Source organism: Homalodisca vitripennis, chromosome 6 (genome assembly GCF_021130785.1).
Source record: "Homalodisca vitripennis isolate AUS2020 chromosome 6, UT_GWSS_2.1, whole genome shotgun sequence".
Classification (NCBI taxonomy): Eukaryota; Metazoa; Arthropoda; class Insecta; order Hemiptera; family Cicadellidae; genus Homalodisca; species Homalodisca vitripennis.
In genome coordinates, this window is record NC_060212.1 from 116,767,843 (window position 1) to 117,056,200 (window position 288,358).

The following is a 288,358-nucleotide window of genomic DNA, read 5'->3' on the forward strand; positions in this document are numbered from 1 at the left end:
CTTAGGTCTGAAATGAATTATTTTCAGTTTTTTCTAAATGACCCGTGTTTTTTGTACGTAAATCTGATAATTTACTATAACACACAAAACGTCCCCCCGGATCACCCGGTTTCGGACCCCCCCCCCCCCCCCCCCCCCCGAACGATATATTTCTGGCTACGCTACTGTGTGTCCTCATCATATTTCTGAAAATAGATTTACCTTCACAAACAAAAACAGTAGTTGGGGGATGAACCACCTGCAATCTATTGCCTTAATATCACATAACGTAGTTTGGTCTGTTTTTCTCATTCTTCATATATTAAAAAATCGTAACTTTTATTAAAATGGTACTTTCATGTATATATTATTACTATGAAGTTATAGAGAACAAGTTTTTTGTCAATTGGAATTAGTTTGTGTAGACATTCAACAAAGTTTATACAGTTGTAATTACATCAAGTTGGTTTAGGTTTTGTTAGAAATAAGTAAACCTCTTTCTTTTCGACATATTTTAAAAACTCGTTCAAATAGTGATCCAGGAACGACAGGAGATAATATTTTTTGTTACTACTAGCAGTTAGTTACCAATGACTTCGAACGCAACATATTCTTAAATATATTGTTAAACAATATTAGTTTTTACTCCTCTTTACGATAAACTATTAACCGTTAAACGGTTTAACATTTGGAATATCGTAGTTAATAAAAAACACAAATGCTGTAAGGTTTTTTAAAGGTGCACGATTACAATTCATGTTAAAACTCGTTCATGTTACCCGCGTTTCGCACACAAATTCCTAGGCTTTTCTTATGAGCACTTCTCGCTGCAGTGAATTATATATCCGACGTCAATGTTAAGATTTCCTTGTTCAAAGAAATATGTCTAAAAGTGTAGACTTGTAGTCATTGTAATTTATAGACTATTTAAAAAAATTAATGATGTAATATGATGGAGCTGTATAGTATTTTTTTCAAACAGGAATAGACATATCAGGTAGCTATTATTTCAGTATCCAAGACACTTTCACAGTTGAGGGGTATCAGATGTTTGTTAATCGAGGTTTTTGCAAGCGTACCTTTAAAGTAGTGGCGCTCCCTTCTACGTCGATGGATTCGTTGAAAAAGTACCTTGAAAAATCACAACATTATTTCTTTAAATATCACTTTTTATTATTACATGTGCAGAGTGTATACTTTTTTAAACCATTAAAATTATACCATTTACCATTTTGTGAACTATAACGTATATTGTGTACTTCTATATAGTAAATTCTTATACAAATTCAATGGAACCGTTATTTTAAACTAATTACATCTCAATTTAGGTGATTATTTTACTACACTTTACGTTAAGTGAAATAAAATAGCTATTACAGATACGTCTCATAAAGTAGAGTACACAGTTAAACTAATCGCATTATAGGTACAAAAACTTAGAGGCCAAATTGTCTGCTTCTAAAGAAAAATGTGGTAAAATTAACAGTAAATAGTAAATATTATTATTTTCATATAATGTGTTGTATTATTTCTTGGATTTTATAGAACTATTGTAAAAAAAATGATTTGATTAGTGCTTAACTGTTGTAACTGATATTTATCCAAATGTAGGTAATCATTTTAAGATACTCGTATAATTTCTATACGACGATGAAACACCAACGTAATGGAATCTTTCAACTCATACACCACTATACGAAAGAATTATAGGTGTAATTATTTTGACGGAAACATTATTTTTATAGTAACAGTCAAATCGTCAATTATGGAAGAACTGACCTTGCCATATATTAACACATAAAACATATACACCCTCTTCACTTTAACCTAAACAATCGCGTACAAACAATAAACTATTACAAAATATAAGTAGAATGGTTTTATAAAATTAATACCGCATTGGAATCTTCTTTTCTTTTCATTGTACAATTTACAATTCAATACGGTTTTACTTTAAACCTTGATATTTTGCGTAACAAATTGTTGATTATAGTAACTTAGTGATATCGGATTTATGCAAACACGAAACAATACATACAGTAGTAGAGACCTTTCTTGTCTTAAAGTTGGATCAATAGTAGTTATAATATCCCTCTCAGACAAAGCCTTGATAATCGCATAAAGTTGGAGGACCAGATAAAGACTAACCAAAGTAAGCACAGGTTAAGGAAGTCGAAAATGGAATTAATCTACCAATGATTCAAAATATTATTAAAAATGTAGAAAATAAACCAAGGGAAATAGTCAGTTAATTAACGTAATAGTCAGTTAAATTATGTATAATGAGTTAAATGTAAAACCCTATTTGGCTGTGGACAGAAAAAAATAATGTTTTAAGATTATAATATTGGATGATGAAATGAGTACACTACGATACATTACGAATTTTAAGCGCAAGTTTCTATCCTACTGATAAGTTCTGAAATAATTTGTTCTCTTTGTAGTTATTTCTATTGTTCGGTGTATATAATCTTTCACTCGGTCAGCCAGCGCGAACGTTAGGTGCATGAATGAGGCCATGAATGAGGTGCTAACAGTAGGCCACCTGCACATTGAACGCAGGTGCTGTGCGGGACGAGCAGGATATGATTTCGTAACATCGCACATTGAACAAAGCCTCTGCGAGCATCCCAGTTTGTGGTCGTGGCGCATTCAGACCCGCGCCGCCCGCACGCGTATTTACAACCCCAAAGTGGCTTCAGTCGCCAGTCGGGTCTGCCAAGGCGCGTGGCAGAGATATCTGAAGACTGGCTGCCCCGTATATCCTATCTATAGCGTGAGGCTGAGCTGTCTATAACCTTGCATAATATTATGTAGACAAACATGAAGTATGTTATTCATTCGTGTCACAATAACGGCCTCTTCTATCAAATGGACATTCACAAGTCACAAAATATACATTAAAAGGAATACATAATGTGTTCTTTCCATGATATTGAATTATCCACAACTAAACAAAGAAATGTACATGACGATGTTACTTTAATATTAGTTAGGTTAAAATTAATATACGTGCTTGCCGATTGGAGTGTTGAGAATATTAATAATTGGCTTTTATTTTCTTTGAACAGTAGCTGAGAACCACTACCCTGCTTCGTCAGTTGCTTGATTAATTTTATTCTCTAAATCATCAAGAGATTTTGTTTTTATAGTGGTGTCGTCAGCAAACACAACTACAGATAATGTAGTTAGGGTTAGGTGAAAAATCGTTCACGTAATTTAGAAATAGTAGTGGACCCAGCACTGAGCCTTGGAAACGCCACGATCGTTGAGTTGTCAGTGGGAAGAAAACTTTATCGAAGACTTATTTTTAATTGTAACCTTTTGTTTCTTATGTGATAAATATGAAGATATTGAACTGTGAACTGAAAAGGCCATAAATTCTAATTTCTTTAACATTTTTCTGTGTTTCAACACAGTCAAAAGCCTTTGATAGGTCACAGAAAAGAGTTGCAGTATGATGTTTTTTGTCAAAATTGAAAAATAAAATTGTATCAATTAGTTCAAACACTGCCTAGGCTGTTGATGAGTTAAACTGATTTTTATACAAAATGTTATATTTAGTAAAAATGTTTAAGAATTGTGATTGGGACTACTTTTTCAAAAAATTTAGAAATCACTGGAAGAAGGGGACTCAAGATCCTCATCCGCTTTAATTTTTAACTTGTTAGTTTCTCTATTAACCATCTCCCACATCGCGTGTGGCCTATTCCTCGCATCCAATATGAATCTGTCATTTGCCATTTTTTTTGGAAGCAAGAATTACTTTCCTTAAGATATTACAATATACTTCTTATAGTATTTAGTGAGCTCTTGACAGTTCAGTGATTTCTGAGCTTCCATAATATTTTGATCACACACCGATAAACTGGCGAAATCAATGAATCTGGTTTCACGGTAGTTTTCAAATCAATTGCAAATATAATTAATCAAAGCATAGTCTATCAAGAGATTTACATCATTTTAATCTTTCAAAAAGCTCACGAACGCTTCACAGTACTTGTTTGTATCATCCCTTTGGATCATCACAATGTTGCAAAACGATAGCAACCATAGAGCTCTCCACTCCAAAAGAGTTTTAAAATAACACATATAGGTACTCCTTTTTCACGATTCTTAATTTATTAGTCCTCATACCATTGTTCTGCTGCACCGACTGAAGTCGCACTTTCTTCATTCTTGCAGTCTGCTTGTTGTACCTCTTGGAAACTTTTCATTTTAGTTTTCATATCTTATTTCAACACATTGTGTTTTTATATCCCACAGCCACCTCCAGACTGCTTGACATACATGAAAAGTACACAAAAGTAAATTAGATTTAGGAAAAACATTTGTAAAGAGTTTCGTCTAACAGAAATATAGTCACCTTGTCTGTGTTGTATTAAGCACTTCTTTAAGCAAACTATATGGTATGTTGTAGTTTTCTTCGGTATTTGGTGGATGAAGTACACAGACTAACGGTAGATCTCCTATTTTGTCAGTAGAAGGTAAAGATGTAAGGATTGTGTTTATTTGGTCACATAATCCACTAGAGTCTACAAAAGTTTTATAGTTTGTATCATTCTGTCGTTTCATGATTAGAGATACCTCTGATACAGTTTTAGAGTTTTTCACCAATACTTACACGAAACATCTTTGTTTAGATAAGCCTTTGTTATCACAGGTTTCTGAAACGTTTCTCAATCTCTGCCTCCGAAATAGCGTTTCCTTCAACTGTTCATGTGAAAATGTGCATGTGAATAGACTGAACGTTTCTTTAAATACGAAAGTCACATATTCGGTCGGCTTGAGATAAAGAAAAATCGGAAAAAAACTACCTGAAAAACTAATGCCTTCAGGTTTTCTAACAATACGTACACTTCTCATAATAAGCATATAATTTATTAGCAATACGATTACAAAATTTTTGGAATTAGTCTGTCTAGGATATAGTTTTGTTATTGTCACATAGAGCAATGTTCTTTGGTCTTTTACAAGACGAAGAATTCTTTCAGAAGATTAGTATAATACATACAAAAGAAAAGTATTTGATTTCATTCCTTTCCTTTTAAAAATATGAATAGCTAGTGATTTAAATTTGCACATTAAATTACAATTAAATAGTGTATTTGTGTACATTGTTTTCCAAAACCTCCCGCCTTACCTCAGGTCTAAATAAAATATGCGTATTAGACAGCTTTATTTATTTCTAAACTTGAGAGACATCGCTCTCTAAACACAACATGCAGAGTTCTAATATTGTCCAATAAATTGTCTGATAAATAGAATGAAGTGTGACAAAAAGAAGAGGCTCATTGATTTTCAAAGTAATCAAGTATTAGTGGAAAGAGTTTGATTTAAAAGAGGGAAAAGGCGATGAACTCGAAAGGAAGCTAGATCAGTAGGTATGCTGGCCACTATCTCTCCCCCTACCGGGGTTCTCACGGTTCTTATCACATGTCTGAAAATAGATACACCCTGACCGGAAAAAACAGTAGTTGGGAGATCAACGTCCTGGAATATCTTGTCTCAATATCACATAACGTAGTTCGATCTGTTCATCTCATAATTGATGGATGAACTAATCATAACTTTATTTAAGTGGTACTTTCATGTATACCACTAAATAACCATATGTAGGTATATATTGTCACTATGACGTTATAAGGAACAAGTTTTTCATCAAAGGCAATTAGATTGTGTACAGATTTAATAAAGTTTACACAGTTGTGATTTCATCAAATTGATTTTTGATTATAATAAGCAAAGTCTCTTTCTTGGTATGTTACAATCAATACTTTTTTCAACCTCGTTTTCTTAAACCCTCCATTTTTTATTCTGGATCAGTGTTTCCCAAACGGTTTTTTTCTCGCGGCACACAACAAAAAACGGCACACCTATTACTTTATGCCATTGATTAAGCTTAAGTACTTGATATATAAACGTACTTATACAACAAAAATCAGGAAAATTATATTATTTATTAAAATAATATAATTTTCTTGGGTAAGTGAAAGAAAAAAATTACATTTAAAAGAAACTTAATTTATTTTAACTTATTGAGCAAAATATAGTAGTATAATACAACCAGTAAAAGTTTGGAAAATATTAAACAAAATACTTCTTGATTTCCATTATTCACATTCTTGGTTAATGTTAACACGATTATTGGTACCAAATCGTGTTAGAGCAGTACGATTGTGTTTGAAGTGTCACAAAACAGTTGCGTTACTTAAAAGATGGATTATAAAACGACATTATGAGATCAAACACAAATAATATGCTGATATATTTACACCTGCCAGTAATCTTAGTAAATCTAAAGTTTACTGTCAATCTACGTATCTTCAACTCAAATCAATGACTGAGCAGGTGGAATGTGGAGAGGCTTCTTTACGTATTTCTTGGACTCTTGCTAAGCACATGAAACTATTCAACGATACTGACATAATTAAGGAACACATGCCCGATGTAGGCAATGTTCTAGTGATAACGGAAAACATGGTGTTGAAACTCCATTGTCTGCAAATTCACTAAAAAAAACACACATGTTTTGGTAGAATAAAATCATTTTTATTTGAAAGGATAGTTATATAATTCCGAATATTACATATTGGCTAAGGATGACTCTTGTAAAATTACTGTTGAAGCACAATTCATTATATTTGTACGTTTTTTGGATAAAATTAGAGAAACTTTTGTTGATGAGCTATTAGTTATTTTGTTGTTAATAGGAAAAACCCAGGGAAATACATAATCGAAGCGGTAATGGATTATTTCGTTAAATATGAGTTACATTTTAAAAAGCTTTTATCACTAACTACCGACGGTGCACCAGCGATTATTGGGTCAAAAACGACTAGTTCACCTACTAAAAATCAATGGAAAAGTAATGAAAATTTCTTTTCCAACCACTATATCATTCAGCATACTGCGCTTTTCTTCAAACGCAATCCTATTCTTGAGAGAATAATGCAAGAAATTATTTAAATAACAAACTGTCTTCGTGCAATACATCGTGAATTGAAAATATTTCTTTATGAAGTAGACGCTTAAGATGACGTTCTGTTGTTGCAAAATAATGTGTGGTTAAAAGGTTGAAAGCAAAGACTGCATTTTACAACGATTCTTTACCATTTTAGAAGACGAAGACATTTCTTTTCAATATTGATCAGATATCAACCATCACCTACTTAAGTTTTCTTGGCAATAAAGAATAAACACATCCATTGCTTTCTTATCAGATATTCTTTAACAATTCAATAATCTGAACTTTAACTTAAAGGCAAAGAAAAGCTTGCATGGCAGTTCCTGACAAAAGTAAAAAGCTTTTTGCACAAACTAAATCTTTTTAACATTGATCCTGAAAATGAACGCCTGCACTTCCCTAATTAAAAAATAATCAGTAGTGACAACAAGCTTGACGTCGGCCAATACAAAACGTTCATTAAGGACCTTAAAAAGGAATTTGAAAACAAATTCACAGATTTCAAGAAAATTGAGATTGTTGTCGACATCCTTAGTAACATTTACTCTCTGGATTCTGTTGATGAATGGAGCAATGAAGGTGCAAATATTTTCGGGAGTAATAAAGTTGCTCTCAAGATAGAAATGATCGATTTTCCAAGAAAATACATTTGTTAAACATCAAAAAGAGAAAGTGTAATGTCAATACTTTTGGATAAAACGTCTACTTTGTCTTAATAAATATCCAGAAAACTAGCCTTGAAACTTCTTACTTTGTATGGGTTGACGTATATGTTTGAAAGCAGCATTTTCTAACATGAACTTCTTTAAGAATAAATTCCGAAGCAGACTTATCAACAAAAATCTTTTATATTTAATGATAATAGCCTGTTCAAACTTTAGTCTAGTCTTCGGGAGGATAGTTCAGGGCAAAAATATTATTTTGCTCATTAAAATTGTAAATTACAGATGATACTTCCTTTGGATTATAATGTTTGTTTATTATTTAATAAAATAATATCCCAAAACTCATTTGTTATATGTATTTATTAATATTGCAACTACAATAATGTTTAAATAGGACAATTTAATATTTCAATTATCAAGCCACCATAATATTTCACAATACCTATTTTCTATGACAAGCAATATTTTGTTCAAACCAATTAATTTAATTTTAATTTTATAGCGTTTATGTTATAATAACAAAGGCGTTACAATAACAACATAAAGAACTTCGGGAATAGCAAAACTAACGTATACTAAGGATCCAACCAGTTGTAAGTGAATGGGCTATTTTGCGTGGGCCAAATTGCCAGAAATGAAAACTTAAGGGTTCTTAATATTTCGTTAAATATAAAACAAAGGTGGTGAATGACAAACGTAACAAAACCTACCAAAAATGTATGTTGTCTGGAATGCATTTTGCATCGATGTTACTACAATCTAATTACCCATTAATCTTGTTTCGCCACTTTTTTCACGGTGTGAAGTATGCCTAGCCATTAAATTAGGGCTGTAAAATAGATGTTATTGCTGAAGTAACGAAAAATAACGAGGGACTGACGATATGAATTTTGAAAACGTATTATTTAATCTGGGTAGGCTAATTTTTTATGGTGACACATTGAATTAAGGCTGTAAAGTTTTTTAATATTGCTAAACTAACGAAACTTTTGTGAGAACTAACAGGAACTTACGAAGAACTAACGAATAATATGAAAAATGTGGGTAAGCTATTTTGTGTATGTCAACTTTACACACCTGTCGAGTACTACTTTTTATTCCAGAAGCCAAAGATATGGCAATCAGAGTTTCTCTATGTAGGAAACAATGTGTATAAACTATATCTGTGTTTTTTCTGTTTTGCTAACGTTAGAAAGCCTGTGAAGTGCCCACCCATAAATGGGACACTTAAACAGGACTGCCATAATATTTTGGAATTTTCAAAGAACTTATCAACTAAATTAAAAATGTCTTGTCCTTTTGTTGTATCAGGGAGATCTTTACAAAACAGGAATGGTTCAACTATAGATTTGTCATCAATAAACTGTACAAAAGTCACCACCAGTGATTATATAAGTATATGTATCTTTTCAGTGTAATTATACTAAATCAATAATTAAAGAGTCCATTTCGGTACGTTATATCTCTAAATTGTATGTGTATATAGATTAGTGCACAAACAAAAAGTCAAAAAGTTAGTTAAATAGAGTATAATAATACACATTTCACTGACTGCTCTAACGAGGCCTGTAACTTGTGGGATTAAACAAATTTAATTTGTAAGTTTGTCTGTCTGTCTGTATATCTGTCCGCACGAAAACGAACTAACCTACAAACTTAAAACTGTACCATAAAGCTAAATTAAATTAATTAAAGTTAAATTATGGTACATGTCACTCCATGGGATTTGGCTAAATGTTTAGACTACACTGGGCAACCGTGATAAAAACGAGACAGTATCAACATAAATAAATTTCAAAAATAAACTCATTAACATATTAACGCATGTAGCCTAACTATCCCAACACATATGTAAATTAATAGTGAATTAGTGTGTAGAATTTTATGATTTTAACACCGATATGAAACCCAATTTAATGAACAAAAATTTGAATGTATTATCTGGAAGATATGCCAAGAAAGACTTCATATGAAGGTTTAAAATTTTGCATGAAACTTCATTTATACAAGACTGAGTTTTATTATAGGTAATTTTAGTTTCAAACTCTATTTTGTACGATTGTTTGTCTGATTGTGCACAGTGCATCTTAAGAATGAACTGAGACATAGAATAGCAATTTTTTATGCAACCTCCGCGAATCCTGTTACTTGATCAAAATAATGTCAATAGATGAATTGCATCGAATAATAAGTTTTCACGGTAAGTATATAAAAACGGATTCACAGGTTAAACTATTTAAGTACTAACACGCTAATAAAATGAAAAGTAAATTTAATTTTCTTTGGTTGTAGTATTGCAAAACATATAATTTATGAAGGTGTAAAAAAATATATAGTTTCCTGGAGGTATCCTTCATGAAAGAGAAGTTGAAATGAATCATTATTATTATAGAATGTATCATATCACTAGAAGTTACTCACGGATTGCCTTGCAATTTCGCATGCTTTTTATTTGTGCACGAGTACTTCTTGTTCGAGTGAATTATATTTCCGACGCCGATGTAGTATGCCTTGTTGCCACGATAAAGAAAATCTGTCAAAAGTGTAATATCGTAACATTAAATATGGCCATTATAAATTAATGTTGTCTTAGCATTCTTTTCTTCCACAATTTTGTCTTCTATCCCGATCAAGAAAATATGTATACAGGGCAGGGAAAAGCTTCTCTCAAGACAACTAAGATGGGTTTTTACAACCAACTTTATTTAAGCTTATAGTAAGTTAGATAGTGACTCTGTCCTTTATATTAGCGTCACAGTACTGACCAAGCACAGAATAAATTAACATTTGCTAAAATTTAGAGTTTATTTTCACAAAAACTGTTATTATCTTATCTGGATATTTTCTTACTCAGTGCTAAACAGCGGTTGCAGAAAATGTAGAGATAAGTGATGCTACTATGAAGCTCTCAGTACGTTTTCAAGCCTATAAATGTAACCAAATTGAAAATAGTGGTTAAACTATATAGTTAAACCTATGATTGTATCTACCGTCAGCAAACTTTGTTTACACAAAACATACATTACACACATTACATTACATTTAACAGGTCTTTGAATACATTTCCTTGCTGCAATACAACTTCAGAGACCAAGATGAGGATTTTCATAATTTGGAATACGAATAGGCCTATATGTTAATATACAAACAAACTCACTTTCGCATTTATAATATAAGTTACGATGTAGGTCTCAAAAACTTATTTCGGTCAAAAAATTTCCACATTCGGAACTTGCAATCTTCTTTTAGTCTAAGATATTTCCAGTGCCATTGTGCATTTTACAATGTACCTTTTGTCTATGTTATCTGCATTTCACTACTGACCAAGCACTGTATACCTAATATTTTATAAAATTAAAAGGGTTAAACTTCTTTCAACCTTTTTGAGGAAAATCAGTTGAAACATCAAATAATGCTTTAATATATGTTAATATATTACTAACATATATTAGATATTATATATATATATATATAATATATATATATATATATATATATATATATATATATATATATATATATTCTTTTTCTTCTTCGTCAGAACAACAAAGCAAACTCAACTATGGTACTGGAAATATCTTAGACCTGAAATATATGACAAGGACTAGAAATATACGCTTTTTGACCGAAGTAAGTTTCCGAGACCTGTATGATCTGAGATTTGTCTTTTCTTGATCGGGATGACAAGGCAGATTCAGCTGTGACGTTATGTACATAATTAATTTTAACCAGAAATGCTCCCACATGTGCCAAACATGATTTAATAATTGAGTTAAACTCTGATACTATTTACCATGAACTTAAATAATATCTACCTGATGTATGCCTACAAATTAAAATTTTTATAGGACTTCCATCATATTAGCCTACATCATAATTGCTTTTACTAAGTAATATAAGGACTTTGGTTCTAAGATTGCGTGCGAAGCCGCGGGTAACAGCTAGTATTCTATAAATACCCGGCCCATACTAGAACTACAATGAGATTAACTAACTATTAACTACAGGCCACATGTAAACAAACGATTAACTATATGCCTATAAAGTTGATGTGCTAATGAAAATATGATGCATATATTACCAAGGAATTGACTGTGTAGACTCAACACAAATTCCTAAAACTAAATTTTACGTACAATAATTTGTAGTGGAAATATAATGATAATGAGGATTATACTTATTGATGAAGGAAAATGTGACTACACTTGATGTTATTAAATGTGTAAAGGTGTAAAGAACGTTTGGAAGTACCCAAGCCAAATTTGACATTTTTTACAAAAAGTTATTGTTTTATGGGTCCTAGAATTTTTAATATTATTCCGAAAAGCATTGCAAATTGTACAAATGCTAAGTTGTTTGCAAAAAATTGAAGTTTTGGCTTTTAAAAAAAGATAATATTGATCACCTTATTAATATACAAGTTTAATTTGTGTTAAATCTATATCGTAAAGAAACAAACATTATTCTAAGCGGCTAGGTTTGTTGAAGTTATATTGCCACAATGCATTTATTTAGTGGGAATTTATGTAGTTAAATAAAATATAAAAATCTTTGTAGCGCAAAATGTTTAATCTTGGAGAAGGAACCTCTACACAGGCTTTGCCTTAGAGGCCCTATGTTTTTGAAAGTAAATATATATTGGATATATACTAGAATATGTGTGTTGCATTTAAACTTATATATAGTATTTTTATTCTTTTAATTATGATAATTTGTGATATTGTATAGTTTAATTGCAGTCAAATTTAAGACTATATTATGTGAATTAATATTATTACCATCTTTTTTGATAATTTTTGCACCAGATTATTTTAGTTGTGATAGATTGTAATTACTTTCGAAAAATAAATATATTCTATTCTGAATTCTATTCTATTCTAAATATGTTCATACAATATTCAAGCTCCATGTGAGTTTTAAAATTATTTCTTAAAATGTCGTTCACTTTTTCAACATAATTATGACGTAGAATAATAATACCATTCAAATTGTACTCATTGATGGACTAATTGAGTCATTTATATGTATCACATAACATTCTTCTCTACAATGGAGCGAGAGAACAATGAACCTTCCTGTTGCGGAGCCCGCCGCAGTCTGACCTGTACGAAGTGATGGGATAACCGAATGGATTTTATAACCGACTAACCAGTCAGTTATTTTTGTCGTTAATCGGTTATTTTAGTCGAATGAATAACCGATTACCTTTTAAATTCTATCCACAGTTTAGGGATGGGGTGGTGGGGGAATGAACCATTCCTGTTGAGACAGGTACGCGGCGCGGCGCGGCCAATTTACTCACGGCCGTACTTAGCTTTGGCGAGCCCTGGTAAAGATATTCGGTCGGGCCCCGTCGTGTCCCCCCACCAGACACAGTCCCTTCATATAGACGTGTGACTGGCTCCGGAAGAAATTGTACGAAAACCCGGTCTGAGTTCGGACCTGAATATACAATCAAAAAATTCCAAGCAAACCCGCACTGGCAGAACCGTAATTGAAAACGAAATTCTGTAATTGTATTATTACTTTTTTCTGTGCATACGTTATAGTCATAACATTTTAAAAAGTTATATTATCATATATCATTTATAACACTACAAAATAATTACCGTTCAAATTGCAAAATTATAATTTATTTTAATTACGAATCACCAAAGTTAACCGAAAGTTAATCGCTAAAGAACGATATTTCAGTAATAAAAATAACTTATTATAATAAACGAGCAATTCAAGTATAGACTGTCTGCACAACCAGTTAACTTGCAGAAAATTATTCGGTAGAAAAACTAATCTAAAGACTAATTTAAAATAACCGATCAGAATCAACGACTAATTCAAGTACAGACTAAGTCTGCACAATCAGTTAACTTATAGAAAAATTAGTCGGTAGAAAAACTAATCTAAAGACTAATTTAAAATAACCGATCAGAATCAACGATTAATTCAAATATAGACTAAGTCTTCACAACCAGTTAACTTATAGAAAAATTAGTCGGTAGAAAAACTAATCTAAAGACTAATTTAAAATAACCGATCAGAATCAACGACTAATTCAAGTACAGACTAAGTCTGCACAATCAGTTAACTTATAGAAAAATTAGTCGGTAGAAAAACTAGTCTAAAGACTGATTTAAAATAACCGATCAGAATCAACGATTAATTCAAATATAGACTAAGTCTTCACAACCAGTTAACTTATAGAAAAATTAGTCGGTAGAAAAACTTATCTAAAGACTAATTTAAAATAACCGATCAGAATCAACGATTAATTCAAATATAGACTAAGTCTTCACAACCAGTTAACTTATAGAAAAATTAGTCTATAGACTAATTTAACTGGATGCAGCAAAAATAACCGACTAATCGGTTTAAAATAAAATAACCGAACTAACCAGTTATTTTCATTCGATTATTCCCACCACTAGAGGGGCCCCTCCATCACCACTCATTCTCTCCGCCGGTTGCGATCACCTCATTATGCCGCTGCATGAGGAGCTCGTGAACCGGAACACTGTGATTGGGGGACCCCCTGTGATTCCCCCTGGCCTGGGCGGACTCGCCACTAAGCTCCTCCCATTTCACCGACTGCGCGCATACCTCTCCGCTTGGGGGCGAGTCCAATATTCGACGTTCGCGGAAAGAATCAGATTCGGACTTGGCGGAAAAATCCCAATTCGGAGTTGGCGGACTGTTACGTATTTATTCGGAGTTAACGGACTGCTCCTGCTATAATTCGGCGCTGACGGAATGCTTCAGTTTCGGCCCTATCGGACGATTGAGTTTTATCGGCCTTACTGGATTGCAACTGCTTTCGTCCCTATAGGATTCGGTGTTAACGGAATATTACATATTCGGATCTCACGGACAATATCTTATTTCGGAGCTGGCGGACTCTACGAATAAGTATTCGAGGTTATAGGAATGTTTACGTTAGAATTCGGAGCTGACGGAAAGTCCATTTTTCGACCTTGGCGGATTATTTTCGGAGCTGACGGAAAGTTTCGTTTTCGGTCTTGGCGGAAAATTTCACTATTCGGCCCTGGCGGATTCGGTCCTCACGGACCCACCCTAGTTTTTTTTATAAATGAAATAAAATAAGGCATACAAAATTTAAATTGGTAGGTCTTGTATTGACAGTAGGGCCTATTTCCTCCAGCATGTGTCCGTGTGATGTGTAAGCCCTGGTTGTGTGTTTTGAATTCATTCAGTTTGTAGATTGGATCTGCAAGTAAGCAGTTTCGTAGTTGTGTCTTCATGTATTTCAAGTACTCTTTGTTGAGTTCAGGTGGTAGTAAATTGAATAGTATGAATCATCATATGGAGGGCAAAGAGTTCTATTATGTGCTCTGGTAAGGCAAAGTTGCATGTATCTCTTGGTAGTTTAAAAAAATCACAGTTTTTATTAAAGTTTTGCCCTGAAGCATGGAGGATACTCTCTAGGATGTAGATTGCTTGTACTGTCAAGTCAAGATTTTAAGACTTTGGTGCGTTTGTCTACAACTTCTTGAGGTTGAAGTCCTGCTATTTTTCTTATTACATTGATTCTGCAATTGATCTTAATACACCGACTCCGGCAGGTGATATACATTGCAGAATCTCATTGTGAGTTGTTGGTCTCAATATAGACCAGTAGTGAAGGTGTTAACTACATGTATCGCAGATAAACAGTCATTGTTAAGACATGCTTCTGTATAATCGTTACTCTCTATTACTACATCTCATTGGAAATTACTTTAAGAACCAGCCCACAGTATTATGTAATCCCTATATTTAGTGCAAACCATGTCTTACGTTAATGATTACATTTTCAAAAATTGTATTTAAATGTAAGTAGATGGACACTAATAGTGTTTTGAGAAGGAGTTGTTGAATTGTTGGTTTAAATAAGTTTCCTTAAAAAGAACATCAGTGAGGAATCCTTCATTTTTTTAACCGATGTATGAGGCAGAGATTTTTTACAATACACAAAGAATGGAGAGTATATAGTTTTGTAGGAAACTTCCCAAGAAATAGTCCCAAATTGTTAAAATTGATTGATCATACTCATAATAAGCTGCATAGCATGAATGTGCTGTCCTTATAATCTGCAATCATAAAAAAATAATTACAAAAGATTCATATGCTTTTAATGTTTAATAACTATATATAATTATAAATAATTTTTGTTACAGCACAACAAGTCTTGAATATTGCCATGTCGATGAGCTGTGCAGAAGAGCGTATAGGATGTTGGGATTCATCAACAGGTCTACTCGTGGAATGACAAGCTCTGCAGTCTTAAGGACTCTCTACTCATCCTTCGTTCGCCAGTTATTGGAATATGCGAGTCCTGTTTGGTCTCCCTACCAGCTGGGTCTTGTTGACAAACTGGAAGCGGTCCAAAGGAGATTCCTGAGACTGGTGGGACTGCGGCGAGGACTGCTGTTTAGAGACATTCCTGTTGCTGAGCTGCAGGCCGAGCTTCTTCTCCCAGATCTTCGGACCAGGCGCTGTGTGGCGGATGTCTTGTTGCTGATTCGGCTGATAAGGGGGGAGCTGGACTGCCCGTCGCTGCTTTCGCGAGTGGATTTCCGTATACCATCGGGGACTCGTTCGAGGGAGTTTGTTTGGGAGGCGCCAATATTCAAGAAACTATGACTTCCATGGTCCACTTGCAAGGATGAGGATTGGCAACCGTCACTGCGGCGGGTTGGATCTCTTCCACGACGGGGTTTCGACCATAAGGAGAGGAGTATTGACAGCTGCACAGCAGGACTCTACATGAAACGTCCTACCGTATCTATTCTTCATTTGTTATTATTTTTTGCATACGTACATATAGTATTTATTGATTGTTATTGTTTGTTACTATATATGCATATTTATCGATTGTTATTATTCTTAGTATATTTTTCAAGTTGTTACATACTTTTTCTCGTATTTATATCTGCATGTATTCGGTTGCTGGTATACTTATTATTTGCTTGTTATAGGTTTGATTTGTAAACTTTGGTTTGTCTTTTATTTTCTTGCATACGTACAGATAGTATTTATTAATTGTTTTTGTTTTTGTTACTATATATACATATTTATCGCTGTTATTATTCTTAGTATACTTTTCAAGTTGTTACATACTGCTTGTATTTATACTGCTTGCATGCTAGTATTCTGTTACTAGTATATTTAAGTATTTGCATGTTATAGATTTGATTTGTAAACATTGGTTTTGCCGTTGGAATGAAATAATTAAATATTGTAATTTGAGTTTTCACTAAAGAAATGGCAAGAGTTAAATTTTTCAAATATTGAGCAACAACAATTTTGATTATGCTATTTTAGATGCCTGATGAGATCAATAGCGGTTTTACTTTTTGGCATTTATTCACATCAAGTTACTGTAGCACCAAGATTCAAGAGCTAGGCTGCGATAATAATCTAGAAAACTCTGATTATTGTTGAATTGCAACTACTTGCTGTCAATTCTCTGGACGACATAAGCTATAAATAAGTTATTTAAGTATGAGCCAAATGTGAGACCCTTGTAGTTCATCTGAAATAACTTTAAACTTCAAGGACAGAGATGTCTCGTAATTCATCATAAGCTATTTACTTGAAAGATAGGATCCAAACTAAGCCAGCAGTGTTCAATTGATGTCAAGGCCACTGAGTTTAGCAATGTAAAATAGACCACTATCAATTCTGTCAAATGCGCTCATATATACAAACATTTCACAAAGGTAATACACTTCTCCGGCAAACGTTTAACACTAGTAAAAATAAATCTGCCTGGAATAGGCATGTTGACAAGCAGGTATGGAAACCCTGAAGAAATTTGTCCCTCTTATCCATAGTCAGTCTCTCAACGAGTTTTCTCTCACGGTTAGAGTCACTGGAGTTAAAGAGGGGCATTACAAAACTACTTTAATGACCTACAGGAATGTTCTAGTGCTCAAATATAGATTGAAAAGCCTTAAAAGTAGAGAAACAAATAGTTCAATACAAAATCACTAAAGACTAATTGAAATATACAATTTCATCCACAGCCCTTTTAAAAAGATACTAACAAATCTAACTTTATTTTCGCCTGAACCACCGTCGTTCGACAGGACTGCCAATGTCATAGGAAAAATAACATATGGTGCAGTACGAATTGCAGGCTATTAGGTGGATGGGAGAAACTTTGGTACCAACACATACATATTTTGTATTTCCGGTTGCATCATCTAACTCCAAGCTCTCCGCTCACCGCTCTGGTGTTGGCGACGACGAGACGAACCCCAGAAATTCGTTATATTTTATGGTATAGCCTCTTCAGTTGCTCTTATGTAGTTGCTGTAGCACGTCCTTGAAAGCTGACTCGTGTGCTCAAATGAATCTGAGCACCTAAATAGTCTACCACGCTTTAAATGGCTTTTTATTGTTTGTGAAGCATCTTATTAAATAATACTAGACCAAAGCTTACTCCAGAACCGTCTCAAAAAGGGCGAATATCCAACTTTCTTCATTTCTTCTAACTACCCCACCCACAAGTTGACGAAACTAGTCACACGTCCCTCACTATCTTTACAACTGAAATTGCGATTTTAATATTTTTATGAAGTAGATATTAGTAAACTTTATTGAGCTCACGTTTCTTGTATATCATTCTGTGTATGGTATAGACCTAAATATACAGTATATTATACATAGTACGAGTTTAATTTAGGCGTAACCATTGGTATCAGTGTCTGAGTGTCACTGACTATGTTTGTGTATAATCTATAACTGTGTCTGTTGGAGTAGTGAGTGTTTTGTATAGCAGAAAGGTTCAATTTTATTGTTTACGGTTTCTTGACGTTGTGTCACCTAGTATGGCTCACAAAGCTGTGGAAATGTTTGTAAATATTACCAATTAGAAACAGTTTTTCTGTGTTTCATATTCATTGTGCATCGGATACTACCACGTCGTTGACCTAGCCTAACTGATTGGTGAGTCACCCTTTGAAGTGTCAGTATTTATTCAAAATCAGAACTATATTTTTATGTTCATTTTGTTTTTATGTATTACTTGTTGGAGTAAACAATATCTACAAAGCTACGTTAATTTTACATTTGTAATTTAGATATAATTAATAACCATTTAGGAATGGGGTTCCTTATGGAAATAAGTAAGTTAAATCAGTTAGTGTAAGTTGATGTAGCTTAAATAGGCTTAATTTAGGAAATTTAAGACCTAGGCCCATATGTTATTTTGCATATTGTGGAAGCAGGTTTAGAATACTGGATTTTCTTAGTTGCTTCAGACCTGGTTTATTTTACTGGATGTACTAGTTCTAAATATTTTTATCTTCATGTAGAACTAGATCTATCCTCAGAGGCTTGTGTCTAGTTATCCCAAGTGTTAACTAATATGTATTTGATAGGCTAATTATTGTTAATAATTTTTGTAAGTGTGATATATACTAAATTATTAAAACTTTGGAATGGATATTGGCTGATTGATAAACTTTTAGGCTACATTAGGACTCAACATAGCCTAGCTAGGAATATTGCATCTTGCAGCATAATGTAGATTCTTATCTGATTCACTTTCCACATACTTCAAAGTATAATGAAAAATCTTCACTTCTCATAGAAATAACCACAATTACTTGAAATAAGTCCTACATGATCTTTACCCATCCTCAGTCAATGTGACCCAATTGGTATATATCATCTGGTGTACCTAATAGTGATGATGGAGTGTAGATAAAGCCTGCGATAGATGGATAAACAGAAAAAGTGGGTACGGTCCAATAAGCGGACCCGGTTTTTTATATCGAAATTGGCAAACGATATTACTTAATCATAACCATCGATATAATCAATCGATACTGATGAATTATTTTTAACAACTTAAATAATCTATATGAACAGCTGTAAACACTTTCAAATAATACAATTAAGGTAATATTTTAAATTTCACGTAACATTGTGTATTAAAATGGCCGTCAATCTTAGGAAGCTTCACGAAATTGCTTTAAAAGACGATAAAATATGTTTTTATGGCTTCAGGATGTTGGGTTAGTACCTAAGAATCCATTATGTGATATTTGTGGAAAGATAACAAATGTAACTGTCAGAGGAGCTAACATGGTCGTCTTCAGATGCAAAAAAAGAAGGTAATGGTGGACACAACTTTAGTAAAAAACGTTTTCGTTCTGTTTCATTTAGTTAAAGTTATAAGTTTCCCTGATTTTGATTATGTTCATTTATTATTTGTTATCATTAAATTCACATTTTAATTTAAACATATGATTGTTATTACTTTTATATCGATTGATAGTCTATGATTCGATATGCGAATATTAGGTATCGATGATTATATTCTTCGATATAAAAAACCGGGTCCGCTTATTGGACCGTACCCGAAAAAGTTACTCCAAGATCTTTACTCCTATTATAGCATATTGAATTGTACTGCTGTATTGACATCTTTATCATGTTTTTAACAGGTGTGTGTACATCGTTTTATCCCCACAAGATTCTATCTTCTAGTAGGATTCACTTTGGCTTTTATAACTGCTAATGAAATTTATAGTAGATAGGGCCTACAGCAAAAATGGAGGAACCACTTAAATTTTAACAATTCAATGGATGTCCTGGAGTGGAATGTCAATAACGGCAAATTTTAAGATATGCCAAATATATTATTTAGGGCAAAAAGGCTAGTCTATAGGTCTAGTTTACTCCGGTGGGTGACGGTTCGAGTGAGTGGAGGCTCACTTAATGTTATCAAGTCTAAACATGAGGGAGTAATCCAATATCCATCCGGGACGCTTTTACTGGAAGAGAGCTAGCACCTCTTCTTCTTCCAAGGTGACAAGACTAAGATAGTGTCCATTATCCCTCCTCATGGAATCTTGACAGGAGGTGGCCCATATCCCAGCTTTACCTATCTTGAATATTCTATCACTTCAGAAGTAGCACAAAGCTCCTTTTAGGACTAAGTAAAATTTGAGTTTCCTCATAATTTTTTCTAAGTGAATATAACACAAAATGTCTGTTAATATAATAAATTATAAACTAATATTAACTCTTTTAGTTCCAAGAATCGCTGTGAGTGCAAAAATATCCCCACTTACTGACATTGATAATACAAATTTATTGTCTTAAGTTCATCATTCCTATTTGTTTTTCTGTATTCTAAAATTAGAATTCAAATGTTTCAACCAAACATTTTTCATGCTTCCTCTACCTTTAGCTAATGCAACTTTAGTTGCAGTTTTTTTTTTTTAATCTACATTTATTTTGTTTCAACTTATAACGCAAGTGTTCCATCATTTGTTTTGGTTAGCAGAAAGTTATATAATACTCACAGAGAGTTGAGATGATCTGCAAGCAGGTTGGCTGATATGCCACTTTTTAAACTTTGTTTCACGGTCCTCCATGAGCTTTTGACTGTCTGTTATTATCTTTAAAAGAAAATACGTTTATTATATGAAAAAATGTTTATAGTTGATAAAAGTTAGTTATTGTTCAAAAATCAGTATCAGTTTGCTATATCGAAAGTTATAATTAATTAATATAATTTGTCAACATCGATATAAAAAACCGGCTCTGCTTATCATACTCAACCCCACATTTGTTCAAGTAAGTGATGGTTTTATTTTTTCACTTGGAGGTAGGTCCGGAATTGTTTTTAATCAATGGTTCTTTTAAATACAGTCAGTCAAATATTTGGCAAAAATAAAAAAATGTGAAAATAAGTTAATAAGTAAAAATTATATTTGTATAAATATTTTACTCAAATACTGAATAAATATGACTTAGGTAACATACATTATTTTAGTTAAAAGTCAGAACTTTACTTTTGTTTTGTGTTTTATTAGATTTACCAATAAAAATATGTATGTTATTGATAAATATATACTTGTGTATTGATAAATACATTACAGTGAGGTTCATACAAGAAAAAAATACCAAAATCAGTGTAGGGTACACGTTGTTAAATTTTCCATTTTTTTTTTAAGGAGAGGCCGATCCCCTTTTAAGCCTGACTCTGTCTGTCCTCATGGGCCACTGGCCTCTACGAGGATCTTATCAAACAGAATAAAGGGGAGAGTCGATACAGTACGAGGTTTATTGTACTGATCAAAAGTGCAACGGTCACAGACAGGATTTGAACCTGCGCTATCTCTAACTCAGACCCAAAGTCCAACGACTTAGACCGCTCGGTCATCGGCACTCCGGGTTTGAGTTATTATTATTAGAACTCAAACCATTATTTATATTAGAAAGAAAACAAGTAAATGGGGGTTTTTAGTTTTTATTTTTCTATAATTTCTGATTTGTTTATAAAGCTATATTACCCTGCCAAAAAAACTTTAAATTATTAGCTAAACAACAGGTTGGACAAAAATAAATTGATTTAAAATGGGGTTCTTTAGTTGGAATTTTGCAAGGTGTTTGAATTTCTGGTTGAATACTTGTGATGGTGATTCCTTTCAAAAAAATCTATGAGAATGTGATTTGACAAATACGAGACACTGGAGGATAAATAGTTAAAGAAGTGGAAGGATTTGAGTTTTTTTGTTTTCAAGTTTCCCTTGGTCACAAACCACAAAGAGTTTTAATGATTCTCTTTTGCATGTAGAAGACCCTCAGTGCTTCCAAAGAATTTCCACAAAATATAGGCCATAAGAGATGAGTAAGTGGAAGTATGCAAAGCAAACGTGTCTCATGACTGAGATATCAACAGATGAAGATTAAGTCAGCAATGCAAAATAAGCTTTACTGAGGCAAGGGATTAAAGAATTGATTTGCTAATGCCAAGAAAAATTTTTTGGTACACACCAGTATGTCAAGGGTTTCAGTCATCATCTGTAACAGATGAATCTTATTAGGGTTGCAAGCTACAATAGAGGTATCGTTTTCCTATTCTGGAACTGCACCTTGGATGTTACATTAGGAAGATCGATGCAGTAAACGAGGAACAGAAAAGGATCCAGTATTGAGCCCTGTGGGGCACCTGAAATAATCTTATCATAGCCACTCTCTGCCCACGGATTCACCACTACTTTCTGTTCTCTGTTTATAAAAAAGGGGAGGTCAGCCAGCCAAGTGCGGTCCCAGCCACTCTGTATTATCTGACCTCCTCAATGAGTATCTCAATGCTTGAGTCGGAACGCCTCGGATAGGTCACAGAAGGCACCAACAGTACACTGCAACCCATCCACAGCATCTACAACATGATCCACAAATTAAAAAATTGCACCCATTGTACTTTTGCTCCTGCGGAATCCATATTGAAACATGATGACAGGTTGTTATGTTCAAAAGGCTTTTTAAAGATTTGATGAGAAATATCAAAAATATGGGTAGTCAACCTTATTGTAAGGAGATTACTTGGTTTTACCAATATAATCTTTTGAATGATGCTTGCAGCTCAACTGGTAGACATTGTTGACATACATCGTTCGACTTACAATATTATTAATATTGCCTTAAATTTGATATTTTTTGTTAGTTTAATTGATAATTCAGATTTTTCAATTAGTTTACCAGTTCCACTTCTTGTTTTATTTATTTATTTATTTTTTTTTTGCATGTTTGGCATTTAGAGAGTTCATACATTTTGAGTTATTGATTAGGACTATTAATATTTGGATGTGAAATAATATTTAAGTTGGGGGTTTAGTGAAAATTGTTTTAAGTGGATTATAAAAAGTTTCAAGATTCTGCTGAACTTTCAAAAATATGTTATGACATATAATTTTATATTTATTTTAAACTAAGTTTATTTTTAAAACATGGTAGTTTATTGGAAGTCTATATAATTGTAAAAATAAAAATACAGCGTAATTCCACCTAAAACTCTACATATTGCTGCAGAATGGCATAGTACTTTTTGCACAAGAATTTATTAAGTGACATAGCAATAAAAGGGTTAATACAGTTAACTATTACTTCGATTTCAAGAATTCTAAGCAGGTTATGGTTGGATGTACATTTTTGTTTATAACTAATTTTAAGGAAATAGTATGGTTTTTTGTTTTAAACTCAATCACTGTTTTGATCAATATTAAATATTAACCTCAATTTCATCAAATGCTTTGTTATTAACCGATATTGATCAGTTATGCTCCTAAATTTCTTTCATGTTTTATCTAGCGGGCCTATGTTATATATTTTAATAAATGTTCTGATGTTCCTGCATTGTAATGACAAATCTGGTCTAACAAAACCTGCATACCATAGCAATGTTTGAATACACTTATAAATTTTCTAATTTCTAATTAACGCAAGATAATGAAATATTTAACACATTATTTACATTGAAATTCTGTAAAACATGTGAATGGTCATCATCAGAAGCTAAACAGTAATACCAAAGTGCAATAAATTAATGATGCTTAGGAAAAAAATCGGATCATAATTGAGTGTGGGACTGGTGTTAAGATCATTGCAAAAGACAGAAGCTGGTTGAAAAATCATTACAAGTCCTATTTTTAGGATGTAATTTTGTAATTACCACCAATCACTATAAATGTTTAAAAAAATACAAGCATTTACACCTCTAAAAAATATTATGTCATAAAAAATATGTTATATATTTTTCAATAAAAAATCAGTTTAAGTTATTAATTCATAAACAATTGTTTTTATACTAGAAACTTATTAGCAGATACCCACAGCTTTTCACACACTCCTGCTGAAATGCTAGGACATTTTAGGCATATAATTTTTTAATTACACACCAAACATTCCTGTGATAATCCTAATCCTTTTTCCAATAATTGGACATTAAGTTTAAGGAGCAGTGTTTTGAGGCTCAGAGATGAAACAGTTGTTATAAGTGCCAATAAAATAATAGAATTTTTTTTCCTCAAATTGTAGTCACAGAGCAAATAGTTCATTGAGTTATATTAGTGCCTGGTCCTTCTGTTATTGTCTTTTCAGCTACTGTAAGTATTTCGTCCCACAATGTCAAAGGAAATGTAATTTTGAGTATTCAAAATAAATTAAATGGTTTTAATTTGTCACGGCTAGCATATGTAGTATCTGTAGTAAAAGTTACATAATAATAATACTGTCTTAACTATTTGCAGTATGCTACATCAAATGATGTTTCGTTCATGCAAATACAAAGTTATGGAATAAGTATTTCATAATTAGTAGTATTTTGGATTTAAAATGTGCCTATGTATCATTCTTATATCTATATGATCTATAATATGCAGGCCAAATTTCGTTTAAATCTGCTCACTAAATTTTGTGTGATTGAATTTCAAACATACAACAACCAAAACATATAAATTATCCAAACATAATTTTTCACAAACTTTTTCATTAATAATATTAATAGGATTAACAACAAAATTTATGAATTTATAATTATAACCTATTATTTTTTATTTATAATTAATTTATAGGCTGTTTAAAAATTCATACTGATAATGTTCTGAGATGCCAAATAAAGTTAGCGTATCACTTTGTTAACTTCCTATTTACAAGACAATTACTTGCCTTACAAAGATTTAGTTTAGGATATGGTTAATAATAATTCATTTAAGCTTTTATGTCCTTAGTGAAGAAGATAGCAGAACTATTTTAATCCTGCTCAAATGGAGAGAGTTCATTGAGACATTGAAATAACATGGCAGCCTCTACTCGAAGGATACTCTTTAATAGCAAACTTTAGCAGAGAAGACCATAAGCTGGGTGGTGTAGCTATTTATGCAGAGGACACTCTAGCAGACAGCACCAAAGAAACCGCTATATCCCACCTATGTCAAGAGTTCTGCTGTGAAGCGGCTATGGTGTCGGTAGAATCAATTGACAGAAACATACACATCCTGGGAGTATATACCGGTCACCCAGAGAAAATACAAGGGCTAGTATAAATGTTCTGTCAAACATCCTAGACTACACACAAGCACACAATAAACACCTAGTGCTGATCGGAGATATTAACATAGACAGGATGAAAAAAACCATAGACAACAACAATCTTAGAAACTGAACTGCACACACACAACATCAAAAGATTGCCCTTACTTGCCACCCCGCATTACTCATGACACAGCCACCTCAATTGATTGTATATGCACCAACCATACCTGAGTATAACATTGACACAGTCATTCTACAAACAGGACTTTCTGATCATACTGCTCAGATATGTCAGATAAACGGCTATGAAAATAAACACTCTGCCGCAAACTTCCTTCAAAAGACAATTCAGTCAGTCCAACCAACCTAGATAACTTGAAATCTCTTCTGATGAACAAAAAAATGGGATACTATCAATCTTGCCCCTGATGCTGACTCAGCTTACGACATTTTTTCTGGAAGTCTTGAAATTATCCCTTGACATTGCTTGCCCCAAGAAGAAAAGCAACAGGAAAACAAACCAAAAAACTTTGTGCTATGACAATGAGACAAAATACCTCAAGGATATTTTTCTTAAAGGCACTTTACAAATATGAAATGACAGGAAATATCCAAGATAAAGCAGTTATGGTGGAAAGGAAAAAAAATTATGACAACAAACTTAGAACCCTACGACAAAATGCAAACTCACACTTCATTGAGTCAGCTGCAAACAAAACCAAGGCCATATGGACAGTCATTAACCATGAAAGAAAAGGACAACACAAAATCCCATCTCAATCCAGTATTATAATAAATGACAAAGTCGTGAATAACCCATCTGAAGTTGCAGAACATTTTAACATTTTCTTCTCTCAAGTTGCTGAAACGACACTGAAAACTTAGCAACCAGAAAAACAGTTGGAAATCAGGATAAAAAAGAAAATGACCAGTCTATAGAAGACAACTGCCAAACTGTTTTTAACCTAGGCCCCACAAATTTCAGAGAAGTAAGAGCTGCCATCTATTCCCTTAAATCAAAAACCATCCAGTGGAATGGATGAATATTCAGCTAAAATTGTAAAGTATTGTGCTGATGAGCTTATACCACCTCTAGTCAGCATAATAAACAAATCTTTTAGACTTGGCCAATTTCCTACTGCATTAAAACAATCTAAAGTGTATCCCAAAACATAAAAAAGGACCAACCACTGAAGTTCAAAATTACCGTCCTATTTCACTTCTTTCAACATTTTTCAAAAATAATAGAAAAAGTAGTATTCAATAGACTTATGACCTACCTAGAGCAGCATAACATAGTTACTAACTGCCAACATGGATTTCTTAAAGGTAAATCAACAGCATCAGCTATCAGTCAGCTTAGTAGAATACATAATTGACCAAATAGACAAAGGAAAGTACATCTCTGCTCTCCTCCTTGACTATAGCAAAAGCTTTTGACTGTTTTAGGACATGACCTCATATCAGAAAAACTTAAATCTCTTGGCATTACTGGCATAGCAAACAACTGGTTTATGAGCTATCTGTCAGGCGAACACAGGTAGTTGAAATACAGAACATTACACTTGGCCATAAAAACACCTACCAGTCAAACCCACAACCAGTCACACGTGGAGTGCCACAAGGATCAGTCCTGGGCCCAGTCATCTTTGTCTTATTTTGTCAATGACTTCCCAGCATACATCCAAGATCACAATACCAACTGTGTAATGTATGCTGATGACACAACACTCTTAATAAAGGATGACACTGCAGAAGGAGTACATACAACCGCCTGCAACTCCCTCTGCAAAGCACTGACATACTGCAGGAAAAATGACCTGGCTGTAAATCCATCAAAAACCATACAGATTAACTTTAGTAAAAGAAAAGACTACATTCCAAAAATACCTGACGTAGAAATTGAAAACCATGTAAATTCCTTGGAATCATTCTGGATGGAAATCTCGGCTGGACAGAGCATGTGGATGGCCTTTGCAAAAAAATCAGCATAGGTATTTATGCTGTTCGGCGCAATAAAATGGATTGGAAACCTAGAAAATGCCAAAACAGCCTACTATTCATTAGTAGAAACCCATATGAGGTATGGGATTGCTGTATGGGGCGGATCCTCTGTCGGAAACCTCAACAAGGTGCTGTCCTGCAGAAAAAAGCCAATTAGAATCCTCGCTGACCTTGAACATCAACAAAGCTGCAGACAAGCCTTCCAAACCCTCGGCATAATGACCGTCACTTTGCTCTATACATCCAAGAAGTAATTCTACATGTGCACAGCCTGGTCTTCAAACAGGGGAAAGATATCCATTCATACAACACTCGCCATGCAGCCAACTACGTTCTGCCTCCACATCGCACAGCAATTTATGGAGAAAAACCATCTTATATCGGCCGGAAGTTGTGGAACGCTCTCCCAGAAACAATGAGAAGATTGAAGAGGAGTGCCCTACAAGGAAAACTGCATGACATCCTAGTAAATCAACCATTTTATTCACTGGACGAGTTCCTCAACGCCTGCAATGAAACAGGAGATTTCAAAATGTACCTTGACTTTTTTTTTTTAACTGAAACACAAATGTATAAACATTCATCATCCATATTTATGTAATAATATTATGTGACTCTATAACTGTTCTTAATGAATATGTAAATAAAGAAGTTTGTCTATTGTCTATTGTCTATTGTCTACTGATGTTACTTGTCTGTCTGTTTGGGTGTCTGATAATATCTCACTTTACTTAGGAAACATTTTTCTTGAATCATTATTAAATTAAATAAGCATAATTATTCTAGAGATGAAATTGAACCTGTTAAAATATCAGAACCTACCAAGGACAATGTTTTTAAAATATGTAAATGATTTTTTAATAAATGTTTTGTAAGACTTTCTGTCTAAAAAACAAAGTTATTGTAAGCTATTCAATAAAAATAAAACATTTTTTAGTTCAACAAGCCTTGTGCAATGTATAAAAAAAAGAATCATATGACTTTAAAAAATACTGAATTCTTATTGATTGATAATCTGGATTATTGAGAGTTTACTACCTACATGTAATCTTTCTATACATTGTATTTTATTATTTTTAAATGACCTAATATCTTTCAACCTTCACTAAAAAAGGTTTATGGTATTAATTCATTAGATTAAGACAGATATTATTGTCTTCTGGTCATTTTAGAAATAAGTTTTAACTATCTTGAAAATAGTGGAAATATCTTCAGTCCTTCAGGAATTTGCTGGTACTGTTTAACCTATAATGAGTAAAAGTTAAAACTCTGAGGACTATCAGAAAGGGGGAACCAAAAACAATGATGCAGACCACTACAATTTGTAAAGCTGTCTAGGAACGAGGTAGCACACACACAAATGGGCTGCCCCCTCTACCCCCCCCCAAAATCAAAATCAATTAATTTTTTCTGGGTTTAACTTTTTCGCCTTAAAATTAATATGGTTTTTCCTTGAACCAATATAAACCCATGTACCAAGTTTTAAATCTCTAGGACATCTTTCTATAAAGAACTATCACACATATGGACAGACAAAGACGTGATTTCAATAAAGTATTGTTCCTGTTCGGTTCTTAATAATAACATTTACATACTGTAATAAAAAAACATAAAGCTTTAATCAGCTAAAATACTGTGTATAGTATGTATAAACCTTTTAATGTCTAAAAAGCTAAAAAAATCAGCCATAATCAAGCTGTTTGAACATTACCATTATTTCTAATACCGGTATATTACATTTTAGAATTTTGTGTATCATTCATTCTATAATTTTTATGACACCTGCATTTAGTATTTGTTTTTTATTGTGCATTTTAGGTTAAATGATTTAAACATACCCTACATTGAATCACATAATGTATTGATTTGTTAAAGTCAAAGTTTAAAAAACCTTGTTAAAGTTGCTTTTCCTCAATATAATTACAGTTTTGGCAAAGCACCAAAGTTCATTTTTTAGGCTGAAAGGTGAAGCAAATTAAGTGAAAGGCTTAGATCGGTAAAACCTTGAACTTTAGAGACTGTAATTTTATTCTTCTTGTGTTCTGAATATGAATCTTTTGTCATAAAGAATTCTTGAATCTATAACAGGTGTTTTACATCATGTGGCTAAAAATGCATGAAATGGAAGCATTGTTTTTGTATATTGCTTTCTAAATATCTTTGTGTTATGCTCAATATTCAAATGAATTAAAACTACATATTTAATTGTATCAGGATAGGAATGTGTACCTACCTACTAGACTATTTTTTTGCAGGAAATAGTATTTTTCTTTTAAAAATTAAGCAATAATAAAAAATTTGATGGGTTTTTGATACTTTGATATTATCTGGAGGCCACTGTTTTCGGTAGAGTTTTTATTGCCGAGGACCTAAAAAGCTACAGTATTAGAAAGAACAGACTTTATTTGATTTATTGTGAAAATTATATGTTATTATACAACTGGTTCTTGTTTTCTACATTCCAAAAGGAAGCAATGTTGACAAAGAGGCCAAGAGTTTATTTACACTATTTAATATCTTGCAAACCATTACGTATTTTGCTTAAAATTGAATGAAAAAACTACAATTCTCTTAAACAATCTGGAATTGTATTACAATATTTGTATTAATTTCTCATTCATTCTTAAGCTAAATTTAAAACTAAGCCACATGTTAAATATAACAGTTATAGATAAATTAAAAAAGAATATTAATAATTACCATTAAAAATTCATAAATTATAAATAAACATTGTTCAATTTGTGTAACAGTTACTTCACAGCTTTGTATGATGTAAACCAAGTTAAAGTTTGATATTGAAAGCATTAAAATAATTTTTAGAACTACAAGGTCATAAAGATAATTTTTAGAATTACAACATAACTAAATACTCAGTCCGTAAACTTTAACTTACAAATTTTTACCATGGAGGAACATGCCATTCATTAGATCTATTCATTATTATTTAATCCATTCCGTTTCAGTATCCACAACTCTAAAAGTACAAAGACAACAATTTTTATTGAAAAGACTAAGCGTTTTGTCGAAAGACAAGAAACCCATAAAGTTCAAGAAATGTCTTGAACTGTTAAAATATTAACAAAGTAAGCATTTTAATAAGATCAAAAACCCCTAATATGCCTTTAACCATTGAAAAGAAAAAACAAACAAAGCATTTGAGGTAATAAATAAAAAAAACCTTTAAATGTCAATAAACGTTAAAGATAATTGATTAAGATATAATAATCTTAGTAGGTATTTTAATAAATACAAGGAAGCCCTTAAAGTAGTCTGTTGTAATTAGAAAAATAACAAAATTAACATTTTAATAAGGACTAGAACCCTAAAATATATGAACCAGTCATTAAACAGAAGTGACAAGCTTAGTGTTTAAAATTTCAAAAAAAAAATCACTGATTTTTAACGAATAAAGAAAATTTGGTATTGTATCAGGTTTGTCTCGTAATACTACTGTAATTGATATACTACTCATAGAAATATTTTATTTTTCTATGTAGCTTTTCTTAATAATTTGTAACATGTTGAAATGTATGCACAATTCTATACTTTATGTCTACAGATAATATATATTATTGTTTAGTAAAACTTTAAGAAAATCTGAATGAGTATGAGATGCGTCACAACGCCTGTAACTATAACTCAAGGGCCAAATATGTTAAATTTAATTCCTGTAAGACTTGAGAAATGCTTAAAAAGTCACTGCTTTATAGAGTATCAATTTTTCAATAAATTATCTGATAATGCTTGGACAAGTATCAATAAATTAAAATGTTTGTTAAGAATTGACGATAACTCCCTTATACACTGTTAATGAATTCTTTGCCTGTGATACTAGTACCTTAATGTTTAAACTGTAAACCTTTGTTATTTTTTTCAAACTATTGTATCTGTGTTAACTTTGTTTTTATTTATTAATGTTGTTTAAGTGATAATTTAAATTGTTTAAATGTTAAGTGTTCACGTTGAAGCTGTGTAGTTACACTGTTGGCACTTAGTTGTTTTTTATCTTCCTGTTTTGTACATTTTTATTTGATAAAACTTTAATTTTTAACACTACAATAATGTTTATGTTCAGACCACAAATGTATGAACCACTTAAAGGAAAATAATTTTAATGTAATATTGTTTTTATTAGTATTATAGTACATATTTACTATGTTCCTAACTATGTTTATTGTACACTAGTGTATCTAATGACAATAAAGCTTCTTGATTGTACAACTAATTTATCCTCATTTAGATTTCTGTGATTGTTGTTTAACTTGGAATCACAGAGACCAGTCATTCTTTATAATTGATTGTGATCGTTAGGTTTCAGAGTATACTGAAATGATTCATTTTGATTGGAAAATTTATCTACTGGCACTCAAGATAGCAGGTGCAATATTCTTGAATGGATGCTCATTACAGTCATGTATGCTACACTTGGGAGTGTGTCTGACTCATGTGTAGTTGAAATTAATTGTGCTTACTCATTTTAGTCTCAATATTTGCATTGTTGATTAAACAACATTTTCAGGTAACAACATATACATTGCTTGATGTACCTGAGTTGCCATATCTACTATTTAAAATGTTATGTTATTTAAGTGCATGTTTATTACCATATTGATGGGTATAATTATATTGTCATACCTTATATTTACTTATTTACTAGAAGATGTATAATTATTTCATTGTGTATTAATTAATTTTGTCAAAATGGGATTTTTGATTAAGTTTGTCTTAAAAGATAGATTATAACAGTGTCTAATTTTTATTAGTTAAATGTAACAGATAGTTTGTTAATAACTAAACTTTTACAGAATTAAAATTAATTGAATACATAAAAAATGTATATATTGTATAAAACATATTTCTATAAATAAACTATTAAAAAAAACTCTCCCCACAGGTCAAGGCTTGCAGAATTACTTAAACAACAAAAAAAGCTATAAGAATTATAAACAAATTATGACTTGGACAATCAGCTAGTGAATATTTTGAAAAATATGCAAATTCAGATAGTTTATGGACTATATATACATATACATTGGTATATATATATATATATATATATATATATATGGGGGCAGCTCTTTTTACTCTACGAATCGTTGTCTCAACGACCCTATTTTTATAATTTGCAATATCAGTGTTGGGTCTTTTTACACTACTAATCGTTGGACTCAACGACCCTTTCTGAAAAAATAACAAATAACAGAGGGTCTTTTACTCTACGAAGCGTTGTGACAAACGACCCGATTTACTAAGAAAAACTAAAAGTTCAATCCAATGGTTCTTTGTCACAACGACCCATATACCGAATATAAGAATAGAAACTACTACAAGTGGGTTCGTTGACACAACGACCCTTTTTCTATATTTTTTATCTAATTCATTAAATTGGGCCGTTTACACTACGGATCTTTGTATCAACGGCCCAAATATAAATTAAAAGTTGAAAAGTAGAAAAAGGTTCGTAGAATCAACAACCTAGTTTCAGAATAAGTTGAAATATATGTATTAAGGGGTCGTTGACTCAAAGACCCTATAATGCATCTAACCTCAAATAAGACATTCTAGGGCGTTTACTCAACTGATCGTTGTCTCAACGCCCCTCCGTCCCAAACAAGCACTTTCAAACGAAACAGGGGTCAATCAGTCAACTCCTAGCCCGGTAGGCATGAAGGCGCTGCGTCTGTGCCGAGTTTAGTCCTAACATCTGAATATAAGGGTAAATACTTTGTATAAGTATTATATCTAAATATTTTGTTTATTATACGTATATATTATTGAACTAGATTTAAAGTCTGGTAACAGTTGTATTTATAAAATAATAAGAAATATTTTTTAAGACATACATTTCTAGTTATGATTCCCATTTCTTGTTTATGTATTAAAATATATTTCACTCATGTACATAAACTGAAATAATGTAACTGTCATTCATATTTCTACTTCTGTCAGGAAAACAGGTTGAGGTTTCTAATTATTATTAAATGGTTAATCAAACAGTACCCAACGTTCAAATTAAAGTTAAAATGAAAAACATTGCAAACAAATGAAAACACTAATACTAAATTTTGACAACTACAACTCCAAACATGCACTATGAGGAATTCGATTGACAGTGCCGAAGCCACTCATCTGAGAAGGACGAAAGATTTAATTTCTGTATGTCTGTATGACCGCACAATATATCGAAAACGAATTGACTTATATATGGTTTACTGATTTATAGCGATCACTTTTAAATTGCTATTGCAGTTAACCGTACAGTGACGGGAAAAATCGCCAGAAGAAATAAATTTGTAAGCAAACTGTGTACAGTCATATGACATTTTTTAGATGTGGCATGGTAACACAAGTACCCTATCCATCCGCAAGATATTCTAAAAATGTCTTTTTTGTGTGCTTTAAATTTTATATGAATCTTTATTTATACATAGACAAGAAGGAGCTCCATTTTGGCGCATGTATACTCATTTTTTTCGGCTGAGCGTAATATATTAGGTATATTGTAACATATACGTACTTGAATTCTGTGCGCTCCACTACCCGTATGTTATTTGTATTATATCTGATTGAGTTCATTTATAAGTCTAGGTGAGTTACTGTAGTCGACACTATATACATCATCTGATATCAAAACTTTCTTACCACTCATAGCTAATCCCATCGTGTAACTGTAGAATATTTAGCGTATCAAACTATACCATGTAATCGATTTGTTAATTACATGTATAAGTTGTTAAAAGAGGTTTGTTTGCATTGGATAGTTTTAACAGTTTTAAATTAATCTATGGTCAAATATCAATGGAATGAAACTTAAATATTCTAACTACAACTACAGAAACAACAGTGAGGTAGTCTCAGGTAAAGGCTCGGGTGAGGTGGTTCCTTCCTCAAAATGGTGTCGTTAGCAGACAATGCAATAGTTTTATTGCAACCGGTCTCGAGTTTACGTATATAAAAAATATACGTACATGTATATTTTGGAAATTTAACATCAGAGACACACCTTTCTATAAATAAGTTGCCTGGTAGCAAAATAGTTAAACAAATTATTTAAAAAAATACTAATATTAAAAGGAAGTAGTTTGGTGAAAAGGTTGATTGGCTTGCCGCAACATCTCCCTTTGATATATATTTTTCATATAAAGCCATCCTATAATTGAACAACAATGACTGTAATTCTAAAAAATCTAATATACCAAATAAATTGCAAGTAATGCTCCATACAAATACATTGGCCAAACATCTAACCATTTATGAATCCGTATGACAGGGCATAGGTTTGATATATTCCATAAAAATAAAGAAAAACCATTAGCAAGACATGGTCTAGAACATAAACAAGAGTGTTTTACATTAAAAGGAATACACCAACTACCACCATTCCCTGATGAAAATTACAACAGATTAAAACTAAAGCACGTAGAGCAAACTCATTAAATCATGTTGAAGACAAAAAAAAACCCATTTGGTCTAAATTTAATACAAAATTTTTAAAGACATAAATTTAAATTATTGTTAAAGATTAAAAATTTGTCAAAAATTAAAAGTTTTATTCCATCCTTTCTAAAAATCAACTGTTCGAACAAGATTAAAATAAGAAAAATTTTACGTCAGCTGGACTTTATCAAATGTTTATGCACTGTGTTTAAATTTATCATTTCATGATTCTTGTTACGTTTTATAGATTTGTATTAACTTAATTTAAAAACTTCCTGAAGACGGTATTAAATCCCCTGAAATATAAAAGTGAAAAATGGTTCTTTTATTTTTTCTTCTATTTAACACAGTGACGATAAATATTATTGAACACTGCATAATTTTGTTATAGGTGAAAAAGGAGATTATATATTTTACAGTATTTCTTTAAGTGCAATAGAGTTTTTTTAAGTCTCCTAAAAGACAAAATTATAAGATGCAGCCTATTTTAGCTTTTGTGAAATGCAGCCAGAATAAGAATGTTTTGTAAGTTTTATTGAACATTAAAACCAGCTCATTCACAATAGTGTGTTATCTTTTTAAACTATTACTAAGGATTTTTATCGTTCATTGAAATAAAAAGAAAATATTTTCATATTCATTTACAACTTTATTTCACAATTGACCCTCCGCCACCCCCCCAAGTACAGACAGTACCTGAGACTACTAAGCTGTTATAGAATTTTGTAACTACTGTAAGTTGGATCAATTCATAAATTCAAGAGAATGGCAGATCCTACAATGGCATTCAAGCCAATAAGAAGGAATGGCGGTATTTCTATTTATAAGAATTATTTCTTCAACTAGTAATTTCAGGTCATGGCTTGCCATCTCGACCGTTGACAGGGAACTGTGTTGTTGCAATCCGTAAAATTTGATTTCTTCCACTGAGATCTTTAATGTCCAGGCTACTCATCTAGATCTTTGATAAGAAATTGTGGTCGACAAGGAATTTTGCAGTGGAAATCCATCAGAGTGGTTCCGCCTCGGAGAATTTTAGGTCCAGGCTTGACATCTAGACCGCCGACAAGGAATTTTGCTGTGGCAGTCCATCAGAGTTGTTCTGCCTCGGAGAATTTCAGGTCCAGGCTTGACATCTAGACCGCCGACAAGGAATTTTTGCTGTGGCAGTCCTTCAGAGTTGTTCCGCTCGGAGAATTTCAGGTCCAGGCTTGACATCTAGACCGCCGACAAGGTATTTTGCTGTGGCAGTCCATCAGAGTTGTTCCGCCTCGGAGAATTTCAGGTCCAGGCTTGAAATCTAGACCGCCGACAAGGAATTTTGCTGTGGCAGTCCATCAGAGTTGTTCCGCCCCGGAGAATTTCAGGTCCAGGCTTGACATCTAGACCGCCGACAAGGAATTTTTGCTGTGGCAGTCCATCAGAGTTGTTCCGCCTCGGAGAATTTCAGGTCCAGACTTGACATCTAGACTGTCGACAAGGAATTTTGCTGTGGCAGTCCATCAGAGTTGTTCCGCCTCGGAGAATTTCAAGTCCAGACTTGACATCTAGACTGTCGACAAGGAATTTTGCTGTAGCAGTCCATCAGGGTTGTTCCGCCTCGGAGAATTTCAGGTCCAGGCTTGACATCTAGACCGTCGGCAAGGAATTTTGCTGTGGCAGTCCAGTCCATCAGAGTTGTTCCGCCTCGGAGAATTTCAAGTCCAGACTTGACATCTAGGGACTGTCGACAAGGAATTTTGCTGTAGCAGTCCATCAGGGTTGTTCCGCCTCGGAGAATTTCAGGTCCAGGCTTGACATCTAGACCGTCGGCAAGGAATTTTGCTGTGGCAGTCCATCAGAGTTGTTCCGCCCCGAGAATTTCAGGTCCAGGCTTGACATCTAGAACCGCCGACAAGGAATTTTGCTGTGGCCAGTCCATCACAACTATTTTCTTCCACTAAAATTTTCATACTTTTGAGTTTAGGTTCTTGTAATGAAATCCAGACAGCTAGCAAAATATTCAACTATTAGTTTTCAGAAAACATTTATTTAAACTTACGGTTTCAGGTACTTAGGAAGATATCCTGGTCACCGACAAGGATTCGGAGAATTTTATCCTTCAAAACTTCTGTTCCCACTGATGACTTGGTCCTTGGAAGGCATTGTGGCAGCCGGTACGGATTTAATCATAGTTTTGTTTCCTACTGAAGATTATGACTAATTGAGAATGACATTCTTGTTTAAACAAGATTTAAAGTTGTAGGCATGAAATATTTTACTTGATAATACATTGATCCACTGTTTTTATTTAAAATGATGATTATTGAAGTGCAGTTTTGAAAATTTTACAGTAGCTTGGTCTGACTTTAAATTTTGAATGAAAATTACGTTTCACTTTCCATAACCATAGTTTACTGATGTCAACAATAAAAAATTAAGAAGTTGACTATCCTGTTAATTTTAGCACCTTTATACCAATTGCTTGCTAAATAATCTTTAGTACTATCGCTAGCCAGTACACACTATGGTGTCACCCACAATCAACATTTTAAACGTTCAATAACTGTCCACTTTGAATCCGTGTCCACAGTAATCCGAACGCACGCTAGTCCGAACGACCTTCAGTCTGTATTTTTAGATTTTTATGTTACAATTTTAAATCCAGTGTGAGCCAACCGAGCATTATATCATTAGTTGTAGAGTGTTTCTGATAGTTTATTAATATTTCCTCATATAAAGCAAACAATCGATCTAAGGCACGCCTTTACAAGTTGCTAACCTTTACCTTCAATATACTAAATTATTTTGAGTACTCCCAATGTCACTCGCAATGTCAGTGTATCTCTGAATATCGCCATATTTCAATTCAACTGCCATTCAGAAAGTATTTTTGTAACGAAGTTATATAAAACTCGAAAACTTATGTACATTTAAAAGATTAATATAATTATCTTTGTAAATAATAAGGCAATGCTTTTATTTTGGGAAGTTCTTATCTCCCTATAAATTGTATTTGTATTTTTATCAAGCCGCATATAAACATTGTCCCGTAACTCTTTTTGCAAAAGTGTTCTACTTACCAACAGCACAGTAAACTTTATTTCAAAATTTAAAAATTTTCAAACCAGATACAAATGTTTGAAAATTTGACCAAACATTTGATACAAAATAATAGAATACAAAATGGTGGTAAGGAAACTTTTAGGTGCATGTAATAATAAAACAGTTGCAATTTACCTTATGCTGGAATCTCCGGGAGATATTTAGGATTTTCACGATCACAACCCCCAGAATCCATAACCACTACAGACCAAAATGTATGTAATATATATTTATATATATATATTATATATACACATATATATATGTGTGTATATATATTTATTTGTTTATATATATATATATATATATATATATTATATATATATATATATATATATGGCTATTTTAACAACTACCAACCATAAATAAAAGAAAACAAGGTTTTTGTTATTCCAGGTTTTTATCTACTATTATTAATTTGATCTATATTCTTGATATTTAGAATTGCTATTTATCGTTTACAATTTCCATTTTTAATATTTATTTGCATTCCATTTTTATCACTCTTACTTGGTAATGTCTTATCATTACTGCTTATAAAGTATATCTGTATCCGGTAAAAGGGGTTTATATTAATATAATTTTAAATGAATACAAAACAAATTATTACATTTGTAAATTTATAGTGGCAAGAGAATAATGTACGCTACATCAATACGAGCGCAACATTCAGCGCCGTACGACTGGTGCGCAGTAACATCTCGCCACAATGTCCGGCTGCACGCAGTTGACACAAAGACCCTAGTAGACTAAAAGAACCTCTGAACAGTTAAAAGTAGGTCGTTGTCTCAACGACCCTCTTACTATATTTTATCCATTGAGTTAAAAATGGGTTGTTGTCGCTACGACCCTTCTTCACATTGCTTATACATTTCTCCATTTTGGTCCGTTGACACAAAAGAATGGTTGAGTAAAAGACCTGGTTCTTTCAATATAAGCATTTAATATAATTTAGGGTCGTTGAGACAACGACCCATCTTTTGAAATATTAAACTAAACTGCAAAAAGTGGCGTTGTTGCTACGAACCCAGTTGAGTAATTGACCCTTTTCATTCATTTTACTGGGTCGTTGTCACAACGAACCTATGTAGAAAATCTTAAATATCAAAATGGGGTCGTTGTCTCAACGACCTGTAGACTAAATGACCCTGTCTTATTTGTTATTTTCTCAGAAAGGGTCGTTGAGTCAACGATTAGTAGTGTAAAAGACCCGTCACCTATATATATATATGATACAATTTAATAGAAGATGATTAATCTTTTGAAATACAACCGTACAACACTAGAAATAAGTTACACCATACTCGAACATCATTATCTAGAGTTCTACAAAAAGAAGGCTACATGTTACAGGAGTAACATTTTTTAGATCATTGCAAGATACAATAAAAAGAGAAAACAATACTAACAAATTTAAGAATAGATTAAGGACTTATTTAGTTAAAGAAGTATTTATTGTATTCAATTGACTGAGTTTTACAACATGTAGATACATTTTCTAAAATGATTGTGTAGTACATATTAAGACCTAGTTTTAAGAACACATTTTAATTAGAAATAACAAAATAAAACTATTCATTGTACGATGATGAACATTTTGTTCGAATAAAGCTATTTGAAATTGAAAACTAATTCAATTGCGTTTATGTTATCAGCAGTTAGTGATGGTGTATGAATATTTTCCAGATCGATCCCATATGACAACATGACCAAAGAAGTGAATAATCAAGCGAAAAGCTAAATACAATATGAGTTATTTAATAGCTTGTTAAATTATGGAATCGGACACGGAAAGTTTTGATACTGCCCAGCTCGCTGAAGAGGTGGCCAACTTGCCCCAAGCCTACGCTTTCACTGTTCACTTTGACAATGGCAAACAGAACAGTGGAGAGATGGCAAACAAATTTTCTAGAAGACACGTCAGAAATTTGTCATTACCTATTTCGAAAGTGTATGAGAACAAGGTAAGTAGTTTTTTGGGTGTAATTATGATTTTATTCTAGTGTAAGAGATAATTTTATTCAATTCATAATTTGAGAACAATAATTCGCAAATTTTTCAAATCATATTTTATTTACAACATCTACATTTATTTAATAATGTTTTCAACAGTTGTGCATGTTATTATAGTTTATGTCACTATATGTACTTGGTCTTACAACTTAATTTCTTTTTTTGATGTATGAATTGTTAAATTCTGAGATGTTTGAGCATTTAAAAAATTGTATTAGTTCAAAAAAAATGTCTTCATAAAAAACTACAGTCAGTTAGGAACATTTCTCGATTTACAGTAGGTTGGTTTTAGTGGTATTAAACTTTTTAAAAGCTGGTACCTTGGACTTAAGGAACATGTAATATTTATCTATTAAAATTACCATAGATAATTCTTTTCAAAGTTATATAGGTTACATGTTAAAGAACTAATTAGTTAGCCTCTCAAGGAAATTAAGGTTTAATTTATGTCAAGTTGGAAGATGAAAAGGTCATTAGTATAGAAATATAAATTTCTTTTATCAGCATTAGCAATTAATGTAAAATAAATATTGGTAATAAACATTTTGTTTTGTAGATAGTAAAAAGTAGTAAAAATATATTCTTGTTTTGCAATAGGTTAAAAGTGCAATCCAAGTCTTTTTATCAGGCAACTTTCTGTATAAATATTTATTTCTTTATCTGTACACGTTCAAAGTCCTCTTAGTTGTGTTCACAGTTATTATCATGTAAAAGATAACAATAGCTTTTTTGACATTCGTTTTTAGTTCCATTTGAGATCAATAACAATATGTAGTGTAAGCTGTGATTTTATACATAACACGAGTGTATTTAAACTTACATAACACGAAACTATATTTGTCGTGCAGTGGCCGTCTGCCTGTATGAATGAAGGTGAGGTTTACAAACACTGTGGTATAATGGTAGGCAATCTGGATCGGGCCGGTGGGGGTATAAATAGTTTTGGCAACAAATGAGCACTGTTTGTGCGGGACCAGGTGATCAGTATTGAGGCCAACAGTTAGGTGCCGTGCTGTGTAGTGGTGAAAGTGGTTACATTGTGAGTACTCTACCGTCTTCACAGTATAATGTAATACTGTACCATGTACAGTGTGGTATAACTGTGTTACACTGTGTGCACTTGATTAATTATGAGAGATATACCTACAACACGGTTGCCACTGCCTACTGGGCAGAACAGGATCACTTCTCGCAGACGAGTGAGTTGGCGCATATTTTGGTTTCACCTCATTTAGATAAGCACAACGGCTTGTAATTAGTATTGAATGTAGGAAACATGGGTTGAAATATTGTTATTTGTCATAACAAATAGTCTAGCAAACTTAAATGATGCAGTCAATTTTGGATTTGGAGAATATTTTTATCATATATTTTTTAGATAAATTACTTAAAAAAAGGAATTTTTTTGTCCTTCCACGGGAAATAACAGGCATTTAAATAAAAAAATTTAGGCAATTTTGTTTTAGAGACCAAATAAAAACGGTTGAAAATAAAATCAAAATTTTTGGAGTATATAGATGAATTATAGCATCAGGTAGTGACATGTTTTGTTAATTTATTGTATGATTTAAGGAAATATTTTCTTATTATAATTATATTTTTTAATGAAATATTAATTTAAGACAATTATATGCCTTCAAATATTTTGTTCGTGAAGAAATTGAATTTTTTAAATAAATAAAGATATGTCACTCCTTGAAGATATAACTCATGTACATACTGTAAAAATGTCACATTTTTATCATCAGCCGTTTTTATTTGGGCCTGATCTCAAATTTGCGTAAATCTTTTACTTTATATGTCTATTTCATGTGGAGCGTTCAAAACATTTTTCTCCTTTTTCTGTATTCAGGAAGTGTCTTAAAAAGACTATAAATTTAACGTAACAAATATTTTCCAAACCCAAAATCAACTGCATCACTTTGAAAGTTGCAGTAAACTTTGCATTTATGGAACAATTTATACCATTTTTAATAACTCAACAGATAAAAAACATGAAAAAGTATAATATTTTTATAAATAAAATGAAATATATTTAAATACAGTATAAATCCTATATTTATTTAAAATTATTATTTGTTTGGTTAAATATTTCTTGCCATAATTTATTTTAAGTTACTTGTTATGAGAAAATTAATCAGTATGAATTTAAAATACTACATAATAGTTCCATATTTGCTTGGATCTTCGTTTCTAGTATACAATAATGCATCTTGAAATATCCATTTTGAATTGAGTTAAAAAGTGTCTATAAAAATAAATGAGTTAATAAGCAGAAAAGAAATGGATTATTAATAAAGTGCATTATTGTTCCCACATAAGATAGGATCTTTATTAGTCCCTTAATATTTATGTACCTGACCTCCTTGGATAAACTGAATTAATAATTCCTAAATACATCGCTTTTCTCAAACACGATTCCAAAATTTAATGTGTTTTTAATTCCAACATTTGAGCATTGACCAAAATAGCTAATGAAACAAAGTGATGTGACATTTGAAACTTTAAAAAATTGCCTCCTGTAATAAATACAAAACTATATTGTGTGTTCTTTTATATTCTTAACAGTCAAACAATACATTTTGAGACACATGCACACTACAATACACACACAATTTAGTTGAAACTAGTCATGATTATATAAAATCTCTTATCTACCTTTAAAAGTATTAATTTTTTATTTCACTAGTCACTTAAAAAAACGAAGATTATGTCATACATATAGTACCGAAATTATTTTTAAAAACTTAGAGACTATATTTTAACCTCCATATTCTACAGATTTAAGCAATAAAACAATAGTTTTTACGTTTGTTTACTCAAATAATAGACCATACAAAAAAACCAAATGTTAAAATATAAAAACTTAAGACTTAATAAAATATTTGTTGAACACAATGTAGTGTATTACGCAGACAAAAAATAACAAAAAAAATTATATTATATCTTGTGGTTTGGTATATACATGACCTCTGAATATAAATAACGGCATCCATGTGTATAATAATATTAAAAGGAAACATTGCATACTTGGTGTTCTCATTACACAAGCATGATAGAGACTACTGTGGCCTTCACAGAAGTGTATCATGATAAGTGCTCAATGAATTACAGAAAGCTGCATTGTTTCTTATTTAAAAATCTTGTAACTTAAAGTTAAATTTTCAATGGTCCTAACTTTTTATTAAATTTTAAAAGTAGAAATAAATAACAGTGGCTGATTTTTAGGTCAATGTCGAGGGAAGTGTCAACGGAAGGGTAACTAAGAGGGCAGGAAACCATTCAGAAGGATATTTCTCCAGTGACCCTGATGATGATTCCAAGCCAAAACTGTTTGAGGCTAAACAAAAAAACTTTGATAGCAAAGGTAAGTTGCATCATTTTACTCTGATGTTATGTCTTACCTATTAGAGTTCAGTTTACATCATTCAGACATTTTAAGTGAAGGGATATTTCTCCAGTGACCCTGATGATGATTCCAAGCCAAAACTGTTTGAGGCTAAACAAAAAAACTTTGATAGCAAAGGTAAGTTGCATCATTTTACTCTGATGTTATGTCGGTTTACATCATTCAAACATTTTAAGTGAAGGGATATTTCTTCCAGTGACCCTGATGATGATTCCAAGCCAAAACTGTTTGAGGCTAAACAAAAAAACTTTGATAGCAAAGGTAAGTTGCATCATTTTACTCTGATGTTATGTCTTACCTATTAGAGTTCAGTTTACATCATTCAGACATTTTAAGTGAAGTAATTGACTTACTTACTCCCTCCTGTTCTTATCCGGATGTAAGAGATACCTCGTACAAACCAAAATGGTGGTGTGTGGCTAAGGGGATGTAGTAGAGGCTACCTTTTATACAAATTAATGAAAGGTAAAAGGATCTTCTTTTAGCAAAATGTTGAATTTTGGCAGAAACAAGATATTTTTGTTTCATTCCCAAAAAAGTATATTTGTTTTAATCTAAAATAATCAAATTACAATAAAATAATTTTAAAATATCTTGTAAGTACAGTGTTAAACCTGTTTAAAATATGTTCAAAGAAATGTAAATTAAAATAAATCAGTTAATTCATATTTTTAAAATCTTTAATACTGTTGAAGTGTTTTTGTTTTAAAGTTTTAGATGTATTGTTGTATTGTTTCATTTCAGTAATTAGATAAATATGTTTATAATAAAACATAATTTATTTGTGGTTATAAAAGTAAGCTAAAGCCTGTAGGAACTAGAGTAAAGAATTTAAACACAGGAAAATAAAAAAGAAACAATTAGGCTGAACCAAAAAATGTTTTAAATTAAGTTAGACCTATACACATTGTAAATTTGATAAACTATAGCTTATTTAAACTTACTTCAATATTAAAACTTCTGATTAACGTATGTTACAAAACCCCCAAATTCTGAAGCAAGTTTAAACTAATCCTAAATTAAGTACAGTTTCAATTTAGAAAATAAAAACTTAAGTAAAACGTTTATTTCAACTATATTACTCAAACATGTTGTCTTGTATGACTTTAAATGATATACTTAAGTTATATATCCCTTGATGATGTGTAAAATTTGGTTAGAATGTCATAGCCTTTAATTAAATAATTGTTAAAAAAATATTACTCCTTTTGTAGTTGGTGCAGAAAACTCCTTTTTTAATATAATTATTGAATTAATTGTAAAAAAACTGCATTAAAATGTCTACAATTATTTTAATTTGGTGTTTAATGCATAAGAGCCAAAAGTAAATGGCACTTGTAAATGATAGGAAAATGGGTGGACAATTCAGATAATAGAAGAACGATTAGTAACAGTTGAGAGAACTATTATATACAGGTGATGACTGTTTCAACATGTTTAGTAGTCAGGCAGTGTACTTCTGACTAAAGGGTCAAAGTACCGTATCATGGCTCACTTGAATGTTTCAGTCAATGCAGGTAACATGTTTAAACAGTGGTCTACAGTTTCGGTTTTTACCAGTAAATTTCGTCGTACTGGTAAGAATATTCTATTTTAAAACTAGGAAAAGGAGTTAACTATTTTATTATTATAGTTTTAGACCATTTAAAAAACTTAATTAGTTTTACAGTGACTATAAAAATAAGTTTTCTTTATTTAGTCATGTACCCACAAGTAACTGGTGGAATTTATACAAAAGATTGATAAGAAACTTAAAAACTCAGTTTATTAAATAAAAGTGTCTCTTGAGAAAATGTTAATACACTTTTATTACTGTTTAATTGTCAGTAATTCTTACAAATAACGATAGATAGTATAATTATAAATTATCCATTCTGTCTGGCAGCCTGATTAATCAGAGTTTTACTCAGACTTATGATAATAATCTTTTACTTTTGGCAGCTAACATCTAAAGATAACATTATTTAAATACCTAGAGAAATATATAAACATTTTGAGTTGTAAATTGCAAATATTAGCCTTCATGTTTGTACATTTACTACTATCAAATTTAGTAATTGGGGTCATGCTTTTACTATAATATTATCATGTAACCATCCAAATGGCAAGGTCAGAAATGTTGTACCAAATATAACTTTAATGTATTGCTAAATGCAATTTAATTTATTAAAACAATGTAAGAACCTATAAATACATTTACTAATATTTCAGTACTCATTTAAACTACAGTTTAAAACCGTTTAAAATCTTAAATGTGCCATATATACAGACGTCAATTGTTCAGTGTTAGTCAACTATATTTTGGCTGCAATCTAGGTCGCAGCCACACAACTTCACTGAAAGTTGTATGTTAGTTTTCATAACATTTTCCTTAAAAGTTATATATTATTATAAAAATACAAAACAAACCAAATATACTTGATCAACCCTATAAAATGTAACAATAGTAATAAAATTCACTTAATAAAAGTAAAAAATAAACATTTCTTAACTCGAATTCTGTGTTCTCTCAAAAATGTATTTCCTTACTGATTTATATACAATTTTTACATCACATTCTAAATATGCTTTGAAAAATTGCATATATATGTTTTATATTATTATTTTATTTATTTTATAAACAAACTACTAGAATGTGCAAGTACATTTTTCAGGAACTTGTATACTTTTTATTAAAATTGCTAAAAATTTTATTCTGTAAAATATAAGCTATATGTATTATACATTTTCGTATTTAGCCATCCGTACTCTAAATTCATACTCAAAAATTAAGGAATACAACCTGTTGAGACCAAGCGTAATTTTTTCAAATTTGAAATTATTTATTTAAAAAAACTAAAATTGGGACTGACATAGAGGACTGATAATTTAATTCTATGTATTCTTTATAATTGTATCTTCCATTGAAGCATATGTATGACTCTGGTGTAGGTTTGAAAACAACAAATGCAGTGCAGGAGAAACACTCACACTCTGTGACTGCGGCGACAGCGACGTCTGTGCGGGAGGTGGAGGGTGGGGAGGATGACACTAGTTCGGACGTGGCCAGTGAGGCAGGCACGTATACCATCGACAAGGACAGCCCAGAGGTGACCAGTGCAAGACAGAGCATTGACACTGTGTTCGGGGTGCAAGCAAAGACCGGGGATACAAAAAAAAACACAGCAGGTACTTGTAAGTCTTACATATTATTATATTCTATTTTTCATCATGTGAATCATGTCTATAAGTTCATTTTATATGTCACTGATGTATTTTTGATTCAAGTACAAAAGTTGATGTTCTGTAATTTAAAATTCTTTATCAACATTGATAGTTACGACATACAGTATTAGCAAATAGGGAATGCTGCTAGTTTCAGGCAATTTCACACACATGCACACGCGTGCGCGTGCTTGCTCACACACACACTCGTGCAGAAGATTATAACAGGCCACATTTCCACCACATAGTGCACTTCCCTAATCAAAACCCAGATTTTTGTTACTTGTAATGTTATCCTAAAGTGACTAGTATATATAGGTATACACATCATACGAGAAAATGATACCAACAATGTACTAAATACCAAATATATAACAATGCTTACTCACAAGTCTTAAGATACTAGGAAAGAAAAGTGATGGTGTTATAGGATATTACCACCTAAGTGTGACCTTAAATAGCCACATTGTTTTGTCTCTCGAAATATTTAATGTGCTGAAAAGTACGATTACTTTGTACACTGATATTACTAAATTTAAAAGTAAGTTTTATTCTTGGTTCTTAACAAACCCATTTTACAGTATAAGTAGATTTTTTAATATAAATAACATTACCTTTTAAACATAAATTTGTATTCAATATTTATTTTCTTGTCTCAAATTATTTAAAAGTTTCTTCCCTTCAGTTGTTGAACTAGTAAATAGTAATTAAGACGTGTGACCTGGATGAGTGCTGTAATTTCTGACATTGTCAATGATTTGTAAAAATTCAAATGACAAATAAAAATTATTATTAGGTTACTGAATAAGCCTGTATGTAAAACGGCAAGTGATGGACTGGCCCCAACACTGAGCTCGTGAGTGTAGGGGTGTGTGCGTGTGAGGGGACTACTTGGCTCTTCAGTCACAGATCCTATTTGCTAATGCATGGTGAATCTACATTGCTGTTTACTATTTACAGATGTTTATGAACTTGCAGTCCATTACACTCACTTAAATTTTTAATTTACGTAGTCTTGTGGGTTATAAAACAAAATATTGTATATTAGTGCCACCCAAAATACATTACACTGTAACTTTGATGTGTAACATAGTCTGCGTCATATATTTGCTATCCGCAATTGAGTTTTGTCACCAGTGTTTATGTGAGTATTGTCTTTGAGTATGTTTTTAGAATTTTAAATGCTACAGTAATTAAAAGAAGATAACTAATTATTACTTCTGTTGTGAATACAAAGAAGAAATAAAGTATGTATTCAAAGTGTGTATAAAGTGTAATAGTTAATTGTTTACAAAAGTAGTTTGATATGAGGGTCATCCGGATAGTAAGGTTGTTTCGCAGTATTTATTTAAGCGGTGAGTGAACAGCGCAATACGCATGCGTGCCGACTCCCTGCATGCCTTGTATATGAAATGATGCCGTTTGCAGTGAAATCATTGTAGAGTACTGTTTACTGTGCGAATTTAATTTGTTCAAATACTTCATCAACCTGCCAACTGCGAAATACAATCAGTTATCCAGGTTTTGACAAGGTAGTAGACAAGGATTCGTGAAGGTTTGATGATTTACCATTTCATCGTTAGCATTGGAATTTCCGACCATAAGTAAAACAACATTGGGGACTACTGTCAGAAACATTGGTAACTAACTCCTTGTGTGTTCTGTCACAGACAAACTCGACCCACACCAGCTCGACATGGATCAACGAGTGGGCGACCTCAGTGGTGGAGCATAACAACCACACTGGAGTAGACACAGGAACTACTGTCAGAAACATTGGTAACTAACCCCTTGTGTGTTGCCAATACATAGCTATACATTGTGTTACTTTTTTAAACATTAATTTAACTGAATTGTCCACAAAATACGTAAACACTGTATGAAAATTTAAGTGTTCCTCCCAGATATCGTGAGCCATCTATTGTAGACTACCAATATAACAGCTATAATATGAACTTGTTAATGTATGTATTTTTTATAGTAGTATTAATTTTATTTTCTTTGTACCTAAACTCATGATAAAATAAATGCTATGATGCAAAGTTTAAGATTCACATTTTAAACAAATGTTTGTTTTATATTTGATTAGAAAATTATAATTATGTCGTCTAATGTGAAGAATTACTGTGGGTCCAGAAAATATTTTACCTTACAATGTTGTACTTTCAAATAATACAAAATTAAAAGTTTTCTATAAAAAATTACTACCTTTTTTAATGATGTATAAATTCCTTTTTTATATAAATAAATATAGCATTTTACATAAGATGTAAACTGTTGCTACATAAAACCCATGAATAATTTTCAAATTTGCTTGTTATTCATAATATATCAATAAAGTGTTAAGTACCAATTCATCAGTTTCTAAAGATATCTTTTAGCAAACAAATTTGAATGTGTTGCACATTTTTAGATGGTTTAGCATTATTATACACTAAGCCCAATTTTTTTTGACAAATTGTCATTTATGTTCTTCACAAACTGAATGGATTTGTAATGTTTTAGACTTTAAAACTGTATAAGTATAATTATGTTTAGAAGGGTTAAAAAAGTTTTGTTTCATATTGTTATGTAAAATAAGAAGTTGTACATGTGTGTTTACATACATGGTTGTGCAGTCAACATACAATATTGTTTGAACATGAAAAAACTCAAGCTGTAATTTTGTTAAATACTCTTAAACGGTTGCTATAAACTTCTCATAATTTAGGAAATATTAATGTTAGTTGTAGGAATGTTAGTTGGTCTTAATTAACATTCCAAGACCATATTCTTGGTTAAAACTTTGCAATAATTTTTGATATCAGGTGAAACTGTTTTAAATCGGGAATGTAAATTCAGTTTTTATACAGTAGCAAGAGAACGCAGTAATATATGGTAAACTGTTTGTTGTGTTGTGTGTAGGCACTGTCAGCTTGGCAACCACCAAGATACCTTCACCAGTCAACACCAGGTCCAGGCTGCCTCCCATGACCCAGCCTCTAAGAGCTGACTACCCAGAGCCTCGAAGGCCTTCTCTGAGCCGCAAGTCCTATCCTGTCTCGGCTCAGGTAACACTTTTCAGTTTTTGGGAAGAGATCGTCCTTATAAAATGAAGTTGTTGTGAGGAAATAAAAAGTTTTAGTCGTTTTGTGGCAAATTTCATCTAGTTTAGAATCAAATTTTATCACACATATCAAAATGTACAAATGTTACAAAACAAAAACTATATATGAATTTGGTAATAATAATTTTAGTAATTTTATACATGAAAATATGTTATATTGTATGTTTGATTTGTCAAATAAATACACTATACAATATAAATTAAATGAATTTCATTACTCATTTTTAGAATATTATGAAATTGTTACTTTTTGCGATAATTTAAAATTTCATACAAATAAAGCATAAGATGTTCTAGGAATTCTGAATTATACCAACATTATTTCAAATCTAAAAGAATACCGCAAGTAATTATATGTTTAAAAAAAGAAAAGGGTGGCACGTTGAGCCAGGTTATTTTATAATAGCCCCTTGAGCCGATCATTTATCAAGCAGATTTCATTAAAAATGCATTGATTTATTCTAAACCTTAATTATTAGTGCTGATAAACATTCATAAAAACTAGATTATAACACTAAAACACAGAGCACCTAAGAGATAGCAAAATGTTTCCACTTCTCAGTGTTAAATTTATAATTTCTTATGTGACATTTCCACCAAAAAAAAAAAAAAAAAACCTAAAGCTAACACAGATCATTTCTTCCCTGATCCAATGATGCCTAAATCACATTGATATTTTGATGGAGTATACTATCAGAAATTATTATGCAAGGCTATGTTTGACAGACTAAAACTGATTGATTACAAGACAGTAACGCTATTGGTTGACCAAAATTGATCAGATAAAACTTCTAGAGTTAGTAAAAAGATCAAGTCTGGGAAATTAATTTTTGTGAATTTAAACAGTCTATTCTAATGTTTAGTAGAAATTGGTAAAAAGAAATATTTTTCTTTTGGAATATAAACCAGATCCTAGACTGTGGTTGAACACTCCATTGATCTCTGTCATATGTTACTAATCAAACACATGTGAAGGAAACATATTAAAATAACGTAATATAAAAAAAGTAAGGTAATGTATGAACAGTATGTATCTATCATCATTATACAGTAATTGATATGAATTTAAAAGAAATGTTAAAACATGTGCATATTTATTGAAACCTGCTTTGTTTTTAAGTGAAAGTAAATCAGTATAATAATTGGATTCGGTAGATAATATTAACGTTTTCTTATGCTAGCTGTTATAAAGTGAAGGACATCAGATAACCAAGAAGTATTTGTGCTAGGTTTACAGTCTGCTGATGACTCATACTACTTGCACAGTTGCATGACATTTAATCGTGTTTGCTTGAGGTTATATTCAGAACTGAGCACTCTGTTATGTGTTGTAGGTTTAATAATTAGGTTTGGGTTGTAATAGTGAAATTGATGTTGTAAAATTTTTGAGAAAACACGTTAACAGTTTTGTATGTTTTACATAAACCTTGTTTAGCAGACAAACCGTTTGATCTGGACTTTCAGTAATTCAGATACGATCTTCCCGTGAAATTTGGTATCTCTGGATTGACAAGAATGTATAGATTCTTGAACTAGCAAATCATATTATTTAGGCTTAAATGTGGCAGGTACCGGAAATAAAATGATTGTGTTCTTGGCATGAAAATTGCAATACATCCCAGGGCTCATTGGTCATGGAAATTTCCGAGTTTCCATGTTCAAAATAGGCACATTTTAAATTCTTAAGAGTCATCATGTGAACTTTAAGCAAGACATTTGCTATCACCCAATTCTCACTAGGCTCAATTTTTCAGAAAATGATCTCCGATTGACAGGCTTACAAAAGTGTATCTGTATACAATAAAACTACACACCATTAAATTAACTACCACCAGAAAAATTTTCTTCTCAGCTTCTTTTTAGGTTCTTTTCTACATAGAGAGAGGTATTAAAAACCAAGAGGGCAAAAAGGTAACGCAGCATTAGTGTAGTCTAGTGTGATGGAAGAACAAATCCATAGGAATCTTCTGGGGAATTTGTAGGAAAATTTTGGGATGTTCAAAAACTCCTGAATATTGTTATATTATGTACTTAGGGCTATTCATTAATATTATATAACTTTGTTTGAATCATCCAGTATTTAGTATGGGTGATGCAAGATTGGTTAAGTCCCGCTGATTGACAATAAAGATATATTTTACAGACAATGAACTAGAAATTGTTTGATTAGATCATTTGTTTCATGGATACTAATTAATTATTGTCTCATCATATTAATAATTTTAACCAGAGTAATAAGTATTTATAGTTAAATAATTTTTACACTGACACCTGTTAACAACTTTTGTGCTAAAAAAGGGACAATCATAATATCTACAGTGCTGTGCTATAGGACGTGAAAACGATACTATGGGGTTGGTAAGGCAAGTCTAATTAACGTAATGGTAATTTTATGTTAGCAGACCTTCTAAAATGTGTTGATGTACAGGAGGTGTCCAAGATAGAGACAGAGAGTTATCTACGGGCTACAGAGCGAGTGGTGTCAGCCTTGGCCGCGCGGGTATCTCTGTCGCTAGACTCGGGTGGAGAGTCTGACGCAGAGAACAGTCTGGGGCACGTGGTGGAGCCGGCCGCAAGTGGAGACAGAGACAGTAGTGCCAGTGACTCCAGCAACACCCGGTACAACAAGGCGTTCAGGTACAGTGTTCATCTGCGTAAGCATTAAAATGTGTAAACCATCCAATTGTATACACTAGTCATCCTTTTTAAATTAATAAGATAAAAATTAATCTAGTAGCTGAACCAGTATTAAAAAATCAAGTTATTGAAGGTACTTACCAAAATACAGATCGCCACTCTCTGGAGAAAGGCTCACCAAAAACTCTACAAAATGCTTAAAAATGTATAATTTTTTGTTCAAGTTACAAAAAAGTTATTGTTTTCATAAAAAATATTTTATAGCAAAAAATAAAAATGAAAAATGAACTTTTTCATACAAAATTTATAAATGTAGAAATAACACACAGTGAGGTGATCAGCTGAACTACCAAAGTAAAACACAGTGTTGTCCAAAGTCGAACATCCAGCATACGCGTAGATACGCAGAAATATTTGCTCTCTTAAACTAGCATCAAAAGTGTGTAAAACTTGTTTTAATACGCTTTGTGCATATGTGCAGATTTTTAATTTGTAGTTATTTTACATACAATAAATTGGAAAGAAATTACACAAAAATGAAATAACATTTGTGTAATAACTAAACTCTGTTAAATAGTTTGTAAGTAAAAGTAATTTTATCACTCTACTTCCACTTTGGTCATTTGCAAGTTTGGCTTATAGAAAGCAAATCAAGCGGTTTTACCCTTTGCATGCCACTAATAAATAAATAAATTTTCCTATAACGCCAAGACAAGTAAAAAATATTTTTCTTTAAGTTCAAATCTAATTTTTATTATAGCTAAATTATAAAAGGTAAAAGCAAAAGAAATGATAAAACAGTTCATTTTACTTAAAATTAGCATTTATTGATAAAAATAAAAAAGAACTATTTACAAAACTGTTTATTTCAAATAAATTTAAATTTAATACGTCGCACTATGAAACAAGATAAATATTTCAAACTAATCACAACACTACCACACGATGAAGAATAATAACGAGATATGTAGTAGACCCGCGCTTGTGACAACCGAGAAAGCAGTAATACCGGCCACGATATGTTTGGTTATAGCACTGTAGGAGGCGCAGAACTGACAAACAGGTGGTCCGAGTTAGACAAAGGGCGCTCCCCTCCCCCTGCCGCAGAGTGAAGGTCATTTATAAATACTTCCTTGGAAACCGCTATAAGCACAGAGCATCCACGGGGTATTTCGAAGGCCTTTTGTGAAATAAAGCTCTCCAAGAGACATAATCTATAATATCGGATACAGCTGTATTTGGTGTTTTGGTCAGTCTACCATTCTGATATATCTGTGTACGGCGTTGAAAGGGTTAAGTCCATATCAGAGAGAAAACTGTTTAAGCTATTTAAATTGACTACATTGCTAATTCTGTCGTTTCTGAAAGTAATCTAAAATATTGAAGTGTACAGCTGCCGCAATGCAAATCAGAAGCAGAGGAGTAGAATTTTGAATTAAGTACATGTAAATTCTTATCAAAGACCACTTTGTGTCTAATTAATATTAAGAAAAAGTCAATTAATCTCAATGAATTATCAAATCATCCAATACTTTAAGTGTATACCCATTTCACATGCTTTAATGAATAAAAGTTGATTAATTATTGTTACAGTTTAAGAAGAGGGAGGTTAGAAGATTCTAAGAAGAAAAGTACTTCCTCCATAGTCCCAAGCAAGCTGAAAAGCGAGCCTATAAAAGCTATACCTCCTAGAGTTACCAAACGAGAGTCTCTGCCTACATCCTCACCATCATTCTCCCGAACAGACTGCGGCAGGTTTAGTATGAGGACACCACGGCCTCTTCCGCAGGTAATTTTGGTCAGCAAGTAACAATTTGTAATTTTGTCTTTGTCCAGCCACATCTATTGTTTTACAAAATAAAAGGTGTTGGATTTTGTAACGTATTGAAAAAAGAAAAAAAACTTGTTTTAACTTTAAATTTTCTGAGATATTTTAAAGTATATTAAATATACTGACTAACAAAAGCTAAATATATAATCCGTAATATTTGACTTAGTAATAATATATCTTTCACTCCTTGGAATAAATAAAATGCTAATAATTCTTTCAGAAAAGAAATTAAAAATGTATTACAATCTCTTATGATAAACTGTATACCTTCCAAATATAACTATTAATTTGTTATATTTTTCCTGTTTTTTAGTCCCCTTTGCTGTCCAATGCAAAAAAGGAAGTGGGCGTCATCAAGAAAAAGACTGGAAGTGGTGGCAGTGCAAGGAGTAACTCGACATTATCTTCTAAAGAGGTTGAGTTCCAGAACTGGAAGAGGCGAAAGAGCTATGACCCTATGAAAGCTGCTGCGGAAGGAAAAAAGAAGGAAGCTGCTAAAAAGCAGCCACCATTAGCCATGACCCAGTCCACCAATTCAACCATAACCACTCCTAAAAGGTAAAAAATTAACTGATTCATTTTTCATATGGCCACTGATAATGGTCTCCCAAGGTCAGTGACTGGACGTGATTATAATTCTCTGTTCTGACAGGATTTGTAAATAAGCAAATACAATTAAGTGTATTATAACTAAGTAAAAACCTATATGCATGGTATTTCTGTATACATATGAATATGTCAGCACAGTTCTAATATTGTGTACAGTTTCAAATGTGCCATATATAAAGATATCAATTGTTCAAATATGTAAATATTTTAGCGGTAATCATAGTGGCAACCAGTGCAACAGTGTATTTCAAATATACTTTAGAAACTTATCATGCAAATTTTTTTCTGATTTTCTTACTTATCATATTTCAATGTTCAAACAAACTATTTGAATGTGTTAATACAATTTTTTTTGCAAATTTGTAATTTTTGCCTAAAAACTGTTAAAAAACACATGAAATATGTGTAGCCTATTGCACATTTTCTTATAAAAATTATTTTCTCATATTTTGCATATTCACATTTGTTCTAAAAAGTTTAATGTACCACCTTTTCAGGGCAAAAATAAAAATGTTTTATTTAGTGTTTGATATTTCAACTCAACTCAACTGATATTATAACTCAAAATTATACAGGAAATTAACAACTCTGTATTCTCCATATTTCTTCACTTCAAATATACATTTGACTGTGTATAAGAAGAATAATGTAAAAGATTGAAATTTAATGAATATATTTTTATAGTAAAAGAGGCTCCCAAAATAGTTACACTTTATTTACGTTCAGATCCAATGTTTTTTTAGAACTGAAAAAAACACTCCAGATCCAGTTAAAAAAGTCATTGTATCCATATTATAATATCTGATTGAAGCATTTCTAGTATTTATACTACTTTATAAATACCTTATGTTATTTCACTGAGGGTATACAATCATTTGTTACCCTTAGTTCTAAAGTACAATAAAAATATATTTTTTAGTAAATATTACTTATGGCTGTTAGATAACCCATTTTATGCACTGGTCGAGTTCTTCCGATTAAAAAACATTTTATTTTAAATTCCCCAATGCCACTGGCTGTATTTGAGTGTTGTAGTTTATGTTTGCGTAACATAAGGTATAGATAATATAAGATTTATAACTGACTTGGCTATATTTATAATGAAAGCTGTAATGAGACTTCATCAATAATCTTTATTTTATGGCAATAAAAAATGTTAGTTGATTGACTACATTAATATTTAGTAATGTGTATTGTTTAGAAAATGTTCTGAAAATATTTCTTTTCCAGATTGCCATCTGGAAACAAATTACTTTACATGTTTTTAAATAATTTAATTTTCATAATAGCTATTTAATATTTTTATTTATAATTTTATAGGTAAGTAATTTATAAATTAGGGATTACGTTTGATTTCTAAATGTAATGTGATGTGCAGCCCTGTGAACCCTGTGTTGAGATCAGCATCATTCCATGGTACCAGACAACTGACAGCGTCATCGTCTGATGAAGAGGAGGAAGAAGAAATCACCCTATCGGCAGAAGATGAAGACTGGCCTGTGTTACAAGCTCCTAGGGTACTGTATCCTGTTACAAAATTGTTTTAACTCTCCGATTGCCCTTGGTATTTTCCTTAAAACGCCAAGCCGTTTTTGCCCAGTTTGCAAGCTAACTTCCAAAAATTTGTAAAAAATTGTTTTTTACTGCAAACTAGCTGTATTTGGTATCATTTGTTTCATAATGAACAGTAGAATAAAATGATAACAAGTAAATATCATTTGAATTTTTTATGTTAAGTGGGAAATATTTTGTTATTTGTATCTAAAAAAGACGGAGGGGGGAGGAGGTGTGCCCGGAAAATATAGTTCAATATATACATTTCAAAGTCAAAGATTATCTAAAGGTCACAAATGTAGTTTAGTTTCAGAAAATGTTTAGTTTTAGGGCAAAACTGAAAGTAGTGCAAGAAGTGTGGTTTTCGTGATCAGAAACACATCAATTTGTAAAAATGGTTATAAATGGTTAAAATGTAAAACTGTAAAATTATATTTGGTATCATTTTATTTAAAGTAAATTAGAGAACACTGTATAATAAATAATTTGAGAATAACTGAGGTTTTTATTTTATATTGTTATTAGAAATCAAAGTTTTTATAATACGCTTCTAAAAAAAAGGAATACTTAGCTAATAAAAATAGTTATTGTAATGTTTTTGGTTTTGTAAAATTTTATAATGAACTTGGTATATCTAACTCTGTAGAAACAAATTACAATAAACAAAACACTCAGAGATAAGATTACAACATTCTCCTTATCTATGGCAAATATTGAAACAGGGCAGTGATGTTTATAAATATAATTATCTTAGGAAGAATCAATTATGTATCAAGCTCAGAAGTCTGCTCACTAGTTTCTTTGTAAGAAGATTTTGACTTAACAAACTATGATTCTCTTTTGAAGGGGAACACTAAGAAATCAAGTTAAAAAAAACTTGCAATGCACCGAGGTTTGAAATAAATGACTATTGTACACTAATCAGAATAGTGACGCATTATTGATGAATGTGTTAATAGCATAGCGTGATTTTCTCTTGTTTTATCATTGTATTTAATTTGTTAAATTTGACTAAAAATGTGTGATCAAAAGGGTTTACCTCAGTGTCTCAAACATTTTATAGCACCATTACTAACATTACATGTAAAGTGGTGCAGTAATTTTCATCAGTAGATCTAAGTAATATTTACAGTGCAGCTCAATTTCTACCATATTAATCTTTTTCCAAAGCTAAACACTACCATACAGAAATTAAGACTGCCATTATTTAAAAAAAATTGTAAGTAAAATTTAAAAACATTTAAATTTTTTTTAATCGAACACCATTCTAAAGATTTGTAATGTCTCAATAAGTAAATGATTGTTATCATATATAAAAATCATTGCAAAAATGACCATTATAAATCCCTAACAGTCACTTGGTTAAGCTCGTAACAGTTGTTCTGTTTCTTGTTTGTCATTTACAAAACAATCCTGCTCCAAACATCTATAAAAAATTTGTTGTGTACGCTGACAAATTTTCTTTACAAGTATCGTAAAAAAATATTGCATCGACACAAGTGTTAAGAAAGTATCTCAGTGCTTTTATAAAAATGGGCTTGCAAAACTGGATAGGTACATGATTTATCAAAAATCAACCAACAAAACCAAATTTAGATAATTCAATTTTTATGAATGATGGCTCAATCCAACAAGTGGCTTCAATTAAATATTTGGGTTTTTGTATTGATAGAAATCTCACAAGGAACCATCATATTGATTACGTAATATGTAAAGGAGTCTGCTCAATGTATTATGGACTTGAAACACAAATAAATTTAATAAATGAAATGTCGACATGTTCTTAACCCTTTAAGGAGTATGGACGTCATATGATGTCTTCCTTTGACAGTCTAAAATGAGTAATGGATGAAATCCAAAAAAATACCAAAATGAGTAAAAAATTAAAATCTTTAAAATCTCTTAAAAAATTTTTATTTACATTTGAAAACTTAATAAAAAAGGACTACGTGTTCTACAAGTCAATATTTCAGTACTTTTTCAAAATCAAATGTCTTATTTCCTCACTACGGCAGACTCAATCAGTATTGTCTGCCATTTGGACAACAGTAAAAAACTAGATGGTTGTTTAACAAATATGTCACTCTCACAAGATAAATATGGCCACAGTATACAGTATACAAGGAATGGCTAGTATAATGTGACCGTATATTCTGACAGCAAAGCGATGCGCGCACGACGCGACCTTGAGTCTGTGGCTTCTATCAGGTGTCTATTGCGATGTGGTGGTAAAATCAGATTACAAGTGAATACAAGCACAAACATGGAAGTTAAGTATGTTGCCGATAGATGGAACCACTTTACAGACTAATCTACCTAAAGGCAATCAGTAATAGCAATGCATTTACGATAATACAAAAATACAGAGGCTAAACATCATATGACGTCTGTACTCCTTTCGGCCACTGTAAGAATATATGTCATACGACGTTCTTACTCATTATGTAGCATTTACACGCACTCCTTAAAGGGTTAATCGTATACACTTTACTGTATGAAAGAATAAAATATTATTCATTATTAGATGAAGCATTGTAAGGTTGTCTTGAGGAGATTTAGCTCCAATATTATCCAAGATAGAAATAACAATTTTGAATAATCAAATAAAAATTATGAGTTAACCATCCCAATAACATTATAAATAATAAAAATGTCTAGGGACCAGAAGAAACATTTTGTGAATTAATAGAGATTTTTAATTAATAAAAAGTTTGAACCACCCATGCTTTTGTAGTACATTTTGTTTTTCATAGTTTTATATTTATGACGTATTGATCATTTTCAGACCTCGCTAGAAAATACCCCACAAGGCAGCAGAGTTTCCTTGTACAGTAATACCTCCAACTCACCAACCCCTCCTCTACGAAACAGGCCTAAGCTTGAAGTAAGTTCATCTTAATGATTTTCCTTCTTATAATTTTGTGTCTAAAGATGATGAAAGTTGGAATTGTAACCTGTAATTTATTACATTTGATTATGTACTCATAGAATGGAAGAATAATATCAATAGTCTAGCTAGTAAAATAATGTTAAATACTGTTGGTGAGTCATGAGATGACCCAGCACACAGTGCAACTTTGTATTGTAGCGGTATCACCTGATTTTGCAGGCACTTACGTCAGCAACTCACACAGATTATTTTTTTAAAGATATTGTCATATATTATAATAACTGGAGAACATTAATGAATTAGTAAGCCATCATTAACTCTAATTGGTTAACATTATAAATACAGTACAGTTATAAAACATTGTAAGCATTAGACTTAATTTGGTAAAAGACTTTTTTTTTGTTTTCGCTTCAGTGGCAATCTTCAAATTGTTAGCTTTAATAGATGTGCCTTTGTTACATTCATTTTCCCATGCTTTTATACTGTAACTGTTTTCTTTACTAATGGCTATTGTTGGAAAGACTGGTAGTATGATACATTATGGTGAGACAAAAGTTATAAGAGTAATTGAGTGTAAGATAAAGAAGTTCAGGAAAAATCGTTCACGGGCTACAAAAATTTGTAACGTGTCTGAAAAATACTGTAAATTGGACTCAGAAAAAAGCAAAGAACACACCAAGTAAAAAACTTGTAGCTGGAAAAATATGAATAATATTATAACAATTATAATCTTTATTTCTTGTTTATCTTTGAATGTTGTTAACATTCTTGATACATATGTTGTCAAACAATCTATTATTATAAAATCATAGATTTATAGACATAATTAAACCAATTATAATAAACAAGACTGTGTGGATACTACATGCATATTTTATTTACTTAAAGTATCGCAAGCTACACTTTTTGAACCTGGTTAAGTACTCAATTTGAGTGCCCTCTTGGATCACACAGCTATATAGACTTGAAAATAGAATATTGTTTTATGCCAGTTAACGTTCCAGAAGTACAGTTTGTTTTCCAACAATATTGTCTCTCATCTTAACCCTCCCTCATTTATGTAACATCGTGAAGCATTACTTTTGGGGTAAAAATTGTTATTATGAACAATATGTGCGATTCCCTCAAGTCATATTATATTAATAAAAGTTATTATTTTCCATAAAGTACAATATACTAGGTGAGCTGCATCCCTAAAATTTTGGTATAATTTTATATAAAATTATGCAAAAACACGTGAGAGTGAGACATGTACGTAAAACAACTGATACTTAATTAAGAGTACACCTGTATGAATACTGTATGAACATGGCACATTCCTGTAAAATAAACGTATTAGTGCCTAACAAAATAAATAAAAATTAATTGGTCCAAAGTTACATGTGCTTTTTAAGATGGCTGTTCAACAGGTCCATAGAAAAAGATATAAAAACTAGTTTTCCAGCAAAAATTTGTTAATTTCTCAGTGTAATCTTCTTTCAGCTCTATAAATTTGTCCAATCTCTTTCCAAATTTTTTAAGCAAGAAAAAAATATGATTTCAGAAGTTTTTCAAATAAGCATTTGTTTAATAAAGTCCTCGTTTGAAGTGAAACGTTGTCCACCAAATCATTTTTTCCAGTTTGGAAACAGGAAAAAGTCACCAGGGACCAGATCTGGTGAATATGGTAGATGTTGCAATGTTTCGAACTTCAATTCAGCCATTTTTGCCGTCGACCACACAATTATTGTAAATTGTCCTCGGTTAGCAAACATGGCACCCATCTTGCAAAAATCTTTTTGACCAACAATGTTTCATGATAAATTAAAGCGACTGCACCTTGTGATACCCTTGTAGCCTCAACTGTTTTGCACACTCTAATTCGTCAATCATTTAAAATAATTTCCCGGATTTTTTCAATCATTTCAGGATTAGACACTTCAACTGGACGCCCGGGTTGATGTTCATTATTTGTAGATGAACGGCCATGTCTAAACTCGTTTACCCATTTGTAAACTGTTGTAAACATAGGAGCAGATGTGCCCCATGAACTTCATAACCAACTCAGATTTGATTGCTTTCGGTGTTAAGTCTTTCAAATAAAAATGTTTTACCACCGCTCGAAACTCACATTTTTCCATTATTATAAACAAACGAAAGTTGTTCACTTCAATCGTCAATAGCAACAAAACTACGCGATGGATCGAGCTGAAATTTTGACAGGTGTCTAGTCAATAATGCTGCTTACGAACATAAGTTTTTTTCAAATCTACGACCGCTTTAGGATTTTATAAGGACTTATTGAACGACCCTTGTACATTTGCATCATTTGGAACATCTATGAACCTCTATTATGATAGCATCCCAAGGATCACAATTTAAATCCGCTCATGCCCGGGGCAAGAATTATAGTTTAAAGGTTTTCTTATAATATTTCTATTTTTGACCCTATATATATATATATATATATATATATATATATATATATATATATATGTATTAAAAAGGTTTAACCACGTGCTTCAGGCTGTGAATAATTTGTACAATATCGCTAACTTATTCAAGTACAGAATTGAGTTTCTAACTTGCATAAGTAAGGAAGGATGGAGTTAGAGACCATTTGCAAAATTTATCATAGGAAGTACAAAAACTCTTTAGAGTAAAATCTTGCTCTCACAACCCAAAAGCAGTATCAGCTTACACTGAAAAGCTTTTAAACAAACAAAATTTGTGTTTCAGTCTCCCCTACCCTCACTGCACTAGATAATGTTCACAACAAACTGTTTGTTTTTAGGTAAAAAAACCAGTAATAGTTAAAGTGAAAAACTCAGAAGACGGTGAGGTGAGGATTTGTTTGTCAGATTTGTTTGTGCTACCATCACTCAACCTAACCTGACTTATTAACAGTCTTGTGCCCCTTACCTTGTTGCCACATCATACCATCATAATTTCATGTCACTCTGAAAGTTTAAAAACAAGTTGGCTGTTGATGTTGTGTCATCAATCACCCAATAAAACGCTGTATTTTAGTTTTGTGTTCATGTTAACTGTGTTGGATATAAATTACATATTATTTATGAAGGCAATTTTTATTTTTCTAGCTTCAGCTTTCGAATTCAGTTTTCACAAATAATAAAGCAATAAAATGAATAAAACGCTTTATGCTATCTTTTCACATTGTATTAATTACTGAGCGTTGTATAAAAATATAATTTTGCAGCTTTCTTGCCGATTTATTGAGTTCTCTAAGCATGTATTCCCTCCTTATTTTATCTGCTTAGTTTCAACCCTCCGAGCCCCAGGCAGTGGTCTGTGAACAAGTCGTACCGCATTTAGTGTACAGTAAATTGTTACCTGGACTGCAGAGAGTTAAAAACTGTCTGAGAATGAGTGCATGATTTCAAACTGCAAGACAGAGAAGTACTTGGAATTAGATAGAATATCATTTAAGAAAGTCTCGTAATATATTTAAAAATTATTTGTGCTCGATTTTCTTCAAAACGTGTCTGTATTGTTCATATTTTCAAATTAAATATTGTCACTTATCACCTACGTTGTTTGCATTGGAATGTGATTAAAACTTTCTGATCAAGTTAAATATGAAATATATATTTTGTCAGTGTTGTAATTACCTGCGGAATTGTTGCAGGGCGTAGACTCACTAGTCATAAGCGCTCTTGCGGGTCTCTCAAGCAAACTGAAGGGAAGTTCCTGCAACTTGCTCAACAAGCTAAGGTAAGATTTATTTTACTTTGTTACATTCTTTAGGCATTCAATTATATTATACTAGCTGTTACCCACGTCCGTAGTCTACTTTGTCAAAGCACAATGTAATATGATGGTGTTGTATGATAATTTTCAAATTTAAGTAGGCATACGACAAGGTTCATATTATTTCAGTGTTCATGGTTAGATGATCAGAGGTTGAGGAACTAACTCTTATATCAAAATTTGATGTGTATAAAAGCATTTCTGGTTTAAATTAATTATATTTCTGATGCCACAACTGAGTTTTCCTTGTTGCCTCCATCAAGAAAATATATACATAGGTCTCAAGAAACTATTTTGGCTAAAAAAACCGCTTAGTTCCAGCTCCTGTGATCTACTTCCGGTTTAATATATTATCAGTGCCATAGCTGAGTTTTCCTTGTTGTCCCGATGAAATAGTAGGCCTGAATACGGTCAAAATCATCTAGTCCAGGTATAAGAAGGAAATCTTTCGAAAGTTTATGCAACGTTTCAGTAACCATTTATAGTCTTGTTTTACGGACTGTAGTAATGTCAAGGAAGCCCTAAGTCTTGAGTACCTAGACATTCTTGCACATAAACAGTCACAAGTCAGTGGTTAATTTCAGTGGGAACGCAAGGGAACGCTTTTAAAACTACGAGTACAAGTTTTAGTTAAAACAAATTGTAGGTAGGATCAATATTATGCTATGCTTTGTTTTGCGAGTGACTCGTAAGCAGATAGTAAGCGCCCGTACAAGCAGTTGTGAGCTGTGCTGTGATGAGTCTTGCACGGAATCAGGCAGGAGGAAGGTGACGGGCGAGTCATCCTAGTTCGCGCAATGCGCGGCTGCGCCTCTCAATAACAAAGCAATACCCACCCCACCCCCCTTCCTTTCCCCCTCCATTCCTTCACCGCGCCACAGCCCCAGTGATCACAAGTGTGTTGACTAGTTGACTTGACCTTGGTGTGTTTCGCGTTTAAGTTACAAGTTGCATCGCATCCCATCACGCTTAAGTTCGTTTTTGAGTGCAGGTCGTTGATTGTGTTCGTGTTTATGCTTATTAGTGCTAGTGCAGCTAAATAGTTTCCTAATTGACTATGACTACCAGAAAAATTGTTGATTTCTTTAAACCTAACCCTAAGAAACAAAAAGGTTTATGCGAATAATGAGAACTGCAGTTCGGAAGCATTGACTACAACTTCAATTGTTGATCAAGATAAAAAATAAGACGCAATCGGGATCAATGAGGATAATTGCGATTACCATTCCCCTTCGACTTCCTCGTCGGTCAAAATAGTATCCAGGTTGGTGGGTTTGGGATCTGATGCAGACGAAGCTAAGGTTAGTAATGAAAATAATGATTTTGTTAATAGGGGTGAACAGCCAGTTTGTTGGTCTGAAGAACAAATTGTTGAATTTAAAGCTAAAAAATCCATGGTTAATTGTGAACAGAGAACTAGGTTGCAACGTTTGCCGTAGTGTGAGTACTCTAGGTGCAGAGAAAACCGAAGGGCCTAAAAGATTAGCGAAGAGTGGGTTTTAGGAACTGTTACCGCTTATGGAAACAATAAAAAAGACCAGCAATCCTCTCTTCTCTTAGGAAAAAGATATTTTTACACCGTGGGTCTCGAGCTCATTCTTTAGCTGAAAAAATACTCATTGAAGCTAAGAAAGATACAATGAAAAAAAGCTGTTGCTTCTATGCATAAAGAGCAGCAGATTGTAACTGAGCGCATTTTCCGCACAGCTTATAAGCAAGCTAAACTAAATAGGCCATTTTTTGAGTTTGAAACTGAAATTGATCTTCAAATAATGAATGGCTTAGATATGGGGCGAATCCTACATTCAAATGTTGCTTGCTCCAATATAATTCATCATATTTCTGATGAAATGAAATCAGACTTGATAAATGGGCCTAATCAAGTCAGACTCTAAAATTTTCCCTGCTTTTGGATGAAGCCACTTCAGTTTCAAACAAAAATGCTTTGGTGGTTTATATCAGAACTGTTCTAAAGGGAATCCAAACCCTATGACAGTGTTCTTAACACTTTTTGAGCTAAATAGCACAACATCAGCTGGTATATTACAAGAACTTTTAAATCAGTTTACAAGCATTAGGTCTAAGCTTTGAATTCATGAAAGACCATATGATTGCTCTAACTTGTGATGGTGCTTCAGTGCTACTAGGCAAGAAATCTGGCCTTGCTATACAGCTTACTGAAACGTTCCCCAACTTGTTCATTTGGCATTGTTTGAACCATCGTTTAGAGCTTGCCGTGCACGATTCCATAGAAGAAGTAGCTGGAATCAATCATTTTAAGATATTCATGGATAAAATTAGAAACATGTTTAGTTTGTTCACCGAAAAACAGCAGGGAGTTGGCAGAAGTTGCTAAAGGACTAGAGGAGCAAATATTGAAAATCGGCCGAGTGTTTTTAGATACTCGTTGGGTAGCCTCCAGCTTAATGGCGGTGAAAAGCAGTTTGGAACAGATTTTAAAGCTTTGTACAATCATTTCATTGAAGCATCTGAAGACAAACAAAGGGACTCGAAGCAACGTTCAACTTATAAAGGGCTTTGTAGTACATTATCTTCCTACAACTTTTGTACACAACCTGGCATTGATGTTCGATGCTCTAGAAGAGTTATCGGATTTGTCCTTACAGCTTCAAAAATCAATCAAGCCTCAACCTTATCCAAGCCCACAGTGATGTAACACTGTTAATCAAAGTGTTTGAAAACGCGAGTTGAAAACATGGGTAGACGTTCAGTGGAAGCTAAAATTGCTATTGACCGATTTGATGTTTCAAGATGTTAAACTTTGTGTAAGATCCAAGATACCCAGTATTCCAGAAAAAACAGTTCTATCGGAGCCTCGCTAACAACTTGACTTCAAGGTTGCTATCATCATCTTCAAATGCGGGCTGAACACTACACCAAAAATCATGAATGACACAAAGTGATCCACCCCATGTATTGGCCAAAAGACTTATCCATCACCTACGGAGAATGTGAGATCCAGCGAATCTGCGATAGATTTAAGATTAGCAGCTCTCCAGGATATAATTAGAGACTTCAGACACTTCAAGCAGGGACTGAAGCCTATGTTAAGTGGAGAGAAACCTACTATTCTAGAGCAACCGCCGTCGTTTAAGAAACTGATTTCCATCATAAATAGTATTGCAGTGTCTAGTGCTGAATGTGAACGTGGGTTTTTCTGCAATGAATCTGATTATTGTCTCCTCTTAGATCTTCACTCTACATTAGCACTGTTTGCGATTTTATTGCGGATCAGGCTCCTAGGACCTCCTGTGGCTAGATACAATCCCGAGCGACACGTCAAAACCTGGCTGGCGAAGGGACAACCATTCTGCACTTGACACCAAGTCAAAACAACGAGGGCAGAAAACTTACCATGAAGACAGCATTGCATTGTGGGAACTTTTTTCCTAAATCTGTTTTTTTTAAATATCTTTTAGAATTTCAGAACATTAAGTTTTCATTAAAATAACTAGCCTATGCCTAACTTATAGGTGTGTTCTGAACTCAAGTTTCTGAGTTCTTTTTTGTACTTACAGTTAGTTTTGTGTATTGTTGTTTTGTTTCTTTTGTAGTTTTCACTTTAAAATATTAACAAACAACTAAAACTAAGTTTACCAACAGTCTTGGCATTGCCTTACAATATTATACTACAAATCCGTACATATTTGTTATAATAACTAATAAGCAAATAAAATAATCAACCTTAACTTTTTAAAAACTACACTAAATTTTAAAAAAATGAAACCGTGTTACCTCCACTCTGTGTGTCATTTATTTTGTGTGTAATTAAACGCTTCCTTTTCCTTTCCAAGAAGTTGGTTTATTTTGAATGTATTAATATTGTTTTGTACCCATAAGGTATGCAATTTTTTTGTAAAATAAGCAAACTTGTAAAAAAAGCTGTTATATTAACAAACATCCATTTACATATTAATATGTATTATTATTACTACTGCAATGTGTATAAATAAAAACTGTGAATAAGGCTCAATTTGTTTTTATTTTACCATTCATTAAAAAATTAATATTGGCGAGCTTCATTGATTCAAACAAAATGGTCAATGAAATCAAACCAAATATTTCTGGGAAATTTAAAGTAGGCAACAAGGTGTTAATGGAGTAGAGTAGAGTAGAGAGTAAACTCGATAATTTAAATTCATGTTTTTATTTTTCTTACATCCTAATCAAGCACCTTAAAGAAAATAAACAGCATTAAAATATCACTTGGGTATTTTATAAAAATAAAATGTATTATTATGTCTGGGTGGCCTAAAAACAAAGGTTTACAGTTATAATTTTCAAAAGTTTTTCCTGGGTGAGGGCCCCCCTCCTTCCTGGGGTGTATTCCATACCCACCGGTCTGAGCTTCCCGCTTTAAGAGTTCCCACACCTAAAATTTTAGAAATTAAGCACTGGTCACAGTTATTATGAAACATAAATATTATTATTAAAATAGTTGTTAAATAAATGAAACATATAGTTACGGTGTCAAAAACAATGTTAATACAAACACTTGATTACATTTAACAAGATCTTTCAATTAATATTTTGTAACTGTAGAGTCTAAGATGAGGTTTTTTACTATTCTAGAGACCAGTGGGGTGTAGCCCAGTAAGATATTTGAAATAATAATAGGTCTATATTCATCCCAAGAATCTTAAGAATGTCCATGCAAAATTTCAGTACAATCGATTGAATAATTTATGTGTGAAAGCAAAACAAACAAACAAAGGTACTTTTGCATTTATAATATTATTGGAATGATTAGAGGGCAACACATAAAATATTATGAAAAGCACTTATGATTTTACTTTTTGGTTTAATAGGTTTTATTCTTCCAACCAGACTAATCCTGCTTGCTCCAGCTATCCACCTTGAGTATTCATTCATAACCCTTAACCCTCTCCCGGTTAAATTACTGCGACACGCTTCTGACGCTTTACCAGGCTGAATTGATTGGACCACTCCTTTGCAGGAGAAATCATTTTTGTTTTTATTATTTCAACACCTCTAATCGAACAAGACATTTACATATTATACATCTTTGTAAACACTAATAAATTCCCTATAATATTGTGGTATTCAAAAAATTATTAAGTCTATAACATTACCTAAATCTAAATGAATACTCATTTGTACAAGAAATGTTTGTTTCTATTGTTGTTCTCAATTAAGACTACATGTCTTGTACAAAAACAACGTATCAATATGTCAGTAAAACAGTAGCTGCAGGAAATTACAAACTGATCTAATAATTCTATAAGTAGCAAAAGAAGTTGAAAGGAATTTTAATGAAAAACAGCTAAATTACTGTAAATTAAGAAATGAATAAAACACTTTGTATATTACTCCTAAATAGCATCACTAGGCATATATACATGCAATGAACAAGAACAACATTACTGCCAATCGATATTTCCTTTAGCAGTTCCATAGGTAGCCATATAATGGCAGCACAAAGCAGAGAGCAATGATAAAGTAAGTAGTTGGTAGCCATCGGAGGCCATTGGACTTTAGCGCCAGGCTCCCTGTTGAAGCGTTTGGAAACAAATGCCCGGAATAGGGTTAATCCCTTCATGAAGCTACAAAAAAATCATGAATCGCAACCTTCTTATTGTGCTGCCGGTACACGATAACCATTGAAAGTGCAGTTTTTTAGATGGTGGTGCTACTTGTTTTTAGGTGGGATAATTTTTATAAACCAAATTCTGATCACAATCCTTTAAAATACTTTGTCTGATGACAGGAAAGTAGAAAACTAAATATTTTTATTATTCGATTAGGAGTTGTAGGTATTTGAAGCAGAAGTATGGTATAGTAATGGTAACTGAGGTATTGTCTGGCAGGTGCTTGTATGACGAAGACAGCCCCAAGAATCACCAACTGGCCTCTATGGTTGATCAGCTAGAGGCCAGTGAGCCTGGTTCCCCCCAGGTCAAGAGCCCCTCCCGAGAACTGGCCACCACCCTTCGCAACCTCAAGAGACTGGAATCCATGCTCAAAGGTACGCTCTTCACTAGCACTATCTCTCGATCATTTCAGTAACTGTGTGTGGAATATCTAAGATGTTAATGTACTCGTACATACGGTCTGACCGCCAGGAGAAAGAAGGTCAACCATTCAAAAACTTAAAATTTAAAGCATTTAAGTGCAAGGAGGGTGATATGGAGAAGTGGTTAAGGGGTAGGAAGACGGCTGAAGTCAATTCTTTGAAATACCTCCCGGACTCATAAATCTCTATCTTTCTCCTGGCGCTTGGATTGTAGGTGTAAAAGATTAATAATAAAATATTTGTTATGACCTACTTTATTTTCAACCTTGAAAAATAAGGTGGACAGTGGCACTCAAATGATGAAAATACTACTTCTTTCAAGGGAAGTTATACCATTGAATAATCAGCAATCAGTTAAATTAATTCAGTTCATAAACTGATTAATACTTATGGCTGCTATAAGAAACTCATTTGTTACGCATACTCCAATTTCTTAATTTTGTTCTCCATATATTTTCTTCTTGTGCGCTATGAAAATTAACAATAATATAGTATGCATATGATTCTCCTCACACTGTAATTTGGAAATAAAAAAATTTTCCATGTGCTCTGATGATGAAATGAATAATAACAAAATCATGGAAATCAGCTAGATCATTTTCACTATCTTTGGTATATCTGAGGAATGCACGTTCAACTTTTTCTAACCATATATTAGTTTTTAACTAAACAAGTTGTTTACAATAATACTCTCAAGTTTTTATGAGGTTTATTTAGAAAGTAAGTTGCCTTGACATTGCTAAACCCGTGTGATATAAGGGGTGGTGTGTAGCTACGATCAGTGCAAATCTGGCATTGTCACAGTAAATAGTGAATGAATAGTAAATATGCCATTCTAAGCTTCCTAAACAGGTGTCAAATTGGTCACTGCACTCAACTCTCCACCGAGTGTGACGTACATAGTGCAATAGTTTTTTTTTTTAATTGAAAATGCAACTGGTGGAAATTCATTGTTAACTGTATTCTATGTATGGAGAAGACATTATGAGCTACTGTTAAAATTATACCAATTGTTTCATGAAGAACAAACTAATGTTTACAACGTAAAGCAAAGTGGCCAACCACCTGTGTTTACCGATGTGTGGTTACCTCACTGAACAAAACGATCATAAGATTAGGGAAAAACGTAAGTTGATTGAATCGTAAGTGATCACAGATCACTCTTAGAATTTTCTGCATGTATAAAAACTTAACTTTTATATTGAGAATTCTGTATCCAATGGTATCCAAACACTTGACTGTTAAACTTAAAACAAAACAAATGGACCAGCTCTCATATTTTTTATTTGGTACCATGAAGAAGGTTCTAAACTACATAGTCACTGGTGATTAAACATATCTCGAACAAAAAAGACAATCAAAGCAGTGAGGTGACACCTTGTTGCTGCGAAATCCACCGCAGTCGGTTATTTGTATGGGTAGCAAAATTTATTCAGTAGGTATGTGAAAACTTGAACCTAGTACGATGAATGCATAAATGCAAATGTTAACTATATTGAATAGAATTTTTCCTTCAAATGTATATACCTAATAAAAAAGCTGTAAAAGTGATGTGTTATTTTTATTTATTAAAGTAACTTATTTTCCAAATTAACCTTCGTACATTTCACATTCAGAGTTTTTAATTTTAGGACAAATAAATATGACCATCTAGAGCAACAGGGTTATTTTAATAATGATTAAAGTTAAAAGGTTTAATGTCATTTTTATTTTTGAAGTGACTACTTCTTTTGGCGTGCTTTGAATTTTTTGCACTGAGGAAAAACATTTGTTTCCCATCATGTAATGTCACATCACGCTTGTTCGCTCTGAAGCTGAGGGGCGGGACTAATTTTTATTTCTTATTTCAGAAATACAAGATTGAAATGGTACTGACCAACAAAATTGAAAGGCAGAAATAATTAATACATTTTTACTGCCATTATATTTCTTAAATGAAATTATGGATTTATAATGACTTAAATATAAATTCTGGAATAAAATATTGTTAAATATCTTGTTGTTCCATATCTTGTTGTACTTAAGTTTTCACCGTTTGACATTGTTAAATATAATTTATCTTTTAAAAAGTCACTTAATGGTGTTGATGTTTCTTCAGCAAAATTTGTATTAAAATCTGTTTTTACATAATTTATTTTTAAATTAATGTAAGGTAAGGGCCAATGTAATTGAGTAAATGTTATAATTATAATCAACAGAAAGACTCATTTTCTACCAGGATTAAATTACACTATGGTTTTTTTAGCTAGAAAAGGTCTAATCAATGTATTTTTAATCATTTATTAAACCTCGTTAGGACGAAACTAGTTGTGAATTGGAATAGGAATTAATATTAACTGTGCTGAAATTCAATTTAGAATCTGATGAGCTTTAAATACTGCTATTAAATGATGCAGTAAGTTATCAATTTTACATTGAATTCATTAATAAATAAATTAGTAGTTTGTAGATTTATTCAAACTAGTATTTTACCATATACAGGGTTAACCAGTGAAACGGGAAGATTTAAATAAGCAACTAATTCTTCAAGAAAATTAATTTTATTATTTAATGGTTATAAGTATAAATAAAAAAGGTAGCCATTTACTGTACAATCAGTGAAAAAATTATTTTTCGAATATAACATTTGCCATATGTTCTCCATTGGAATCTATGCACTGCTGCAGCCGAGCCTGGAAATTTCTCATGACATTTTGCAGCATATTGACTGGTATTCCTTCGATTTCGTCCCGAATTAGTTGTTTTAGGGCTGGGATAGTTATAGGTGGATCGTTCTGAAAAACTCATGTTTCTAAGTAACCCCATAGAAAAAAGTTGCAGACTGTCAAATCTAGAGAGCGAAGGAGCCAAAGGATATCCCCGTTTCGGGAAATGACGCCACCTGGAAACAAAGCATTCATGGCAACTTTTGCAGTGTGGCTTTGTTGCCCCATCTTGTTGGAACATTGTTTGTTCATTCACTGGACAATGGGAGAGTTGTGGGAGAATAGTGTAAGAAAGGTCTGGATCATTGCAACGTAACGCACAGAGTTAACAGCCACAGCACTTCCATTGATATCCTCGAAGAAAAATAGGCCTAGGCCTATGATTCCTCTTGCTAACATTGTGCACCAAACCGTCACTTTTTCAGCACGAAGATGCGTTTCATGAAGTGCGTCAGGGTTTTCCTCCGACCAGTATCTGAAGTTTTGTTTATTAACAAAACCAGAGAGGTGGACATTCGCCTCATCGCTCATCCACAAGTTGTTTACCTGGTCGACATTTTCTTCAAGTCTTCTGGCCATTTCCTCACATAATTGTAATCGTTTCTGATGGTCAGTTGGTTTGAGAGATTGCACAATCTGTATTTTGTATGGGTGAAAATTTAAATCTTGATGAAGAATCCTTCTCACCGAAGTGAGCATGTTCTTCCAAGGCGCTGAGCATGTTGTTTGGCAGATCGGCGTGGACTTCTGAGCATTGCCTGTTGAACAGTAGCGATATTTTAGAGGAGTTCGAACGGCTTTTGCACTCCCACCTCGTTTTTTAGACGTTGATCCAGTTTGTTCAAGGTTGTTTATCCACAAACGAATTGCGTTATCTGAAGGAACAGGCCTGTTGCGCGGTATGTTGAAATGGCGTCGAAAAAACACGTCGCGTTTTCACCAAACTCTCACCATTCGTATAATACGCTTTAACCGCATATCCGCGATGTTCACCTGTCCAACGATCGTTCTCAACTAAAATGCAGGTAGAAAGGAGCCGGCCACTATTACCCCCACCACTCACGTTCCAACTGTCAAGGCCATCTCCAATCTTCCTGTTTCACTGGCTAACCCTGTATTTCTCTGTTTGATTTTATTCACAGCCCGTTATAAAAAGTAGTCACTTCTGTCAGTCAGTCCCACTACTGCCTCTCCATTTTTTTTAAAAGAGGAGTATTAAAACTTTTGTGCCTAAATACATACCTATAATAATGAAATGTAAAACCGTAAAGATGCTGTAATTTTGTAGCCCAGAATGATCGTTTTTGTTGCAGTGTTGGACGACGTACTCTTTGATGAGGAAGAGTTCCAATAACGGACAGTTGTTTGACAACAAAGCCTTTTATGCTACTGACACAAGTTGCTGTTTTAAGCAGGTTACACTTATTTTACAAGTTTAGCTAAGTAAATATATACAATCAGAAATATCACAGATTTTTTAAAATTTGTATTTTATTTAGGTTTAAGTTACCTTAATGTTGAGAGTTGTAATTTTGTTAAATTGAAGACGTTATCGTGTAAATACTCAGAAGAAAATTTATGTAACAACAGTTTTTATCTGTGAATATAAGAGTTGCTGTGTATGTAGTTTTTGTACAATTCAAATATTTTTTGAGTTGACAATTAAATATTTTATGTACTTTTTAATAGATTATTAATACCTATATGACTTTTAGTATTCTAGAATTACCAATATGATGCACCATAAAAATAAGCCATATTATCAAAATGTGTATACAGTATTTTCAATGTTTCTTAATAATACAGATACTCAACTTTTGATACCAATGTTAACAGCATTAACCCTACACCTGCTTTGAACTGGATTCTGGTCTCTTTTTACTCTTTCCGAACTGCTTAACAGTAACGTAATTTTGCTTCTAAAAAAATTATCTATCACAGTAAAGAGGAGATCGTGAGCTAATTCTTTCAAGTGTTACATATGCATCAATTATTGTGACTGCATCAGCAGCTGTATGCTACAGCGTATTTATTGAGCCTTACTTGTTTCGTGTTTTGATTTCATTGATATTTTGTGATTGAAATTGGATTGTAGACATGTATATATTGCACTGAAGAACATTTTTGTGACTCTGATGATGATGGAGAAATTAAAACAATTGATAAATGGTAAGCTAGAAGAGCAGTTTTCACTTTTTCTGCACTATATCTGAAAGCTTTTATGTGCCATCCGTATAATAAACCTCATGTAAGTCAAATTTTATTTTTTTTGCAGCTAACATTTTACTGAATAAAAAAATATGTCATAATTTACATAATTGTTATTGAGTTAATAAATGTGTAACTTAGTTACCTCCACTTTCTCAGGAATTGTAGGAGTAAATTTTTGTTAGCTATTTCGGATGATGTATAAAACATTTGTTAGACTTTTTCTCTTGTAGCTTTAAAAAATGTAAAAAAGATTGGCATTCCAGAGTGAAATGGTGGTTAGTTGGAGGGTTAATGTATTTAATGCTGCTTGCATTGATAGGTCTTCAGTTACCTGACCAATCTGCACAAGTTTTGTGTTCAGACTAGTCACTTTTTTCTATTTTATAAACGTTTTCTGTTTATATTGTAACTAATGATGCCCTGATCAGTGAAAGAGCTTTTAAATAAAATTTTATGGAACTATTAAAACACAATACAAAGAAAAAGCAATACAACATAAAAAATCATTACTTCCAGTTTGGTCTTGTCACTAGATGTTTTGCGAAAAGGAATCATAAAACGAGCCTACTCAAAAGGCTAAGGTCCAACTAAGCAGAGGTACCTGATTAGTAACTGTACCTACCGATCAAGTTATCCCTTTGCCCCAACATCTTGACATTTACAGTTGATTTTGTGCCAGAAACAATCTTCTGTGGTGTTTTAAAAAAATATTACACTTTATAATTTTTATTCATCTCATGTTTACTGTAACTTAATAACATTCAAATGAACTAAAAACTTAATTAATTGCTATTTTATAACCTACATATATAAGCATTTAATTCTTTTAATTTGTCATCAACTAATTTCACTCAATGAAATAGAAAAAAGATGCGTTTTATGCAATGATAAATAACAAATCCTGTAAAGTGGCATATTAGGAATGATTTTAATTTCCTCCCATTTAGGAGATTGGGATGTTTTAACTATATTAAATAGAAAGCAAAATTGATGTTTCAAATTAGCAATGTATGTATATCTGTATAGTAATATTATGGTGCATCGTAGTTGTATTCAGTAGTTTATAAGTGCAGAAATTATCAATCTCTTCCAACAGATTTGTTATAGTTTAGTTTCACTCTTTGTTGTAAATATTTGTGTTGTTATGTTTAATGTTTTGTTAAATCACAGGACCATTAAAATTTCGCTTTTGTAAAAACGAAGGTTCTGAATTATTAGTTGTTTCTGAAAATCTTTTACACTTCTTCAGGCAAGAGTTAATTGTTTGTATTTTTTTTATCTGAGCAGTGAAATAAAATGTGGCAACTTGACTTATTATAATTTAAGTTTTTTTTATTTTTCTATACAAATAGTACCTAAAACGATTTTTCAATTTAACTTACTCAGGATCAAATTAAGGACGGTAAGAAAGATTACCAACCCTAATTTATAGTTTTAAAACTTGTTTGTGAGTACATGAAATTTCATTGAAGTACATCTAGTGAAGATTTTATTTTTATATAACTTGTAGACATGAGTACATTAAATTGATTTACTATACCTCAAAATTTTATAACTGAGAATTTATAAAGTGTGGAATCGTAGCTCAGGTAAATTTCATATTATTATGATAAATTTTACTGACATCTACACCGTTCAATTTATGAGCAAATTACTCCTTGACAGTATTCATTTTAATATAGCTTTTTATAAAGTCTGTGATTGGCTTGGAAGAACAAACATGTAATTTTATAGTTTAAATTTTATTTATTATATTTTAATTCATTATTTGCATGGCGTAGAATTTTCCCTGTAATTAGATAACTGGAATGTTTTAAGTCTTTATAAAATGCAAGTTTTAGTTTAAATTGTATAAACTTTCAACAAAAATGTTGAGTATTTTAAAGGCTTTTTTACTTTAAAATGAATAAATGTTTTGATTTTTATGTATTAGTCAGTGATAAGAATATCCTAGAGAACAATGGAAAACTTTGTTTAAATAAAAAATATACTGTAAAACTGTTAAATGTTTGAATATGTAACATTTATATTTTATAAGATGTGACTTTAATGAAATTCTTATTTATGACTTTTTCCTTCATGCCGTCTGTAAAGAAATTCCAACTTTTTATTAAATTTATTTCATAATTAATGTTATAAAATCTTTGCCTTAATGTTATTCTTTTTACTTGAGAAACATTTATAGTTTTGATTGTAACCGTGTTAAATAATTGGTTAAAAAGCAAATTAAAATTAACTTTTTGTAAATACTTAAAGATACCTAGTTATATAGAAACAAGTAAAAAAGTTCCAGTGTATTTGATCTTTATACTGAATTTATATTTATTTAAAAATACTGTATCAATCAGAATAGTATTGGTACTATTTATTCAGTATCAGTTTAAGTAGTTTAAACTTTTTACTGGCTTGTTTTTATGTACGTTTTATGATTTTACTAAATCTTAGGAGAAAATTTTAATATACTTTAAAGCGAATTAGTTTGTGATATATAGTTTTAACAAAAACTACTTCTCGCAAATTTTACTGTAGTTTTAAAAACTATACATAACTTTATAAAATATTCATGTCTATCATAAAATTCTCACAGAAGTTTATAATAATTTATTTGGCAGCTTGTCTATGAGATGTTTCGGTTGAAAATTCAATAATTCTTTTTAAATTATGTGTTCTAGACAAACCAACTAGTTTATGTGTTACTATGGTAAAATTTAAAGTTAGTTCATTAGCAAAACTCAATGGGTTTATATTTATTTTAATTTTCTCATCTTGATGTTGTTAATTGATTTAATATCATCAACTTATACAAATGACATGTATATAGAGCAGCTAATATTTATTAAGTCACTCCACAAACACTATCACATTCTCGATACCTGAACCTGGAGTAGCTAGAATAAGTTTTACTGTTTCAGCACAGTTACCATTTATTTTAATTTGGTTTATTTCTGAAACATCTTACCCGGTTTGACTGTTCAACCTGTAGTTAAAAAGAGAAATTGTAAAATATGTTACTGCAAAGGATTTACAAAAACCTTTGTTTGATTTTGCATGTGTCAAATTCCTACTCATTAATTGAGAATTGAAGACCGAAAGTCTTTTCAATATCCTACGCTATATTGTAATCATCTTTTGTAACAATGTACATTTTTAAATAAGCTTTTTCTATGTACGTGGATATTTACTTTGTAAGTGGACTTAATTTTGAAACGGTACTACTATTTACTCCAGCCTGGTGTCTATAAAAATGCCAATATTTGTACATTGCTTGTCTTCATTTTAGCAGTTTAAGGGTAGTATTTTATGGGTATTTTTGTATAAATAAAATAGGGTCCATAATAAGGTATTTCCTGGAGCAGCAGTTTCTGCCGAGTGCTGGTCCACAGGTGTTGTACGTGGTACGTGAGGTGAGGTAAAGTGTGTGTTCCACTAAACTGCCACTCAAATATGCTTCTTTTGAGACATGGAAATTGTAATAAATGAACTCTTTTTTTCTTTGAAGGTTTGTGAATAATAGCGAAAAACTGTTATAGTCCGAAATCTTTGCTAAAATATCTTTGATGTCCGTTTTTGCTGTAACATAACATTGTGTTTTAGTGATATCCAGTAATTTATCTGAAACCTGTAACACTGTCGCTAACAAAAATTTGAACTTGTTGGGAGAACTTCGGGAAATGCTGGTCAGAATTTGCAAATGAAGTTACTAAAACGCTCCCTTTCAAATGTGCTGTAATCTAACTGATTTTCTGTTTCATATTTGTTCACATTTTTCATGTCTTAAAAGTCAGTCCATCGATGTCTATAAATGTTAGGATAAGAAAATTGTGATAATCACAGCTTAGTCGCTAGATTGTTATCCGTTAATGGTCGTTGTGTAAAGTGAACCTCCCACTCCTGTACATATGTAAGGTCTAGAGTTGACTGTTGTTTTGGTGCAATATCTACCACAAGTTTGTGTTGTTCCGTTTGTTAGCTATTGAACTGTTTAACACAATAGTAGTCCAGTTGCATCCAATTCTTTTCTTAGAACTGAGCAGATCAAGCGGAAATAGTGAATCTAAATTTCTTTAGTCATTACCACTAGTTGCTTTATTTATTGTGTAACTTATTAGTTTTTTTATACAAGTATTTACAAGACTTTCATTCTGTGTAAGCTTCTCTAAATATTGTAGTCGATATTTTCATAAAAGCAGCATTATCGTAAAATATTGCAGCGTGATATACATAATAGAGGTAGCTAATTTTCGTGTTGTACATTTTAAAGCATAGTTATATATGCTCATTTGTGCCAACAAATTAATAGCTTTAGTATTTCACTCTTTTTTTCTGCCAGTCAATCCTTAAAAGTATTATGGTTTTCCTTGTGTTGTCCTAGAAGTGCTTTAACATGTTACACTGTTTTTGAAGAGTTATCAAAATATAAATTACTATTCTTATTGTCCCTTCAGAATACTTTTATTTTGTTCTCTCATTTCCTTTCTTGATATTAGTACAAATTTTAAAGTATTTCTCTTTATAAAGCTCAATGGCTTTATTTTAATTTGGCAGCTATATGATTTTTTTCAGCCTTAATTTTTTAATTAAATAAATTTTTATCTGTGTGACCATTCCTGACCCATAATTAAAACAGAAAAAAAATTCAATGCTGTGATTGCATTAATTTTGAATTTTAGTTTGTTACTGTTTAATAATCGTCCATCTAAGAGCGTGCATGGATAAATTGAAATTCGTGTATTCAGCAGACCACACTAAAGTTGTCTATATAACATAGATGTATTATTGCTTATTGTTATGCTTGCATTATTACTCAATTACATTTATGTCAGAAACATGTCTCCTTATAAATCCAAATAATATGGTGGACTGGAAATGCTCATCATGTTTTATGTTCTATTTTTCATCCAAATTGTAGTTACTGAAAAAAGTAAAATTGCAGGTCTTTTTAAAACCATCAAAAAGGTGTGAGTTGCACGTTACCTTGAAACTAACCAAACTACCAGGTCTAATTTATTCTAGGACAGCAAACTCGTATGTCACTTGACAGTCTTAACCAATAAAATTTAAAAATTTGCTAAGTAGATTTTCAAAAGCCTCAATTAATAATAAAATAAGCTTTTGTAAGTATTGAAAATGTAGTAGTCAGTGAATGTATTAAGATCGGTTACTTTTAGGTTTTCATAAAACAAAATTAGTGTTTACAGTGTAAAAATGGACTGTGTACGAGGATGGATTTCTCTGTCATTCACACTACTATCGCAAGAAGCTTAACATCTTTTATCTACCAAATCTTGGACTGAATTCTCTCATTCCAAAATACTGTTGGTTCTGTAATACTCAACTTGCAAGCTTTTGAATCTTAGTTCCGTCAAAGTTGTAATTGCATGTATTTAATTTTTTAACTGTTGTCTTCTTTACTCCCACATTTTGTATGGCAGGTTTTTTATTGACACTACCTCCTTTATTTATCAATTAAACCATCTATGTTTAATAAATTTACGCAAAAAGGTTGTGATAACTAATTGTATACCAGTAATATCCTTAATATATGTCAAATTTATACAACTATAGCTAAAATAAGAAGTTTGATTTAAAATATTTTTTCATGTTATTTGTTAGCGTTGATGTAGTTGTTCCCAATTTTGTTAGTCAGAGTCGTTCTATTGTTTTGTTGTCAATTAAAAACTCGATACTGTATGTATATGGTGCCAAACTGTAAGCTTAAGTACCGTATATAGGAAGGCATGGATGTAGAGATTGGTGTATATTACCTTGTTATTAAAGCTTCCACAGAGCTCTCTGTTTGTGCTGAATGAAATGTTTGTACAAGAGAAATATAGTATTTTACTGCCTTTAACTTTGTAACTGTTATTATCCTTTTTATTTTTATTTTAAGAAATCTGATATAAGTGATATAAAGTCAATTGGAAAGTATTGAGATACCAGCAGACAGGCAATAATCTTATCATTCCTATCTGTCCGAATGCTATCAATACCTGGCTTCATCAGTGTACTTGTATCGTTTGTTCGGAAAGATCAATTTCATGGAGTTATCAAGAGAGCATGGTTTTAAAGTCAGTTTGTTTCAAGAAGATTGCATTGAACTTCTCAAAATTGGCTTTGGTTCTGATGCACCATATCTTGCCACTATTTTTGGGTCATATTCGGAATTTTGAAGGGGCCACATTCCGATGTCACTCAAGAGAACGTTGATCGGGTGCACGCTATGATCCAAAAGGACAGACACTGCACTTATTTAATGATTGAAGCTTTTCTACGTATTGGATCCACAGCAGTGTGAATAATACTACACAAGTTTTAAAAAATAAAACAATTTTTCTTCATCGGCACCTCACGATTTGACAGGTGAGCAAGTCTGAACATTTGAGAATCAGCCAGTAGACCCTCCAACTGTTTAATAATGGTGGTCAAATCGGATTATTTTCAAAATCGTCTCTGGTAATGAGACACATACCATTTTGTGACATTCCAACTCAAGGAGAGTCGCGTTTGTGTTTGAAGAAGAGCCCCCACAATTGGTGAAGAAAGTAATGTACGCTGTTTTCTTCAGGAGTACAGACTGATGAAGGCTATTAAGTTGAAGGGACAAAGGACTGTTACAGCAAGTTCAGGTTGGTGAACTGAACAATGCTTGCCAGACGTTCTTCTGGACTTGAACATTAAGGTCATTAGTTTTGCACCAAGGTAATGTCCCTTCTCATACTGCTATAAAAATTTTGGAGTTGTTGGCCAAAAATGCATTTAATGATGGAGTACCTCCCTTATTCACCTGATCTCACTATGTGTGACTTCCTGCTATTCTTCATTGTGAAGAAACATTTGCTCAGTTGTCGCTTTTCTTTGGAAGCTGAAATTGATGATGAGATTCATAAATATTATGCTACATAAATATTTTTCAAAAATTGAGTGAATGGGTGCTTTTAACAAGTGGAAATCCGATTGTAAAAGTGCATTGATGCTGAAGAGGGTTACTTTAAATGTACCTAACGGTAAGTCTAGCACTAAAATTCTTCATATATCTCAAAACATCTCGTACTATACAAGATGATCTAGAAACCTTCCCAGGACTTCTGAGGTGGGTCCTGATTGCTACTGTGAACTTATCGTCTCTCTCACTCGCTCTGTTAAGTGATAAGTCGATGCCTCTATTCAGGTTAGCTCACTAGAATCTCAACTATAGTATGCTTTCCAAGGGCAATGCTGCTGACGGTGGAAAAGGAACAAAGGGGAGAAATCACGATGCTAGCAATATCACGCAGCATGTACTTCATAAAACTATCAGCAGAGAGGGCGCTAGTTTTTCATGTAAAGTTGTGAATATCATGGAAGGAGACTGAACATGTATGCTCAATGCAGATCTCCCAAATCTCAGCGTAATTTGTCCATATGAATGATCTCTGTGACTAACACTATCAAAGTGTATACTGAACCAATAGATGTAATAAGTTTTATTCTTGATATCCTCAATAAGAAGCACTACTGACTTTTAGTAGAAATAGCTAAGACAGGTATTGCATGGTAAAAAATTGTGAGAAAAATTACACCTTAAGTTTTATTTAAAAGTATTTTGAACTTCCTAATACAGTTTACCAACTTTAAATTATATTCTGGTTTAGTGTGTAACTACTATACAACCATAAATACGGAATATTGTATTATTTTTATTCTAATATTGAAATGATATAAACCCAATTTTGACAAAGAAATTTTCTTCCAAACTGTCATAAATTATAAGAACCTATGTAATTAAAACTACAAAAGGTAAAACTGCATTTATGTCATTGTAATTAGCTATTCTCACTGCCACATGGTGAAAAGTTGCTTGAATCGGTTCAAGGTAAGATTGATGAAAGTATTATTATCATATGGCATCTGTTTTATCACTGACACAAGTTTCTTTGAATGAGTGGAAAACGCAAACTTGCAAAAAAAATTAACGGTTTTTATTGATTTAATTTAAATCAGATAAACACTATGTGACTAAATACCATATAAAATAAATAGCATGTACATTGGATAAATTTAATAAAATGTAGTACTTGCTTCAACAGGCTGATTGTCAAGCAATAAATTTGTTTCAAGTGAATAAATATGGAAAACCGTAGCATACTGATGGAACTGAAATCACTACTTGTAATTTTCTCACTGTCCTTCTTTAACCCTTTTAGTGCCAGAGGAAGTTTTCAACTTGTGCTCTGCCAGTGTCATTCATTTATTTACAAGTATGTACCTGCCAGTGCCAAAGGGTTTCTTAACTCATTTTGCAATGTATTTGTGAATAATTAGGATTTCTGTTATTTGATAAAAAATTAATGACTTCTAATCTAATATACATTAAAAAGTTAGTCTATTGGAATAAAATACTAAAAATAGCCTTACAGTCATAGCCTAAAAATTGACTTACACAAAAAAGTGTTTGGTTATTTTTCATTTGGAACTCTTTATGTTGATTAAAATAATAGCTGGGCCCTATTTAATAACATTACTGTAAAGACCATTAAGTTATAAAGATCTCCTTGCAAAATTTCATAGTAAAATGTTTACAAATAAAAACGTGGTAATTTTGTATTAATTAAAAAACTAGCACCTTTACAAACAGCTCATTATTTTCCACAAAATATAAAAGAAAGAATAGATACAAACAACACTAATACAAGTAAAATCCTAAACTATAAATTATATGTTTTAAAAGTTATCAAGAATTTTCAACTAGTCCTACTTTCAAAAAAACCTCAAAAACTTCAGAACTTTCTTCATATTATAACAGAATCTTTACATATATATATATATATATATATATATATATATATATATATATATATATATATATATATATACTATAATAATGTTTTTTTAAGAAAAATTATATTCGTTACAAATAAAAAAATGTTTATTTTTGGATTTTTAATAATTTTCTTTGTGGCGTCCGGACATTGGCATTTTAGGCATAGTTTTTAGATGTCAGGATAACAGGATGTTGGCACTACAAGGGTTAATCATAGGTCGACCTGTGATCACGGTTCAGTTGGGAACAGTTCTTTACAATGATTCATCTGACAACGTTACACAAACAATCTGCACTGAATGTTGTCTTCCTCACTGCACCTTGGTCAGTGCTGTCATAATACTGATCCTGACTCCCGTCATTTTCTGTTATTTGACTACCATAAATTCTTCAAGAATTGTTTGAAGAACAAGACAACAACCAACGCAAACTTATTGACAATCTAGAGAAAACAATTTTTAACTTAGATAAAAAACTATAAAAGAACTCACTTCCAAATCGGAGTCAATAAAATCAGTAATCCCTCAAGCTTACCAATCGGGGACGTTGGTATTCAAACATGCTCACATACAGGAGAGAGACTCTCTTACCATTGATAACAAATTACCGAATTGACTGCCCTTAAAAGAAGGCAATATGAAACAGAGTGTGAAATACAAAAATTAAAAGAACAAGTTGGGGAAACTTGCTCTCAAACCCCAAATCCCCACAAAATGACATCACATCTAAGTCAGAAAAATAACTGCTCTAAATTTTTAATGTATCAAAAAAAATCTCCAAAAACAAAAAGAAGACTCAGTTCAGTGTAGCATTGCAAGTTGCCAAATGCAAGGAGGCTGCAACACTCCAAGGACAGGACTCAAGAAAACAACCAGGGCGACAAGCCTCTGAAACGAGTCCTCTGACGACACCAACATCAGCAATGCCTGGCCATTAAAATAACTTCACCTTCCACATCTTCCCATAAGATCTCAAGATCACCACCAGCTTTAGCAAATATCAGAAAAGAAGGAGAAAGTATCGAGGAGTTCTTCAACCGTCACATTTGATGAGTACAAGGACAATATTAACATTTTATAAAGACAATGTTAAAAAAATACGTATTATGTGAAACTGCCTCCTCATATATGCCTAACCAGTCTCCTACACAACCAGGACCTCAGACTCAAACCTCTTCACAGGATGCGACCCACCAACTTGACTCTCTTTTTTAGAAAAAAACCAAAATCATGTCCACAAGGACATAGCTGAGCCGAAATTAGCAACAGCACAAGAACTAAAAATAAATCAAAATCCCCAAAATATAAATTCTTCCAAACCTAGGAATAAGCACCAGAAACTTATGATTGCACACCAAAATATTGACGGCCTTTCAGAACAAAACCGACAGACTTGCTCATTTTCTCCACAACAACAAACCAGACTTACTAATACTTACTGAGCATGGCTTAAACAACGAAAAAGCTGGAGAGCACTAGAATCCTTGGCTACAGACTTATAGGCAGCTTTAATAGACAACAGCACAGAAAAGGTGGAGTGGCTGTCTTTGCAAACTTAAACCTTAAAAATAAAAAATTACAGTAATATCCTTATCAGGAACCACATCATCAGAAACTTATATGTGAAACCCATCCTTCTAAAAACTGAGATGAAACAAGGATTTCTTGCACCTTTTAGGTTTATACAGGCCACCTAGTAGCAACTTGGAAGAAGCATTAGATATTTTATCATCTGAATTGGACAAAATAACATCTTTTAAAAACCCGGTACTCGTAATAGGGGATGTCAATGTAGACAACCTGGTGGCAAGCAACGACAGAAGAAACTTGGACGATATGATTCACGGCTATGGGACTGAGCAGACTTCACCTACCCCCTACAAGAATAACCAGTCACAGCAAGACTTTCTATAGATTTCATATGCACAAAACATTAATGAAAACTGAAATATCAACCAGAGTGCTAAAACAGGGCCTCTCAGATCACACTGCCAGTTATGCTTTATCTCTACAAACATGACAAGCCCCACGCAGACACAATCATACAAAAGACAATTTAACACAAGAACCGTAGAAGAACTGAGGTATAATCTACAAGCACAGGACTGGTCACAAGTTATGCTCACAGACAATGTGGATGCTGCTTATAAAGCGTTTCATGGGATCCTCCAATCTGCAATGAACATAGCCTGCCCTCTCAAAATAGTAAAAACATAAAAGAAATCCCACCAAGAATATATGGGATGATGAATAGCCAGGCGCTAAAAAATGCATACTTAGAAGCACTAAATCGAGAACACATTACGGGCCATCTCCTGACGACAAAAAAGAAACAGCCCAAAGGAAAAAATCCTACGATTTAAAACTAAAAAACACTAAGAAAACAGCTTAACTCCTCCTACATTGAAAGATCTGACAACAAATCAAAAGCCATGTGGAAAAGTGATTAATAATGAAAGAAAAGAGAGATCAGAAAAAAACTCAACTTGAACGCTTAAACATACAGGACTACGCATCAGACTCTCCAATAGACATTGCCAATTACTTAAATAGCTTACTTTGCTACAATTGCTGACAGAACACTTGATACCAAAGGAAATGAACAACGAACAACACACACAATAGAACCAAATTACATACCCCAAATACCAAGGACTAATTTTCCAGGAGACAAATGAAATAGAAGTCGGAGACATCATAGACACCTTAAAAATCAAAAACATCAACAGGAGACGATGAAATATCTTCTAAATTGGTCAAACAATGCAAACATGAAATTATCACTCCACTAAACAACTATTATAAACAAATCACTTTTACAAGGGACTATTTCCCAGCGGGTTGAAACTCGCAAAAATTTATCCAAAAATATAAGACTGGAGCAACTGACGAAGCCACCAGTTATCGGCCAATCTCACTTATCTCCACTTTTTCCAAAATCCTGGAGCGAGTAGTGCTAACTAGACTACTGGACCATCTCAAACAGCACCACCTTCTTACTCCGAGACAACATGGTTTTGTAAAAAAGACAGATCTACAGCAACAGCACTGGTCCAACTAATTGAAACCATCATTGATAAATTGGAAGCAGGATATATAGCCACAAGTATACTTTTGGGACTTTACCAAGGCCTTCGATTGTCTATGACCACAAGCTCATTACAAAAAAACTGCAAACTCTGGGAATCATTGACAAAGAAATAGACTGGTTCAAGAGCTACCTCAGCAATTAGGACACAGATTGTGGAAATTACTTACACTACACACAACACAGTCAAAAAAGTAAAATCTTGAACCACTACCAGTAAGCAGAGGAGTGCCGCAAGGCTCTGTTCTTGGACCTGTCTTGTATATCCTTCTGACTAGCGACTTTCCAGAATACCTTCAAAAACTATTGTGAAATGGTAATGTACGCTGATGATACAGCCCTTATTGTAGCAAACAAAACAAAGATCAACTAGACATTGACTCCTTTGTAGCTTTCAATATGGCTAAACAATATTGCAACCTAAATGATTTGGTTTTAAATGAATCAAAAACCCAACAACTAATTTTTACAGCTACTCAAAATAACTATCATGGTCTCCCAGAAGTAACTACAATAGAATTCGGAAAATATTTAGGACTCACCTTGGACCGAAATTTATCTTGGGAACCACACATCAACCAGCTCTGTCAAAAAACTAAATAGCAGTCTTTACGCAATAAGGAGAATTGCACAAATCAGCAACACTGATGTAGCTATGACAGCATACTACTCGTTGTTTGAATCTCACTTGAGATACGGCCTGATAGCCTGGGGAGGCACGACAATCTCAAATCTCCAAAAGGGTGCTGGTTCTACAAAAAAGGACAATTAGAGCTCTAAAAGGACTAGGACCACTTGACACATGCCGAACAGCCTTCAAAGAACTGAGAATTCTGACTGTAGTAGGACTCTACATCCAAGAGACAATCCTCTATACAATCAAATCAGGGCAAGCAAGGACTGGAGACAGACACTCCTATAAAACCAGACACAGGAGCAACTTTCTCCTAAATCAACATCATCTCAGCTTATTTGAGAGGAAACCTTCTTATCGAGGAGCAATGTTCTTCAACATTCTACCTGAATCCCTAAGAAGATTGCCAGAAAGAAACTTCAAAGCCTCCTTGAGAAACCTGGCTACTGGAGCGAACCAATTTACACAATCCAAGAATTTGTTCAATGTAGAACACACAATTTTTGACAAACAATAACTCATACACCCAATTGTAACATAAAACATGACTTTTGCCCTGTTCTCCAAGAATATGTTGCAATAAAGAATATTCTATTCTATTTTCTATTCTATTCTACCACTTAATTGAATTTGTGCTGTGAATTAATTCACATTTTCTAACAGAAATTAAAAGAAGTCTTCTGGGGGTTTTGACAGCTAATAATTATATCTTTAATCTTAGTGATATCTATAAATATACATTATCTTACTAGACGACTACTTGTAACCTAAGATTTCTTTCATCCCTTGTCAAATTATTTATTTCTCAAATATTTCAAAACTTAAAGAATATTAATTAATAGTATGGAAATAAAATTTTAATATGTCATGTCAACAAGCAAAAACTAGACTTTTAAGGAACATTTTTTGAATGAAATTTTCTACTTAAAAACTGAAGTACAAATCGAAAACCTTAATAATATTAAGAATTGTATTGTTTATATTATCATTCATTAGCTACTGTTACAACAAACACCACCTTATAATTTTAAAAAGCACATAAGCTCGTAGTAACACCAGTCCGTTACATTGATCAAACATTCCTTTCACAACTAGAATAGAAAAAGCAGAATCACAGGTTGGACGAATTAGCGGGAACGGTTATCACAGCTCACTCAAAAGAACAGGTAAGACTATCACTACCACACTATATTGCTTCTGATTCATTCATTTGGATAAAACAGCTACTATCTTGCTGTAGTAACTGTTGTATTTTTTGAAGTCTGGCGTACGTCAAGACAATTTCAGTTCAGTCAGCGTCATGACATTTTCACACACTTTCATGAATGTAAGTTGTATCATTAACATCAATATATCACTGATAAATGTTTACGGTTTGAGGATTAAATTGTTTAATTTTTTCAACTGCTGAGTTTCTGCCTGAAAGTGAAACGATAGAAGGAGGTTTGACACCAAAGGGGGAAAATGGAAAGGTACCTTTTGTAGTTGTCAAAGCTTTTAAGTTGGAGTGGCTGAAGATATTGGAGTTGATCGTTCAACGGCTTATAAGAATTTTTACTATGTTGTTGAGAACTGTTAATTCTGTTATAAAAAGAACAAACAGAGATCTTTACTAGAGTGCCATTAGGACCTCCAGCTTCAAAACTGGACTGCAGTATCAATAAGTAATTTGAATGATGTGCCTCTTCAAACAGTAGGTAGCATGTGAGCCACAAACACTTACTTTAACACGTGGCTCAGGGAAAAAGTTAGAAGTCTACAAAATTAGAGTAATTACTACGGCTTTTTATATGGTAAGGAAGTAATAACTACCTCTTCCGGACTGCCTGTAGTAGTAACTATTCACTTGTTTCAATAAAATGCTACAACTTCATAATAGCAACTCTGACTATTTATTTCATTCTGTTCATTCATTATTTCATTAATGTCATTTGTGTAGATAGTGAGTTATAAATATTTAAACAAAGTAAAAAATTGCTTGTTTAACTTCAGTGATACCAGGACATAACACCTTTTTATGCAGACTATTACTTCACTTTTTTTACTGATGTAGAATGAGATGATACAACTGGTAATTAACATTTTTCAAGTTACAATCAGCTAACATTTATTCAATTAAAACTGAACAACTCTTAAACAAAACAATCAATAAGTAATGAACTCTACAACACTTGTACTTAAAGTAGAAGTTGTGTGACTCACGTAAAGTTATTTTAAAGATAGAGACGAGGTAGGGAGAGATCATGGATGGTGAGAGGCATGTCAACCCTCCGCGGGCTGTTCGGCATACTGCGACTGTTCATATTCCCCGACCATTCCGTCATCTGTGAACGTTAAAACACCACACTGTTACATTTCCATTGTCGACTGTTACATAGAGAGATAGCATGGATAGGCATGTCAACCCTCCATGGGCTGTTCACCATCTATGATTGTTCATACTCTCCAACCATCCTGTGTCTTCTTTGAACAATCATTACACTGATACATTGATGTTGGTCATTGATGGATAGTAATAAATATTATGGGGCAAGAAAAAAACGCATGAGCCCTCTATTAGCTGTTTAGCATACTGCAGTTGTTCATATTATTCTACCATTCTATTCATCATCTATGAACTTCAAAATATTAATTATCATAGTACGGGTCATTTATAGATGATGATGTTGATAAAAAATAACAATGGCTTCTTACAGTGAAGCTATCTCTATTCTAATTGTCATCGTTGTAATGATTGTGTCAAACTTTGTTTCATATTAAAGTAATTCAACACCTAGCTTACCACTTGACTGTGGTGTGTAATTGGAATGTCATATTTGTAATGTTAAACCAATTAATAATTTTACATGAATATCTTGTCTTACAATCCAAGTATGCGATATACAAGGCATTTTCTTTATGTAAGGGCTGTTTATTATACTGGAATAGCCATGAGAGCACCGCAATGAGCGGTTGTATTGTGTCCCAGCGTTTGTTGGGATTAACTGTGCTCATTGGCAGCTCTGTAGCTAATCTGTACAGTCTGTTCTGTCTTTCTGAAACGTTCAAGATTATCAGATCACTCGCTCCATGTGAGGTTTCGTCAGTAATACAGTTTCTGTCGGCCAGAAACATGTTTTGCCACAGACAAGCACCTAAAAGATCGTGTTAACTGTACTGTACAAAGAGTGAAGGTACGCTACGTATGTGGTCAGAGACTTCAAAGATGACTGTGACAACATCCATGATGGGATTTGCTCCAGTCAGCCATCTTTGATCCCAGAATGATTTGAACAGACACATCAAATTAACCACTCCTCAAGTGTGAAGGTCAGTTTGTTTTTTGAATTTTCAAAACGGCCCTTACTTTATGAAAATTCTTGTAAGTTAGAAAAGTTGAGAAAGAAAAAACCAGTTAGAAAGGTAAAGGCACAATTTACATTTATAAAGTATCTTTAAAAATTATAGATTTTCATACCTCAAACTAGAAACCATCAGATGAGAATACATTTTAAATTCCAGAAGTTATTTTGTAGTGGATAAGTTACCTAAACATCATTATCGCCATTGGATATGTCACCCATCCACCTACATGCTTTATTCAATTTAAAATTTAATCAGTGACATTAGTAAAATACATAACTCTATCCACACTTAACCAATTTCATGGTCAATGTGTGCCTAGAACATTAAAGTAATGAATTATAGTGTTATAAATGAATCACTTATGGCGAGAAACTGTAGTAGCAAGAAATGGAAAATACAACAAAAATTAAGATAATTCAACTTGTTGCTAAGTTTTGTCAGTGGTACAACACTTGATAATTGAAAGTAATAGCATACAAATGGGAAAGCTTTTTTTCCTGGGAATAATTCCATGCACTTAAACTTAACCCTTTCTGTAACTCCTGAAGAGTGACAGGATATTCACCCCTTAGATGTACTATGAAAAATGTATATTGAAAATGTAACAAATTTATCAGGCTGGAACGTGCAAATATCAAGCACTTATTTTGCTATGAAACCATAAATATAAAGCCTATTACATAATAATAGTGAACGATTTTTATTAGTAAAAACTTTTAACAATATTGAAAGTAATTGCAAAATTTGTTACAGAATATTACAGTAAAATCCCCAGGTTAACAGAACTCGTCTTAAACAAACCCTGGTGCAACTGAAAAGGTTCTGTGAATGGTAATGAGTATATAAATAACCGAGCAATATATTGTATATTTAACAGCAGAACACTGTGTCAATTCTCTGCCTCCGGACAGAAGAGAGGGTGCGTGCGTGATGCATCGCGCTGCAACTGGCTGGACAGATAACATTTCCTTGACATGATGCATCCTCAAAAACTCGCTCCGCTGCTATTAATCATCTCCCCCACTCCTGCCACCATTCCCAAAGTATAACTACAAAAATCATTTGTACGTGATTCATTTCCCCTACGCACCCATTGTAATTGGTTATAATTAGATATAATTGGGTTAACGAGAATTGTCATACGAAACTGCTGCCTCTCCCTTTATTTCGGTTAACAGGGATTACACTGTAATTTAAGAATTCATTCACACAGGATAGCAAGTCCATACACTGAGTGAAATAGAGCAAAACTTACATCTCAAGTAAATATACCCAGAAATTTATTAAAAAATCTGGAGAAGAGTTTGAAAAGTAATAAAAGGTAATATTTTTTAATCTGATTACCAACCATGTAGATCGAAATATGGCAAAATACCGTAAACTTCTCAAGATGATTTTTGTTTATTTACAAATCATAACAACTATCTAAAAAATCTGCAAAAACGAGTTTAATAAAAAGAAGACCTGTTGTGCTAAATAAATTAACAAAGCGTAGAATGTTTTGCATGAAAGTGGAGCTAACAAAAGCAGCGTGGTTTTGTTTTAAAAATGAAAAGAGGCGACTGCAGCATTGCTACAGCTAAGTACCTCTCCACTCTTGTTGGTCATAGCTGGGGACCTGCAGCTTACTATTTAGATAGTCTATATTACTTTGTAGGCTCGCCATCTCCTGCCTGAAAGCAACACGTGTGTCAGAACAGGAACATCGTAATATATGTGACCCACATGTGCGACTTGGAAATACAGATTACCAGTCAAGTCCATTGTGAAAAATGCCCAACAGTAATAGTATGTGGTTGAAATATTAAGTAACGTATAATAAGATTTAGGACATTTGCCACTATTATATGTATGACACTACATTTTGAGGATTGAAATCTACCCTCTTCCTCAGATGTAAAACTTCCTAAGACATACAAAGACTAAAAATACGGAAGTGGTCTGATTCACCGTCACCAACCAACCGCCACTGTGCTGCGCTGCGCCGGTCCAGTACCTGCTCGCTGCTTCATCGACCAGTTCGCGACGCTGTTATTAGTCATCTACCCCATCTTACCACTATTCACAAAGTAACTTACTGAAATCGTTTGTACGTATCTTTGAATGTCTTATGAAATTTTTTACATCTGAGGAAGAGGGTTTTACAATCCTGAAAACATGGTATTATACTATTTTAGGTAACTTATAACAACGGCAAATTTCTGAAATCCCACTATCGTTTCAAATCATATATCGTCAGTAACAACTTTTAAACAAACAATAAAATGTTCAATTACAGTTGGTTAATTTTCTTATATTTTTCATCTTAACAAAGTGTCCTTCATAACAATGTACAGAAATATTGATACTCACTGTTTCAGAGTTAATGCAAATTATTTTGCACATGAATTCAAAAGAAGTAATGATCATTGATTGAGAAACAAATATGACATTAAGACTCTTGAAAACCATACCAAAATATGAAATGATTTATTAATCATCCACATAGTTCTAAAGCAGGTAAACTAGAAGTTTTTGGAACGGTTTTTCAGTATTACTACCAAAAAGTCTATGAACCATGGCTAAAAATTACTTTTAAGCAAGCTTTAAACGCCAGAAACACTGAAAATGTAGGCATAAACATTTCTTTAGTACTACTCTGAAAAACACTAATTGGTTTTAACCTAGGTCTACAATAATGAGTATTGCATCCCAGGAAGTTGAACAATGTTGGACATTTATCAGCCTGGACAGAACACAACACGTTTGTACAGTACCTCTTGCGTATAACTGTACACAGGCACGGCCAGCCCATATTGTGTACACAAGCTGTGTAGCTCCTTGCAGCTCTCCCACACTCCTGCGAGCCGCTCCACCAACTTCTCGTTCTCCTCCCTCAGACTAGACTTGGCCTCCCTGTGAACATGTCACTACCCGCATTGTCCACTACTGAGGTTCAATCAGACAAAATAATTCCAGTTTTCGACCAATAACAATAGAGATATTTATAGATCTCACAGTGCTATTGTGAGTCTTAAGAATAACTTTATTGGTTGTCAACATTTTACTTCACTCTTTGACCTCCAGTAAGACCACTTTACAATACATTTTCTACGCTTAAAAAGATGTTTTGCTCATACAGAGAAAACTCGAGAGTCACTGAACTATTGCATCAGATGCTTAAAACTAGGATTAGCTGTTTCATGACAGTTTTTAGCCTTTAATTACATGACCTCAATATCTCCAAATCACTGATTTAATTTCAAGGTGTAAACATTTATGCTGCTTGCAAGAAAGCTTTCAAATGGATAATGGCTACTTATTTTTCAAATTAAATTTTTCATATGTATTGATAGTTAGTTTCTCTTTTTAAATGTTTGATCTTATCATCTTTCCACTACAAGAAACATGATGTAGCCACCTCAATTCTCTACTTCTTTACTGAGCAATCATCTGTTACCTTTTTGTACAAACAGGAACCTTCAGTAATAAGGTAAATTATTCATTTACTGTGGTTAATAGAAGCACTTTTGCTTCAAGCTTACAAGTTGCTCACATTTACCTGTTCCTTATACGAGTAAGTAAGTATATTTCAACTTGTTTCATGAGATCCTCTTTTTTCTTTCTTTAGTTTATAAACGTAAAATTTCTAATCTTGTGTGGTTAAAAGGCTCAAATGATGGTACTTGTGTTCATATAACTTTTTTACCCAATAGTTGGTGATTTAAAATCACACCTTTTACATTTCCAACAAAATACAAGGAAACATTGGAAAAGAACATACAGCACAAATACAATGGAAAGAGTTCAAGAAAGTAAAAAAGATATCTGAAAGTTCCCTTATACCTCACAACATTCCTGTGTGTGGTATGGATGGACACCTTTACCTAATATTGGCCACCCTTACTGATGATACATCATGGTATTAACACACAAATTTGACTAATTGGCAGTGAATACTTTGGCCAGTAAAACTAATAATTAATGGATTAGTACAAGCAAAATCCGTGGATATGTATATTAATAAGAGACAAGTCTTCATGAATCCAACCATTTTCCCAGTATCTTCTGAAATGGGATAATATCAATGAATTTGTACCAATGTTATGCAAATTTCTGGATAATTTGATCAGATTAATGCTTTAAATTGAGCTTATTCAGTACGTAAATACATTAATTCATCAGATTTGAATACTAATGAGAACGTCCTATTTTTTACATTTGGTTGAGCAAGCGAGATTATGCTTTGGACTGTTCAATGGTAATTAATTAAATAAACTACTAGTTGTGTAATTAAGGGGGATATACCACCCTCGAAAGTCATCAAAATTTAAAAAAAATATATACATAACAGCAATTGAATTTATTTAAAATACATCAGTTAAATGTTTTACTTTACATTAGGCCTATCTAATCCATTTATGTTCAAATTTATACAGATTTGAACATAACCATACACCCTCCCCTCTCCCAAAGCCAAGTACTAGTTACATCACTGACATTTACTGTTACTGAACAAACACCATGGAAAACGCATACCAAGGACATTGATCATAAATAAATACATTAGTAAATTTCACACAACACTACTTTAACACTTTCCCATTTTCCATTATGTATACTGTATGTCTATAATATTCATAAACCTCCTAGATTGATATGATTTGTATTAAAATTGGTACATGAATTAATTTTCTTTAGTATATTAATTCATTTTATTCAGTATTTGATATTTTTTGTATAGTTTGGAATTTTTCACATACTTATTTTTATGACAAATGCCAGAACAAGGTAATATTGTTTTATTTATTATAAAATGTTTTAATTGTTATTATAGTCTGTAAGTGGAATATACATATTACAACTTTAACTGGCACATCTTTATTTGCATAGTTCTTGTTAAATCTGAATATAATTTACATAGTAGTTAAAATGACCCATAGACAATTATGAAAAATCATGTTGATCCATTCTCAAAATATACATAAAATACTGATGGACTACAAACAATTGTATAGTACCATGTTATTTCAACAGGCTTAATTAAAACGAGTTTTGTACATTAGTTTAATTATCTCAATCAATTAGTATCCAAGCCAGTGTAACGCTCATATATTATATTTTTAATCAACTTGGTCATTGCCTTTCTACTGTAGGTTTGGCAAAGCTACTTTATTAGGGGTGACTAATATCCCACTAAATGTTGAGTGATAGGAAGAATTATTTTTCTAACCTATTAAGAAGCCATGGTATGTTCATTATCGACCACAGTTCCACATGAGGAAATAACTGCCTGGATTCGGTGGCTACAACACTAAACTCCTAGGAATATACCTATACCAGGGATGATCCAGTGTTTAATGATCATTGGTCTGTAACATTCAATCTTAACATGATTTCAGAGAATGACGTCCATCAAATTCCTTGGCAATGTAATTGCTTTAACTTGACCAAAAATATTCAAATCAGCAAAATCAATGTTTAAAGCTTTTTTTACAGTGTTATGAATGATTTTTATCTAGTCTTTCCAACAAGAACACTCAAGAAAAATGCAACTGGCATAAAATTCTGCATAAAAAGGAACAATACTTGGTACACAAGTGTATTGGGTAATGTAAGGAAACTTGACATCACTTTGCATTATAAACATAAGACTGCTGTTGGCTCAGAGAGAGATGATCTGTATTCTTCAAACTTAAAAGCGAAAAGAATCTATAAGTAACAGGTGGATCAAGAAAAAATGCATGTGAACATGGAGCAAATACAACAGGCTCCTAATCATGTTAGGCAGCTTGATAAGCCTAGGGCAATCATGTAATGCTCGCCCATATACATATATTTTTTAAGTTTATTAAGGAGGAACCAGAGCGAATTGTGGAATCCATACCACCACTAAGTGAGGATATTGAGCATTTGAACTTTTGCGAGGTTTTTGTTCTAAATAATTTTTTAACTAAGTAGAGTTATATTGGCCCATCAGACACAGCAAAAATTATTAAATCATTAAGAATTCAAAGATTAGCGATGTTTATGGCACCAACGTGAATGTGTTTAAATATGTTACAGATGTGATAGCTAGACCCCTTTTGGTGGTGCTGGTTAATGCCTGTTTTGATCAAAGGATATTCCCAAGTGCTCTCCAAATTTTTTGAAACGTTCCAAATCATAGGAAGGATGACCCTTATTTAATTTTAAGCTAAAGACCGATATCTTTGATACCTGTACTCTGGCTGAGGTATTTGAGACAGTTATAAAAAATCAACTGGTTTATCATTTTGAACAGAAAAACTTATTCTCAGACACCTAACACAGTCTCAGAGAATAAAAATGAACTTTAACTGCTGTATCAGAGCTTGTTTTTAACATTTTGGATACCTTTGAGGAAAAAGTATCTATATCACTAATCCTTGCAAACCTAAGTAAGGCTTTCAAGTGTGTTTCTCACAGAATTCTGCTGGAGGCATGTGGTGTCTGTGGATCAGCTTTGCGGTTATTTTGTTTCTATCTGTGGAATCATCAGCTGATCGTTTCAATAAGAGGAGCCTCATCTTCATTCCTTTCTGTTAGCTATGGTGCTCCACGGTGCTCAGTCATTGGCCTTGTACTGTTCGTAATAGCAATAAATTATTCAGTCTGCTGGGTGATATCCTGGTTTTCGCTGACACTACCATCTCTTCTAAGAGCAAAGCAACAGAGGATGCAGTAGAAAGGGCAAACGAGACCTTTATCAGCGCTAAGGGATGGTTGCAGGCAAATAGACTGAGCCTTAGTTCTGAGAAAACACAGACTATGACTTACGGTCTAAACTGACACAGGCAACCAACATTGGGCTTTCATTAGAACTCAAGGTTGCTAATTAGCAAATAGATAACATCTTCACGAGACTTGCACAAGTAGTCTACTTGTTGGATTCAGTGGACTCAGGCCACTGTTATTAGAGGACCACCTTGTCATTGTTTACTACGGACTCTTCCAAAGCCACTTTAGCTATGGCCTACAGTTATAGGGTAATGCCTCAGAGTGTGACAATATCCTGCGTCTCCAGAAGAAGGCTGTCAGGATAGATAATTCGGCTGGTAGTCTGGAGCACTGTACACATATTTTCAAACGGTTGAAGATCCTTAACGATTGCGGCCAATATAATTTTGTTAGCTTGTTTTATGTGAGGGCTACACACCCACAACCTTTGACAAGGTAATGAAGGCAACATTCCACGATGCAGGCTGAGCAACAAGAAAGACTGCTTCACCATATTGGCTATGAGAATGTTCAACAATCTGCCTGAGCGGGTGAAGAACCTGGATGATACCAAAGTTAAGACCTGGTTAATAGAAAGAATGTTTTACTCACTGAAATAGAATTTTGATGGAGACTTTGGTAACCTTGTTTAGAAACCGCAATTCTTGTATTAGTTTTAAACTATTTAATTTATTATTTGATCGTTTTTGTTGATGTATTTTATTTTATTAAATATTTTTACCATTTCAACGCAATCTATCCTGCTTGACAGAGCAAAGATGAAGTGATCAACAATCAAGTAAGTTTCAATTATCACACAATATAAATGTAGAATATGATATTGTATCTCCAAGTTAAAGTAATAATCAAAAGTAGCTAATCAATAATAACTCTGCCTTGAACTTTTTATGACATGAGTGAAGAAACTAGGGATGTTAGAAATGGTAATTGTAGGTGATGGGCAGATCTCTTGTTGCAGAATTCTGTCTGATAGGCAACCAAATATTCTGATCTAATATTTGGTGATCTCTACACCAAATATTCTGTTAAATAAACCTCAACCTGTTATTGAAACTTTAGATAATTTATCTTTCATAGTTTTTATTAGACTGAACAAGGGGTAGTTCCTCTAAATCTTGTTTACGTCATCATCCAATTACTATACCAGTTTTCCGTTCCAAATGGTTCAAGAAACAAATTGCTTTGGTTCATATACCCCTACACGATATGGTGAGAACAACTATCTAGTAAATATATACACAAGAAGAGAAAGGCTGAGCAACGGTGGGTGGAATACTGTTTACTTGCAACTCTCTTAGCAAAAAATGCTGTTTCCTTCATAATCCTTCCATCACCAAAAACAAACTTTAAACAAAGAACTCTTTTAGGTTGCAAACAAGTAAGAGATAGCTGTCCACTTGGTGCTACAATCTTGCAGATATTAATCTAACTACTTGTATACTATACACTTAGTAACGTATGGTAGTTCCAGGAGTTTATCTCAGTTTTGCTTGATTTTTTACAAACTGTTTTTATCACTTGTTTATTTTTTTTTTTTAAATAGGTCTTATCAAGTTTAAAATGTTTTTTATTACCACCTAATTGGCATTTAAAATTTGTAAAAGCATTGTGAATGATTTGATTGTTTAAATACTATACCTTAAAACAACATTTTTAATAAATATATTTCAAAACCATAAATAACAGGAAAAATATTTGGTACTGAGGGATCTACACCTTGCACTTGGGTATTTGCGCACCTGAATTCACAGTAGTTACAAAAGAGTTGAGTTAAAATATTATAATAGTAACATTTTTGTCTTTTAAACAATGTAAAACAATACTTTGTTTAATTTTACCATAACAAAATTATGATTAGTAATGACTTATTCATAAAATTATTATTAATAAGTACAAGCCCCCTATTTTTTTACTTTTATAGTTTGGTTTATATGGTAGTGAAATTTCTTTTGTAAAATCCTACCCTTCTAAATCAGTGACAAAAAGAGTGTTTTACACAGTTTTATTTATTTCATCTGAAGCTATTATTACTGTTGTTCCACAGGGATCGGTCCCAGGACCATTTTTATTTTTAGATATGACTAATAATCTTTTACTTAATGTAGCTACAAATACTGTTATGTTTGTGAACAACTTAACCTTCTTCTCATCTGATAAATTGTTGGAAAATGTAATGTTAATGATAAGCAAAGCTCTAGAAGATCCAACAGCCTGTTACAATGTAAACAGGGTTTTACTAAATCCCACCTTTACGTGTTACATTGAAAAATAAATTGTTAATAACATAAACAAAACTAAGCTATTGGGGCAGAAACAGCATTATACACTTTCAATATATTTTTACAAGAATAATGTTACTATGAACGAAAATCTAGTCTTATTAACAATTTAAAAAATTAAAACATCTAATGAAAATTAAGATGATTGGCTATCACTACTGACACGTAATGAGCACCACTAACCTTTGAGGTTTTATCCTTCTGGTTTGGTGAAATTTTAACAGAAAGGTCAAGTTTAACCTGGCGGCGACCTCGAGCTTTCCGCTTGTCTCCCTCGGCTCCTGACGGGAGAGACAATGCTCGTACTCATCACATGCTCTTCACAACTTGGCTATTCTTTCTGTTTGTGGCCATATGTGTTCAAGTTTACAACACAATCTGGCACAGCAATAAATTCTGACTATTTGACCAGAAACAACTTGATGGGTCCTTGGACGCACTTTTCAGTATGTACATAATTAACTAATTTTGGTTATTATTTAATACATTTTTCATTATAATATTTAAAATTACTAAAAACAAAAAAATTATATTTTTTATAAGAAATAAAACTAATGAACGATTATTTAATCATCAGTAAAATATAAAACACGCTTAATATCATCATTGCTAGATTAATATTTGTAAAACTTATTTTTTACAAATTTGAAGAACGCAGGAATTTAAAAATATATTTAATATTTTACGCAATAACAAGGCAATTTGTTGTTATTTTCTATCCCACAAAACTAATAAATTAGAAAATAAATAAAATATAGATTTTTTCAAATAAATATTAATCTTTAAAACAAAATTTTTAAGTTTTAGTATTTTTTCAGAATTTTTTTTCATTTTTGGTAATCACTGTCTAGTTTTGTTACCATTTACTTTTAATATTCGAAAATTTGTATTTCTTAAAAATATACGTAACAAACAGAACTATGTTTTATAAACTATTTCATTAAACACAGCCAACTGTTATAATTCAAACCAAGTACATTAACCTTCCAGAAGGAATAGCCATTGAAAACATCACTTTTCAAAACACTTAGGCTATTTGGCAAGAATAAGCTACATGGAGGTGTAGACTGATGTAAGAACAAATGGTGCAAAAAGCTCTTACTTGTGTCGAAGCGACGTATCCTCCAACTTTTCCGTGAGTGTGTGACATTCACCCTTGAGCTTCTCCATGAGTTGCGACTGGGACTGAATCATGCCTTCGAGTTCGGCAAGATTTTGGACTGAAACCGCACCAAATTACCGTAAGAGGAGAGGAGACTGTCACATCCAGTGGTGTCCTCATGTACGCTCCAGTCCCACACTACTAAAGCCACTCACAAACCAAAGTAATACGGAGCAAAAGAAAACAACATAAAAATCCAACTAACCTAATAAAAGTAAAATAAACTCATACAACACATTTACCATCTCTAAGTGTTTGGAATAATGTTTAACCCTAGAACTGGCAATCGACTTTATAATGTTGATATGATACACACGTGTTTTGACAGTTCATAAATCAACACTACCACCACTATTTATAAACCATTCCAAAAAGAAAGCATTGCCAATTTCTATGGTGAAATTTGTTTTACTGTTTTGGCAACAGTGATGTCATAAAACTTGCCAGAAAGATTGTCTTGATCTAGCCATTTTGAAAAGTAGTGATGTATCATTGGTATGGTTTATTATGTTTGTTTATAGCTTGTTATAGCTTTGTTCTAGGCTTACTATGCAAAATTATTGTACATTTTGAAAATATTTAGTGTAAATTTGTTTAAAAATCATATCCTTAGTAACAAATTTAGGTACGTATTACTACTTTTCAAAAATAAAAAAAATGTTTCATTGGTTATTAATTCATTTATTGTTTTCTAGTGCATATAGTTTTTTAAAGTTTGGTTTGTTTTGGAAATATTTAGTGTAAGAATTATATATTTTTTAACTTAAAAACAATCATATTTATAACAAATTTAGCCTTTATACTATTTGTGGTTTTTACAATATATTTAATTTTTCTTCAAGAGAACCTGGATACCATTATATATTTTCTGAAACTAGATAAATGAACAGTAAATTGGCTATCTCAATTTCTAATAATTATAATATTATCACAATTTACCAAGAGCAGTTGCACCACCTTTCAAAACAGAAAAAATAGTGTAGTCACTTTTTTGTTTTTTTATAGTTTATGCATAATATGTTTATAACATAACTATCTCCACATTTTCTTGAAAAAAAATGTATTACAAATTATAGCTTTATAAGTAAAAAGTATTGTTTTACAAAATGTTTAAAGTATGGGTGAAAAACGCTCAAAAATGGTCTGCCATCCGAGGAAAAAATTATTGCCATTTCAAGGGTTAATAGAGCTACAGTAAATAAAATGCACAAAATTAAATTAGTGCTTGGCGATAAAATAAAATTCACAATAACTGTTAATTATTAATTAATTCAGTAAATTATGTCATCTTTACAGTTTCTCACCTCAATTAACCATGAAAATTTAATAAATCACAACTATTTTTAAATAGGCAACAAAAATTAAAAATACAGTAGAAATAAATTATTGTAAATCAACTTATATTTTGATATATATCAGCGGGATTACAAAACAATCTAATTCTCTTATGAACACAAGAAGTGTATATATGAATTTGATCTATCTATGAAAATGTAAAAATCTTAAGGAATTAAAAATAATGTTGAAAGTTAGGATGATCAATTCCCATTTTAAATTTTATACAAAATTACTGATTGCTTCCTGCTACCAGTAATAAATTTTAATTAATTTTTCATAATTACTCTATAAGTTTACAAAGAATGATTCCAAATAATATAGCTGTTCTAGTTACTGAACAAATAAAGTCAAATTATAGATTTATCACAACTTTATTATTATTATTAGATTTTTTTAATATAAGAAAATTAATATTTGTATTTACATACAGTTGTTTCTTTATTATCACATCTAAAAAATAAACTAAATATATTGTTGAATGGTTATCCAAAATGACACTACAGGTATTTGCTTATTCATTTCAATACATTAATTAATTATGATTTTCAATACCTCCAAATACTATTATTAGTACAGTATTATTGCTTCTTAGCTGAGAAACATTGTTAGAAGTGGATGCGAGATAACAATACTGTGCGAACTGAACCATGCAACGATTGTCGTGTATGTATTATGATCTGTGTGAGCAATGCCTGGGCTTGCAAAGCGAAGCACTGATACAATGTAAGTCGCAGAGTGTTTATTACAATGTTACAATGAAGGCCATATCCACGTGAGTGCTGTTTCCTGCCTCCATCTTACTGTTGTAAAATAATTTAACTGTGTACTTGACCAAAATGTTTGCAGAGGTGCTATAAGATCTTCAATTTTATTGTGGTGTTCCTGAAAATGCATACATCATATATGCTTACTGCATTAAAAAAAATATTAACTACATAAACTTCGAAAAACTTGACAGTGGAGAAGAAGCATAAAGGACTGGAAATAATGATAGAAATTTCAGTGTTCTAACAAAAATTTGCGACATATACAGACAGATGCTTTACATAGTATTTTTTTGTAAGGCAAAATGTAGTAGCCTGTGTAAAATCGATTTTCATTGTATGATTATAGTAACAAAACAAAACAAAAAAATACCATTAGTATTAATAATAATATAAAGTATAGAGTGACTGTGTTTTTTTGTTTTCAATTAACTTTGTTTCAATAAAAACTTTAATAAAGCTCTTTCATCAGATAAGTCATTGATTTTATTTGTCTAATAAAGCTGACTAAGATATTCATTTCTGAACGTTGTTTCATAGTGTGTTTATTGATCTGCTTCAGTCTACACAGATTTTATGTTACAACTATATTGTATTAGTCCATTATTCTATAAATTATTTTTTATTGAAACCCTACTGAAGAAATTGGTGTAAAAAATGCCATTTTTCTTCTAGTGGTAGTACAATTTTACGTTTTTATATAAAATGTATTATGGAACTATCTGTGTTTGTACGAAACATGTCTTCGGTCATCTTTGTTCTAAGGAAACTAGCGAAATTCTATACAAAGTCCTCCCAATTACTTATTTTATTATGGTGTCACCTTACCTACAGTATTACCTTATAGTGACGTTATTCAAACACAAATTTTATAAAATTATTTAAATTCGAGAACAAACCGCAGTTAGAATAATGGCTAAACAGTCATGTAAAACAGCTTCCATCGAGTTAAGACTGTTGGCGCTCCTGTGTCTCTACCTTTTGGAAATGACCATGTTCTCCTTAAACAAGTGCTTGGACCTACTATATGAGATTTTTAGCATAAAAGACAATTTTTATTCTTCCACAATTTTAATTTATTTAAAAGCACTTTTGCCGGTTAAGGCATCATCAGTTATTGTTTACAGAAAAACATATGTAAAAAATAGAAAAAAACATATGATAAAATAGTTAGAATAAAATTTAAAACTAATTGTAAAGACCAAAAACTAATAAATTATAAAAGTATTATGTAGAAAAATAATTTTTCATTCATTCATTTATGGTTTTCAATTCTTAATTTTTGAATGGATTTCTTCTTTTACTAATGGTAGAAAAATGTCACTGAAATTTATGGAAGGTTGGGCAATACATTTTTCTTTCAAAACTGTCATAGTCCAACTAATGTAGATTTTTCAATGTTTTCTTTTTTATAATAGTAAATATATTCTCTTAGCCTTGTTTCTACAGGTCTTGATGTTTGGCCGATATGTCTTTTTGCATCCACAGTCAATGTTATATTACATTCTTGGTTTACTGTTGTTTGTTTTTCGCTTTAATTTCGTTAAGTAGCTTCTTTGATTATTTTGTGACTTAAAAACACAACATGCTATAATGTAAAATAAACATATAAATTTTGAATCATCAAGTGTTGTTTTTAAAGAATCTTTCTGGACTAAAAGAAACAAAATTGAAAGTGCACGTGTGACGGTTTTGAAAGATAAATGTATTTCCCAACCTTCCGTAAATTTCAGTGACATTTTTCTAACATTAGTAAAAGAAGAAATCCATTCAAAAATTATGAATTGCAAACCTTATTTTTCTACCTAATACTTTTATAATTTATTAGTTTTTGATCTTTAAAATTAGTTTTAAATTTTATTCTAACTATTTTATCATATGTTTTTTTCCATTTTTTACATATGTTTTTCTGTAAACAATAACTGTTGATGCCTTAACCGGCAAAAGCGCTTTTCAATAGAGTAAAACTGTGGAAGAGTAAAAAAATGTCTTTTATATTAAAACCTGGTGACTTCCATCAAGCATACAAAGCAGAAAACTACTATATGAGAGGCAGCAGCAAAGACATAACGGGCCAACACCGCACTGTGGTTGATGAACCTCTGCTTCCTCAAACAGGTGCAGTGGTTGTTAACAGTCTTCCCTCCACCAGCGGAGCTCGAATGGTACACAGACGGCTCCAAAACAAAAAGCGGCACAGGCGCTGGAATTCTGGGAGTGAGACCATGTAGGGAGCTGGTGGTTCCTATGGGTCCGTATCCGACAGTCTTTCAAGCGGAGGTCGCAGCCATTATGGAATGTGCTCGTGAGAATCTTCGTCTGCGATATAGGGGCAAGACGATTAACATTTTCACGGACAGTCAGGCAGCGCTGATGGCGCTGGATTCTTGCGCAATCAAATCCAAACTGGTTTGGGATTGCTATCAGACCATTTCCTCTCTTGCCAGAATCAACAATGTAACCGTTTGTTGGGTTCCTGGTCATGAGGGGATTCCTGGGAACGAAAGAGCTGATGCCCTGGCCAACCAGGGCTCAGCAACAATTATGATGACGGGCCCTCAACCGTTCTGCGGTGTTCCAAGGTGTGAATCCTCTAGGGTTGTCTCGAAATGGATTCGCACGGAGCATGGGAGAAGGTGGAGGTTGCATCCGGGTTTGAGAGTGAGTAGAATGGTATTACAGTCACCTTCCTCCAAGGTGGCTTCGGACCTTCTCTCATTAAACAGATCAATGTCTTCTAAGGTCATTGGTCTCATTACGGGGCATGGTCACCTGAAGAAGCATCTACACAGAGTTGGCATCCTTCAGGATGATCCGCTTTGTGGAAGGTGTAATGAGCAGGAGGAGACTGCTGAGCACCTGCTCTTTGATTGCCCTGCAATAGCAAGAGAGCGGTATGCCATCTTTGGTAGCTTGAACAGGGGTGGTGAGTTTTCCCAGGAGGACCTGATAGGTTGTTTTCGGCGGTTTGTTGAACTGCTGAAGTTGTAGACTGGTAGGCCTCGTGGTGTTTCCGGGGTGCGCAAAAGGCCCTTGAGGCTTAAGTGCATGGCAGTAGGCCGCCCCAAGGGGAAAAAAAAAAAAAAAAAACAGTCTTCCCAATGAGATGAAAAGAGCTCCACCTCTGGTGTTGGAAGCTCGATTGAGACATCAATTGGCGTCAAAAGCTTTTTACTCGGTAAGGGAATTTTTGTCTTACAACTGGGAGAGTGAAAAACCAGGTCTGGAGCAGGGGGAGCACCTATGACTGAATGTGTGAGTGCGTGAGTGCTTATCATTGGTGTCTGATGTATGGTACACTCTTTATGTCATTATGTCAATATTTTGATGCATTGTATACAAAAGTAATTGTTTCTAACAACAAAGAAATATAATTTGTTCTTACCATGTCACGTTAGATTGATTTGTTCATGAATCCTGTGATATTTTAATTGATTTCTGTTTATAATTATTTTTAAATGCTGTTAATTTAGGAAATAGTCAGTCCTTTGGTAATTAATGAAAATGGCTCATATTTTAACCATTTATTGGTACATATATAAAAATAAAATGCACTGTAATTGTTACATAGGGAATAAAAACTGTTTTTATGATTCAAAATTTTTGATTAGTAGAATACATTGATTTAGGAACTTTCTTGAGTTAAGTGGTCTGAGTTATATCGTTTATAGTTATAAATATTAAATATTTATTTGGTATTCTCTAACTTATGTTTACAAGCTATTAATTTTAACAATGCAATCTGGATGTTTTATTTTTTGAGTAAAGGCTACTTCAGATAATTGTTTTTGATTATATTTTTAATGCAATATATATATATATATATATATATATATACAGGGTGATTCAAAACTAAATGGCAATCTCTCGGGAGCTTATTCTATAGCTAAAAACAAGTAAAAAAGTTCATATAACCATATGCCCGGAAACGCTTCGTTAGCGAGTTACGCCTAGCGAAAGATTTCGCCCGGATTTCAGAACCCTTGGTGAAGTCAGGCCGTATAAAAATGGTAAAGGTAATTACAAAGATACAAATACGATTGTTTTTTATGTTTTTATATCTGACAAATTTATTAAAATTCGTCCCAGAGCTGTAAATGCAATACTTTTAGAGATATCTTACGTAAAACACAAGAATTGGTGCAAAGAAATAACACATTTTTGTGTTTAACGTAAGATTACTTCCATAAATGTTAAATAAAGGTCATTTTTTTCTTAAACAGATTTGTAGAACATTTAATTCTGAAAAGATTCATGTGAATTACTTAGGAAAAAAATTAATAATAGGTATTGAAATTTAGCTTTATTTAAAAATAAAACAGACGCACAAAAATGCATATTCTTATCTGCATAAAATATTAACTAATGTTTAGGTTGTGAGTAACAGCTGATCATTTATTCTAGACTGAACATTAACATAAAATGTATTTACCTTTATAAAACTGTAATAATCACCTATAATAGTTGCTCAAAGTGTCCTCCGTTGTTAACAATGCACGTTTTCGCACGACGAATCCACTCTTTTCTAGCGCGTTTCATAACGTTTGGAGCATTCTTGATAGTTTCTGCCGCCTCTGTAATGCGATTACGTAACTCCTCTATGGTGTTAATCCGTTTTGAATAAACAATTGACTTCATCCAACCCTATAAGAAAAAGTCTGCTGGCGTGAGGTCAGGAGAACGTGGTGGCCATTTTACTGGTCCATTTCGACCAATCCATTGTCTACCGTATGTATCATTTAAATAGTTTTTCACATCATTAGAAAAATGTGGAGGTGCTCCGTCGTGCATAAACCATGCATTTATTCTGTTTTGAACAGGAATATCTTCCAAGAGGGTAGGCAGGTTTGTTCTTAAAAAATTTAAGTACGCAGTAGCGCACTTAAATGCATGGTTGGAGCACCATTATGTCGATTAGGGAGGAAAAATGGACCAATCAAATTATCACCCAGAACACCAAGCCATACATTGACTTAAAATGTATGTTGAAAATGCCTCGTCGCAGTTTCATGTGGGTTGTCGTACGCCCAAGTATGGGTATTACGAAAATTTACAATTCCATTTCTAGTAAAACAGGATTTATCAGTAACGAGAATACGCCGAAGAAAATACTGATGTCGTAAACAATTTCTTCTTAACCAGCGGCAGAACATCTTCCGTTTATTAAGATCTTGCGGTAATAAGTCTTGAACACGTGTTATATGGAATGGGTACAACTGTGCTTCATGAAGTGTCCGCCATACGCTTGACTGGCAAATATTTAACTGACGTGATAATCGTCTGGTGCTTGTGGTTGGTGATAATTCTACAGTATTTATTATTGCTTGTTCATTATTATAGTTCCTTGCGCTACGTTGACGACCAGTATCTATTCGCTTCGGTTTAAAGCTACCAGTTTCTCTAAGTCGTCTCTCCACAGCTTCAAATGTTTTGCGATCAGGTGTTCTTCGATGTGGAAAAGTATCACGATATTCCTGAACTGCAGCTAAACCATTCTTGTTAACTTTGCCGTAAATCAGTATCATGTCCGTATACTCTTCAAACGAATACATACCATTTACATTATCTGCCATTATTTACTAAGATAATTACATGCACTTTTATACAAATATTTAATAAAATATTTTAAAAATAAATATTTAATAAAATATTTTAAAAATAAATATTTAATAAAATATTTTATACACTTGTATAAAATATTTCCAAATAATCACAGGATCTCACAAAATACAATCTTCACACGCCACAATACAAAAACCTCCATAAAGGTTATTCAAATATTACTTCATGAACTTAATTGTTGATCAGCTGATATTGCCAACCTTTGCAAAGAAAATATGACGATAAAAAGTGTTGAATAAATGATCAGCTGTTACTCACAACCTAAACATTAGTTAATATTTTATGCAGATAAGAATATGCATTTTTGTGTGTCTGTTTTATTTTTAAATAAAGCTAAATTTCAATACCTATTATTAATTTTTTTCCTAAGTAATTCACATGAATCTTTTCAGAATTAAATGTTCTACAAATCTGTTTAAGAAAAAAATGACCTTTATTTAACATTTATGGAAGTAATCTTACGTTAAACACAAAAATGTGTTATTTCTTTGCACCAATTCTTGTGTTTTACGTAAGATATCTCTAAAAGTATTGCATTTACAGCTCTGGGACGAATTTTAATAAATTTTTCAGATATAAAAACATAAAAAACAATCGTATTTGTATCTTTGTAACTACCTTTACCATTTTTATACGGCCTGACTTCACCAAGGGTTCTGAAATCCGGGCGAAATCTTTCGCTAGGCGTAACTCGCTAACGAAGCGTTTCCAAGCATATGGTTATATGAACTTTTTTACTTGTTTTTAGCTATAGAATAAGCTCTCGAGAGATTGCCGTTTAGTTTTGAATCACCCTGTATATATATATATATATATTTTTTTGTTGTTGTTGTTGTTGTTGTTTTTTTGTTACTCCACAAGCCAAAAAATAGGACAAATAATTTTTACAACTGCAATAAACTAGAAAAATGAGTAAATTTAAATTAATAAATATTTAAAAATAATATGAATAAATAATATAAACCAAATGTTTTTCTTCCTTTTGGTTAGTAATTAATTACAGTATTTATCATTATGATGAAGTGCTGCACTTGATAGGTTTTTATTACAAACTGAGATAATAAATATTAGAAAAATGTATGTCTTAGTCTTTAAATTCTAATTATTACAATTAAATATTCTATTTATTACTTTTTTTAACCAACTTCGGAGTTAGTTACAACAATTTGTTTGATTATATGACGGCGGAATAAGGAACCAATTTAAAAATAATACGTCTTCTTCAATACTAATGTAAACAGAGGACAAATCCATCCATAAGTACTTTGATAAAAATCGTAAAACATTGGTATTGCTATCAAATAAAAAAGCAAACGATTTGTTAACACTGACACTACCAGGAATGGAATCTTCAGTATCATGAATTGGAACTTTCCCATTCTATTTTCAGGTGTAACCAACCACCTTTAGCTGTATTATTTTAAAGGTGACACATAAAATGAGCTTTGATCATTATTACAGGTTATACAGCTTGGTACCTGAACTGAGCTATAAATAATATTTGTTAGATTTTGTACACAAAAACAGTATTAGTTTACTGGAAAAAAACATGATATCAAAACATGCTTTGAGTTAGTAAAAAATAAGTGTGAGTTATTTGTAATTATCTAACAAACAAAACAGTAAGTTGAAATTTATTAATTTAAAGTTCTACTTAAAATATTTTTAAGCTGTGATTTCATTCAAATTTTGTAATTACTTAAGTGATTTCAAAGCATTATTGAACCATTCTTCCAAACGTACAAAAATAAAACTACTTGCAATCCTGCTTGACTAATTAATGACCAATTTATTTTATTTATTATAAGTTAAACTTTTTCAAAATCTTCTTAACTTTTATGATTAAAAAAGCAATTAATAATATAAAGTATCGATTAGACTTTCCTTATTCTTTCCCTAATAGGCTTACAAAATAATATTTATTTCTGAGGTGAGTAACTGAGAGATGTTAAATGATACAATTTGTTATATAAAACGTGATACTTGTAGTTAAATAAACAAAATATGTAAGGTCTTTTGTAAAATAATAAACGCTATCATAAACAGAATAACGATATGTACAAACAAAAGAACCAAGAAGCAAACTACTTCTATGGATATGTACAGAGATACTAACACCGATTACCTTGAGGACAGCACAGCATGAAGGCATTGCTCTCTTGTAGTCATGCACATGGTGCATCATGCAGACCAATCATTCAGCAACTTACCGTGTTTGGCATCCATATCAAGTATCATTGAAGTTAACTCTTTTTCTCTTTTGGAATCTTTTAAAATTTGATTTTCTCCACCCTCGTGTGTTAATTTAGCCAGATGGAGCTGAAACCACACAATATATAACTTATAAACCTTTGGTTAACTCATGATAACATAGGTAGGACTAACTTGGTGATATTCGCAGAGATGTGTGTGCATGAATACAGAACTACAAAAAATATATTTGAAAAACTACAATTTGTAAATTAAGTTACCTATCAACGATTTCTCAAGCCCAGAATACAACAAAATCACGTTTTTGCAGTCGGTAATTTGAGTAATGCTGATTAGCGGTCGTCCACGAATAGCCTCAGAAAACTCGTGGCAATCCTCGATCATAAATAATATAGAAAATACTTACTACTAGCAAAATGTTAGTTACAAAAGTATGATGATTTTTTAAATTCGGTGTTTACTTACGTGTTTTCTAACACAAAACACTAGGACTCACATAAAACTCACATTGACAAGGTACAACAAAATCACGTTTTCGTGATCAGTAATTTGCGTCATACCGTTCGTAAATATAGAACATACTAACTGCAAGAACAATATTATTTACAAAAATACAATAATTTGTCAATTAGGTTATCTATTTACGGTGTTTAAACCGTAAATCACAACAAAAACGTTAGTTATCAGTAAGTTTTGACTGCTGATAATTAATGATATGGCAGATCTCTACAGATTCCATTATCGAATCTCATTATTTTATTCTCAAATGTGAATATTTGTTGAAAATTCAATGGATTCGAGATTCGGCTTCGACACCTTACTATATTAATACTGTAAAATCTAATTATTAATACTGAACAATCTGGTGATGTGTAAATTATTAACAGGACACTGATATGATAAAACAACAAACCAATTATAGATTTAATTTTAGATTTTATATAGAAATCAAATCATTAAAATCTTGAGCTTAGCACATGTTGTGTAACACACATGCTTGATTGTCTGACATATTGCTTATTGAAAATGCAACTACATATATCTGTAATTTTTTTTAAATCTGTCAGTCCACTGTAGATATATAAGTTTATGATATGATTTTGACAGTTTTGTCAAATTAATCAACGAAGTTACAAGAACATTATGAAAACTCAGTTGTTCTCTATGAACAAATTCAGAATCCTAGTTACGTACAATGAAAAAGAAAAGTCCAAGAATTGATCCTTGCGGGACACCATATGAGCCAGTGAGAGGAAAAGTGGTACAAGTCACTTTTTTATAGTTTTGAGATTCTGAAGGGTTTACTAAAAGGAGTACTATAAATCTATTCATCATAATAGCTTTTTACTCTATGACAAAATTGGTTTACTCATATCCTGATTTATCATTTCATATATCAAAATATGTACTTAATGAATGCAATCGATTAGTAACAATTTGCAGTTTTTTTCAAAATTGACTTGTACCACTTTTCCAAAACATATTTCGGGTAAATAATTGTTTTGACAATGTAAGAAACTGAAAGAACTCATTTATTTTGCCATTAGTTAGCTACAAAAACATTGAACAATGATAAGTTAGCCTATCCTTTAGTCCTTTTCATCATCGGATTCTGATTCACTGCAACGATCGATGATGGGGGTGTCGTCAATTCCTTCAGGCTGATTTCCAACTGTCAGGTCTGTGTAGAAACTATGGTGGGATGGGAGGAATGAAGGCTAGGAGATCCATCATGTCCTTCTTCTTCGCTGCTGTAACCGGAACGAGGTGACGAGTACAGAGCTTCAGTTGTGATACTTGCGAGGGATACCATTCGCCTTCCTTTTTTTTGCTGGGTGATGTCAAGACAATCAAAGGGGAATGTCATCATTCAGTGTCTCCTTGTAAAAGATCTTGAAGGGTTGGTCCCTAACATACCTCAACCATTGGATACTAAACCAAGATACTTTGTGTTTTATCTACATTGGTTTTTCTTCTAGTAATTGATCTTTCGAGCGCCTGAGTGGAATTAAAAGTCTTCTCGGTTCATGATTTTAACCACAAAGGGCTTCTTCTTCTTTGACTTTGTTTATGGTATCGTACCAATCACGAGGAGAGTACATTGTTTTTCCTTTAGAATACTTTTCTATAATGCCAAAATCTGCGGTCATTAGCAGAAATGAGTGTCCGCTGACCATAAATTTATGATCTACTGTCTGAATTTTACAATTCTCTTGTTGAATAAACTGCATCATGGTGAGAGCAAGCTTGATGTTGCGGTTTTGCCCGCCACAGCTATCACTGAAACATTATTACATGACTAACATCATTGGAAACATTGTGACTTAAGTGCTCTGTAATACAAGAAGCAACCTCTTGAGATCCTCGGGAACCTTCAACTTCATTCCAAACATACATGAAAGCTGAACTATCTGCTAGCTGATGACAGCCCAGATTGTACACATACATGTTTCTTTTGTAGTATGCAATTGAACATGTCAAATTTGGAAAAGCTAACGCCTTCTGAAGATCAAACGTAAATGAATAAACGTTGGAATTGTTCTTGGATTCTTCTTTCGCTGCGTCTAGTTTCTCCCTTGCAAGGTCTGCTTTTCTCAAATGGTATTTCCTTCATACGTTTCAATATTTCTCTTTTCTTCTTCAATCTTCAGCTATGGCTAGTTTCATTTTGAACGTGTCACATTTCACACACGTATCCTTGTGAGGCTGATGAAAGTGCAAATTGAATTCAAAATTGAACACTTTTCTGTACATTGACTCTGATAGAGGTTGTGTGTTTCAAAGTATAGCAATGATTCTTGTACAGATTGTACATCACTCTAATGTTAAGAGATTCTGGTAAATACTTTGCGGTTCGGATTGTGACTTCTTGTATAATGTGATTCATACGAGGGAAATGAAGAAATATGATCTCTGAGTATTTTCAGTCTACCTTCATCGGTTTTGTTAACAGAAACCTGCTTCCCCCTTAAATCGCTACCCGGGCTCTTTTCCATCTGTAACCTTTTTGAGGGCTCTAGAAAGCTCGTTCCTTCCGTTTGAGATTTGAAATGTACCTAAAAAATACTGCTTGCACACTTTAACGTTTGGTAGGTAATTGTAAGTGGTACCTTACTGTTCGATTTTTTATTCCTCTAGAGCCATCTCTCTTATTCGATGAGTAATCGGTTGTTTTGACTGCTGGCAAAGTCCACAAAATATAAGCATTTTGTGCTTGAAAACTGGCCATATCGTAAAACTTCTGGAATAAAATCTTCCTTTCTTCTTCGGCTACCAATTCATTGCATTTATTTCTGCAAGAAGGCTGACATGGTTCATTTACGAATATATTTTTTGCGCCACCTTTTTGCCTTTTGCTGTGAAATACTCCTTCCCATAAGCACGTTTCATTTTTCCGCTCTGTTTTTTTGTTAATATTCCTTTTACGTTTTCTTGTTTTGGCATCAGCAACAACTGCGATATTGTGTTCTGTAACAAAACAAATTCTTTGTAGGCCAACAATAGTATTTCAACTAAAAGAAACAAAATATGTTAGTTTTCGAGCTATTATAAGGTGGTTTGTCACGTACTTTATCTCATAGCTTTGGAATAGCTACACACTTTGGGATAAACAGTTTTTTCTAAAGATAAGATTTTAAATAGGCTACTCAAATAACCAATACAATGTTTAAAATTTGTGAGGCCTTTCGCCAGTAGGCTGACATCTACGGACAACTCAAAATGTAAAACATTGTATTGGCTATTTGAGTATTTTAAACCTTATCTTTTTATTATTACCAATACTACAGCACAATCTGCAATATAACAGTTTTTTATGTTGATTAATGATAAGAAGAGATAATAAAAAATAATTATGAAATATCCGCACCTGAATTTTCACTGACAGAAGAGATGTTCTGTGGTATCGCTGCGCCTGGCGTTTTCATGATCTAAAAAAAATAAACTCAAATTAGGATTTTGGCAGTATAATTGGATGGTAATTATATCCTAATATTGTATGGCCTATAGGCATCCGCCCAAAAATCATGGGCCTATCTCATATGCAGAGATAGGCATAGGCATGGCCTAATCTCTGCTTGTGTAAACAACAGCCCACTAACTTAGTGATAGGCCCAAGCTAAGGTTAATTTTCTAACTTTGCTAGACAATTGGAATTCTCAATCCACTATAAATAATCTCTTTAAAGTACAATAATATTACAGGCCAAGTAATATTCAAAATACAATTAGTAGCCAATTGCCTATTGAGGTTATAAAAAGTGAGGTTAGAGATAGATTAGAAAGCATAGTTACCTGTACTTTCAGCATCAGATGGAATGTATTCTGATCCTGAATCCAATAGAATTGAAGGAGTTGAATCTTCAGATTCACTTTCCATACTGGTTTCGTTTAAATAAACTATTTTGAGCAAAAATTCAAAACTATCACTGTGTTAATCTGCAGAGGAAGCAAAAGCACATAACAAGACACACCACATGGAAAAAGTGAAGTAAGTCAAGCACCTTCATGGAAAAGTGGTATAAGTCAGACTTGTACCACTTTTTGCTTTCAGTATTTCACCTATTCCGTTGGCCAATGATTATTCACTGCCATCTAAATCAGAAAAAAAACAGGATTTGACTTGGATCACTTTTGCATGTGATAGAATGACTTACAAACAATATGTTACACAAATAATCTCAAATTTAAAAAAAAATTGACTTAGACCACTTTTCCTCTCACCGGCTCATATATGAGGGTTTACCAAATAAGATATTAGATATTGAATTAAATGTTTCCATAAATGCTCATTTATAATTGATTTAAAATTCACTAAATCAGTGTTTATAATCAAGAAGCAGTTTCCTTGAAAGTTAATCATCACCTACCTCTTTTTCGAGTGAAGCAATCTGATCTGTCAGGCGCAAGTTTTCCTTGCGAGCATGCAGCAGGTCTGCGTCTGCACGATCGAGTCGCTGCCGCAAGCTGGTGACCTCCGCCTGCAGACGTGCTGTGTCCTGTCTGCCTGCTCGTTCGGCTCGTTCCACGGCCAGCCGCAGTGCTGCTACCTCAGCCTGCAGCCCCTCGCGCTCCCCCGTTGAAGCCAACAGCTCGCTCTGTAATGCGCCTTGGCAAACAGTCGCAACTCTTACTCTGCAAGCTGTCGTACGCCAGTGCCAGTCATAACAATTATGAATTTCTTTCATCATAAACTACCTTGTTATCTTTCAATGCAAACTGTAAATCAAATTTAAAAAAGTCATTTTGTAATCATATTTTGAGAGAAAAAAAAAATATTACCAATAGTTCAATTATTTTTAATATTGAATACTCCAGTGCATGACATAAATTTTCATTCATTGTTAAAATTACGATTACATTTAAGATTAAGTTTAATTAATTTTATAACTTCATGAATTTATTTACTTTTTAGACTTAATTTAAACAATTCAGATAAATTTTGATTTGAACCTACTGGTTTTTGTGTTCAACTCTTTCTTCAACTCCTCGAGAGTTGTGTTGCGCTGCATGAGCTCACGTCGCAGCTCAGTTTCTGTTCGCCGCTGTTTCTCGAGGTCCATGCCCAGCTTGGTGGCATTCTCCCACTGTGCTGACAGATCCGCGCTCAGTTGCTCCGTCTGCGCCGCATACCTGCGCTCTACCTCTGCCAGCCGCCGGCTCTGTTCCCCCATGCTCTCACGCTGCTTCTCATTCATTCGTTCCAGCTCATTTTTTAACCTTCTCACTTCCATTTCAGACTGTACACAATCACAATTCTTGTTCATTAATGAAACATTTATTGCTGTTTGATTGCACTTATACAGACAATTTGTTTTTCATTGGATCAATTGGTGGTGTTATTTTCATATTAACTAAGAAAATAACGGACATTGAGAGTGATTATACTATAGACAGTGAGATATTAACGTAATATTATCACATGTTAAAAAATTATTGGTTTAGTTTCCAGACCAAAATGTATTTTTTATCACACTGCACAAATAACACCTGTTTTGGATACTTAAGTTAGTCCATAAAGAGATTTTTTTTTCATTACCTTCTAAGAGATCTGAAAAATTAGCTAGCACATTATTCAAGATTTTTTTCTGTGCCGTTAACCTCTTTGATATTGTTTCAGTGGAAATAAATGTAAAAAACACAGATGTTATTTTTATGTAAACTTGACAGTATTACTATGTTGAGTTATCCCGTGATAAAAATTCAATGAAAGTTTGAAAGTATATTTAGACTCTTAATCATATTTCCGACCTCGCCTTCACTCAGTTAGTAGATTGCACAACGAAAACAACTACTTTTGCTCTTGGTGATGAAAACGAATACTTTAAAAATAGTTAATTTCAACAAAAATACTATGTGAGTGTTGAATTTAGCTCCAGTTCATGTTCCTCTTACGTGAAGCATCTGAAATCTGTTGCTGTTGCAGACTTGATTGCTGAAATCTGTTTAGAAGACTCGGTTGCTCCATTGTGCTTTGGGACCGTGTCAGTTAACATCGTAGTGCACTCAATTGTGCACCTGATGAGACAAAGAGAATGCCTCTCCACATAGGTTGTACCATTTTTTGTAGTCTGGGTGTCTCTGATATCGAAACGATGTGAGGGGGGATTTCATTGTGAGCATATTCGTTCTTCGTCACTGACTATTTTTGGACCCCTTCAGACGAACATGACACCAGGCCTCAGAAGTCTTGTCAAGGTGAACTGGAGCTAAATTCAACACTCACATTGAATCAGCTCTTTCCACCATAGCTGCTTTATGCGTAATAAATACTAATCATATATTTTACAAGTTACTTACTTGATTCTTCTCAAAGTGTGCCTGATCTACAGCATCCAAACTTCTTTTCAGTTTTTGCGAGACATTGGCTTCTTTTTCTCTGAGCTGTGCAATGGAGGCGTGAAGTTTGTTTATCATGTCATTCAGCTCTTCTCTCTCCCTATGGACAAAATATGATATTGTCAAGGAACTCACGTTCAAAGCAAAATTGCTATGAAAGTTATCAAGTTTATAAGGAGATTTTATTGGTTTGTACCTCTGCAAAGCATCAATCTGCCTGTACAACTCCGAGTCAGATGCATGTGGTAGTACAGAGGAAACTTGAGAAGGCAAGCCTTGCTCTGCTACTCTCTTTCTCAGAGACTCTGCCTCCTCAACTGCTTTCTTCAACTCCATTTTAGTTTGAGTCAGCTGGGCTTCCAGTTCGCTTATTCGAGACTCAAACATTATATTAGGTCCAATAAAATGTTTCTTCTTTGATGGTCGAGACTCCACCTGAAACGGTATTCTGTCTTGAAATCTCCAAGTCAACATTATTTGTTTTTAAATATGACACAGTCTGTAGTCTAAACAGATGCTACAGAGTTTTAAAAGTACATTTTTCACATAAAAACATTTTAAAAAATAATTTAAGTGAAACTAAATTGTTCAAATTTAAAAATGTTTAGGTAATACCAAAGTTTACTCAAATAATCCAACAATTTCTAAACTGTATAGCAAAAGCTAATGAAAGATAACTTTAAATAAAGTTAATAACTGAAACATTACACTTATGTACAGTTTGTATAATAATATCTGATACAATGTCAATCAATCCTTTTACAGTAGATAAGGAGCCTTTTTCTTTGCTTATTCTCATTGACAATAAGTTGTTATCAAATGGAAACATGAGGCTGAAGTAAAACAAGGTAAGAAGTGGTGTTAAGAGAAATTTGGTCGAAGCAGTATTTGAAACTATGCTGGTTAGTGCAAAGACTCAAAATTCAACATCTAATCAATCAATCAAATCTTTATTTGGAATCCTCAAGAATATAAATGGTGTAATTTGTTATGTATAAAGTACAACTTCTGTTCCTGAAGTGTTGCTGTTTATCAGGAATCATCAGTTCATTCATCACTTGGATTTTATATAAACTTCTCTACACAGGTCTCTTGAGCTCTTCTTGCAGTATTTTTCCAGTAACGTTTTGTATGTTGGTTGGGAGGAGGTTTCATCATTTTTATCCAGCATAAAAAGGTCTCTTTTCAGACAGTGTAGTTCGGTGGTTTGGGAGGATATACCGTTCAGCATGTCAGAGTGCTATAGTGGTGGATGTCTCTTCCTCGAAGAGGAGACAGTTTATCCACGAACAGGATAACCTCCTGAATGTAGAAGGTAATTATAATTATGGTCATTATTCCCAGAGATTTAAATGATTGGTGGCATGATTGTTGTGATTGGACATCTGCTAGGGCTCTAATTGATTTTCTCTGAATGACAAGAATTCAGTTCACGTTAGTTGCTGAAGTTCCTCTTCATGCAGATAGGCCATATTTTATATTTGACAACAAGAGCACAATAAGCAAAAGTCCTTGTCTATTGATAACCCCAAGAATCTTGTTTGATTTTCTAGTAGGATATATAATTATATAGGATGGTATTGCTTAGGCTTCAGCATTTTTTGCACTATAGTACAGTTGGGTTATTTTGGAGAGGTTAATTGTGAGATCATTATTGAATTACAGTATTACATTGTTCAGGACTAGAGTAGAATCTTCTTGTAGGCAGAGTGCTGAGCTGTTTTTTTATTAACAAGGTTGTATAATCTGCATATATAACCAGGGTGACTTTGTAGTCTAGGATGTATTTTGGGAAATATTTGTTAGCAGAATAAACAGAACAGGTCCCAGGACAGAACCCTGAGGTACTCCGAATTATGGACTGTGGGGTGGACCAATAGTTTTTCGTTGGTTACCTGTTGTCCAATATTTGACATCAACTACTGACCAAGATGTTCCATCTTCTTGGTGTGATATGGTTTATCAATCTAGTTAGTGCTACTTTTCCTATTGTTTTGAGTTTGTGGAGATAAGTGGAGATTGGTCTATATATCTTTATCTCTGTAATTGAGCATTTTTTATATTTAGGCTACATTTTAATGATCTCCAACTCTAATGGAAATTTGCCAGTCCAGAATGATTTATTGATTACGTTAACCATGTTCAATCACCTCATCTGCATAGTGTTTAACTAACTTGAGTGCATAGATACTGCCAGAATTCTTTGATTTGAGAGTGTATGGTATTTTTTACTTCTGCCTACAGTGGTCATTAAGTTTAGATCAGGGTGTGATGTTTGTAGGAGGGCTTGTGCCATCCGTCTAAATCATGGCTTTGTTTTAGTGTTGTCTCCGCTATTCCTGTGAAGTAGATATCAAAATATTCTGTAACTTTCATTGCATATTTTATGGTTTCCTTGTCTACTGTTAGGGTTATATCAGGTCTCTTTTCTTGACTTCCCTTTCTTTCAGAAGTTATGACCAACCATATAGCTTTTGATTTGTCATCTCAATTCTCAATGAATTTTGCTGTTGAGATTTATTCCAATTTTCTCAGCTTTAGGTCATACAGGGTGTGGTAGATATGTAATGAGACTCAGTCTAGAAAAACAAATTTATTGATCCGATTTGTAAAAAACGTTAAAATTCTTCAAATTACTCGCCTTGGGCGTCGACACAACGTTACCAGCGCGTTTTCCAAGCATCATAGGCCCCACTGTACTCCGTTGAAGTTATCCCAGTTAGTGCCTTCGTGACAGCACGTTGGATGTTCGGAATATCGTCGAAACGATGAACCTTCAGGCATCTTTTTACCTTCCGAAATATGAAGAAATCAGGAGGACTCATGTCAGGGCTGTATGGTGGCAGTGGCAAAACTTCAACTCCAATTCGGGTCAAATAGGAGGTCACGAGGAACGCTGTGTGCGCCGGAGCGTTGTCGTGGTGGAGAAGCCAGCGCCAGCGGGGAACCAATTTTGCGCAAACTTTCCTCATCATCAAATCTTGCGTAACAATTTTGTGAACCGTAAATTTATTCACGCAGACCTCATCGGCTATCATTTTGAGACTTAAACGACGGTCGGAGTCCAGGAGTTTTTTCACTTTAGCCACCGTTTCATCCACACGACTCGTTGAAGGGCATTCAGATCGTTCCATGTCTTCAACGGATTCCCTCCCGTTTTTAAATTCATTAAACCACCGGAACACTTGAGCTCTTGATAGGGCGTGCTCTTTGTAGGCCTCCGTAATCATAGCAAAAGTTTCCGAAGCAGTTTTGCCCAAGCGAAAGCAACATTTGATTGCATACCGCTGTTCTATCGAGCGATCCATCTTCAGCGTTTTCACAAGTGTCACGGGCACACAAACAACGTAATACTCGAAGCTCGACCCTCACTGCACCATAGCTACGACGCGATTGCGAACCGGTTCTACTATTAGCTCAGATCCCCCACCACGTGACCTGCAGTGGAGACCGCACTGCGAGCGACTGGGGCGCCGCGCGGCGGCCAGTCTCATTACTTATCTACCACACCCTGTAGTTCTTTTTTACAGTACCATATCATCTTTGTCTTTTTTATTTCCTGTCAGTTCAAACTTGCTCTAAGTCTTAAAGTCTCATCTTTGAGAGGGTCTTGGCTTCATAGTCATAAAACCAAGTTGTCTTAAGTTAGCTTTATTTTCATAAGAATTTGTTTACTTTTAGTTTTTTTTAAATTAAATATTAACTTGCATAATTATGCACAATTGTGCTGTGTGGTCAGATATTCCAGTCTGTATTATTTTAATACTTAAGTCAGCTTGTTGGATGTTTGAGAAAACACAATCTATGGAAGTGGCCAATCCTGTTGTCAATCAAGTTGCAGGTACAGGCAGTATTTCATGCTGAATGATACCATTTCATCCTCCAGTAAAGTGGTTTTTGTGTCTAGGTTTAATTTATCCATATTAATAATGCCAATTCAAAGGTACATTTGATATATACTTTTTTAATTCTTGAGGATGTTGGGTGTCTATAGCTGATTTTACATTTTCTCCAGGAGATCTATGTACTCCTATAATGTAGGTATTTTGGATTTTTTTTATTGTTATCATTGCTGCCTCACATAAAATCTCATGACAGTATTTTGTAATGTCAACAGCTTCAAAATTAGTGATATCATTCCTCGTGCAGATTGCTACTCCTTCCACTACTCCCTTCCTGTTGAAATGTGCAATGAGGGAGTATCTGAAGATTACAGTGGATGATAACTTTTCTATGGTCAAGCTTTTTTAGTTTGGGTTTGGTTAGTGTCTAGTGTAATTTTGGGTAACAGTTGACCACTTGGCTTCATGCTTTTCCAATGAAAATGTCTACCAATATCCCTGCATAGCTGCTCAAATGCAGTAGACCAGTGATAGAAAAGTTTGTTAGCGGTTAAATAACTACAAAAAATGATAAAAATTCAAATGATTTAAAACTTGAATAATAGACTTTTAAAATTAAAAATTAATAAAATACTAGAATTTTACCATTTAATTGCTATCGTCTGATTAAAAACATTTAAAATATTTGTCTCAATTTTTAATTATTTTCAGCAAAATCATGGTTCTGTATGTATAATTTCATATCTCACTCGTGGAGCTGAAGAGACTCTTAACCAATAATTAGGTCTTAAAAGACCCACATTATCGTTAATTATTATTGACATATATTATTACATCTACACCACCTATTGGGTGTATATTAAATATACAATATAAGGTCTGTTAAAAAATATCGTGACTTTTTCATTTGTATGAGTTACGTATAATCCTTTTACATTTTTTTTTTTGTGGTGTAATGTTGGTACAAATGTCTCTGACGTATGCCAACAAGTTCGGCCATTTTGAAAGTTTAGTTAATTGTTGACTGTTATTTGCTTGCACGTGTCATGGCTAGTATTTGATTTGTGTTACATCTACACCACCTATTGAGTGTATATTAAATATACAATATAAGGTCTGTTAAAAAATATCGTGACTTTTTCATTTGTATGAGTTACGTATAATCCTTTTACATTTTTTTTTTTTGTGGTGTAATGTTGGTACAAATGTCTCTGACGTATGCCAACAAGTTCGGCCATTTTGAAAGTTCAGTTAATTGTTGACTGTTATTTGCTTGCACGTGTCATGGCTAGTATTTGATTTGTGTCTATTCGAAAAAATATCAAAGAATCTAGATAAAATGTTGTGATAAAAACTAAATTAAATGCGCGGATGTTGACTGTGGCTTATGGAGAAGCTACCATGGATCGAAGCAACGTTTACCAATGGTACAAAACGTTCTCAGAGGGCTGAGAAGATGTGAACGACGAACAGTGTGCCGGACGCCCTAGCACGTCAAGAACAGACGAAAACATTGATGAAGTGAAGAAAATAATATTGGCCAAATGTGGAATCACCATTAGAGAAGTTGCTGAGAACCTGAACATATCAATTGGCTCGTGTCATTCAATTTTTACCAATGATTTTGGCATGAGTCGGGTTTCCGCAAAATTCATACCAACACTGCTCAATTTCGACTAAAAACTGCAGTGCATTACCATTGCTAATGAGCTGTTGGACTCTGTCCACGCTGACCCAAATTTACTCCAGAGGGTTGTAACTGATGATGAATCATGGGTTTATGGTTATGACGTCGAAACCAAACCTCAATCATCCCAATGGAAGCTGCTGCACAAGCCAAATCAGAAAAAAGCGTGGCAAGTTCGGTTGAATGTGAAAGTTTTGCTTTTATTTTGCAGTTTTTTTTTATTGCAAGGGCACGGTGCATCATGAGTTCTTGCCAAAGAGTAGAACTGTCAATAAGGAATATTATCTGCTCGTTATGTGCAATTTGCACACAGCAATCCGCCACAAACACCCGGATTTGTGGAAGAACCAAAATTGGCTTTTGCACCATGATAACACTCCTACTCACACATTGTTAATAAAATTGTGCGCGATTTCTTGTCTAAAACAAACACACTAATGATGCCACAGCCACTGAATTCCCCAGATCTGGTCCCCTGGGACTTTTTCTTTTTTCTGAAACTGAAGAGACCCATGAAAGGACGATGCTACGCTACGATTGACGAAATAAAGACAGCATCGAAGCAGGAGCTGAACAAGATCACAAAAAACAACTTTTTGAAGTCTTCGAGGATTGGAAGAAACATTGACACAAGTGTATAATATTCAATTGGGATTACTTTGAGGGGGACAAAATTGAAATTGATGAATAAATCAATAATTTTTGAAAAAAACAAAAGTTGCAATATTTTTCGAATAGACCTTGTACATATTCATATCCTTCATCTGAAGGACTAATGGCCTCTACGCAACCACAGTAAAATATAATATTTGTAATAAAAATTTATAAGTATAACGAAAACTTCATTTTTTCAATGATTTTCAGATATTATAAGACAAACCAAAATATACTTTTCACTTTAAAAATGATTTAAAAAATTAGACATGTAAATTAACAACTATAATATTATAAAACCAGCAAACATGTTACAGCAAGATTTGTATGTAATCAACATTAGTTAAAATTATTTCGATTTTTTATTCCATTTCAAAAAAAAGTATATCTACAATTAGTTTCCTAAAAGGTTGCCATTTTGGACCACAATTAAATTTGCTATTTTAATTTTTGTATGAGAAACACGCTGAATATTTTGTCAATCATAAATCAAATATTAATTTGAATTTCTTTTCTGATACCATGAATTTGTAAGTCGTAACTAAATCACCTAACATATTTTGGCTTAGTGTCTTGGCCAAAATTGAAGTGTCACTTCCACATTTCCAAATTGTGTTTTTTATTTTATATGATCTGTGATGTGTTTTTATCTATGAGTATTAACCACTATGAGAAAATTAAAATGATTTTATGTACCGGTATTGTATAAAACTGAAAATAGTATATCGAAGTGAATGACACTTCAATGTTGGACTTCATGTAAGGGTATCTTTTAACCTGAATTATTGTTCTTTTGCACTCATGACACAAGGGTAGAAAGTATGAGGAGTAACTTAGTTGTGAGAGACAAGTACCTTATCTTCAGAGCTCGCGTCATCATCCTCCTCATCGTCTTCCATCTCAAAACTGTCAAACAGTGATTGCAACATGCCTGACTTGCGTCTTTCGTGCAATCCCTCATTCTCTGTGATCACTTCTTTTACTTTCCCCATTAAATTTGATAGTTCATCCTATAAAAAAATCCCACATAAAAATATTTCAAATTTTGAATAAACAAAGAAAATTTTCTTGTAAAAGCTTGAAATATCAATATAACGTTAATTAAATACTTCGCAATTTTTAATTTCAACTGCTTTGAAAACACAAATATGTAAAAACAAAAAAAAAACAATATTGGCAAATAGATAGTGGAGCTGTCATTCATTCTTAAATACTTTAAGATATTCTTACTTGTAAATCAATTAATACAAGTATTTGAGTATTTTACAAGTATTCTTTGAGTATTTTAATACTAAAGACAATATATTTGGTATCAACATTTTACTTAAAAACTTTTTTGAAAAAATTGTAAAGTAAAAGCTAAAACTATAGATTAGTTAATGTACATTATGTACTTTTCATGAATCTTTCCCGGAATCAAAGTTTCTAATGCGACAAAAATCAAATCATGAATAAAAAATTAACATACGTTATTTTGTATAAAAGAAAAAATTATTGATTGCCAAAATCAATTGTAAATTTAATTTCAAAGTTTGGATATTTCTTTATTTTTTACACAACTGACTTTTCAAATGAACATTTAGACAGTCTCTGTAGACCTACGTCATACCAGTACCATGCCATTGAAGATGCAGTGTTCATCATCTTTCACCTTAGCCCCTTCAACTGATCCTATAGGAAAGTCAATAAATGGAATACCCCCAACTATGGGACGTTGTTCTGGGTACCTGGTAGTATAACACTAATAGTCTAAGAGCTAGTGGTTGGCTACCTGTATGTATTTGATAAGACCTGGGTTTTTGTACAGTGAGGCCCCTATACCCACTGTACATGAGATGGGGAGTCACTAAGCTCCAGGTGGCCGACTTGGCGGGCGCTCAGGAAAGACAGGTATCAATTTTTGGCCAATTTCATAAGTATTTGATGACGTCTGCCGTTTTGTAATTTGAAAATATATTATTATTATTATTATGGGAAAATAACAATGGCAGACCATTATCACGCGGATTTCATTGCGGCAGACGATTTTGAAAGTGCTCAAAAAAATAAAATTTTGAAAGTAATTGATGAGATCTGCCATTGATATATTTTATTTATTAGGGTCTTAAAAACTTATATTGATCATGGCAGACGTCTATATAGCGGACATAGAAAAGAAAATCTTAGCTACTATCCGGTCAGATGTATGCATAGACCGCTTAAAGCTATCTTCCTTTTTTTCCCTATGGATTACTATTGTACTCATTCTAGCCTATAATATTGTCTTGTATTGTTACTAGCATTAGAATATTTCAGGTTTTACACCTGAGAGGTCCAAATTGTATCCCCACCCTAACGGATGTTTTCAGTATATTTCCGAACCTTCATACAGTTGGCTGCATGCTCGATTGTCGCAGTTGTATAAAAAAAAGTTACCTCGTTTTTCGTAATCTTTGCAATAGCTAAGTCACTTGCATGTACTCTTGATTTAGCTCTTGCAAGGCTGCCCTGCATTGCTGCATAGTTGCCAAAACTACTGCATTGCTTGTTGGTGAGTGATTAATCGGTGTTAAATATGTAAAAATTTGTTGTGGAGAATTATCAATCACTATGTTGCTGTTAAAACCAGTCCACATAGGGGTATTTAACAATCCCAAAGCATGACTTAACATCCAAATTCTGTCAATTCGATCGTAAAGACTCTTATGCACGATTATATGAACCTCTTCTTCGCTTTCAGTTTGAATGTTACTCATTTTTTTTAGTTTTTTAGCGCACTGTTGTAACTCAAAATCGATTGTCTCAAAAGATCATCGTCTAGGCCTGTCACATTTACATCCTTTATTACCTTCTTTTTCCTCTTCTTCTTCCTCTTCTACATTGTCGTCTTTGGGGTTAATATTTTGGTACATTATTCCAACAGTATCATGAAGAGTGTCTTTCCCAGTCTTGGTATCAACAAATCGGTCATAATTGTCGAATGCCATACCTACCACAAGATTTTTATCTTTATTAATTACCTCAGCACATATTTCGATACGTGAAACTGAGGAAAATGTTGCCTCTGTTTCTAACTCCTCGACAGCGGTGTAACTTATACAATGACCGTAACGATTTATTATATCGATAATCTTACGACTGCTTGTAAGACTTCTTAACGCCATGTCTAAGCAAATGTGTTTAGAGGTCTTCATGTTACCATTGTGAGTCATATATATATATATATATATATATAAAACGTCCTGTGACAGGGACTGTACGTGACGTTGAAAACTGTCGCAATTCCGCCGTTTACGCCTTGAACATCCAAGAATTAATGAAAAAATTCGGAAATCTTAGGTGGTGTTGAACACTCACCTTTTATTAAGCGTTAACTGGTTAAATTATTGGGTAATTTTTTGTTATGCCCATAATTCCCTCTCGTAAAATGGCAGCAGCTTCTCATAAAATATCTTGGTCTTTCAAGTGCGCAAATAATGAATCATCAATTGTTGAAATACCCATTGGGGCAACAACTTTTTTTTTATGTCAAAATTTGAATTTTATTGCCAAATTTCTTGCGAAGTTTTTCTTCCAAGTAAGATGCGTTAAATATTGATGCTGCGTCTGAGCTTTCACTTAATTCTTTAAATATTCCAAGATACGCTTTCTGCAAATAACTCAGAAAATAACAACGTCCTCGATTTATCACATGTACTTCAACTAAATAATATATTTCTTTATAAACAGTTTCATGTACTTCTCGGGAGATGTGCCATGCAGTACGGGCAGGACTTTTCATGAGTGGTCTTTTTTGATTCCTAAAATTTTGCCGACAAATTTCATGGTAATATTACATGGTAGTATATACTTCAGATGAGAGAAAACTTTCTATTTTTGTTAAAGTTTCTAGGTAATTTTTAGTATCTGGCTTAAGGTTTAATAGGATACTCTTTTTAAATTATTAATCCTTCTCTGAAGTCCGTAATGGGTCAATTTTATATCGAAATTGTTTCTTTTTTTTTGTTACAAAAAAAAAACACAAATTTGAGTTTGCAGAATCTACAGTATCGGAAGCTACAGTATTAGAAAATTGAAAATTCGATGATTTTGCTGAATCTGAAGATGACCCCTCCTCCAACGAAGGTTCAGCTTCAGCATCGATTTCTTTTTCTGCTTCTTTTGTTTCAAGAATGTTTGCATTGTTTTCAAGGGAATCATGTACACATGTATCCTCAATTATTGAACTATAAGCTGATGTAGATGGCTGTTCAATTGCAGACAAGACTTTTTGGACTGTGATAGAACCTTTTTTTCAACATCTGTCGTCAAATACTGCCTTTTTAATGCTGTAAATGTCTTATAACAACTACTATGATATGCTGAATCATACATTTTGTCCGGTAAAATAACGTCTTTATATTTTAATTTGTGGAATTTTCTTAACCTTAAAATCCTTTTACACTTTGATATATTATCTTCTGAAAACAGCAATAATTTGTCAGTTTTTACTGAGTCACAAAAAACACACATCTGTTCTGGTTTTTCACTTGACATTCTCACAGATATATTAAATAAATAATAACGAAATCAACAAAACAAAAGAAAGCAACACTACATATTGTATTTTTTTCAATATATTTACGAAAAACTAGGTAACTTTTTTCTTTTTTTTATACAACTGCGACAATCGAGCATGCAGCCAACTGTATGAAGGTTCGGAAATATACTGAAAACATCCGTTAGGGTGGGGATACAATTTGGACCTTTCAGGTGTAAAACCTGAAATATTCTAATGCTAGTAACAATACAAGACAATATTATAGGCTAGAATGAGTACAATAGTAATCCATAGGGGGAAAAAAGGAAGATAGCTTTAAGCGGTCTATGCATACATCTGACCGGATAGTAGCTAAGATTTTCTTTTCTATGTCCGCTATATAGACGTCTGCCATGATCAATATAAGTTTTTAAGACCCTAATAAATAAAATATATCAATGGCAGATCTCATCAATTACTTTCAAAATTTTATTTTTTTGAGCACTTTCAAAATTGTCTGCCGCAATGAAATCCGCGTGATAATGGTCTGCCATTGTTATTTTCCCATAATAATAATAATATATTTTCAAATTACAAAACGGCAGACGTCATCAAATACTTATGAAATTGGCCAAAAATTGATACCTGTCTTTCCTGAGCGCCCGCCAAGTCGGCCACCTGGAGCTTAGTGACTCCCCATCTCATGTACAGTGGGTATAGGGGCCTCACTGTACAAAAACCCAGGTCTCATCAAATACATACAGGTAGCCGACCACTAGCTCTTAGACTATATAAGTCCTTAACCCTAGGGGTGGCACGAGAGGGTGTTCAAAGGTCTTGTTTTCGTTTTTCCCCTAAATCTCAGTAGGAGTTGGTACTACAGAAAGCTTATATGCACACAAAACTAAAGCTGATAAGATTTTCTAAATATTTTGTTCTAATAGTGTTTTGCTATCTATTATCTAACAGATACAATTTTTTACCTCAAAGCACAAACAGATAAAAAGACGGTAAACTAAGCAAAATAGAACTATACTTTATATGACATTTCTTACTTACCTGACAAATGAAATAGTGGTTTGATAGAGTAATTTATAGACACCCTGTATTTTTTGTTATTGTAGTTTACAAGCAATCACACAATGTACATGAATTTAGTAAATAAATTGAAAATAAAATTGTAGTTATCGAAAATGTACTTAATTTGTATGTTAATTTCTCCATTGCACTGACTTCTGTTTTTTCTTAGGATTCACGTAGACAAACCAAGTTTCATAGCCAGTGACAATTCTGTCAGGAAAAATTCTTTTTCTACAAAGTCATACAGAGAAAGAAAGTCTATGTCAGATCTCATTCTATTTGGTTTTGGTCGTCAGTAAGCAGTTTTGGTACCCAACAAGCAGAAAACTTGTGGGAGTCAACATTGTGGTGCCATCACCACTTCTTCTCATGCTATGCATAAACGGCAGTTACTTTCTTGTATATATATATATATATATCTCTTTTGTATATATATATATATATATATATATATATATATATACAAAAGAGAACTGGTGAAAAATGTAATTAAAATGCTATAAAACCACACTTTAAAAGTTACTTGCCCTACAGTATTGAGACTCCTTTTCAAGCTGTTCAATATACTCCTCCTGTCGTTGGATGAAGGACATCAACTCAGGAGGTGGCTGTCCTTCAGTCTCTGGCTTCTTGAGTGTCAAGCCTAGAGCAGGACGTGGAGTGGGAGGTATCAGAACATTCCCTTCAGTGGGAATGTAGGGATGATAATGGCCCTTGAGACAGACAACAAGAAATACAGTATTTACAACTAATGTAGCATATTGGTCAGTAAATTGACGTGTAAAAAAATCTAACAGCCTTATAATTGGTCAATAGCACAAGACCGGCTACTAAACCATATAGATACAAATTGAGGGTACTATAGGTTTATACTGAATTAAACTTATAACCTTACAATAGGCAAAGAACAAAAATCTAACAAAAATCTGAAATACCCAAGTAGCAGGACACAAATCCAAACTGCTTTGATGCATGATAAATAAAATAACCAAAGACACACAAATTACATACTGATTAACCTGTTATTTTTTTATCTAATTAATGTATGTCATAAATAATCAACAAATATAAAAATATTTCTAAAGACATCATACGTAGGAGATAAATTGAAAATACAACTAAATATATATTTTTCTGCTTGATTTGAATAAAAAAGTATCTAATTTTTTGTGTTTTTTTGACACCAAACATAAATTTAACACTATTTTAATGTATCTTGATGTCACACAATTTATATCCCCTGAATTTTACTAAATTCACTAGTGATTTTTAAATTGTAAAAGGCAAACTTTTCCAATATTTTTATATAAAGCACTAATTTTTTATCGGTGCTATGGGTATGTTTTATGTATATATCAAACATGTAAAACACTAACTTTTGGGAAAAAAGTATTTTTTTAATGTTGATAACTTACCAATGAGTACTTGGAGAAGCCTGTTGAAGGTGTGTAGGATTCAGCTAACAGATATCTCAGTTTGGTCACTGCTTCACGGTAGGCTATGTCAGTGTAGTCAGCTGTCTTTTTGCGAAACCCTTCCATCTTTCCACTCTTCCTGAAAATAAAACAAAAATATATTTCATTCTACATTTTTTAGCCTTAGAAAATGTGCAGATCTGGTCACCTAGATATAACATTACATATTATAAAAATTAAAACCCACAATGCAAATGATCAGAATAATGGTCATACAATACAAGTTAGGTTTTTAGTACTGATAAAAAATGCAATGGTTAAAAAAAAGTATTTGAACCTGTGCTATCTCAAAGATACTAACTCCAGTCAGAAAAAGGGAACTGAATGGAAGAGATGTCATGACTTGTGTCACAAGGTGTCAGACACTTCTATCCTTCAAAATGGCAAAAATTAACTAAATGTTACACTGTTTTATCTATACATTTTTACATTTTACAAAAATACATAGTCTAGATAGATTTTTATTCATCATTAAATTATTATTTTAGAAGATGTAAAAACAGTCAAACTACATTGTACTTTTACATCCCTATATCGTAATTTGATTTCAGTAGTTATATCTAGGATTCGATAATCATGAATACAGATTATTCTAATGTTGTGGTGGTCGCTTATTATACTGCAGGCAACAATCTTATGAATGTTAGCAATTATTATAATAATCAATGGTAAATATTCACTTTAACCACTTAAAAATAAGCCCAATTATTGCCTTTTTCCCAAACGAAAAATGCTTAAAAATTCATTAAAAAAACAATTAAGTTGGGGAAAGCTTAAAACTTTTAAAATACCTTGAAGAAGAAATTAGTAATTGAACAAGCTGACACTAATACCTCAATCAGCACAAGTTCCAGCAGCAACTTCAGTTATGAATATGCGCAATTAATATCCTTCAACAAGTACCTATCCATAACATATCAAAATTCTACAAATTCTGATCATGAATGCTTGAGAGGGCTTAAATATTACAAACTCACATAACAATAATGCTGAAGGTACAATAATCCTTCAAATAAGATTAGCTATATGAGTAAAGTATCTGGTTTATGAGTACACATAAATTCATTAAGGAAAAGAAAGTATACTAGGGTAGGGTACGATAAGCGGGACCCGGTTTTTAATATTGAAGAATGTAATCATCGATACCTAATATCCGCATCTCAAATCCTAGACTATCAATCAATATTAAAGTATCTATAGTCCTTAATAACAATCATATGTTTCACATTAAAATACGAATTTAATATTTACAGTGATCAAATTATTATAACCAAAATTAGGAAAACTGAAGACGACCATATTTGATCCTCTCACAGTTACAGTTGTTTCTTTCCCACAAATTTCACATAATGGGGTTTTCGGTACAAGCCCAACATGTTGAAGTCACGAAAAACGTGTCTTATCATCTTTCCAAACAATGTTGTGTAGTTTTCTAAAATTGACTGCCATTTTTAATAATCAAATGTTACTTATATAAAATTGAAATATTACATTAGGAGTATTATTTTTAAGTGTTTACAGCCGTTGATATGGATTATTTAAGTTAATTGTTCAGAATAATTAATCGGTAAGTAATATCGTTTGCCAATTTCGATATAAAAAACCGGGTCCGCTTATCTTACCCTACCCCTATAATTGATGTTAATTATAATTTTTCAATCAGATTGTCTTTATTCCTACAGTTTGGTCACATTATACTATGGTTTAGTATACGAATCTTTCAATATGTTAAATTCTATAGTCGTATAAAAGCAAAAATTACTGTACCTATTTAAAATTACTAATAAACGAAAGTCGGCTTGATCCTTTTTAGTAATTTTGATGTAAACTTACACCTTTTTATTCAAATCTACGAAGAGTCGTGTATAGTATTATATTATAACCGTCTCAAAAATACTGCATCAAGTCAGAGTTATCACAATTCCACTTGACCTAACACAAAATCACAACCGATATTTATTTTTCGTTTGATAATAACCAACCATATCAGTGCCATGATAGTTCAAGATGATATAATGCCGGTTACCATGGAAACATCAACATAACAGGGTAGACATTGCGCGAACTGAGGTGGGGGAATGTTCTGTGTCTCGATTTGATATTCAATTGGTCTTGATCTTTCTTGTTCCACTATATTCTAAACGGTATTTTAAATAAAAAGAGTCCATTATGTCAAATCGTTGGATCAACAAACAGTGACTATGTAATATATTCAAAGCTATAATATATAGCTATAGCTTGTAGTATTATATATTTTCTGTCTTAAAACAGCTGTTTAATTATTTCCAATATTTATGTTTACTGTTTACTTTCTGTAAATCCGTAGCTTTGTTTTAATTTGAATAAAATCATTTCAGTTTGGTCAAATTTTAATCCATTTCATAACACAGGGGTCCAAGCTTGGCCCTATTCTTTTCAACTTGTTTGTCAACGACATCATCAGCCACCTATCATCGGAATATCTCCTCTTCGCAGATGACCTCAAGATATTCAAAGAAATTTACTCTCGTGATGACTGTCTCAATCTTCAACGTGATCTGAACCTAATTGCTGAGTGGTGCGATGATAATAAGATGGTCATTAACTCAACCAAATGTCTTACAATCACCTTCTGTCGTCTGAAGAATCTTGTTGCTTTCAATTACACTGTATCCGGCGACATCAAGCGAGTGACCTCGATAAACGACCTTGGAGTAAGTTTGACTACAAATTTGTCACCCGATGCACACATTGATGCGATATCCTTGAAGGCAAACAAAATGCTAGGATTCATTTTTCGAATGTCTAGAGGGACGTTCGGTGACGAGACACTACTGCTCTTGTATAAGGCTTTAGTTCGGCCTAATCTGGAATATTGTACTCTTGTTTGGTCCCCTCATTACGCATCTCATATTCACAAACTACAGAGTATTCAAAACAAATTTTGCAGACTTCAAGGAGTCCGGAGAGGTGCAGCCTATCGGGAGGTCTCTGTCCCCGCACTTGAGCAGGAATTTCTTCTGCCTACGCTGGAGTGCAGAAGGAGAATGTTTGATATTATTTTCCTGCACAAGCTTATCAACGGGGCGATCGATTCACCAGAGCTTCTGAGTAGGATATCCCTCTTGGTGCCTGCTGGAACCAGATCCAGGAATGTTTTCAACCTGCCATCACTCAAACAATTACAGCTATCACGGTCCTATTGCTCGACTTCATAGGCGTGGAAACAGCATTCCTTCCGATGGTGATATGTTTTATGACAGCATCGCACACCTTAAAAAGAGACTGCAACAGTAATGAGTGATAGAGTTTTTTTTTTTCCCCCCTTAATATCAGTTAGAGATGATGTTTGTGATTTTTCACTATTGTAACATTATTTCACAAATCTTAATACTTATTTATTATTCCACTGCATAATCACTACTTTCTGTAATTTAATTAGTTGTTATTTATTTTGTTGATGTTATATTTAAGTTGCATGAAAATGTTGTGAAATTATTGTATATTGGCGGATGCCGTTGAAATAATAATAAATAAATAAATAAATGTATTTAACTTAATTGTATTAATCATATTACAAGTGATTTTTACATTAACTGCATCCAATCAATGGAAAAATCTTTAAACCAGAACGCTTATGCCTAGGCCCAAATGAACATCATGCTGATCGTCAATAGAAGCACTAGAAAGCAACATTTGATCACCTTACTGAAAAAATATGTGCTGCTGAAGAAGACAAGTTAAAGCTTCTTATAAACTTTGTCAACTACAGCATCTATGAAGTACTATCAGAAGCTGATTCGTATCCTGAAGTTATAATGATCTTCGACAAACTTGTTATAAAACCAAATAACGAGATATACTCTCGTCACCATTTGGCGACCCACCCTTGATGAAGTATATGATCAAGTAATATGATTAGGCAGCTGAAAATCTAGCTCTAACTTACACCTCAATACCCTACAGTCCTCTCACTCAACCGACAACTGAAAATGTTAGAATCAACAATGATGAATCTGAATCGGTTACTAATTCGTATTCCCATCAAGTTTCTTCACTTTAGGCACGGCGCCCACTACGACCGGCCCGGACCATCCCAGCCCGGACCGGTCGCAGTGGGCGGGTGTCCATTTGATCGCATGCATTTTGACAGAGTATAAAAGGCCGGTCCGGGCTGGGCTGGGCCGAGCCGGTCGCAGTGGGCGCCGTGCTTAAGAAGAACGAAAGTTATTTCTGTGAACGACGTAGGAACGTACGAAACAGATGTCCCGCTAAGGATTAGATTTGTATTATTTGTAAAAAAAATAAGGGCCACAGTGTGTAACTAACTCTAAAGAGTAAACAGAAGTAAACTCCAAGACATCATCCACATTGGCTGCATCTCAAAAATGTCTTTCCAAAGCAATAATTCCTAATTCCCGTGGTTATCAATGTAAATCAAGCCAAAGCCTTAATCAACACGGGGAGTTTTCAAAGTTTTATATCTAAGACTGTTATTACAAGATACAACACTCGTAAATATACAACGAATCACTAAATGTCTATAGCGCCAATTAGTCGGTGTAGCATCTTCTACACTCGGCCATTGTATTGTTGATATGGAATATAACGGACATAAATAGCCGTAAGCAAAACTCCCAATTCTACCTGATTAATGCGCTGATGTTATAGTACATGATATTCTTCACCAACATTCAACTACAGAGTTAAAGTTTAGTGGCGATCGCCCACCTTAGATTGTATGTAACCTTCTTAGTGCCAAAGTCCAGCCACCGCTACTATTCAGTAATCTGTCCAATGACGTAAGACCTGTTGCAATTAATACCTGCCGCTACTCTGAAGAAGACAGTAAGTTCATAAAAAATTAGATTAAATGACTCTCGAAAGGAATAATTGAACCCAGTAGGTCGCCGTGGCGAGCCCAAGTAATTGTCATCCATTCTATTGAAGTCTCTTTTAGAATTTCCCAACTCAAACGACAATGCAAGTATATGACCAAGTTTAAACGAGCTCTTGGTATGCTTTCTTACTATGCCAAGTAGATACCACAATTCTCTGAAAAGATTCGGCTTCTCACTAACGTAAATTTATTCCCTTTAAATTGTGAAGTAAAGCTTTTCAAGACTTTAAAAGAAGATATAGCGAGTTCCAGTATGATTGCAGTTGATGAGACTAACTCTTTCACTGTCGAAACAGATGCGTCTAAGCCATAGAAGCCACGCTATCACAAGATGGCAGACATGTATTTTTCTTCTCAAGAACCCTTAGTAAACCTGAACAACACCTGTCGGAAATTGAAAAGGACGCTCTTGCAATATTTGATTCTCTTCAAAAGTGGAGACATTTCCTGACAGTTCAAACTGATTACAGATCAAAATTAAATTTCGTACAAGTTCAATCAAAAGCAAAATTACAAAGTAAAAAATAACAATATTCTTAAGTGGCGACTGGAGTTAGCACCATATTTTTATTATATTGTCTACCGATCTGGCAAAGAAAGTGTTGTAGCAGATGCTTTTTCTCGTATTTTCTCTTCTCTTTTAACTCCAAAATCTGAAGAACTATAACATATGCACACAGATATTAGAAATCCGGGTATTGTGCGAATGGTATACACTTCTCTAAAAGCAAGAATCTTCCCTACTCTATAGAGGACGTTCGTAGGATGCGCTCTGTATGCGCAGAAATCAAGCCAAGATTTATCGCAAACGTACAACTACGTTAGTTAACGCTCTGGCACCTTTTCAGAGACTGAATATTGATTTCAAAGGACCGATCCCCTCAGTTACATGAAACAAATACGTTTTAACCATCGTCGATGAGTTTTCAAGATATCCATTTGCTATCCAATGTTCAGATAAGTAACTTCAATAATCAAAGCTTTGATGTCAATCTTTAACATCTTGGGAATACTTGCATATATTCGTACGATCTAGGTTCTGCCTTCATGTTTAGAGAAACAAAGGATGTCTTGCATTCAAAAGAAATTGTCACAAGTCGTTCATGGCCCTACAATTTCCACGGTAATTCTCAAGTAGAGCGCTACAATAGAATTATTTGAAAAACTGTTTCATTTATCCTGAAAAGCAAAGGAATTAAGACAGAACAGTGGGAATATGTTGTTCCGGAAGCCTTCCACTTTGTTCGTTCCTTATTATGTACTGCTACAAACGAAACTCCATACGAACGCCTTCTCAAACACCCAAGAAGGTCTTTCTATGGGGCATCGCAATCGCAGTGGCTGATGAATCCTGGTCCGGTACGGGTCAGGAGACAAGTGCGAAGTAACAAATACGAATCTGGTTGAGCAGACACAACTTGACAAAATCAGGATTATAACTCACCTCAAACAAGGAGAACGATTAATCAAGAACTGAATAATAATCAGCAAGAGGAGGCCTCTATTAAACCTAATGGTAGTTCCGTAATCCATCTTGAAAATAATAATCCTTTCCCTATGACGACTCCATAGTCAACACATCGCCTAGAGCAGTCAACAATCCGTCGCTCCTTCAGAATAAGAAGATCCCCTGCATATCTCAAAGACTATGTTTAAATTAAAGGAGGAATGAATTTATATTATGTTATACAGTATCTGTTCTGTATTAAAACAGCTATTTATTTATTCACAATATTTATGTTTAAAATAAAACCATTAATAAAACCATTTCAGTTTGGTTCAAACTAAACCAAAGCTATAAGACAATATTGGTAAAAAAAAACTGAAAGAAGAGTGGAGAGAATTCACTTTATTACGTGTTAGAAGCCCTAGCTGATACAATAGAAGTACTGAACTCTTCGATCAAATCTTACTTAAGCTAAGTTTTGTATCCGTACCAACAAAGTGAGACTAATAATATTCATTGTAAATAGGTATATTAGCTGCGAGACCGTGTTGATAATTTCGGAATTTAGGCCGTCATGAGTTTTTTCAGATTGTTAGGGAGAAATATTCGTTGACTACTTGGAAAAGGGTAGAAGATGTTATAGATGTATAATATGCTTCTGTGTTGGACCGATTGAAAATTAAGTTACAGCACGTCCAAGGCCCAACAAATCTTCTCTTCCATAATTACAACGCACCTCATTAGTTGAGACAGCACAATTGACACAGGTAAGGTTCCAACACTCATTCCACATACAGGGTAACCAGACACAAAATTCCTACAAGGAGAACTGTTGGGGGTGAAGTAAGGGAACAGTATTAAATATTCTCATAATCGTTGCGATAAACATTTATTTATAGATTATTAAAAAAAACGCACATTATAAATTAGTACTGTATTTGAACATATTATAATGCAAATAAAAAACTCAAATTTGATTTATTTTGACATAAACATTAGTTGTTAGTTATTTAAATTTTGAGCAACAGAAGAGACTAAACACATTTAAATTATTCAATCACATATTAATATTATTAAAATCAAACCAAACTGCGTATGTTCACTGTTCAACTTAGTACGTACCTAATAGTATTTATTTTAGTTGTGATTACGGGATGGAGAGGTCAGAAAAACTTGTTAGTCGTAGCCTATTAGTGTTTCCATGTCCATATGTTGGTAGACAAAGTGCAAATAATAACCTTTGACAAAATACAACAACAGCTGTTTTACACGTGTGTTGTGTTATAGTTGTATCAAGCCATTTCGCGGTTAGTTAAAGTTTGTTTATCTTCAATTCTTGTGTTAGTTTTATTTAATTGTTTTAGATTAGGCGTTTTACAATCCTACTTATAACTCTTTATGTGATGTAAAATAACAAACAAATATTAAATGAAAGAAAAACTATAGAAAACTTAAAGGTAAGTTTTAAAGATAACAATTTTAGAATGTTGAAGACTGAGCAATTAGAATTTTTTTTAAATATTACTAAATGCTAATAAAAACAATACTTTTCCAAATTGTTTATTTTTTGGATAAGGCCTTTCCAAACCAAAGCTCCTTTGTGGAGTCGCCTAATGATGAAACCTGTGGTTTCGAAAGGCCTCATCCAAAAAAATAAACAATTTGGAAAAGTATTGTTTTTATTGACATTTAGAATTATTTAATTTTGAATGTAACAGTACTTGGGAAGACTAATAAACAGCCTACACTCCTTATTCGGTTGTTTTTCTCGATTGGTATACATTCCAACTTCGATATTTAAAAATCGTATATAATGACTTATAATAAATTACAGTCGAATTACTGATATTTATTATGCTTAAATCTAAGGGTAGGGTACGATAAGCGGACCCGGTGTTTTATATCGAAGAATGTAACCATCGATACCTAATATTCGCATCTCATATATTCTAGACTATCAATCGATATAAAAGTATCTGTAGTCCTCAATAACAATCATATGTTTTAAATTAAAATATGAATTTAATATTTACAGTGGTCAAACAAATTATTATTATAACCAAAATTAGGAAAACTGAAGACGACCACATTTGCTCCTCTCACATAGTTGATTTTTTGCCACAAATTGCACATTATAGGTTTTTCGGTACGAGTCCAACATGTTGAAGCCACAAAAAACATGTCCTATTATCTTTCAAAGCTCCGACGCGACGTGAAACTGGCAATAGCAATGTCATGTGCCATTTTAATAATCATATGTTACATATGTAAAATTGAAATTTTACCTTACGTGTAGGCCTATTATTTGAAAGTGTTTACAGCTGTTGATACAGATTATTCAAGTTAAAATTGTTCAAAATGATCAGTTTCGATTGATTATATCGATGGTTATGATTAAGTACTATCGTTTGCCAATTTCAATGTAAAAAACCGGGTCCGCTTATCGTACCCTACCCAAATCTAAACTACCATAATGCAAAGTCCATTCGGTTGAGGTATTCCAGATTACAGTAAACTGGGGTGGGGTACAATAAGCGGATCCAGTTTTTATATCAAAGAATGTAATCATCGATACCTAATACTCGCATCTCAAATCCTAGACTATCAATTGATATAAAGTATCTATAGTTCTCAATAACAATCATATATGTTAAATTAAAATATGGATCCAATATTTACAGTGATCAAACAAATTATTATAACCAAAATTAGGAAAACTGAAGACGGCCGTATTTGCTCCTCTCACAGTTACAGTTGTTTCTTTCCCACAAATTTCACATAATGGGTTTTTCCGCACGAGTCCAACATGTTGAAGTCATGAAAAACGTCTTATCATCTTCCAAAGCAATGTCGTGTAGTTTTTTAAAATTGACTGTCATTTTTAATAATCAAATGTTACTTATATAAAATTGAAATATTACCTTAGCCTACTTGTATTATTTTATACAGTTTACAGCTGCTGATATAGATTATTTAAGTTAATTGTTCAAAATAATTAATCAGCATCGATTGATTGCATCAATGGTTATCATTAAGTAATATCGTTTGCCAATTTCGATATAAAAAACCGGGTCCGCTTCTCGTACCCTACCCGTAAACTATTCGTCTGTTCAACTGTTATTATACCTAAAAAAAGTAACAACTTCGCTGCAGTAGGCCTATAGTAAGCGTTCACCACTATGATCAAATCAAGGGAACCAAATTATCACATAAATACCATGGAACTATTAAGTACAAAAACATTCCAATTATTGTTATTTAAATTTAATTATTGTCAACTCTTTTTAATGTATTAAATAACATTATTATTTAAAATTAATTCAAGCAGAGTAAACTCATTTATATTATATTTGGGTTACAATGGCCGCAAGTGCATTACATGCATTATTTGATTTACAAGCTGTCAGACGCATTTAAGTAATTAAAAGTTACATCTTGCTTTGGTCGTTACATTTAATAAATATACCTAGTCTATGTAGTGTTTTGTAACCTAGAGCTACTTTTAAAAACTAGGTTACCAGTAAGTACCTTTTTATTCATCTTTAACTTATTTGTTTTTTTAGATATAAAAAAGGCACATACAATGTCTATAGGCTACTGTAATCTGAAATACCTGTAATGTAATTCATTTCAAAATTTTGTTTTTAGGTAGCTTAGTTAATCATAAATATCAGTGATTTGATTGTGGTGGTGGCCGCTTGTTATACTGCAGCTAACAACTTAACAAGAAATAAACTATGTAGCCTACTTGTATTTATTAACCCTCTAACTGGCAATTGCCGTATTACGGCAGTTAGGCCACTCACGTACTGGCACTGCTGTATATACAGTTGTAAGTAGAAATTTCGGAAATCAGTCATTATTTTTGTATTTTTGATGTTTCAGTATAAAACCGAATATCAATCGATGACAGAGTAATCGAGCTATCGGTTGAAGTATATTTTTACTCAATAAATCAATCTTTATTCATCTTTATATAGTTAGAAAAAACGTCTTGTGCAAGCAATAGCAATTGTTTTGACAGTGACCAGATGACCGGGCCAACTGTTTTATTAGTTACGTCTGCTGTTGTGTTTTGGTGTCTGTCTAATTGATTTATTTTTATTTTATGTTTTGTTTTGGTTATTAATAATATAGCTGATGAAGTCACACTTAATTTTAGGAACAAATTGAGTGATTTGAGTATTTGTTGGGTTCTTGGTCATAAGGGGATCCCTGGGAATGAAAGAGCTGATGCCCTGGCCAACCAGGGCTCAGCGTCAATTATGACAGGCCCTCAACCGTTCTGCGGTATTCCAAGGTGTGAATTCTTTGGGGCTGTCTCGAAATGGGTTCACACTGAACATGAGAGAAGGTGGAGGTTGCATACGGGCTTGAGAATAAGCAAAATAGTACTACAGTCGCCTTCCTCCAGAGTGGCGTCTGACCTCTCACGAAATAGATCAATGTCTTCTCGGGTTATAGGTCTGATCACAGGGCATGGTCATCTGAGGAAACATCTTCACAGAGTCGGCATCCTTTAGGAGGATCCACTCTGTAGAATGTGTGATGAGCAGGATGAAACTGCCAAACACTTGCTCTTTGATTGCCCTTCAATAGCAAGGGAGTGGTATGCCATCTTTGGTAGTTTGAACAAGGGTGGTGAATTTCTCCAGGAGAACTTGATAGGTTGTTTTCGGCGGTTTGTTGAACTGCTGAAATCATAGACTGGTAGGTCTCATGGTGTGCAAAAGGGCCTTGAGGCTTGTGGATGGCAGTAGGCTGTCCCATAGAAGAAGAAGAGTGATTTGAGAGAACTGTTTGAATTGTAACCTTAACCCTTATCAGGCTTGTTCAAGGTTCAATTTATTCTGAATAAAAAAACTATAGCTACAATAATAAGCGATTATTATTATTCCTTTAGTTTTCCTGAAAACAATGATATATAATAAGTCATATTATATAGGTTGAATTTCAGTGTTGTAAAGCAATTGTACAAAAATGCTAAAAATACAGTGCTAGTGAATTTTGCTCTAAAGTTAAAAAAATTGCTAAAAAAGTAAACATGTTTTAAGTTTAAATACTAAAACTATATATATTTTGGGTAAGGGTGAAACCGTGCTTCTATTGTATATAAACGTGTCTTGACAGTTGTTAAACGAACGCTCTCGTACAATCAGACCGTTGACTAAAAATCTGTGAGATGACAAAAGAATGTAACATTTCATTTTGATCATGTCAAGAAATTTTAATTAAAAAACTTCAAATGCATCGCGTTGTGGCAAAATTTGTTCTAAAACTGTTGAACCAAGACCACAAACAACACCGAATTCAGGTTTCTGAGGAACTTCTTGAAATGGCCAATGATGAAGAGAGCTTCTTGAAACATGTCATTATGGGAGATGAGACATGGGTTTTTGGTTGTGACTTGGAAACAAAAGCCCAATCATCACAATGGACATCAAAAGGCTCTCCCAGACCCAAGCGTTGACTGTAAAGGTGTTATATGCTATGAATTCCTTTCATAAAATCATATGATCAGTTTTTTTTACCTTAAAAAAACCAAAGACAATTGTGTAATGCTGTGAGAATAAAGATACCTGAGGTGTGGCAAAGTGGTAATTGGGTACATCAATATGACAACGCTCCTGTTCACTCTGCATTAGTCACCTGTGAATTTTGAGTAAAAACACAATAACTGTCATCCCTTAGCCCCGCTACTCACCTGACTGGTTCTGGCTGACTTTTCTTTTCCCAAAGCTCAAGAAAACTCTGAAAGGATGAAAATTTCATACTGTTAACGGAATTAAAAAAAAAATGACGGATCCGCTAAACACCATTACAACAAGGGGTTCTCTAGGGCCTTTGATTAGTGGAAACACTGTGATATTTTCAATATTATTCCTATTAGATCTAAGGTTTATTTTTTAGTACTGTCAGTGAGTTATTCGCATCGCTTCATTTTTGAATATTTAACTGTAACAGCAGGTAATTAAGTAAAATTAATCTGTATTTATTCCAAACAGTATATGTAACTACAGTTTTTAAACCATTGGAAATAGAGACAAACTTTAAATGTAGAAAATGTTTATTTTTTAAAGACCTTTCTAATATTATGTACAACACACCCTAGGTTGCTATTTGATTTGTTTTAGATCGGGGCTGTTAAGTATTTCAAAATTGTATGTATTTTTTAAATGTGTAAATTTTGGGGTAGGGTGGCATTTGATGATATTTTTCGATAAGCTGTCTCATCATTAGTTTTGAATAAAAATATTGTCTCTCTACATTTGTGCAGGTAGTTGCAATAAATTTACCCACAAACCTCTCATCTTTTAACGTTTTGGTGTACCCTGTACATAAGCGGCAAGATAGGTTCAAACTTTTTGCATCAAAATAGTCAGTGAAGAAATACCTTTAAAATGAGGTATAACTCAACATACCTTTACATTTTAAAATTTTTCAAAAACCACCCCTACGCCCCAAAAACTACCCTTTTGGGGAGTTTTAGAGATTTCAAAATAATTTCTCCAAATTCTTTGCGGTGGAAATAGGGGGGTTTGAGTTGTTACGAATAATCTACCTTGTTTGGTTTGGCCGCTATACGTACTGTATGGGTGGTGTGCCTCACCCTGTATATATATATATGTATATATATATATATATATATATATATTGGCCAATATTATTAACTGGCTGCAAATAATGTCATTTCCAAAGCCTTAAGTGGCCTCGATTGATATTTTTTTTAAATTTTAGTTTCTCAAAGATCTAAAACATTGTATGACATTTAATAACCCAGCAGGGATCACTTCTGGCTGGTTTATACCTACCAGTTGAACCCACCACTGGGCACAGCAAAAACCTATGTGCCACTTCAATCTGGGCAACCGTATGGATGTCCAGTAGCGGCAAATGTTGAGATTCTGGGGTTCATGGGCAATTCGATAGGTTTAGTCTACTGTGGAAGATGACTGTTGGAGTTGGTGGGGTTTGTTCCCTTACCTCAAAGGTTCTTGTTAACCTCAACAAGGGTGTGCCACCCCCTGCCTACTTTGACTGGAGAGGCTAGTTCAGAGCTGGCCTCCCCTTCTTCAGGGATGACTTTGAGATGTAGTGCCCTAATTCTTTCTCATGGATCTCGATAGGAGGCGGCACCTACTCCCTAACCTTACCCATCCTGAATATCCTGTCACTCCGGAAGCAGCGCAAAGGTTCTTACAGGACTAAGTGCAATTTATAAGCTTCTTGTCCTAAGAGAACAAAAAAAAATGACATTTAATACCAATAGTGAATTACAACACATTTCACAAATGAAGTTGCCTGACAATGGAATCCTCAATTCTGAAAGGCCACGTAAAATTAAATTAATTTTGGAAAATGCATTGTAGTTTACTAGTGGTATTAAATAAGAATATTTCCAATGATAAAAAAGAATCTTCATTATATTACATTATTTGTCAGTTCTGAGTTTGTCCATCAAATGAAAATACGAATGGTTAGTAATATTCCAGTTGATAAAAAATGCTAGGTAAAAATGCTCAGTTTTTACTGTTCTATTACTAGATAGTTTAATGTACAGTCTTTCAACTGTGAGTAATATATTTATCTATTTATTATTGAAACAATTTGTTTCAGGTACTTAAAAAATACCTTATTTTCATCTACAATGAAAAAGTTTGGATTTTGTGACTTGAATATCTCCATTCCTTCACATCAGTTTAAGGAAAAATGTTTGGAAGAACTTGTATCACGTAAGTACCTTTGAAAATATTGTTTGCAATTCAGTAATTTTACTATAACATACAGTAGTTCAAAATCTTTATTACTGTATGAATAGTCTAAATATATATGTCATTGACAAAGTCATTTTCATTGCCTCAAAAGCGAGGTCAAAGTAACTTAGTACTAATTTTACACGTTGTACAAATAAATATCATCATCTTCAGTTATCAGATGGTAAACTGAAACTACCAATAATAAGCAGTCTGTATGGACGAGTTGGTGGCGGAGCTTAACCAACCACTGATCAGTTAAGGTCAATAAGGCTTCTTTATCATCGGTTGTCATGTTTTAGAAAATTTCACAGTATCCTTTTTATTCAAGTTATTTTCATTCTTATTTATTTCTAAGGTTTCTGTCATTACCCTTGGATAGTTGTAAGGAATTTTTGTAAATACTTTTATTTTTTTGAATTTCATCTTGACATTCTATATGTCTAATGTATTCACTCACTCTATGGATATTAAACATTTTGTCTCTCCAGTACAGACTGAACCACAACTACATGTGATTTCGTAGTTTGCCGGCATACACAGTGGAATCTTGTACTTGTCAGTTTTGACATTGAATCGCTTTTCACAAAAGTGCACTTTTGTGACTTTGGACTGACCCAGTAGGGGTCACTTGTAGATGGTTTATACCAGTTGAACCCACAGTGGGCAAAGCAAAAACTGACACATCACTAACCGCAAATTTTTAGATTCTGGGTTGCAAGGGCAATTTGATAGGTCTAGTCTACTGCAGGAGATGACTGTTGGAGTTGGTGGGGTTCGTTCCCTATGTGTCAAAGGTTCTTGCTAGCCTAGACATAAGGGTGTGCCACCCCTTGTCTGCTTTGACTGGAGAGACTGGTTCAGAGCTGGTTTCCACTTCTTCCGAGGGGACACAACTTGAGATTAGTGCCCTATATTCTTCATCATGGATCTCGACAGGAGGCGGCCCCTAACCCCAACCTTACCCATCCAGAATATCCTGTCACTCCGGAAGCAGCGCAATGGTCCTTATAAGAATAGGTACAATTTCTAAGCTTCTTGTCGTAAGAGAGCAAAACAAAACTTTGGACTGTCTTTCCACTCAAAAATATTAAGCAGTAATTTAAACCAAAATTATTTTGTTTTTCTAATATAATTCGCAAAGTCATGATACAGCTCTCTGTGATAGCTGCTGAAATCTACTATAGTAAGATCTACTATACAGCAATAACAGTCAATAGGGAAGCTTGTATTAATGTAAATTCTAAAATTTTTTAGACAACAACAATATACGAGGGTCAGTCAAATATAAACAGGACTTTTATTACTATACCCAACGTCCAGGTTGTAGCAGGTAGCCATGTTGCAGTAGTGGTAGGGGGCAGCCTGGGGGAGGGGGAAAGCTGCAACAATGCGTTCTCAGTGCTGTTTTGTTTGTCATTGTAGCCATGTCTGAACAAGAGGTTGTACCTGCAGTTGCGCAACGAATTATTATTAAGTTCTTGACAAACGAAGGTGTTAAACCAAGTGAAATTTTTGTTAGACTGACAACTCAGTTTGGGGATAAGACTTTATCACGGTCTCAAGTGTACGATTGGGTTAAAAAGTTCAAAGGCGGACGTGAAACAGTTGAAAATGAAAGTCACAATAGGCGTCCAAGGACCAGTTTGACTAATGAGAACATTTGTGCTGTTCGTGAACTTCTTGAAAATGATCGACGCTTAACGATAGATGAAATTGCCAGTGAAGTGGAAATTAGTCATGGTAGTGTGCATTCCATCGTCACAGAGCATCTGGGTTTTCGGAAAATTTGTGCAAGATGGGTCCCTCGGCTTCTGACTCTCGATCAAAAAACAAACCCGGAGAGACATTTGCCAAAGGCTTTTGAATCGGCTAGAGAGAGAGGGGAATGGTTTTTTAAATCGCATAATAACCTGTGATGAAACGTGGGTCCATCACTACACTCCTTAATCCAAAATGGCGTCAATGGAGTGGCGAAGGAAAGACGAAACTCGCCCTGTGAAAGCCAAAACACGGTTGTCTGCTGGGAAAGTTCTTGCCACCATCTTTTTTGACTGCAAAGGCGTTTTGCTTATTGACTTTTTACACGAACGTCGTACTGTGAACGCTGCTTATTACTGTCAACTTCTTGAGTAAGCAAAAGCAGCCTTTCGGAACAAAAGGCGTAATCAGCCAATCAGAGATGTCATTTTGCTTCATGACAATGCTAGGCCTCACACAGCTGCCTTGACCCAAGAGAAATTACGCCAAATTCATTGGGAAACATTGGAACATCCTCCCTACAGCCCAGATTTGTCTCCATGTGACTTTCACCTCTTTGGTCCTCTCAAAGAAGCACTTGGTGGAAACCGTTTTGAAAGTGATGAGGAAGTACAGGAATTTGTGTGCAATTGGTTCAAGACACAACCTCAAATCTTTTATGAAGAAGGGATCCATAAGCTATCCTCACGCTGGGAAAAGTGTGTGAGAGTTGAGGGAGACTATGTAGAAAAGCAGTAACATGTAATCATTGTATTGTTTAGCTTTAATAAACGTATAAGTTAAAAGTCTTGTTTATATTTGACTGACCCTCGTATTATTACTCTATTTCACTGCACTACACTCGTATAATACGTTACTACACACTAAACCATAATAATAGGAATGTTTAGGACGTTTCTGTTGGTCTACATGTGAAACCAATAATATTTGAACCTGAGCACTGAATTATCTCTGTATTATAATGTCTTATGTATCAATTTTTCTGAAAATCGTACTTTCATAAAACTTAGAAATTATCATCTCATTAATAAGTTAAGATCAGTTATTAATAAGTGAACTAGCTCCATTGACTGTAGAAAATCGATTCTCATGGCTTCAGTGTTTTCTTTGTCCTAAAGTAAATTGATTAAGTAGTAAAGGAAATGTAGGTCTTCGTATGTGTAGTAAAATTTCACAGAGGATCATGTTATAAAAAATATAACTCAATCACAGATGAAAGTTTACTTCTAGCTGCTTCCAGTTGAACCTACACTGGATGGATAAAACTCCGATGTGACAATTATATTTGGGCTCTATGGATGTCCAACAGTGGCACGTCACTAATCGCAAATGTCAAGCAAAATGTTGGGATGGAAGGGTGGATTGATAGGTCTAGTCCACTGTGGAGGATGACTATTGGAGTGGATGAAGTTCTGAATATCCAAAGGTCCTTTTATTACTGAATTCAATGGGAGGTTTCTCTGTTCTTGTCCTATGTGAAAAAATATGTATTAACTTTGATGAATATGAATTTAAGCTTTCAAGTTTTTATCTTGAGACCTTGTTTTTATAGTATAAATATATTATATGATATTACTGTATTATATATTGATTTAGTATTCAAAAAGTGATACATATCCTTAAGTATATAATCAATTAATTAATTAAAATAGCTTTTACACTATCATGATAGATTTTTAAATTAAATTTAGCCTATGTTTGTATTTATTGTTTGTTTATTTTAGCTAATGTAATCTAAATGTAATTTTTCAATACTGTAGATTAAGGTTTACTTGATTGTTCAAGGATCTCAATACAAGGGACAACTTGAGTCCCTTAAGTAACTCACTCAATATAATTAGTAGTTCTCTACTTTAGTAAGTCTACTTCATTAATGTTGTAAGGTTTATAAAATACCTCCAATCTAAGGAAACTATTACATTAAGTTTAAAAATGCTGTTTTCTCATAATTATTTAATTAAATACGATTTTCAGTGGGCTACAAAACTGTTGCATTGAACACTACAGTGTATGAAGAGAAAAATGAAACCTCTAAGAAGAAGAAAAGTCAAAACAAAGAGGTGATTCCTCCTCCACAAGCAACTTTGGATTCTGAGGTAATTGAGGCTGATTTTTGACATATAACTGGCTACATTGTACCAGATTCTTCGTATTGGAATGATTTACTTAATTTAAAACACAAACACTACAATAATTATTGAATTTTATTTCTGTGAGGCCTCTCGTTTTCAAAGAAAACATTGCATCAGATTTACATAACTGAAATAAAAGTGGTTTTCTATCAATTTAAATTTTATCATTTTTCAGGAAGTGCAAGGAAAGCTTCAGATATTGCAGCGCATTACTTTGCACTTTTCAGATGCAAATCAATTACAAAAACTTGTAAGTAATTAAGTTAATATGTTTTATTTAATTAAACTGTAAGGAATATACAATATTGCTAGACAGGTAGGGATCAGGTATAAAGTACACTTATATACCATTTATAGTCAAGTTTTACTTTACAGAGTACCTGATGGTCTCAACCATGAAAGAAGTAGTGATCATGTTAACAATGATACGATAGCACTGTGTGTACACAGTGGAGCAGGAAGTACAACCATATTTTAAGGTATTATACCCAGTGGGTTTGAAGTATAGGGACAAATGATTTGAGCACAGTGGTGCTGTGAGGAGTGTTATAAATGCTCAGAACTACCAGAGCACCCCAATGTTGCCATTTTGAATTACAGTGTTAAGAGAAAGAGAGAGAGAGGTACACTCGAGTCATGGTTGATCTAATACCTAGTTCAACAACACAGCCCTGCAGATAAGCAAAGCAGTGTGGTCTAATGAATTAATAAACTCTTAAAATTTTACCTGGCGAAGTTAAGCTGTAAATATTAATTTGGTACTTTACATTATCGATTATAACATCTAATTAAAAATACTTCATAGTTTGATACGATTTACTGTATTTCATCTCCTGAAAATAAACATAATCATGTCAGTATATATACTTTTTTATGACACGGTACTTTAAACAAAGTCATTTAAAAATTGTCAGTTAAAATACATAAAAAGGAATATTTGTCTTTACACTATTGCTATACTAAATACTGCAAGTTACAATGCTGGAATTTTGCCTAATTAAATAAAAAAAAACCCTACCACAACATACTCCATTATTGACTGGAAATATAATAGAGAAAAACTACTTAAATTCTAAATATATCTAAAACAATGCTATCCATGTTATTGTGACCCACAATGTTTTCCCATCACAATTTTATGTACAATTCTGTGAATTTCGTGGAAAATGTTTAAAATGTCCCATAGTCGTAAAACTATGATTTCCATGAATAAAGTTGCTGGTTTACGTCACCAGTTTGTCGAAAAACTAGGCCTACCACTGTAGATGCACCAACAAATATCAGCTTTAGACAAACTAAACAACGTTGACATAAAATATTTTTAGCGATTGGAGATATTTATTTTCAGCGTTGACATGTTAACCAGTGTCAACCCACATCAAGTTCAAAATGGTGGTAGATGGTCACATTTATACAATTTTGTCTCAAGTATTCCATAAGATATGCCAATTGAGTGTTTAACTTTGAGCAATTTCAAACAACTTTGTTACCCAAATATTTTTTAATATCTCTTAAAGTTTCATCAAAATGGCGATGGTTCAGTTTTGGGGGATGTTAGTATTATCTCAGGCATGCAGTGATGCAGAACAATATGGAATAGTGCGTTCAAATTTTCATATTATTTACAACTGTTTTTATAAAAATGTTCAGTGTATTGCAATTAGTATTTCCAGATGATAGGCTTTTAGTGTTTTCATATTATAAGATAACAAAACTGAATACATTTTGCACTGTGGTTTAACTATTAGCATTGTCTGCATTTTTCTTAAAACAAAAATGGGTATCAGTTATTTATTTGATATTGACTGGAAAGTGATTGACAAATTTTATTCCTTTGTATAAGGGTCTTTTTGTAGATTTTTGAAGATAAATTATATGTCTATTATATATGGTTCAATTTTATAAATATATTTACAATAAAAACTTAACTTTGGTAAATTTTCTAAATCTGATTTAATATTTGTAAAATGTAGGAATCATAGATTACACTTAATCCAAAATTTAAAATAAATAAATTGTATACTTTCATAAATTTTGCTTGTAAATTTTACTATACTTTAGTTGGATTTCTAGAGAAAGTACATTAGATAACAATTTAATAAAAGTCTTTAAAAAAGGTAAACCATGTGTGCCAGCATCGGAATCACTGCCAGTTTAAGGGTTAAAATATTTAGTATTTGTTAAGAATTAATTAAACATGTATTCTATACAACAAAAACTAACAATCCGTTTTTTCATTTTCAGACTAAGTCAGAGAACACAAAAAAGTATGATATAGTGTCTGTAGTACCCAAGTCATTCACTGCATTCCAGGTACGTGCTGTTGAAAACTGTTTACTGTTCAAGATATTATTTGCTTTGTCAAGTTTATTGAGTTATAGTTTTAAACAAAACTATGTGTATTAGGCAAAAAGAATGTCATCTGTAACATTGGATAAATCATTTAAAATATTTTGTTCTGTTCTGTGTAAAACACAAATTCAATGTCAATTATTTTACTGCGAGATACAACCCATGAGTTGATTGAAGAATGATACAGAGATGCTCAGAAATCTGATGCGCATGATTAGCTGATTAACAGTATCATTCTGTTGGCTTCAGGTCATAATATAGACTAGCAGTTACAGATATTAATTTCACAATTTTGCAATTGGATATATATAAAACCAAATATGTCTAGGGAAAGAAAACATTTTCACAAGTGCAAGTTTGTGTTTAAGAACAACTGGTAGGGATTTCCTTTCAACCACCTCACACCTTGTGCACATTTACAGTTTCTTTATTATCTCATACCTACTACAAGCCAACAAAGCAATTTTAATTGTGCAAAAATATCATCAACTTTATTTTAATTCACTGATAGGTTTTTCCTTTTTCCAGGAAGATTTGGAGACTTTGCCTCTAATTTAAACAAATACATTTTTATTTAAACAAGCCTTGTATTTTATTACAGTTGTTTCAGATTCCAAGTTTATAAATTAATGAAATCCAAATTACTCATTAAATTTAACCACAATTATTTATGGAGGTATCAGTATTGTCTGAAAAACACTACTGAGATCCTTAGGTTTAGAAAATTTGTAAATTTTAGAATTTTTAGACTTAGTTGTAAGTAGAAGTTAGAAAAAAAACTGTTGTTTCCACTAGGAACGAAAGTTTCATCTATAATGGCTAGAATAGTTGCAGAATGTTTACTAAATCAGGTGCATTGTAACTATAGTCATATGTTCAGGTTGTTCAGACAGTAAGTTGCTTTAATAAACAAGATAAGTGTATGCCGCACCACGTGTCGCATAACAGGCTTCGCAGTGTTAGCATGCAAAATTTTAAGTCAATAGATCATTTTATTCTCAAGATGTCCCATTTACAGATATACATGCTGACAATCATACATAGAAGAAATGTTTAAATCCTCTGGCAGACAAAAACATACTAAGTGATAGGCTCCAATGACATGTACTATCATAGAACTCATTATTATCTATTTAGAAATGACTCCAATTTTACTATTGTGATCACACAATCAAAGGGTTTTGAGAGGATCATAATTAAGTGCAATTCCTCGACTATCAATGCTTTCTAAAAGTTTCATACCAAATTTAACATAACAGATGAAATCTTTCTCTAGATATATATCCACACCTTTATTCATAAATCTGAGATCGGGAGGCCACTAATGTGACCAAAGCTTGTCTCTCACTCAGCTCAGATGGAGTCTCAGGTGGTTGCCTTTTCATCTCACCAGGCCACGCATAATGGCCGCCTGAGTTCTGCGTCACCACTTGGTGCTTGTGTAACCATGTAAATCGGATTTAAATGGCAGTATTTGTTCTTTGGCTCTTGAAATAACTGTGATTTAAATGATATTCTAAAATAATTTATAAAGTGTATTAGCTTCAAGGTTGAAAATTTATCAATTGGTTATTTATTATTTGCTTTTAAACAAACCAAGTAATATGTAATTTAATTTATAGTTTGATCTGTTTTAAAAGTATTTTTATTTGCAAAATATAAATACAATCAGTCTGTAGTATCAACAGAATATAAACTAGTTTTCATCTTTTGAGGTTCATCCCCACTAAATGCACTAGTATTTTAATAAATTGATAGGATACACTATATCAGCTACAGTGATACTGACAGTCGGATGTGTATTTTGGTTCGACATTGACATAAGGAATCAATGTTTCATCCACCTTCTTCTTTGTACTGGATAAGACACAATAGCTGATCCCATTCTCCTTATTTTGAGCTCGTCAATCAAGATTTATTGGGCACAAAATTGAAGATATTTAAGTTTTCTGTCATACATAGGTTTCATTTAGAAAATACTTTGAAAGATCTGGGATTGTGAACCTTCAATTTTCCCTAACCTTATGATTGATTGGTTCGACTAGGTAATCAGTAATAAAAGGAGATCGGCCACTTTGCTTTTCATTGTGAACATTAGTTCAATCTTAACAAAACAATTGGCACAATTTTTAAAAACAGTGTAGTTCATAAACTCTTTTCCATAACACAATTCCTAATAAATTTCCACTGGTTGCATTTTCCTCACCAAAAGAAACCTAAAAGTAACACTAGGTACATCACAGTTGATGAGAGAGTTGATTGTGGTGGTAATTTTGAACACCTGTTTAGATAACTTAGAATGGCGTAGCGATCTTCACAATGCCACTGCCAGACGCAAGCTGAATGTTACACGTACGCAGTGCTACCTCACCTTTTTGGCGATCAGACGCCTCTGCAACTTTTCTGAACAAACCTCATATAATAGGAGACTGGTAAAAGTCATAAATATCACTTTGAAGGAAAGCTCTCGTAGGTTTTAAATTAATTAAACCTGTTTAATTGTCTTGTCAATTTTGAACTAATATTTAAATTCATTACTACAATAATTACAAAATTGAAGATAACAGATGTGATCAAGACTATTTACCATGTATAACATTAACTTATTTTCAGCTGGCTTGTGCGTGCAAAGACATTGATCTCATCAGCTTTGATGCAAGTGAGCATCCAATATTCATGAATCGCAAGACATATAATCTGGCAGTAGCAAATAGTATATACTTTGAAGTACCCTATGCACCTGCAATAGCGGATTCGGGAAAGCGGAGAACTACGATACAAGTAGCACATGCCTACCATACCTACGGAAAGTCTAAGGTAACTATGGAAGTATAGAGCAAAAGGTATGAAAGGGAATTAATTGTTGTGATTGTATATTTAACTTGTGGATTTGGTGTGTTTTGATAACAACTGGAATTGATCATTCATAGGATACCTCACTAACAATACTCATGTTTTTGGTTACTCCATACAATCAACATAAAAAAAAAAAAAAAAAAAAAAAAAAAAAAAACGCAAAACAGAATCCGAGTTTTATTCATTACGTAAGTGGCTAATTACCACAGTAAAATATTGTAAATAAACATGTGACACATCAAAATATAAAATTTCATAAATCTATGAATAAGTACCACTAAGGTTATATACTAATTTTATAACAATTTTCTTGAAACTTACTAGTTGCTTGCTGTTAAAAACACCTGTCAAAGAATAAGAATATTTACGAATAAAGTAATTGCTTAGCGTACTCTTAAATTTCTGCATATCACGCTCATTCTCCATATCTTCAGGAATGCTGTTAACTACATATTACATATATGCTGTAAACAATGCTGTAAGAGGGCTATTCAGAAATTAGGGAACGTTTTGGAATTAAAAAAAACCAATTACAATCAGACATAATCACCATACAAATTCAGGTACTTATAGCGGTGGACAAGCTTTGGAATTCTTGCGTCCTAAAATTCTGCCGCCTGTGATCTCAGCCACTTAGGTGATGCGTACCTGGAGCTCCTCATCGGTGTACAAACGCTGTGTTGCTGGCCATGTCTGCATTTTCGGAAACAAGTGAAAGTTACTTGGAGCAAGATCAGAACTGTAGGGGGATGAGGAAAAACTTTTCTGTTGAACGAGTTCAAGAGTTCTTGCATATAGTTTGCCCTGTGAAGTCAGGCTTGTCATGCAAAAGCAAAATTTGGTTTTAAGTTTTTGCTAACAAAAAACCAATCACAGACTGCACTTCAAAACTGGGAGGATTTTCGATTGCAGCACACATTTCAATCTTGAATGTAAAAAAAAGGCAGTGTGAAGATGTATCCGTTGTCATGGCTGGCTGCTGACTGAGGTGCCGAGTATGAGCATACCAATATATATATGCGATTGGCACGCGCCTGGTGGCGTCAGTTGGAAATGTTCCTTACTTTCTGAATAGCCCTTGTACAATAACTGTCTAGCTACAATACATGTAGTTAATATCTATACTGAGTGATCTTAACTACTCTCAATCTGATTATCCTTCATAAGGCATCTACTGCAGTCAACATGTTAACAAATTAATGAATAGGTTTTTTAGCTTTTTTTATATTTTTTACACAATTTTTTGTAAGAAGTTATACATGTATAATGGTTTTAATCTACTACAATTAATGCAGTTGTAGTTAGTGTCTACTGGTTTTCATAATGCTCACTTTTTGTTTCAGAATATTATTCTGTCAAGTGGAATTACTGACTTTCTCAAGCTCAGAAGTCCATATGATGTTGCTAATCTGTATCCTTTTATTACAAGTACTATGGGACACTCCACACCATTCTGGTTTACTGTACTTTCTTGTTTCATGCCATTGTATTGCAAAACTCACTTCCTAGAAGGTTGTTGAAAAATTCTTATTGTGAGGTTTTCAGAAATGTCTGAAATATGAGATTAAAGGTTAACATATTACAGTGGAAGCTCCAAACATGTTACAGTTAGTTGAAGGTATCAGATGTTAGTTGCTCCTGGCTTGTGCAAGCATATCTTTAAAGTGGCTGTGCTTGTCTATTGAAGGATTTCGTTGAAAAAGGACCGTTGAATTTGTTATGAAAATCGCATATAAGTTAATGTTTAGTATAATTTGTATAACCTATGTAAAACAGCTGATACCTATCAAAGGATAAAATGTTTGATGCTCCCGGTTTGTGCAAGCATACATTTAAAGTAGTCGTATACGATTATACATTGATGGATTTTGTTAAAACAAGTACCATTAAAATTTTAATGAAATTTTTCAAATAGTTGCTTTCTAGTACATTTTTTAAACTATACTGGATGTTTTGTTATTTGACTTTAAAACGTTTTGAAAAGACGCCATTTTGTTAATATTAAAGAAAACCGCACCAATTTCTTTCATCTTACCTACTAAAACGTGTGTCAAATTTGGTTTCTTTAGCTTTACTAGTTTTGTAGATAACAATTTATTTGATAAAAAATGCAAAATGGCGGCTAGAGTCTAAATGATATATTTCTCGACCTATATTTATGACATTTTTTGCTTGAAAAGATGAATACTATCATCCACAGAAGTTTGTGACACCCTTATGTGAACACCCTGTATATTGCACTTTGAGTTAAATTTTATTGTTTGCAAATGGCAAAGCATCCATTTTTAATTTTAAATACCATATCTGTTTTATTTTTGTATTCCCAGATTTTTACGCACTAGCTAAGAGTTAAATTAGTCCTAAATACAAGGGTAAGAATACTTTGGTGTCCAGAGTTGAAGAAAGTGTTTCCAAAACAAAAACTCTGGAACTTAGCTTTTTGCATACTGATTCAATATGATCGATAAATCTTACATTTTCTCATTGTAAATTCCAAAAAAATTTGTGAAATGAGATAGATAGATAAGTGAATCACCAGTGAAACAAAGGATGGAAAGAGGAAGATCTATATTATTTATATGAAATAAAATGAAGTTTGTTTTGTTTTTGTTCACAACAGGAGGATTTTGAGAAAACCATTGAAGTAAAATATTTGATTGTATATGAGCCTGTACTTAAAGTTCAGGCCAACTATCAGATGTTAGTGATAGAGAGGTATCGTCTGCAAACAGTTTACCCTCCCTCATCTGATACAGTACTTGAAAAGGAAGGTCTTTAATGAATAAAAGAAAGATCACAGGTCGGGTGTAGCACCGACTCTTGAGGAACTCCTTTAAGTAAAACATATTACAGGAAAGAAGGAATTAAACTTGTCAGCAACAATGAGAGGGTCACTAAACTTTTTACTTTTACCATTTCGAATTATATTTATTTGATATGGTAGATTTGATTTAGATTTTAAAGGCTTACTCTCATTGATTATACTTCATACAGCTTTAGTTTTGTTACTTGAACTTTCAATTTTTTTAAGCGCTGGATTGGCTTTACGTTTACAAATTTTTTATTAAGGCATGCCACTCTCCTGTACAGAGTTCTTGAAGATGGTTAGAATGAAGATTTTTCATAGATGAGAATAGCTCCAATACCTCATCTTCAAGTGTCCACGTTTCAGCATTCAGTATAATTTTGTATGGAATTTCATTACACGTAATTTTATGTCTACCGGATTGGGAATCTTTATGTCAAAATAGTGTTACTTAGTCTCAGAGAACTCATTAAAACCCAAGTCGACACCAACAAGGAGAAAGAATTCCACGACTTATACTTCAAGAAAATTCTGAAACATTGAATGAAAATTTAAACTGATAAAATTTACAGTACCGGTAATTAAAACATTTACTTAAATACTTTAATCAGCTGCCTTCTGAAGTTAAAGATTGTATGTAGCACAGTAAAATTGTTTAGTATTAAGTTGAAAAAATGGTTATTTGAAAATAGTTATATCAGTTTCTTAAACAATACACTTGTATAATTATTGACTGTTTGTCAGCTTATTTATTGGTTTCTCATCGTTATATTTATATTGTTAAACTGTGGATAGTGTGTGTATTTATTTATTACCTCATTGTTATATTATTTATTTGTATATGTGTGTTATATTTATTTTTATTTTTGTTGCCGTTAAATGTTTGTTTCCTTAATAACAAGAGAAAGATTTAATATCTAAAAGCATCAATCGCAAATACATTAGTCAAATAAGGCAATTGTATTGATGAGATTAAGTAAAGTGATTAGCAGGCAGCACAGAGTGAGCAGTCAGTTATAAAGAAGAGTTTGGACCCAAGCTAATAAACATTTTTTCTATTATTGCGCTGCCACACTACTGGATGAAGTGGCAGTGTATATTCCTAGAACGTAGATTGTTGTAAAACCGTATTTTTGTGGAGGAATAAACTCATTATTTCATTTCATTTTATTTCATTTCATTTTTATTTTATTTTATTTTATTTCATTTCATTTTTATTTCATTTCATTATTTCATTTTGAATTGACAATGAATGTACATGTATTCATCAAAGTATTATTATAGTTTTATTAGATTTTTCTTCATTTTGGTGGTACTGTAATCCAATTATTATTTAATACATTCTAGAGTTAGCCTTTTAATATATTTATTTATATTTTTATTACATTCTACTATTTGCATTTTTGGTTCTTTTATAAAATATTAGTTATTTTATCATTTAACAATTTTAAACTACACAAAACAATAGCAAACTATAAAACAGTAATTGTTGTGGATTTTTATACATATCTAGGTGATTTCTCCTTTTAGTTCTTCCTAATAAAATAAGTAACTTTAATCACAGTCTGTACGTAAGGGTGATGGAGCTTTCTAACCAAGGATTTCCAGAGACGCCAGTTAAAATATGCAAAGATGCTTTTCCCTATAAAAAGTTAAAATGTATTCCTGCCTTCTGTGTAAAGAAACTTCTATAATAAAACACAAAGAGTTAGATGTTGAAATTGTACTGTGTATTGGTACAAAAAGGGATTTTTTAAATCAACATCCATTGTTATATATTTTATTTCTTAATTTCAAACAGAGCACTTCTATTTGGACTGAGTGAGGAACAAGCTAAAAATTCTATGCTTGACACATGCAGAGCATTAATTCTTCGAGCGGGTAAGAATCAAATGTATTTTAGTTTTATTCTTTTTTTTAACGTATGAGTGCATTGTTAAGCCCATGCTTTAGAAGAAGAGACATATTATACTTTAGTCTGTAACCAAAGATATGAAACGTATCTACAATCATTTGTAGTTGTAGCTATATTTTATGTTGTAATTAATTTCATCTGCCATAGTTGAAACATTACTTGGATTTCTTTTGGTTTTATAGACTTTTTAACCCTAGAACTTATTATCTTATTTTTCCTGTGCTGGCAAGACTATTTTGGCTTAGTTACAAAGGTTTTTTAAATTGCTTTGTGGCATGTTAGTTTTACTCAAAAGTACTGTATAGTTGTTGCATTCAGTTTTCCCAGAATTATGTTATGTTATATAGGGAAGGAAAATTTGTTTACATAACTAGTTATTGTAATGAAGCTATGGTGAGAAGTTGATTTAATGTGAATGTTGGGTTAGCTGCATTTCACCTTCTGCTTAGTGCAGCATCTGAAATTGTCACAGACTTGACTTCTCGAATCAGGAGTCTACATCCGTTGGAAAAGATTAAAAAAAGGTTGTTGCCATAGATATTCAAAATGAACTCTTTGTATTATTCAGACAGACCTCTTTCGTGGTCTAGGTGTCTCTGATGCCAAAAAGATACGAATAGTTTATTCTGAACATTTTCATTGCAGACAATTATTTTATATCTTCAGACAATTTTAAGATTCCAGAAGTCAAATCTGTAACAGTGTCAGATTTCAGACACTAAAATTCTTGAATTTCATACCAAACATTTTTTAGCATAAGTCAAGAAAGCAAAATCATGGCATTAACAACAATAAATAAGATATAAAATATAAAACAATTTATAAAAATGTGTTGTACTGAAATTTATTACAAAAAAACTGGAAATTAACAAAAGAATAGCAAGATTCAAAAGGCAGATTATAATTGTGTTAAAAATTATATGAAATTTATTTAAAAAAACTGGAAATTAATAAAAGAGTAGCAAGATTCAATAGGCAGATTAAAATTGTGTTTTACATATTACCTCATTATTTGTTGTAATTATGTATAATTTACTGTACATATAAGTATTATTATTATGCTATATACCATGAAATTAGTTACTGGGCATTAGGAGATTGAATGTAATCTACTACAGTTCTCAAAGGTAAAATATTGATAAAAAATTATAATTATCCCTTTGCCTTCTCCCATTACACCGACTAACACTTTTTTGTCTAAAGCACCGTAATATTATCCACTGAGAGCATATTTTAGCTCTAAGTCTATGGCCAATTTTGCTTTCTGTATTTTCGGAACCTGTTACGATTGATTCCAGAGGGCAGGAGATTTAGCAGGACAGCGATGACAATGATGATTACTGATCTTGACCTAGATTCTGACGGTGAGCCGATGGCCAAGAGGTACAAGACAACTGAAGATTCTGACAGTGACATGTCATGACTTCACATGTATAATTGTAAATAATTATTGTTTATTAAATAATTTCTTGTTTTATAATAATGTTTTGATGCTTTTCTTACTATACCATATTTTTATGTCCCATGTTTACAACTTTGATTTGATATGTGATCCCTTGTAAGTATAACGTGTTAAGTTCTAGAACTTTTATTAAAAGTCCATCACTTAATTCCTTCACTGCGGCTCTTTACTGATTGATCTTGAGTTAACCTCGCCAGTCATCAAGCACAGTCAACATCTTAAAATTGAGGCAATATGGGTTAGATTTTCATGAGAAATTTTGAAGCACAATAAATTACGGTACAGAATTAAGGAAAAAATAGGAAGCAGTATAATAATGCACTTATCTATGTAAGGTGTTTTTGAGTTTTCATATCAAGATATATATACAACAACAGCAAGTCAGGTGCCGGCTAAGACTCTGCTTTTAAACATGGAGGTCAAGTTTGAAACTGAGTTATAAATAGGTATACGTCTCAAATCCATATGTTTGAAAAGTCCTAGGTAAACAGCACAGTGTTACGTACAAAGCCATATGATGTAACTAAGTGTATTGTTTCTTTCTCCAACACAGATTACTAACCATCGGAAAAGTAAACCAAAATAATGACCAGCTAGCAATCACCATTGGCAGTATTCAGACCATTTGAGATTAAAGCGCTAGATGTGGGCATCACAGCCTTGTCACTGCTAAGACAGCCAGACCGTATAAGATCTTTCCAGTAATTTCAAAATTGTGCAGGAAACAAAGTAAAAACTGGCTTCTCATAGTTTTTAACAAAATATTGCCAACAACCAGATGGTCTGCAATCCTCAAAGGTCATAGCTTGAAGCGAAAAAAGGTAAAGTCAATCATCTGCAGTTCATGGGTACAACTTTCAATCAGTCACATGACTCAGACTATGGAACACTATGAATTCATATCATGAAGGCTTAGTTGGTCTAAGCAATTTGAATAATAGAGCACTTGAATGGCTAAGTGGTTTGAATTTAGCTGTGTGACTGAAATTCTTTAAATTGTTAACTTTTAATGTTTTACTGCTATAAACAAACTTATAAATATGCAGGATGCAACTAAGTCTGGAACTAGTCTCCCAGCTGTCAAGCAATTACAGATAATAAATAATATACCACTTCATTTTATCAATACTGTATTTAAAAATCCACATTTTAAATGACTTCTGGTTTTCTCAGATCAGGGGGACATCTCTTAGAGGAAGCCTTGAAAATCTTAAGCATAGGTCAAATTGTACATCAAGTTAAAGGACTTTGGTAATAGCACACAACACGAAAACTGAACGTCAGAAGGTTCATCCTAGCCAAAATGGCGGCAGTTAAAAGGTTTTAAAAATTGCTTCCAGTCTGTAAAAAATTAATTTAATTATTTAAATCTATTACACATATGATCCGCAATACTTTTTTACAGTGCACGTTTTGACTTTTGAATTCATCATACAAAATGGTTTTAATCCTAATGAAAGTATTGGTAAAGATTCATCTAGATTTCCAATCTACCAATGCAGAGAAGACAAGACTGCATCGAATAGTAATAAACCTGATGAACAAGTATGTTTTAGTAATCAGCTGTTGCAAAACAAAAAATTACTCTGAAAGAATGACATGAAATTAACATTAAAACTTTGGCAGCCCTTTGAACAGAGCCCTCTAAGCCAATTGTATTAGCGATTTACAAAATTAGCGGCCCCAGATGATGAGTTTAACAACTCCATGACGAGACCCATGCAAACTTTTTCGAACCCCACCAAAAATAAAAATGGTAATTTACTAACAAATATTATCGTATAGTTCTAAAATTTAATTCTCTAAAACACTACACTTTTAACTATCATGAAAAAAGTTGAGTCTCAATCCAATCCTATGTTTCCGAGTTATGAATTTTCCAAGTTGCAGATTAAAAGTGCCAACAACATGTACCATGAAAGTATGAGTAGTACAGTACTGTATACAAACTGGAAGTTATTGTTTGTAAATAATTTGCTTCAAATGTATAAACACAGAAATAAACAAAGCAAGATTTTAATGTAACACCTGTTATTGTAGTTCTAATGGTTAGTTTGTGTGTAAAAGTAAGATTAGGAAGCGCGTTTGTAACTGTGTATTAAGCTGTGTTAAACATGTAACCTATACTTAATTGACTACCCAGCAGCAAAGTCTTGATAGTATATCCTCCATCATTTCTTAAATGATAACATTGTAAGACAAGCAACTGCCAATTCTTTCCCAGGGGGGAGGGGAGGTTCAATTTTGTCTGGTTTATACCTTCCAGTAGAACCCATAGTGGGCACTGCAAAAACCGATGTGTCACTTAAATCTGGGCAACTTATGGATGTCCAGGAGCGGCACATCACTAATCGCAAATGTAGAGATTCTGGGGCGCAAGGGTAATTCAATAGGTCTAGTCTTCTACTGCAGGAGATGACTGTTGGAATTGGTGGGTTTGTTCCCTGAGAATCAAAGGTTGTTGCCAGCCTAGACATACGGGTGTGCTTTAACTGGACACCCTGCCTGCTTTAACTGGAGAGGCTGGTTCAGAGCTGGCTTCTTTTCCTCAGGGAACATGGCTTGAGATTAGTGCCCCAGTTTCCTCACGAATATCGACAGTAGGCGTGCCCTACTCCAAACCTTATCCATCCAAAATAAACTGTCACTCCAGAAGCAGGGCAAAGTTCCGTATATGAGTAGGCGCAATTTCTAAGCTTCTTGTCCTAAGAGAATAAAAATCTGACAACAAGTGAAAGACTCGACTTTTCCTCTTTCATTTGCATTTCTTATGTTCCTCAAAGTATCAGCTGTATATGAACGTCATTTTGTTATTTTTATTTCTATCCTCGTTAAAGCCTTAGAATTTAATTTTATTCAATTTAGATCCCTCAAACTAATAGTTATTTTATTGGTCAGGGTAATTCATCTGTGATTAGTACACTAGTAATATTATAATCGTGAAAACATGTTCCAACTCAATTTTTAATTAGGTACTTGTGCTCTGAATTTGCCTACGTTTTCATATTCAGATCTCATCAAAACGTTGGTAAAATAAGTTGATACATACGCTGCCAAACCTCTCAGCCGCATGATGTTGCCCAACATCCTGTAGCCGATTACGGTAGAGTTCGTCAAGTAGCTCGGTGATTTAGTGAATGTAATTCGTTATCATATTGTTTGTTAACCCAAGAAGTCTTAAAGACATACGTTCAAAGTACGCTCTCTTATGTATATTATTTGTACAATTTAACATCACAATTTTTCGTTCGAACGCTTTATACCACATTGTGTCTAACCTCCAACGCTCTGAAGTAGAACCGATACAAATTCAACGTATCCTTCTACTTGCGTGCTTTCATTTCTCTTGCGTCAAACTTGGCCCTCGGGTGTCCTGACTTGTCATCTTGAATTTATCAGCAGCAGGTTGTCATAAGGGTTCAAGTGGATACGTTACTATTTTTGCATCTTTACGCCATGCCAAGGCTCGGAATCAAACTCTTTCACGATCCACCATCTTGGATTTTTCAGCAGTGAGCATGCGCACGTAAATATTGTATCATGATTACCAAGATTGTACGGTAATAAGAACAACAGTGTACAATCTCCACATATATCTTAAAACATTACTACTTCTGCATAATTTTACTGCTTAGGCTCTGCTTAGGCCTCAGAGCTGGCCCTTTTGCCCTTACGTCACCATATCACCGTTGTACTGGACCAGGCGGCAAAGACTTAGAGCTTGAGCATACAGATACTTAAAAATATCCGAGCAAAAAGAAAGCTGGAAATAGCTTTGGGGGAGGGGTTCCCAAGTTTCTCTCCAGTGGTACAACAGACAATAATTAAATAAAACAAAAAATATATTATTTACAAAACCAGATGATTTTGTATTATTAAAAAACACAAACACACACATTAAATTAAATACAACTTTTTCTTCAATAATATTTTTGAAGAAACGAACAATGATTTTGTAGGTCTATATATAAAAATAAATTTTGGTTGCTACAAGAAAATCAGGTTTTGTGGCACAGCCTATTTGTTAATATCAAGAAATAAAATATTATCAGCTAATTGTTGAAATTTATTATAAACTTTTGTGGACATTAATTTATTGTCACATTTCTAGTTTCTTTTCGAGGTGTTTTTTATTGTTTTCGATACAAAATATGTAAAAATAAAACGTAGTGATATGTTTTCGAAATAGAATTATTAAAACGTAGCTATATTTTCAGCACAGCAATACTTTATTTTAGTATTGCTGTGCTAAAATAAAATACTTTATTTTAGTATTTTAAATATATATATTTTCAGTAGTCTATATTTAACAATGTTGAAAGATTTGCAGCCTATTTTTCGAAAATAATCACTCATAATGTATTCAAATACACATTTAACTGGCTCAAGAAAACAGTAGCAGTTTTAGTGTTATTGTAAATTTAATATAAAAGTATCGTTAGTGTAAGCATATAAGTTAGAAACGTTTATTATTCTTGTAACAATTTTATTCAGGTTGATTTTTTGTGCAAATTAATGTTAAACTTTTACAAGCCATTAATTTTGACGTCAAGAAAAAAATTACTTTTTCAATAGCAAAATCAAATCAAATAACAAGTATTGCGTATGTTAAAAATGTCAACACAACGGACTTAATGTTTGCTTGAGGGTCTCGGATTACTTAAAACACTAGAATGTACAAAATACAAACAGACTGATATACATAAATCTAAGAAATTAAAATATTCATCTGCAGGAATTATGTCTACTTTTTGAACATTTTCCAACATTTTGCGGCCTCTACAAAGTTTGCTGAGTTCCTTAAAAATTAATTTCGATTTGTATACCCTACTTTATACGAAATAAGCGGTTTCTAAACTGTATAGAGTTGCCAGTATATCCAAGTTTTGTGAAGAATCTTCTCGTCCAATCAAGATTTTTAACGTCTTACGCGATCTTCTAGGTTCACATTTTTATTTGTATTCCATTCAGCAGGATCCGATAAACATCCCCCAAAAAATGTGAAATGAATTTCTCTAGCGGTATTGTTCAAGGTTCAGAAATATCGCACATCGTAGACTGATGTTAAAAATAATGGCACAAAGCTTTATACTGACACCGAGATAGCATTACTTTAAGATTAAAATTATTGTACTAATGCATGAAACAAAATATCAAAATTTACAATTTTAGTTCAATTATATTATTTTAATTAAAACCCATTAATATCACCATAAACTAAAACATAAGGTCCAATAAACTTAAATATAAAGTTCCGTAAGTAGCTTGGAGATTCGTGATTCTCGAATTTTGTTGATTTAGAATGTGTTGGTCCGGACCATGTATTTGGAGATAAAAATATTCTTATATCCATAAATGCAGTTAGTAGTTCTTGTAGTTGTTTTTGGATGTTTATATCCATAATTTTATGGCCTCCCCATTTAGGGACATGAGTGTGGAGGAACCAGTACTCTGTAAACTTCAGAAGAGGGCAATTCGAGTTGTTTTTGGATTGGAAGGAAGGCAAGGCAGTCAAGCAGAGGTACTTTCCAAAGGAATAATATATTGACATTTCCTTCCTTGTACATATTTAGCTGTCTGTTTGTTCAAAAAACCATCACATTTTCCCCAATAAAACCTCTTACTATGCCACAAGAAATCCTTTTACCCTGCAGGTCCCAGCTCATAAATCTTATTTTTTGATCGTCAATGCTTATTTTCATGCATTACATTGTTCAATAAGCTGCCACAGTATGTGCAAGGAATAGTAAATATTGAACAATTCAAAATCAAAATATTATACTGTAAATGACTTTTTAGAAGACAATCTCTAAGGTAAGTTCAACATTAAGTCAATTATTATCATGTTGGTTGTATAGTTCTGCTTTAGGCCTTACTGTATTAGTTGACCCTTGACATACATGTAAATAAACATGCTTTCCTTGTTCTTGTGATGGAATAACCTACCGGATCATATCAGAGGTATTCGTAGTCGGGAGCGGTTTCGGGGGATGCTTAAGGACCATCTGTTTCGGGCCTCGTCGGGTTGACGATATTGTGGCATAGGGTATGGGACGATGGCTTTGTATAAATGATAATGGGTGAATGTCTGTTAATTTCCATCCAATTTTTATTTGATTTATTTTAAATTTCACGAAGAACCTTCTTTTTATTTTATTATTTTATATAAATATAGATTACCAATTTAGAATGTAAAACAGTAATGTAGACTATACTGTGGCTCTGTTTTACACTGAAAGTATCGCTTATAAATTTATGGTTAGGTATGAAAGGACTTAGTAGTCCTAACCTCACCAATTGAATACGTTTTTCTTTGTGTTCAATAAAACATTTTTCATTTTAAGTACTTATGTTTACGGCAATAAAGTTATTTTCTCGAATTGCAGTTTATTCTCGTTGAAACAGATCAGCAGTAATACTAGTTGTATAACTTTTAGAAAGAGAATAATTAGTTGAACTCCACTTTGGTGAGGGTTGGTGTGATACAGCGATAGTCCAACTGCACAGGACAGTCGTAACATTAGGCCGGGTGCTTTACGTGTAAATTACCTGAGTTTGGGTTTCTTGTGACGCAGCATGTCTGAGAGCAGCAGAGGGGTGTAGGCGCGGGGGCGGGATTGGGATTTGGTGTGCCGCCTCCAACTGAGCATCGCGAGACTGCTGGCCGCCGCCCCCGCGCCGTTATATACCGCCCCCGTCCACCTGACACCTCCTGACACCGACTTTACCGGATATTTTCGCCTACAGCGCTGTGAAAATAGAAAAAAACAACCACGCCAAATTACCCTCACTCCATTTCACTTCTCAGAAAAGTTACAAGCTGTTTCTTTTCCAGGAAAGTTTGTAATTTTCGCCCTCGCCTCGTTTTCGAATTATTTTACAACTCCGCGACTAGGAATGTCGAGAGTGTTAATGCTTGCCTTACTTATCCCCATCGACCTTTCAAGGCCACTGCGGTGAATCGAGGGTGTGGAGGAAACTAATATTTCGAAGTGGGAATGATCCCAACACATACAGTATTACTTATACCAAGTTTCTATACAATCACTGCGTAAAAGAACCTTCATCAAACAGTATTTACTAAACATAACTAACTAAAACTTAAGGAGATAAAATTTTTCACTGGAGGGTAATGAAAGATGTAGAATTTGGAGTTAGGTTTCATAAAGGTCTATTAATGTCTACTGCTTTGTATTCTTGATGGAAGTCACCAGGTTTTAATATAAAAGACATTTTTTATCCTTCCACAATTTAAATTTATTTCAAAAGCGATTTCGCCGGTTAAGGCATCGTCAGTTATTGTTTACAGAAAAACATATGTATAAAATAGAATAAAATTGAAAACTAATTAATGTAGAGAAATGTGGTTTGCTATTCATAATTTTGGAATGGGTACCTTCTTTTACTAATGATAGAAAAATGTCACTGAAATTTACGGAAGGTTGGGAAATACAATTATCTTTCAAAACCGTCACACATGCACTTTCAATTTTATTTCTTTTAGTCCAGGAAGATTCTTAAAAAACTACACTTGATGATTCAAAATTTATATGGTGATTTTCCTTTATAGCACGTTTAACTAATTTAGATTTTTCAATGTTTTCTTTTTTATAATTGTAAATATGTTCTTTTAGCCTGTTTCCGCTGGTCTTGATGTTTGGCCGATTTAAGTCTTTTTGCACCCACAGTCAATTTTATATATTACATTCTTGGGTTTCTCTTGTTTGTTTTTGGTTTTAATATAAATCGTGGAAGAATAAAAAATGTCTTTTATATTTAAAAAACTATTGACGCCTACTCGACTTTTATACACCAAGTAAAAGTAAAAAAAATTGTAATGTATTGAGAGAATGTTTGTAGCAGTCTTTAAGCATTTAATTTATAAGAATACTACATATTTCAGACAGTACTCGAAATTCAGACTGAACAACTGGGATACGAGTATACGAATGTCCTTTTAAATTACGTACTAATCATTCTTTTGATAAGTTATGGTCACTGGAAAATATTTTAATCTCCTGGCCCATTTTAGACCAATTGTAATACACTTAAAGAACAGTACTTGAGGCCCTGAAATCGGAGAGTGAAATTGATTTATAAGTACAAATGAAATAAATACATTTTCTCTACAGCGTTCCATGATATTTGATAGAATAGCGCTAGTGATTTTAGTAACGAGAGAGGAATAATGCAGTCTAAGTCCATAGCCCTTCAGTGAAAGCATTTATAATGTAATATGATGGAACCGTATGATAAATTAAAAATGGAAATATGCATGCATCAAGTAGATATTGTTCCATTGTATACTGTTGAGAGAATTAAAGTTTAGTTTGTCGTCTTGGTACGATCAAGAAAACATAGTTCAGTTAAATCAGTGAATATAGTTCAGTGCGATAAAAATTCTTTTTGAACAGTCACGATGTGCTACTAATATTTATGATTATTTTAATTCGCGTAAAAAACAAAGTACGTCTGCATGTGTACTGTACAGAAGTCCCAACTCGCTGACTTTACTTGCACCCTCGGTATTAGTTCTTCAAAGGTATTAATATTAAAAACGTAGCCAGAAAAACATTTGGAGGGGGGAGGGGGTCGAGACAACTGATATTAGTGGACAGAGAGTAAGGCCCCATTTTGTTCCTTAAATAGTTCTTGGCCAGTTTCTTTATTGAGTTCGATCTTTCAGCAGTGCATGTCAGTAATACTGAATTATTTAAATAATAATAATCGCGAAAATTTGGGAGGGCCCGGACCCATTAGACCCCATCGCTGACTACGTCCTTGATGAATATCTGTAAACCTAATAGAGTATACTCTTTACTTTTCAGCCTCTGTTCGCTATTTAATCACATTTTTTGGTTCAATAGTAGTTATATAAATGTTTATATACCTAATCAGTGTGGTATATCTATTCTGCGCAAAACGGACCCACTGCTTCCTTGATAGTTTTTCACCATAAACATTTGTGTGTGGTGCTTTGTGATTTTATTTGTAATGGTTACAGGCTAGTTTATTTCCTGAAATTTTAGCCTCAGAGCGAATAATTCGTTGAGTTTTATTAATGCCCGGTCCCTTCGTTTTTACTCCTTCTGCTACTACACTGCTATCTATACTAAAACTCACACAATACTACTGTCATAACTATTTTTTAGAAAACAGACCGATGGTTTTTTTTTCGGAGTAATATTTCGAAATAGAAATATGTCTATGTATTATTCTGATATCTAAGTAATATACATTTCAAATTTCTTCTAAATCTACCCAATTTCTTTGATAGTGTAATGTAATAGAACACCCAAACATATAAACATCCAAACACCATTCTTCACGAAAATTTAGCATTTATAATATTAATAGGATATTTACACGTTAAATTTGGAATAAGTGAATAGGACTGAAAGTGTATATAAAAGTGTAAGTACGAGTACATACAACTGAGTAGTCTGGGTCAAACTCGGATTCCATTATTCAGAATTGGTGGGGAAACTTTTTAATATCAACTAAAATAAAGGTTTTGATAGTTCGATTGTAATAGATATAGAAGTTGAATCAACCCTCCCTACCATTACTATGTGTATATAACATTTGTTGGTTTTTTTTCTGAAGCTAGGGTAATTGGCAATGAACATCACAATAAGCTGATACGCTTAGCAGCTGAATCTGACAATGACGTCATACAATCAATGGTTGGTGCCATATCGTGACAATTGAGTTGAGCAGTCAGTCATTTAGGTAAAGGGCTCAAATCTTGATTGAGTAATAAATTGATGTTTGGGCGATTTGTATATGGATATAATACAAGCAAAATGGCTATCCGCTCAATTATTGTAATATTAGCAGATTCTAAAGTATTAAAATTTGGTGAGAAGTATGGTGGTTTGAGATCAATAACAAAATACAGAAAACGTATTGACATGTTTGTACAAATAAACTTATTTCTTCTGAAATTGTAAATCAGGCCAGGTGTACCTAAATGTTTGTTTCGAGGCCCACTCTATTTCAGATTCAGATTATTTATTGAAAATATTCTTCAAGAATAGAACAATTCAAAATAATGTAAAAGTGTCAGTATTTGTAAAACTTAAGACATTTTAGTCAAAGTACATACAATATTTAGTAGCGTGCTTGACCACTTGCATAAGTAAGGAACTCGCTGAGGCTGTAGATGGATTTGTCTATGAGCCAGTGTTGTAGAGATGTTTCAGCTTCTTGGAGTTTTGTATTTTTAGCTCTCTATGAAGTGCATTGAAGAGTCTTGCACCAGCATATCCAGGCGTATTCTCAAACAGATTTGTTCTATGAGTTGGTAGGTAGAAGCCATTATTTTGTCAGGTGTTTCATCCGTGGGTGTCCTTATTTTGGAAGAAATTTCAGACGTCTCAAAATTTCTTAAAATAATTTTGAGACATGAGGAATCTCTTCTAGGATGTATAAAGAAGCCTCTACTGCCATGCTGTTAAAATTCTTGAAAGCCTCTCGACAGCTGTCGCGTTGCTTCAAAATTGGCCATAATTCTAACAGCTTTTTTGATCATAATCTGTTGGGGGTTGTCATTATGATGAGCCTCCCCACAGAGCTATCCCATATCTCACTCACGACTCAAATAGAACAGCATAGTAAGCTGTTTTAGTTGCCTCGTCAGTACAAATGGTCTTCTTATTTAAAAACATTTTACAGAACCTTTTATTTTATGTTACAGAACCTTTTGTTTTTTTTGTATTACTGAACGATAGCAAATGTTCGGAAAATCCTGTTTTCTTCAAAGTCCTTCCATCGTCAAAAACAAACTTGAAACAAAGTAGAAAGTAACTTAAATTCTGACTCGACAAGAAACTATACTGGAAACCCTAATCGAATTCTTGGTTATCACGAGCTCATCTAACGTACCCTTCACACACATAAACAAAACTGAACATAATTGTATACAGAACACAATATTAAATGATAGTTACTTATACAATACGATAATGCAACTCCGATAGTTATTCGCTCGCCTCGTTTGGAATGATAAGATATAAACAAATTTAAAATTGCAGAGTAAAATTCTTGTTGTTGTTGTTATGAATTAGTTGTTTTAATCGTTGTTACAAAGTGTGTGCGGAGATGTTACAATTAAACCCGGTTTCATAAGTTATTACTTCTAACTTAACTCTTTCTGGTCAAATAATTTTTTTAATCTCATTTAAGCCTCAGCGTTAGCTATGCCGGCTTCGAAGTGCACTGGTCTTTTATTAAAGTACAAAGTACATGAATGGACCTCCCCGGGATTTGAACCCGTGATCTCTCGGTTAGAGAGCCGAGACTATAACCATTAGTCTACGGAGCAGGACTGTAAGATGGTTACAGTATATACTGAATATTGTAGGACACAATTATTTACAATTTTTTAAGATAAACAATTTTAGTCAGTCGAAGTTATACGCATTCAAGCAAATCCGTTTCTAGTTCTAGGGTGACACAATCAGGGTGAACTCAGTAAGCTTTTCTGTGTTTTTAGAGGTAAAATCTGATTACTATAATTATTTTAGTTCCGTTTAATTAGAATTAAATTTATACAAAATCCTAGTAATTAATATACAACAGCTGGTGTTTTGAAGTTACATACTTTCAGGTAGTCATAAGCGAATTAGTGTGGTAACCAAATACCCCAAAGTAGAAGGGCCACTTCTTACCACGGTCATCATATTATATGAGTTAATCCAAATTGATAATTGATTTGATTTGTCTTTTTAAACATCAAAACAAAGTTAAATATTAAACAAATCAGTATTATACCCAGGATACTCTGTTGTGTTGCATTATAGACCTTCCTAAGTTCTTATACGCGGAGGACTTTAGTCTAGATTTTGATTATATTTTATTTCGCTGTAACTGTACATAAAACAATTAGAACATTTGTTTTCAAATTCGTGAACACTTAAAATCCACAATTTTTCAATTTTGATAAGAAAAGTGCCACACATTCCCTCTTGTTACATAAATGTAACTGTTACTTCAATCCCCCTACGGTATACAGTGTGTTCCAAATGTTATGCACACTGAAGTAATCTTGGAAATTATAAGAGATACAGCAAAGTTTAAATGAAGAAAGGTATTCGTAATAACAAGACCAACAAAGTAATGTGGTCAAGTTAATTATTGGTTGCGTCGTTCACTCGCTGCGCTAAAAAACTGTTTGTCAAAATAATTAAACTGTCACAGCTCTTTTACTAGTAGTTATATTGAAACGTATTTAACATGAAATGTGCATGAAATTTGTTTTAGTATTATAAATATTATAATGGAAAAGTGTTCAAGACAAGCAAGCAGGAGATGTAGGGTTCGAGTAAATTTTTTAAAGTGACAACATATTTTTTACTTACTGAAAAGAATGTACAATGTTTACTGATTTCAAAAATAGTATATATTATATTATACTTTCCTCGCAATTTTCATAAAATAACTCAAAAAATCCTATTTTTGTATGGTTGTGTAAAGGAAATTTTTATTCTACTATTCAGATAGTTTGTAAACCTGACGGATATTTCACTGCACACCGTGTTGGAATTAATTGTTTATTAAAACAGAAACTGTCAGACAAGGTTTGTCTAAAAATTACTCTTACTGACATTTTTGTTATTTTTGATTAGCCATATAGCGTGTTTCAAATTTTGTACCAAAATTATAATAAAAATAAAAATAATTTAAACAAAATAATTAAACTAACTAATTATGAATGATTTATTCCCACATGAAAAAATATCCATTCGTGCCAGGTCTTGTGACTTTCCAAGAAATTACTTGAAAAAATGGGACGTCGCTTAAAAAAATTACTCGAACCGTACACCTCATGTTTGCTTGTCTTGAACATTTTTTCATTGTAATATTTAAAACTAGAAGAAATTTCATGAAGATTTCATGTAAAAAACCTTCAATATAGCTACTAATTCTTTGAAGTTTGTTTTTGACGGTGGATGGATTGTTAACGAAATAGGATTTTCCGGACATTTCCGTACATCTGAAGAAGAGATCAGATTGCAGATCTCGAGACATAGTGTTACTGATTTTTTTTGTATCACTGAACCGTGGCAAATATCCGGGAAAATCATGTTTCCTAGCTACTAATAAGAGAAATGTGACAAAAAATTTGACCAAAAACAGTTTTTTGAGCGCAGCGAGTGAAGGACGCAACCAATAACCAACTTGACCTCATTAATTTGTTGGTCTTGTTATTACGCACAACTTTGTCTATTTAATCCTTGCTGTATCTCTTATAGTTTCCAAGATTCCTTTAGTGTGCATATAATTTGGAACACACTGTATACCACTTGACCCATCGGGAACATGGAGTCTGATCCTGCACTTTCGTCGCCATCCACCAAATAATTCATGGTGGACTTCTCGCGATCCAAAATCCAATGTCGTACCCAGTTTAACTGGGAATTGTAAGTCCCACAAGGAATGGTAAGGCTGTTGGAATCTCGTAGAGAGCCCGTACCATACCGTGTCCAAGCTGACGCAGGTAAACATGAGAGCAGTAGAAGAAATAGGTCACGATGATGGGTGCGTTGCCATAACTGAGTTGTGATGGTCTGGTGCACGCGATCAGAACTCGTGCTGCCGCTGCCTGGCACTCGCCATCTCTCCTCCACTCAATCAATATCTTGTTGCCACTTAACCAGCGAGTTCTCTTACATTCCGAGTTCTTGATAAATGTGACGCGATCATTCTCTATCCTGACACTGAACGGACTAGAGGATCTCAGAATGTTAAGGTTTAAGGGATTCAAAATCGGTTATATTGGAAACATTGAGTGTATAATATAGAAAGGTGGCGATTCACCAAAATTGAAATTATTTTTATTCAGGTACTGATTTTGACTTGATCTACAGCCTCCTATATACGGAGCCTTCAACTAATGGAAAATTCTCAAATTTAAGATGTTAGGTTAGGAACACTAAAATAGATGCCTGATTAATTTGTTTTCTGGGTTTCATCACTTAGGCTATTAAAATCATAATCTTTTATTACCCATTTAAATATTTCATTCAAAAATACATAGGCAAGTCTTAAGTTTCAACACAACGTTAAATTCTTAGATAACCTTAAAAGTCTAAGATTGTCCAAATTCATGAACTCCTGACAAAAGTCAAAAGCTTTTTTTAACCAAAGTTCCTCAATGTTTTAACACTAGCGTTGTTAAGCTGCCTTATCTCTAGAGGAACTTTATTAACGCATTTACCAGACATAATAAGTGAGGCATGTCAAGAAAATGCTTAAATCAAGTTTCATATGTATGGATGTCACCTCTTTGTTGTGCCCTGTCTCCGTTTTTTTTTCCGTAAAAAATCAAACATTGGAGAATATACAATGAAAACAAGTTAGTAGTAGTACAAGATCTTTAAATACATTTATACAGTGTACAATCCTGTATCTACGTTATGAAGAAAAATACCAAATGTGCCAGGAAGAAAAAACTTAAAATTAATTTTTCTAAAGAAATTAGTAATACAATACAGAGTGTTCCGTAGAAAAAAGACTGAAATATTAAAAAAATGGTTTTAAAAAGTTTGAAATATATATTTATTAACAATGTAAGGTTTCCCATTTAAAATTTGCTATCACATTCACAGCTTCCAAGATCGCAATGGTGTAGCTCATTAAAAAAGACATCATGCATAGTTACAATGCCATACTATCCGTGTTTTGTTATTTTCATAAGAGAACGTTGTTTTATAAATTGTTCATGGCCTGTCCACTTAAAAAAACATATATACACAAAATGGGTGCAACAGTCGTGGGATCATTACGGCATGAAGCCAACTATTTGAATTTTCAAAACAAAAATTCAGCAACCTGATTGAATATTTTTATCTTACATTAATATAAAAATCACTGGACAGGAAGTTTCTATGTTTTGTTATTTGTAAACTGGACATAATTCAAACGGTCTTTTACAGTCTCTCAAGGACGTAGCCAGAAAAACATTTGGCGGGGGGGGTCCAGACAACTGATATTTTCCCGTAGCGGACAAGTAAGGCACCATTTTGTTCCTAAAACGGTTCTTGACCCGTTTATTTGTTGAGAACGATCTTTCAGCAGTACATGTCAGTAATACTGAATTATTTAAATAATAGTAATAATCTTTTACTAAAAAAGTAATTGAAAATTGGTGGGGGTCCGGACCCCTTGGGTCCCCTCGCTATCTACGTGCCTGAGCGCGTGCGCTATGTCAATAGTCATATGTCATAAGTACCCTGAATAGTGTGCAGAGGGAGGGTCTAAACATCCCAGAGAGAGCATAGGAATGTGGCTTAAACAGTACATTTTCCATAAGTAAACCATGGCGTACCCTGGTCCAACCTCTATGTTATAAGGTCGAATCTTGTACGATTATCTGATTTATTTGATGACTTTTATTTCCTTTGAATCTAAAGTAATTCCTCCAATTTATACCTCACAGCCAAGATAATCAAGTTTTGTTTGTAGAATTATCTTTCCGTTGAGAGTCATTCCCGCATCCTAAAAAGTTTCGAGAAGATTGCGAAGATGGTAGTTTTGTTCTATTTTCTCCTATCTATTACAACAGCATCATATGGGTTGTAAAATTGTTAGCTCCTTCTAGAGTTCTTTACGTCTGTTTCTGAAATCCACCTGAGGCAGAGGTGAAATCTTCTAGAGTAGTATTAAAGTTTGTGTGATCTCAAGAATCTTCTGTAAGGCTTAGATGCCAGAACCCATCATTTTCTTCTCGTTTACAGACATATTCAGCTCCACTGAGTTCTTATTCAGCCTGTTATTCTTTGGATTGTCTGACATTTCCGCTTACTCTTGCTTTCGATGGAATTGGAGTAGCTCTATTAGTAGTGAAATTGCATTAGGGAAGGTGATTCCTTTTATTTAAATGTTGTTCTCTTCTTTAAAATTCCAAAATCCTTTGAATAAAAATTCTTGGAAACAAATTTGATTGAGTGCATTTTAATAGGCAAATTAAAATGCACTCAATCAAATTTTAATGTTGGTATAGTACGCTATTCCACTTGTAATGAAGAAAAATGATGGTTTCTTTAACTTCCATAAGAAATTAATTATTAACAAAATATTTTAACATCCATGATAATCTACAACATAAAATCCAATTAATTGGCCTTGAACTGTTTACAAGTAAAACGTAAATATATAAATCAGGTGATGCTTGAAATCACACATGGACTTGTTTTTACTACCGATACTGAGTGTACAATAACTCTTCACTAGTAATACACAATCTTCTAAAATTTTTGATGCAAACCAATTCTATGCTTTTGACTGACTGAGTTTTGTAATAAGAGTCATATATTGTAGTCAACATGGTCAGTTTACCGCAAATTGATCAAATGGATTCTCAGAACATAGTGAAACGCTCGGTGATGAGCACGACAGAGTCTGTCACCAGCGTCAGTTCCAGGATTAGTGCCGAAATCTGTCGTGATTGCGTGCAAGACTTGAGTTTGTCCGGGAGTAGGACAAGTCCAGAAGTAAGTTTAATCACTATTGTATTAAATATTCTTTTAGTTCCAGTTGATTACATCAATTTTCCTTTTCATATTGACTGAATTAGGAGGAAAAAGAAAAACTCATAAATAATAACGAAATGATAACAACATAAGAAACATTTTTAATAGAAAATACGAGATATGCGTAACTATTTATGTTCTCTTGGGTAGCAATGATTAATCGCTTTCAAGAAGTTATTGAAAACACCCTCTCTAGGAAAACCGTAGGCCTACTTCTTCGTCAGTACAAATACTCACATAGATGGTCTGCACGCAGGTCGGCTGATATGCCACTTTGTAAACTTCGTTTCACGGTCCTCCACGAGGTTTAAACTGTTGTTGTCTATAAAAGACATACGTTAATTAATTATACGGATAAATTGTTGATACAAATAAGTTAGTGTTCAAAAATCTATTTATATTTAGCGTAACTATTTATATTTTCTCCTTGGTATCTGAGCTTGAATTTGGATAGTGTCTCGGGGGTGGTTTTCTTTTTCGGCAGAAGTGCTCTGACGTCGGTGAAGTTGGACGATCTGGCTGGAGGTCGGGAAGTATCGATCGGAAATGCCTCTGGCCATCATTGTAGGCTTCGGTGGCCCTACAGTTCTGGCGAAAAAGAAATACGTTCCTAGATATAGTACCTATCCGTACTAATGACTGGAACTTACGTACCATACGCCGATACCTGCTAGCATCGTTAGTTTTTATAATTAGCAAGTGTTTGTTTGAGGGTGATTTAATCAAACCTATCGATTCTTAAATAAATTCGCGTTTTTACTGGACATACACGCGTTGTAAATAAATTTTACATATTCTATGTTTTGGGACATTGCATTCAATATTCAAGTTAAAAAAAGAATCTTAAAAAATACAGAAAATGTTTGTTTAGTTATCTAATGAAAACACTACTTTAGATTAAAAAATAAGATAGTTTCTTCTAATTTGTTATTAAGATCTGTACCTTTTATAATTAAATTCTTGTGAGTATAATTAGCCGTTGCTTGCTTTAGTTCTCTATATTTTCAAATGTTTAATTGCCAGTGCTTTCCTCCCGTTTTTTTGCTGTAAATATTTTATAGCGACATGAATTTTGTGTTCGCATTGCAATTATTTACATTAAACAATTCGTTGTTGTTATTTACTATAATTCGTGTGTTTCCAGATTCTGAAAGAGTATAGAAAGAGAACTAAGCATTTACATATGCTGAAGAGCTTTTTCCAAGAACAGAACGTTCGCATTCCTCAATGGAGGTTGAGTGTGGAGGAGAAACTTGAACCGTTCTTAAGCGATGACAGTTACGGGAGGTCTACGAGTGTCGCCGCACCGGGACTACCGTTACTACGAAAATCCAGAGTGACACCACCAAAAAAGAGTTTCGGTCAGTAACACATTTATTTTAATTTACTTGTAGTAGACAACAATTTTTAATTTACAACTTTTAACAGCTTTGCGTATCAGCAAAACTACACTGAGCGGCATAAAATCTGCTCTGTTATACGAGTATCTAGTCGATTTAACTCTCCAGTTAGTTGAATCGTTTTCCGCTTTCTGGCAGCACTGCACGGGCACTGTTACATAGTAACGGACGCAAGAAGTTATACTTACCGGTATGTACGTAAAAACAAAAATCTCAGCTGTCATGATAAAGGGAATGTTAACAAAGAATTTAATACATAATATAACTTTTATTTAAAATAAAAAATGTATAAAAAATTATGGTTGCCTGTAAAGTCGGTTTTACGGGCGAAGATTTTACGTGACAACGTCTTTTTCTCGGTAGAATATTTATTGATATGAATATTATTAAATTGCACAATAGGAACAAGGAATTGAATGAAAATAAGAATTGCACAAATTTTAACTATAGAAATATATTTTGTTTACTAAAACATTGTACATAATTTGAAATTAATTAAAATTTTTTTATTGTAAATGGTAAAGTTGAATAAAACATTTACTAAAATTGGAATTTGAAATTCTTGCTAAACACAGTTAAATTCTAACTCCGCGCGTGGTGATTGGTCGGTTTAGTTCGTTTGTTTGGTCGCACTGTTATGACAGGTTAGAGGTTATAATTTGTTATTTTAAATGTTTGACTAGCAATACGCGCTGTTTCTTCTCAATCGACTGAATTACGATTGATTGCAGAGTGATTTAAACTAATAATTTACTTAACACTATCAACATTTGTCAATAGTATGACATAACGTATAAACTCAGTTTCTCAACTTTTGTGTCAATCTAACAATTAATCAATCAATCATAGTTTACGATAATGAAATATCAGTGTACAATTATTTACCTTTATTGTTGTAGTTGTTGTAAATGACGAATCTAAGCACTCCACATTTTCACGAATAAACATAGTTATCTGCTTTATCCCGTGCGGCGGACCCACTGGACGGGCATCGTAACGTTACCGGGCGTTACACTTTTTCATGAGTGACTCCGAGCCGCAACCTAATTTAAGACGTTGTCACGTCAAAAATATAGTAGCGCTATCTACACGTCAACGAACAGAACAAACTTTCTGCCACACAAGCTTCAATAAACGGACTGTAGTTCCACGTTGTGAAACTGTCAGGGCCATTTCTTACCTACTTCTTGAGGGGCGGACATTGGGTCCACGGTCCCGCGGTCCCGGCCTGGGGCCTACTGTCCGATTCACAGGTTTCTTTTTATGAGGAATTGACAAGGGATCCTACACACACTGCAGTACTTGAACAAGTGTTTCTAGATTTAGAGTTGTGAGAGAAAATAATATTATGCCTGTCTTTCAGTTTCAGTACTTACTGTATATCAATGACATTTATTAATTACTGTACAAGAATACCGCACATTTCGTACCTGAATAGTTAATATTTAACCTTACTACTTGTTAAAAATTATAGTTTACGTGCATTTATGAAATGTTACCTATAGCAAATCTTATTATGTTTCAATTCTTTCAACAACACTAAATTGATAATATTAATTATTGATAAATGAAATAGGTCCTTGATAATCTGTCAATATTGTACAGTAAATTCATGTTTTATTCATTTTAATAAAATATAAACACAAATAAAATTCAACATTCAAAATAAAAACCCCCATTTTCTTAAACTATTAATACAAATATAGAATTTTAACCACATTTCAGTGATATATCACAAAACGCAATGTTTATTACTTTTTTTAACAACTATACTGCTTGGAAGTCAATGAGTTAAAAGATGCGTTTAAATTACAATTATCCATTTATTAACTGTATAAATAACAAAACATTTCTCTATTCTGGAATATATTTTCATAATGATGTATTACAGATTGGAAAACACTGAATGAAAAAATAAAGAACAGATGTTATATTGTGGCAGAGTCATCTCCTCCGGCAAAGGAACTACAACAAAAGCATCACATCAGGTATATGCTTCTCATATAGCTTTAGGATAATAGAACAAGTTTGGTTTGGTTTGTTTTGTTACTGATCAGTTTCTACAGTTTATTATTATCTAATGAAGGGGAGGAAATTGGAGAGTTAATATAGTAGATAAATATATTAAGTGACAAATAGCAAACAACAAACTACTAAAAACATCTGCATTATTCAGATTTTAATCAAGTCTAATCCAACTTTACATCCTCAAAAATTAGCAGGATTTCCAAATTAGGTGAGTGGACCTCCATTAAAAATGTTAAGCAGTTTCAAGAAATTTTTATATTTACTACTATTTTATTTTTACTTCAATATGTCCCAGTAGGATTTTAGTATGTAAAGAACAAACTAACGTAATCACTATGCATTATGGTTTGTGGTAGTATTACAACATGCATGAAGGGGAATAATTTGAGTACTCCACTGACCGTTGGCCCAACAACCCTCCTAGAAGAAATGTAATTTGTACAGAGAGTCGTTGGCCCAAAGATAAAGACATAGAGGTTTGATTACTCCAAGTGTTTACATTTTCTATAATCATGACACCCAGAACCTAAAACCACCATAATTAGAAAATGTATGATATTTGTGTTTTTGAAAATGTACTTGTAGTTAAATGTAAAGTCTTGTGTAATATAACACAACTGCTGTAATTTTTTATATATTTAAACTAAACTTGGTACAGAGAAAGTATCTGCACACATATTATATAAAAATATTACCTTGACTGTTTCATAGATGAAAAATTACACACTATTAAAGTACTAGGCAATTATGAAAATGTTCTACAACAATACTGATAAGATTACATAAGGTTTATGGTGGCATTTAAGTTTTGGAAAGAAATGGCCAAATCTCTGTTACTATGTATTGTAGAGTTATTAAAAAGCTTTGAAATGATGGAGATGACACTCACACATGATATCTACCTTTTAGTTTTAGTTTAGTTTTTGTTATCTAGTTTTTAAGGCATTCAGTGACTTGAGTTGTTCTGAAAAAACAGTAATTGTACTGAGAAATGCTTGTAAATAAAGGCATTTTTTATTTATTTGTTTACCTTTCTTCTGAATAAGACCAAGCCATAAGGGATGTTTGGTATTATAATATTCATTATTGTGATACAAAAACCTTATTAAGTGGCACAAACATTTTTTATTTCCTATTGAGCAAGAAAAGTAACATTTGGATAATTGGTTGTGTTGATAAATCCAAATAGCTATAACCAGCAATATTTTAGTTTTTGCTTTTTTCTAGTTACAATTGAATGGTTGAAATGCAAAGTAGACCAAGACAAATACTTTCAGTTTTGAGGTTACCAATGCCTTTTGAAGAAAGTATGTGTGTAACGGTAAAATGGACCAATCTCAAACAGCTGTACTTTTTTAAATCGATGAAAAATTATTGGTCCAAAACAGATTTCTGAGTTGTTTTTTTTAAAACAGACTGGACTAATATTATCAATTTAGTGTCAAAGTGGACCAATACATATTCAATAATACTTTAGATGTAAATTTTGCAGTGAAAAACTTCGATAACAAAATTAATATTGATCACAAGAAATTATGCAACTTTAAAAAATATGAAGATTGTTGACAATTAGAAACATTTTGTATTCAATACAACTAGTACCAATCGTACAATTTGCCAATTTTATTTTGTACTTTATTCCAAATAAAAAATGACAGTGCAAATTTGATTTGCACATATAGTTTTTAACAAAAATTATGATTTTTTTACTTTACCCTTAAAAACCTGAAGAGTTTGATTTTAGAGTTGGTCCACTTTGCATTTTGTCCAGCCTATTAAATATTATCAGTGCCTTAGAATGAAAAAATACTCTCATATAAAATAATATACATGTTATAAAATATGCTTGAATCACAGTTTTATATTTTTAATAAATCTAAATATGTTGTAAAATAGCTTGAAATGCAAATGTGTTAAAAAATATACTTTATTGAATATATTTTGCAGTTTTGCTTGCTCATATGAACAGGTAGGATCTAACGATTTAAAACAATCCAAAAAATAATAAAAAGGGATAATGTATATATTTGCTATGACTAAAAAAATAATTGGATGCCATGCTTGTTTTGCAGGCAATATAATGCTGGTTCTTTACAAATTTGAATGGAGTATTAATGCAGATTTACCATAAATTAAATGAGAAGCTTGAAGAAATTTAATAAGTATATAAATAGAATAGAGATTGAGGGGCATTGGAATAATGCTGATTTCTATAGAAATATAGACTACTTATTTAAGACCTTTGTACACTTTGTCTATACATTGAAATTATTCATCAATACGTTGAACATAACATAAAAATAACATGTCAGTTTCTAGAAAATATGCATTCAAACATCTATATGTTTCAGAGACTTGCCATCATTACAACCTAAAACTGTTAAGAAGGTACTTACTGTTAGAGACAAAGAACCACCTCAGATCATACTTATCTCTGAACCTCCTGAAATAATGTTTGGAGATTTTGAAATTGGAAAAACATATACGGTAAAAAATTTTAAACATATTAATTATTTAACACTTATAGTTTTTTGTAATTATTTCAAACTATTCTTGCCAATAAGTTAATATGGTGGCTATCACAAGGTAACTAAGTGAACCATAACCGAGCGTGGTTGTCTCTTGGATGATGATCACTTATGTACCTGTACTTGCAAGCAGCCTGACATTAGTGGTTGTTTGGAAGCCACAATTGTCCTGAGGTTATGTTATAGATGACTGTTTTATCTAGAATAGCCTGGAAAGTTAATGCATTATTTCCCTTCATAACCTAGATTTGTCTGAGAGCATGTGAACCATCCAAGTTGTAGATGGTTATATGATTGAATATTTGAACAGGACTTGTTGTTCACATGTCCTCAAAAGTTTGAAAAAGTTAACTGCTTTAAGCATGTATGAGAAAATAAAAATGTGCTTACTAGCATAGTGTCTTTCTATTCCCAGATGAGCTCATAATTGTGTAGATCACTGCTTGAAACATGATAAGTTTTCAAGACGGAATTTGGAGCAGACCAAAAACACCAAATTCTGATTTGGTCCTTATTACATAACCATCAGTAGTATTACCATACTATTGATTTAGCATGATGAATTTTAACTTTTGGAATGTCTCTGTAACCGAATTCTAGAGATGGTAAATGATGTAAACGTTTAATGACATTGCAGGTTTTTGTATTTTCATACCTCAAATTTAATGACCTAGTATACATGAATGATGTTAGCACAAATTTTCTGCGCTGGTATTGTCAGAAACCAGTCAGAGAGGAAACAAAAAGTTACAGGAAACAATTCATAATTTTAATTGTCTAAACAATGTACTGGGAAGTTGGCACTGGTTGATTGTATCATTGTTTCTTCTAGACTCTTAGCGCAACACTATAATTAACTGATAATAGGGAAGGATAAATTTGAATTTAGTATATATCAATTAAATCAAAATTTAAACAAAATTGGTCTATTTAGTATTTTTCAGAACAGGTGAAATGTGGATGAGTAATGCAATTTAAAAATACAAAACAAAATTTTGATGATTACATTAGTAATAGGATATTCAAATCAGCAAATAATTTCTAAGATGGGAAAGAAAGGTAATTGAATCCGAATAAAGTTATACTAAATATTTGGGGAAATTAACAACACATTGCAGTTTTCAAGAACTGTCTCAACATTAATCATTATAACAAAGAGTACAATTTTGATGATCTTGTTTCCACTAGCAATCTATATTCCTGTTTCAGCAAAAATGTAAAATAAAAAACATATCTAATGGCAAGTGTAAATTCACTATAAAACCTTTAAAGTCGTCTTCTCCATTCAGAATCAAATGGAACCAACAGACCAACAAGCTGGCAGCTGGGATGAGACTTGTATTGACAATTCAATTTGTCTGCACTACGTTAGCAGATGTGCAAGACAAATTGCACATATTTCTAGAAAGAGGTGAAACACTGGTTATCAATATTCAAGCCAAGAGTCCTCCACCTCTTCTTGTAGGTAAGTATTTTGTATACATAGTACAGAGCTTTTTTATCCATTCATCATCATATTCTAGACAAGATAAGCTATTCCTTTGGATCAAACTTTTTAACCTGTAATCATAATAATGTCCTATCTTACTTATTTTAACATCATATAATAGGTTTTTATTTACAATTGTAAGAACCATGTAGAATTTCAGCTACACTGCTGTAAATTATATGCTACATTGCTTTGTATACAAACCTTATAAGGACTTAACTTTGAAATAGACAATAGAATAACATTATAGAAAAATATTTCACTCGTTTCAAATTGCTGCCAATTTAAAACTTAGATTTTTTCCAAATGCAAAAAATACAATAGGAAATATGGTATAGAAACAAAAAAATATCCCAAAAAACAAAAACAAACAAGTGTCTTACTTCATTTGTTAAAATGAGCTGAAACATAAATAAAACATATTATGGTTTCACTGTATCAATAAATGCAGATCTATCTAACTTTTTTAACTATTGTATTCTAGTAGCAAGTTATGATACAAAGCTACTTCTGTAAGGTTATTAATTTTGATAGAGTAGTTTATTCTTGTAAATTTAAGATCCTCGTAAATATGTCTTTAAATTTAATTAGTCATATATTGTTTACTTAAACCCTTAAGAATTATTGTAACAGATGTTATTTCTAATTATTCTCAAGTTTATTGGAATTAATTACAAAACTAACCTAAAAAAAATTAAAATTAATATACCTATATTTTATTTAAAAGCATAAGCAATTAGAAACTCGTGTAACTTCCTATGTTTTAATTTCAATAGTTTTAATCCATACCTACATTAAATTAATTAGTACATTTGAAAACCCTATATTAAATTTTTAACTGTTACAACAGGTTTTTGTAAAGGAAACAGGATTTTTCCGGACATTTGCCATCGTTCAGTGAAACAATAAATCAGTAACACTATGTTTCGAGATCTGCAATCTGATCTCTTTTTCAGGTAAAGAACTAACCTAATACATAATATTACAAACTAGTGTTACTGATTTATTGTTTCACTGAACGATGGCAAATGTCCGGAAAAATCCTGTTTCCTTCACAATCCTTCCATCGTCAAAAATAACCTTCAAACAAAGAGGTTTTTGTATTTCTGAAAAATACAGTGAATGGCCTAAGTTTACAGCTCAGCCATGTAATTGAGTGCTGTAAATACATTTACCTCTTACTAAAATATGCTATCCTCAGAGACGTGGGCATCATGATAATTCCTTACGAATTATATTATTTGTGATTTTGCATTGGTATTATGAAATTAATAGCAAAGTATTTTTCCAGATTACATTAATACTGTTTATAATGTGTCGGGAAAGAAAACTTTTCACTCCCTTATAAACTGTGGGAATAATTTTGTTGGAGAAGAAGGTACCACAGTAGTAAATCTAAAAAATGTGGGACCTGCAGGAAGATTCTTTTTCCTAAGGGAGTCTGACTTTTATAGTGTTGAGTTTGTGAGTATATGTTTATTTCCAATAATATAAATAAAATAAAACAATTTACATGTTTTTTTTATCACTAACAGTACTTTACCAACACATTAATTAGTTATATATTTATATTTTCATAATGTTAATTTTTGTAGATTTCATAGATACTTTTCTGTTGCAAACATTCCCATGGTAGAATTTATTATTGAAAATGACAGAATATTATTGTAGATTTTCTCCATTCATGACCCTGTACATACATCAAAACCAACTAACTTCTGTTTTAAAATTATGTGCGTGTGCACATGCAAATTCTTGAATATATATTTTACAGATAGCAGCCTTTTAATTTTCAAAATACTTTTGTTATATCTCATGTATCATCATGAGGAAAATTGAAAAAAGCTTTAGAATTCATGAATTATTCATACCATCATTTAAAAATAAGTTTTTTTAAACAACTCATAAGTTTTATAGGATGTTGGTTAGAGAAGGTTTTGAGAAGCATAGCATAATGTGGCATTTATTTGAGTAAAACCAACAACAACAGTATTTCATTGCTCATTCCAATCTAACATGGTAATTAAATGAAGACAATTCAATGCCAGCTCTACTGGTTACAAGGTTTTAACATGGTGATTAGTTAAATTTTTGCATATATTTATCTTGGCTACTACACAAAGTAGATCAAAGGTAAAAATTTTTCTTCCATAAAATATTAACAATTCAAAACATTACTCTAACAAACTTTCAACACCTCTTAAAGTTACAAGATAGTGTTTACAAACAATAAAACTCATGTGTACATTAGAAACATACAATAACATAACATCAATATGTGATGAACATGATGAAATACCATAATTTTAAACTAATCTCAACCTTGTATTTAATTTCCTGAACAAGTTTAAATTTATTGTTTCAATATGAAACATCGAGTTCAATTATTTTAAATTGACGAATTTTACATTTATTTAGCATTTATACAATTCCATATAGAATTTTTAATATTATTTTAGAATTTTTTGTAAATACGCTCAAAATATAAATTGACATGCCAAATTGTTTTATAGATAACTGTACAAGCTGTGATAATTCAATACAAAAGCCATACTTAAAATTATTTCTCTTCTGATTGTGCCAGGAAGAAATTTTACATAACCTTTTGTTCATTATTGTATTCTTTATTTTCCAGGAAATAGACTCATCCAATAAACTTACACTGGAGTCATTCACTATTGGGCCAGTGTACTTCTCACTGGACAGAACTGAGGTAATAGAGATTCTGGTCTCGTACAGAACCCCCTTCGCCGGGACTCATTCAGACCGGGTGTTCCTACTCTGTAGTAATTCTGCAGTCAGACAAGTGGATCTTGTCAATCATGGATTTTCATATGACCGCCACTGGATCCGAGTAATGGTTAGAAAAGTTATATTAAACTTTTCATGAGTGGAACGTTTTATTGTACATATTTAGCATTTCAGTACTTTTTAAGGGCAAATATTTAAAGCCTTTCACCAATTACATACTTTTAGGCAGGTACAACTGGTTGGGATACATTGGACCCTGCACTTAAGCGAGTCTCCAAAAATATTATTTGATTTTGCCAGATGAATCATAAAATGCTAATAAAGACAGTTGTTATAGCCTACACACTGGTACTATAACAACATACAGTCTAGTGTGATATACCCAGTGTTGGTAGTTTGTATATTAGCATAGCCTGCGCGAAATATAGTATTCAGTCGTTATTTTACTGTGAGAGAAAAATTTGTATGAAGTGATTTAAAACTAGCAAGAAATATTCTTAAGAAAGTTTGTATACAGTGTACGGTAATTTTTAAATTCACGTAATATATAAATTTGTTGTATTTTTGAACATTAAATTTGGCAATGTTTTAATACTGTAACGAACCATTAAAAAACTTAACTTATGATTATGAATTATTGTTATTAATTTACAATTGAAAATTACATAATTTACAGGCATGTAGGCACAAAAGAATATTAAACTGAAAATTCCTCAATGGCAACTGTTTTAAATTGAGAGGCCCTGCAGCAAATGTTTGAACCAGGTCTTGCACAAGATTTTAGGTGTCGCTTATGAAATTTATATTGTTAAAATTTGATATTTATTACTCATTAAGTGTTAAAAATTATTATAGGAATGTCCACATTTCTAAAAAAAAGAGAAATATTGTGTTTTCAAGTCTAATATTACTATCTCTTCTTCTTGATGTAAAGCCTAAATTGTAACTTTGGTTCTTTTCACTGAACCTACAACAAATCCAATGAATAAAAGACGAGAGATGTTTCTTGAGAAGATAGCCTAATATGAAATGAAACATAAGATAATTATTTACTAAACTATAAGGTCAATAAACTAAGAAAGATTACACATTTGGTGTGTTCACATGTGAACTCATTTGGTGTGTCTTTAATTTTTGAATTTTATGCATGCTCAACCTTTTATGTTAGAGTTTGATACTTCAAGAAGGATTTTGAAGCACTGGATTTAACACATTGATTGCAGTGGACATTCCTCTCGACAACTCCAGCTGTCCTAAAGTCAGTTATTTGTGTTACAGTGAAGGTGTTAGAGATAGAGATCGTCTTTATTCCATAAGCATAGAGATTAGAAGTGGTGTCATACAACTTTTACAATAATATGTTTACTAAAACTATAAGTTTTTAGATTGACATTGATCCTAAGACAATAAGTCATTTTATTTATATTTAAGGTGTTACAGTGCTATAATATTAAATCCTGTCTTTATATGCTTTGTATTAGATATAATATGTTTTTCACTCAGTGCTGAATTCACAACTTTTTGTGAGCATTCATTGGGCAACAGATTATAAATTTAAACAAACTTCAAAAATATATTATGTGTCAGAGATTTGTTACATTGTTCTTATTAATTCAGAAAATAATTCAAAGGAGACATAATGAATGGAAACAAACCATGTAATTTTATGTCATTAATAATAAGAAAAGACTAATTAAACAGTGAAAAAAGCCTTTTAGAAGCATTAGTTGACTTTTTTAATTATTGTACTTAGAATATGTTTTTGAATTTTAATTAAATTTATGAAAAGAGCTCATTTGATGATTAATTTTGTTTTAGGGATTACTTAAAACATTTGATGTTGATATTCAAGATGATTACAATGCCGATTCTTACATCAACTTTGGTCAGATGCTTGGTGGGATGAGGAGATACCGCAGTTTTAGCCTGTCCAATTCTGGGTAAAGTCAACTGAATTTTGTACTTTAAATTTTGTAGGTAGAAGACTGTCAGGAAGTAATCACTGTCAATGCAATATTGTCTGTTGACAATAAACATACATTGGGGATTAGTGAGCTACAGGGGAAGACATTTAATTATTAAATATTACACAGCTGTCTCCAACAAATAAAAAGGTAGACAATGTTTTTCGTTAGATTGTCCTTCATGGGTCACTGGAGCCACAGAAATCTTTCCATCTGAGATTTTGTTTGCTAACATTGTTTACTATTCCTGTTCACTGTTTATAGCTAATACACTTTATAACACTTAAGAGCAAGCTCCTCAGCAGCAGGAGTGTTTCAGTCTAGGAAAAATAGAGTTCCCATAAAATGGAACATTGTTTACCATTACTGTTCACTGTTTGTAGCTAATGCACTTCATGAACACTTGAAAGCAAGCACAGTCAATAGGAGTGTTTGAGTTTAAGAAAAATAGGGTTCCTACAAAATGGAAATACACTACATACAATTTTATATTAGTGGGAAGCCAAGAGTACAGTATTCAATGTCACTGTCTGTCATGACTCATAAACTAGAGAAAACAGGTAGGACCAGAGCTCATGCTCCGATGTTGATAGAGAAAGCAAAACGATCTGCCATCATACAAGATGAGAGTTCAGAAGCATAAGTCTCTGCTAGCGAAAAGCTTCAAGTGGTGTGATTATGACAACCTATCAGAAGCGTAGAGTGGGTGGCATAATTGTTAGTTTAGGCTGAGTTCAACTGGTCAACAATATTTATATTTATTGAACTCAGATATTAAAACTTAACTTATGAGGGCGGTTTGATGTCAGTGACTTTTTTAATAAAACAAATTTTTCCGGAAAATAAACATTTTTTTCAATATAATCACTTTTTAGCTTGATACATTCAGTCCAGCTTTTTTCTAACTTTTTTATTCGCTCCAAGTAATAGGTTTTATCAAGGCTCTCAAAATAGGCTTTTGTTTCAGTAATGACTTCTTCATTCGACCCAAATCTCGTACCGCACAGCCACTTCTTTAGGTTTGGAAACAGTAAATAGTCACAGGGGCTAGATCTGGAGAATATTGTGGATGGGGTAGGAGTACGAAGCCTGATTTTTCCCATCCTGATTAGACAAGTGTGCATACGTGCATTGTCTTGATGGAACATCACTTTCTTCTCCGCTAAATGCGGCTGCTTCTGCTTCAAATCAACATTGGATTTGTCCAAAAACTCTGAATAATATTTTCCAGTAATCTTTTTACCCTTCTCAAGGTAATCAATGTGAATGATACCCCGTGCATCCCAAAAAAGTGTGCCCATGACCTTGTTGGCTGACAAACTAACATGTGGCTTCTTTGGTATATGTTCACCCGAGCAACCCACTGTTTTGATTGTTCCTTGGTATCTGGCGTGTTGTGATGGATCCATGTTTCGTCCACAACATGTTTTGTGCCAAAACTCATCCGGATTATGGCTGAACATCGCTAAATACTCTTTTGAAGTGGTCACAAGGTTGTGCTTATGGTCAAGTGTGAGCAAATGCAGCACCTATCTTGTAGAGTTTTTTCATGTCAAAATATTTGTGTAAAATGAGTGCACTTGTTCAATTGAGATAACTACAGCATGAGCCAACTCACGCACTTTCATTCTCCGATCATCCAACATCATTCCATGGATTTTATTGATGATTTCCTGTGTGATCACTACTTTTGGGCGACCTGAATGTTCGGCACCACTAGTGCTGGTACGACCACAACGGAACTCTGTATATTACTTTTTAACTATCAAAATTGAAGGTGCCGAGTCCCTGTAGTATTTATCAAGTCTTTCCTTAGTCTCAGTGATAGATTTTTTATGTATAAAGTAATGCTTAATTAGTATACAAAATTAACTTTTTTCCATTTTCGTGAAAATTCATTAAGTTGTCTGCTTTGAATGGCTATCAAACACCAACTGCACGACGTAGCTTGCTCAAAATTAAAAAGTTGTACACTGATAGATTACAGCTGACTGCAGCTTTGTTGCATTTAAAGTTGATGTGCAGAAAATTCAAAAAGTCACTGACCCTCGTATAAGAAATAAAAACATAGATGTATGAGATATGTTTATTGAGTAAATGTATATGTTTTGAATATCATACAGTAACATTGCTTTGATTCAGGTATGTGCATATGAGCTATCACTGGGAGGTGAGACCAGCGATGCTGACTGACAGGAACAGAAAGTTACTCCCTTCAGAAGCCCTGACGATCTCGCCAACTCGAGGTCGGTTGTACTACCAGGCATCGGACTATTGTCAGGTGCAGTGCGATACCAGCTCTGTGCCACCTGCTAGATACTGCTTGATCATGGTGTGAGTTGAGATATGTTATTCTCTCACTAACAATAAACCAGTCCATTCATGGCTTTTGTTTAGGTTATTATTGTAGTATAGTAAAAACTTGGATATAAAATAATGTTCAGAAAATAACCTCTGCTTTCAACTTGCATACAATTTATGGAAACTCTATAGTGTTTGACAGAATAGCAGGATTTTGGACAGTTGCCATCAATGTTTTTTTTTACTTATACTTTAAAATTAATATTAGTATTTAGTTTTATTGTAGTGACGCTATTCTTTTTACCTTGTACATATTATAGAATAAAGTAGTTTGACTATTGACTATTGACTATTGACTGTGGTTACAAAAGGTATAATATAACGTTTCGAGGATTGGAATCTATCCTCTTCGTCAGGCGGGGGAGGTATTAGTACATACAAAAATAGAGAACAGAGAGAAGAAAAGAAGGGAAAGAAAAAGGTTCAAACATACCCAAAAGCTGCTTGGAGTCTAGTCCAGGCATTGTCACTACAGAGAATGCAAGTCCATGGTGTATTACATCTATCCATCATGTGATTGTGTTTCTCGTACTTGACTTGTACTCAGAACTTGCATTCTCTGTAGTGACAATGCCTGGATTTGTAGTGCCAATATTTTCAAACTTCTTTAATCAGTAACTTTTGACTGGTTAGGACCCAGTTGAATTTGTAATCGTCACAATTTTATATAAAAATGGAAATTTTTCTTAAATTTTCTTTACTTTGCACTATGTTTGGCATTAACGTTGTTATTGGAGAATATCAAAATCGTTATTATTCACAAGGGATTAGAAGTATTACATAGTATAACTTGTACTGAGAAAACTAGCTGAAAACAGCATCTGTTACATCTTGAACTTTTTTTAAATGTAGCATTGCTAAAAGGGATGTTCATGTTTTCAGGCTGTTTGTGGATGACTTGCCTATAAAGAGTGTCCCACTAGATTTGCACGAGAAACTTCTACCTTGTAGAAGTGATCCAGATGTAAGTTAAATTTAACATGCTTTTGGTGCTTTCATTATTTTAACAGATTGGCTAGATTATCTTAGCTCAGTAGGTACAGCGAATGGAAATATTACAGAAACTATAACCACCAGATTGGCTTATAAAAAATAGATATATTATGTTGCACAAGTTGTGCTGTTCATGTATTTCAAATTCCTTCACACACATTGGCATATTAGAAAACTCTTTGTCATTTTGTCAGTTCGTGAATACCTGTTATGATAATGCAACTTTGATTTCTTTCATAATTTACAAATGAGTTGGTTAATTCATACTAAAGACAACCTTGCCAAACTTTATTTATATATTTTTTCTAATAGATGTGAATTAACTTAGATTCTTTTGAACTCCATTTTTGAACCATGACACTCAGTCTTACAAAAATTAGTACCCTTGCTTTATCGGACTGATGTGTGTTGATTGTGTACTATTTAAAATTCATATTTTAGGATTCACAATGCAAATGTTTCAAAGAATATGTATACAACAAAATATTCAGCCACCAGCAATCAACCTTATTCTTATCAGACAAACATTGTTGATCAATTAAATTTTTAAAAATACAATGTAACACAACTTGTTATGTTTGTATGTTCAGCTTTGGTCTATTGAAGCTCAGTCAGTAGAGGTTTGGGTGGATGTTGTAGAACCAAAACTGATGTTGAGACCTTACATAGTCGATTTCTCAGACTTTCCTCTCATGTAAGTTTTTTTATGTATTCGTGATTGAACTAAACCTTGCAGTTTTTAGTTTTGTGAAAATGAATGGAAAAATTTAAGAAAAGTTATTATTTTATTATAATAAAAGTACAACACTTTTAAGGGTTTTAAATATATTTTTTGAAGTCCTGGGTAGCTTATAAATCAAACACTTTCAAGAATAAATTTATAATTACAGAAAAACAATAAATTTGAAAAAATTACAATGATGATTTAATTTTTATACTCTACACAAATATTTAACATTTCTTTATAAATGTTCATTTTATTGCATTACTGAATTCATTACATCATAGTAAATACACCTATTTTTATGTGACGACAGTGTGTCTTCTAAATTTGTTAATTCAAATGATGATTATTCTTAATAAAAATATTATTATTTGTAATAAATCAAAAAATGATAATAAAAGTATGGAATATGGCTTTAGAATGTTCATTTTAAAGAAGATTGTACTTTAATTGTTTTTATGTTTGGTTTAAGCTGTGGCTCTACAGTGGAAACCCAAACTATAATTATAGAAAACCTTTGTGTGGGGGACTTGCAGCTGACTTGGGTCTACCAAGACATTGGGCCTTGCGTCAAACTGAGCATCGAGCCACAACAGTTCTGTCTAAAGAAGTTCTCATCCACTGCTTGTTTATTGTCATTAGAACCATTAGAAGAAGGAGATTTCTCTACTGATATTCGGTAAGAGTTCATTATTATTTGACAGTTAAACAACATTTATAATACTCTCATATAGGAAATAAATAAATATACTATAATTTATTAAATTTGGGCATTGACATACTCAAACACACACACACACACACACACACACACACACACACAACACACACACACACACACACGCACACACACACACACACACACACACACACCTATATAATATATATATATATATATATATATATATATATATTATTAATACACTAATGCACTAGACATACAATATAATCATATAAAAATATATTTCTCTCACCTCCCAAGATGATTCTAACGTCTTTAGAAGGTTCAATCCCTTTATTTTCCAAGATAACCTGTGTCCCAAACAATTTACAATGTTTCGTTCCTTTACCTTTAAAGGTGATTCAGGCATCTTTACAAGGTTTCATCCCTTTACTTCCCAAGATGACCCAAACAACTGTACAAGGTTTCATTCTTTATCTCCCAAGATGACCTGGATGCCTTAATAAGGGTTAATTCTTTTACTCTCCAAGGTGACCCAGGCATGTTTAGAAAGTTTAATTCTTTTACTCTCCAAGGTAACCCACACCTTTACAAGTTTTCATCCCTTTACCTCCCAATGTGACCCAGACATCTTAACAAGGGTTTATTCCTTTACCTCTCAAGATGGTCTGAGCATATTTGAAAAGGTTTAATTCCTTCACTCTTGAACATGACCAGGACAATTTTACCAGGTTTCAAACCTTTACTTCCCAAGGTGACCCATTCACCTTTATAAGATTTCATTCCCTTCCCTCTTAAGGTGACCCAGACACCTTTACAAGATTTTATTCCTTTACCTCCCAAGATGACCTGGACGTTTATACAAGGTTTCATCGCTCAACCATTTGAGGTGTCATGGAAACTTTTACAAGGTTTCTTTCCTTTACCTCCCAAGATTATCTAGACATCTTTAAAAGGTGTCATTCCCTTACTTCTTAAGGTATCCCAGACACCTTTACCTCCCAAGGTAAGATTATACTAAATAATATTTAACTTTATTATTTGATCTCGTCTGTTATGGGGTTGTCTACTATATGGAAGTTTATCATTTAATGAGAAACAGATATATTTATATTGCTCCATTTTCATATGACTGATATTACTAATTAATTATTTGTTCGGAAATATCTAAATTGGCTATGTTAATAGTCAAGACGCCTGACAAATCAATTATTATAATCAATCAATCATTCAATCATTAGAGTGAAGTTTAGTTCATCAGGTTAGGAATTTCATCCATTGCTTTTGAATTGTATCCATCAATGGTCCTATTTTTCAGGTGTGTAGCTTATGATGAGGAAATTGAAATTACACTTAAAATTAGGGGTGTTTGCTGCAGAAGAGAAATACAAACAATAACAGAGTCTGTTGATTTTGGGTTGGTCAAGCGAGGGTCTCGTCAAACTACAGAAATCATTGCTAAAAACTGCTATTCTGTTGAGGTAAGCAAGAGGGTTGATCCAATAATGTTCCTATAGCATTAAAATAGTTTTTTTTTATTTATTAAATGGAATGTATGAATTAGTGCCTCATTTATGAATAGTATGTTATTAGTGTAAACATTGTAGTTCATAAAACTGTGCTGATTCTTCAAATGCAAAAATATTTATAGCATTGATCCAAAATAAGAATTTTTTATTAATTTGATGTTTATAATATTTGTGTAAATTAATATGCTTAAAAGTTTTGTATGATATTTGTTTGTTTTGTATTTATATATATGTGCGATTGTGTGTGTTTTATGTATTTTATGACATAAATATTATATGAGATATATATATATATATATACGATTGTGTGTGTTTTATGACATAAATATTATATGAGATATATATATATATATCGTACATATACGAGTTATATGTATTTTGTATTTACGAGTGTATACGAGTGTGTTTTATGTATTTTATGACATAAATATTTGCTGATTTAAATTAAATAATATTTAGAAATCCTGAAACAGTTTTACATGATTGAGACCGATGTAAAATCTTGTTCTAGAGAAGAACATGGACTCTCGATGAGCTACTATTTGAACAGTTTGATGACGGACACTTAGATGAGATGAACATTTTGGGCTCATTGTCTGCTTATCAAGTAGAGTTTTGTCACAAAGACAGTGAGATTTTAGTTAACTACACTCTCAATACACAGGTAATATGGTTGAAAAATCAGTGTAGCTCTAAGTTCATCCTAACCAATAAAAGTATTTTACTGATCAGCAAAGACTTTCCGGTGAAATATTGTAATTAAGAGCAGTAGTCCAAAGAACTTGAGATGGTGGACATATTTGAACATGAGAGTTCGTCTAATGTTTCAAACAATGACATTCTTTCCATATTGGTCAACACTTCTACTATCAAGAACCGTAAAATTCTTTTTTTGAATTGACGGTATTCCTGCATTTATTATGAAAATTAGTATATCTGAGTGAAGGTAAATCAGTCAGAGTTTAATTAGTGCAGGTTCAAATCTTGTCTGTGATCTTAGAATTCTTTCAGTATTTTCAAACTTACCCTGTTCTAACGCTTTCCCTAATTCTGTTTTATTAGATCCTCACACAGGCCATTGAAGGCAGGCTAAATAAAGGAAATCGGCTTCTTCTTTAAAAAAATACTGTTTCTGTGTTTATGTCAATTTTTAGATGTAAGTTGTTGACAAGAGAGATTAATTCCTTGTAAAAGGTAGTGAAATTCAAAAAATCCCCAAACTCTCTATTAAATCCAAATTTTTATAGCAGGTGTCAAAAAAATATCAAAAAAGGTAGCATCCATTTTTTTATGATAGTGTTTGCCATCTTATCTCTTCATTCATATCACCAATGCTTCATGGAAGCTTGTTGGGCAGCCATAAACTTGTTATAGATTTAGCAGTGGATGATGAGGTTAAGTCTTAATAAGGCTTTTTATTATCATTAAGTATTAAAAACATGCAACAAACATCATCAAATCAAAGACTTGTTAAGTATTCGAAATTTTTGGGTGAGATATCTCTGAATGTGACTTTGAGATCAAAAAGTGAGCTGAAGAGCAGTTGCCTTTCCACACTTCCTCCCCGACTTTTGCCATCCTGCCCTCATTTATGTTTCAGACGACCCTGTCCTACTACCACAGGAAGTATACATTCTAATTAGAGCCCTTCGCTGATGGGTTACTGATGTGTTATTTTATGTTTGTGGTATTCAATGTACGAGTTCTGTACAGTAACATGGTTGGTGCTTGCTCCGGTCATCTTAAACACTCTGGTTTATGTTTGAGGTTTTTTTTAGTTATTATCCACAACATTGGTGAGTTCACTGCCGTATATTTAATACATTTATTTAATTTTTTGCATGCTTAACCTTATAACTTTTTTTTGACACCTTAAAGAGGATGGATTCCAAACCTTGAAACATAGTGTTCAATTTTTTTGTAATAAATAATGATGGTAAAATCTTATGTAATTGAATTCTAATTTCTACCATATTGAGCTGGATAGTAGATGAGTTAAAAGAAAAATATTGAAGCACGTACGAAATTATTATGGTGCACCTAGATTGTTTTCACACGTTGTTTAAGGTAGACAAGATGTGGTGTTCAGTGGTGGAGTGGGAAGGCAAGTATGTGCCTGTGCTGGCCGATGTCCAGGAGCCAGACGTCAGTCTCAGCAGTCATCTGGTCACTGTTGACCTGATGTACACTGATGTCAAGTATGATGTGAACATCACCGTGGACAACCATACTCTTAACAACACAGCAGTGTTCTGGGGCAACCCTCTTATACCAATGGATGACAGGCAAGTGGTCGACATTGAGCCAAGATTCGCAGTTCTTCAACCTTCTGAAAAGTTAATCACTCAGATCCACTTAACTTCTAATGTTGTGGTAAGTGATATTTTGATTTATTTTTTGAGGTAAAAGTCAGGTTTGAATATGTAGCATTGGATAGGATAGGAAGAGCAATCTTGGCATTTCCAGTTTGTATTCTGTTAAAAAAAATTAAATGAAAATGAAAATTTAATATTTGTATGTCTTATTTTACCTAATTATTGTTTGTGATATTTTAATTTGTTGTATAATTGAAACGCTTAATTATAATTCATAATTTATAACATTGTTAATTTTTGAATAGTTTATGACAAGAAACCTGTTGTTCTGTGAACTTTTATAATGTTTCTGTGATACCTAATAAAGTATTTGAATTTGAATCAGTATTCACTTATAAAGTCATTGGGATATTATTTTGAACAAGTATTAAATATGATGCATCTATATCGAGGGCAAACCCAGTCGTGATTTATAGAGGGTACCATGAGGTTTAGTTTACCATCATTACTGTGGTGGTAATTTTTCATTTCTAAGTAACAAAAAATTAAACCTTTAGTAAGAAAATTACTCATGCTCTAAGTTTACTTCATAAAGTTAATTTGTATGGTTAATGTGATACCTAATAAATTATTTGAATTTGAATCACTATTCACTCATAAAGTGATTAGGATATTATTTTGAACTATATGAGAGCAATGAAGACTTTTTTTTCAATTTTCGAGGGGGCCATGGCCCCTCCCTTTAATCCGCCATTGACTTTTACAGTGGAAATATGTATGCGAAGTGGTAAGTAATAGCTCATAAGTATATGAAAGACATTAATTATCTCCGTCTAGTCTTAAAAATAATAAATACATATCGGGCAAACAATAAAACATGGTTTTCAATTTCTTATTTGTTTATTTCATTAGTTTCATCCAATAAAAAACCAATGTTTGTTAGTTCTAAATCATTAGATAGTGGCTTTGTTTTCCTTTAGAAAATAACCCATTGAATTAATTGAAAATAGTAAATCTTAATAATAAATTATTATAGTAGAATAATGGTCAACTTCAGACTTTATCTATACTATTATAAATATAAATTTAATGGTGTATCTGTGTGTGTGTGTTTTATTCAATCATATAAAAACTACTGGGCCAATTGTCCTGAAATTTTATATGGATATTCTTAGGGTCCCTGGTTAACATATAGTCTGATTTCAAGTGTCCTTCTGGGTTACGCTCCTCTGGTCTCTAAAATTGTGAAAAATCCTATAAAAAATGCATTGTAGCAAACAAAATGTTATTAACTGAAAGATTCTGTTTACCCTTTCAGTGCCAATACCTGGTTATCCTTGCTGGAGCTATTCAATAACATATCATGTAATGATGGAAGGAAATTCAAGTTATTTCACAGGTACTTATAAGAACTGTTTTAATCTCCGACTTCAGGGTCCCAAAACAGTGTTGTTCTTTAAACTTAAATCTAAAAAGGATCAGGAGATTGGAGTATCTTCCAGTGATTTTCACTGGAAGCATTTAGAACGTGCATTTAAAAAGAATATGCTCATGATGTTCCTGTTAAAAAAAAAATTAAATTGTATGCAAAGCTGCAAATAACAGGTAGTATTTTATTAAATGATTCTTTTGTTCATAAAGAATAAAGAATAAAGAATAAAGAATGATTTATTTTCTCATTTTCTTACAGGCTACATACATACATCAGTACGTAACGGTAAATTAATATAATGTTCAGTGTGGAAAGTGCTTACACCTGTTATATTTTTAGGGTTTCCTGGACAATTTATACATCCCGTGTTTTGTAGAAGGTTATATCCAGCCACTAATACTAAAGATTGAAGGTTTTGTGGAGGGTTTGACAGTTAGAGTGGAGTGGGACTCGGAGGATGGACACCAATGTGTTTTTTGGCCCTCCACGTAAGTTTACACATTTTATTATAGTCCAGGAGCCAAAAGGCAGTTTGCATTGTATTAGCATGCAACCTGGTTTTCTTGAAATAGATAGAAAAATGTCCCCTATGGAAGAAGTTGATCATCAGCCGCACTAGTTTCGGTGGATGTTGAAATAGGAGGATATCAAAAAGGTTAAAAATATGAAATGTTGACTTTTTTCTCAGATCATATATTTCTTAGTTTCACACACCTAAAATAAACTGTTAGATAAGTAAATAAATCATAAATCGGTGGCAGCTAAACATAGACCCTTATAGTGATGACTTATAATCTCTTTATTTTCTGGCAGTGATATAACTAATTTATATACAGTATTGTATACCGGGTGATTCCGATAAAAGTGCACATTTTATCAGGGTTGATAGAGGATGTGAATACAAACATTTTTTGCCCAATACACATGGGATCACAAATGTTCTGTTCCTGAGAAAATTGAGAGTTTGTGAAACGTCTCCTTGTAGGCAATACGTAGTGTCCTCTTTTTTTAGAGATTTTACCAGAAAAACACAAAGCTACTGAAACTAAATGTTTATCAGAATCACCCGGTATTATACCTTGTAATGAAAATTTGATCCAATTGGACTATTTTACATGGATCAAATTCTAATTTATAGAAGAAATGTTAAAAATGTTAACTAATAATAACTTATTAGATTTTATTTTTATTTCTATATCTTACAAAACAATCATCTTAGAATATTCTATGATTTGAATGTTTGTGACTTCAAATGTATTTTTTTATTAGTTTTATATGTTAATGATAGTAAAAAAGCGAATGCATGAGTAATTATATTTCATTGTATGCAAATAGCAGTTCATGTTGTACGCGTAATATAACAATGAAGTATTATTGATATTTTAGATCGATAGGATGATTGTAGACGTATTAGGTGACTTATGTCAATTAGAAGAAGTCTTTGAATTCACCTTATCTAGATGGAGTGAGATGGATGTGGAACACCTTATCCGTAATGCCTTCTCTTTAAACAACATATGGAAATCATTTTTTAGTAATTTTTCATATTTTGTAACATGTCATAATGATATAAATTATTCCAGAAAGTGTAAAGAAATCGTTAAATACTCGCACTTCTTCCACTCTCCTATTTTCCTATGTCCTACCGACTCTTCCACTCGAACTTCGAATGAATTAGAATGTACACCATTAGATGTAAGTATATTGAACTCTCATTTAAAGTGCAACAATTTGATTGGTGTCATACTTATTTTTTCAGTGAGCCACATTTGTTTTATCAAAACTGTTGAATGAATATTTTAATCCTACAGATGACTGTATTTCTCTTGCATACATACTAATTAGGCATCTTAAAGTGTTTATTAATGAGTTTTCTCACATAATATATAACTTTAAATTGATCAATAAAACTTTTTTTATGTGATCTTTACACATTAAAGATAGTGTTTCAAATGGTTTAACGTGAGCTTTCATAAGACCAAGGTTTCATAATCTTAACATTGGTATTTTAATCTTTGACAAAGGATGCCAAATAATCAATTGATGGCCATACTACTTTAAAATAACCTCCAGACCTCCAGGAAAAAGGCTGAAACACAAGGATTGAGTGTAAGAAATCAACAGGAAAGTGATGAGTTTTGAATGCAATCAATGTTTAGTATACATTGCAGTTCATTTCAGATGATATAAAATATCATAATTTGTTTCAATCTGGAGAGCCTGGAGATAAAGAATTGCTCTTTTTCAAATAGGAAGTATAAGTTTTTTCATCCAGAAATAGTTTGAAATTTATACTGAACAGTTAATTTTTGATATCGCTCTGGACCCTTAACTAAAAAGTGTATTTGAACATTATTTTAAAACAATACACAAATACATGTAATGAAACCAAAAGAAACCTATTTACTATATTATTTAAATTGTTATGTGGAAGACAACATAATTTACCAAGTAAATTCTTTTATAAAATCTAACATAAAATTTTTAAAAATTGTGAGCCTATTGACAGATTCTTTGTAGGTTTTTGATATTTATTTCAATTTTAGCAATATGTGATAAGAGTCATCTGAATCTTTATTCAATGATGAAGGAAGATAACTTTCAACCATGTCAGCTTCACCCACCACATAAGGAGACATGTGAAAATTTATTCCCTCATCCAGATTTGTTAACCTTCAAAGAGTACACTGGAGTCCACAGGACTCCACATAAATTTCTTTCCCATATTTCCCGATTGAAGTTGGTCACAGGAATTTTTGGTACCCATGTAATTATTTTAGTTGGCAGCACTAGTTTTGAAGCCCCACCGCTGACCGCCTCAGTTGCCAGCTGTCAGCTGAGAAATAAACAACTTTATTTGTCTTGCATTCCGTGGACCCCTATGTGTGTTTAAGGTTGTGTTTTTCTCATTGTCCATATTTGGTTACATTGGTTGTAATTTCATTTTTGTGGTTATTTGTGAAATAATTTCTAGGGTAGAGTAGAATAAGCGTACATGGTTTTTATATTGATTAGTATAATCATCGATACTTAATATTCTTATATAGAATACGAGTAACCAAGTAATTTCGTTTGTCAATATAGATATAAAAAACTAGGTACGCTTATCATATTCTACCCAATTTACATAATTTTACTTATTTACCAAAAACAAGTTTTAATCAATAGCCAATACAGTTATACAATATTATAAAACCAGTGTTTTGAAACATATACCGGTAATCTATATTTTGATGGTCAAATTTTGCCTGTGTTCGTGATTTTGTGTAAGATAGGTCACAACTGCGATGGCATAAATACATTCATTCATTGTTTCTACGTATAATAAAGTTTTAGCTACTATATGGTTTTGCATCTAAAACTTTTAAAAGACTCGTTCATTTGGCTATTTTCAAAGAGTTACAATTTTGTTGTCAAAACTACAGCATTTTGCAAGAACAAATTTATAATTGTTATATTTATTGTTTTTAAACAATATAATATTATAGATTTCACAGACTAATAGTCTAAAGAAACAAATATAAATGCAATTTACTTATATTTATATTTTTTAAGCAGGTTTTTAAAACCGGGTCCAATACATCCCTGTGTGCCTGTTGAAGGACAAAATATATGTGTGCATTTTGAAGGTTAAACTAAAGGCTTTATAGCCTTAGGCAATGAAGCTCATAAACTATCAATCCTCTGACACTAAGAAGGGAACACATTCCCTTCAACTTGCCTCTTTACTGACATGGTTTATTAATTTTTCAGGAATATATTGACCTAAAGTCTGAACCTAATGACTGTGATGATGCTACATCAGATTTTGGAAGCAAAGGGTCTCATGAATCCAGCATTCCATACTTGAATTGGCCAATCATCGGTGGGAGATACACCCGTGAGCCCATGAGCGAAGAGATGGAAAGGTTTGTTTTGTGTTACACATTAATTTTGAATTTACTAATAACCTCAGCAGTCTGTTCTTTGATATTTCATACATCACTAGATGGTTATCCAACATACTGATTTCGAGCACACTTTTAGAGCTTTTATAAATTTGTATACAAAGGCGTCGGATAGACAGTATACAACAAGAGAGTTATTTATTTTGAGAATGTATCTAAAACAGCTTCATTAAACCTTCAAATTAATTAAATTAATTAATAAATTAATAAAATTAAATCTTCAACTCATTATACTTCTTAGAAAATGCTTGTCAATAGTGAAAAAGCAATCTTTTTAGCAGCCACTTGTAGTATGAATCTCCCTATACACAGAGTTTCAGTTGTGGCGAAACTGAAAGATCTATCTTAAGCGGTTAGCCGAGGCAGGTCCGGTCTGAGATGCTGGGGGCGTGACACTGACAGAGGGGCGAATGTGAGATTGTGTGTTATAAAAGTTAAAGGACTCATTACCAATAACTACTTTAGTTTTATGTATATATTAATAGTATCATTTTATTTCATGTGTTTTAAGAATTACAGAAGAGGTTAACTATTAATTTATTAAATTTTTATTTTATCATATTAATTTCACCACATTGATAAAATTTAATTATTTTTTTATTTTTATGGTAATACTTAGTTAATGTTTTAAATTTTACGTTGTCGCAGGTTAAGTGTAAGAAAGGGCCATGCGGCTCTAACTTTGCCTGTATAAATAAAGAATTTTTCATTTTACACACATTTTGTGCTACCTTTCTTATGGTCTTCTGGTAAGTGGTTCTACAGCTGTATTCCTATGTAAGAGGGCTTTTTTCAAACAGAGTAAGTTGATGCAGAGGAAGTTGGATGTTTGCTATACCTTGAATGTTGTAGTGTGGATGCTGAAAAATCCAATCATGCTGAAATTATCAAAGCTTTAGTGATCTACCTATCCACCTCTGGGCACTTCATTTTGGTTAAAAAAGGTCACCGACTCAGAGTCACATGTGCTATCTAAGTGAAATATAAAACCTGACGTCTTAGACAGCTTGGCCATTGGCAGGAAAAACTTTTTAGGAGGGGGAGGGGTCAAGACGACTAATATGCTCCCGTAGTGGAAAGTAAGTCATGCAAGTGCAATCAACTACTCATTCCCCATTTGTTCCTTAAAGGATTCTAGACCCGTTTCCATGCTGATGACGATCTTTCAACAGTACATGTCAGTAATACTGAATTATTTCAATAATAATAATGGTTTGCTTAAAAAGTAACTGCAAAAATTTTAAATTTGGTGGGGTCCAGATCCCTTGGATCCCCTCACTGGCTACGTCCTTGGCCATTGGCCCTCCCAAGGAGTATTCTGTAGTCGAGGAATGCAGTTCAAATTTGTTATAGATCTTCGTCTATAGGATCAATGGTGAATTCAATTAAGTGATCTGTGTTCATCTATTTTTGTTTTACAGAAAGCCATGTTGTCTTTCAATTAGTAAGCTGTATTGGGTCATGTGTTTCATTAGACTAGCTAGAACAATTATTTTGGTAGTTTTGGAAAAAGTACAGACTAGGGAGATTGGTTATGGAGATCTGCAGTTGGGTCCTTTTCAGGTTTGGAATGTATGCTATAGACTATTTATTTTTTAATTTTAATTTCCTCAGAGGGCCTAGCAGTAAAATATGTTTAAAATTACAGAAAGTACTTTCAGCATATATGGGGGATATATGTATTTTTAAGCAAAGTAATTTATTACTCTTTTAATTATACTTTACTACTTTGTCCTCTTAATATTTATAAGAATTTAATCCTGATTGATAATGGGTGTTGTACAATTAACACATTTTTAACAGACATTTCAATGGCCTTTTATCGTCTGCAGAGTACGAGGAAGATGATGAAGATAAAGACATCTCCAATGTTCCTCCCAACACATTGTGTTTCCATGATGTTCCTTCCAAAGAAGGTATGTGAGTAAGTAGTGAGAAAATTTAATTTGTTAATATTATGAAAATATTATGGTGGTGAGAAAATTGTATGGGCTCAAATAAATGCTACAACCGCAAAGCTTTAAGTGTTTGACACATATAAAGTTAATCTGAATTATATCTTACTGCAATACTAGGGATTGATATTTACAGTGCTAATGTACTACTCTATATGAAACTATCCAACATTTACGTGGCTGTGAAATGTCTGTATTTCCTATTTGACAACACATTATCAGTTATTGAATTATATTAGCTTATACTTGGGTTATCTTACATGGTTTATTAGAAATCTTTAATCTGTTTGATAGTCTATGTTTCCTTGTTAGTTCATTTTTTAGAATTGGCAACCAAAACGGTCTAATTTTGACTGACAGTTTACTGATCAGCTGTTTTGTGAATTAATGTAGAAAGTATCCATCCATTTCCTTTTAAATCAATGAATTTCCCGATTTATCTTGTTGGCTTCCTCCTAATTCATACAGTGATTTTCAGACCAACAATGATGTACAATGTTTTACTTTTCTGTCAGCCCGTTTCTAATAGACAGAATGAGTAACCTAAGTAAAACTTAAGACAAGTGCAAACAAAACAGAATTTCTCTCATTTGGTAAAAAAAACTTTAGAATTTATTTCAGTAAATATTTTATCCGACTTTTTCTTTAATCACACAACTTATTGTTTGGTCTAAAACTTTTAATATACATTATAAAACTTTACAGATATGGTGGTTGGGTGATTGTTTTATTTTACTCCACCAGCACCTTTCAATTTCTGACTATAAGATGATGTGTAGTTAGAAAAATCCAAATTTCAACTGATTGAACCTTTTACCATATGATTGCTGTCAGGTTATGGATTGCTGTAAATTTAATGTACCGAAATGTCATTTCAATTAGGATGTGAATCTAAAGTACCAACTAAACTCTAATTGGTGCTAAACCGATCAGGTAGCTGATTGGAATAAGCCTTGTCTCTTAAGTTTAAACTATCAATCTCATATAAAAGTTCTGTAATTTGATTAATTTTCCCTGTGTTAAGTTGTTAGATGAGAAAGATTGTTGAATATTATCATAAGAGGATTCTGAGAATTGCTCATATGGACATTTTATAATAATATTGTAGTAATGATACTAATTAATTTAAAACCCTCCAACTTCTGTCGCAGCTTGGTCAGAAGTGGAAAATAACATTAAATTGAAATATGGTGAATGAATAGATTCTGATAATCCCTCATGATTCATCCAAAAGTTAGTCTTATTTTATTAATAATAGAAATACATATTTGCAATTGTCATGGGTATTGGTTAGGACATTTTTATGCTTTCATGATGTAAATATGCTTTGCTGTCCAACAGAACAATTATCTGCTGATTCTCAATCCCACTCTCAAATGATTAACTAATTGAAATAGACTAGAAAAAAAATTTCATTTAAACGTTAGATTTTTTACTATGATAGTTTTATAACCATATTTTTTATCTAAGGGTTCTTTGAAAAATACTTCAAGATTTAATCCAGAGAGTTTTAAAGAATGGAATCATTCAGTTCATTTTTGAGCTCTCTGAACAACCTTGAAGATTTTGATGTACCTAGTAAAAATTCTTTCTACTCACTAGTGTGTCATACATGTAAGAAGTACAATATTCAAACTATTTTATTGTTCCTTCTTTAAATAAATTAAATTTAAAAACTGAGTTTGGCTGATTTTTTTTAACACCCATGGTTATATAGAGCAAAAATATTTGTAATAAATGATTTTTTTGGTCATTTAGTGGAGATACATTTTCAAACAATGTATGCATGTCATTTGAATTCCACGTCACATATAACGTTACTTTGTATTTTCCAGCTGTCACCCAAGTAGTGTACATTAAAAATGATTCAGACATCTGCTCCCACTTCAAGGTTTGTGTAGCCAACAACTTTGAACGACCACAACAACCTATTGAGATATCAGTGCCAGAGAAAATAGAGAGAAAATTAAAATGTGTGGAGGAAGGTATGCTGTTAGTTTGGTGTAGTTAAAGTATGGTGGTGTAAAAATTATATTTTTTATAGCAGGCAGTGGGTAAAATTTTAAATGAAGCAGCAATGTTAAAAAAATTAAAATGAAGAGGTGATAAGATGTCTAGAGGGTCTAGAGATGAAGGAATATTAATAATTAAGAGTGCATTCAGGTGTTCAACCACATAAGATTTGAGAAAATTACTTCCTAGCAATTTTATTGTACCACATTTTATTTAAATTTTGGATAGAGCGCCAATTCTCCTGTACGAAAAAATACCCTCTCTTGGATTGTTAAAAGGAATTTGTTAAGTAAGAAATCGTTTTAAACTTTTTTGTTTGGTCAATTTAAATATATTTTCGTTACTGTATTACTAATTTTTATCAAGGAAATAATAGAATACCAATAATGAACAGATAAAAACTATTTGCCAAATATGTTATTGATGATATAGATAAGACAATAGATTTTAACACAAGTCACAGGTTAAAAAAGTTTAGTTTAATATGTGTAATATATGAACTCAGCACTGGAGCAGGTATGGAAAGACTCTGGGACTTTAGATTGGGCGGACAGATGCTAGCATCCTCTTGTACATTTCTTAACATGGTTTCCCCACCAGGTCCTCCCCTCCTGTGTCTAGAGTACAGAACACATGCAATTACCAACCAATGCTGTCATCTTATTGCTTCACTACATGAAAACCAGAATTGTTTGAACTGTACAGAGAATAGTGACACATTGCTACTATATTTCTATCATATTTCATATATTGCAAAGGTGAAATACTCTTATTATAAGAGACTAAAGCCATTTATTTATTTAACACAGTACTGTCATATATTTATAAACAAATACCTAACTTCATTTTTCGGTTTACTGAAACATTGCTTTACTTGCTTCATCCCACTGAAAGCAGGCCAAAGTTGTTTGTGATGTATTCATACAATAGAATTTATCTGTTCATAACATTATTTTCACAACTTTTAAAATGTACATGAATCCAAATAACCGGACTCTATAAAATTATAAATGTATTTACAGATTCAGCATGTATTAACAATAAAATAATTAAATATATATGTGTATATGAATGACTCTTATAATTAAAAAATATAAAATTGTTCCTAAAATATTAATGAAAAATGAAATACTTAAGAAATACTTAAGCATGGTATTAAATTGAATGTATTAATTTGGTGAATTATGATGAGTCCTCACTGCACAAAAATATTAGATTCAATGTGTGTGCACATGCATGTGCTTGTCTGTGTGTATAAACTGTATTTAAATACATACAAGATGTCTTATTCAGCAGGATTAAAATAATTATTAACACAGTTCCACACAGATGAATGGACCAAGCGGGCGAGCAAGGACCGAGGGTTAACGGTGTTTGTAGATCCGGCTTATGGGCAACTTTTGCCCCAGGACTATGTTATCCTGCATATCACAGTGTACGCTAATAGTTGGGGTCAGTACAGCGATGTCCTGCTCTTGCAGTTGGGTGATCTTGAGCTGCTGACCTTGAATCTCAAGATAATGGTCCACCAGCCTCCCGTTCTTGCACCTCATTTGCTCAGGTAAAGTAGCTTACATTAAAAAACGGTTGCTGTCTATAAAATCTCATTAAATTACACAACAACCTATCATCATATTCACAGACCAAAGAAAGAAATAGACTGGCCGGCCATTTTATTTTGTTCTCTTAGCATAGGAAACTTATAAATTACACTTAGTACTATAAGAACCTTAGCGCTGCTTCCGGAGTGACAGGATATTCAGGATGGGTAAGGTTAGGGGATAGGGGCCGCCTCCTATTGAGATCCTTGGGGAAGAATTAGGGCACTAACCTCAAAGTCATGTCCTCCTAGAAGAAGGAGAGGCCAGCTCTGAACCAGCCTCTCCAGTCAAAGCAGACAGGATGTGGCATGCCCTTTTTGAGGCTAGCAAGAACCTGTGATACTTAGGGAACAAACCCCACAAACTCCAACAGTCATCTCCTGCAGTATACTATATTTATCGAATTGCCCTTGCACCCCATAATCTCGAATTTGCTATTAGTGATGTGCTGCTCCTGGACATCCATAAAGTTGCTCAGATTTAAGCGGGACATCAGTTTTTGCTGTACCCACAGTGGGTTCAACTGGAAGGTATAAATCAGTCAGAAGTGAGCCCTGCTGGGTAATAGACTGGGCATAGGTGAATGGTAAGTGAAGCCAGGTCAGAACGATTTTACAAATAAGGAGGGGGGAGGAAATACATTAGTCATTCACAACCAAGCATCACATTTCACTGTTTTATTACAGTATACTAATATTATGTAAACTTAACAATGGTAGTTCATTTGAAAAATAATAATAACAAATTTGCTACATTTTCTAAAATTTATGCAAACAAGAATTAACTATGCATAAATGTGCAATTTAGTTTAATGTATTTTTAATTTATTCTGTGCTTTATCAACATTTGAAAAATATATACACTTCTACATGTTCAACAACTACTGTACACATTATGTAAAGACAATTCATTATCTCTGTAAAATTGTTTCTACTTCAACAGGTTTGTTATGGTACCGATATTTCATCTCAACAAACCATTATAAATATCGTTATCATATTAACATTTACAATTTTAATTTTGAATTTAACTGACAAATGTATATAAACAAAATTTACTGCAGAGGAATCAATAAGTTGGTGTGACATAATATGTCATGACATAATGATATAAATTATATCATTTATACAATTGTAAACTACGAGTATGTGATGGATCATTATGAAATTGTTTTATGCATATATATTTTTTCATGTAGAAGGTTTATATGCTGTGCCTATTGATGTAACTTACCACCAGGCGGCACTACAAAAGTTTAAAGTTTTCAAAGCGCCTGCACTTTATAAACTGCAGTTACGAGACAGATACGTATATTAAATAGTCAAACACTATTTGAAGACGCTAAGTTATGATGTATATTTGTCTTTAAAATAAATTTCTGGTTGAACTTAAAGCTTGAGTGTTAGACCACTTTACCACTTTATAACAAAGTACATGTACAATACACTTTTGATAGATTTTCTTGATTGTGACATCAAGGCAAGCTCTATATCGGTGTTGGAAATATAATTCACTTGAACCAGAAGTGCTCATACACAAGCAAAGGTTATGAAAAGCATACAAAGCCGCAGGAAACAGTTAGTATTTAATAAATGTACAATACTGGGTAGGTCGCACAGCAGCATGGCCCAGACAGTTGCTGACTCATGGTGACGTTTTACTCAGGTATTTTCTAAAACCTTTCCCAACAACAAAATTGCTGTAACCATAAACAAAAACTTTCTCACAGAAGGATGATGTATGTTTTGTAGTCAAGAAAAGTTTTGATACTAATTTTTATGACTTATTCTAATAAAAATATTTCGAAAGAAAGAAATTCTTTAATCAAATTGCTACAAAAACTACATAACAGCACCATATTTTTATTAATTAAACATTTACAATAGTTTTTACACTGTAAATGTAAACCTCTTTTACATAAATATTTACTTAAATTACATAAATAGTTAGTGATAAAAAATGCACACCAATTTGATTACAGAAACCATCTTTCTATTGTAACTTGAAAGACTGTTTTAACAGTACCCAATAGAAGAGGCATATTTTCATTTTAACAACTGACTTGTAAAAACCTTTTATTTAGAAAAATATCTGCTTACACAAAGCAAAATAGCCCCATTAAATAAAACAATAACAAACTTGCAATAATAAAACAATATGGACTTCTTCATACCAGGTGTCCCATGAAGAGGTTTAAACGTTTGATTTTATATTACTTGCCCATTTATGCACTGAATATTTCCAAACTCAACACAATTCATTAAAAAGGTTTTAAAAATATTCTGTGAAAATTTCAGCTCTCTAGCAATTGTTGAAACAAAATGGTGGCATTTTGAAAAACTATACTTTAGAAAAGTACAAAAAATGAAAGCTGAAAACCCAATTTCAATTATTAAGAAAATGTATTTAACATGTTTGCTAGCCAATGCCTTCTTACATGAGTTCTTATTTCTTTTTTTTTATAACTTATTAATTTAATATGCAACAATGTAACATTTTTTATGAAATTTATACTCAAAAATATTTACTATAAAACCCTGATATTTGAGATTTAGACTACAGTAGAACCTTTCAAGGAGAACCAAGGAAAAACGAACACAAAACTGCATTTCATAACGCAGTGTTATTTAGAATACGCTTGTACAATTAAAATACAGTAGGTACTTACAGATGTCTTTTGAAAGATATTTAAACAATTATAGTGTTACTTGTAACAAATTAAAATTTACAGATTTGGAGCAGTACAACATTCTGGTCCTCCCCAGTTGCGGTATCTAACAGTAGAAAACAGAAGCACAGTCCCAGTGTACGTGTTGTGGCAAGTATTTATTCCGTCCGCAGATCCACTTCCATTTGGAGTAATGCTTTCTGATAATAACCCCTTTGAGCTGAAGCTAACCCCACACTATGGAAGTTCCGTTTCACCTTTTTTTGAGGTTTGTGGCTGAATTAGCTTTAGACGAAAGTTTTATTTGTCAAAGTCAGAATCGTGGTTACTTAGTATGACTCAAGTACTTAGTATGTCATGCAAAGTAGCTGTACACAAGTAGTTTTACAATTTATATCTTGTAAATTATAAAGTTTGTTCTATTATCTTATGATTAGCGCTGTAACTGGTCTTAATGAATAAGTTCAGATAAGTTAGTAATATATATATATTACCGATATGGACCGATTGTAATGAAATGTTTTGTGTGTCTTCAGGTGGATTCGAAAATGGTTTAGATTTACAACTCGGTCCAATTTAAATTGTTCATTTAATTAATGATTTTTTTACAAATTGTTGTTGATTTTGGGATGAATTACATTGGATCCGGCAGACTGTGCTATGACACGTAATACAAAGTGAATTGATTTAACAGCTGTTAATACTTTCAGCTGAAATTTATCAAAAAGGCAGAAACATTTGTTTATATTAAAATTTTTCAAAATATTAAATTATTGTAAAGTGCTTGCTCAGTAGTGTAATGCAAATTACAAAGACGAAGATATTATCTAATTTTTAATTTAGATTACACCAATGATCAATAAAACATCTAATGCAATGGAAATACTATTTAAATGTACCTTGATCGAAGACTGACATGGAATGTGCACATTGATCATGTTTGCGCCAAAATCTGCTCAGGCATCTTTGTTCTGAGGTCTTTAGCAAAATACTGCCCGAGTCAGGTACTGATTATGGCGTATTATGGCTTGATATACCCCCACCTGGCCTATGGAGTGATCCTTTGGGGAGCTTGTGCTAACACTCAGTTCCAAAGAGTTTTCAGACTCCATAAAAAAGCAATTCGAATCATCGAAAAAATCAAATTCAGAGAGTCGTGCAGGCAAGTTTTCAAGAAATTGCAGCTGTTGACTCTGCCATGTCTCTACATATTGGAAACAACTATGCTTTGTGTGAATAAATGTACCTTAACCAGAGGCCAAGACATACACATGTATGAGACACGTGGCAGAGCAAACTACCGAACTGGTAGACACAGAACGGTGGTTTATGAACGCCTGCCTTCACAAGCGGGTGTTCAATTCCTCAACAGACTGCCCAATCCAATCAAAGATACTCCAACGCCAAAGGCGTTTAAGACTTGCCTAAAACGCTTCTTGGTGTTTCAAGCGTTTTATAATGTAGGTGAGTTTTTGGCTTTCAACTGGGAGGCCGCCCAATTAGAAGAATGACACCGCTGTTCGAAGTGGGTTGCATTGGCGATGAATGAAAGAGGTTTGACTTTAAACATTGTATGTCTGTATGTGTATTATAGTATGAATGACGATATACAATATTATTATTAATTGACGTTTGCCATACGATGTATTATTGTCTCAGCAATAAAACAGATTTGATTTGCTGTTATAAAAACGACCTTATTGTACTAAGCTGTGAATGTTTGCATATAAGGTAATCAAATCTGTTAGATCGAAATTAAATTAAAAGAGCACAAAAGAAGACACTTTATGATTAAAGTTGGATTTTGTTTGTATACATTTTCTTGATTGCGACACAAGGCATACTCTACAATAATACTGGAAATATCTTAGACAGAAAATGAATTTAAACAGACAGAATTTGATTCTTTATAACGAAATTAGTTTATTGAGTCTTATCTATATATATATATATATCAAGTGTCCTGAATAACTTATCAACGCCTAGCAAAAACCACGAAAGATAGAGGCAGGAAATACGGTACATACCTTCATTTTGAGCCCTACGGGCTCACAAAGGAATGACTGCAATTATTTCAGGAGAGTTTAGATTGTGATAGAAAAAGAATACGTGAATATAGTGTCTTATTTTTCAACACAAAAGTACATGTGAAGTCACGGGCAACTGCTAGTTTTCTCATAAATTTGTTGATTTATTGCAGATTTCTGAGAGGTATACCGAACTTGCACCCTGTTCTTCTAAAAAGGTGGCTGTTTTATTCAACCCAAAGGATTGTGGTATAAAAGTCAATGAAAATATCCTGACTGAAATTCAGACTGCAGTTTTGTTGGGCTATGTTTTTTTAACAGATGAAGCCAGGTACAAAAAATACTTGTTTTTTAGTTATACAAACTATTACTAAATCTGTATACAAATTATTACTAAATTAGGATATTAAAAAGAATTTATAAAGAATAAATGGAAATCAGTTGTAGTATAAATAAAAATAAATTGATGATGGATTTATAAACAGAATTCACCCAAGCTCTTAAATAGCTATAGTGAAAAATAAATATCAAAGATGTCTGCTCTGGTCATCTTATTTATCATTTACATTTGTATAATAAAGTACCTTAAAGAATTCTGGTTGTACTAATGGGATAAGAAATTAAGAGGGAGCCTTTAGTTAAAGAATTTCTCAGTATTTGACACAGGAAATGTACTGAGTGGTTCAAACTTCACAAATATGAAATCTGTATTGTTTTCTCTTCCCCCCCACTTTTCCACCTCTAGACCCTCTCACTTCCTTTTCTAATGTAAAAAAGTAACTTTATAATTTTCATCAACAGCATTTCTTGTCCATTCATCAATAATTCTTTTCAGGTTCATAACAAACTCTGAAATCTGTGTGCGAGATGATGGGTTTAAGCTGGATCCTCTGAAAATCGACTTGGAGGCATCTGTAGAAGTTCCCGTACTAACATTACTAAATGTATACAACTATAATCTTTTGTTTAAGGTAGTATACATTTCAGTTTAGTGTTTAATTAAAGTTTATTATTTTATGACATTGAAGTGTGTAACAGGTCAAATTACGACATTTGAATATTCGCGGGGAATTGGCAGACTGTGACGTCAGTAAATCGGCAGACTGTGACGTCAGTGAATTACATGTTGTCGGAATTGAGATTTATTTAATTAATAATGGAGAAATATATTAAAAACTTTATACGGGAACAAATTTAATTAATTAAAATGAATTAAACATAAACAAAATTCGTGTTTTACAAAAGGACTAAATAAAATTACGCAGAAAAGCCAATTGTGGGATAAAATGACTTGCATATTAATGACGTCATAAAGCACATGTTGCTAAAAATTTAAATAAAAAGCTTTGGAAAAATAATAAAAGAAAATAGAAAGACTTAAATTGATTAATTATAGTGAACGTGATAAATTTCGACAATTATAAGAAAAGAATCAAATTATATTTAATCGTGAAGACGCTGATTTGAACGGGGAGAGGGGATGAGTATTGTTTTGAGTCGGTATGCGTAGTTTTATACGGAGAATCCTTCTTCTCTTTCTAGACTTGAAGCAAGGAGGTTGTGCTCATGTGGATCCTCCTGGGACAGTAGTGATAAAATTAATAGGAAACTATTATGGTGTATTGAAGTTTTAATAAGGGATGGGATGTTATGTTAGATTCTCAAGTTATCAAAACAAGGTGAGTGGAATTATATATGTATGGACAGTGTAATATAAAATAAATTGACATCAAGGTCATTTGCTTTGACTTTTATTTGAGTATCCCATCTATAAAGAAGTGTGATAGGAACTTTAATGGAGTGATATTGAGTTTTTTAACCATTATTCAATCTATTTAAAAACCTGACATAGATATAGTCTTGTTGTTGGTGATATTAACAACACCACAGACATTGAATTTTGATAGTTATTTGGTATCAACTTGGAATAATATGAGTTAGCCAACACGAAGTAATTTACATAACCAATGAGAGGGAGCACATTTTGAATACCGATTGGGAGAAAATTGGGTCAACAAACGTGGGTCTGGAACGTGGCAGAGTTTCAAACAAATGAGGGGACCGTAGCAAAAGGACACAGCTAGCTTTGGGCAGATCTTGAGCAAGATGGCGACCAACGCGATCCGCAGCAAAATGGCACAGCAACGTGGGGCTCGCAGCAAAATGGCACACAACAACGTGGAGCCTCAACAACATTGAATACCGATACGCAGCAAGTTAAATAGCATAAAAATCCAAACAAGACATACATCAGACAAACTGTTGTTCAGTTGTTGTTTACAATAATGTTATAGTAATAAATATTCAGTAAAAGATTGCAATGGAGATGCTGCAAGGGGAGAAAAAATCTCATAATGCTAAATGAAGAGCTTTAAGAAAAATTATCACTTTTAGAATCCATCATTTTTGCATTCAAATCCAAGAGATTATAGTGCCAACTTCCCTTCTGATGATAGCCTCTTGGCTCAGCTACTTGTATGTGAAGTAGATATGGGAAAAGAAAAAAACGCATCAGCCATCCAACCTACTACAACAGGACACAGCTAATTGTAATGTAGTTACGGTACCGTTGAACCTCAGATTCACCGGAGTGAATGGAACAACAGTTGTTCCAAAAGCAAAAGCAAAGAAAGCAAGCAAAATAAGCAAAGATAAATCAACATTTTGCATAATAGTGTTAATGAAATCCGTTGGAGTGACTGGTTTCATATCACAGACAGACTGTATTTAAGTAAATTAAATTAAATTAAAGTTAAGTAAATTGCTACACAGAGTGGCCATGTTAATGATACAAATATAACGTACTCAAAATTTGTAAATGTTTCACCCTCCAAGAAAATCCATAAATTAGTCCCAAAACTCTCCTGTACAGCATACAAGCCTGCTGACAGTAAAACTCTTGATAAATTGTGTATCATTTTTCAATAAGTTACATGATTCTACTCAGACTACACCCAATAGTTTTAAGAATAAATTAATCATCTGGTTGCAGAGCAATCCATTTTATACTGTTCAAATATTTTTTATAAATTATTGACGAAATGAGTATTGCATTGTATTGTATGATTGTTACTAAACATTGTATTTGTGTATTTGACTATGTATATTTCATATTGATGATCAATGGCAATAAACAAGTTCATTTGATTTGATGATTTTTTTTTTTTTTTAATAAAAATATTGAAAAACCGGCTCATATTTCATAACACTATACAAGAGAAGCCAACCTAACTAGAATAGTGAACCACATGATGAAACATGATCCAATGATAACACTGGAGAAGTGAGCCAAACCTCCTTTTATAAAAAACTGTACCTGACTGTAACTTTTACTGCACTGAAAAAAATGTTCTGATAGCTCTCTCTGAAATAATAAGACCTTTTGGTTTGCACAGGAAAATTTTCTCTACACCTTAGAATTGCATAAAAACACTCATATTTCCAAAGTTTTCAGTACTATAAGATATTTGTTACCCTCCCAATCCCACCCGCTCTAGTTCTAGAAATCGAGTACTGTGTATTATTAAATTTTGTACATGTTAAGGTTATTGGAAACGAAATTGATATTAATATGTAGCTCCATCATCTCTAATTCATAACAGTAGTTTTGAAGGTTACTTGCATAAATATTTTAAATTTCAATGGACTGGTGATCATGATCATGGTATTAGCTTTAGTAAGAAGTAGGCGTTTAAGGAAATGAATAAAGATTTTGAATGTTTAGTTATGGGACCTTGGTGAACCCCAATCAGTCTTCTGCTTGGAAAGCAAATTGTTCTGAATGTATGTCATTTGTCAAAAGCCTGACATATTTTACTTAGCCTATAATCTAACTACTCAAAATACCAGGTTTATTTTAGTTTCAGTTTTATTTGTACTCTCATATTGACTGGATGACTGCAATGTATTTCCCAGTCACTTTGGATGGTACTAGAGGAGTCTGATTTGAATGGTCTCAACCAAGAACGTAGCCAGAAAAAATTTTTTTGGGAGGGGGGTCAAGACGACTGATATTTTCCTGTAGTGGACAGAAAGTAAGGCAAGTGGCCCGCAACTGCTCACTCCCCATTTTGTTCCTAAAAAGATACTTGACCTGTTTTAATGTTGAAATCGATCTTTCAGCAGTATATGTCAGTAATACTGAATTATTTAAATAATAATAATAAGTAATTGAAAAAAAAATTAAAATTGTGGGTGGTCCGGACCCTTTTGGACTCCCGCGCTGGCTACATCCTTGGTCTCAACACACATGAGTATTAGGAGCCAGCCTTATCGATTAGTCAGTATACAATCTGATAACACCTATCATTCAGAACTCAGGTTAAATGGCAGGTTTCTGTTTTCTGTCCAATCAGTCAACTTTAGGTACTTATAAGACTACACATGGCATCCACATTTATTCTACCATGACTCATTATATAAAATTGTATGTCTATTACTAAATCTCTTTTTTCAGTGCACTGCAAATACTGTGATGTCTACAGAGGAGAAAGTTTGGAGGAAAAAAAGTGTAATAACAGTAAAAAATAAGAGCTACACTCAAATAAAAGCAAATATAATTACAGTAGGTTATTTTTATGTTTCTAAAATAAACTATCTTTGTCCTGAATTAAACAATAGTTCAAATACAGACTCTATTACTCTTGACCCTGGGGAAATGTGTGAGGTAAGCAACAGTTTTCTTTGTTGACTTAATATTTGTGTTATCACTAACTCCTATACCAAATATGTTTCACAGATTTATTCAAGTTATTTAAGGATATTTATTTGTTTACTTAAGGAACAGTAAACTGAGAAATCCCCTTTGTATCACAATCTGGTGTTATTTATGTGGCTTCTGGGGAAAAGGGATAGATAAAGAAAGAAATGGGAAGGGCCAAAATTTCTGTTTTTTCTTTGTGTTGATCTCCTCCAGCGCAGGGAAAGTACAGGTTTTCGTATTTAATGACCAAAAAAAACTTTCATCAACTCAATTTTAGATTGAGCTGAATTATTTTTCTTGAGGTTATGAATGATGTAAGCACTAAAAAAATAAACTACCTACAGAGAGGATTCGTCAATGCTGCAGAGCCCAGCATTGCAGAGAAAACACACGTCTGGCAATGATCTCGGGGCATGAGAGATTCCTATGGTTGAAATGAACTACAGAAATTTGAAATTTTTCTCGTAGAGACATTTCTTATATAAAATTGTATATCATTTAACATTTAATAGTCAATTTTTTAGTCAATAAATTAGTAATAAAATATAGAAGAATAGGCAATATAAACAATTAAACCCAAGTATAATGAAATATTCATTAAAATCAGACATCACAAATGCAAACATTATCCACAAAAACAAAATTTAAAACAAATTAAGAGTCTATAATAAAACAATTAATCTACATATAGTGGGATAGTTCAAATAACAATCATGTGGGATCAGCTTGATGACGTGTCTAACAAATCGTCTTGGTGATATAGCAATGTACAACAATTAAAGGCACAATACTTAATATGGCTAGTTTCTTCAGATCAAAATCGTAATTGTTCAAGTAAAATGGGAGTTTTGGTTAATTTAAACCTGCACTGTATTACTCTTTCAGGTAACTGTAACTTGTGAAGTGACTCAAGATACACTGTACGAGTGCTTTGATGTTGAACCAATAATGTTAGCTGATACTGATATTGAGTCTGGAATTGTTGAATATGGAGTGGTTTCTTTTCAACAAGAAGAACTAAAACAGGTAAATCATTTTAGTATCTCATTAAAGTGTGATCAAACCTAATTTACGTGTGGTAAATTCTTTTTTTTTAATTTTTACACTTGTGTAAACTTGACAGCCAATGCTAGAGATCTAAAATTCTCTCATTAATTTTGGAGCCTCCACAAGAGATCCCAAAGGGTTGTAATACCCTGTAATCTCCCTTTTGGTAATGCTGCAATATCCAAAGGGATAGTAAAAGGATTTCAGACATTTGTCATTGTTACTTGTTAAAATGTATAACACAACATTTAGAGGATTGAAATCTATCCTTTTCATTTGGTAAGAAGACAATTACTACATATACATGAACTTAAATCTGCTAAGTGCGGCAATGACTTACACTAAAAAAAGAAAAAAAAAGTAAGAAAAGAAATTAAACATAACTGAAAGCTGCTTGGAGTCCAGACAGTAGAAAATGAACCCAGATGTCATGAGCACAAGTGCGAGAAGTCAAGAGCACAAACACACATCACACCAGCACAGGCAAAAGTAGGATACTGTGTATAACACTCAAAACGTTGTTTTGTAACGTATAACGATGATAAATGTCCAAAATCCTATTATCTTTTCTAACCTTCCATCTTTAATAACATGATGTAAGCCAAATTTGATGAGATGTCAATTTTGATGAGGACCCCTCGTTGCTGCGCCTATTGATGTAGGTCAAATTTGATGCGAGTGTAAATTTGATGAGAGTCCCAGGTTATAACACCAATTTGCTATGTGTCACTCCCACGTTGGTTACGATAATTTGCTGAAAGTCAGTTCTTTAGAATTATTCACTCACCATGTAGTTGTACGCGCCTTGTCACCAGTGGCACGTTGTTATACCATGTTGTTCATCATAGTATCGGTCGCCATCTTGCCCAATGCTAGCTGTATTTCCTCGTATTACTCAAAAATTATTAGATTTGAATGTCTCTGGTGTTATCACCAGAGACAAGTCTGTGTGTATGTCAGGGTTCCAAAATATATTAAGTAATAATTACAAAATTTAACATCACTCCACACTTTTTGTAAAAGGGATATTTAAAGAAAGTCAAAGCAAGTGACCATGAGATTAGTTTATTAAATGTCACTCTCAACAATATTATAAACTCACTCACCTTACAGTGCTTTGATAATTTTAAAAGTCTAAACAATATCCCATCCTTGATTAAATTTCAATATACTATACAACAGATCATTACTTTCCCAGGAGAACTAACAGAACCTCCTTGCTTCGAGTCTGATGGTAGAAGAACGAATCTCCGTATAATACGACGGATACTGATTCAAAACAACACTCATCACTTCTCTCGTTCAAATCAGCGTCTTCACGAATAAATTTAATTTAATTCTTTCTTATAATTGTCGAAATTTATCACGTTTACTATACTAATTAATCAATTTAAGTACGGTATTTCTATTTTCTTTTTATTAATTTTTCAAAGCTTTTTATTAAAATTTTTAGCAACATGTGCTTTATGACGTCATAAATTTACAAGTCATTCATACCACAATTGGCTCTTCTGCGTAATTCTATTTAATGTTTTTGTAAAACACGAATTTTGGTTATGTTTACTTCATTTTAATTAATCCAATCTTTTCCCGTATAAAGTTCAATAAATGTCTTCGTTATTAAATAAATCTCAATTCCGTGATCAACATGTGATTCACTGATGTCACAGTCTGCCGATTCATTGACGTCACAGTCTGCCAATTCCCCGCGAATATTCAAATGTCGTAATTTGACCTGTTACAAACAAACTTTAAACAAAGAAGTGGATAGTAACTGAGACTGGCCTTAAGATTTTAAGTTATATTCTGTGGTCAAAGTCTATAAGAATTCTTAATAACCTTATGATTGATATGAAACCCTAAATGAAAGCAAGAAACTCAAATACTATCGTAAATTTACTCATGTCACCTAGAATGCTAAATAGCTCTTGAAAACATTTGTTACTCACACCATCTCTACATACTAGAAATTTATGGATTGAATAAATCTGCTTTTCAATGTTCTATTAAGTACAAGTAGCCTAACAAGTCATACTTATGTATTTACATTATAACCTTTAGTACATGGTAAGTGGACTACATAGATTGTTGCCTAGGAGTCTTCTTGAGTTGGTTTGGGTCCAAGGCTTATATGACATATAATAAATGTTATGATAGAATTTGACTTCTTAGCAGTCTTAGCAGTAAATAGCAGTAAATAATTTCATATAAAAATAAATTTATGGCCAATGAAAAACTGGTGATCCCATAAATAATGGTAGACATTACTCATGAGCTACCATTTTTGGTTTTTGAAATATGAATTAATACTTGATATGTATAAAATTTCAAAGTGACAAGTTTGTATATAGGGTAAACTTTTAAAATGGTTATTCCTATGGCAAGCTTGTGACTGGTATCATTATAAACAAGAACAAGCAACTCTTTAGAATAAAACATGTAGGTTAGTAAGAACCTCTCTCCACCCTTAGATTTATCAGAAAAGTACAACTTATTACACATCCTTGAAGATTCCAGGAAGAGATTTCCTCCAATACATTACATAGTATAATTACTAATGCATAATCTTTTGTTTTAATAGAGCATTACTCTTTATATTGGTTATTAAATCGTTAACTTATTTTCCAGGATGTTAAATTGGAGTTGTGGCTGTACCAACCATTAATCTGCATATCTGTCTCGTCTTTGAATTTTGGACTGGTGTACGTAGAAGAAACTAAAGTCATAGTGATCACGCTCATGGCTCCCATAGGTATGTTTCTTCACAAACAAAACTAGATTTGAAGTTAAAAAAACTTATTAAATAAAGTACATTGTTGGTTAATCATATCCCGATCATAGAAAACTCTAGGTTGAGCAAGGATACAATATGCCAGTGCTAATATATTATCATAGTATATAAAAATCATTATTGTTTATGTTTGTGTAAAAAAACAACTATAAAAACCAGAAATCTGTATTAATTTTTATCAAGAAAAGAAGTATTAAAATATGGTCAAGATACAACATTTACTAGATACTGATAATGATAAAAAACAAAATTGAAATATGTTAAAATATATAAAATGTTTTTATTTTAAAGGAAAGGTTTGGTTTGTAACATTGAACTCTTCAGTGGTACAAATCGGTCTATCTCAAAACCAGTTGCATAATCTTTCAACTCTCTTTGAATCTTGAATTTTGTATGACACTATTACTGTACTTCATGTTCATGTAATAAAGGGGGGAAAATCTTATTTTTAACACTTACCCTGCTGCTTTATACTGAGTGATCTTGAGTACTCTTAAGCATTCAACAGGTACTTGTGAATCCAACGCAGTCAACGTGTTAAGACCTTGAAGTCTTGTGGAAACATGTTGAACAGTCTTGTTCCAATATAGGAGGGTTATTTTGGAGACAAGTGTAGTTCTCTGCACTGATGTGGAGGTTATTGTCATGCCCTCCTGTGAAGTAAAAGTAAAGATGTCTTATTTTACCAGGTGAAGTTAGGGATAACACTCCCTCTCCCTCTCTAACACTTAACCTGGGGCGTAAACCAACGGCTTAAAGATGACTTCCGAACCACCAACAATGGCCGAGTAGGCGGGCTGCTTGCAAGGACAGGATCACTCAGCGGTCACCCATCCAAGCAGCTTGTTGTTGTTTGATCTGGTTATATTACAATAACTGTTGTACCCGCTACACTGCACCATTGGAATTTATTGTTGCTGTATCGTTCTCATTTTGAACAACTTTCCTATTGAAGTAGCATAGCATGAATGATAACTTCAATAATATACACCACTATGAGAATGCCAAGGGTCTTAAAGGCTTCACAACAGCTATCCCGAGTTTGAAGGCCAGCCAGCACAAAAGATTAACCTTAATTTGTTTTCAGGCAAAGAATATTTTGAGATCTCCATTAAATCTGAAAGAAACAATGAAGTATTTTCTGTAAATATGAAATCAGGAGTGTTGGTTCCCAAAGTAGGTCTACCATTAGAAGTGTCTTTTACACCAAAGTAAGTAAAGTATACATGCAGTACATCTTTTAAGTAAAGTGTTAAAAGTGTGGGTGCAAGATATAGTAAAATTTCAGAATATATATAAGATTTTTTCTAGAAAAAATAGTAATTTTTCAGACCACTTAATAAGAGTAAGACATATAGTTAATACTCCAGTATCATTATACTTTCAAAATTAATCAGTGTTAATATGTTCTGAAATTCTTTTAAGAAAATATAATGAACTTATATATTTAATTTATATGAGAGAAATTAATAGTGTAGTTTTTGTATAATTCAAGAGTTAATTACAAGATAGTTAAATAGAAAAGGTATGTATTAATATAAAAATTCTTGGGACGATTGGAAGATTTTTAAACTATGTAAAAATGATTACTATTTTTTAATTTATTGACCAAAAATGTAACAGTGATACTGTAAAATGTATGTTAATAGTTACAATATTAGTTTGTAGTCATGTTAAAAAATTGATGTTTCTTTAAATTAGTGAATGTGTGAACAAAATCTGTCACTAAAGAAAGGAAAGAAGACTTATTTTACCAGATGAAGTTAGGGCTAAGAAGCCCTCTCTAACACTTAACCTGGGAACCAAAAAGGTGACTTCCTAACCACCACCAATGGTCGGGCAGGCGGGCTGCTTGCAAGGACAGGATCGCTCAGCGGTCACCCATCCAAGCAGCAGCTACACTCGACGTTGCCTAAAAACTTTTGTTTTAATTTGATTTGGTCGAATTTGATCTTTTACATTCATCTCAACTCATCACTAAATGTATTGATAGTCTGGAATACAGTAAATAAACAACTAATAAGGAAAAACAATTATAAGTAATTACAATGTATGTAAACAGTTGATATTACAACTATGATAATAATTTAATTATACAATGTTACAATCTAGTTGAATATTAAACAATGTTTGAGATATAATTACTGATCTTCACAGAGTGATACATCTTTAGTTAAAATATACATATTCACATTCAAAACTTTAATGCCTAATCACATAGAAACACTAGAATCAACCTGGACCAAAAGAGTTGAAATTATTTTTTATGTTGTACTTTCACAGGTGATGCTCAACTGGTGGTGGAGCAATTCATTAAAGATTTTCAAAACTCATATTTGGACCGCAGCTAGGGCTGTACTCAGCTTTGGCGGTCCCGGAAAAGATATTCGGCCTGGCCACATGTCCCACCACTGAGCCCCCATCACACCACTTCACCCCTCCCCCTCCCCCTCCCTGTTATCACATTGACAATATCTGATTGCAATAATTTTTTAATAATGGTAAGATTCAGTAGTAAGATACAGTTATTAAATTGAGCTACCTCATCCATCAACACGGTCCCTTCAAATAGACGCGTGACGGGGACTGGCCCCAGCCCCCTGAGAGCTTGGGTTCTGGTAAAATTATCTGAAAAAACCAGTCTGAGTACGGGCCTGGCTGCAACATAGATCAAAACCTAACTTTGTTCCCACATGAACATACCAGATCAATCTTAAATACAACCAGTCAATTTGTATATACTAAAATGTTTTATTAAAGTTACTAGTGGATCCGTGCTGCTCCGCAGCATTACTCAATATTGTAATTAGTGTGGGGGGGGGGGTGACGGAGGTGTGCGTTAGTAATTATTTACCTCGTCAAAGGCGAAAATAGCATATGAGGAGTAAGTAACATACTTACTCAAAATATCAGTTCTTATATTTTTAATGCCGCATGAAATCCACATATCAGAAAAAAATTGTAATTAGTTGAAATGTCGTTCAAACCTTGTTCACAAAAAAAGACTATCTAATTTCACAATACTTCCTTCCAAACCACATTGGATATGAGCCGACCTTGAGGTTTAATTTTTACCTTAACATTTTTGAACGATTTTCCACGCGATAGTGTTATACATCTGACCATGACTGAACACTGGTTCAGCTAAGTATATTCCAACTCCGTTGATTGTTTATCTCTGTGCCTTGTTAATTGCATGGAGAGTGCCACTTTGATAGGGAATTGTCTTCGCTTTAATGAAAATGGATCAGTAGTGATAGATGATAATAAATCAAGGTGAGGTAATAATACCCGTTGTCCAACCTCTCTAACAGTAATAATTATTTCCAAGTCCAAACAGTTATCAAACATTTTTTTGACAATTATTCTTGTGTCATTTAATAATCCTTTCATTGAATTAAGGTTTCTCAACTGTACCTTCCTTCAAAGTCAACTCATGGGATGGAAAGCCAGTCATTTCAAGGTTGTTTAAGAATTCAGTAAGAAATTGTAGCAGTTCACTCTCATCCTCAGTTATTAAAGTATTTCACTCATGTAAGTTCTGGATGAACCTAGAAGGAGATCTAAAACCATTTTATTGATCTCTTCGCTGTGCTCATTCTTAGGTGCCAGAATTGCATGGCTTAAAAGGTAGGAAGCGTCAAGAGAGAATGATAAATTTTTACCATGTATTTCACTGACAATATCTGAGTCTGAAATCAAGGACAAAAGGCACCTCACAAAATCATCATCAATGGTAGGGATTGACCATTACCAATTTTGTGCAGGAAGTTAGCTATTATAGATAACATGAATGGTTAAGGACATCTCATTGTAGAATATCTATCCAGAAATTTATGATTGGATATTTCTCAAAGGACTGTCAGATCATTATAGTCACAGATCCCAAGAGGGTAACCAATCTCTGTGGGACTTGGATCATGACAAAGAATCTGAGATTTGTAAAATGTGGTACTTTAGCAAAGGTAATGTTATTATTTACCATCCACATCTGTCCACACAGAGATCGGTTACACTTTTGGGATCTGTAACTAGTAGAGATCGGCTACTTTCTTGAGATCTGTAACTCCATAATGATCTGAAGGTCTTTTGAGACATACATACCCCAGTGCCAACTGTAATATAAATTTCCAAGTTCCATGAGAACTTTGCCCTGTTGATGAGTTCTGATTTGGAATTAACACAGGACCATATGCAAACTGGGTCTAAATCATTTCCCATTTTGCACAACAAATGCTCTTGCATGAAAAGGTCTGTCACACAGAGGTTGGTTACCCTTTTGGGATTCGTAATGACCGAAATGCGTTTTGCGAGTGCGTTGATGTAAACTTATTTTTGAGTTAATACTTTTGACACCTTTGCAATGATTTGTCTATAATGACTTTGATTCGTCTCTTCAGCTAAATAGTTTGTATGTGCAAGCAGCAGATTTCCACTGCAACACATACATACCTTAGGACAGGGATGGTATGGTAAAAAATAACACTACCTCTGAATGATATTTTGAATGAACATTCCAACTGTTTTAACACACATATGTTTAACTATTTACATTAATTTAATAGTATTACTTTTATTTTTCAGGATTTCCATATCTTATGCAGAGATGCTTGTGATAAGATCGTGCATGTCACAATCCTTCTGGGAGATTCCCCTGTATGGAGTCGGCATTTTAAACTATAGAGCACATATTTATTAACACATCTGTACTAGAGATGTTTTGAGTGTTATGAATGCCATCACTAGAACTGTTTTAAGTAATATAAATTAAAAAATGATTAATTAGTATGTATTTTTACCCAACTTATAAGTTTCAGTATTTGTAATTTTTAAAAGTTAAAAAAATTAAATTGTGTGAAATCAAATAACTGTTTTTGTTTCTAAGGGAAGAACAGACATAAAATATAAATGTTCGACTACATATTTTAGGATATATCTCTGATCCACTTGAAAATCTTTAATCAGGCTTGATTAAAATTTCATTGAACCTTTTAACCTGATCCTGAAAACCTGATCAACCCTGATTATTGGTTTATCATTCTTGACTAATTGGTTTTGATCAAGACTGATTAATACGGATCTAAATTAAATATTTGATCTAAAATTTCCTATTAAATGTTAATGAAACATTTGTATTATAACTATTAGATCAATATTTTCAGGGAAGTGTGGAAATATAAAATGAATGTTATTATCAACCATTTGAATAAATGCATACAGTTTCAATAGTAAATTGAAATAATTTGTATTATTATATTAAGGAAAAAATTAATTTTGATAAAATAAAAATATGTTACTAAATTTTTATTACTAAATTATTATTAAAGCAATTGAACTATGAAACATTTCTAGATCAAACTATTTATTAAAAACTTGATCAAATCATTTGAAAATTGGTTGGTAAGAAACCAGGGTCTATTAGTGGTTTATAAGTATTAATATGATTGCACAAAAGATTGTGATTTTCAATGTATTTATAAAATGAGTGAATGAGAAAACTGAAACTTGCTGGAATTTTAAAGTAAGGAGATTTTGGGGGGATAAAGACAACTATTTAGATACTTCACTCGAATTTTTAGTGACTATGGACTTGAATTGCTACTAGCGTAAGTAAAGAGATTGGTGTCTGACTCACAACCAGTTTCCCATTATGCATTAGGTTAAAGAAAGCAGGATCCAGTGGTTCAGTTTTTTATAGGCTGGTATCCTGATAGAGGATACACCACTCATAAACAGAGAATTTAAACTGAAAGGATGTTTAGACTTTGATTCTAAACTCCTTTTCTCAGTTTTTGGAAAGATGAGTTAAGAAGTAACTATTTCTGTAATTAAAACAGTAACTTGTGTCTTTTGGATAACAGTTTTTCAATGAGATGGGAATCACACAAATAAAACCACAATATGCCAAATTAGAGGTTAAAGTTATGGCTGACCAAAATCATTGATTGGAAGATCTGAATGTTAAGCTCAAATGAATATTCCACAGGAAATGCAGAACAGATGTTTTGAGTAACTACAATATTACATTTTATCTTACTTGTTACCTGTGGCTTCATCACAAGCAATTTCTTGCTGAATAAAAGATGGCATAGGCCTTACCATTTGTTCACTTTCATAAATGGGCCTCCATGAGATCAGTTTGTTTGATATTCTTACTGCACTGTAACATTTTAATTAGAGTAAAATAAATTAGAAAATATATTTTACTTAATAGTTACTTAGTCCGATTTAATAAATATAAACAAAAATATACCATCTTTATAATATTTTTAAAATTCTGTACACAGCACTGGTGTTTTAGTATTATTCTGTTACATTTAAGGCAGAAACTTTTTAAAGTTTCCGCTATGAATACTGAAAATTAAAAAAACCTGATCAGATGGTGTTCTACTCTTGGATTAAATCACATAGTGTCATATTTATTATGTCCAATATGAATGTTGAGTTTAGCTCCAGCTTAACTTCTTCTTAGTGTATCGTCTGGTGTCTGGTGTCTGGTGGTGGTGGTCGTTGGTGTATTGTCTTACAGTATTATTATCTTTTATTGGCTCAACACTAGCAAAACCTATCACTTGAGGACGGAATAAATTTCATTTCTGTTTGTCTGTCTGCATGATATCTTGAGAACAAACAGACCTAAAACTTCAAATTTTGCATGAAGCTTCATTTCTATGATAACATCGAGTTCACTGATGGTGCATGTCACTCCCTGGGATTTGGCTGAGCATTATTCAACATTATTACATTGGTCTTATGGGTAACCATGATAGAAATAAGACAATCACAGAATAAATAAATTTGTTAACAAACTGAGTACAATCATATGACATTTTAACATGCGACATAATAACAAACTTAGCCTAACTATCCTTAAGATATCTCAAGATTTCATCTGTAGGCTTAACATTTCGCATTTTAATCGACAAGAATCGGCTGAATCTTTATTTTAACATAGACGAAATTGAGTCCTATTATAGTACATAGTCATCTTTGGGATTTGGCTGAGCATCATTTAGTAGACTGGCAAAATTTCTTTTGTCTGCTGGGGGATGTAAATATTTCTTTACTGTATGATTGTCTGATCCACAAGACATATCAAGAGTGGAATGAGTTATAGACTTGAAATTTTGCATGCAATCTCTGTGAAGCCTGGTATAAGACATGGTGTGCTGTACTTCTTCTACATTGTTTAATAAGAGAACACAATATTTCATGGTAATATACTAGCGAAGAGTTAAAAAACCAAAATTCAGAGTAAAAACAAAAGGAGAGGGTAACTACTAATCCCATCATTGAAACCGTGTGTGTATTCAGTAGACTTATTTGATGTATGTCTTCTTCAGATTGCAGAATTTAGATATTAGTCTTCATAACTATTGCAATATGGACATATTGAAATACTGACAGGAAGTGTTTTTAGAGCGGCTAAACTGAGGGTAATAAAATATTATTGTCTTGCCCGTCATGAGCATAAGCTATTTCAAACTTTTGTGCATATTTATACCAGTTTCATACACCTCATCAGGTGTATGTATAAATTATATGGTGTATTTGTACCATGTTCATTCCTGGGCTATAATATTGCCTAACGTGCTAGTGTTATTACACATAGGAGAATAAAAATGAACAATAATTATAGTATTAAAACATACATTTAATATTATTTTATTTAAAATTGTGAATGCTTACAGCCAATAATAACAGAAACATTAAAATATGAAAAAATAACCATTTATTTAAAATGTGCCTAAAAAAACTATCACAGAGCTTGGTTCAAATACAACAGCACTCTCTTGTTCATGATAAAATTTGTCATACAACAGCATAAGTACAATAATATAATGGCATTTATATATAGCAAGAAGTAGGCACTTACAGGAAATATAGAATGCAGATATAATCCAAGATAGCATGGCATTTAAAATAAATGAATGTAACACGGTAAAAGATTGAAATACATATGAACAGCACTATTTAACAGTTCAACATAAGTATATAATTTTAATTTTACTAAACAACAGTTTCTTTTAAATCATTTCACCTACAAAATGCATGAAAAAGTTTTAATAAACGTGCAGAATTAGTATTATACTGTGAACATAACAAATGACATGGTAAAAATTAGATCATGATTTAACCCTGTTATTAAAATAGATTTATATCGCAAGTTATGACTTGATAAAGAATTAGTTTTACAATTTTGTTCGTTAGGAAATTAATTATATACTTAAAACAATTATATGATCACACTTTTAAGACGTCAGTCTAGTCAAGTAAAAATATAACGTTTCAATGTGGCATAACATATAAAATACCCTTGATCTTATGTAGCAACAGCATGATTTCGACAATTTGAAAATATTCTCATGTGGGAAAATATTCAATAAAGTGTATTGCTAGACACACACAGAGCCAAGCAGTAAATTCCTACATAAAATTTTGCCAAAACGTGTTTGGCAAAAACGCTCATTGCTTTCCAGAAAGCAGTAGTTGTAAGTATTTATTGAAACACTATGTTTAAAACAAATCAGCTGAAACATACAATTCAATAAAATGCCAAACAATACACATGAATTGGTTCTTTATCTTAACTGTGGAATTATAGCCTATATTATTAATTATATATAATATTAATTTGATCAACTATTAATGAGTAAGAAAGTAACAACAAACTATAACAACGTAAGAACAAAGATAATGTTGACACCTTAAATCAGCATTGCAACATTTAAAGTTTCAGACAAGTTGGTTAAGAATAAATACTACATTATCAATCATTTCCCCATCCCTACCCCTTTTACTCATCCAAATACTGCTGTGGCAAGTTAAAGATAGAGTTGAGTTGTGAACATGTTGTTTTCTGGGAGAGGGGGGAGGTGAGAGAGAGAGAGAGAGAAAGGGCAAGCAAGTAGGGTTGGTTAACACGTTCAATTCCGGACACAACATGGTGGTGTTGTTCACATTTCACACCACTATAGATATACCACCTACAAAAATACATTGGGCGATTTGAGTTCGGCAGGTAAATATCCCTCCGCTGCTGTGATGTGCCTTCTCCCAGTATCCCCAACACTGCTCAGCACTCGCCCGCTTGCTCTATCCCCTGACCTGACCACTGCCACTTAGCGGCTAACCTCACACTAAAACGCAAGCTCTCTGGATACGTTTGTGGCTATATTAGTATGTTAAATTAATATTTTAAGCTTGACTGTGACACTTGCACAAGTCTACACACAAAAATACAATATAGATATAGAATAGGTAAGTAGCTGCAGTGTAAATAAACCGTACGAATGAGACATGATCCACACAGCTGATAAACAAAATAAAGAAGATGCTTGTCCCACTCCCCACCATTGCGTGTCACTCTCCCTCTGCTGGAGGAGGGCTACTCCTGCAAGGCTGCTCAGATATTTGCTTCTGTGCAGATTTTTATGAGAGCGGTTTATCTATAGTATTGACCACGCCTCTAGTGGCGTTGAGTATAAGGTTATTTTTAAGCCGCCAAATGTTTTATTGTTTGATAATAAATTGTAATTATTGCTATATTAAATGTTCATTTAGATGTCTTAAGAATACAAAATTGACCTTGGTTTCCGGAAATCAGTCTTCAAAGTATTGATTCTTTTTAATGATTACAACTTGAGTTTCAGCTGATTTGTAGTCAGCTGTTCTGTTCTGATTAGATGACTTGGTTCCCACTATTTTCTCACATGTCCACAACGTTAGTTTTTCCATAAAAGTGATTATGTTCCGTAATTATAACGCTAAATGAATACATTAGGCCTAAAAACTAAGTTTGGGATATTGGGTGCTATACCCCGAAATAGCATTGGGCTTGAAAGTATTAAATAAGACTCATAGCTCCAATCTTTGTTTTTTCCACACACTAAAGGAGTAAGGCATTTAGTCTTATATTTGTGTTATTGCTAACAACGTTATTTCTTTCCTGAAATTAAATTATATATTTGTGTGCATACGTGTGCATGAGTGTTTGTAAAGCAATTATAAAATACAAAATACTTCCAAAATTAATTTACTCTTTACATCAAAGGTTGTTACTATATTTGTTGGGCCAAGTTATTCATAATATATTAGTATTTTTAGTCCTTATTAGAACAGTCTTTTTGTTGAAGTAACATATATAGCTACTCTAATGGTTTCTAAACATCTGCTAATACAATTAAGTTTTAGTTTATTTTGCTCATACGTGAACATCCCTATGAATTCCTAAATAATGTAATAGGAGGTTTTGCCTTACACAGTAAAATTACATACAAGAATCAATTGTAGACGTGTAAACAATTTCTCTTCAGTCCTTAATATAAACTCACTCCAAAATGGTTTAAATATTGTTTGACGTTATAAATACTTCAGTTACAATGTAAATTAATGGTAATAATGTATAGTAAAGCTAAAAAGGCAAGTATCTCAAAATACATATATTTAATAATTTAAATAATCAATTATGTTTAGAGAAGAATAGTGGAGTAAAGTATCACTAATATATTTAAAAATAGATTTTATACTAAGGCATAATATTAAAGGCACAAGACACAATTATATTACTAGCATAATCCTTTACATGTATTAAAAACTGAATTACAATGCTAATAGAGAAGAAACAGTGCAATAATTAATATTTGTGCAATAATTAATATTTTGTTCCCTCGTAGTTTTATTATAGAAGAGATAGACAGTAAGATGTATTTTTATCACAAGAGGAGAGATTAATTTCATTATCATAAGTGATGGGCCCATATGAGGATTTTACGTAAATATAATGTATTTTTGTTGATAGATAAAAATGTCTGAAATAATTTGGTTGAGGTAAGCAAAGCTTATCTTTTGAGGGGATGGAAAATAATATCAGTCTGCATGATATCTCAAAAATAAACATACCTGTGGACATGAAATTTTTGCATAAAGCTTCATTTCTATACAAGGAGTTTGATGATGATGCATGGGATTTGGCTAAGCTTTATAAAAACCTATGACACAGTCTGATATCTCGAGAATCAATTGAGCTATAAACTTGAAATTTTGTTTTGACACAAGATGGGGTGTGTAATATGGTAGTTACTTGTATCTACAAACTAGTGTAGTTACCTTAAGGGTTCTACCAAAATCCCTCTTATGTCTGTGTGTCCATTTTCTACAGGATATCTAAAGACAAAATTGGTCGATGAACTTGAAATTATAAATGTAACAACTTTTCTACACAGGCAATGTTGTGTTTGATGATAGGCATATATAATAGGCTATATGGCTGAGCCTATAGATAGCCTAACTATTCACAGGATATCTCGAGAACAGTTTCATCTGTATATTCAGTATATCTCGAGAATAAAAATGAACTAGAGACTTCAATGAAGCCTGTTAAGCTACACATGGTGTGGCGTATTCCTATTTTGTTTAAATTAACAATGTAGCTACAACACACTGTATGTTTACGCTTGTGAATACCCAGTTCCATAGTTTAGCCTCCTTGGCTTAACATTTGATAATGAATTTTAGGTTAATTATAATGAGACTTCAATGTATGTCAATACAATAAATTTGAATAAACTTAATTTAATTCTTATAGTAGAATTGGCCGATGTTATCAGTAGAATGGATTGAACCTTTACAGGATAAACAGCCCTAGCACTCAGAGGGTTAACCGGTATGATGCTTGTACTCTGGTATTTAGAAACTTTATGGAGTGAATCAAGGCTGTAGTATTGCTTCCCATACTACAGTTGTATTCAGTTAGATAACACTGTATAGTACATTGTGCTACAGAAAGTGCATTAAATGCAGTATACCTAATACATTTAGAGCTGTGCTTTCAATGGGATTTAAAAAAATCAGAGATACTGTGGTGAATAAATTGTGCATAGTTGTAACATATTCTGCTCTACGGCTACAATAAATAATCATTGATACTATGGATCTCAACATGTAAATTACAGTTGTTTGGCTTTATAGCAGATACCAGACTTAGATTTAGTTGTAGATGGGTGAGGTAGACCAGTAATGGAATGTGTACATAGATTGAATTAGAAGCATTAGAATTCGACAAATATTTGTAGGAGAGAAATACCAGGTGTTTATAAATGACTATTGGGGTTTAAACACTTTGTAATTTTGTCACGTATAACTTAAAATCATAATTCATACATCAAATCAAAGAGCAACTCAAACAGTTCTGTTTTATCACCTGTGTGGGTGTGGACGCAATGTTTTCTCTGCCATCCGTTAGGAAACGCTAGTTGCAAAAATGGCAACTAGTGAACAGAAGACTGTGTTCTGCAGTTTGCAAAGACCGAATCTGTAGTAACATGCAACGTGTGTTCTATATAAAGTTTGGTTGTGATCCTCCAAGTGATAATGACATCCCTAGCTGGTGTTATCAGTTTGAATATACTGGCCTTTGCAAAGGGAAGAGTATGTGACGACCAACAGTTAGTGAAGAGAATGTTGAGTGATTGAGAGAGACTTTCACGTTTAGCCCACAGAGATCAGTTCAGAAGGCTATTCGTGAATTAGCAATTCCAGTGACGACTGTTTGGAAAGTTTTACAAAAACACTTACAACTACGTCTTTATTGTTTGCCGTTGTTATAGGCTGCAAAGCCTGCAGACTATGATTTATGTACCAATTTTGCAAACAAAATGTTGCATGACAATGAACATTTTCTGGAACATTGTTATTAGTGATGAATCAACATTTTACCTCAGTAGACAAGTGAACAATCTCAATGTACCTGTCTGGGGCTCAGAAAACCCTCACGAGATGGTACAATTGCAGTGAGACTCTCCTAAATTGAATGTTCTGTGTGCCATATCTAGGCAGAAAGTTTATGGGCCTTTCTTTTTTAGAGAAGAAACTGTAGCTGGTGTTCCTTATCGGGATGCTCTAGAACAGAGTTTCCCAAAGTGTGCGCCGGCGCCCAGGGGCGCCGCGAGCTAGTGCTAGGTGCGCCGCCGTTGTCTACCAAAGAGTCTAATCGGCATCATACTACAATACAGTGCGGACCAGTCTGTGCGCGCGGCTTTGGAGTTATTACCACCCCCTCTTCCCCCTGCCGAACGTTATTTACTGGCCCAGCCGGCCGGTTGCACAAACAAAACAACTAGGCAAGGTCAGACAACAGAGCTTTGCATCTCAGTACGTCATTCTGTTCTTGGAACGGCAAACGGAACTACCTTCGTGTATTTTCGGAAATCGTCGTACGTTTCCCGGCAAACAGTCTGCTAATACTACTTGCAGTCTAGCTTCTGTTGAGGTTATGTTTTAGATTTAAGTTGCGAGTTTATGTTTACACAGTGTGACAGTCCGCACAAGTGAAGTAAATAATCAAAGTAGTGAAGTTGTAGTTTTGTTCAGTTTATTTAGTGTTGGTTATTATATTGTTATTTAAAATGAAAAGATTCTTATCTTCAAATAAAACTGAACAAGGAAGTAAACAAAGTAGTGATTCCGCCGTAACCCACTACAGAAAATATGACGATAAGTATTTAGATTTTGGGTTTTCTTGTATTGAAGTTAATAATGAAGAGCGCCCGCAATGTGTTGTTTGCATGAAGGTTTTTATCAGTCGAATCTATGCTGCCTAGTAAACTAAAACGGCATTTAGAAAAACTGTCCACTCAAACTTGATAGGGAAACCAAGAGAGTTCTTTAAAAGAAAGGAAACTGAGGCAGTAAAACAAAAGGCTTCTTTTTCTAAACATTCCCAAAGCTAACAGCGATGCACTTTTAGCTTCATTCAAAGTAGCATATCACATTGCAAAATGCAAAAAGCCTCACACAATTGCGGAAGAGCTTATTTTACCAGCTGCCGTTGACATGGCTAAGATAATGATTGGTGAGGATGCAGGGAAGCAGCTTCTTAAAATTCCTCTGTCAAACAATACAATAAGCAGGAGGATTGATTGACATATCTGAGGACATTAACAACCAGGCTTATAAATAGTTTGAGAGGTAAAGAGTTCGGAATTCAATTAGATGAGGCTACTGACAGTCACAAAGACGCTAATTTAATTTGCTACATTAGGTATGTGAATGAAAACCAGTTGATAGAAGATTTGTTGTTTTTGTAAGGAAATTGAAGGAGGCACCTCTGGTAAAGAGTTGTTTGATATTGTTAACAATTTTAATGGCGGAGAATGATATTAACTGGGAAGACTGTATTGGGGTGTGTACTGATGGAGGCCGGTCAATGTCAGGACACTACCAAGGACTGCAATCTCGCATTCGGGAAAAGGGCCCCAAACGCTGTTTGGACACACTGTATTATACACCGAGAAGCACTGGCAGCAGCAAAGTTCAGTTCAGAGTTAAGTGCAGTTATAAAAACCGTGATCCAAGTAATACATTTTATCAAAACAAGACCAATGAAAGCCCGGTTTTTTTCTAAACTATGTGATGACACAGGCGCTCAACACTCGTCGCTTTTGTACTATAGCAGTGCTCGATGGCTATCTCTGGGCAATTCTCTGCTAAGATTGTTTGAGCTGAGGCAAGAAATCCACATTTTTCTGAGTGAAAGACAATAATGCTATTGCTGATATGTTTATTGATGAAAGTTTTCTCCTTAAACTGGCGTTCCTGACAGATATTTTTTGAACGTTTGAACATTCTTAACAAGTCTTTGCAGGGGGAACAATACGGATATTTTTCAATTGACCAGTAAAGTTTGAAGCATTCAAGAAGAAACTTGTGTTTTGGGAAAAAAGTTTGAAAAAATGGAGATTGTTCGATGTTTTCAACTTTGAATCAGTTTTCTTAAAGAAAACGATCTTACTCTGAAAGAAGAAATGAAAACAATGTTGACTCAGCACTTGTCTAGAGTACAAAGTTATTTTGAAGACTACCTGCCAAGAGATGAAATCAAAGCGCAGCAGTGGGTAAACGACCCTTTTCAAACTGAAATGCCTGAAAACTTCAGCAACGAAGAAGCAGAACAGCTAATTGACATTTCAAACGGACTTGTCATTGAAATCAAAATTTTCAGTCCCAATCCCTGTTTGAGTTTTGGAATGGTATTGAAAAACGAATTTCCACTGTTGAGCAAAAAAGGCTTTGCGTTGCAGTTATTCCATTTGCAAGTTCTTACCTTTGCGAGTGTGGTTTTTCCGCTGTTGCAGTGATAAAATCCAAGTTTAGAGCAAAGCTTAACATTGAAAAGGAAATTCGGGTTGCTATATCAAAATTTACACCAGGTACAATGAGCTTATAAAAGACAAACAAGCGCATCCGTCCCATTGAAACAGAAACTTATGGACTTTGTTATCTATAATATAAAAATGAAACTGTTCGTGTGTAACAGCATCACTCACAAACGGCTGGACGGATTCGCCTAATTTTTTTTTTAATTTGTTCGTCTTGATCTGTAGAAGGTTATAGGATACTTTTTATCCCTTTCCCGATTCAGGATTCCGCCCCCACTGGTTACAGAAATACCCGTAAGAAATGCATTGCAGCAAACATATGTTATTAAGTGAAAGAGTCTTTTCAAATTTTTAATCAGCTGTTCTTTGTAAACATATATAATGCGACAAAAAATATATCTATAATATAAAAATGAACTGTTCGTGTAACAGTAACAGCATCACTCACAAACTGGACGGATTCGCCTAATTTTTTTTTAATTTGTTCGTCTTGATCTGTAGAAAGGTTATTACTTTTTAAGGATACTTTATCCCTTTTCCCGATTCCGCCCACTGGTTACAGAAATACCCGTAAGAATTTGTGTGCAGCAAAACATATGTTATTAAGTGAAAAGTCTTTTCAAAAATAATCAGCTTTGGAAACATCATATAATGCGACAAAAAAATTTGATTTATATAATTTAATTACTATTTTAATTTCTTTACACTTATAGTAATATATAAAAAATGAATGTTTGTGTGTTTGTCCTTTATATACAAACTATTGGGACGGATCACTATGAAAATTTGTATTTTTCTATGTAGAAGGTTTATATGCAATGCCCATTGATGTAACTCACACCAGGCTGTACTGCAAGATATAACAGTATCAATCAAAGCGCCTGCCACATTATGAACTGCAATTACGACACAGTTACGTTTATTAAATAGCCAAACACTATTTGAAGGCAAAGAAATATACGGGCAAAGCTTAAGAGACGCGTGCGAAGCCGCGGGAAACCAGCTAGTTTATGTATAATATTTTTCAAGTTAGCATTTCATTTCTATTATAGAATTTTCTTATAAAGGGAGTCGTGTTTTTCTTATAGTTGTTTTTAAGTTATTATTATTACATTTTTTGCAATAAATCAAGTACAATCCAACTTTTGTGTGTTTAATGATGTTTTTTACTGTTGTAAGAACAAGGTAAACATGTGTGTTGTTAAAAAAGTAATAACAATCTTATTAACAATGTTACATAAAGTATAATAACAAATAACTATTAAATTTGTTAAACTAAAAATTTAATTATTGTAATGAAAGTGCAATGGAAAACGGATAAAAATATACTAGGTGCGCCGCAAAGCCATGTCTGTACTCAAAGGGAGCCGTGGGCCAAAAAAGTTTGGGAACCTCTGCTCTAGAACTATGGCCATTTCCTAAATAGGAATAAGATGAATCACAGAAATTCATTTGGCAGTAGGATGGTGCACCGCCTCAGTGACATAACTCAGTAAGCGATTGGTTGATCATCACTGTACCTGACCGCAAGAGTTCTAATGACAGAGCTTGTTTCTTCTGATGCCATGTGATTTTACCTTTGGGGATTCATAAAGGATTGTGTGTATGTGCCTCCACTACCAGCTGATCTACCCGACTTAAGGAACAGGACTGAAGCAGCTGTTGCAACTATCACTTCAGACACATTGATCAAAGTTTGGGAAGAACTTGAATATGACAACACACCACAGTCGTGTGCAGTGTAACAAATGGAGCTTACATTGAACACTTGTAAGCTTGTATGTATAACTATTTCAGTTGCTCTTTCATTTTGTGTATTAATTATAATTTTAAGTTTTATATAATAAATACAAAACATGAAAACTATATAAACACCCGATATTTATTTATAAACACAAGGTATGAAGAATGAAGGAATGCATGTGGCTTATGTATTAAACATACAGTATTGTATATTGTTGGGACTGGAAACAAGTGAAGCATAACTTAATGAGAGATTTAGAACGTCCTTATTAATATATACAAATAAATAAGAAAATAACAATCAATTGCTCTGCAATTATAATTTAAAATATTGTTAAGAGTATATGTTACAATAAAATTAAGAAACAAACATTTCAGTTCTTTAGAATAAAACAATCCTTACAAATATAAATATTTAACAAAATTCTGTATGTATACTTAGTTCTCTCCTTCAACTAGTGGGATGTTCATAATTGATTATATTAATTTACCCAATATGTTTAAAGGTTTTTGTTATGTAACAATAAATTATCATTCTTAATGAAATGGATTTATTGAAATTAATCAGCCAATATGTTGAGCACTTTTTCTGTAACAATAATTTTTGTTATGAAATGGATTTATTTAACTCTGGTAATATTGTAAAAAACTAATAACTAAACTCAGTTATTAACTACCTTCTAGTTACTTATTACTAGTTCCGTATGATTAAGTTTATTTCTTATCATAGGCTAAATCATACATTAGTGATTATGACTTGGCAATATACACATTACTGATAACAGATTAGTTGACATTAACGCCAATCTATATACAACAACACACCATAAAGCCAAACACTAGTCTTTTATATTACCAAAATATGTAATCAAACTTTTAACAACACAGTTTAAATAATTTAATTGTGTATTGTTTGGAAAGCTGAATTATTTTAATATAAAACATTACATAACATTTGTTTCAGAGTAAGTACAAACTTCATAAAAGGAGGAATTATTTATTTTGAATTTAAACATAATTTGTTTAAAGACAATTTATGAAATTAAAAATATTCTTTTTTTTAATAAATACATTTTTTAAATATACAAGGTATTTTGCAAGAGGTTGGTAAAACTAAAGAAAATGGTAGAAAATACAATAAAAAGCCAAAAAGATAATATAAAAATGTCCTATCTCACTTCATTTGGTGTCTGCTGTCCATACATGGCTTTTTCATTATTTTAAAAATCATATCTAAAAAACGGTTAGGTAATGCAAATAACTTAAAACTGTTATGCTATGCTAATCAAAGGAGCATAAAAAATCAATAAATAATATAACTTTCATTTCAAAATGGTGTTATTTGAAAGTTTAAAAAATCAAATATCTAAAAAACCATTATTCCTACAACTATTTAATAACAATACTGTTTTGTTGTAAATTTAATGACAAATCCAACAGTATAGAACATAATGGCCATATCAATTTTTGTTTTGTTTTTGTGTCTACTACCATTTTTTGAAGTTGTGCCACCTCTCACCAAACACCTTCTATATTTTAAAAGTGGATTTTGACTCAATTAACAACCAAATAAATTATAACCCTATTAAATAATAGTTAACTTATTATAAAAAAATAAATAATGTGAAATGTAAGTTCTTAAATTAAAAAGCTGTTTCATTCTATTTTTGTTTGTTTGTATATATGAACATCAGCTACTTATTAATCCTTTATAAATTTCTTTAGTAGAGTTTCTCAGAGCTTAACAATCCATACATAGTTGCTGCCTCTAATTGCATTTCAGGTCAACCTGTACTGATTTACAGAATCTTCAGGTCATAAAGGTACATGATAGCTGCTATTGTTAGGCGATATTCTGTGACAATTTCTGTTTCCCTGTAATGTCTCTGTAATTGTTATTATGTAGACATTTTTTGTTATTTCTTCTCTTTACTAATATGCCTGAAATCTTTGCTACTGTGCTTGATAAATCGATATCCAATCTAAATCAAATCAGTGTCAAATTAAGAAACATTTCAATGACTTTTGGAACTACATAAGACAGACTGCAGTGTGCATGTTACATATTGAATTTTAAAAAGTATTTATTTTCATGGCCATTTTATCTTCTGACTCTTCTTACCTGACTACAGTATACTTTTAATTGAAAAGATTAGTATTTGTAATTTGATTTTATGAAACTTTGAACTTTAAGTGAGTTTGCATAGTTTTATTTTAGGATTTTAAGTAATATGATTGAAAAATTAATTATTTCAATTTTATATTTTGAATAAAAGAGAATTTATAAAATGTTTAATATTGGACTTTAATTAAATTTATTTAGCTAAAACATTTTACTCAACTTGGTTTACTTTAATCGATTACAATGAATAAACTATATGTGTTAAATACTAATATTTGGGATTTTCATTTGTGTCCATAATAGTTTAGCAGACTTCTCTTAGGAGATTTTGACATTTTTTAATAATAATTTAGATACAAAAATACTTTTGGTATACCGATCAAATAAAGAACAACCTGGAAATTAATGAGGACAATAATTTAGTGAGTAATAGTGATAGTGAACTTGAGTTGAAGTTAGTGGTGGTCAGATAGTGATCTACTGTCAGTACAGGATTAACAGAATGTATCAGTTATTTTCTACAACACCACTACTTTTTTTTACCGATAACAACACCAATTCATTAAGCGTGCTAATATGTGCAATTCTGGTGGAGTCAGGCGTGATAATGGCACACATAGAACCTGCAAGAAGTTGAATACAGCAAAGTAAATTTTTGTAGAGAACAGCAATGGTTCGAACTATAGAAGAAAACAGCAGAAACCACATTTAGTGACTTCTTGAGCATAAAGGGTTAATGGTTTGACTTTATAGAACTGACGGTATATGATCGTAAAATAAAACGGCGTGTCTTGTCCTATATATATGTACAAATTGTGACCTGAAAAATATACATATACAGATACATGTGTGTGAGCTGAAATTTTGAATAGCCACACCTGCAGTATTTTATTACCTTATAGGCATAGTTAATTTCAGTAGGTATATCTATTTCATTCATCTTATCATTCTATTCATAAAACCTATTCAATGATGCACGAACATTAAAAATGTATCCAGATTGGTACTATGTCTCAGCTGACTAGCAATTTAGAACAATGAAACTTGCAGAGTTAACGTTGTACTTTACCTGAATTATTTACAGGGTTTGTTGAATATTTTTATGAAAGTATTTGATTGTTTCCACATGTAGATCTTCATCACATAGTGAAGAGTTTTAGGAAAAGTGATTACATGCTTTAAGTGATGACTGTATGAGTTCATGAGTGGTGAAACATTTTAAAGGTGTTGTGAAAGTGACTAGGGGTGTGGATGCCTACAACAATTCTAAGTGATGAAAGCTTTGAAAAAGTGCAGATTTAGTTACGGGAGACAACCAACTGCCTGTAGAAGAAATTAATGAAGATTTAGGAATCAGTTCACAAGTTTTGAGCAATGATTTGGATTTCAAACATGTTTCTGCAGTTTTTCACAAATTTGTTTTCACGTCAGAAAAAAAGATTGCATCTCAACTGCTCAAGATCTCATCCAGTGCTCGGAAACAATAGTTTTGTTCCGCTGTTTAGCTGTAAGAATTCTAATTTCAAAATAATACAACTTTTCAAGGTACCAAAAAGCGACTTCAAAACCTGCTTTGAGCAGTGGAAATGATGCTGTATGAATCGTCCACATAGAGCTGCTGGTAAGGTACACAATTAAATTGATTATTGGAAAATCAGTTTAACAACAATTTATTGAAAAGTATTTAGTGTAATTTACCTTTAACTCGTCGACTAAAATATAGTTTTAGGACTTTTGAATCTTTTTTCTCCATTCTCTTGAATTACTTTCTTATAACCAGAACTGACTATAGATACCCCTTTAATCATCCACGTTTTATACTGTTTTGGCCTGATACATACATTTTTTCACAAATTTAATTGTTTTACTAATAGATATGAAATATTTCAAGATCGAAAACAATAACTTATTGAAGATACAATTATATTTCAGTTCTGCACTGTTTTTTTGCCCTAATCCATACATTTTTTACAGAAGTGTAATTGTTTTACTAATAGACATGAAATATTTTAAGTTTGAAAACAACTTATTTTGAAAATACAATTATGTTTCAGTTCTAAACTGTTTTTATCCTAATTCATACATTTTTACATAAATGTAATTATTTTACTAATAGACATTAAGTATTTTAAGTTGCAAACAATATCTTATTTCGAAAATACAATAATGTTTCAGTTTCCTTGTCTTAAAATTATGAACACAATTGACTATGTTAGGACGTATCTGACAAGTGGTCCATAAGTAAATTGGTCATGTAATCAGACTGTACATAAAACAGCATGACAATTCATAAAAGCTAAGAAAATACATATTAAAATATGAATGAACCTCACTTGTTACGGTAATAAAATACAATACTAGAGATTCGTTGTATATGTCCTTCTCTGTAAGAATAAAAGCGTGACAACAATAATTCATACAGGATTAAATGCATTAAATGGCAATACAGAATTGACATCAAGTGTTGCTAAGCTTACCGAGGTGGGTAACATTGTTTAAGTAGTGGATAACGACAATATGTACAAAAATATATACAATTGGTAAAAAAGTTCATTGAAGGAACAAATTTATTGGATGTAAAAAAAGCGATAATAGTATGAATGAGATACGTGGCGGGTCACGAGCGTTTCTGAGCCCATTTAAAGTCATCGTCGCGTGGACGACAGCCCGTAAACAGCGTGATTGCGGACTCTAGGGCGGGCCAGAATCGGACCACTTCCAGCGGCCAGTTGAGCCAACCTGTGGTGATGCAGTAGTAGGTCTCGTGGGGCGCTACATGGTGGTAGCGATGGTGGCGTCTCGGCAGAATCACGTGGTGCTCCTGCAGCCACACAACCCACCACGGCAGACCAAAATATGTGTGTGACCACTTATGGATCTGGACATGTACATAAATACTTGACTAATCAGATATAATATCAGGCTTACTTTTATACAGTAAAATTAAAAAATATTCTATGACTACATTATTGAAGATTTATTTTATCAGTGGCAATACATTTTAGCATAGGATGATATATTTTCTCATAGACAGCTACATAATCTAACATAATATTTCATATTTACATACATACATGTTTCATATTTTTGTAAATTGAAACACGAATATTTTCCTCAGAAACATGAATTCGGCCTTGTTTGTGGTCTTGAGTCAACAGATTTTGCCGCAACATAACGCATTTTTTTTCAGTTAACATTTCTTGACATGAACCCAATAAAATGGTACATTTTCCTGCCATTTCACGGATTGTTAGTCGATGGTCTGATCATACGAGAACAATCACTTTAGCAACATTGTCATCATTGATTGATGTTGAAGGACATCCGGAACAAGCAATATCTTCTGCGGATGTTCAGCTATCTTTAAACCTCTTGTACCACTTATGACAACATTATTGTCTTAAGCACTTATCATCAAAAGCATCTTGTGACATCAAAAAAGTTTTATTCAGTTTCACACAAACATGTTGCTCTTATTTCACATTCATTTTTATTAAACAGCATATAGCCAAAATCCATAAAACTAACCTCAAACAAACGTTGCTTATTTTGTCGCCATGCGATATTTCATTCTCATACTATATAAAAAGTCCTGGAACTTTTTAATCACCCCTCGTATATTTAGTTTAAAGTTGGATTTGGCAATGAAGGGATCGTGCAGATAAAAAAGGACTTTTTTCAACATTTGCTGTGGTTCAGTCATACCAAAATTCTGCACAATATTTTAAAAGATCTGCAATTTGATCTCTTTCTCAGGTGAATAACTGTTTGGGAATGTGGATAACATAACCGAGGCAAGAAACAGTTGTGGGTCAACTTCATACACATTATCTTTAAAAATGCACTTAATAAAACATTAACTATTATAAATGCACTAAATAATAAAATCCATAATACAACTGCTAACAATAACTAACCACTGATAACCCACCAGTAGCCAATGTAAGGGTTAAACATCAAGAGTTTTATTAAAGTAAACATCATGAGTTTGGCTAAAGCAAACATCATGGCCAAAGTATGACTGACTAAAGTTATCCCCTATAGCAGACTTACTTGTGATCACTACAAAAATAGTTTCTGTGATGAAAATTTTTTAAGGTGAAATTGTATCTCCTTGAAATTTATCTTCCAAATTTAAATATTGGTTTTATGTCCCAATGTCTGAGAGCATTAAATTGTTTCAGGGCATAAACAGTCCCGTTGCATAAAAAGCACAACTCTATGTAATAAATCAACCATAAAAAAATCTGACTATGTTTAAAAACTTAACACTCTTTTCGACAAGATCCGTTGTTGTAAGAATAAGACTAATGCACTTTTTAGTTTTTCTTGTTAACCCTTTAACAGCTGTGTTCCTGGATTCTTGGCAACACGCGAGCGCCGGGCTTAGTTATATACTATGACTCCCCAGCGCTGAGTATTTTTTTCCCATTTTTAGGAGTTTTGAGATGACACGTTAAAGCAGATTAAAAATTTAATAAATAGAGTAAATAATTAACAATGTTTACAAATTTCTCAAATAATGTCAGTTTGTCAAATAATTACAACATATTACTACTACCACACAACTATCTACAAATAAACATTGGAAAAAACCTCGTAAATTATTATTGTAACCATTCCCGAACTTTTGTATGATACACAGCACGTGGCATCCAAGTAGTAAGGGTAATGTTCACAAAAATGCACCACCAACTGGCCAGCTATCTTCTAGACATTTCTATCATAACAGAACACAAAATAACAACGGATACAGTAAAAATAAAAGCTGATAATATGAAAATGAGTATACTCGGGTGTGGCAGTTGTTCACAAAAATAGATTTGTGTGATATATTTTGGGCTTGGTGATTAAAGGGTTAAGTGTACACTTTTTATAAAGTGTAAAAAGGTTTGAGATTTTATTCTGAACACAATTTAGAATATATAACAAATCTAATAAAAGGAATTGAGTACTTATTAATTACATATTTAAAATGAGACATCAACCATCATTATTCTACTAAAAAATATAAGGAATTCTAAGTTTTGCGGTTTAGTATTGTTCTTATGGAGTAAACTCACCGCCGTTTCACTACGATCGGCTACTACAATTTTTACCATCAAGATAAATGGATTTTGACAAAACTAATTGTGTTTTTTTTACTGCTATCCTTAATAGGACAAAATTATTTTACCACTTTCCACTTTGAATTGTTCTTAATTCCCTGCACTGAGTTTTGAGTATGCTCCAATTTACCTCTTAGTGCTGGAGATACTATAACTCAAGCAAACTTAACATTTACATTGAATCAACCCTTTCAACTCTAGCTACGTTATATGTTGAAAGCTCCGTTGCTTAGAGATCATGTCAGAAACATTGTAGTGTACTCAATTATGCAGCTGATAAGACAATGAGAATACCTCATCACCTAGATAACACTAAATCTTGTAGTCTACATGTCTCTGACATCAAAATAATGAGTTCGTTTTAAGCTTCTTTGTCACCTAATACCGCATTTGTTGGACAAACATGACTCCAGATTCCAGGAGTCAAATATGTGACACTTGCAGATTTTAGATGCTGCACAAAGAGGAAATCGAACTGGACCATACTCAACATACACAATCTATGTGTACTGTTTCAATGAGTCATAGCAGTACAATAATTAAAAGTAAAAACTGAAAACAAACCTGGTTGGTCATGGCCACAAATATGGCGAAGAGGAAGATGAAGCAGAGGACGGCGAAGTGACGTTGAAGCTGCTGTTCTGAGTCTGTGATCAGCCGCCACAGCAGGAACCCCAAGAATGGAATGGTAACCATGAAATTGTCGCCATTCGTCTCGATAAAGTCATGGCGAGTGATGGACGTTGGGTCTATGTGGTGCTCCCTGAATGGCCGCAGAAAATTCTTAAAACAATCATGACAGAGTTTTTAAAAAATTGCCTATTACAAAACAACCGTACTTTTATTAGGAAATGATGTAATGACATTGGAACAATGTGGAACTTTATTAGGAAAGCCTAATATGAACTGCGCCGGTCTTCAATCACAACTAGTGAGTGAACTACAGAATTTATAAACACAAATTAATAAAAAAAATGGTTATACAGGGCCATGAGGAATCTGCTGTACTGCACAAGCTTATTTCTCTCATCAAAATAATGAAAAAATTTGATATAAACATGGTCCGGAAATTCTTTGTTGGTGAGTTATTCAGGGTCAAAGATTTCACCTGAAATTCAGCTCTCTCAGTGAAATTAACTTTTAGAGTATTAATTAGATGAGGTTTATATAGATGAGCTGACAAATCATAGAACACCTTCCAAGAAGTCTATCTCTATTAGTTTACGAGAAAATCGGGGTAAGGCAAAAAAGGTTAGGGTCAAAAACCCACTTTTTTGCAATTTAGACTACAATAACTCCGTTAAATTGCCTATAAACAAAGAAAAATGTTCAATAAAATTTGTAGAAAATTTTATTCCCAAAAAATAATGTAAATTAAGTCAATAAAAATAGAACTTTTTTCATTATTTTGATGAGAGGATTAAACTTTTGCAGTGTGGCAGATTTCTCCTGAAACACCCTATTTATGCAGTACATTTATTTGTTGAAAATTTATCATAAACATTAAGGAAAAACTTTAAATTTTAATTTTTTAATATTTATAAACTTCATAATTAAGTGCAGTATTTTTAGGGTTTGATTTAAAAATATAAAATTTACTTTAGCAATGTTCCTCAATTTCTTGTTGACATATCACAATAAGTTTTTCCAAAGATTTATTGAATATTATAATTCTATACATATATAATACATTCTATACACTTACAATCACGGATTTCTTTTAAATATTGCTCAACAATGACAGTTGAGGTGCACTTTAATCAATAGAGTTATTGTTCTAAAGTTATTTCAGTAACTTCTTCAAGCATGTAACTGAATTATTAAGTCCAGTTACTCATAATAGACAACAGTGAATAGTACAGACACACAGTGTATGGCCATGGTCTGATTGATAGTGAAGAATGTTACTAAACTGATAGTACTCATAAATTAGTAAACACTTCAAATCAAGCAGTACTTGTATTACACCTCATGATGAAATTAAGTAATAATTATACATTGAGCCATGTACTTCTTGTACCTACTAGCTCATATGGTTCAAACTTATTTTTAACCTGAGATATAATAATTGATAAGTACATATTAAACATTAAAATAACATTAAATTAGTTTAAATGAATGTTTAAAAACATATTTTATTATAAGCTAATAATTATTTTTAAAAGAGCAATTTTCAAAATGAGAAAATACTCTATAATCAAGTTTTATTTATATCTAATGTTGATACAAATTTGTTTGAATTTATCTTTTTGTGCCATATTTTTTGGCAATAGGTACCTACCAGAATAACAAATTTACTGTAGAGGTAGTATTTTTTGTAAAATATCTAAAAAAAACATTGTAAATGGAGGTTTATTTCTCTTTACCAAACATATTTTGATAAATTATTTTAAGGGTAACATTTTATAATATTTTTTATATATTAACACATTTGCTCAGGGTCAAGCAAACTACTAAGGCAGTGGTGACAAGAAGTATATCTAATGTAGCTAAGCCACAGCTTCGCCCATTGAAGATCATAGTGTCTAGTGAAGACCCAAATCCTATTAGTCCCTGATTTGAAGAAACATTACATATTTCATTTGGCATATGAATAACATCAAACGATCATGTGTGGAACCGATGCATTTGCAATGAGATGACACATTGGTGTTGGAAGGAATGCACCTAAAATGGAAACTTGAAGATACCATATGACCTCTGTACTTACCCCGGCCTTACTACACATACCAACAAATGAAACTTCTTTGAGAATGGGGAAAACACTTCTCTTGCTACTTGCTCAATGGGAACGATGTGGAGAGAAGATAAAAATCAAATTTAAACTGTTATGATATGTCACCTTATTTGTAGTTGCTGATCTAGTAGAGCACTCACTCTGTGATGATGATCAGCATGCTGATCAATGCTACCAACCGAAACTTCATTGAAATTGGAAAAAAAACACCACTTCCTATTTGCTTCATGGGAGTAATGTGGAAAGGTCATAACAACCAAGGTTAAACTATTATAGTATGTCACCATAGCTGTAGTTGCTAATCTATTAGAGCACTCACTTTTTGATGATGATCAGCATGCTGATCACTGCCACCAACTGAAACTTTATTGAAATTGGGGAAAAAATTTCTCTTCTTATTTGCTCCATGGGAATAATATGGAAAGGAGATAACAACCAAAGTTTAACTGCTATGGTATGTCACCGCATCTGTATTTCCTGATCTCTAGTGGAGCATTCACTCTATAGAATGCCACCAACTGAAACTCCATTGTCCCCAACAGTAACTTCATTGTCACGAACAGGAACTTCATTGCCTCCAACAGAAACTTCATTAAAATGAGGAAAACACATCAGGAAGGAAAGTGAAAGAGTAGCGAATGGTGGTAAAAATGAAGGAATTCCCAGAGGGAATCTAGGTACAGATAAATTTATAGACAAGGAGAGCCATCTTCAGCAATATAATAATTAAAAAGAAGTTAAAAAAGTGAACTACTGTCATTCGGATTCTCAGCCAATTGAGACAATATACCTCACCTGAGATAATATGAAGGGGTAGAACAGATTATATAGGAGGAGATGACATCCCTTCCTAACCCTTACAACATTGCCATTTACTTCTCTAGAAATGTAGGAGAAGAGACAAACCATCTGATATCCCTGATACAGGCACAAAACAAGAACCTGGGTGTGGAAGATCTTGGGATATAACAGGGAGGGCAGTGGTTAACTGGCCATTTTTGGTGCAAGTTACGAGATTTTGAGCCTACAAGAACACTGTGTTTCTCTTCTTTCACAAGCACCAGGTGATAAATAGAATTCCAGCGATTTTTCCTAATAAAAAAGAAGCATTTGCTGCTGAGCCAAAAATATTTGAGCATGCTGGCTGGGAAATGTACTAATCATTTAAGGAGCCTTTGTTACAAAATAAGATCATGGGACTTCCTCATATAAATGTAGAGGTAATTTGGAATTAAGTCAAGAACGATCCTGATTAGAAATTGAATTAAATTATACTTGCTTGAAAGGATTTCTAACACAGGACTTTGCGTTAATTCGGGTCAACCGCCTGAATAAAGGCACTCATTACTGGGAAGTAGTAGTAGTCTTAGCGTATGTCCTGTGGAAGGAGAAACAAGGCCAAAGGAAGTGAGAAGACTAGTGAAGTAATGTTACGGGAATGGCCTACCATTACTGATGGCTGGCCTGCAATGCCAATGTCCACAGTATTGTATGGAGTAGTGGACACCAATGTAAGATATGAGCAACTACTAAAGTTGCGTTTTAGATTTAACCTGTATATACTCTGGGGTGTAGGGTTAGAAAGAAAGTAACCGATGCAATATTAAACAGCTTGCTCTGAGGTACTCTTCTGATCAAGACCACTAGAGGCAGTTTCTCTTTTGTCTATGTACCAAAACTATTGAGATGGACTTCCCCAAGGTTAGGAAGACAGAGAAAACATACAAAGGTATTTTGACAATCTACCTAGACTCAATTGTGATAAAAATTATGGGGGAGGTAGTAAACAATAATATAAGAACCGAGATTTTCAGAGAGGTTACCACCGTAATCCTGTTAACATGCATATAGTGCGGGACAATCTAAAGAACCCTTTGTTTGCACTGACTAGGGCTCTACAAAAGACAAAACAATAAAACACAAAGAAACAACAATGTGCACCAATGTCACATAATGCAAGCGAAAGAGCACTGGAAGCAAGAGAGAGCAGTGAACAGTATTATATCAAGATGAATAATTAAATTACTGTCTACTAGAAAAGTTGAGGCCCAGGTGGGGAAAAAACAATATACTGTCATCCTTGCTGTGGGTCCTAATTGTGTATGAGTTAATTGATACATTACCAGATAAATATGCTTATTTGCTTTTGCTATGCAGATACACACTGTCATCATGGTTAGAAGCAGATTCAAAAATTCGCTCTTTAATCTCAAACTGGATGACTGCACAGGAAAATTGTACATGACAGGATTGTCATCAATACCACCAAAACAATCCTAAAAAGAAATAGAACCTAAGAGCCATTACTTTGAATGGAAAAGTCTTAAGAGGGAAATACCAAGAAATAATACATGACAAGAAACTCATATGGAACAGAAATATCTACAAAATTGATGAAAAAGCAACCTAATCCCTGAGAATTGTTGGAAGAAACTGAGGCTACAGCCTAAATATAATAAGTGGATGCATATCAATGGTGAAATCAGAATCAATTAGGGGGATCATGAACAGAGGAGCCAACTGATTCCAGATGATCGCTTTCTACCCAGTGACAGTACAACTTGTAAGTAAATCTTCACGAGGAATAACCTTATAACACTGAGCACTAAGGAAAAATGGGAAAAGATTACATACAACTCACTAAAAGAGTATACCATAAGGTAATACAGAGTGGTCAAGGATGGAAGGAACTGGAGCAGGAATGTACAGACTATGAATCAAACAGTCAAGAATTGTTGAAGACGTTTACAGACTAGGCAGAGGTGCAGGTAATCTAAAATGTATACAGAACTTTGCCTTTTTGTCTGACAATTATGCAGTATCAGAGCACTGAATTTTGCCATCTAAAGCTTGGATACCATTTGGAATTGGAAGCAAAACCTTTAATGATGTGGGATAAAATAACTGTCTCTCCTTTGCATGCCAGAGCTGCAGGAGTTGAAGATAATTAACCAATAAAGGAGCTTCCAGCCTCCCACATAAAATATTAAATGGTATGTGGACAAGTGATGTTTTTAAACTACATATATTTTTAAAGGAAATAATATTGTTGATGCATGAGTGTGTTAGTATGATTTTTTTATACACTGCCAACATATTGATTAATTTTTTTAAGAAATGAGAGTGTAATACATGGACTGAATTAAAAAAGCAAATACAAGTCATTTGTAGACTGGTTGACAAGCTTTATTGTTACAACGATGAGCCTTTTTACATATCATAACCACTAATTAAACATTGGGACAAAATATTGGAAAATGTTTAATGTAGGTCTAATTCCCAATGAAATTCTTAAGATTAAAGAACCAATTGGCATTCTAAAATTGTTTAAACTAAAATAGTTTGATTTAGTTTAATTTCAAACATGTAACTTACGAGGGTTAAAGAATCTGAATAAATCTTTCCGTTTACAGAGGATCAATGAAACTTTAATTCTTGAAAATTATAGAAAAAATACAGAATCTGTTCATTGATAGATTGTTTTAGTTATACAAATAAACACATTTTCACTGACAAAAATAATATTATTTTGTACTAATAAAAAAGTCAGGTGAAACAATGAAAGCCTTACCTTGCCAATGATGGGCAAGTCTATAGATCCCCAAGTGTCTGCTAGCCAGTGAACCATACCGGACGCAAAGTCGGCCGAGACGATGCCACATAGTGCCGCTAACAATATTGTTGGAATATTTTTTAAGTGTATATGATAAAAAATAAGGCATGTGTTGACAGCTATCAGGGTCACACATATACTGACACTTATACATTCCTGAATTCTCTTCCCTGAAAAAATAAAAATAAAACAGATTACTTATCTTAACCTTTATAATAAATTATAAAACTATGAAATTAAATACATAGAAAAAGTACCAAGGCCACTGATAAATTATCTCGTTTGTGCATTGGCAAAGTGATACCTACAGAAATAGACTCATTAAGGATTCTCCATAGACATTTTCATGGCCACTTCATGCTTTCCTCATTGGTTTTACAAACATATGTTGAAAGCTTTATAAAAACCTTCTAACTTCACTCTATCACTGTGAAATATCTACTTGTTAAGATTAATAAGACTGTTAATCTTGTTGATTGTTAATTTATAGGTTTTTAAGATTAAATACACATTATGATAGACACAACAAAATATAGGAATGAGTAAGCCCCAGTTGTTTGTTTAAACTAGAACCAACAATTTAATTACTGAAAAATATAAAAATCTATTTGTACAATAGTATTTTGTACAGTTCAAACAAAATATGCTACAATACTGAGTGCATTAAATATACATTTGATCTTACATTCCAGTAATCACCATAGGGTCTAAATTAAATTTACTGTAATAGTTGCTTGGCATTAATATATAAAATAATACATTTTTTGTGAACAAAATATTACTAATGTAGTTTCAATATTTTAAATTTCCAATGAAAATTGGTTTCAGACAGTGAGAAAAGAAAAGATTTGAAACAAAAGGTCTTACAGTAATATAGATTAAAATGGTTTCTTTGAGAAAAGAAAATAGGACGGTAAATGTTGTCAGGTACCTCTATTTAAAACAATTGGTGACTTTTTATCCATTTATCTGCTTAAAAATGGAGGATAATTTTTTTATGTAAGAAGAATTTTGAATGTATCAGCATCTGGTCAATAGTGTTCAGACTCCGTAAACTTCTTAAGAAAGCAAAAACAATCGATTTGCACCACCATTACTTTGACAATGGCTGTACTGAGAACTTACAGCCATAAAGTTTCAAGCTGAAAGCACGGTCAAAGTGCTTTCAGCTTCACATGTTGCTTCCTTAGATGTCGCTAAGGTATTTGATTTGCCGTAAAATGTTTTGGTTGAGTGTCAAATGGATTTTAAGACTGTGACGAACATGAGTGAAATTTGAAGTAGCAGGTAAAAGTGGGCGTTTATTGTGTGGGCTGCGGTAAAAGACAGTGTGATCTGTTGTCAATTTTGGTTCATCTCATTGAGGGTGTTATTTAAGACGCCATACCCTGAGATTTAGATTTTGAAATTGAAGCTAATGAGTATGACTTTTGCTGTCTATTGTGTGAAAGTGAGGTCTTTAGACATTCCCCAGACAACTCTGGACTAGGTGGAGGTGTGTCAGCACAACAACTTGCCTTCAATATAATCAAGTGTGGGATTTTGTTCCAATTGACAAGGTTAAGAAGACCAATAATATATAGATCTCAATTTACTACTAGAGATGATGTTTATTATTACAATTTATTTATCTGGAAATTACAGGTCAGTGTGAAATCAAAGTGTAAATCAAGTCAGAACTGAAAAAGATTGGTAGAGACATTATTTGTATAGTGATTGGAGATGAATGGCAACCCCATCTTCTACCCTATTGTTCCATAGTTTTGTGCTTGATTTGAGAAAAAAAATATATATATATATATATATATATATATATACTAGCTGTATCCTGTGGCTTCGCACGCTTTTCGTAAGCTTTGCTCGTGTATGTGCACTTCTGGTTCAAGTGAATTATATTTCCAGTGCTGATGTCGAGTTTGCCTTGTTGCCACGATCAAGAAAATCTGTGTATGTTTATAGCCATCATACACTTACATGTAATTTATTATAAAGTGGTCTAACACTCAAACTTTAAGTTCAATCAGAAATTAATCTTCAAGACAAATATACATCATAACTTCAATATGGTGTTTGGTTATTTAATATACATAACTGTCTCGTAATTGCAGTTTTTAGTGTGCAGGCGCTTTGAAAACTTGCATCTTTTGAAGCACTGCCTGGTGGCGAATTATATCAATGGGCATAGTATATAAACCTTCTCTGTGGAAAAATACATATACATACAAATTTTCATAATGGTCGGTTAAATAGTTTACGATTCCATAAAGGACAAACATTCATTTATATATATGTGCCTTTTGACATTTTTCATACTGCCTGCCATGTGGGATTGTAGATTAAGCGTGATTGCCAAATTTGTATTATTCCTGAACAATCAATCAATAAATAATATTCTTTGTTTACCATTTCTTTAAGAAAGTAAGCGTGTCAAATACATAAATAAAATGTAAAATATATTACTATTACAGATCATCTTCTGACACTCGTGCAAAATTCTTGAACTACTCGTAATTAGATGGGTCAATCTGTCACCCAATTGTCCAGTCTTTGTTTCAAGGCTACTCAAGTTAATGCTTTGACATCGTCTGGTAGGATGTTATACAGGTTTGTTCCGATGTACTGAAGGTTGGCTTTTTCCGAATAAGTTTGCCCTTATTCTGAAAACTTGAATTCTTTATGCATTTCTTGTCATATCTATGACTTCCGGTTTCTCTAGGAAGACTAATTTTGTTCACCAAAAGAATCGCCTATTTAATGTAAATGGTGATGATGGTCTTGATTTTTAGCAGCGTAAAATCTTCTTTGCAGCTGTCTCACTATCTAATTCAGTTAAAGATCTTATATCTGATTTTTGTATAGTGACCTCAATGTTCAGGTTTCTGGTAGAGGACGCTCAATTAGAGCAATACTGAAGACGAGTTTCCAGAAGTGCATGGTATCCCACTTTAGTTACATCTATTGTGACTATCTGCTTTGATCATTTTATTACATGGACAGCAGCAGTTTTTTCGATCCAGTTGAAGTGTATTGAATCTGAATATTTTTATATCTTATAGTGTAAATTATAAAAAGGACCGGCAATAATGGTGGGCTGGAGTACTGTACATTCCAATGGAAGATGGAGGAAGAGTCCAAATGTTATTGCCTCAACCATAAGTATAGACATTGCTTCCCTTGGAAACCCTGGGGACAGAGTTATGTCGTTCATTCACTTTCAAATCTATTTTATTTCATGCACAATAAGAGAATGATGATGGTAATTTTGTGTACGGTGCCAGTAGTTGGCATGTTGAGTGATACTGCTTCCTAGATGACTCGGAGATGTCATCAAACTCACAATGGTTGAATTATATTGAGACACGGTTGCAGCAGGTTTATCACATAGTACATAAGCAATTGCTCAACACTTATTAAGTAATGTAAAATCAATATGATCTGTAGAGGGGATGACAACATGAATGTTCTGCGTTCTGTGTGTTACCAAGTATTTCGATAACCCATTCATTTAGACAAACTCAGTTTCAAAAGCATGACATTAGGGCTAGCAAAATCATCATCTTATCATGCACAATAACTTGGCTTAGGATATTGTCATCTCAAAGTATACAGTTTAATCCTCATCCTCATTGTTTGGGACAATCATCACAAGGGGTTTCCCAGGCAGTTACAGAACTTTAAGTTCAAAAAAAGTAATTATATATATATACACAAGTACATTTAGAGTAGTATAAAAAGAAAACTACAATTATTGACTGTACAATATTTCGTTGTTATTGCAACTTTCTTAAGTACACCGTATAAATGTACACTGAATCAAAATAAACAAAAAAAGAAATACCTGATAACAACCTTTCTAAATATAAATAAAAATTTTGACATTTAAACAAATTTGAATTAGTTGTTGATGGTGTGCATGGGCTAAACTACTATTGCACTATATATTTCAAATGTGGTGATAAAAAATTCAATAATAGTTAATGTCCCTAAAAATTTCCACAAAAGCTAAACAGAAAATTCCTAATTTTCGTATGAAAAATCATTGATAGTAAGATAATGTACCAACCAGGCCATGGGTTTATTTTCAAATATACATAATTGTTATATTATAAATCCAAACATAATTAGTATTCTTTATACAATATAGAGTGAACAATACAAAATCTTGGAATGCTTAATACTTTTTTCAAAGGCAGTAACAGTATTGCTTCATATTTGACTTTAATTTTTCTAATAATAATAAGTAGTATTGAATACAACAATGTGCCTTTTTTAAGATCTTTTACTTTTGTAAAAGATGTGTTTAGATCCATGCAGAACCAAAATTTCTAAATTACGAGATGTGAGTTTGAGTTTATTTTTATATTGTATAGTAATTATACAAAAATTTGTCCTAAACATTAAAAAATGTCTACCGCCTTTGTAGGATAGAACTAATCATTTTGGCATCTGTGCCAATATTTACATAAATTTGATTTAGTTTCATTTTTATAAACAATTTTAGAAATATAAGATCGCATTGTAATAACCTTTTTGATATCTGTAGAGGATTCGTAATTTGTGGACCATACAACGTCTTGTGAACTATACAAAAGCAAAGCAATAGTATGAGTGAACTCTGCTATTACACAATTCATAGCTAATGGCAATTTAAAGTATAACTAATTACCTTTATCATGCATGCCAAGGACAAGTTTTCAATGCATATCTATTTAATAAAATTTGATTATTGCAGTTCATTATAGATTTGTAAAATATTTTTTCTCAGTTATTTCAAAATGCAGACTAATTAAATTACACCTAATGGTAGTCGTTCACATCTTATATTTTTTGTATTGTTTGCTATGACCCCACTTAGAACCACTTTTTTTAGAAACATTTTTATAATTAACTTACTTATTACACATATTTCAATACCACAAGATTGCAGGATTGTGAGGCTTCCAGATAAAAAAAAATTACCAACATGCCAGTCATTGAATACGTAGCAATAACGTTGCATGGATTGATCTTCACACGTATTAACATACCTTCAATTTGAAATTTCCATATAACACAACTCTTCTTTTCTTACCCCTGTGCCAAGAGTAATGTTCAAAAAGTACTAAACATTGTGTTCTACATTTTAAAACATCAAATATTAATATTAAATAATAGAAATAATAAAGCAGCACAAGAATTTTTATACTATCTTATTAAAAATGATACAACATGCAAATATATGAATTAACATCAAGTAAAAGCCTATAATGTAAGAGAAGTTTTGTTCTTGTTCAACTAAAAGGAGAAATAACAGTATTTAACCAATACATTGCTAAAGTGCAAGATATCCTCCCTATGCTATTCTGCTTTTGATAATACAGGTGTATGAAACTGTATTGTAAACTAAGCTATACAGTTTAAAAACGATCTGAGTCAATTTCCTATAATACCAAAAATGATATTGAAAACAAACCAGAAATCATATATTTTGAGTTTTACACTCAGGAAAGCCAGATTTCTGACACAATAAATTTGTAGGGAAACCCATGTAAAATAACCTATAAATTATATCAAAAGTTTTATTATTGCTTAATCAAAATTCTGTGAATATGACATAGTTGTAGTTGAATTCAAAAACTTTCTATTTGAAGACATGAAAACAAATTTGGCAGCTACTTACAGCAGAGACTAAATATTTATAGGTAACTTACAAACTTTTTTAATTTATCACAAAAACTTAAATTTCCAACATAAAATTTTTTATTATGAGGTAAAAATAGACAAGAATTTGGAAAAGCTTAATAAATTTTGCTGTACAAACAACATTTTATACCCTAATATGTACATTATATGCAAATGTTCCTCTCAGTTGACATTAAATGAATACTGTAAGACATATTTTCTCCCCAGTGTCAACTTAGAAAATTGATATTGTTTATATTTTTAACATGAAAATATTAAAATAATATTGTTATGAAAGTGAATGTAGTAAAATAAAAGTAACATAAGTAAATAAATAACAGTTATAATTTAGTCAACCCAAGCTTGTATTAAGAGTGTGCTTCCAATTGTTCTATTGTTAATGATCAACAATAGTTTCATTGTAAAGGTATTCAAGCCACTGTGAGCCATGTTAATGGAGGGGTAGCAATTAAAAAATTTTAATTTGGAAGTCTAAATTTCTTTGCATGTTTTCCTATAACTAGTGATGTTTTCTCTTAAGTGTGAAAAATATATCGTTTTAATATTTACAAAGGAAACCCCTATTTCCTTTGCTGCTCCCTAACTTCCAATGTAATTGAATGTTAAAGACTATATCTGAAACATTTGACGAGTATTCCTTGTTTGTATACAAAAGGTCCATGTAGCAAGTCATATTTTTCATCAAATAATTTAATTAGTTCATGATTATTAAATATCCATGTCCGCCTTTCAGGCAGTGATATAATAAACTGCTGATGACGTTAATGAAAATTGATTATCTATTGTGTGATGCCCACCTTGCATTTACTATTATAACATTTCAGAATTAAAATACCCTCTATTGACCAAATATTACTAAACAAGGAAGTTTTCTATGTATTATGTAACTAAATGATTTATATAAATCTATATTATGTAATTTTTTTTATTATAGATTAATCATTGGGACATAATTAGTATCTGTATAATTGAGGTAATTAATTGTTCATTTTAGTTAGTTAAGTTAACTAATAAATCCTCTTTAAAAACATTTAAAAAAAAATATTGAAAACATACATGTTTTTCAAACACAACAAAATCATTATTACTACAAAACTAAAAACAGTTAACTGTGATGTCAGAATACATTTTTGAAGACCACATTTAGTTTAATTTAGCATGTTTTTATTATTTTGCCACTTTTATTAATTAAGATAAAAATATTAATTTCAGAGGTAATTATTTATTTTCAACTAATGTTTAGATTGATAGTTGAGAATGTATTGTCATAAAGGCTTATTTATATATTATATCTTTGGTCATGTTTTGATAACGTTCAATTCTGTCTGAATTGCCGCCAAGCAAAACCGGACATTCACGTTTTAGGTTAGGTAAGTACTCACCTCTACTGTACAAGTTAGCTAGTTCTTGGGCTCCCTTGTGGGTGGGACCCCATCTGGGAGACACAGTCTCTTCAGGTGAAACCGACGAATTGGCGTTAGGATCATCTTCCAGCATCGAATTGTGAAGAATCTCCTGTTCCGACTTCACAGGTGACAAGAACGACACCGCCATTCCGAGCCGTCAACACCTCACGGATCATGAACAGATACACTCACACTGCACTAAGTACTAATGCCACACCTCCTTTGCGTAACACGCCCTCCACAATGCTGGCCCATTTACGCACTGAAGAACACTAACTTGATCAAACAAGTGCTGTCGAAGACGATGCGTTTTACATGCACACATAAAATGTTGTTTACACCGATTAACCTAAAACGTAGGAAACACGATAACTGGTTACAACCGGACACTTTCACTGCGGTGCAGAAATCGCCGGTGACAATTCGCGCGATTAAAACATCCGGACCGAACAGACCGACCGTAACTGACACATCCTTTTGTTTGATTTCCGTCAGTCACAACACGGACGGATCGTACTCGAACTGCACAGCACAACCTCCACCGACCGGTCCGTACGCTGGTATGAAGTCATCTGCCAGGAATAGGCAAGGCACGGTCTCAGTGCGCAAGGTAAGAGTGGGGATACGCGCTCGGAAAGTGAACGAGCAGCTGTTCTACAAGGTCTAGTCGGCAGCACGCGACTGTACTGAACGTAGCAAGGAATCGCTGGACAAGTCGAGCTCGCGATATCGGCTATGCGCAATGGCTGTCCGAGTGAGAGGCGAAGTGACCCATGAACTCAACACGGTCGCACCAGCTGGCCTGCGTGACTGCAGTAAGCTGTTGCAGTCCTTTTGAAACGTCGATAAAGACACCGAGAGCAATACTCGCCACCACCATACAGTCGCGTAGAACGTACTAGTTGTTCTATCAAATAGATCTTGAACATTTTCAGATTAATTAAAATTAGCTAATACAAAAACCAATGTTAATAAAATCAATCATATTCGCAAAATACACATTTCAGTAAATTGATTTAAATACCAGAGTTTAGGAATTTGTAATATTCACAAATCTCAAAAACGACATTTGTGAACTATCCTTAATCGTCAATTGTGAAATATATTGCACATTTCATTGTCAAATGTAAGTTATTCAGCCGTGACGCATTCGCAGACACCGGCTAACTTACTCAAGCATTACACAATACCCAAATTTAGACTGATGACTGATTCGTCATAGCTTCGAACGCGCCTTAATCAACACTAGACCACTGTTCTATGGCAGTGAGTGGTAAATTACAGTTTTGTATTTTTGCACTGATATATGTTGTGCACTATTGTTATCAAAAAGTTGAGATATAACGTGTGCAATTGTGGTCACAGACCTCTAATAAGTTATTTAAACAGTAAACAGGGTCTGCAGATTTTGGATTAGAAACAAGACTTTTCCAGTCTCGGGCATAACACCAGGTACATTCCTCATATAGCAAAAATACGATTAGAATCCTCAATAATAGTCTACCTGCTCCACAAATTTTTAATGTAACATCGCTGACCTTCCCTGAACATAATCTAGGAGGTTCACCTATTCAGATGGTATTTGTTTTGCGGTCCAGCACAAGGACTTGGTCAATTTCAAGCTACTTGAACTTACGATATTTTCATCGTTAAGGATATTTGAAGAAATGGAGGATACATTCCACTTCTTTTAAGACTGAGCTATCGGAAAAATAGAAACTAGATGTTCGTTTGGAAATGTCAAATTTAACCACAATGAATATCCTAAGTACCTAGGAGTCACACCTGATTATTGGCTAATGTTTAAGAACCACCTAGAGAAGACTGTGGATCAGGATCAGAGCTAGCATAATGCAGCATGAAGCTCGATCATCGTGGGCAAAGCGTAAGTTCTGCGTAGCTCAGCTGTCTCTGACTTACTCTGCAGCAGAATTCCGTGCGTCTGTCGATGTCAGCTAAACAGTTCGCATACAAAAATAGTTGACGTATAATGTAAGTGGCACTATGATTCCCACCACTCTCTTCCTTACTCCCCTCCCTGTACTTGATAAAATCTCACTCCTTGTTATACACCGCAAAGAGGCATTATTAGGGAATATTAAACATTTTGTCAAATCTCGAATTGCATACCTTACAGGATCTCCCACGTGGTATTGTGGGAATATCCTGGGAGATTGTGGGAACTGTTGGATATCCCACGTGGCATATCTAACCCTACAGTCTGCGAGTCACCTTAAAAGGAGTACATTTTCAACCAAAAACGCCTGATAACGTAGCCTATTGGGATTTTTTTTTATAGCGGACATAAGTTCCTGATTTGGGAATCAGAACAAATATATTTTTATTTTATTGCATTTAATGTTTTTATTCGTACATCTCTACAAAGTCGACATTAAGGCCGAATGGCACTTTCTTACATTTAGCCTCACTTAATATATATAAAAATCAACAATTAAGCCTACAAAATAAATTACATTTATCAAAATTATATTATATTACACTTTTTTTAATGTTTGTTTATAATCGCTCTCATTTACTCTTACAAACTCCCTGTACCCAGCAAACTTTACCCGCCGAACAGCGCCTAGTCCCCGGTACTCCGCCTAACAGATAAGTTTCTAATTGTAACTATATGTTAGGTTATTTATTTACTTGAAGAAGAGATCAGATTGCAGATCTCGAAACTTAGTGTAACTGAAGTTTTGTACCACTGAACGATGTCAAATGTCCGGAGAAATCCTGTTTCCTTCACAATCCTTCCATCGTCAAAAACAAACTTCAAACAAAGAATGTTTCTAAAGTAAACAAGAACCGTACCTTCCTCTGCCGTAATCGATGGTAGAGGGGAGTTCCAGGAACGGCAAGCTGACACTACGAATGGTCTGGAATATACAGAAGTGTGGTCAGGAGGATTGTAGGACTGTAGGTCCACGCCTAGTTTGACGAGGGTGGCTGACGTCACTTTTCTGCAGGGTAGGACAGTTAGTCCACGCCGACACCTGTGGACTAACTGTCCTACTTTTCAAAACTGACCTGGCCGTGCATTAGTTTTTCTACCTGCACTTATTCTTTATTTTGGTCAGTGATGCTTCCACTACATTCGCACAGCGTACTGCTAAAGCAGCAAATATTAACAACAGTTTGCTCAAGCTATCACATATGAAGTGGATTACTAATAGGGATTATATCTTAACGAATTCCATATAGCATTATATTACTATCTGATTAATTTGGTTGGCATTGTCCTAATGAATCATAAACATATACAGTAAGTTTGTGTTAGTTATTCCTTATATTGGACCATCGTTTGTATAATACTGTATTTACCAGTAGACACTATAATCGTTACATACATTCTTAAGTTAGAAATGGTGTAACTAACCTGACTTTATTTTATGTATATAATTTCGTTTCATTCTTTTTGCAGCTGTCTTATGTAGTGTACTGAAAACTATTTAGCAGATATAGAGTTTAGATCTCGAAACATCCATTCAAGTGCTGCAGTGTGAGTACGACGATCCCTTATCAACCCCTCGTCAAAAGAAACCCGTGAGTCGGACAGTGGGTCCCAGGCCGGGACCGTGGACCTACTGTCCACCCCTTAAGAAGTAGGTAAGAAATGCTTCCGGCAGTTTTATGACGTGGACCTACAGTCCGTTTACCGGTCAGGAGTACGCAGCATAGATGATCTCGTGCGAGTGTTTCTTGAGCTCTTCTTATTACTTGTGATTACAAAATCTTTTATAAGTTATTTTGGCAGTCTAATTTTAAAAATATAGAAGAGGAGTACTTAACTCCTGAAATCTGGAGTCCACATCCGTCTACAAAGAAGTCGGCAACAAAGAAGCTCAAAACCAACTCTTTTCATCGTTTCAGAAAAACCACAAAATCTGGTGTATTCTGCATGAATATTATTGTTCGGATGAGATAATGAGAACAGTTCTTCATCTGCATTGAACTAGATTTTTTAGTCTTACTTATTATCATTTTTAACGCCTGACCCTCCATTAAACAATGGTTAAGGTTACGTTAACAATCTAAGTACCTACTTGACTTGTGTATTGATCACTGTCTAGTTCAGTGGTTAACCTCAATGGGCGTAGACTGCACATAATGTTTAATATTCTCGTTTCAACATTTCTTACTCGCGTGTTGAAGCGTTATTTAACCATAACTTATAGACTTTTATACACTTGCATGCTAAGACAACTTGGTCATTACGTGGGGCGATGGAGCCACTTAAACTTTGGTATTACAAAAACGATAAAAATTGTCAAAAGTTCACAATTTAAATATCGTGTTTTATCTGAATAGTTAATTCTGTTTCACATTTGACTGCATTATACCAAGATCGTAGCCAGGAAAAAATTGTGAGGGGGTTCAGACAACTGATATTTTGTTCCCCATTTTGTTCCTTAAACAGTTCTTGATCCGTTTCTTTGTTAAGAGTGATCTTTCAGTAGTATATGATAGTAATACTGAATTATTTAAATAAATTATTAAACCGTTTACTAAAATATTAATTGAAAAAATTGAAACTTTAGTGGGGGGTCCCTTGGACTCCTCCGTTGGATACGTCCCTGCATTATACCCCACATAAGTTGTCTTATGTTTACACCCCGATTCTTGTACTAAGATCACCTAAAAACGTTATAATAAAAAAGAAACAACGCTACGTAATTTTAAACTTTTCATAATACCAATAGTAAAAGCGTGTATTTCCCAATGGGTCCTAATCGCTGTCACACTGCGATTAAGATTGTAAATGGATAGTCACATTGATTCTGCCCGTGTTATCTCGTGTGATATGTAGGGACCGAGATAACACGTGTCTATACCGCTCGTGCTCCACATTTGTCCAGCCGGCACACACGGTAGTTGTGCAACATGTCTAGAGTACATTAATTGGCTCTGACTTGCGCTGCAATGACTGGTCTTGTTGCTAACAGTTAATCAGTGAACTGTTGTTTTAATTTATTACGGTCTACATCGTTATTATTCATATAAACAAGGAAGGAGTACGCCACACCACGTGTCGCGTAACAGGCTTCGCTGAGGTTGCATGCAAAATTTTAAGTCTGTAGTTTATTTCATTCTTGAGATGCTCTGGAAACAGCCAAACAAATCATACGGAAAAGAAACATTTACACATCCGGCAGACAAAAGAAGGAATTGTGGCAGCCTACTGAGTGATTGGCTTCAATGACGCTCAGCCGAATTCAATTTTTGGACACGCACCATCATAGATTTTTTTTGTTCTCTTTTAAGCCTCAGCTTCAGCTATGTAAGCTTCGATGTACACTGGTTTATTTTCAAAGTACACACACTGTCTCGTGTCTATACATTGTTGGTCCTCCCCAGGATTTGAACCTGTTACCTCTCAGTTAGAGAGCCGATACTATAACCATTAGCCTACGGAGGAGGACTATCATAGATTCGTTCTTGACTATGTAGAACTGGAATTTCATGCAATATTTAAAACCTACAGATGAAATCTTTCTCGAGATATCTTACCACATGATAGACTCACACTTTTTATTATTGTTAGGTTTCACAGCGGTGTTTAAATAAAGAAAGTCAACACACTAAGTCACGAAAAGGTTGTGTATGTGCTGCACTAGTTAGCTCACTGTGTTAATATTTCCCATATTAAAATTTCATATAATTGTCTGTATTCGGTTTGTTTACATTTATTCCGCGATTTTCTCGTTGCCACCATGATTTCTTAAAAGGCAAATCCTTCGCCATATCTTACAAGGACCATCATCAAACTCGATGTTGATATAGAAATGAAGGTTCATGCAAAATTTCATGTCTATAGGTCAGTTCGTTTTAGGAAGACCAACAGTTTTAAATAGAATTTGTTCACCAGCTTCGAGTTGCCAACTCTCAAGTACACACAGACAAGTAAACATTTTAAATACCAATAATTTTAATGAAATGTTATAAATAATTTATTTATTCTTGTATATATGTATTTGCTAAAGACTAAAGAAACAAACTAACATGAACAATAATTGGCTAACCCGTAACAGTTTAAACATAAATTTTAACATAATCATGTAAATAAAATTGAAACAAAGAGATGAAAAATTGCAGACAGGTTGACGCATGACACTTGCAGACCCTCGTAGGTGGAAGGCACTTGTAGACGGGTGCTTACTGTGAACCTACTACCATGGTGCATGAACGTTGTAAGGGTTACATAGAGGATCAAGTTTATTGAGAAATAGTACATTTCATAAAAATTGAACTTCTGACATGGAATGAAGTATAGGAACCAAGAAAATTTGAAATTAGGCTAATTTACCAGTCAGAGATGAAGGATTGTAATTTTGTATAAGCAATCGTATGTTTGTATGAGTCAAAATATGTCAAATGTGTTTAATAAATTAATTTGTTTTCTTTATTTTGTTTTATTCATATTTTGGAAAAATATATATTTGGTAGATACAAAACACAAATATATTATTCTTTAAAACACGTTTATAAAGCGACACCGTATGATTACTTTCCTGGGAAACATTACAAGCAAGGGCGGGCCCCGTACCAATTTTCGGGAGAGGCCACCTTGGTTTTAGTCTGTCAGTTTATCGTTACTGTAACAGAAACTTTTGCATTTCATAGTTAAAGAAATTTATTTATACTCGAAGGACAACTCATTACATTGAAATAATTTTACTTTATATGTTGTTTTTTACAATACAAAAACAATGAATTATCTTTTTCATAAAAATTTTTTCAAAATCTCCTCGGAGGGAGCCATTGTCTCCATGAACCCACTACTGATTACAGGAGTTGTTCAGCGAGAAAAAATACCCCGTTTTATAATTAGGGGTAGATCCAAGTAAGGACAGAGTAATAATAATAAAAGATACATTTCTCAACATTTTAATGAGGTATGGCGATCATATACAAAACGACTATTAAATGTATAAATAAACATATATTAACTCCGAAAATCCAGAGATATTTAGTCATTTGATGGTAACTCAATATAGTCATAAAGTCATAAAGAAACGACGTGGGAGAGAAATAATAATTAGAAGTTAATTATTTTATCTGCGCGTATCACATTAGTGAGAAGAAACTAATCAGCAAAAATTACGTTAACAAGTTTACCCTCATCATGAAAAATACTAAAAGTAAAGTGTAAACAATTTTTATTTTGTTTAAAAGACAATTCAAATTTTTCTAGAATTGCCCAGTTATAACGATTTTGTACATAAACTTACTCAAATGCGTTGATAGAAGAAATTTTCTTCATAATATTTCTTCATACAGAAGTACAAATATTGATGTTTTTGTATCCCGACTCCATTTCTATTCATTTTTGTGCATTTAAATTAGTTCTTAAAACGATTATATAAAACAAGATTGGTAAGGTAACAAGACCAATGTTAACTTTATGCACTCTTACTTCATTATTTTTATTGTAGTGTTAGGGAGATGTCTCATTTTAACTATCTAATTAATAGGCATTCTTTATTTTAGTCTTTTGTAAAGTTAATAATTTTTTATATATCAATGATAAAGTAATTATTTCAAAGATGTAGTAGAATATTTTTCTGAATATATAATATATATATATATATATATATATATATATATATATATATATATATATATATTGTATATTTAAAATGAGGCACATACTATAATGTTACGATTTTATAACATTGTTCGTATATGGCTACGATCAAGGTACCGCAAGTGCAGCCAAACCATCAAATCTTTTTCGGATGAGGCCGATTGACCACTTCCGCAGGGGGGTATTCCACATCCCTCAGTGCATCTAGACTTCAGACCCAAAGCTGTACATGCCTCTGTTCCTGCGGTGTCAGATGTTATGCAACACTTGTTTGCAATTATGCAATAACTGTATCGCCAAACGTACATGGCTTTGCTTATTACATTCAACCCAGGTCGTGATGAGTCACACGACCTTCAGCTTTCGCACGCAGTCCCTTATGACGTCAACGGTAGAGTAAACCTGACCTCATTCACCTCGGACACTGTAGGAGTTGTTGAGGTAAACATAGAGTAGGTCGAACAAAGAGAACGCAACCTTTAAACTAATCACACGATCCTGTAAAAACCCTGAATATTTGAAATTAATAACGTTTTCGTTTAACAAACAGTATAAAAACACAGAGATACGTTTAACTTTTTTTGGAGACCAAACTGTAATTATACCGCTTGAGTGATTTTGAACTTTAAACACTGTCCTCCCTAGTCGAAAAGTTATAGGAGGTATCCCATTTTAAAGATATGGTTAATATGCAGTCGAACACTTTTTAGTTTTCTAGTACAGTAAACATATTTTGAGTATTGAAACAATAAAGTACAAAAATAATTGAATTTTGTTCTGATTACCAATGAGATTAGTGAAAAATATTAACATTGTATTGTGGTTTATATTTCCCATTTTATCTCTCCTAACAGATTTTTCATCAACGTCAACTTTTGTTAGATCAGATCAGATGTTTATTAACGGTTTGTTTACGTTTTCGGTAAAGCTGTCATTCTACTTTGACTTCACGCGGGAACATAAACCTGCGTGACGTTCCGTGAAACGAAACGAAAAAGGTAACGAACCTCTCACTAGCACGGCTGGATAGCTACTGAACGGAGAAACGCACTGACATTAAATGGCCGTGATAGTCCAGCCCCTAGTGGCTACAGAGCGAACATGTGTGATGTGTGGCGTTCCGTGACGCACAACGAAAGTTTTCCCCCTTGCAAAACAAACGTACACAGCCCGCAGAAAGAAGTAGTCACTTTAAAAGCTAAAAAAACATTTGGATGCGCATAATTTTAAAAGTGATTCTAATTTAAATGGTGTTAAGGGAATTGAGGAAAACAATCTGTATCGCATGAACACACAGGTTTAATTCATTAAATAAAAATACCAATATTAATTAATTAATTCCTGTTATTTTTATAGCATTTGGCTAAGAAATTAAATAAGTAGTCTGGAGACGTTTCTGAAAAATATTATATGCATTTATTACGCTTACTTCTAGTTTAAAAATGTGTAAATCTAACAGAAGAATCAATAGCTATGTGGAAAATAATGGACACAACACATCAGAAGAAATTACTTAGAAACTGAATTGCTAGTAGTAAATAGACAATAACGAAGGTCGATTTTAAACATTGTTAAATCACATACTCCTACAACAATTAATTCTTTATTGTAAGCACACACGTTTATGTAGACACGGCTGGTTAATTTTACTTCTTACCATGTATTATGATCACCATGTATTATATAATATATTCAGCTATTAAATCCATTATTCCTTTTTTGAAAAAAACATGTCAAACATTTACTGTATTGTGGAACACATATTTTATGCGTGACGAAGTGAAATAATTATGACGTGACGTTTAGCAAACTGTGACACTACTATGTAAAATACGTCAGAACTGCACAGTAATTATTATCATTCTCAATATCATTATTCGCAATATTATCTGGGGAATTGATCGCATGGGCAGTGATCTATGGCAAGTCGAAGTGACGTAATCAGTGAAGTGAACCTTAGCAAATTATGAACTGGTCTGTGCTGGTAATACATAACTTACTTCAAATCAAGGACACAACTAACACCAATCGTTCGTAATTTTCTGGATGAAAATACACGATGCAAATTAAATACAGTCCTTTCGACTCAGTCACAACTAAAATATAATCCTGTCACAACTGAAATATAAACAAAACATGTCTAACGGAATTTATATCTAAGACCTCGAGATACAAAAAAATAGTTCATTTACGTAAGTTTGGTAAATGTCATAAGCATCTCAGAAAACTCTATGTTTTTTCTGGTGTATAGGCTAAATTATTAATTTTTTTACAGTTTTACCGACCATTAAATGGAGTACTAAACTGGCCAAGCTGTGGGTTAAATATTTATAAGATAAACTTAAGTACCAAGTTTGAGCTAATTTTAACTTTTCTTTGAACAGCTCTTTGCTTTCGAAATATTCTTATGGGACTTACATGTAATCGATATATCGAACAATGTTCAAGGCAAAATATTGTTTATTGCAAAACATGTTCAAAATGATAAAAACTATTCCAGAACCCTTTTTTCACTAGGTATATAAATAACAGACGATGAACCTTGTCTACGTTTCAATGGCCGCCAATATTTGAATGGAATGGCTTACCAAGTTGACTAACGAACTCAGCCGAGACATCTATATATTCTATTTTAGTAAGGAATATAATACATATAAGACTTTGCTTGATGTACATCTTACATTACACTTTTAAACGATGAACATCTTAAGCTATGCTTACGCTACATTTTTATCGAACTCCCTGTCGACCATCCTCCATTGCATGTAAAGAATCACTAACTACCTTTAAAACTATCCCTAATCCAGTATGCATTTACTGTTTAACTTTCAGAACTTAATCCAAGACAAGAATATTAAACCACCTAGAACAGGACCTACATTGTGAATGTTTAAAACTTTAAACAAGCGTAATTTTGTAAAGAGTGAACCTTTTGAGGTCGGATTTATAGCATTGTACTCCACTAATAAAGACCTTTAATTTGATGTACTACTCGACCTATGCTCTCTTTTAAGATTTCCTTCTGAATCCTTGCGGACCATCCCCCTGACATGACAAAATATGGTAGTAATTTCAAAAAGTAGATTTATAGGTGCAGTAATGATGTACCAAGTTTTATTGCTTTACCTGTATTCGTTCGTAAATTATCAAGCCCATGCGGAACTTTCTTAACACCCTGTATAGTCTTTGATAGGGGTGTTTTTGGGCTCTGGGGATCATGTTTGGTTAATTTGTTTCATGTAGAACATTCCCTTCATTGCTACTACGAGAAAAATTGCAAAATACTGATTTTGTATACAAAACCTAAAGAGCGTTGCTGACTTACACGAATCCAAAACCAAAGGATGGACAAAGAGTACGCAGAAACAGAAAAGGGAGATCAGATTGAATTATAAAAGTTGAATTCTGGCTCTGAACGAATGTGGTAGAGGCAACTATGAGATAAGCACAAAGGGAGACTCGATAAAGGGAGGTTGATCGATATGTGGTTGACCTTTCTGACAATGCCAGACACTGGGTGTAGTTGACGATCTTACAGGCGTTTATTGTCACTAAACTAACATATTGACACTTGTCAGCCGCTTGCTGAAAGACCCAATTTCACCACAGTGGTCTGGACAATTTATATTTTAAGATGCACGTATTCTTTCAATACTCCCTGTGATACAAAGGCCCACGGTTTCTTCATGCATAAGACCGAAATGTATTACGAATTTGCAGTATTAAGCATTTTTAATAGCATGTCATAACCTTTTTAATGTGTTTACTTCTTTTGGCTGAATTACTTAATACTTAATTATTTAAAAATAATCGTTTACTAAAAACGTATTTAAAAAATGAAAATTTGAGGGGGTTCCAAACCCCTTGGACCCCCTCGCTGGCTACGTCCTTGCTAGATAACTTGATGACAATAATTTATAAAACTATTGTAAATAAAACTTTTAATTACAACGTAAAGTAAATAAGCAAAATATTAGGATATGGTGGACTGATGGTTCACATTGTATTGAAAAACACACAAAGAAAAGTGGAAAAATTAAATTTGGTTGTGGAATTTCTCACGATAGAGTAATTGACCTGTTTTATTTTTCAAGAAAACAAACAATGGAAACATTTGTATTGATTGATATGTTAAGGAATGTTGCTCTTCCCCAACTAGAATAATTACAGCCAAATGTAATTTTTCAATAGGACGGTGCTCCCCTTTACTGGAGTGTTTTGTTCGACATTGTTTGGATTTAGAAAAAAGATTTCCACAACGTTAAATTGGCGGTGATGGGTCAATATTGGCTTTAGATATGGCCTCGTAAGATTGTTTATTTGGAGTTTTGTCAACGATTGGGTAAACACCAATCGTCAGTTGGTTTACCATTTGTCAATAAGGAAAATGCTAAAGAGAATTAAGCGAAAGAATCAAAGGAGCGTTTGCTGACCGATGATCAAATGTTACTTCGCGTGTGGGTCGGACTGGAATACAGACTTGACTGCGAGCAAATAATGGAAAACATGAAAACTTTGCTAACCTTATCACAAAACTTGATAAAATAATCCCTATTTTTGTTTGTGATTTTATAACTCGGAGTGGAAAAATAAAGAATTTATCTTTGTAAGGTAAAGAATGCAGATTTTTATAAAAAGCCTGCAATTCCATTTACTGAGAAATGTTTCAATAAGAAGTTCCTTATACTCTTTGGATATCCTTCAAACATTACCAGGAAGTGCCGACTTTTTTTATCTGGAGTAAAATACAAACAACTGATGCATAGGCATCATTTTAATAGTAAAAGACAAAATGTTTGTTGCTCCTGGCTTGTACAAGCGTACCTTTAAAGTGGTCGTGCTCGCTTATGCGTTGTCGGATTTCTTTGAAACAAGTACCGTTTGAATTGTAATAAAATTGTCCAAATAGTTTATACATATGTTTTATAACTATAATGGTTTGTTTTTGTTTTTGACTTTCGATATTTTTAACAGACAGCATTTTGTTAATATTAATGAATACAATGCGATTGTTTTTTAAATTGTCTCTTGTGGTTTTAAACCTATGCGCCGAATTTGATTTCCTTAACTTGGTTAGTTTTAGAGATAATAATATGTTTATCAAAAATACAAGATAGTGGCTAAACGAGACATTTATCGACCTAAGTCTATATGACATTTTTTTGTTTGAAATGATGGATTCTACCAGGCAGAACAGTGAGTAACGGCCTTTTATGAACACCCTGTATATATGTATAAATTTAATCATATGCAATTATAATATCTACTCTAAGTGCCTCTTGCTATCCCCCATTAATAAATACTGAGTATTAACTCAGTATCATATTCAGTTTATGAGTATTATTATGAGTTGTACAGGTATACATAGTTGTATAGTTGTACACATGTTGTATAGCCAACATGACTAGACATGGAGGGATGCCCTTGAACACAATCCTTCACAGCAATATGGTAGTAAATAAAACCCGGAACTGATAAACACGAAAAGATTACAACATGTTGGTAAGTAGGAAGTTGATAGGCCAGCTAATATTGGCGGTGTATGAACAACGATAGTAGGTTCCGCAGCTTTTAATTACTTGCGTCACACAGATAACAATGATTTGTTAATGTTTCAGTTATTACGAGGTTATTATTAAAACTGCAACGATAAACGCAGTCTATTGACTCTAACACGGTTTTATCCATTTAAATGGGAGGCTAACCAATGAAGAAATGCAAGAGGGAAGGCTATGCAAGTTATTTTACCCTACCAATAGAAAGTGTTCAAAATGGACTACAAGTTGTGTTCGCAAAAATACAATCCAACGTAACGTACCAAAGAGAAAACTATACAAACAAGTCGATAACTGTAAAACAATATAAAAGTAAATATCCGTTATATCGGTTTATAGTCAAGAAGTCAATAAAAAGTGTTCAAAATGGAATAGGAGTTGTGTTCGTATAAATACAATCCAATAAAACGTACCAAGGAGAAAACTAAAACAATATCGATAACTGTGAAACAATATAATGGTAAACATCCGTTATATCATTTTATAGTTAAGAAGGATATAGGAAAGTGTTCAAAATGGAATAGGAGTTGTATTTGCATAAATATAATCTAACATAACGTGGCAAAGAGAAAACTATACAAACAAGTCGATAACTGTAAAACAATATAAAAGTAAAAACCCGTTATATCGTTTTATAGTTAAGAAGGCAATAAAAAGTGTTATGGAATAGTTGTATTCGCAAAAATACAATCCAACGTAACGTACCAAAGAGAAAACTATACAAACAAGTCGATAACTGTAAAACAATATAAAAGTAAAAACCCGTTATATCGTTTTATAGTTAAGAAGGCAATAAAAAGTGTTATGGAATAGTTGTATTCGCAAAAATACAATCCAACGTAACGTACCAAAGAGAAAACTATACAAACAAGTCGATAACTGTAAAACAATATAAAAGTAAATATCCGTTATATCGTTTTATAGTCAAGAAGTCAATAAAAAGTGTTCAAAATGGAATAGGAGTTGTGTTCGTATAAATACAATCCAATAAAACGTACCAAGGAGAAAACTAAACAAACAATATCGATAACTGAGAAACAATATAATGGTAAACATCCGTTATATCATTTTATAGTTAAGAAGGGTATAGGAAAGTGTTCAAAATGGAATAGGAGTTGTATTTGCATAAATATAATCTAACATAACGTGGCAAAGAGAAATATATGCAAACAATATCGATAACTATAAAACAATATAACGGTAGTAAATCAAACACAAAATATCACAGGGAATGAATAAGAACCATATTACTAGTCAAGTAATTCGAGTGAAATATAAAACGGGATGACTTATTGATTCTTTTATTTAAGATTTTATTTTTAGAATCAAACTTTTCTAGATTAATAGCTAGCAGTTGGTGGTTATTAAGGAGATTTTTGGCGAATGACAAAAATATGGGAAGAATTACTTCTCATTTTAAGATTTAAAATTACAATTTCATTCAGTCGTATGGAAAACATGTTTATGACTAGGGGAAGTTACGATAACATGGTGACTGGTTTTATATCATACTCCTTCTGTAATACTCCTGTGCAGTTTGATAAATAAGCCTCATTATAGCCTGTGAGGTGAGCATGAGGCAGTGTACTGTGTGTCACTCAAATGAGTGATAAGGTTGGAGTGCGTAATTTCCATATGAATTCCCCGTACATGTTTTCTAATTTTTAGTTTTGAGTAGGAATTCCCCACATTTCACTTAAAATCCAATACGAACCTATCTAGACAAATATATTGACACCATTTACGTTAAAATACGCTGTGTTTAATATTTTTTTAATTATGTATCCTTAACGTAAACCAATTCTATCACACATCTCTAACAGTATTATTTTGAAAACTGTTATTTGTTTATTACGTATACTTGTGAATGGTTACATTAAATGGTAATGTTTACAGTTAGAGGAATAACAATAATATGTATAGTAAAATGTGATATCTCTGCAACTTTGAGAAATTAATTCGTACTCTGTAAGTTTAAAAGTGTTATACTTTTTAAATTTCACCAAATAAAATATTAGTTTTTTAAAGTTTTGTTTGACAACATTAAAACTATTATCTTGCAAGATTTTGCAAACCTTTTATTTTCATAAAATAGTTTTGTTTACTTTTATTATCATCCTTATAATTTGAAATTTGTATTCCTATATTTGGCCATTATTAGTTTAGTGAGTTTTTTATAAGTTACGTACTTTTCAATCGTTTGGCCTACGCATGGACGACTCAAAATTAAATGACCGGGTAAATATATGCTTCGCTCGTTTAATTGTCTAGTGTTACACAATTTGAATTATGTGGCACTTTTTAACTTAACTAATCAATTATGTGTAATTTTCAGTTTGTGTACGAGTTTGTAGGACTTATTTTTGGGGTTTATAAAGCACTTTTAATTCGTTCTTTTACACTGAGATACTTTGTTAATAACGACTTCTTTTTTCTAACTGAGCATCACTGTTTATTACTTTCGACTTTCACACTACATCATTTTCCACTGTATATAACTAGTGGCACTTTCTTAGATTTATATGGAGTTTTTTACACCTACACAAAAACTATGCTTATTCTGATAAAACCTTAATAAAAACATAAATCTTAGTCCTTGGTCTCTTATATTATTTAAATCCATAATACTTGGAACTACGTGGAAAATGATTTTTCCACTCGGACAGGAAACAAGAATCTACTGTAAAATGTTATACTCTGTATTTATCTTACTCGGAGTGGATTACCCCATTATGAACGTGAATCTGCGAAATTACAAGTGCAGAGATCACGAGAACGTTGTACGACACCGCAATCTTATCTGCGTCACACTCGCAGTAATGCCCCTCAGCCGTGAGACAATCACTCGACACTTTTTATCTTTTAGCGATAAGCTGCTTTAATTTATAATTCACGTGATATAATGAACACTATCTATTTTATGGGACATAATATTGTTTTATAATGTTTATCGCCAGGGCCGGCCGAATAATTAGAAACGTCACCACGGGACGTTAATCGATAACACACGAGGTGCGAATGAAGTAGATCGTAACGTCTACGGAAATAAATGCACCAGAATATTTCGTTCAAGAAGAAGCGAAGTTTGTTTACAGAATGTTACGTTTTAGATGCCTTGTGTAATAAGAAAAAGGATTTGTGAAAGAGGGGACGATTGCACACAAAAAGAGTTTTATAGTTGGATTATAAGATTGTATTCTGGAGTGGAAAAATACTTGGGAGTGGGGATTACAAAAACAATAATGCGTTTCCTTATCGCTATCGAGACTAACAAAAAATCTCTTAGGCCTAAAAGGATGCTAGCGTATTGTTGAGAAATAAAGGTTAATGTAATATTACAGTAATGTCCAACGTAAGAGATCAACTGTAGAGTCCAACGGGCTGTGCAATTTTCATTTTGACGTAAAGTTAGAAATTTATTAATCATCTTGGTGAAACAAATTTAAATCTACCAATTAAATATTATAACGAGTTAAAATAATCGAATACAAATTGTTACGACAATTCAATAACTCCCAACGTACCAGTTGCATCTCATACTAAAATAAATGTCATAAATATTAGTTCTGTCACGGTTTTTCTCATTGTTGTCGTTTTCAGTAAATTGTAATAAGATAAGAGTTCATTTAACAATTCATTTTTTAACCAGACTCAACAACTTCGGCTGTTGGTAAAGATGTAAATTTTGACAGTATATACCTGAGTGCATGTGTGACATGTTTTTATTTATTATTGGTTTAAAAAAACTGTATAGTTTTAATTAAATATTATTTAAGAAAATTACATTCTTTTAAAAAAGATTTTTCTTAACGTAAATCTAACAATACGAGTATTATAAATGCGAAAATGCCTTAAATGCCTATAAATGCCTATATTAATATAGGCTTATTCTTATTTCTAAATCCCTCCGGGCTACGCTCCATTGGAATTTAAAGTAGCGAAAACTCCCAGATTGGTCTCTATGTTGTGAACTATTAATTGAAAGACCCCGTCAAATGTAATCAACTGTTCTGTGTAAAAATAGTTTATTGTTTTCAATTTGTTTACATTTGTAGGAAGTAAATCGTCTAAAGAGTAACAATAATTGTTGACGCCGTTTTAGATTTCAGCGATTAGGTAAGTACTCATCTACCTTAGAGAATGTCCTAAAACATAAGATGGTCAGAATTTGACTCCGAAGACTCCCTTTGAAGCAGTCGGTAAAAACTACGCTAGATTAAAATTCGCTGGAATGTGCTTTTGAACGAACATACCAATTCCACCTCTAAAGGTTCTAAAATATTAAAAACCTTTTACTAAAAATGTAAAGACCCATAAAACCAATCTTAGTTACTCTTTGACAGAAGTAGGCATCTTTGATCTGTGATATATATTTTCTTGATCGGAAACCAAAACAAAATCAACTATGGAACAGAACATAGTAAGAATGAAGTAAATTACAATGGCCATAAATATAAACTTTTTGAAGTTTTTTCATGATCGTGGCAACTAGGCAAACTTAACAAGTGCTCGTACAGGTACAAAACCTACGAAATTGCGTGCGAAGCCGCGGGTAACTGCTAGTATTATTATACATAAAACATGTTACTCCCTGAAGCTTTGACTCATTACATTTTGAAAAATCCCTATTTTTATGTAAAAAAAGATTTTATTTCGACCTGATTTCAACATTTCCCACCTTAAATGCCTGTAGTTTCATGTGGAGTGATAGAAAATCAGCTTTTTTTATATTTGGGGAAGTGATCTAAACAGACTATGAGTTTAACACAAAGAAATATTTTCCAAAATCGATTACACCATCTCAAGTAAAACTATGTTTGATTGAATGTCATTTATCTGAATGTATATTGAAATATTGGGTGGGGGGGGGGAGACAAGGCAAGCCGCTTGCTGTGATGGATTGTTTAATAAAGTCAATGATTGTGAATTATCTTCGTGCCTACGTCACGGTGTTTGTGACGTCAGATCAGAACAAACACGTATTGGCCAGGTCGCTACATTACATTGCTACAATTTTAAAAATATTTATTAGTATAGTTACGATTACTTAATTTAAAAACAAACACTTCAATAATCATTGAATTTGACTTCTGTGAGACCTTTCATTTTCAAGGAAAACGTCGCCATAGCCACATAACTGAAATGAAAGTGAAATAAAAATAATCTCGACTCATTTTTTACACTTCAATAAAATTCTCTTGTGAAATTAGATCATAACAATCAACAATCATAACAAATTTATATATTTATTAGTTATAAAAAATACAACTGACCATTTTAAATTTGATATATGTAGGAAATCGACACAGACTGACAGATTTATTCTATGATTTCATGTGATTAGAAGAGCAGCTTTTTACAGTTTAATCCATAGGCTCTTATACTATCTATTATCAACGTAAACTTGTAAAACAAAAGAAAAGAAAATATAAGAAATTGCATTATTTACTACTACAAAACTAAAATAATTGACAATATGATAAAAAAGAAAATTATTGAAAGAAATTTTACAACTCTCTATCAGACTAATGCAAAGAATCTGAAAATGAATATCTGTTTCTTACAAAAATCTGAGTACCGAAATTACTAAACGTTTTAAATCTCATGCCAATATTATTGTATCATCAAATTCTAAAATTAAACTAAAAAATATTAAGACATCCGAAGAATAAAGTGATGAAGGAAAATTTAGAATTTATCAAATTAATTGTGATAACTATAATTTAAAATACATTAGCCAAACAGAAAGGGTAAAGAATAAAGAGAGTTAAGGAACATAAAGCATGTTTAAAATATTAACAAGAAAGACCGGCCATGGCAAAACACGCACTTCTAAACTGGTACGTATAACCCAAGTACTGTTTTTCCCAAGTAACATTATCAAAATAAATCCAAAATAAAAAAAATCTTCGATGCTTACGAAACGATTTTTGTAAAGAAGAACAAAAATGAATTAGTAAATAATGAACCTGGAACTTTCCAAAATTCATCGTTACTGTTTTTAATGTAATTAAATCTTAAGTTTTACATATACATTCGACTTTCTTCCTGGTTTTAAAAATTTGATCTCCTTGTATTTTTTATGACATGGGTTTTTAACTAAGTAGTAAATTGTTTGACATTATTATTTTAGCCACCTTTATTTCAGTTATGTGGGTCTGACGATGTTTTCTTTGAAAACGAAAGGCCTCATAGAAATAAACTTCAATGATTATTTAATTCCAATAAGTATAAGGTGGTACAATATATACTTACAGTTGTTCAAATTGTATTTAACAATTTAACTTGCCATCTAAAATTGTACTTTATATTTCTTTATATTTATAAATTTAAAACTGTAACTAATGTTTCTTAAAGTATATAACATTATTAAAACACTAGCTGTTATCAGCAACTTCACACAAATTTCCCGGAGATAAACAGGGGCGTCATAGCCAATCCCTTTTCAAAACGGCATCCAAAGATATCCCTATCTCCGCATTATCTCCCTACTTATGTATGAATCATTGAAAGATATCCGTGAATGGTACATAGATTTTTTGTCAGATAGATAAGATTCCTTAAATAATCGTTTGGTCACAGAAATAGCAAGTCGTGTACCGCGTTTTCTGCCGGTTCAAACTGTTTCGAGCCAGCTATGGGTGCGTTATTCTCCGGCTAAACCTACGTATAAGAAGAATAGACGATAGGACTGCACATGAATATAAAGGTTATACAGAAAACATGTGAGAAGAGCTGTAGAGGGGTAACCGGCAGAGTGATTAGAGGTAGGATTGCTACCCAGCATCCTTACCCAATCCTTGGATGCGTAGATGTTTTTAGTTTGTGATCCGGTGACTTCAGGTTCAGGCCATGAAAATCGTCTCTTGTTTGCCTAATTGTGGACTTAATGGCTTCCCTTGGCAGTGTAATATGGTTTGGAATCCGATGGTCTATGAGGAGTTTATCCACAATAAACATTTTATTCAACCACGTTCATGTTTAGAGCTTTCTCGGAAAATCATTGTGTTGAACTTCTCACTAAATCCTTGCCTCAGTGTACGTAACACTTACCTACAGTAGGAACCACGAAAGAGTGCAATTGGCGGCGATTAATAGAATGGACAAGCCCGCGCGACGTTGCCACCAACATGTCAACTGCCACGCGGCAAGGCATTCTGCGGTTACGGCCGAGAACAAGTTGGCAACGTCGCTCAGTCCTCATTGGCTGCTCCAAGGTCACGCGCCAAATAGATTCCTCCCTCAACTGCACTCTCTGGTAGTCCCAACTGTAGTGAGCGTTAATGATCTGTGCCAGAGTTCTTTTGAGTAATCTTAAGCATATAATCTTGCTTGAAGTGTGACTGAAATTGCTCCCCGTTGTTTCATTAGATGCCGCTAAGGTGATCGGCATTGTGAACCTCTTTGCCACAGTTAAAAGTTTAAGAGGGATTCGGAGTGCATGAGTTTCGAGAGTAACTGACGATGCGCCTCTTAAGGTATTCGGTAATCGAAGTGACACACGAGACTTCGCGGATTTATCGTGTCGGTTATACCTCAGCATTTTGTTTTGCTTGGTTGAAAATGATTTTTGAGGACCACTCCATATCAAATTTTGATTGGAGATTGAGAGGCAGTATCTTTTCACGTTTTCTTAGTTAACACATGTCATCTGAATACACTGTATAGGGTGGAGCAGATGGCTTACTTTCAATTCCCATGTATGTGTTTAATAGCATTTGATCGTGATTCGGATGGCTGCCAAAAAGATGTAGCCATGCTATTTTCTGCGGAATCGTACCCGAGGGTAGCAGACTAGTTGTGTGTTCACCATCCCTAGTTTGGTGCTTGACAAGCTACAAAACTGGTATACGTTATCTTTGGTAATCACAGGGGTTTACAGTTTCCAGTAGGTCGGATAGCCTATAGCTTGGGCTCAGAGTATCATTCCTTGCTCTTGTCGACCGAACTAGTGAACTAATCGACCCTCTGCGCGCTTAAATCAGTTAATGCAGCTGCTTAGGTCGCTGGGCCAACGTCCGGTGGTGTAATCGGCCCTCCTTTAAACACTGTTTGATTTATTTCGTTTAGGTGCGTTGGCCCAACACTCACTTAATTGTTGTTGCTTAATGTAATTAATTAATATCAAGCAACAATTATTCATGGTTTAATTACATCACTGATCGTTGGCCCAACGAACCTATACCAGTAAATTAAGTATAAGATTCGGTGGGCCAACGACCTAGTTTGCATAGTTCACAGAAATAAAACAAATAGGATCGTTGAACCAACGAGCCAGTTGAGTAATATAACATTAATATTGTTATAAAGTTGGTCATTAGCCCAACGACCCTCTGTACAAATTATACGTCTTCCAGAAGGGTCGTTGGGTCAACGATCAGTGGAGTAATCGAACCGTCCCCAAGCTATGTACAACTTTGTTTGTGCTAGAGGTGAAACTCTATTTCAGTGATCAGTACTTTGTAACGGTTACTTATCTCCAGTATCTTTAACGGATACTGAGAACTAAAAATACTGATGATAGATACTTTGTATCTAGTACCAGATATGGTTAAAAGATACGAGTACAGATATTTTCTCGTACTGATTACTTTACTAGTTCTGAAGTACTCATATACTCACTGATACCGAATACTGACATTCTGATTGGAGGCTGACAAATACAAAATATTTACCGTGGTCGTAACGCTCCAAATGGAAAAAAATTGCTACTTCACAATGTAAATCACATATCAATCCCAGTGTCAGTGTTATGTTCTTGAATTGGTTATTGAGTAACAAATATATTGTTTTAAAGAAAATTAAACAATTTATGTAATACATTGTGTTAAAAGTGTTTAATTGTGTATAATATGATTACACATAACGCAGCCATGGTAGAAAGGGTTAGTTCAATTTGAATGTTGAGTTAGCTCCAGTACAGCTTCCTTTTATTGCAGCGTCTGGTATCTGACGCTGTCTCAGATTTGACTCCTGGAATCTGGAGTCATGTTCGTTTGAAGAGATCAAAGAAATTCGGCGACGAAGAAGCTCAAAACGAACTTTTACATCGTTTCGACATCAGAGAAACCTATGATTAGGAAGTTCCTTTGCTGTGGTGGTGTTTCTTGAAAACAATAATCTCATGGGGCTGGGCGTGGTTTGTATAGCAACCGATCATCTTTATGTTGTTGACGTGAACGCAGTAGACAGCATGTACAGAACTACCGTATCAATAAGCAATGTGGCGCCCGCCGCGCCATGCAATTGTGCAATAGTTGGTTTATTGAAAATGTCGCATTCGTTTCTGTTGAATGTTATACTGTTCTATATTATTAGATCGTGTAGTAGTAAGTTGCGATTTATAAGACGTATATATATGTGTGTGTTTATATATATATATATATATATATATATATATATATATATATATATATATATATATATATAAACACACACACAAACACATACATACGAGTACATAAATACACATATATGTATATTATGTTTATTACGTGTACAGTGTGTTCCAAATTTTATGCACACTGAAGGGATCTTGGAAATTAAAAGAGATACAGCAAACATTAAATGGACAAGTTATTTTTAGATCTTGTTTCATATTTTCTATATTTCACTAAATAGCTGATTCCAACAATGTGTGCATTGAAATATCAGTCAGGGTTACCAATTAACCGAATACAGGATTAAAAATTTCATTCACACAAACACACAAAAACGGGTTTTGATTAATTATTTGATGAAAACAGGGATAATAGTATATAATATACTATTATCCCTAATATAATATATTATAATATTCTTAAATCAATACAAAATATAATTTTTTGGGGTTGTTGAAATTAAAAAACTGGGCTCAAACCTTAAACCAACTGTTTGCTGGTATTGAAATCTTTTCCATTATAATAATTAAAAACTAGAAGAAATGTCATATAAAAAACGTTTCAATATATGTACTAATAAGAGACATGTGGCAGTTTGAAACTTTTAACAAAAATAGTTTTTCGAGTGCAGCGAGTGATCGATGCAATCAACATTCAACTTCACTATATTAATTTTCTAGTCTTGTTATTACGCACAACTTTGTCCATTTAATCTTTCCTGTATATCTTTGCAGTTTCCAAGATCCCTTCAGTGTGTATAAAATTTGGAACACACTATATTTATATCAAACAATAAGTTCAAGATGGTGCAAGTCATTTCATAGGATTTGGCTGAGCGGTAGCGAATATTTTTACACTGGTCTATGGGTAAATATGTTGGCAACGAGAAAACAGTTTAAATACATTTGTAAACAAACGGTGTACATTCATATGCGATATTAACATATGCGATATTAACATGTTACTTATGTTATGTAGACTTACACAAAAACATAATCTTTTGATGACTTTGTGTGTAGACTTTTTCATAGATTAAAATAAAATATAAAAGTAACATTAATAAAATAAAAATTAATATAATGGAAAGTTAATGTTAAAAGTCGGTGAGAAAATTTGACTTTAACGCACTCTAACGTTGTAGTGCCGTTCCTGCTTACTGTAACTTTTTAAATTAATTATACACTGATATGAAACCTAATTTAATTAACAGAAACGTGAGTGTATCATAACTTTGTTTCTCTGTGCTATAATACCCATGTAGCGAGATATTTAGGGAAATTCTTTTGAGGATTCTATGCATGGTCAATTACAGAATTTGGATGAGTGTTAATAAACATGTTAACATTGGTCTTATGAGTAACCTTGAGAGCAAAGAAACATGTTTAGAATATTTGTAAACTGAAAACAATCATAATATTTTAATTTGTTATATAGTAAACACATGCAGCCTAAGTATCTATAACGTATCTCGATAAATAATGTAGACACGTGTAACATACATTCTACCTGATTCTTCTTATTAGAATATAATACTTAATTTATAAACAAACACTCTAATAGTTATTAAGTTTTATTTCAGCTATGTGGGTCTGATGATGTGTTCCTTGAACACGAAAGGCCTCACAAAAATAAAATACAGTAATTATTGGAGCGTTTGTTTATACATTTGTATATGTGACATATGTGGGTTTTACATTTTTTATAAGGCTTCATGTCTACATAGACAAGAATGAATTCTATGATGGTGTACGCCTCCTATGTGATTCGGCCGAGCATCTTTGGAGTTTATGGGCCCACAGCCAAGGGACACTTTTCCTCACAGGCAGGTGTTTATTTCATCAGCAAGTTACCAAACTGGATAAAAAATGCCACACCATCCAAGGCGCTTAAAGCTAGTCTAAATCTCTTTTTACCACCTCAAGCGTTAGTTCACAAGTATGCGGGGTTTTGGCATACAATTGGAAGTTCTGCCAAACGGTATATTGAATTCGGTGCTTGAAGTGGGAAAATTGGTGAATGAATGAAGGATATACGAGAATGTATGTTAAATTGTATGTGTGGCTGTTGGTTTTGATGTGGTGCGAATGGAAAATGTAATTAAAGGAAGCTTGCTAATACATGTTAACCATAACAACGTCTTTGCAAAAAAGTGTTGACTATTGACTATGAAGGAAACGTGTTTTCCCCGGGCACTTGCCATTGTTAAGAATGTGCATGGAATAAACACACAACATGGCTATTGTGGTTCCTGATTTATACGTGTAACAACGCTCTGGTATGTTTAGTTTACTTTAACCTAGAGATTGTAGTCGTACATTTACCTGAAGAAGAGGTCAGATCGAAAACCTCGAAACGTAGTGTTACTGATTGTTTTGTATCACCAAACGATGGAAAATATTCGGAAAATCCTTCTTCCTTCTCAATCCTCACATCGTCAAAACAAACTTCAAAGTACTGACTGTAATTTCTCACTCACTTGGCTGACACAATTTCTCTTTTGCCTGCAGGGAGATGTAAACATTTCTTTTCTGTATGATTGTCTACACGCATGTCTGTTTGCAGCCCATCTCAAGAACAAATTGGGCAATAGAAATTTTGCTTGCAACCTCAGCAAATGCTATAAGGCGAGACGTAGTGAGGTGTTCTCCTTCCTTGTATACTTCAGTATTATTACTTTTTTAATGATGTGTTCTGTAATTCTGTAAGCTACTGTATTTATTATTATTGAAATGTTGGGTAATTGTTAACCCCAATTTAATTTGATCAATTCTTAGAACCAAGGGGAGTTTAAAGGATAACAGGTTTTTGGACATTTGCCATCGTTATATGTTACAAAAGGTATAACACAATGTTTCGAGGATTGGAGTCTATCCTCCGTCAGGTGAGGGAAGATATTAATACACAACAAAATAAAAAACCACCAGGATAATTCTTTAAAAGTCAATTTATTGAGGCGTCGCGTCGTACACAAAATTAGCAGATCACCCGCTAAGTCAACCTTCGGTTTAGGTTAAGCCACTTATGGTCCAATATTAAAAAAGGGACCGACTTTAAAACCTTAAAAAATTATACCAATTAAACAAACCTCAACCACAAAATTCATATACAAACCATGCTACTGAGGTCTAGTACCAAAACAATAGGGCCGGAAGCGGCTTGCCTCTACCTTTTCCTTTCTTCTATCGCCTTTCCTGTCCCATTGTTTCAGATGACACTACGCGGTCCCGACGAAAGATCCGACATTGATTATTTTGTTAGTATCCCACTGTAGCCTGTGCTGGTGTGGTGTGTGATTGTGATTCTCGTACTCGTGACTTGTGCTCGGGACTTGCTTTCTGTGCAGAGACAATGCCTAGACTGTACTCCTAGGTTTAAACGCTTTTCTTTCCCCCTTTTTTCTTTCTGTTCTTTATTATTGCATGTATTAATAACTCCCCCCACCTGATGAAGGTGATAGATTACAATCCCCGAAACGTTGTGTTATACCTTTTGTAACATAAAACAATGGCAAATGTCCGATATCCAGTTATCCTTTCAAACCTTCCATTGTCAATAACTTTAAACAAAGTAAGAGGGTTATTTTGAGGATGCTTTTTTGGTCTGACTCTTAACCTCTGGTCAGGTGGACTTATGTACTGATTGCAATTAAATCACCTTAAAACATAAGTCTGTTAGTACCATGATGTTTTATATCCAAATCTGTAAGGGAGAGGTATGTACATACGCCTTTTCTGAACTTCCGCGAGAACGTAGGTAAGAAAGCGTCTGTAACGTTAAATTGATTGTCAATATAACCTAGGACTGTGTAGGTTCCAATTACCACGGTGGAGGTTTGCAGAAGAGCAGCTGTGCTGATGCTGCAAGCGTGGATGCTATGCTCGTGCTGACTATGTAGTTGCCGCCTGAGAGATGTGCTGAGGTACTGGTTATCTCCATGCGACGTCCACATGCTTGCTGCAGATAAGGTTCTCAGTACTCCAGCTGGGCGGAAATGCAGCGTTTAATGTCTTATCCTGAACGCTCCAAACTGGTGGAACCAAGAACGTAGGCAAGAGTAAATTCGGGGGGGAGGCCAGAAAAGTGATATTTTCCCTTAGTGGACAAAGAATAAGGCCTCAATTTTGTTCCTTAAAAAGTTCTTGAACCGTTTCTTTGTTGAGTACGATCTTTCAGCAGTACATGTCAGTAATACTGAATGATTTAAAAAATAATAATCGTTTACTAAGAAAGTAATTAAAACATGGGGAGTCCGTACCCCTTGAACCCCCTCGCTGGCTACGTTCTTGGGTGGAACTTCTCACAACATAGTCCAGAATCGGAGGCTCTACTCATAAAGTAACAAGGTTCTAGCCTCCTAATTCTGGTTGCATTGCGTGCACAACCCTGCGTTCGAAATTTTTTAACCTGCGAGTATTGGTGCAAGTGCTACTGTGGCATCGTTGGCTGACCGTCAGCATCTCGAAAACGAACCAATCTATAGACCTGAAGTTGTGTACGAAACTTCATTTCTCTCTATATAAGCAACACTTAATTTGATGATGGTGCAACGAGAAAATCGCAGAACAGATTATTACAATCACATAATATTTAAACACGTGACATTATTCGTGCAATAAAAATAAAATAAATGGAATGAAAAGTCAATGTTAAATGTCTGTGACAAGATTTGATTTGGTACCCTCCCTACATTACTTGATCTTTTATTATTAAAACACTGCTATGAAGACTGAGTCAATAGAAAAAATGAGAATGTATTTTATGTCAAGATATCTCAAGAAAGATCATATGTACACTTCATTTCTCTATAGACAACAATGTATTCGATGATGGTGCTTGTCACTCTATGTGGTTTGGCTGAGCGGTAGCGAATATCTTTACATTAGTCTTGTGGGTAACCATGACGGAAAATCGCAGAATAAATAAGTTTGTTACAAACTGAATACAACCATATAACCTTGAATTGTATTCATACGGCGAAAAGATATAAATGGATTGAAAAGTCAATGTTAAAAGTCGGTGACAAGATTTCAATTCATGGCACTTTGGCGTTGTTGTACCATTCCTACCTCATCGGAATTTTTATTAATTTAACACTGCTATGGCACCTAACTTAATGAACCAGAATGTGAATGTAACATGTGGAAAGATAACTCGAAACATGCTTCATATGTAAACCTTAAATTTAGCGTGAAACTTTACTTCTACATAGACAAGGTTAGGAGGTTCTATGGTGGTGCATGTCCAACCATGGAGTTTGGCTGAGCGTCATTCTTTGCTATCACTTAATAGGCTGTCCATCTGTATATATGTTCGCAGCACATCTTGACCAATATTTTAAATGCATTGAATAAATGCAATATTTTAAATGTTACAAGCAAGCTCAGCAAACCCTGTTACGCGACACATTATGTGGCGTACGTAACACCTACCTTGAGTCACATGAATAATATTATAACTGATAGGTTTAAATATAAGACTAATTTAACTTAAAGTGTAGAGATTAATAACGAACATTCTACTTTACTCCTACCCATTAAAACTCCACCCACATCGTAATGCGTCTTACCAATGAGGTCGAGGTGTTATAGGGATCTTTAAAAAGCATTTAATAGAACATCTGTCTAGCTCATTTGGCAGTGAGTTTAAGAGCTTTAGATCTGAATAGAATGTTCCCTGTTCATATCATTTCAGTCGATGAATGGATTTTGAAAATAATTATATCTTGTCTCACTTATTTACAAAAATATGCTTATTGTATTTTAAGAATTAAAGTGTTTCAAAATTGTAAAGCGGTGGAAGATTTGAAATTTAGTTCTATATATAAGTTTGTCTACACACAAGGATGTAGCCAGCGAGAGGGTCCAAGAGATCCGGACCTCCCACATTTTCGATATTTTTATTACTGTTTTTAGTAAACGATATTATTATTTAAATACTTCAGTATTACTTACATGTACTGCTGACAGATCGCTCCCAACAAAGAAACGGGTCAAGAACTTTTTAAGGAACAAAATGGGGCCTTACTTTCTGTCCACTACGGAAAAATATCAGTCGTCTGGACCCCATCATTTTTTCCTGGCTACGTTCTTGTCTACACGATTGCCTTGGTTTCAAATGAAACGTTGCTCTTGATTCTTTTCTGAATTTAAAATCGTGTTTTGATTCAACTGGCATTCGTCATGTGCGACCATGCGTGTGCATAATAGACTGTCATGCGCATAAAAGTTGGTTGATTCTGCTGCAATTTGAATAGCAAAACAATGAATAGCAGAATCTTTATTTGGCTGGCAAACTTGCCAAATTTCTTGATACTTTTTATTTGCTTGATATAAATTCAGCGAATATTAAGTTTCAAATTGGTTTTGATGTCTTCTGTCAGTTTTGAGAGAATTCAAACACGTTTGCTACATTCTACTCCTCACGAATTCAGAGCTACACACAGATCAAACTAGTTTGTTAATGATAAGCGGAAAAGTTGCCAAGTAGTTAATAATGAATAATACATCTGTGGAACCACACATGTAACTGTATTACGTAACCGATTGTTGTATTCGTGACGTCATTTGGCGTTCTATCGGTATTGCACCATATGGATACACGGGGGTCAGAATGTTCAGAGTGCCCGATTCACTGTGACTCATACAAATTTAACGTTTTTATTTTAATTTTCTTGTATAAAATATTTCGGTTTTAATTTGGGTTGTATACAATGCAAATGTAGTCGTAACCCCGTCCTCGTACGTATGGAGAAATACGGTGTATTGACATATTTATGGATTAAATGCATTCAAGATTTTTAACTGTAATGTACAATGAGAAGTTACCCAACTATGGCGCAAACCATTCGTAACGGTAACCAAGAAATGTACACCTTACACAGGTTTATGTATGGTGTGAACAATATCGTAGCCAGGAAAAATCTTTGGTGGTGGTGAGAGGGGGGAAAAGACGACTGGTATATTTCCGTAGTGGACAGAAATTAAGGAAAGTGCAGTCAACCGCTCATTCCCCATTTTGTCCCTAAAAGGTTCTTGACCCGTTTCAATGTTGAGAAATACTTTTCAACAGTGCATGTCAGTAATACTGAATTATTAAATAATAATAATAATTCTTTGCTACAAATTAATTGAAAAAATTGAAAATTTAAGGCGAGGCCAGACCCCTTGGGCTCTTGCTGGCTACGTCCTTGAATGTAAGTGACTTTTTTACAGCAAATGTTTAAATAAATGGTAGCGTTTAAATCGTCTATAGACCTTTATAATAGTTTAAATGAGCAAAGCAGTGGAAAAGACCGTAAATGAGACCTTGCTTAGAAACTAAGTTCATTTATTCTTACTTTATTTTATTGTGTGGGGGAATAGTAAGTGTGGGTTTAACCTGACTTTTTCGTAGCGTAGTTTACGGTAAGTACTAGATATTTATG

General features: G+C 33.0%; 5 protein-coding genes across 13 annotated transcripts; 3 read left to right on the plus strand and 2 right to left on the minus strand.

Moving 5' to 3' along the window:
* The first annotated feature begins 18,362 nt into the window (after positions 1-18,362).
* On the plus strand, positions 18,363-79,793 carry LOC124365532 (nucleolar and coiled-body phosphoprotein 1). The gene is made up of 14 exons (XM_046821519.1): positions 18,363-18,558; positions 39,655-39,932; positions 43,210-43,348; positions 46,322-46,558; positions 48,178-48,234; positions 49,499-49,644; positions 52,129-52,337; positions 53,931-54,126; positions 54,482-54,726; positions 56,156-56,294; positions 59,117-59,215; positions 62,850-62,935; positions 68,821-68,978; positions 73,045-79,793. The coding sequence occupies exons 2-14, from the start codon at positions 39,744-39,746 to the stop codon at positions 73,083-73,085; spliced, it is 1,941 nt and encodes a 646-aa protein (XP_046677475.1). The 5' UTR covers positions 18,363-18,558; positions 39,655-39,743; the 3' UTR covers positions 73,086-79,793.
* An 8,760-nt stretch (positions 79,794-88,553) lies between these two features.
* LOC124364788 (serologically defined colon cancer antigen 8 homolog) lies at positions 88,554-142,107 on the minus strand. 8 transcript variants are annotated; one of them, XM_046820536.1, is made up of 12 exons: positions 142,025-142,107; positions 129,935-130,073; positions 129,047-129,232; positions 123,796-123,951; positions 116,955-117,193; positions 116,720-116,858; positions 115,377-115,659; positions 114,790-115,028; positions 109,922-110,030; positions 99,928-100,045; positions 92,565-92,703; positions 88,554-88,787 (listed from the first exon to the last, which is right to left on the minus strand). In XM_046820536.1, exons 1-12 carry the CDS (start codon positions 142,090-142,092, stop codon positions 88,677-88,679), a joined length of 1,926 nt encoding a protein of 641 aa, XP_046676492.1. In that variant the 5' UTR covers positions 142,093-142,107; the 3' UTR covers positions 88,554-88,676. The 8 variants fall into 8 exon arrangements, 5 of the variants coding, with proteins under 5 accessions (XP_046676492.1, XP_046676491.1, XP_046676494.1 ...); XM_046820535.1 differs by having other exon boundaries at positions 114,790-115,061; XM_046820538.1 differs by lacking the exon at positions 142,025-142,107 and adding an exon at positions 131,828-132,029 and having other exon boundaries at positions 114,790-115,061.
* LOC124364789 (ribonuclease P protein subunit p30-like) lies at positions 137,067-159,379 on the plus strand. 2 transcript variants are annotated; one of them, XM_046820541.1, is made up of 9 exons: positions 137,067-137,087; positions 143,938-144,053; positions 147,810-147,931; positions 148,143-148,217; positions 150,212-150,280; positions 152,933-153,136; positions 154,519-154,586; positions 157,783-157,862; positions 159,195-159,379. In XM_046820541.1, exons 2-9 carry the CDS (start codon positions 143,969-143,971, stop codon positions 159,317-159,319), a joined length of 828 nt encoding a protein of 275 aa, XP_046676497.1. In that variant the 5' UTR covers positions 137,067-137,087; positions 143,938-143,968; the 3' UTR covers positions 159,320-159,379. The 2 variants fall into 2 exon arrangements, with proteins under 2 accessions (XP_046676497.1, XP_046676496.1); XM_046820540.1 differs by lacking the exon at positions 137,067-137,087 and adding an exon at positions 137,583-137,777.
* Positions 159,380-175,686: 16,307 nt separating this feature from the next.
* LOC124365533 lies at positions 175,687-225,699 on the plus strand. Its single transcript, XM_046821520.1, has 29 exons — positions 175,687-175,773; positions 177,038-177,254; positions 179,185-179,281; positions 181,673-181,808; positions 183,059-183,314; positions 184,630-184,802; positions 185,974-186,198; positions 187,908-188,029; positions 190,196-190,387; positions 191,297-191,378; positions 191,998-192,101; positions 192,604-192,810; positions 194,132-194,294; positions 194,854-195,006; positions 196,410-196,715; positions 198,429-198,577; positions 199,673-199,784; positions 201,843-201,997; positions 203,840-203,952; positions 205,827-205,976; positions 207,334-207,565; positions 210,337-210,541; positions 212,474-212,631; positions 213,136-213,271; positions 216,757-216,966; positions 217,888-218,028; positions 220,678-220,801; positions 221,928-222,051; positions 225,425-225,699. The coding sequence occupies exons 1-29, from the start codon at positions 175,687-175,689 to the stop codon at positions 225,537-225,539; spliced, it is 4,644 nt and encodes a 1,547-aa protein (XP_046677476.1). The 3' UTR covers positions 225,540-225,699.
* A 16,713-nt stretch (positions 225,700-242,412) lies between these two features.
* LOC124364790 (plasmanylethanolamine desaturase) lies at positions 242,413-259,098 on the minus strand. Its single transcript, XM_046820542.1, has 4 exons — positions 258,386-259,098; positions 251,280-251,491; positions 245,536-245,754; positions 242,413-242,741 (listed from the first exon to the last, which is right to left on the minus strand). Exons 1-4 carry the CDS (start codon positions 258,555-258,557, stop codon positions 242,481-242,483), a joined length of 864 nt encoding a protein of 287 aa, XP_046676498.1. The 5' UTR covers positions 258,558-259,098; the 3' UTR covers positions 242,413-242,480.
* Positions 259,099-288,358: the final 29,260 nt, after the last annotated feature.

Coding starts and splice junctions, on each gene's coding strand:
- LOC124365532 (XM_046821519.1), top strand. CDS start 39,744: ATGGAATCGGACACGGAAAGTTTTGATACTGCCCAGCTCGCTGAAGAG. Junction 59,216..62,849: donor GAAACAGGCCTAAGCTTGAA/GTAAGTTCATCT, acceptor GAATTGTTGCAG/GGCGTAGACTCACTAGTCAT. Junction 62,936..68,820: donor AACTTGCTCAACAAGCTAAG/GTAAGATTTATT, acceptor ATTGTCTGGCAG/GTGCTTGTATGACGAAGACA.
- LOC124364788 (XM_046820535.1), bottom strand. CDS start 142,092: ATGAAATTTTCATCCTTTCAGAGTTTTCTTGAGCTTTGGGAAAAGAAA. Junction 117,194..123,795: donor ACGCGAGCTCTGAAGATAAG/GTACTTGTCTCT, acceptor ATACCGTTTCAG/GTGGAGTCTCGACCATCAAA. Junction 100,046..109,921: donor TGATATGGATGCCAAACACG/GTAAGTTGCTGA, acceptor GTGCGGTTTCAG/TCCAAAATCTTGCCGAACTC.
- LOC124364789 (XM_046820541.1), top strand. CDS start 143,969: ATGAAAAAGTTTGGATTTTGTGACTTGAATATCTCCATTCCTTCACAT. Junction 148,218..150,211: donor CAAATCAATTACAAAAACTT/GTAAGTAATTAA, acceptor TTTCATTTTCAG/ACTAAGTCAGAGAACACAAA. Junction 157,863..159,194: donor AGCATTAATTCTTCGAGCGG/GTAAGAATCAAA, acceptor GATTGATTCCAG/AGGGCAGGAGATTTAGCAGG.
- LOC124365533 (XM_046821520.1), top strand. CDS start 175,687: ATGGTCAGTTTACCGCAAATTGATCAAATGGATTCTCAGAACATAGTG. Junction 194,295..194,853: donor AAAACTGCTATTCTGTTGAG/GTAAGCAAGAGG, acceptor ATCTTGTTCTAG/AGAAGAACATGGACTCTCGA. Junction 199,785..201,842: donor TAGAATGTACACCATTAGAT/GTAAGTATATTG, acceptor TTAATTTTTCAG/GAATATATTGACCTAAAGTC.
- LOC124364790 (XM_046820542.1), bottom strand. CDS start 258,557: ATGGCGGTGTCGTTCTTGTCACCTGTGAAGTCGGAACAGGAGATTCTT. Junction 251,492..258,385: donor AGCTAACTTGTACAGTAGAG/GTGAGTACTTAC, acceptor TTATTTTTTCAG/GGAAGAGAATTCAGGAATGT. Junction 242,742..245,535: donor TTGTGGCCATGACCAACCAG/GTTTGTTTTCAG, acceptor GTACATGTCCAG/ATCCATAAGTGGTCACACAC.